This window comes from Cetorhinus maximus, chromosome 16 (assembly GCF_964194155.1).
Source record: "Cetorhinus maximus chromosome 16, sCetMax3.hap1.1, whole genome shotgun sequence".
NCBI lineage: Eukaryota > Metazoa > Chordata > Chondrichthyes > Lamniformes > Cetorhinidae > Cetorhinus > Cetorhinus maximus.
Genome location: NC_135894.1, coordinates 18,699,973 through 18,944,158, shown reverse-complemented (window position 1 = coordinate 18,944,158; position 244,186 = coordinate 18,699,973). Strand labels below are relative to the sequence as shown.

At 42.7% G+C, this 244,186-nt stretch overlaps 1 protein-coding gene across 1 annotated transcript; it reads left to right on the top strand.

Moving 5' to 3' along the window:
* The first annotated feature begins 72,578 nt into the window (after positions 1-72,578).
* On the top strand, positions 72,579-231,264 carry LOC144692043 (uncharacterized). Its single transcript, XM_078560601.1, has 39 exons — positions 72,579-72,594; positions 72,703-72,735; positions 79,528-79,645; positions 85,512-85,616; positions 91,206-91,339; positions 96,469-96,503; positions 101,713-101,819; positions 102,106-102,239; positions 115,110-115,243; positions 115,966-116,027; positions 116,778-116,823; positions 121,607-121,732; positions 126,089-126,160; positions 126,924-127,026; positions 129,632-130,228; positions 135,569-135,670; positions 136,323-136,492; positions 139,887-140,133; positions 142,637-142,754; positions 143,206-143,356; positions 148,264-148,544; positions 150,571-150,659; positions 154,346-154,461; positions 165,481-165,635; positions 169,921-170,025; positions 172,138-172,271; positions 177,689-177,750; positions 182,503-182,603; positions 183,884-183,921; positions 188,753-188,832; positions 191,300-191,355; positions 191,673-191,730; positions 202,100-202,170; positions 204,486-204,531; positions 218,298-218,353; positions 221,659-221,791; positions 225,895-226,026; positions 229,392-229,463; positions 229,836-231,264. Exons 3-39 carry the CDS (start codon positions 79,541-79,543, stop codon positions 229,958-229,960), a joined length of 4,458 nt encoding a protein of 1,485 aa, XP_078416727.1. The 5' UTR covers positions 72,579-72,594; positions 72,703-72,735; positions 79,528-79,540; the 3' UTR covers positions 229,961-231,264.
* The last annotated feature ends 12,922 nt before the right edge of the window (positions 231,265-244,186 follow it).

The window sequence follows — 244,186 nt, the reverse complement described above, 5'->3', positions numbered from 1 at the left end:
TCTGACCTTGTCCCGATTCTCTGTTCCAGTGAAGCTCAACGCAAGGTCGAGGACTAGCACCTCGTCTCTGGACTTGGCTGCAGCCTTCTAGACTCGACGTTCAGCTCGACAGCAGCAGAAAATGCTGGAAGGACTCAGCAGTTCTGACAGCGTCTGTGGAGAGAGAAAGAGTTGGCGTTTCGAGTCTGTATGATCTTTCTTCAGAGCCTAAGAGAAGTAGAAATGTGATGAAATGTATACTGTTTAAGGGAGGGGGTGTGGAGCAGGTGAAGCTGGATAGAAGGCCAGCAATAGGTGAGGGCAAAGCAGAGACTGACAATGATGTCATGGACAAAGGGAGTGTTAATGGTAGTGGTTAGAGCTAAAAAAAAGGTGCTGACAGTGGCACTGAGGTAAGAAAGCAGAATGTGATGATAGCAGGACAAGGAAAGCACTCTGAAAAGAACAACATGAACAAGTAACAGATGTCCCTTGTGGGGATGGTGGCCGGGGAAAAAAATGGCTAAGATAGCAGCTGTCCAAATGCAAAGGGGAAGGAATAAAAAAGAAACGAGAAAAAAAACAGCAAAAAATTAAAACAAATCGGAGGCAGAGTTTATGATCTAAAATTGTTGAGCTTAATATAAAAGCAAAATACTGCGGATGCTGGAAATCTGAAACAAAAATAGAAAATGTTGGCAAAACCCGGCAGATGTGACAGCATCTGTGGAGAGAGGAACAGAGTTGATGGTTTGAGTCTGTGTGGCTTCCTCAGAGCTAAAAAGAAAAGTAGAAATGTGATTAAATTTATAGAGTTTAATGTTTAATCTAGCCATTCGCACCTCGTCTGGATACAACTTTTGTTTCTTTAACTATACCCATTACAACTCCCTTATGATAAATGTGAAAATCCTCCTTTTTTATCCCCCTTCTTATCCAATTTTTGATTCCTTCCCCCCCAACCACCCCCACAAGGGTCATTATTACTTGTTCATGTTGTTCTTTTCAGAGTGCTTACCTTTGTCCTGCTATTATCACATTCTGCATTCTTAACCTCAGTGCCACTGTCAGCACGTTTTTTAGCCATTACCACTACCATTAACACTCCCTTTGTCCATGACATCATTTTATACCATGAAACCTTTTGTTATTTAATCTCTTGCCTTCCATCCTATAATATACCTCTTTTGTTCTTCTTCCCCTCCCCCTTTCACAGAATCTCTCAGTGCAGAAGAGGCCCTGCCACTTGTTCAAAACCTATTACATTTCTAAAACAAAAATAAATAAAAATACCTGGAAAAACTCAGAAATACCTATTACATTTCTATCTTTCCTCAGCTCTGATGAAGGGTCATGGATCTAAAATGTTAACTCTGTTTCTCTCCACAGATGCTGCCTGACTTGCTAAGTATTTCCAGCATTTTCTATTTTTAATTTCAGATTTCCAATATTTTGCTTTTGTATTGTTTGGTTGCTGAAACCATAAATTAGAGCTTCTATGCAAATATAGGCCTAAATGTTTTTAGAAGGTTGGCAATTCTGGTTGGACTTGTTACTGGATGTCAGACGATGAGATGTCTGATCTTGCAAATGTTATTGTAAAGGGTAATTTGGCCAAGGTTGAGTGCTTTTGCTCATTGCTTTGGGTATTGTTTCTTCCCACATCCAATTGAACTTCCCCCAACCCAAACCCCATTACTGAACAACATAACCAAGGCTGAAATAGTGGTGCCAGATGCCCACAATGCCTGGCACCATTCTAGGTACAGCAGTGACAGTACCAAGCCAGCTTGCATGACTCAATTTTTTTTTTTCGTTTTGCTTTGTGCTAAGCATTTTTCTTGAATATTTGTCCATTCATTTTTTGAGGTTTTCAGCCAGGAACTTTGGCTGTCAGATCTTTCATTGCTGCAATACAATGTTGAAAATATCTATTCCAATGGACCTTCCAGCCTTTTTGTGTTATTTAGTAGAAAATGAAAAGGATGTGAGGCAGACCAGACTGCCCCACTCCCACTTAACGCTAAGCTGTATTTATATGAAGAGGCAAACTGCCTTAGAATAGTGTCCGTGCCCCCATAATCTGACCTCCAGTTACCCTCCACCAAATAGTGATACTGCTAATGTCTGTCAAGGTTATGATAGACATAAGCTTTAAAGCACAGGTCTCATTTTAAGCTGCTACAGGGGTCAGTACACATAAATCAATTTGCAGATCACCCAAAGTCCAAAGCACCTTTGATAGCAGCCATGTGACCATACAGGCTTGGACACAATCCCATACCCTTCATGATCACCAACAGAATCATGTAAGTGAATGCTCAGTTCTCAGGAGGCCATATTAACATCTTTATTTAAAGGAAATGCACAGTTACATCTTGGAATATAAGTACAGCTCATTAACAGGCCTAGACTGTTGTCTTCAACTCTGGCTTCTAAACTTCGGGAGCAAAGACATTGAGAGCCATGCAGCCATCAGGATCAATATCAAATATACCAGACAAGTCTTGAAAGAGTTCTTCAAGGAGTAATTGGAGGTGTCCTTCACTACAACATTATGTTCTCCACGTTCTTCACGGTCCACTTTGTACAGCAAGAAAAACTTGTATTTATGTAGCACCTTTAACATAGTAAGACATTCCTAGGCACTTCGCAGGGTGTATTCCATAGGTTTGTGTTCCAAAGAGAGATAAGAGTAGAGCAAGTGGAAGCAGATGGCACCTGCGCATGATCAAGAGCAGAGACAAAGACAGGATGAAATCTCTTCTGAGCTACAGGCAGAAAGCAAGAATCATAAGGCAAATTTTCATTGGTGGAACTTTCAATGTGTCATATTTATCTAATGTATTCCTCAGATTTGCATAACATGGCAATTATATGCACCCTCATCATCATTGGTGTCATCGTTAACTCACCTACCATTTGTCCAAGAGACACAATTGAGGTAAAGTTCAATCAAACGTAATGCCTTACAGTAAGATAAAAGCAAAAAACTGCAGATGCTGGAAATCCAAAACAAAAACAAAAATACCTGGAAAAACTCAGCAGGTCTGGCAGCATCTGCGGAGAGGAACAGAATTAACGTTTCGAGTCCGAATGACCCTTCAACAGAACTAAGTAAAAATAGAAGAGAGCTGAAATATAAGCTGGTTTAAGGGGGGGTGGAACAAGTAGAGCTGAATATCCAGGCAGGTTGGCAGTTTGTTTTTGGGACTCCCCCGACTCCCATGGTCTCACCAACATCCCACCATGGCGAAGTATCCTTCTCACCCAGAGTTGGTTACTGGGGAAATGGTTCTAGATCTGCCTGCCAGCATTGGGTTCCTGTGCCAGTAAGGGTGCATCTGTGATAGCTGCTATTTAAAGATGCTGAAAATTTTAGCAGAAATGGCCTTGATGGTGAAGGGAATGTCAAGCTGCCAACTGGAAAGAAGATACAGCTGTTCCATCACAGCTTCCTTTGCCACCATATCCAGCGAAAGTAAAAGATCTTTGGAGGACCAAGTCTTCCCCTGGTGTGAGAGGTATGCCCAGTCTAACTGGTCATGCCTGCACTGCCCACCAAATGGCAAGCAGGTCCCACCTAGGACATAGGGTAGGGGTACTCCTGATTTAGGAAATTTTCATTTCTGCCAATGCTGATGGCCATACATGGGACAAGGAGAGGGTCTGTCTCTAACAGGTCATGTGAAATTTCTAATGTAAGACTAGGAACCAGTATAAGAGTGGATCTCTTGGAATTGTGGTGACTCCCTGACTCCATGTACTGAGTCCTGAGATGGCTCTGCAATTGGATCCACTCTGTCCAGCCTGGAGAGCAAAATCTTGTTTGGACCTCAAAGGCAAAGGCACATCTATGGCTATTTCAGTCTTGCCCTTGCTGATGGGCACTGCCTCAGAGTGTAAATGGAAACTAACTTCGGGCAACATTAACAACAACGAAGCACTGAACAGTGGCTCTCTCTATATGATCCATCCAGCATGTTGAAATATAAGACAGCCACTTGGAGATTGGAGCCCAAGGCTGAGTATTTATGAAGGATATGACAGCTGAGCTTAGGAACTCAGTCACTGGAAGCTGTGCTTCAGAGAGTCCTGAAACTATACATCCTTCAGTTGTGTTAAACAGTCAAGCACAACTGCACAGAAGTAGATAGAGAACTACTCTGTTGTCACTACCAGACTGTTCAGGTAGCTTGTTGCTCTCTCTGACAATGAGATAAAATATTGTTACTTAGAAAACACCCTTCATTTAAATACCCTTGAAATTCAGCTGCCAGAACTATCCAGCTGATGGAGAACGTGAGCTGACTCTGCAGACAGCGGGTTCACGTGCTTCCAACTCCTATAGCGGCTTTATGATTCACCACATGTAAACACCTCAAACTAAATCCTTGGGATGCACCTGTGCACCAACGTACGATGGAGTAAGTGACATTAAATGCCATGAGGCTCTGAGTTTGTCGAAGGCACTTATTTGGGAATGGCAGGCCTAGTAGCATGATAACACAAATGTGCCCTATGAACCAGAGCTTACATAGTTAAATTTTGTCCTGAAAGTTATCTACAATATATGCATCTGGGTGGGTGAGTAAAGTGTAGATGAATAATAAATAGGAGGGCCCGAGTATTCCAGTTGTCACATTTCTGTGTTGATCTTTCCCATTATAAATTCCGATGTCTACGTTTATCACGAAAATTGCCTATGTAAACTTGTCACAATGTAGTTATACATTCCCATCACTGGTGGCACTTTGACACATCAATGTGTGTGCTGGACAGAAACTCCTGTCCTCTGATCACCTTTATTTCTCTGCTTCTCAAATTGTTGTAAGAGTCACTATTTAACTCGAAATAACGATACTAATTCAAAGTTTGATATAAAATGAGAAAGAATATCTGATGTTAAAATAAGACTTGAATTTCCCTGACCTAATTATCCCTTGCCCTCAAACTCCAATTCATTTGAAAGTTACGCTTGACCTTGCCTCCCTGTGCAATGCCATATAGATTAACCGGTAATCTTAAAATTCGGCAATAGCGTAGAGATTTAACAATAAGAAATAACTTGTCTTTTGATCCAAAACCCCACTTTGGAGCTATTTGTAAAGAGGAATGTTACACATCGTGACCTGTTGTTTCCGTATTAGTTTTGAATGTATAGTTACTTATTTATAGAAGATGTATTTGGTCCAATACAAAAGCACAATGTGACTAGAAACAGAAGCATCTATTAGTGACTCCTAAACCCAAAAGGATGGCAACAAGACAATTTCATGGCACTATTGTGATTACATTGTATTTCTCAACAGGAATGAGTTGGACATTGTTCTCTGATCACAAACAATTAGCCCACATTACGTGACATTTCAAAATGCTTCATGGTATTATTAAGTGGCACTCAGAGAGAAAAGAAGTCACTCCAAAATCGAATCAGTTTTCTGACGAGGCTCTATGGTCACATCATCCTTAGTGTAATGAAAGATTTCCTGCAGTCTTCACAAAAGACACTATTCTTGGACAGCTTCACAATGATGCATTCAATTTCCAATTGATAGATTGAACATAGTTGCTCTCATTAAGAATGTTCAGTTTTCATTCTTCTGGCCTGCGGGATTTCACTCAGAATGCCTTAAAAAGTTGCTTAATCCTTTCCTTGTATTCTGAAGGTTGGCTTGGAACAGTTGCTGTTTCATATTTCTCAGGTGTGGCTGCAGCAGGTTTTCTAATACCTTCTTGATGAAATGTAAATTTCAGATGTATCAAATGACTTGAATTAATTGTGCCTAATATTACAACAATGTGCTTTAAATTATTAAGTTTCTATGAAAGTTACAATGACATAATGAAAATAAAATCATTTAACTTTTCATCAGGAATTTTACAAGTTCTTTAATTTTTGGAAAATTATTTATATGTACTAACCTAGAATGTGTTAGTATATAGCATGTATGACAATGTAACAGTCCCAGTGCACCAAATAAATCCCAAGTAATAAACAATATGCTCATAATGAAATTCGACTGAACAAATCTACATGTCAGTTGTGTGATGGTGGTACAGGGCTAAGTGTGATTGCCTTCCAAGCAGTTCAATTCCCAGCAATCACATTGGGCCGTAACCTCCGACTAGCGTTGGAAAGTGCTGGCCTGCAGAAATTAGAAGAAATAAGTACCTATTTAACTGATCTTGAAAATAACATTGACACTTCCATTTGCCAGAGCTTTTTGGGGCCTGCATCAAGAGAATCCTCGCAGGCCCCAGCGAAGTCTAGATTCAGAATATTCAAGGAGGCCACACCCCCTTTTTTATGGCACTCACTGCCGTAAAGCAGGTAAGTTTAAAGGGCCAGGGAAATTGACAGGCCAAGGGAAGGTAAGTGTCTAAGGTAAGTAGATAGGATTTGGGGGTTGAGGTGCCCAAAGGTTGGGGGCGGGGGGGGGGGGTCGGAAGTCCGGGGGTGGGGTGGTCCAAGGTCGGAGATTGATTTGAGTCGGGTGGGGGTTGGAGGGTCCGAGGTCAGGAGGTGTCAGAGGTCAGGGGGGCTCCGAGGTTTGGTGGGGGGGGGGATTGGGTGGTCTGAGGTCAGGGGTGGAGGTGGGGATATCAGAGATTGTGGGTGATGTTGGAGGTTAGGGGGAGTTGGGGGGGTGTCGGATGTCGGGTTGGGGGGGAGGAGGGGGGACTCCTGTGGTGGGAGGGTCGGGGGCGTGGGGGAGTTGTGTGGGGTCGGTCTGGGTCCCTACAATAGTTACTTGGAAGTTGGAAGAGGGTTTAATTCTTCTAACTTTTTCTGGGTAACTATTAGCATAACCCCGGCGGAACTATCCAAAGTTTGCGATTTAAATTGCATTTTCAGATGTTTCCCAGAGCAGCGCAATTGTCCAATGGAAGTATGCACTTCTGGGCAATTGCCGAGCAAACCCTTACCTGGGAACTTGCCAGAGGGATTCTCCAGCACACCTTTGGGATACCCCCCAAATTGGACGCTGGGGAGCATGGAAGTTACGGGCCATTCTAATGAGTATGATTGGAACAGTTCTGCCCAGGATTTCTCTTTAGAGTCAGTCGGTCTCGGACCTCAAGCAGTGAGTTTGGGCTGAGCAGGAGTGAGATGGCGCTGGCCTCTTGTCTCGGTGTGCTGTAACTGGTGGGAGTGACTGACAGTGGTAGCCAACTGATTTCGTACTTGGGGGAGTCGGGGGATTTATTATTGAAGACTTTTGATTCTTGTTGTTATTCTTTACTCAGTGGAAGCAAGGATGTCAATGGATTTGGTGAATAAGCTGGAGAGACGCTTCTTCCCAAGAACCTGCTGAGCGGGCACTTCAGGAAAGAGTGAGAGCAGCAGAGCTTAAAAAAAAGGCAGAGAGAGTGAGACTTGCACTTTAGGAAACAGCGAGAGCAGTGGGGCTTAAAAAGAGGCAGAGAAATTGAGGCTTGCACTTTGGGAATTCACAAGAATGGTTCCTGGGATGAGGATCTTCAGTTATGAAGATAGATTGGAGAAGTTAGGACTGCTTTCCTTAGAGAAAAGAAGGCTGAGAGGAGATTTGATAGAGGCATTCAAAATCATGAGGGGTCTGGATTGAGTAGATGAGGAGAAAATGTCGCCATTCAACAAAGGATCGAGAATGAGAGAGCACAAGTTTAAAGTAATTAGTAAAAAAGCAATAACGATATGAGGAAAAACTTTTTCACACAGCAAGTGGTTAGGGTCTGGAATGCTCTGCCTGAGTGTGTGCTGGAGGCAGGCTCAATTCAAGCATTCAAAAGGGAATTGGACTGTTGTCTGTAAAGAAAGAATGTGCAGGGTTATGGGGAGAAGAAGAGTTGTTGCAGACATGATGGGCCAAATGGCCTCTTTCTGCGCTGTACCAATTCTATGATTGATTCTAGGAAACAGTGAGAGCAGCAGGGCTTAAAAAAAGGCGGAGAAAGTGAAACTTGCACTCCGGGAAACAGCAAAAGTAGCAGGGCTATCGTGTAACCAGGAGCCAGTCAGAACCCACATTCCAAAAGAAAAGTCAAGGCTGAGAGGTGACCTAATTAAGGTGTACAAAATTATGAGGGGCCTAGATAGGGTAGACAGGAAAGACCTGTTTCCCCATGCTAAGGAGTCAATTACCAGGGGGCATAGATTTCAGGTGATTGGTAGAAGGATTAGAGGGACATGAGGAAAATCTTTTCATCCAGATGGTCGTGTGCATCTGGAATTCACTGCCTAAATTGGTTGAGGCTGAAATGTTCAACTCATTTAAAAGGTACCTGGATCTGCACCTGAAGTACTGTGACCTACAAGGCTACGGACCAGGTGCTGGAAAGTGAGATTAAAAATAAGAGGCTAGTTTCTTTCTTTTCTGGCCATGCAGACATGATGGGCTGAATGGCCTCTTTCTGCACCATAGCCTTTGCATTACGGGGTGATTAGCTGGTGAGTATTTATCTTGGAAAGTGGCAGCAAGCAGCGAGAGCTGGGTGGGGCATAAAATGCAGCTGGTGGGAATGGACCACAGGCAGAATTCGAAACATGACGTCAGGAATAAAAAGTGATGTTGGCACGGGGGAAGGTGCTGATTGGTGAGTAGCTGCAAAGAAATTCTAATTTCTACCTTTTGGTCTCCAGCTTATAATAAATAGTCTGTAAAGTACAGTTAAGGCTTGGTCGCATGGAATACAAATCCTGGGACGTGGGAAATCTTGGACACTTCCCATGGCATAGACAACCACATGTGCAGGAAGTGTCACCAGCTGCAGAAGCTTGAGTTCTGGGTTTGGAACTCAAGTGATGGCTGGAGTCACTGTCACACATTCACAGGGCTGAGAACTATGTGGATAGCACGTTTAGGGAGGTGGTCGCACTGCAGGTTAAGAAAGTACAGGCAGAGAGGGAGTGTGTGACCGCCAGACTGTCTAAGAGGCCAGGCAGGTAGCAGGATTCCCGAGTAAATCTCACTCACTAACCGGTTTTCCATTTTGGATACTGGTGAAGACAATGGTTCCCCAGAGGAGTGCAGCCAGAGCCAAGTCCATGGCACCATGGGTGGCTCAGCTGTATAGGATGGGAGGAAAAAGAGTGGAAGACCAATAGCGGTAGGGGATTCAATAGTTGGGAGAACTGACGGGCTGTAGATGTGACTCCAGGATGGTATGTTGCCTTTTATTTCTCTTTCACAGGGCCTTGCCGTTACTGGCAAGGCCAGCATTTATATTGCCCATACCTAATTGCCCTTGAGAAGATGGTGGTGAGCCACTTTCTTCAACCGCTGCAGTCCTTGAGGTGTTGGTACACCCACTGTTTCATGTTTAAAGACAGCAGAGCTTCTCAGTGCTTTCTCATTGTAGGTCTTTAGTGAACTACTTGTTAAGATCTCTGCCTCCAGAGAGACAGTCTCATAGCATAGTCACATGACTATGGAAAGTCAAATGTGACATCAGACTGATTACATTTCAAAACCCAAACATGATCCTTTTCGTATTGAACAAAAGATACAAACATTCCCCTTTTCCTAGCAAACAGAAGACACCTTTGCATGCACGATTCTGTGTGACTGTGAGTTCCCAAGTTACCCACAGTACACTCACTGTTCTCATGTATTAGCAACTGTTTAATCCACTAGTCAGTCACTGCACATGTATTGCAGATATAATCTTTAAATTGCACAGGTGTCTGAATGATGCACCTGTGTGTTGATATTGGCTGTTCGTCTGGATGATGTTCCCTCTCCGGGGAGTGTCTTTCCTGTGGCAATTGTTGCCATGGTAACTGTTGTTGTTCCATTGCAGTGATGGGGACACGTGGACCTCTGGGATTGATGATAGTTCCGTACTTAATACAGCTGGTGACATCCCTTCTTCCTGACCGGCCAATTGCTGTGAAGGAACAGCTTCGCGCTGTGAAGGAGCTCCTAATTATGCACATATACCTGCAGTTGTGCCGGTATATTTGGTCATTCACTTTCACAGTGTACAATCAAGGTGAACATTTCTCTATGCATGTCCTAAGTTTCCATGTGGGATGACTCCTGTTGAGAGCGATGAAGGTTTGTTCTCTGACTGGCTCTCCAATGCTCAGCTCTGGTAATGGTTTAGCAGTCTTGTCAAACTAAAATTTGGCTTTCTGCCTTTTCATCTTGATTTTTTCACCCAAGCCTGTTACTACTTCTGGTTTCAGTAGCTTTTTTGCTATTGGAAATGTAGTTTGCGTGCGGCATGACATTGGTCTTTGGACAGGGCAACTTTCCACGCCTTCAGTCAGTGTTTTTCTCCACTTGTGGATTGCCTTATATACATCTGTGCAAGATTTGCTCGATTTCTTGCCAACTCCTTCAATGATTTTGCCTGCTGCCTCAGCCTTTCCATTTGACTGGGAATAGTGTGGAGATGATGTGTAGTGCTGAATTTCCCAATCCTTTGTGAACTGACTGAATTCCTCACTCATGAACTGTGGGTCATTGTCACTCATCACAATGTCTGGAATACCGTACTGACTGAAGTGTGCTTTCAGGCATTCTAATACTCTTGTTGTCGTTGAACTCAGCTGGCCTAACTCCCAGTTGTCAGTATAGTAGTCTACAGTGATATGATAATCAGTTCCTGATAGTGAAGAGGTCTACTCCCAGCTTCATCCATGTCTGTTTGGGATGTGTCATGCATCATCAACGGCTCTCTAGCTTGTTTAGTTTGGCCAATGTGGTGCTTATAACAATTAACAATGTGATTTTTAATTTCATTGCTCATGTTTGACCAGTAGAGCACTTCTCTTGCCTTTCTCAGAGTCAATTCATTTCATTGATGGCTTGCATGGATATGCTTCAGCATCTCTCCTCTCATCTCCTTAGGGATGATGACTCTATTTCCTTTGTACAAGATGCCATCTTGGGCTTTCAGTTCATCTCAGTATGTCCAACATGCTCTCGTGACCCCAGGTGTGTCCTTGATGCCCTCACACTATCTTTTCATCACTACTTCTTGTAGTGCTAGTAATGTTGCATCGTGTTGGCTAGTTCGCTTGATTTGAGCAAGGTGCTTGTTTGTCAGATTCAATGTCTCTGTTGGGTTGATAACTTCCAGATCATGTTGAGCTGCTGCTTCATGTTGAATCTGGAAGATTTCATATTCTGTTGTAGCATCCTCAGTTTTCTTCATGGGGAGCCCTGTTCTCGATAGCATGTCTGCGATATACATCTATTTACCTTGCTTGAATGTCACATCCAGATGATACCATTGTAAATGAAGTAACATTCTTTGCAGATGCTTTGGAGCAGATAGTAATGGTTTGAGAAAGAGGCTTTGAAGTGGCATGTGATCGGGCTCTACTGTTACTTTGTCTCTTCCAAGCAGGTAATGATGAAAATGCTCACAAGCAAAAATAATAACCAGGCACTCTTTCTCAATCTGTGTGTAGCCTCATTCGTTTGCATTAGTGCCCTGGATGCAAATGCGATCAGTTGTCCTTGCTGCATTAGGGTTGCTCCCAGACCTGTCTTGCTGGCATCACACTGCAAGGTGACAGCATCATTGACATCATAGCACTTCAGCACTGGTGTCGTTGTCACTAGATGTTTGATTTTAGTGAATACTGCTTCTTGTTCTGTTCCCCAATACCACTGCACAACCTTGGCAGTGAGCTTGTGTGATGATTCACTCTTTGATGACAAATTAGGCAAATATTTTGCTAAATATTTCATGAATCCAACAAATCATTGCACTGCTTTCACGTCTGTTGGTTGCTGCCTCGCTGCTACAGCTCTCACCTTGTCAGGATCCAGGCGAAGACCTTTTGCTGTTAATACATGACCTATGTACTTGACATCAGGCATCTTCAGTTGCAATTTTTTCTTGTTCAACTTCAGGTTCATCTGGCAACCTCTCTCCAGCAGTCATATTAAATTCTGATCCTGGTCAGCTATGCTTCTTCCATTGTGTCTCCACATCTGTAGACCAGCAGATCATCCACTACAGCTTCCACTCCAGGAAGATCACTGACTTTCTCATGCTGCCTGGAGCTGTGGAAATGCCAAACGGTATGTGCAACCATCTGTATCTCCCAAATGGTGTCCAGAATGTTGTTAGAAAGCTGCTGTTTTCATCCAGCCTCACTTGCCAGTAACCATCTTTGCATCCAGGATATTGAAGCCTTGGCAAGTTGCAGCAAAATTCCTTCGATGGTTGGCATGGGGTATTGAGATATCTTCAGCGTTTAATTTGGATCCCTTGGGTCTAGGCATACTCGCAGCTTTCCAGGTTGTTTCACTGCTACCATCCTGCTAATCCAGTCTGTAGGAGTTGTCATTTTCTTGATTACTCCCTTCTTTTCCAGCTCTTCTATCTTGTCTTTTAGGTTTGACTTGAAGATAGCTGGAGCTCTTCTCGGCAGATGCTGAATTGGTCTTACACTCTCATCTACTTCTAAATGATATTCTCCTGGTAAACATCCTAACCCTGAAAAGACAGCTTTGTACTCCTCTGAGATCTGTTCAGTCAATGTTTTTGTGTGCTGTGACACGTTGTAAACCTCTGTTGGCATGTTCAGGGTTACCAGTCCAAGCTTTAGACTGGCTTCAGCTGAAATGAGTGGCTGTTGTGTCCCCATCTATGATCTGGAACTCTAGATCTTCCTTGTTGCCATTGCATTGGGCTCACAGACTAATTTGTCCTCTCGCATGAGTATCATGCCATCATATAGCCTCAACCTTATTTTTGAGGGCTTAATTTTTGGATCACCATGTTGAGCCACTTTGAACAGGTCACAAGTCATTACGTTGCATGACGCACCAATGTCTATCTGACATTTCTTGTTCGCTTGATACTCTATGGTCATCATTGTAACAAACCATTTTTCGCCTATGGACTTGATGGAACCACCCTGTTGTACTGTGTATAGTTGTTCATCAGACTCTTCTGCCTATATATCTCCAGTGGTCATTTGTACAGGCTTGTTTTGCTTCTTTCTAGCCAAACACTTGTGTGCGAAATAATTCTGCTTCTTGCAGTTAAAACATTATTTGTATCCTGCCCTTTGTGGGCGACTGCTCTGCTCTTTATTGAACTGCTTGTTAAGATCACGGCCACCAGACAGACAACGCCATGGCATAGTTATATGACTATGGAAATCCAGATGTGACATCAGACTGATTACATTTCAAAACCCAAACACCCACAGTGCTGTTTGGGAGGGAGTTCCAGGATTTTGAACCAGCAACAGTGTAGGAACAGCGATATAGTTCCAAGTCAGAATGGTGTGTGGCTTGGAGGGGACTTGCAGGTGGTGCTGTTCCCATGCATCTGCTGCCCTTGTCCTTCTAGGTGGTCGAGGTCGTGGGCTTGGAAGGTGATGTCAAAGGAGCCTTGGTAAGTTGCTGCAATGCACCTTGTAGATGGTACACACTGCTACCACTGTGCATCAGTGGTGGAGGGAGTGGATGTTGGAGGTGGTAGATGGGATGCCAATCAAGTGAGCTGCTTTGTCCTAAAAGGTGTGGAGCTTCTTGAGTGTTGATGGAGCTGCACTCATCAAAGCAAGTGAGGAGTATTCCATCACACTCCTGACTGTGCCTTGTAGATGATGGACAGGTTCTGGGGAGTCAGGAGGTGAGTTACTCTCTGCAGAATTCCCAGCCTCTGACCTGCCCTTGTAGCCACAGTTTTTATACGGATGCTCCAGTTCAGTTTCTGGTCAATAGTAACCCCAGGATGTTGACAGAAAGGGATTCAGTGATAGTAATGCCATTGAAGGTGAAGGGGAGATGGTTAGATTCTCTCTTGATGGAGATGGTTAGTGCTTGGCACTTAGGTGGCAAGTAACATTCGCGCCACACATCAACCCAACGCTGAATGTTGTCCAGGTCTTGCTGCATATGGGCATGGACTGCTTCAGTATCTGAGGAGTCATGAATGGTGCTGAACATTGTGCAATCATAATCAAACATCCCCACTTCTGACTTATGATGATGCCAGGGTTAAGGACGTCACTGAGTGGCTGCAGGATATTCTCATAGTGAAGAGTGAATATCCAGAGGTTGTGGTCCACATTGATACCAACAACATTGATAGAAAGAGGGATGAGGTCCTGAAAGCAGATTTTAGAGAGCTAGGAACAAGATTAAAAAGCAGGACTTCATAGGCAGTAATCTTAGGATTACTCCCAGTGCCATATGTTAGTGAGTAGAGAAATTGGAAGATAGAGCAAATGAACATGTGATTGGAGAGATGGTGCAGGAGGCGTTGGGACCAGTTCTGGGGCAGGTGGGACCTGTTCAAGGAGGACAGGTAACACCTTAACAGGACCGGGACCAATACCCTCACAGGGAGATTTGCTAGTGGTTTGGGGAGGGTTTACACTAGCTTGGCAGGAGGATGGGAACTAGAGAGGGAATTCAGATAGGAGAGAAGCAAAGTTGGTAATGGGATAAAGAAAACCAGTAAGCAAAGTTAGAAGGCAGCAGAAATCAAGGCCAGCATCAAATACGGTAAAAAAAAAACAAAAATGTTAAAAAGGCAAAATTAAAGGCACTCTATCTGGATGCATGCAGCATTTGCAACAAGGTAGAATAATTGACGGCAAAAATAGAAGTGATCAGGTATGATCTAATTGCCATTGTAAAGGCTGCAGGGTGACCAAGGCTAGGAACTGAATATGTAATAGTTTTTGACATTTAGGGAGGATGGGCAAAAAGGAAACAGAGGTGGGGTTGCGCAGTTAATAAAAGATAAGATCAGTACATTAGTGAGATCTTAGATCGATGATCAAGATGTAGAATCAGTTTGGGTGGAGCTACAAAACAGCAAAGGGGCAGAAGACATTTGTGGAAGTTGTTTATAGGCCACCAATGTTGGGCATGGTATCAATCAGGAAATTAGAGGGGCGTGTAACAAGGGTATACAGTAATCATGGGATACTTCAATCTACATATAGACTGGACATACCTAATTACCTATAATCCTGTGGATGTTGAATTTCTGGAATGTATATGAGATGGTTTTCTAAAATGGTATATTGAGGAACCAACGAGGGAATGGACTATTTTAAATCTAACATTATACAATGAGAAAGGGCTCATTAATAATCTCATTGCAAAGGAGCCTTCAGGGAAGAGTGACCCTAATATAATAGAATTTTACATTAAGTTTGAAAGTCATGTAGTTCAATCCGAAACTAAGGTCTTAAATCTAAACAAAGGAAACAAAGGTATGAGAGGCAAGTTGGCTGTTGTAGATTGGGAAACTACATTAAAAGGTATGATGGTAGACAGGCAATGGCTCTCATTTAAAGAATTAATACAAGTTTTACAACAAATATATATGCCTTTGAGGCATCAAAACCCAACAGGAAAAGTGATCCAACTGTGGCTAACAAGGGAAGTTAAAGATTGTATCAGATCAAAGGAAGTGGCTTATAAAGTTGTCAAAAAAATAGTAAGCATAAATTCATGTTGACTCTGACCAATCCTACCATTATTTTTTAAGTGTCCAGTTATCATATCCTTTATAATAGATTCAAGTATATTTCCTACGACTTATGTCAGGCTAATGGGTCCGTAGTTCGCTGTTTTCTCTCTCCCTCCTTTCTTAAATAGTGTGGTTATGTTTGCTACCTTCCAATCTGCAGGAACAGTTCTAGAATCTGTAGAATTTTGAAAGATTACCACCAATGCATCCGCTATCCCTACAGCCACCTCTTTCAAAACTCTGGGATATAGATCATTAGGTCCAGAGGATTTATTAACTTTCAGTCCCATTAATTTCTCCAGTACTACTTTCTTACTAATACTAATTTCTTTCAGTTCCTCATTCTCGCTAGTTCCTTGGTTCTCTAGTATTCCTGGGATGGCTTTTGTATCTACCCAGAGGGCTGTGGTGACTCAGTCATTAAGTAGATTCAGTGCAGAAATTGATAGATTTCTAGATATTAAAGACATCAAGGGATATGGGGATGGTGCGGGAAAATGATGTAGAGGTAAAAGATGAGCCATGATCTAGTTGAATGGCAGAACAGGCTCGGGGGGAGGGGATGCTAAATGGCCTACTCCTGTTCCTATTTCCTACGTTCCTATAAATTGAAATAACATTGTCGCTTTTCACACATTGGATCTTGCTACCAACAGGTTTTGGGGGCTTTTGTTATTTTAGAACAACTCATGAACTTCCTGAGGTATGGATTCAAACTGAGTCAGAGCATACACTTGTTTATGATGACAGTCTGTTATTCCATGTAACACATATTTTTACTAGTGGGGATATTATACAATTTAACACACTATGGCTGTGAAATTGGGCTTTATAGTACCACTGGTGCTGGTATTATGGAGCCCCTGAAGTGGAATAATGCCAGTGAAATGTTTTCAGCCACCTCTGGTATGGTTCACGCAGCACACCCTGAATGGTAATGCCGTGTGTGCACTAGAAGCATGCAGAGCGGGCGGATTATGACATCAATCAGCCTCTAAGGCTGATTTGGCACATGATCTGTCAATTTGGCCTGCACAAGTCCAGTTAATACCCTCCTCCTATCAATCCCACCTAAACATGCAGATGTTTTGCTAACTTTTTGGATTTTCAAGGGATAGGTGCTGGATCCTGACAAGGAGGTCAGGAGTTTTCTATCCTCTCAAGGCAAAACCTGCTTCAGTTATGGGCCCTATAGTTGCAATCCCTCTTGGGCTACAGGATGACTTAGAAATGGAAACTGGTGCAGAGAGGGAGGAGGGTTCTCAATAACAGGCCCTACCCACCCAGGGTCCAGGGAGAACTGCAATCTCCACTTCAGCCAGGAGCAGTGTGTGAGGTACCTGTGTTTCAATAAGGAGGTGATGACTGCAATGTGTCACCTCCTTCAACCCAAGGAGGTGACACCTTCAGCCACACAGCCGGTGTGTGAGGTCGGTGCTGCCAGTGGCCATTAAGGTCACTGTCACCCCCAATTTCTCAATCAGTAGATCCTTCCAGGTGGGAACAGGAGATGGGAGCAACATCTCACAGTTTGCCATCCATCGGTGCACCAGGGAGGCCACAGAGGCCCTGTATAGAAGGGGAGGGGACTTCATTATCCTCTCACTGACCAGAGAGAATCAGGAGAAGTGAGCACATGGATTTCCAAGGCTGGTGGGATTCCCAATGGTGCAGGGTGCAACTGACTGTGGACAAGTGGTTCTGCGGGCCCCACATGTTAATGCAGAGATATACCGCAACTGTAAGAGCTAGCATTTAATGAATGTGAAGTTCACGTGCGACCATAACCAGAGCATCCTCTTGGTCAATGTCAGCTATCTAGCAGCAACCATGATGCCTTCATACTGCAGCAGGCAGCCATACCCTCCATATTTGGCCACTATGATGAACCAGGAGCTGGAAGCTGGGTGACAAGGGATATCCTCTATTTACCTGACTAATGAATCCCCCCCCCGCCTCTCCCCCCAGTACCTGACCATGCAAAGACACCACACCTATAACAAGAGCCATGTAGCAAGAAGGAATGTCATGGAACAAATCATTTACATCCTTAAACAACAATGTTGCTGCCTGAACAGCGCATGTGTCAAAGTTCATGATGGTCTGCTCTGTCCTCCATAACCTAGCTATCATGATGGTGCAGCAACTGCCACCAGGCATTCAGGCCATCTCAAAAGGAAAAGTAGAAAGTGAAAGAGGAGACAGGGAGGAGACATCTGGGACCCTTTCTCTCTGGATGGGCCATCTGTAAGTGGATACCTAGACTCTGGTTCTCCTAAGCTGTCACCCCATCATCACAGTCACTCGACAATTTGTCACCTTTCAATCCAACTACTACTTATCATCACAGTGTTCTTTTGCCAAAATCCTGAAACAAAAGCCAACAAAAAATGCCATTCCATAACAACTTTATCCAACAACGCTTCCAATGATGCATACAAAGCTGAACTATTCACCTTTATGCATTCCCTGTGTGCTTGTGTTGCAGATGCTTTTGCTTGTCCTACTGCTCTGCACAGTGCTATCCTTGTGGCTGTAGCATCGCTGGTGGAAGACAGCTGACTTTCATGGGGAGAGACTGAGCAGGATGACCTCAAACATGACCCTTGTGGGCCTGGCTTCAGACTGCACCACCTCAGCATGGGTGACAGCAGTCTGGTGTGGCTGGCTGAGAGGCAACTGCAAAGGCACTGGCAGAGTGACACTGGTGGGTATACAAATGCTGTCACCCCTGGAGAGGACAGCACGCTTGCCCTGGGTCAGCGCCTCAGTAATCCTTGTACTAACTGGAAATTTGTGCACTAATATCCAAAGCCATGATGGCAGCAGTCTGAACCTGCATAGCATAAAGCTGGGCTTGTGTGGCAACAAGCTCATGACTTCAGTCTGAGCTGACACTGCAGCACTGAGCCATTGGGTAGCTTCCACCAGCACTGCAGTGGAAGCTGAGACATCGGTCACCAGGCACTGCGTCACAACAGGATTAGCACGAACTGACATGGAATTGGCCATTACTTCTATGTTGGAAAGGATGAGCTCCAAGCTCTCTGCGAAGCCCTGTGCCATTTTGGAGCTGAACACCTCCATGCTCCTTGATAATGACAGAAGTCTGTCAAGCAGGTTTACCAATGGACCAAGCATCCCAGTGTGCATGCTCGTCAGCACTTTCCTATACATTGCCCCATTGACGTCCTCATCAGTGTCATCTTCAGCAGAACACTTCTACGATGTTACCATCTGGTGAACTAACACAGGAACTATCTTTCTCCTCTGGCCTGGTTGCAGCCCACTCGTGCCAGGTGACTCACCACGTGCAGATCTTGACACTATATTACCCTGTAAGGTACACGCTGTATCAGTATCTGAGCTGGTGGCTGTCATTGTCAGATCGAGAGATGGTACTTCTTTTCAGAGAGCAGGTGCAGCTATCACTCTTCGTCATGGGGCTTCAGTGGCTGGTCAGGTGGTGATTCCTGGTATTTGAAAGCAAAAATGCCCACGGATTACGGTGACTGAAGGGACATGGAATGCAAAGTAAGAAGTTCACGGTCACACCATTTTCAGTTTGCATTTCATGCCAGATAGCAAGATAAGGCTGAGGTGGGATTTAAGAAGGCAGGAGCTTACCATCGTCCTGAATGTTTTAGGTGATGCCAGATACAACGACTTCAGTCAGAGCTGGCCCCAAGATATGGCACACTGTTTCCTCCAGAAGCTCAGGCAGTGCCTGTGTGCCTGCTCCCCTGGCAATTTTGTGCTGCCCCCTCCTGTTATGGACCACCTTGTCTTGCAAGAGAGAGGGCAGAATGTCAGTGTGCGACTTGCAATGCGTTTGGGTGTCGTGCTCGTCATAGCTAAATAATTGGAGGTATGTGGATGCAGTGTGAAGTGGGTGTGAGGCTGGTGAACTATTCTGAAGACAATCTGAATGTTTGGCATGAGTCATTGACCTCCATGGTCACCTACTCCCAAAACCTACTCAGGGTGTACCATGAGGGTCTCCTGGCCCTCTATGGAATCATGGCATCTCTCCTCCTTTGGACCTCCAGTGCCACATCTGAAAACCTGGGAATCCTCTCTCTTGTCTGTTGTTGCACTTGGTATGCTTTTTCTTCTATCCAAGTCTTCAACAGTTTGCAGTAACTTTTGTATAATGAGTACAGCTTCCCTTTAAGAGTTTAGATTGCCTTTAAGAAGTGCAGGCTAGACGTGCACTGTGCTTAGCCCGCTGTTGAACATACAGCCAGTCAGCAGCGTGTTCTGTGATGGGCTGCACGCTGAAATCATTGAACTGAGAAGCAAGCACAAAGTTGAATGCTGCCTGTCTCAACGGGACCAGGCGTGGGCAGATCACACTTTGTGATCCCCGTGCCTGAAAACAGGCCTTAACGAATTCTCCCCCTCAATGTATTGTCACTGGTAACTCTTGCTGCAAACCGGAAAGGCATCAAAAATGGTTGTTCGTGCACACATGGCCCGCACTACAGCTGGCAGCACATGCGCAACTGTTCCTGATGCCTTTCTAGTTGGCAGTATGAGAATTGGTGAAGGTATTTTAATGCCTCAAAATGAAGACCAAGATAGCAAAACCATGACAGAGTTAAGAGGCAAAAATGCCAATGGGAAAGTAGCGACAGTGCCAGCAACAAAAACAATAAATGCATCAGCTACAACATTTCATAATGGAACAAACTATGCCTGCCAAAAAACTGTGCCCAAACTACCTTGTCCTAAAGTTTCTTGCTCAGGCTGACGGGGGGCCATAAGTTTGAAAAGTTTAGGCAGTGAGTTGAGGAGCTGTCACCAAGTTGGAAAGGCTTTGTGAGGCAAGTTCTTGCATAGCCTGGTTAGTTCAGTTGGTAGTTAATTGGGCTCTGAACACCAGGATCATGGTCTCAAACCCCACATGGGGTGGGGATTTTTTATTTAAAAAGGTGATAAACTGTACGCAATTGACTGAGCAAGAAATGTTTGGACAAGGTAGTTTGGACACAGCTCTTTGGCAGATATGGTGTGTTCCATTATGAATTGTTGTAGCTGACACATTCATTGGAAAGCATCTGAATTTAGTGTCTTGGGAACCAGTAATTGTTGCTGGCATTGCTGATACTTTCTCATTGGCATTTCCCCCTCTTATTCTGTCATGGTTTTGCTACCCTGGTCTTCATTTTGAGGCATATTTTTAGGGTGGAGCATGCAGTAGATGCAACACTTAACTCCTGCATCACTGTAACTACATCTGCGCATGTGCAGGAAGTGTTCCCCCTAGTGTTGCGGCAAAAAAATAAATGCATACAAGAATTAAATAATACAGGGAGTATTATGCAATGTAACACACTATGTACCATATAACATAGAGTATTATATCTTGTAGCACACAATTTATTGCATGATATACAGACATTATGCTATGTAATATACAATGCATCATTATATAACACAGGAACGTCATACCATGTAACCATTATATATTACAGAGATGTTACAACCAGTAACACAGAATGTTGGTGACATTGAATGTAATCTACGAAAGGTTGGAGGAGTTGTTACCTGGGACTACTCAAAGGTAGCAAGGATTGGGAAACTTGTGGCCCAGAGCTTGGGAGAACTAAGTAAGATTGGGCCTTGGGAGGAGGAGAGGGACGAGGTTTAGCCTGGGCCTTGGTACCCATTGAAGGGGAATTAGGGTTTTTGACCACTTGTCAGATAAGCATCAGGGAGAGCTCAGGTGAGGTCTGCATCCTCAGCAGCAGGGGTGGGTTTGCTTGCTAGCACTCGAATGGAGGTATTGAGGTTTAGAAGCATCTGTGGGAGGTTAGGGAAACTCAGGAAAATTATGAGAAAATTAGGTTTGGACGATAACAACCTTTTTTTTACATTTCAAATTCTGAAGATGCTTTTTCATTTACAGTAAACACACAATGAGTCACATCCCAGGGGAACCTCCCTCATATTCGGATTAAGTAGAGCTTTGTGATAGCTGAATTGAGCTGAAAGGCCCAATTTGCCACATCATTGTATCTCTATACAACCTGATATGCCTACAAACGCTTCTAACACTTACTGTATTATTTTCTGGTTTTCAGATTCAAATACCGAATAAAAAACACATGGTAAAACGCAGTAAAAGAGTGAAAAAATGTTTATTCCATTTGTTCATGTGTAGTTTACATTGTGTTGGCCTTGAAAAATGCTTGGGGGAAGGTGGCGGGGTATGGGGCTGACCTTGAGAAAGGCCGGGATTTAGCACTGGAAAAACTCTGCAATGTTTTTCTACATAGTGTATCATTTTTGATCATAGTAAAATGCAGGAGGAGAACCCTGGGACAGGCAGTCAGCAGCACCTAGAGGATAGTGCGAGAGGAGGACCCTGGGACAGGCAGTCAGCAGCACTTAGAGCAGAGTGCAAGAGGAGAACCCTGGGACAGGCAGTCAGCAGCACCTAGATGAGGGTGATGATGCCTTTCCTCATGGATTCTGACATACTACCGGCCAGGAGCATACTCTCGTACACTCCTAGCAGGTCTGGGCCGATCAAGTCCCACAGAGCCGAATACAACTCCGCCGGCAAGCCGTCGCTTCCGGGAGTTTTACTCTTCTCGAAGGACTCAAGGGCCTTAGTCAGTTCATCAGGAGTTAGCGGTTTGTCCAGGCTCTCCCGCGTACCGTGGTCTAAGACCTCCGTGATAGAGGACAGGAAGGACTGGGAGGCCGTGCTGTCCGTGGGCTTCACGTCATACAATCCGGCATAAAAGGATTTGCTGATCCTCAGAATGTCGGACCGTGATGACTTTACTGAGCCGTCTTCTTCCTTCAGGCTGCTGATCACAGAGCGCTCTCTGTGTACCTTTTGGAAGAAGAAACGTGAGCACGTCTCATCCTGCTCCACGGAGCGGACTCTGGAATGGAAGATGATCTTGGAGGCCTCCGAGGCAAAGTGCGAGGCTTGCTGGCCCTTCACCTCTTGGAGCTCCTCCTTGACATCGACCCCCATCGACTGCAGCCGGAGCAGATTCTGCATCTTTTTCTGGAGTCGGGACATTTCCCTCTGTTCCTTTCTAGCTTTCTGGGTGCCTTTGAGGATGAAAAACCTCTTGATGCTTCCCTTGATCGCTTCCCACCAGTGTGTCAGGGACTCAAAGAGGGGTTTCACGGTTCTCCAACCTTTGTAATCCCTCTTGAGCTCCTCAATGTTCTCTGGGGTCAGCAGTTGCACATTTAGCTTCCATGCCCCCCTGCCCACCCTCAGGTCCTTCTCCAAGTGGCAGTCCGCCCGTAGGAGGCAGTGGTCAGAGAAGAACACCGGCTTGACCTCAGTGGATCTGACTGTGAATGCACGGGACACAAACAGGAAGTCTATCCTGGAACGATGGACCCGTCTGGCCGCGACCAGGTGTATCTACGCTGCGCTCCGTCTGCAGGGTTGCTGAAGACGTCGTGCAGCTTGGCATCCTTAACTGTTTCCATCAGGGATCTGGACGTAGCGTCCAATCTGCTGCCGGCCCTGCCGGATCGTCCAGCCGCATCGATGATGCAGTTGAAGTCACCGCCCAGAATGACCGGCCTGGAGGTCGCCAGCAGCAGTGGGAGCTGCTGGAAAAACCTCCAGCCGCTCAGCCCCTTGTGCCGGGCCATACACGTTAATTAACCGGAGTGGAGCGTTCTTGTACATTACGTCTGCTACGAGGAGTCGCCCGCCCACCACCTCCTTGACCTCGGAGACGGTGAAGTTGCCTCCCCGCAGCAGAATACCCAGGCCGGAGGAACGAGAGTCGTTTCCGCCCTACCAGATCGATGGCCCATGGGACCACCATCGTGACCATTGCCTGTAGGAGCTGAGGTGCGGTATCGCACACTCCTGCAGAAACAACAGGTCAGCTTTGACCTTGGCTAGGTAGTCCAAGGTCGCAACACATCGCGTAGTAGATTTAATGCTACGCACATTTATGGATACAATCTTTAAACCCATTTTAAAGCATTTATTCTCCTACCAAACCCACTGTCTCTGAGAATCCCAGACCTTTAGTCTGCTCCTTCATACCCGTAGTGAGCTCAAATTCCTTCACTTTGGATGGGCTGAGGTAGATCTCCTTGGCCGTGTTCTGCTCCGGTGGCATCTGGAGGTTCACGTAGAGAGCGGGTTTTGAGATGACCTTTGCTGGAGAAGCTTCTCCAAAACTCACCCCCTCTGGGGTGTTGCTGTTCCCGGCTTCCTGGAGCTGGGGTGCGATGATTGCCTCACTGCTCCCAGATTCCAGGGGCTGTGGTGCACTGGCCTCCTCAGGTTGCAGGCAAAGTTGGGGTGCGCTGGTCTCCTTGTTGTCTCCAATTTTCTGGAGCTCGGGTGTCTCGTCCTCCAACGCCCTGGAGCTTTGCCGCCTCTTCTGTCGGTGCCGCCCTGGCACTTCATCATCCGAAGAGCTGCTGCCCTTGTCATCCGTGTCGGATGGGAGACGCCTCTTGCCGCTTCTCTGGGAAACGCCTTTGCTTCTTCTTCGCTCCTTCTTACTTTTCTTGTTCTTCACCGTCCGCCACTCCCCCTGCTGCTTTTCCACTGCTGCCTCCTCCTCCATTGATTCGCTGTCCTGAGGACTGGGAGGTACAGGGGGTAGTGCTGCTGATTGGCTCTCTGTTGCCTCGATCTCTTTCTCCACCTTGTCTCTCTCTGTGTCCTCCTTTGTCCCGTTGAGCTCCCTGGGGGCCTTGGTGGTTGGAGTGACACGAAACATTTCTTCTGCTTCCCCCTGGTCGGCTTTGGCTGCCTGTGCGTAAGTACGGCAGCGTTTGGTGCAGGTCCTGTAGAGGTGACCTGCCTCGCCACACAGGTTGCAGCACTTGGCCTGTTTGCAGTCTTTTGTCTGGTGCCCTTCCTGTTTGCAGATCTTGCAGAGGGAGGCGCTGCAGTTGGCCGCCACATGACCAGCCTTGCCGCATGAGCGACAATGCTTGGGTTGCCCAGCGTAGACCAGGTAGCCACGGTTTCCCCCGATAGCGAAACTGGAAGGAGGGTGGAAAATGGCTCCCTTACCATCGGTCTTTAGCGTGACCTTAAACAGGCGTTTGCCTGTCCAGATCCCCAAGTCGTCTCGAATCTCGGTGCCGCTCCCCACCTTATCGAAGTACCTGGTGAGGAAGGTGACCACGTCGGCGACAGGGACGAAGGCGTTGTACACATGCACCATCACCACACGTTCCCGTTGCAACGGCAGAGAAAAGTGCGGCTCCGCCGTCAGGATCTTCATCTCCGGCAGGTCTCTCTTCTCCTCGAACACCCTCAGGAGCTGGACGCAGTCTGCCACCCGCTTGAACGTCACGTCAAAATAACCACCTTTGCAGGAGTCATGCAGGGTGAAGATCTCCGGAGCTTGGAAGCCGCACGCCTTCAACAGGATCCTCCTGGTGAAGAAGCCCCGATCCATAGGTGATCCTCCTTCGCTGTGGTTCACCGTGACTCGGACGGTGATAGGTAACCCACGGTATGGATTTCGATTGCGATTGGTTATAGCCCTTCCATCCCGACCTTGCCTTGGCAGGACCATGGTGTCGCCCCTGCAACACTTGATCTTAGCCAAAAGGCTGAGAAGCGATCAAGGGGGAAAGGGAGGAAATTAGAAATTGGCGACCCATTTCACTGTTGAATGTGGACTATAAGATTCTGTCCAAGGTCATCGCCAATCGGGTCAAATCCGCTCTGGAATTGGTGATTCACCCTGACCAGACCTGCTCTGTGCCAGGCAGGAAGATCTCTGACAGCCTGGCGCTGCTCAGGGATACGATTGCCTATGTACAGGACAGGGGTGTGGATACCTGCCTCATCAGCTTGGATCAGGAGAAGGCCTTTGACAGAATATCGCACACCTACATGGGGGATGTGCTCTCCAAAATGGGGTTTGGGGAGGGAATTCGAAATTGGATCCAACTGCTCTACACTAACATCAGTAGCGCAGTCTCAATCAATGGGTGGGAAACAGATAGCTTTCCGATTAAATCTGGAGTCAGGCAGGGCTGTCCTCTCTCGCCTGTCCTTTTCGTGTGTTGCATAGAACCCTTTGCCGAGTCCATCAGGAAGGATCCGGGCATAAGAGGAGTGACGATCCCAGGCAGTGGAGGCACTCAGGTAAAAGCCTCCCTGTACATGGACGACGTCGCCGTCTTCTGCTCGGATCCGCTGTCGGTGCGCAGACTGATGCACATCTGCGACCAGTTCGAACTGGCCTCGGGAGCCAAGGTAAATCGTGGGAAGAGCGAGGCCATGTTCTTTGGGAACTGGGCTGACCGATCCTTTGTCCCCTTCACTGTCAGGGCTGACGGCCTGAAGGTGCTGGGGATATGGTTCGGAGGGACCGGGGCATGCGTTAGAAACTGGAAGGAGCGAGTGGCTATGGTGAAAAGGAAACTGGGCATGTGGGAGCGACGCTCCCTCTCCATTGCGGGTAAGAACCTGGTCATCAGGTGTGAGGTACTCTCGCTGTTGCTGTACGTGGCGCAGGTCTGGCCCATTCCAGACTCCTGCGCGATGGCGATCACTCGAGCCATCTTCCGCTTTATCTGGAGGTCGAAAATGGATCGTGTCCGCAGGGACGCGATGTACAAGCCTCTAGATAAAGGGGGAAAAAACGTGCCCAACATCGCCCTCATACTGATGGCCACCTTTGTGTGTGGCTGCATCAAGCGGTGCGTAGACCCTCAGTACGCAAACACCAAGTGTCACTACGTGCTGAGGTTCTACCTGTCCCCGGTGTTGCGAAGGATGGGTCTGGCCACGCTGCCGCAGAACGCTCCAAGTAGTTGGACCGTGCCGTACCACCTGTCCCTCGTGGAAAAATTTATGCAGAAAAACACCTTTGACCACAAGTCCATCAGGCAGTGGTCAGCACGTAACGTCCTAGAGGCCCTGAGGGAAAAGGAGATGGTGGACCCTGTGGGATGGTTCCCCAAGCAGACTGTCAAAGTCATTTGGCAGAATGCCTCATCGCCAGAACTTTCCAACAAGCACCAAGACGTAGCTTGGCTGGTGGTGAGAAAGGCCCTCCCCGTCAGATCCTTCCTACACGCCAGGAGGCTCACCCCCTCTGCACGTTGCCCTCGAGGTGGCTGTGGTGGGGAAGAGACCGTTGTTCACCTCCTTGTGGATTGTGCCTTTGCAAAGAAAGTCTGGAGAGAGATGCAGTGGTTGCTGTCGAGGTTCATCCCGAGCAGTTCTGTGACACAGGACTCTGTGCTCTACGGGCTGTTCCCAGGGACACACACTGAGACAAACATCGACTGCAGCTGGAGGATCATCAACTCGGTGAAAGACGCGCTTTGGTCTGCCCGAAACTTGTTGGTCTTCCAGCACAAAGAGTTGTCCCCGACCGATTGTTGCGGACTGGCACAATCCAAAGTCCAGGACTACGTGCTGAGGGACGCACTAAAGCTTGGGGCAGCTGCCGCAAAGGCGCAATGGGGAAGGGTCGCTGTCTAAGACCTTTCTACCACAGCGCACCGAGAGACTGGGAACTGTTTAGAGCCCCTCGGGCTGTACAGATCAAAATGAAAGGCTGTAAATGATTGTAATACTGTTTGTACTGATGCACCTGGTGATACATTTTGTAAAAGTTTAACCTGGATTGTACCCTTGTAATGTTGTTTTTGAAATGGTTTGGAATGTGATTGAAGATATTTTATGAATAAAGTATATTTTTACAAAAAAAAAAGTCAGTAGCACCTAGAGGAGAGTGTGAGAGGAGGACCCTGGGACAAGCAGTCTCATAGACTCATAGAAGTTTACAGCACAGAAGGAGGCCATTTGGCTGGTCACGAGGTGTCAGCTGTGGCTCAGTCCATAGCACCCTCACCTTTGAATCAGAAGGTTGTGGGTTCATGTCCCACTCCTGGAAACCAAGAACTGTGATTGTACTCAAAAGAGTTGCAATCTGTGACTGTTGATAACTTGGTCAACAAAGATCTGACTGCACAAATCCCATTTTCCAGCACTTGACCCATAGCCCTGGAGGATATGGCAATGCAAGTGAATATCTAAATATTTCAGCAGCACCTAGAGGAGAGTGTGAGAGGAGGACCCTGAGCCAGGCGTCAGTAGCACCCAGAGGAGATCAGAGGAGCTATAAAAACAGTGCGAGAAGTGGCAAGAGTTCGTGAGCAGAGGTGACTGAAAGAGTTTGATGAGAAGGGAGGAGGCGCTCCTTTCCTTTTCTACCTTTCTTCAGACAGAAGAGTGGCAGCCTTGGTAAGTAGGACCTGGTGAGTAAATTAGAAAAGTTTAATATTTTTAAACAAGTAGCTATACTTGGATTTAACTGAGAAGCACCAGGGGTGTGGGAACCAAGAGAAAATATTAGAGAGGAATACCAAGGTGCACAAAATACTGGGAGGAACAGATAGCACTAGTATAGAGAATGGTAAAATAATAGGTGAAGTCTGGGTGAGGGAGAGAGTAACAAAATCTAAATCAGGGTTACTATGCATGTATGTGAATGCACGGAGTAGAGTAAATGAGATTGGGGAGTTACAGGTGCAGGTTGCCATGTGGAAATATGATGTTGTGGCAATAACAGAGACCTGGCTCAAGGAAGGGCAGAACTGGACGTTAAATATTCCCAGGTACAAGGTGTTCAGAAAAGATAGGAAAGGAGGAGGAGTGGCAGTATTGGTTAAGGAGAGCATTGCAGCGCTGGGGAAAGAGGATATCCCGGGGGTTCAAGGACAGAATCAATTTGGCTAGAGGTAAGGAACAAAAAGGGTGCAATTACATTGCTTGGTGTAGTCTATAGACCACCAACTAGTGAGAAGGACGTAAAAGGACAAATCTGCAGGGAAATTGCAGAGAGATGTAAACCTTATAGAGTGATTATAATGGGGGACTTTAATTACCCAAATGTAGACTGGGATGGTGATAGTGTAAAGGATGGAGAGAGGCATAAGTTCCTAGGTTGTGCTCAGGAAATTTTCCAGAGCAGTATGTGCCCAATCCAACAAGAAAAGATGCACTGTTGGACCTGGTTCTTGGAAATGAGGTGAGCCAAGTTGATGAAGTGTCAATGGGGGAACATTTAGGAGACAGTGATCATTGTATTGTACGTTTTAGGATGATGATAGAAAAGGATGATCGGCAATCCAGAGTAAGAATAATTAACTCGATGAGAGCCGACTTTGATAGGGCAAGAACGGAGTTGGGCCAGATAGACTGGAATGAAAGATTGGTGGGAAAAACTGTAGCTGAACAATGGGCTACCTTCAAAAAAGAATTGATTCAGGCAGTCAAGGTATATTTCATCGAAAGGGAAAGGCAGGGCAAACATCCAGTTCTGCCCTTCCTTGAGACAGGTCTCTGTTATTGCCACAACATCATATTTCCACATGGCAAAACAAATGGGTGAAAAAGTATGTTTATGATGGGTGTCATGTAGAAAATATGATGGGGGACTTTAATTACCCAAATGTAGACTGGGACGGTGATAGTGTAAAGGACAGAGAGAGGAATACAGAAGGTTCAGAGGAGAGGTGAAAAAGCATATTAGAGAAAAAAAGGACTATGAGAAAAGACTGGCAGCCAACATAAAGGGGAATCCCAAAGTCTTCTATAGGCATATAAATAGTTAAAGGGTGGTAAAAGGAGGAGTGGGGCCAATTAGGAACCTAAAAGGGAATTTACATATGGACGAAGAAGCCATGGCTAAGGTATTAAATGAATACTTTGTATCTGTCTTTACCAAGGAGGTAGATGCTGACAGATGAGGAAACTCAGTCACTAGAAAGGTTCAAAATTGATAAGCAGGAAGTGTTGAATAGACTGTCGGTACTTAAAGTTGACAAGGCACCGGGACCGAAGAGATGCATGCAAGGATATTGAAGGAAGTGAGAGTAGAAATTGCAGGGGCACTGGCCATAATTTTTCTAGACTCAGGGGAGGTGCCAGAGGACTGAGGAATTGCAAACATTACGTCCTTGTTCAAAAAAAATTGTAAGGCTAAGCCCAGCTATTACAGACCAGTCAGTTTAACTTCAGTGGTGGGCAAGATTCTAGAAACAATTATTTGGGATAGAATTAGTAGTCACATGGAAAAATATGGGTTGATAAGGAAAAGCCAGCATGGATTTCTAAAGGGGAAATCGTGTTTAACTAACTTGCTGGAGTTTTTTGAAGAGGTAACAGAAAAGGTCAATGAGGGTAATGCTGTTGATGTGGTGTACATGGAATTTCAAAAGGCATCTGACACAGTGCCACACAACAGACTTGTGAGACTCACAGAATAAAAGGGATAGTAGCAACGTGGATACAAAATTGGCTAAAAAATAGGAGGTAGAGAGTAATGGTCAATGGATATTTTTCAGGCTGGAGGAACGTTTGTAGTGGAGTTCCCCAGGGGTCAGTATTGGGACCCTTGCTTTTCCTGATATATATTAATGATCTAGGTCTTGATATGCAGGGGGAAATTGCAAAGTTTGTGAGTGATATGAAGCTTGGGAGTGTTGTAAACTGCGAGGAGTTTGGTGTAGAACTTCAAAAGGACATAGACAAGTTGGTGGAGTAGGCAGATAGGTGGCAGATGAAGTTCAATGCAGAGAAGTGTGAGGTGATGCATTTTGGGAGGAAGAACATGGAGAGACAATATAAAATAAGGGGTGAAATTTTGAAGGGGTTGCAGGAGCAGAAAGACCTGGGTGTATATGTTCATAGATCATTGAAGGTTGCAAGACAGGTGGCGAGAGCAGTTAATAAAGCATATAGTATCCTGGGCCTTATTAATAAGGGCATAGAGTACATGAGCAAGGAGGTAATGCTGAATTTATATAAGACACTCGTTAGACCTCAGCTGGAGTATTGTGTACGGTTCTGGGCGCCACATTATAGAAAGGATGTGATCACATTGGAGAGAGTGCAGAAGAGGTTTACAAGAATAGTTCTAGGGATGAGAAACTTCAGCTATGAGGATAGATTGGAGAGGTTGGGACTGTTCTCCTTGGAGAGAAGAAGGCTAAGAGGAGATTTGATAGAGATGTTCAAAATCATGAGAGGGCTGGACAGATTAGATAGGGAGAAGTTGCTCCCGCTCGTAAAAGGATCAAGAATGAGAGGGCACAAATTTAAAGTCATTTGCAAAAGAAGCAAATATGACGTGAGAAAAAACTTTTTTACACAACGAGTGGTTCAGGCCTGGAATGCATTGCCTGTAAGTGTAATGGAGGCAGGTTCAATCGAGGCATTCAAGAGGGCATTGGATGATTATTTGAATTGAAACAAGGTGCAGGGGTACAGGGAAAAGACAGGACAATGGCACGAGGTCATAATGCTCATTTGGAGAGCTGGTGCAGACATGATGGGCCAAATGGCCTCCTTCTGTGCCGTTAAAATTCTGTGATTCTGTGAATTCAATCTGCCATGTCATCAATGCTGTCAAATATGTTTTTGGTGTTTTCGTGCTTAAGTGCAAAATCCCAGTGCATCTCTATGGCCTTTACATGCATCAGTCAAGAAAATAGGCATGTAAGCAGGTGGGAATTCATTGGAATCTTCAAGGTTATTGGCCTCCTTAGCTGAAGAACGTATGGCATCTGGATGGCATCATCGGTTAGTTCCGTTGTGCATCATACGAGTTGTCTCTGCTGGAATCTCCATACCAGCCTCCTATAGGCAAGCGAAAAGTGCCTCGCCATCGGGCTGATTAGCATCACCTTGATCCTCCTTGTTCTCATCATCTTGCGCGCCCGTAGCCTGTTTGAACCCAGCATGGTTGAAGCAGTTTGCGATTGCGGCTTCTTTCACCATCTTCCACACCTATTTCAGCATCAACATGGCCTCTAGTATAGTGGGATTGTAGTCCTGCTTCTTATTGATGGTCTCAATAAGTTGAGAGATCAGCTGCCATTGGTAGTGGGTTTTCAAGTTCCTAATCATCCCTGATCCATTGGCTGGAGCTTGGCTGTGGTGTTGGGAAGCAAGAAGCTTGACATTCTTCAGGCTAGCGATATCAGGATGTGTGGGGCAGTTGTTAAATATGTTAGAAATCTTCCTTTTCTTTCATTGATACGGTTTGTCCACTTTCCTAATCCAGGCCTCAAAAATGCTGGAGGTTTTATTTGCCTCGTACTGTGTAGGTAGTGTTTTGACTTTCACGAAGCATCATGGCTTTTTGGAATTCTCTATCACAAGAAGCGGCAGCTTTTCCCTGTCATAATGGCAGCATCTCACTGCTTACTAAGTGGAAAACAATGTTGTGCCTTGCCTTGAATTGGTCCAGCCATCCGTCGCTGCAGGTGAACTCCATGTGTCCATGTTTCTTCACCATTGATGAATCCCCTTTCCTGCAGGATTGGGCATGTTTTCTGCTCAGGCTGTCTTGAATCACATTAACAGAGCTTTTTTGACATCAGGATAGGCAGTTGTTCTCATCCTCTTTCTTGCTGGAGAGAACGTCTGTTTGTTGAACTGTTTCAAGATGTTCTCCTTGGCTTTCAGAATGGTGGGCAAACTTGATGCCTACTCTTTTGCGTCGTCTGCTTTCCACTTCATGCCATGGTTTTTCACTTGCTCTATCAACTTCACCTTCTCTCCCATAGACAACATTTCTAACTTTCTCATAGGTTTCACCATACTCGCATGCTTTGCAAGTTGCTTCACAGAGAAATTCGAGCGTGTTTAGATCCAACCTCTCTGCTCTGATTGGTCAGTGTGGTCACATGGCCCCTGATTTTGGCATTATTTCTCTTCCTGGGGTTCAGCTAACCCAGATCGAGCACTGCAGAATTTTGATCACAGGCATTGTTCTATAGCTTCCCCTATGCTGCGTGTAGGAACAGTTGATAACTTCAACACAAGCAGAATTTCATGTCACCTGAGTTTGACTCATTGAGATACCGTTGTATTAATAATGATGCTTAAACATCAAAACATCTCACTGTTTATTACACAACGATTTTGTTTTAGCCATTTGAGGACCAGGATTTCATGGTTTACTGAGCAGCAGAGATCTTCCTAAATGCTTCGATTTACCAGAATGTTATTGAGATTTTAAGGGTTAATGTATGAGGACAGGTTGCATAAACTTGATTTATATTCCTTAGAGTTTAAAATTTGAAGGGTGATCCAAATAAAGTGTTTAAAATGCTAATATGATTTAATAGAGTAGATACAAGAAGTTATTTCCTCTGGTGAAGGAATCCAGAACAACATAGCATATTCTTAAAATTAGAGCTAGACTATTCAGGCGTGAAATTGGAAAGCATTTTTCACACAAAGGGCGGTGGAACTCTGGAACTCTTTTGCCAACAAGGCTGTTGATGCTAGGCCAATTAAAAATTTCTAGACTGAGGCTGACAGATTGTTATCAAGGGATGTTGTATGTTCAGTCAGTCTCATGAAGAGGTTCTGAGTCTTGTATGGTTGAACATCAACTGTTTATTGATGACACTTAACTATTTACATATATACAGGGTATAGCCCAAACTATGAGCTAAATCCATGCTTGCTTCTACAAAAGTCTCTGTCCAGTATACAACTGACCTTAATCTCAAGTCATGTGTCTCTTTACATCACACTGTGGGCGGTACTGTTTCCCATACCCTTGCTATGCCAGATACCCTTATACTACAAGGGATAGGGATCAAAAGCAGGCCAAATGAAAGTTGAGATACAGACCTGACATAATCTGATTAAATGACAAAACATGCTCAAGGGGCTGAATAGCTTACTCCTATTCCTCTGTTACACAGGCAAAAGTGAGGGGCGTATTCTGTACCAACAATATCCTACATATATCAATAAATTGAGTGGCCACTTAACCTATTATTGACAGCATTGGTTGAGGGTGGAATGTTGGCCAATACACCTGGATAACTACCTTCTGTCCTTTAAATAGTGCCTCGGGATCTTTGACAATTACATGCACCTCAGGAGCAGGCAGCATACATTCATAAATATATACCATCGATTACAAGTCCAACATTATTGTAAGTTAAACATAAGTTGATATGCTAGAAGGCAAGTTTTAATGGGTTGAGCAGCCCCTTTCTTATCAGCTTCTCTTATATTCTTTAGTACCATTATTATGACTTTGTTGTCGATGTAAATGAAAGGCATGCATTACCAAGCCAAAAAAATATTCAGTACAACGCAACTGTAATCCGATCCCCTCATTTAGTATTAAAAAAATGGTTTGCAAGAGCAAAGCTTAAGCAATTTAAGTGTATTATTTGAACATTTCAAGCCAGGTTGTTGCCTCGAAAATATCACTTAAATCAGGCCTTGATCTTACAATCTTTAAAAAAAACTTCAGCAATTATAATGTTTGCTGTAAGTAGCCTGAGATAGAAGCTCTTAGGAAACTAGGCACTGCAGTAGGTGAGCAGGGCAGTCACAGGGTTGAACCTTCCTCCGGGCACAGGAAAACCCAACCTGCACACTATCACGGCTCGCAAACTGCATACCAGAGCCCTGTGTGACTTCACACGCCACTTTTGTCTTTTCAAACGGGATTGGGCTTGTGGTGCAGTTTATGAGCCATGCTGGAGTACATGATGAATGTGGATGTGGAGGTGGGCTGGTTAAGGTCTACCTTGGTGCCCCAACACAGTATCCCAGCTCCCAACAATGTTTAAAGGAGCCCTAAACCTCACTTCCCTCATCATCCCCACCCACTCTTCATGTCAGCCCATGCCCCCTCAGATCGCCCATGCCACCCCATGGCACCTCTATGCCTTCATGTATCCTCCATGATCTCTCAGATCACTCATGCCACCCCAATGCCCCTTCAGATAGCCCCATGTCACCTCCATGCCCACCATGTAACCTTCATAGCCACTCACCTAGTATGCACTATATGCCCTCAGATCCCATGCAATATCATTGGGAAAAAATTACATTCATTGTGAAAAAATAAATCTCTCACCATCTAATAGAAGACTCCATATCATTAATTCTGTCAAAAAAATGCATTCGTTTGTATTTAAAAAAGCTTTGTATACTTGTAATCTTATCAGCTTGAAACTCTAACTTCTTGAAACTGTCATTCATTCTCAGATGAATGGAACATATACTCTGCTGAAACCCATTAGTACTGGAAACACATCCAAGCATTGATAATGGCTACAACTGTCCAAACAATAGACTGATCTCTAGGAAAGAAAGGACATCAGGTGCTCATTTCAGCTTCAAATCAGAGTGCCTGTCAATCAATATAAGAGAACATGTAGTTAGATTTTTTTCAAGTGCTAAAACCAGAATGTAAGGGAGCAGTAGATTTTTTTCCCCAACTGTAGATTTTTTTCAAGTGCCAAAATCAGGTTTTTTCAACAGCCAGCCATTTAAATCACAGTAGAAAAGTTGACAGCACAGCTTGACAGGACATTTTGTAACAGTTTTCATTGCATTATGGTGCTTTCTCCACTGGGAAAACTATGTAATGCATGTGAACAAATACACAAGGCTGGTCAATGTAAGGGTCAAATTACCTTTAAAGGACAGATCCCTATGCTGAATCAATGCATTAAAAACACAACTACATTTGTAACACCTAATACTGACATTTGAAGGTGTGAAAACACGACATTTAACTTTCAGAATGTTCCAGACTCCTCAGCAGGCTTTCCATTTTCTTCATGAACTCTCAAACCTGGCATGCTTTTCCAGGTGCCAGTCTGCATTTTTCACAAGGTATTCTCAACCCGCAAAAAGTTCAGAGGAAAATGGTGTGGGATTGGGAATGTGGAGGAAATTGGATTTCCTCCAAAAAAAGACTAAATGTGGCCATTCACGCACCAAAACACACCACCACACCAAGACAAAGATCGGCCCATAGAGTCATTATGACACCAAAGGAGACCATTCAGCATATTGGGTCAAGGCCATCTCTCTCTACGCCAATCTAGTCAATCACATTACCCTGCTCCATCCCCATGGCCCTGCAAGTTAACTTTCCTCAAGTGCCAATCAAATTTCATCTTGAAATCATTCATTATCTCCACTTCCACCACCCTATTAGGCAGCAAGTTCCAGGTCATTATCACTCGTTGCATTAAAAAGTTCTTCCTCACATCCCAACTGCATCCTTTGCTCAAAACCCCAAGTCCTTGTACCATCAACCCTGGTTGATCCCCAGGGATCAACTCTGGTTCAATGAAGAGTGCAGGAGGGCATGCCAGGAGCAGCACCAGGCATACCTAAAAATGAGGTGTCAACCTGGTGAAGCTACAACACAGGACTACTTGCGTGCCAAACAGCATAAACAGCGTGATAGACAGAGCTAAGAGATTCCACAACCAACGGATCAGATCTAAGCTCTGCAGCCCTGCCACATACAGTCATAAATGGTGGTGGACGATTAAACAACTCACTGGAGGAGGAGGCTCCACAAATATCCCCATCCTCAGTGATGGAGTCCAGCACATCAGTGTGAAAGATAAGGCTGAAGTATTTGCAACAATCTTCAGCCAGAAGTGCCGAGTGGGTGATACATCTCGGCGTCCTCCAGAGGTCCCCAGTATCACAGAAACCAGTCTTCAGCCAATTTGATTCACTCCATGCGATATCAAGAAACGGCTGAAGGCAGTGGATACTGCAAAGGCTACGGGCCCTGACAATATTCCGGCAATAGTATTGAAGACTTGTGCTCCATAACTTGCTGCACCCCTAGCTAAGCTGTTCCAAAACAGCCATAACACTGACATCTACCAGGCAATGTGGAAAATTGCCCAGATAGGTCCTGTACACACAAAGCAGGACAAATCCAACCCAGCCAACTACTGCCCCATCAGTCTACTCTCGATCATCAGTAAAGTGATGGAAGGGGTCATCAACAGTGCTATTAAGCAGCACTTCTTAGCAGTAACCTGCTCACTGATGCTCGATTTGGGTTTCCCCAGGGTCACTCAGTGTCTGACCTCATTATTGCCTTGGTTCAAACGTGGATAAAAGAGCTGAACTCCAGAAGTGAGGTGAGTCTGACTGCCTTTGACATCAAGGCAGCATTTTACCGTGTGGCATAAAGGAGCCCTAGCAAAACTGGAGTCAATGAGAATCCGGGGGAAAACTTTCTGCTGGCTGGAGTCATACCTGCCACAAAGGAAGATGGTTGTGGTTGTTGGAGGTCAATCATCTCAGTTCCAGGCCATCACTGCAGGAGTTCCTCAGGGTAGTGTCCTAGGCCCAACCATCTTCAGTGCTTCATCAGTGACCTTCCTTCCATCATAAGGTCAGCATTGGGGACGTTCACTAATGATTGCACAATGTTCAGCACCATTCACGACTCCTCAGATTCTGAAGCAGTCCATGACCAAATACAGCAAGACCTGGACAATATCCAGGTTTGGGCTGACAAATGGCAAGTAACATTCGCCCACACAAGTGCCAGGCAATGACCACCTCCAACAAGAGAGAATCTAACCATTGCCCCTTGACATTCAAAGGCATTACCATTGCTGAATCCCCCATTATCAACATCCTGGGGTTACCATTGACCAGAAACTGAACTGGACTAGCCATATAAATACTGTGGCTACAGGAGCAGGTCAGATTCTAGGAATCCTGTGGCGAATACCTCACCTCCTGACTCCCCAAAGCCTGTCCTCAATCTACAAGGCACATGTCAGGAGTGTGATGGAATACTCTCTACTTGCCTAGATGAGTGCAGCTCCAAAAACACTCAAGGAGCTTGACACCATCCAGGACAAAGCAGCCTGCTTGATTGGCAGCCCTTTCACAAACATGCACTCCCTCCACCACTGAAGAACAGTGGCAGCTGTGTGTAACATCTGCAAGATGCACTGCAGAAACTCACCAAGGCTCCTTAGGCAGCATCTTCCAATCCCACGACCTCTATCATCTCGAAGGACAAGGGCAGCAGACACATGGGAACCCCACCGCCTGGAAGTTCCCCTCCAAGCCACTCACCACCCTGGCTTATGAAGATACGAATAAGGAGCAGGAGTAGGCCGTTCAGCCCCTCGAGCCTGCTCCACCATTTAATAAGATCATGGCTGATCTGATAGTACCTGAAATTGGCATCCTATCACCCCCTTTCTTACCAAGAATCTATCCACTTCTGCCTTAAAAATATTCAAAGACTCTGCTTCCACCACCTTTTCCGGAAGAGAGTTCCAAAGACTCACAACCCTCTGAGAGAAATAATTTAACCTCATCTGTTTTAAATGGGCTCCCCTTATTTTTAAACAGTGACCCCTAGCTCTAGATTCTCCCACAGAAGGAAAAATCCTCTCCACATCCGCCCTGTCAAGACCCCTCAGGACCTTATATGTTTCAATCAAGTTGCCTATCATTCTTCTAAACTCCAGCAGATACAAGCCTAGTCTGTCCAACCTTTCCTCATAAGACAACCCACCCATTTCAGTTATTAGTCTGGTAAACCTTCTCTGAACTGCTTCCAACGCATTTACATCCTTCTTTAAATAAGGTGATCAATACTGTACACAGTACTCCAAATGTGGTTGAAAATATATCGCTGTTCCTTTACTGTCGCTGAGTCAAAATCCTGGAACTCCCTCCCTAACAGCACTGTGGGTATACCTACACCACAGGGATGCAGCGGTTCAAGAAAGTAGCTCATCACCATCCTCTCAAGGGTAATTAGGGATGGGCAATAAATGCTGGCCCTGCCAGCGATGCCCACGTTCCATAAATGAATTTTAAAAATCCACCAATGGAAACAGCTTTTCTTTGTCTATCTTATCCAAAACTGTCACAATCTTGTACACCTCTATGAAATCTCCACTCAACCTGCTTGGCTCCAAGGAGAACAACTCCAGCTTCTCCAACTGAACCTTGCAGTTAAAATTCCCCAAGCCTGGAACCATTCTGGTAATTCTACTTTGCACCCTCTAAAAGACCCTTCCATCCTTCCTAAAGCTTTGTGACCAGAACTGGATGCAACACTTTAGTTGTGGCCTAAGCAGAGCTTTATAAAAGTTTAGCATCCCTCCTCTGCTTTTGTGCTCAATACCTTTATTTATGCAGCCCAAGATTCCACATGCTTTGATAAATACTCTCTCAGTATGTTCTAACACCTTAAAAGATCCATCACATGAACCCCCTTGATCCCTCTGTCCTGCGCACTTCTTTAGAACTGTGCCAGTAAGTTTATATTGCCTCCTCTATCCCTTCTGCCAAAACGCATCTCCTTACATTTCTCTGTATTAAATTACATTTGCCACTTCTCTGCCCATTCTGCTAGTCTATCTAAAACCTGTTGCAGCTGATTGATATCTTCGCTGTTTGCTACACCTCCAAATTTGATAACATTGTCAAATTTTGAAATTTTACTAGGTATTCCAATATCCAAGTCATTTATATTTAGGAAGAAAGCAGTGGTCTGAGTACTGACCCTTGAGGGCCCCACTATCTAGACCTACTGTCTGGAATCCTCCAGCTTGAAAAACAATCACTTACGAAGCCTTGCTGTTTTCTGTCCCTAAGCCATTTTTTACCCAAGTTGACACTGAACTCCTATTCCATGAGTCTCAATTTTGTTAACCAGCATTTTTTTGTGGTACTTTGTCAAATGCTTTCTCAAAATCCTTATAGACAACATCCACTACATTCCCCTTATCAACCTTCTATGTTATAAAAACAGAAAATTCTGGAAAAACTCAGCAGGTCTGGCAGCATCTGTGGAGAGAGAAACAGAGTTAATGTTTTGGGTCCGTATGACTGTTCTTCAGAGCTGAAGAGAAGTAGAAATGTGATGGATTTTATACTGTTTATACTCTTTAACATTATAAAATCCATCACTTTTCTACTTCTCTTTCCATCCACTCAACCAAACCATTGATATAATTCTGGAGAGAACGGCTATCCTTTTCACTATCAACTACAATTGTTCTGTCATCTGCAAATTTCCCAATCATGCAACCCATAATTAAGTCCAAATCATTAATATATACAACAAACAGCAAGGGACCCAACACTGAGCACGTGGAACACCACTGGAAACCGTTTTGCATTCACAAAAGCATCCATCAACCATTACCCTTTGTTTCTTGTCAGTGAGTCAATTTTGAACCCAACTCGCCACATTCCCTTGTATCCCAAGGGCTTTTACTTTTCTGACCAGCCTGCCAAGTGGGACCCGGCCAAAAGCCTTACTAAAATCCATGTAGACAACATCCACTACATTGCCCTCATTAATCCTCCTTGTCACTTCCTCAAGAAATGTGATTAAATTAGTAAGACACGACCTTCCCCTAACAAAACCATGCTGCCTATCCCTGAGTAATCAGTTCCTTTCTAAATGACAGTTTACTCTGTCTCTCAGAATTGATTCTAATAATTTGCTCACCACAGAAATCAGACTGACTGGCCTATAATTATTTGGTCTATCCCTTGCACCCTTTTTAAATAATGGTACAATATTCGCAGACCCCTAATTCTCTGTTAACTCACCTATATCTAGTGAGGATTGGAAAATGATCCTCAGAGAATGCGCTATTTCCTCCCTGGCTTCCTTTAACAGCCTGGGATACAATCCATCCAGCCCTGGTGACTTATCCAACTTCAAGGATGTCAGTCCCTCCAGTACATCTTCTCCCACTATGCTTATTGTATCTAATATTTCACACTCCTCCTCTTTAACTAGAATATCTGATTCATCCTTCTCCTAAGTAAAGTCAGAGACAAAGTATTCATTGAGATCCCTGCCTACATCTTCTGCATCAAACCACAAGTTGCCATGTATATCTCTGATTGGCCCTACCATTTCCTTAGTTATTCTCTTGCTCTTAATGTACTAGTAAAGCATCTTAGAATTTTCTTTGATTTTACCTGCCAATATCTTTTCATATCCTCACTTTGCTTTTCTAATTACCTTTTTTACTTCATCCCTGTACTTTCTATACTCCTCTAGGCTTTCTATAGTATTAAGTTTTTTGTGACTGTCATAAGCTTTCTTTTTCTCCTTTATCTTACCCTGTATGCTTCTAGATAACCGGGGGGCTCTAGATTTGGCAGTCCCATCCTTTTTCTAATTGGGGACATGTATACACTGTGCCTATAGAATCTCACTTATGAATGCCTCCCACTGGTCTGTCACTGATTTCCCTTCAAGTAGCTGTACCCAGTCCATTTTTGCCAGATCACCTCTCAGGTTCGTAAAATTTGTCTTTCCCCTATCTTTATCCTTTTCCATAATTGTATTAGATGTAACTGTATTATGGTCACTATCTCCAAAATGGTCACCCACTGCTACTTCATCCACTTGCCTAGCTTCATTTCCTAATACTAAATCTAGCCCTCTCATTGGGCTTGTTACATGCTGTCTAAAAAAGTGCTCTTGCATGCAGTTCAAGAATTTTGTGCCTTCTGTGCTTATTACACTGTTCATATCCCAGCTGATATTAGGGAAGTTGAAGCCCTCAACTATTATTGCCCTATTGTTTTTGCACTCAGAAATTTGCCAACACATTTCTTCTTCTATCTCCCTCTCACTATTTGGGGGTCTATGGTACACTCCTAGTATTGTGGTTGCCACCTTTTTATTACTGAGCTCAACCCATATGGCCTCATTTGATGATTCATTTAGTACTTCATCCATCATCAAAGCTGTAATTGACTCTTTAACTAATAATGCTGCACCCCTGCCTTTTTAGCCCCCTCTCTATCCTGCCTGAAAACTCTATATCCAAAGATGTTGAGCTGCCATTTGTGTCCCTCTTTAAGCCAAGATCCATTATAGCAATAATATCATGCTGCCATGTGTCTGTCTGTGCCCTCAGCTCATGGGCTTTGTTTGCTATACTCCTTGCATTTAAATAAATACCTTTTAACATTGTCAAATTCCTGTGCGGTAAACCTTTCATCATTTGCTTTTTCTTTCAGAGTAACCCGCTAATTTTCTGTCTCCTGCTCCTTGCTCTGAATTTGTCATATCAGAATCTGCCCTCAGGTTCCTATCCCCTTGGCAATCTAGTTTAAACGCTCCCCAACAACACTAGCAAATCTCCCTGCAAGGGCATTCCTATTCAGGTGTAGACCATCCGGCTTCTATCCCACCTTCCCCAGAATTGGTTCCAATGCCCTTGAAACCTGAAGCCCTCCCTCCTGCACCATCTCTACTGCCACACACTCATCTGCTGTATTCTCTATTTCCATACTCACTAGCACATGGCCTTGGAAGTAATCCGGAGATTACTACCTTTGAGGTCCTGCTTGCTAATCTCTTTCCTAACTCTCTGAACTCAGCCTGCAGGATCTCATCCCTTTTTCTACCTATATGGTTGGTACCAAGGTGAACCATGTCCTCTGGCTGTGCACTCTCACCCTCCAGAATGCTCTGAAGCCACTTGGCGATATCCATGACCCTTGCACCAGGAAGGCTACATACCATCCTAGAATCACATCTGCGACCACAGAAGCGCCTATCTGTTCCCACAACTATAGGATCCCCAACCACTATTGCTCTCCTCTTTTTTTCTCCTCCTTCCCTGCACAATTGAGCTACCCATGGTGTTCTGGTCATGACTTTCACTGCTCTCTCCAGAGGAACATCTCCCCCATTGGTACTCAGAACTGAGTAAAAAGTGGAATGTCCTCAGGGGTCTGCTGCACTGCCTACCTTGCCTTTCTTGTCTGTCTGATGGCCCCCATGCCTCTCTGCCTGCTCTTTCATAAGCTGCGGAGTGACGACCTTCTGAAACGTGCTATCCACGTAGCTCTCATCCTCACGAATGCTCCTTAGTGACACCAGCTGTTCCTTGAGTTCCGAGATACAGCGCTCAATTTTTAAAAATTTGGTGGCACTTTCTGCACATGTAGTTGTCCAGGACATGGGTAGCATCCTGGAGTCCCCACATAGTACAGGACATGCACTTGATGGGTATGAGCAGCCCTGCCATGCCTCGAATTATTTATTTACTGCACCACAATTGGAATTTAAGTAAACACAATAAAATGTTAATTAACTCTCATTCTGTCCTCGCACCAGTTATTCTTTAAATCCCCGATCTTGCTGGAACTCTCACTTTGTCCCTGCGCCGGTTTATTTCAAATCCCTGACAGCAAAATCTAATTTGCAATCCATAGCCGTTTTTTTCTTCTTGTATTTACTGCTTCAAATGTGCTGCCGCTATAAGGCAGTAACCTTTTTTACTAGGCTGCAGTTGCTTGGGTATAGTTGACTTCCCTCTGTTTTTTCGGAGTTCTTGTTGCTGAAGAAGTCATGTGGAATATTTTCCTCTAATAGCCGAGGCATAGAATATAACAGCAGTGATGTTGTGCTAGAACTGTGGAAAACACTAATTAGGCCACAGCCAGAGTACTGCGTGCTGTCCTGGTCACTGTATTGCAGGAAAGATGCAATCACATTAAAGAGTACAAAGTAGATTTATTAGGATGTTACCAGAAATGGAGAACTTAAGCCATGAGGAAAGATTGAATAGGGTGGTTTTGTTTTTTTTGGAACAGGGGAGGTTGAGGGGAGATATAATTGAGGTATATAAAATTATGAGACACCTGGATAGAGTGGATTAGAAGGACCTATTTCCCTTTGTAGAGAGGTCAATAATGAGGGGTATAGATTTAAAGTAATTGGTATTAAAGGGAAATTGAGAAAAATGTTTTCACCCAGAGGGTGTTGGGGGTCTGGAACTTACCCTTGAAAGGGTGGAAGAAGCAAAAACCCTCATCAGATTTAAAATATTCTTGGACATGCACTTGGAAGTGCTGTAACCTACAGGGATACAGTCCAAAAACTGGAACGTGGGATTGGCCTCTAAATCAGCTGGCGGAAACAGGATTTTCTATGCTGTATACATTTTTTATTTCTATTTCTATGGACTGCCTGAGTCTACGCCACGTGAAACTCTTTGAAATCCGTAACTCATTCCTGATCTTGCCTGTGGCTTAGTGGCAAGTCGACAACACCACCCATTTAGGCCCAAGTGGGGATGCTAGTGTATGTTGCTGTACTGGCCAACTATATCTGTTCATGGTAGTTTGTCACTGTGCCAGTGGAGCTTTAACAGCTATTTGGATGATATGGCGCATGCTCAAGACATTGGGTGAGATGGGAGCACGGGCTGCCGGAATCCTCCTCCAGCTACCTCAGTGGATGTATTAATGAGCTGCTGCTCTAGGGGAACATTCAAGAGCTGATCTATGCCAGCTTGGCTCAGCAGTTGTATTCTTGCCTCTGATTCAGAAGAATGTGGGATTTAGGCCCCCTCAAGGACTTCAGCACAAAATCAGAACAATACTGAAGGAGTGCTGCATTGTCAGAAGTACTGCCTTTGGATAAGATATTATACTAAGTCCCTACTCTGACTGTTTAGGTGGATGTAAAATATCCTATTTCAGCATTCAAAGATGAGCAAGGATATATTCCAGAGTCCTGGTCAAAATTTATCCCACAACAAATATCACCAAAATAGATTAATTAGTCATTTTCTCATTATTGCCACTAGTGGGACATTGTGTGCAAATTGGCTGTTGTGTTTTCCTACATTACAACTGTGTTTACAATTCAATCATAATTCATTGGCTCTGAAGTGGTTTGGGACACTGTGAGGATGAGAAAGATGTTACGTAAAGCAAGTTCCTTCATTCATTCTTCTCATGCTGGGGTCTGGAGTGATCACCAATGAGAGACTCAATAGGTAATGTGTCAGGAGTGGAACGTGGCACTCGGTAACCACTTGGATGCCTTACAGCACTTCTGCCACGACAACCAAGTCTTCAGGCTGAACCAGGAATATTCTGGAATAGTTACCCACGGCAAGATTCAGCCAAATGATAGCAGAGCATCCTCTGGTGGCTAAATGTGGAACTAAAGATTAAACCATCTTCCAAAAACCAATTAATTCATCCATATACATGTCAGTTTGTATCATCAACAACTCAACATGGACTTCAACCAATAAAATGAAATTAAAACTTCAATTTATCTTACTATTTTCATGATTTGTTCTAATTTATTCAACATCCTGCTCATCATCTCTGGACCAGAATGCAGCCTTCCCACTTTGTTTTGAAAGCTAAAAGCGCGATATAACTGCAAGCAATTGGTGTAGTTGTTGCTGCATTGTTTACCTTCAAAAACAAGAAATAACTTTCAGTTATATACCAAGACACATCGAAATCCAAAACAATAAAGTAGTGACTCAAATTTTCCAATCAGGGTCAGAACTAAGCTACTAACTACTCGCAACGCTACACCATTGATTAAATCAAGCTGACAGACTGCTGACCCATGCAACCATTGTTGAAAATTATTCTTCCCCAAGCGCAAAGCCCACCAAACCAGCAAGCACGGGAAATCTATTGTTCTACAGTGAACAGTGACGCCATCCTGGAAGCCTGTAAGCTCTCCAACGTAGATCTCACTTCCAACTTTAGTGCTTCCAACACTGATCAGACAAAAAAACTACTCACTTACCTTCCTCTGATTTTTCTAGCCAACTTCCAATGGAGGATCCAGTAGAATTCACTCAATGCAGGAAACATCGGAGGGAGCAACAGAGAGAATCTGTGCAGAAGCCACGCCCTGTTTTACGGCACTAGCTGCAGTATTCTAGTAACTTAATAGAAGGGTCTGGTACATACAGAGTTAGCATGGGACTGAGTACAGTATTGCCCACATAGCGAATTAAGAAGTCACATGGCCTGGACCTAGGGTCAGTGTGGTGTTGGCCAGAGACATGTTAAGACCTAGGATGGATATAGCTCCATGCCTGTACCCTTTACTCTATATCTATATGTAGTTACAAGTAGTTAATAAAGACTTGCTGTTAACATTCAGAAGACCATGAAGACTTATTTAAGACACATCCTATAACCAACACCATCCCAATATGGTGGCAGTTCTGGATCAAAGTCATCAGCCTCACAGAAATGCTGAAAGACTAAGAAAAATGACATCTTCAACAGATTCTGAACTGAAAGAAGCTCTCAACTGAAGCCACAAACACAGAAAATTCACCAGAAGAAGCTCCAAAGGGAAGAGCCTGGGAGTTAAGGGCAGAAGTTTTACTGTAGCAGAAGACTCCACACAATTTCTCTTGGAAGTCCAGCTTTCGCATGCAGAGTTCATAGCCTGCAAGGGTGTGCTAAATCCTTTTCACTTCCAGGCTGCAGCTGGTCCTGAGAAGCCCTTTTACTAATTCAGTCAGAAGCACAATTAGAACAAAACCTGATTCCCTGACTCCGAGCCTCAATATGTGACCTCCAAGTTGAACAGGAAAAAACAAATTAACAATGAACTCACTCAACTTTCGGGAGCCTTGCAACTGCCCAAATCCTTAACCAGCAAGCCCATGGTTCATTCAAATGTCTAACTACTCGCAACACTACACCATTGATTAAATCAAGTTGACAGACCACTGACCCATGCAGCTATTGTTGAAAATTATTCTTTCCCAAGCGCAAAGCCCACCAAACCAGCAAGCGGGGGAAATCTGTTGTTCTACAGTGAACAGTGATGCCATCCTGGAAGCCTGTAAGCTCTTAGAGCTGTACCTACATTTTTAAGATCTCCAACGTGGATCACACTTCCAACTTCACTGATACTCACCCAAGGGCCAGACCAAGCCCAAAATTGGAGTCCCTGGAGGAAAAGATATTTAAGATACAGTGTTGCTTCAGGTTTAAATAAAAAATCAGAAGCAGAACAAGTAAACATACTTCTTTACCTAATAGGGCCAATTACAAACACTATTGTTGCATAACAGGATATTGATGAGTCATCCGCCAACTTTGAGGAGGTTTTAAAATCCTTTGACATTTATTTCAACTCGAGAGCCAAGAAAATTTTGGAAAGAATTAAATTCAATAAGTGTCCAACTGCTTGTGGAACCTCTCAATTCCTTCAGAAATCATCTCTGCAGGATGGCAGAGGGATGCAAATATGGAGATGTAAAGTCTGAGCTCATCCAAGACACAATCGTGGTGGGTGTTGCAGATGATTCACTCTCTGATCTCCGATAAGCTAAAAATGATCTTACCCTAGACAAGGCAATCCAGCTAGTCCCATTATTTTTAAATCTAAAACTAAAACTTTGTTAGTCTTTCCACCCCACCCCCACTAGAGCTGAATCTTGAGTATCCTGCCTTCCATTCTTAATTAGCACTTTTCTTAGATAATATCACCACCTTAAACACCTCTTTGATCCTTTTGTCTGTGACATCTTTTGATTATCTTCTCCTATCACTGCTTGCTTATCCCTACAACCATCCCACCCTCAACTTCTCTCCCCCCCACCCCCCCGCCCCCCACCTTAGACCAGCTTATATTTCACCTCTCTCCTAACTATATTCAGTTCTGCCGAAGGGTCGTGAGGACTCGAAACGTTAACTGATTTCTTCTCCACCGATGCTGCCAGACCTGCTGAGTTTTTCCAGGTAATTCTGTTTTTGTTTTGGATTTCCAGCATTCGCAGTAGCTTTTAGCTTTTTGTTTTTATCCAGCTAGTTAGACTGTCTAAGCTTTGTGCACAACAATGTGCAGGACAATCCTAAGGGGACAGAATACAACATGGAGCAGAAGCCAGCCCTCAGTCCAGCTTATCAGGTCACAAAGAAACAGGGACAATCCAAGTCAGGGAAAGCAATTCCTGAACCGCCCAGCAGAGCGACCTTGCCAGCGCTGCAGTGCGAAGCACCCTCACAGGAGAGATCAGTGTCCTGCAAGTACAGCCCAATCCTTCCACTGCAGCAGACAGGGACACTTTGGCAAACCGTACAAGTCAAAACCCCAGCATCGCACAGCCCAAAGGTAATTCACGAGGTCGGGACTGAAATCCCAGAAGACACACAGCCACTCTCCTTGGATGAGATCAAAGATTGTGGTTCTTCATTTTGGAATGCTGACATCCTGGTAAAAGGCCATCTAACAAATTTTAAATTAGATTCAGGTGCAAGTGTGACAAGTCCTATCATACAAGGAACCCATGACTCAAAGGCCTCTAGCTTCAAACAACGGACACGCCCTTGATGGAGCAGGGGGGTATTTGATTCCCGGTCAGGGAAAGAAATTATGGGCCCTGGTGTTTCTCCTGTTTCTAGGCCCCTCACCACCCGCCCCTCCCACCCCCCCCCACGGAACCTTCCCCCTCAATCCATGCATGTTATTTTTTTCCACTTTTCAAAATTCACCAGTCAATTCACCAAACAATCGCAGAAAGGTCTTAGTAAAATGATAACACCCACTGTTGGCATCTGGTTACAAATATTGTCCGATATATATGCAGCATGGGTCATTAATATTAGGAGTAGCAACAATATAATACAATGCTAGTTTTCATGCAACATATGTGTAATCCCACCGGGGACTAGGACAAGTTTTATCTTAACACCATGGTGCAGTATTGCTATTCTGATTGTAAACAATTCCATTAACTATTTATAACACTGTGCACATGAAAACACTCATGTCACTGTCTCATTAACATGTTCTGTACATTGCACCGTACACGCTGACAGTAAATTCATAAAATAGTGCAGATGCTGGAAATCTGAAATGAAAAGAAAAAATGCTGGAAAAACTCAGCAGGTCAAGCAGCACCTGTGGAGAGAAACACAGTTAGCTTTTCACATTGATGACCTCTCATCAGAACAGAAAATTCATATTTGGAGAAAGAATCAACACTTGCAACCCCGATTGCAAGAAAACCATCAGATTTTGTTTTATATATTTTGATCGGGGTATCTACATTTTGACTACCTGTTCTGAATAGAAAAAAAGACTGTCTTCATGCTGCGGCTCGCATTGTTTCATTGTTGGAGAGTTGTAAAAAGGGAAGAGGGAGGGAGGGGAGGAGGAGAGCGTTGGTCCTATTTACTTTGCTGCTGCCTGAGTTCCCTCCTCCTTCCCTGGACAGGAGCAGCCAATGAGGTAACTCACTGCTTCTCCTCTGCCCACCGACCCCAACATGTGGCTGATGGCAAAGGGCCACATTGCTCAAAGAGAGAGAAAGAGGAGGAAGCCATCTATGCGAAGCCATATCCTGCTGCCAGCTGGGGAGGTAGGGAAGGAAGGAAGAGCTGCTGAAGATCTGTCCATTATACCGAAACCCACCTCTCCAGCCACCTTGGCAAATCAGCTCTGGGTCCCCACTCCACAGCATTTGCTGTGCTCACAACCTCCCCCTCCCACTGGGACTAAAAGACAAAGGCAGTGGGCAGGAGGTGGGGGTGGTGCCTGTTGCCCCAGGATTGGCTCCCAGGAGCCAGCCACGGCCCTGGGTTTGGGGTCCACCCAGGGAGCCTCTCCCTTGCTGCTTCAATCCCAGTCCAGCTTTTCCTCTTTTTGACACAGGCTCTGAATGTAATAGTTTCTGTCATGGTGTTTGGCTTTCAGTATCTGGGTGGGGTCAGCACTTTAACCAACACAGCTTTCAAGATGAGCAAATGGTTCAGGCCCTATTTACTACGTTGCTGATAAGACCAATCTTATAGTGCATGGAACTGTAAGAGTCACAAGTATTGACCAGTGAAGGTAAATTTGTGGCAACCTTGTAAATAGGGCCATTTGCTCACCATGCAAGCTTGATTCTAAAATAGGGCGCATCAAAGACATTCTGCAGGATAACGGCTAATCAGATCATTTCACGATGTATATCACACAAACTCATGAATGGGCCTAAGGCTGTCACTTTCGGCCCTGAAAAGTGCCCAGTCTACCTCAGATTACCCTGGAAGGGCAAGGAATCTCAACAATGTGAGCAACAGGTGAAGCTAGCTGTTTCACGCTGTTACTATGCAGTAGCAACATGAGTGGCATTTGCCACTAACCGGATGCTGCCGTCAAGCCAAAAAAATGTTTTACCTATCACACAAATGAGTAATATGGTGTATAAATTTCAGTGCCAGTGTCAAGCTAGGTATGTAGGCCTTCTGTCCCAAAGGCTGGTGGATTGTATAAAATAGCATGTTCCTTCCGCTGTTTACAACGGGAAAGGTACCCAACCAGCCCGTGTTTGCAAAACTCAAAACACAGTGTCCAACATGAGATGTAATTCTGTGATTGGACAACATTTGCTAAATAATCCTCAGTGTGCCAAGAATAACACTGACAACCAATTTAAGATTGTCAGTTGGGCTTGCAGTGTGGCGCATTTATGTGTACTGGAAGCTACATATATTAATACACAGGGCCTTGTTCTTTGCAGACAGAAAGAACATGTACACACATTGCACCTGTTTCAACTGAACAAAATAAATGACAACCATTTGCTGGTTCATTCCCCAGGACAATGTCTTGATCAATCAGAGTCAAGCTGCCTGGTTTAAATTGAAAAAAAAAATGCATTGCAGTTAACTGTCAGTCACTATCCAATGGTGCATTCTCCTTGGCAACACCTCGACTAATCAGAGTCCACTTGATAACCAATCAGCACTCTCTTCTCATACAGTATAAATATATATTTGTATATAGTTACAAGTAGTTAATAAAGACTTATTGTTAACATTCAGGAGTTGACGAAGACTTCTTTACCAGGCACATTCTGTAACCAACACCATCCCAAGAAGTAAGAGTTTAAATGTCCCAAAGGTTCTCAGTGTGTTAGAGTGTATGAGCGAATGGGTGAATGTGTGGGTGTGTAAGTGGGTGGGATGGGTGAGGTAAGTGGGTAATGGGGTTGGGTAGCATCTGGCTAGGGTTGTAGCTGGGTAGGGAGGCATCTGGGTAGGTTGGCAGTTGGGTAGAGTGGTGAGGTCAGGTTGGGTCGGGGAGAGTCGGGGGGTCAGGGAGGAGTCAGGTGGTGGGGACTAGTCAGGTTGTGGGGTCAGGGGCTAGTCAAGTTTGATTGGGGAGGAATCGGGGGGTCAGACTTGGGTTGGGTGGGGGGGGTGATGGGGGTTAGTCAGGTCAGGTCAGGGGGGGTGGTTTGGGGGGACAAGGGGTGGTCGGTGGGGAGGTCGAGGGTGTTGGTTGTATAGTTCCCAGGAGTTAGACTAGAATTTTTCTGTCTAATATTTCATATTCAGGTAACTAAGTTGGAACTATCTGAAGTCTCCAACTCTAACTTAGAGTTGGAGACTTTTTCAGAGGGTCCTGGGGAGCAGGGGAATTGCCCATCAGAAATTCAAACTTCCCGGGCAATTTCCACAGAATCTGTGTATTGGGACTTCTGTAGGGTCCCATAGAGCCTCTTGGGGGTATATCTGGTTTCTGACGATCTGGAGACTGGAAGATCTGACCCAACATGTACAGTACAGCATTATCCATTTACTTCTGAGTTCAGTTTACTTATGGTCTCTGTATTTATTCTTCATTATTTTTAAGGTTTCATAAATTCAAACCCTGGTACATATTGGTTATATAATCTAAAACAATGAAATTGCATTTGAATGTGGGGATGTGAATGTATTAATCCTTAGAGCATCACAGGCAGGTTTATTCATCCTATGCTGTCAGCTCTTGGGGCTGCTGATAAATAGACTCAGGCAGCATCTCTCTCAAGGTGTTCTTTTGGAACTTGATCTTCAAAATGGATGATATAAGCTGACAGAAGGAAGAATGGACAGGAAAGCAAAACTAGAAAGGGTTGGAACTCAAAGCCTAAGTGAAATTTATTTTGGGGTTAAAAATGTAAAATTAAAGTTAAAACAGTAAATGAGGGAAAATGAGGAAGAATGAAGACTGGAAGAACAACAAAGAGTGCATGATCGAAGTGTTAATTTTGTAATTGTGTTTTAGTATTTAGTACTTATATAAATTAGGTTTAGTATCTTGTTCTTGCATAGTGTGAAGGATTTCAGTGTTACAGAAAACAGAGATGTGTGACCAGAATGATACATCGGATTTGAACATAGATTCCATAAGTTAGGTCTGATTAGTTTAAAGAATCAGGGCTTGGAAAAGATATGAGGGAAACTTTTAAAATGATGAAGAAGGGATTGGATTCAGACAGGAGATGAATGGATGGGAGGACTAGGTTGCATCACGTAGAATAGAAGCACAGGGAGCCAGTTCCCTTTACAGCAGACTACCTGACCATGAGTTGGATACTGATTTGTTAGAATCCTAGTGAGGGAAATTGACCTGTTCCTGAATGAAGAGAATATTTCCAGTTTTAGGGTGTAGTTGCTTTTAGTTGCAGCTATGATGATTTGTAAGATTTGTTTGCTTTATTACCTGAGGGCAGGGGTCAGCAATCTTAACAAGAGACATTTTTAAAATTTAGTCACAAATGCACTATCTTAAAAGCCACGATTCTGTTATTCAAATGCCAATGATGGTGTCAATGAAAGAGGGTATTCAATTATCAATTATATTTTAAAAGGTTTTACAAAGAAGTTGGGAATTGAATGATACTTTCTCACAAGTACAAGGTTAATAAAAGTTAAAAAAAACAAAACAAGCCATTTAATTACCATCAAAATGGGTTCGATTGATCAAGGTCAGGAGTCACATGGGAGTCCTTAATGAGCTGCATGTGGCTCTGGAGCTGCAAGTTGCAGACCCCTACCTTCAGGGGTCAGGGAACAATTTTCCAGAGCTTTTCTTTAATTGGCACCATATGTCTTTCCTTTTTCGCTTTTCCCAAGACATTGCATGGCTAAGTGGTGAGGAAATGATGTGCATGTTTGTGCCATAACTGGATGAAGCTAGGATTGTAAACTCTGGTAGAACATATTCCTGGAAGTATTGTCACATGACCCTCGTACTTCTAATTGTACTGCATCACCCTCCTGCCATTGGTCACCTGGCATGTCCATCATCATTGAACAACACCTTCCCACATTAAACTGGAAAGTGAACAGACCCTTCATTACCTGATTGGATGATTCTTGACTGTCAAACATAGAGTCTTTCTCATCTCCAATATTCTTATAACAAAGAAGTGAAACTTCAAAGTAAATTAAAGAAAAAAACATTTTCATTAATGCTGCAATGATTTTTTTCCAGGGTTGCTCGCCTAGAGATTAGTATTTAATTTCTGGAGACTCAAGGACAATGCTGGAAGGTTGGCAATCCTAGATGGCAAGGGATTAATGGCATAAATAATTTTATCATCCTTTTCATACTCCTGTAAGAGTTTGATATTACAACTATTTTTTAGGGTTTCATATTCGTCTTAAGTAACATTTATGGATTTTATCTTGACCACTTTTTAAACGGTTCAATTTGAATTTCTGCTAGTGAGACAATTTACAGTTAAGGCTGGGAATAGGATGGCAGCTGTTTGCGAGGAACTGGTGCTGATGACTTAATTACTTTAAAAGTGTTGAAAAATCTGGGTTCGAGGGATTGTATTTGCTTTAATTAGACTGTGCAATTGAAGGCTTCTTTGTCAGCTTTGAAGAAATAAACAAAAGGTTTGAGCTCAGCAGCTTGAATTCAGCATAACATCTTATCTTTAAACAAAACCATGTGTTACTAGGTTTTTAATTGATTAACAATGTTTGTAAGGCAGAACAACTGTGTTTGTGGAAACCTTACATTCCTGACATTATGGTAAGAAGTATTATTAACATTTGTTCTGAATGGCTTTAGTATCTGTGGGAACAAAAACAAAAATAGCTGGAAAACCTCAGCAGGCCTGACAGCATCTACGGAGAGGAACACAGTTAACGTTTCGAGTCCGTATGACTCTTCATCAGAATTAAGGAAAAAATAGAAATGAGGTGAAATATAAGCTGGTTGAGGGGGGTGGGACAGGCAGAGCGGGATAGAGGGCCAGTGATAGGTGGAGGCAAAGAAGAGATTGCCAAAGATGTCATAGACAAAAGGACCAAACAGAGCCAATACAGAGCCTGGCAGAGCAAAACAGAATCAAACAGATCATGACAGAGGCATAGTTGGCCAAACAGAGCTCAGCAGAGCCTGGCAGAGCCAAACAGAGCCTGGCAGAGCCAAACAGAGCCTAGCAGCGCCAAACAGTGCCAAGAGACTAACAGAACCAAACAGACAAACAGAGCCTGGCAGAGCCAAACAGAGCCTGGCAGAGCCAAACAGAGCCAAGCAGGGCCTTGAAGAAACAGCAGAAACAAACAGAGCCAATCAGAGACAAACAGTGCCTGGCAGAGACAAACAGAGCCAAACAGAGCCTGGCAGAGACTGGCAGAACCAAACAGGGCATGGTAGAGACAAACAGAGCCAAAGAGAGCAAAACAGAGTCTGGCAGAGCCAAACAGAGCCTGGCAGAGCCAATCAGAGCCAAACAAAGCCAGACAAAGCCAATCAGGGCATGCAGTGCCATACAGAGCCAAACAGAGCCTGGCTGTGACAAACAGAGCCAAACATAGCCTGGCAAAGCCAAACAGAACCTGGCAGAGCTGGACAGAGCCTGGAAGAGCCAAAGAGAACAAAGCAGAGCACTACAGAGCAAAAAGAAAAGCCAACCAGAGCCTGGCAGAGCCAAATAGATCATGGCAGAGGCATAGGTGGCCAAACAGAGCCAAATGGAGGCAAACAGAACCAAAGAGATCATGGCAGATACAAAGAGAGCTAAGCAGAACCTGGCAGAGCCAAACAGAGCCTGGCAGCACCAAACAGTACCAAACGGTGCTAAACAAAGCCTGGCAGAGCCCAACATAACCAAACAAAGCCAAACAGAGCCTGGCAGAGCCAAAGGGAGCCTGACAGAGCTAAACAGAGCCAATCAGAGACAAACAGCGCCAAACAATGCCTGGCAGAGACAAACAGAGCCAAACACAGCATGGCCGTGACAAACAGAGTCTAGCAGAGCCAAACAGAGCCTGGCACAGCCAAACAAAGCCAAACAGATCGAGGCAGAGCATGGCAGAGCCAAACAGAGCCAGCCAGCCATGGCTGAGTCTGGCAGGGTCAAACAGATACTGGCTGAGCTTGGCAGAGGCAAACAGTGCCAAACAGAACCTGGCAGATACTGGTAGAGCCTCGCAGAGCCAAACAGAGCTAACAGAATCTGGCAGATCCAAACAGATTGTTACGGAGCCTGGCAGAGCCTGATAGAGCCAAACAGAGCCAAGCAGAGCCTGGCAAAGCAAAACAGAGCCACACAGAGCCTAATAGAACCAAACAGAGCCAAAAGAGAGCCAGAGAGAGCCAAACAGAACCAAACAGAGCTAACATAGCCTTGCAGAGCCAAACAGATCGATACGGAGCCTGGAAGAGCCTGGTAGAGCCAAACAGATACAAACAGAGCCAAGCAGAGCCTGGCAGAGCCACACAGAGCCTAACAGAGCCTAATAGAACCAAACAGAGCCAAAAAGAGGCAAACAGAGCCAAACAGAGTGGAACAGAGCCTGGCAGAGCCAAACAGTGCCACACGGAGCCTGGCAGAGCCAAACAGTGCCTGGATGTGCCAAACAGAGCCAAACAGATTCCGCAGAGCCAAACAGAGTCTGGCAGAGCCAAACAAAGCAAAGCATAACCTTGCAGAGCCAAACTGAGCCAGGCAGAGCCGAACAGGGCCTGGCAGAGCCAAACACGGCCAAACAGAACCTGTCAGAGCCAGGCAAAGCCAAACAGAGCCAAGCAGCGACAAACAGAACTAAACATAGCCTGGCAGAGTCAAACAGAGCCTGGCACAGCCAAAAAGAACCTGGCATAGCCAAACAGGTCCTGGTAGAGACAAACAGAACTAAACAGAGGCAAACAGAGCCGTACAGAGCCAAACAGTATCAAACAGAGCCAAACAGAGCCTGGCAGAGCCAAAGAGAGCCAAACAGAGCCTGGCAGAGCCAATCAGAGACAAATAGAGCCAAACAGAGCCAATCAGGTCATGCAGCCCATACAGAGTGAAACAGAGCCTGGCTGTGACAAACAGAGCCAAACAGAGCCTGGCAAAGCCAGGTAAATCCAAACAGAACCTGGCAGAGGCATACATGGCCATACAGAATCAGAGGCACACAGTGCCAAACAGATCATGGCAGAGTCAAAGAGAGCCAAAGGGAGCTAAACAGGGCTAAGCAGAACCTGGCAGAGACAATCAGATCCTGGCCGAGATTGGCAGAGACAAACAGAGCCTGGTAGAGCTCGGCAGAGCCTGGCAGAGCCAAACAGAGCCTGGCAGCATCAAGTAGTGGCAAACAGCACCAAACAAAACCTGGCAGAGCCTAACAGAACCAAAGAGAGCCAAACAGAGCCTGGCAGAGTCAAACTGAGACAAACAGAGCCAATCGGAGACAACCAGAGCCAAACAGTGCCTGGCAGAGACAAACAGAGCCAAACAGAGCCAAACAGAGCATGGCATTGACAAACAGAGTCTACTAGAGCCGAACAGAGCCAAAAAGATTGAGGCAGAGCCTGGCAGAACGTGGCAGAGCCAAACAGAGCCTGGCAGAGCCAAACTGAGACAAACAGAGCCAAGTAGGGCCTGGCAGAACCAAACAGGGCCAATCAAAGACAACCAGAGCCAAACAGTGCCTGGCAGAGCCAATCAGAGCCAAACAGAGCATGTTAGAGCCTGGCAGAGGGAAACAGAGCCAAGCAGAGACAAACAGGGTCAAACAGATCCTGACAGAGCCAAAGGGAGCCTGGCAGAGCCTGGCAGAGCCAAATAGGACCTGACAGATCCCCACAGAGCCTGCATGTGCCAAACAGAGCCAAACTGAGCTAATCAGAGCCTGGCAGAGCCAAAGAGAGGCAAACAGTGCCTGGCAGAGCCAAACAAAATCAAACAGAGCCACACAGAGCCTGGAAGAACCAAGCAGTGCCAAACCGAGCCTAGCAGAACCAAACAGAGCCTGGCAAAGCCAAGCAGAGCCAAATAAAGCCAAACAGAGCCAATCAGGACATGCAGCGCCATACAGACTCAAACAGAGCCTGGCTGTGACAAACAGAGCCAAACAGCATCAAACAGAGACAAACAGAGCCTGGCAGAGCCAAACAGAGCCTGGCAGAGCCAAACAGGGCTAATAGAGCCTTGCAAAGCAAAACAGAGCCAAACAGTGCCAAACGGAGCCTTATAAGCCAAACAGCACCTGGATGTGCCAAACAGAAACAAATAGATCCTGGCAGATCCAACAGAGTCTGGCAGAGCCAAACGGAGCGATACAGAGCCTGGTAGAGCCTGGCAGAGCCAAACAGAGACAAACAGAGCCAAACAGAGCCAAACAGAGCCTGGCAGAGCCAAACAGTGCCACACAGAGCCTAACAAAGCCTAATAGAACCAAACAGAGCCAAACAGTGCCAACAGAGCCTTGCAGAGCAAAACAGAGCCAAACAGTGCCAAACGGAGCCTGGCAGAGCTAAACAGTGCCTGGATGTGCCAAACAGAGCCAAACAGATCCTGGCAGAGCCAAACAGAGCCTGGCAGAACCAAACAGAGTGAAGCATTGCCTTGTAGGGCCAAATGGAGCTAGGGAGTTGAACAGAGCCTGGCAGAGCCAATGACAGACAAACAGAACCTGTTAGAGCCTGGCAGAGCCAAACAGAGCCAAGCAGGGAGAAACAGAGCCAAAGAGAGCCTGGCAGAGCCAAGCAGAGCCAAACAGAGCCTGGCAGAGCCAAACACAGCCACACAGAGCATGGCAGAGCCAACCAGAGCCAAACAGAGGCTGGCAGATCCAAACAGAGCCTGGCAGAGACAATCAGAGCCAAACAGAGCCAAGCAGAGCCAATCAGGGCATGCAGTGCCATACAGAGCCAATCAGACCATGACTGTGACAAACAGAGCCAAACAGAGCCTGGCAAAGCCTGGAAAATCCAAACAGAACCTGGCAGAGCCTGGCAGAACCAAACAGAGACAAACAGATCATGGCAGAGGCAGAGAGGGCGAAACAGAGACAAACAGAGCCTGGCAGATGCAGGCAGAGGCAAACAGAGCTAACAGAGATTGGCAGAGCCCAGCCGAGCCAAACAGAGCTTGGCAGAGCCAAACAGAGACAAACAGAGCCAAGCAGAGCCTTGCAGAGCCAAACAGAGCCACAGAGAGCCTAACAGGCCAATAGAACCAAACTGAGCCAAACAGAGCCAAACAGAGCTAACACATTCTGGCAGAACCAAACAGACCCTGACAGAGCCACACAGAGCCTGGCAGAGACCAACAGAACCAAACAGAGCCAAACAGAGCCTGGCAGAGCCAAACAGAGCCTGGCAGAGCCAAACAGAGCAAAACTAGCCAGGCAGAGCCAATCAGAGCCATACAGAGCCTGGCTGTGACATACAGAGCCAAACAGAGCCTGGCAAAGCCTGGTCAGAGCCAAATAGAGCATGGCGATGACAAACAGAGCCTGCCAGAGCCAAACACGGCCCAACAGAGCCAAGCAGAGGCAAACAGAGCCTGGCAGACCCAAACAGACCAAACAGAGCCGAACAGAGCTAAGCAGTGCCTTGCAGAACCAATCAGAGACAAACAAAGCCAAACAGTGCCTGGCAGAGACAAACAGAGCCAAACAGAGCCAAAGAGAGCCAAACAGAGACTGGCAGAGCCAATCGGAGCCAAACAGAGCCTGGCAGAGCCAAACAGAACCAAAAAGATCCTGGCATAGCCAAACAGCGCCTAATGGAGCCGAACAGAATCAAGCACAGCCTGGCAGAGCCAAACAGAGCCAAACAGAGCTTGGTAGAGCCAAACACAGCCAAACAGCACCTGGTAGATCCTGGCAGAGCCAAACAGAGTCAATACAGAGCCTGGCAAAGCCAAACTGGTTCTGCCAGGTTTGTTTTGTTTCTAACAGAGTCAAACAGAACGAAGCAGAGCCTAGCAGGGCCAAACAGAGCCAGGCAGAGCCGAACAGAGCCTGGATGAGCCAAACACAGCCAAACAGAGCCCAGAGGAGCCAAACAGAGCATGGCAGATCCAAACAGAACCTGGTAGAGATAAATAGAGCTAAATACTGCGTTGCAGTGCCTAGCAGAGCCAAATAGAGCCTAGCAGAGCATGGCATATCCTGGCAGAGCCAAACCAAGCCAAACATAGCCAAACAGAGCCAACCAGCGCCTCTAAGAGCCAAACAGATTCAAACAGAGCCTGGCAGAGGTCTACAGAGAGAAGCAGAGATTAACAGAGCAAAACAGAGCTAAACATAGCTTGACAGAGCCAAACACTGCCATATAGATCCAAAGAGAGATTGGCAGAGCATATACAGATCCAAACAGAGCCAAATAGTGCATGGCAGAGCCAAAAAGAGCCAAGCAGAGCATGGCAGAGCCAAACAGAGCCTGGCAGAGCCAAACAGAGCCAAACAGTGCGTGGCAGAGCCTGGCAGAGCCAAACATGAAAAGACCCAAACAGAGCCAAATAAAGCCCAATAGAGCCAAGCAGAACCAAACAGAGCCTGGCAGAGCCAAACAGAGCCAAACAGAGCCTGGCATACACAAAGAAAGCCAAACAGAGCCAAACAACGCCTGGCAGATCCAAACAGAGCTAAATGGAGCCAAACTTAATCAAACAGGGCCAAACAGAGCTTACAAAGCTAAACAGAGCCAGACAGAGCCTGGCAGAGCAAAACAAAACCAAAATGATCCTGGCAGAGCCAAACAGAGCCTAACTGAGCCAAACAGAATGAAACACAGCCTGGCAGAGCCAAACAGAGCCAGGCAGAGCCAAACAGAGCCTGGCAGAGCTAAACACAGCCAAACAGAACCTGGTAGATCCTGGCAGAGTCAAACAGAGTCAATACAGAGCCTAGCAAAGCCAAACAGAGACAAAGGGATCCTGGCAGAACCAAACAGAGCCAAACAGAACGAAGCAGAGCCTGGCAGGGCCAAACTGAGCCAGGCAGAGCCGAACAGAGCCTGGATGAGCCAAACACAGCCAAACAGAGCCTAGAGGAGCCAAGCACAGCCAAACAGAACCTGGCAGAGACAAACAGAGCTATATACTGCTTTGCAGTGCCAAGCAGAGCCAAACAGAGCCTGCCTGGCAGAGCCAAACTGAGCCAAACAGAGCCAAGCAGTGCCTGTAAGAGCCAAACAGATTCAAACAGAGCCTGGCAGAGCTCTACAGACAGAAGCAGAGATTAACAGAGCCAAACAGAGCCAAACACTGCCATAAAGATCCAGACAGAACTTGGCAGAGCCAATACAGATCCAAACAGAGCATGGCAGAACCTGGCAGAGCCAAACGTGGCCCAATAGACCCAAACAGAGCCAAATAAAGCCCAATAGAGCCAAGCAGAGCCAAACAGAGTCTGGCAGACACAAAGAAAGCCAAACAGAGCCAAACAGCGCCTGGCAGATCCAAACAGAGCTAAGCGGAGCCAAACATAATCAAACAGGGCCAAACAGAGCCTTGCAGAGCCTGGCAGAACCAAGCAGTGCCAAACAGAGCCCGGCAGAGCAAAAGAGAGCCAAACAGAGCTTGGCAGAGCCAAACAGAGACTGTCAGAGCCAAACAGAGCCTGGCAGAGCCAAACAGAACCAAAAAGATCCTGGCAGAGCCAAACAGAGCCTAGCAGAGCCAAACAGAATGAAGCAGATCCTGGCAGAGCCAAACACAGCCTGGTAGATCCTGGCAGAGCCTAACAGAGTCAATACAGAGCCAAACAGAGCCTGGCCGAGCCAAACAGAGCCAAACAGAGACAAATAAAGCCAAGTAGAACCAAGTAGAGCCAAGCAGAGCCAAACAGAACCTGGCAGACACAAAGAAAGCCAAACAGAGCCAAACAGCGCCTGGCAGATCCAAACAGAGCCTGGCAGAGCCAAACATAATCAAACAGGGCCAAACAGAGCCTTGCAGAGCCAAACAGAGCCTGGCAGAACCAAGCACTGCCAAACAGAGCCCGGCAGAGCAAAAGAGAGCCAAACAGAGCTTGGCAGAGCCAAACAGAACCAAAAAGATCCTGGCAGAGCCAAACAGAGCCTAGCAGAGCCAAACAGAATGAAGCAGAGTCTGGCAGAGCCAAACACAGCCTGGTAGATCCTGGCAGAGCCTAACAGAGTCAATATAGAGCCAAACAGAGCCTGGCCGAGCCAAGCAGAGTCAAACAGAGCCTAGCAGATCCAAACAGAATGAAGCAGAGTCTGGCAGAGCCAAACACAGCCTGGTAGATCCTGACAGAGCCTAACAGAGTCAATACAGAGCCAAACAGAGCCTGGCCGAGCCAAACAGAGCCTTGCAGAGACAAACAGAGCCAAACAGAGCATGGCAGATCCACACAGAACCTGGCAGAACCAAACAGAGTCAAACAGAGACAAATAAAACCAAGTAGAGCCAAGCAGAGCCAAACCGAGCCTGGCAGAGCCAAACAGAACCAAACAGAGCCTGGCAGAGCCAAGCAGAGCCAAACAGAGCCTGGCAGACACAAAGAAAGCCAAACAGAGTCAAACAGCGCCTGGCAGATCCAAACAGAGCCAAACGTATCCAAACATAACCAAACAGGGCCAAACAGAGCCAAACAGAGCCAAACAGAGCCTGGCAGAGCCAAACAGAGCCTAGCAGAGCCAAACAGAATGAAACAGAGCCTGGCAGAGCCAGGCAGTGCCGAACAGAGCCATACCGAGCCAAACATAGCCAAACAGCGTCAACCAGCGCTTGTAAGAGCCAAACAGATCCAAACAGAGCCTGGCAGAGGTCCACAGAGAGAAGCAGAGACTAACAGAGCCAAACAGAACCAAACAGAGACTGACAGAGCCAATCAGAGCCAAACAGAGCCTGGCAGAGGCAAACAGAGCCAAACAGAGTGAGGCAGAGCCTGGCAGAGCCTGCCAGAGCCCAACAGAGCTGCCAGAGCCCAACAGAGCCACACAGATCCTGGAAGAGCCAAACAGAGTCAAACAGAGCCTGGTATAGCATGGCAGGGCCAAGCAGAGCCTAGCAGACCAAACAAAATCCTGGCAGAGCCAAATGGAGCCTGGCAGACCCATACGGAACCTGCCAGAGAGAAGCAGAGACAAACAGAGCCAAGCAGAGCCTGGCAGAGCCAAACAGATCTTGGCAGAGCCAAACAATGCCATACAGTGCCATATAGATCCAATCAGATCCTGGCAGAGCCAAACAGAGCCAGAGCCTGGCAGAGCCAACCAGAGCCAAACAGAGCCTGGCAGAGGCAAACAGAACCAATCAGAACCAAGCAGTGCCAAACAGAGACAAACAGAGCCTGCCAGAGCCAAACAAAGCCAACTAGAGAGGCAGAGCCAATTTGACCTGGCAGAGCCAAACAGTGCCAGGCAGAGACAAACAGAGCCTGGCAGAGCCAAACAGAGCTTGGCAAAGCCAAACAGATCCAAACAGAGCCTGACAGAGCCAAACAGATCCAAATGAAGCCAGACAGAGCCAAACAGAGCATGGCAGAGCCAAACAGATGCTAGCAGTGTGAAACAGAGCCAAATGGAGCTAAACAGAGCCAAACAGATCCTGGCAGAGGCAAATGGAGCCAATACAGATAAAAGCAAAGTGCTGCGGATGCTGGAAATCTGAAACAAAAACAAAAATACCTGGAAAAACTCAGCACGTCTGACAGCATCTGCGAAGAGGAACACAGTTAACGTTTCGAGTCCATATGACTCTTCATCAGAACTCAGGGAATATAGAAATGAGGTGAAATAAAAGCTGGTTGAGGGGGTGGGACAGGTAGAGCTGGATAGAGGGCCAGTGATAGGTGGAGGCAAAGGAGAGAATGCAAAAGATGTCATAGACAAAAGGACAAAGGGGTGTTGACGGTGGTGATATTATCTAAGGAATGTGTTAATGGTGACATTAAGGGTAGAAAGCAGGACGAGCAAGTGACTGTTAGCCCTAGTGGGGGGTGAGGTGGGGGGAAGGGATCAAAATAAGCTAAAAGGTGGAGATAAAACAATGGATGGAAAAAATTTTAAAATAATGGAAATAGGTGGGAAAAGAAAAATATATTTTAAAAATTATAAATTATTGGAAAAAGTGGGATCGGAAAGGGGGTGGGGATGGAGGAGAGAGTTCACGAAGTTCATGAAGTTGTTTAGCTCAGTGTTAAGTCCAGAAGGCTGTAAAGTGCCTAGTCAGAAGATGAGGTGCTGTTCCTCCAGTTTGCGTTGAGCTTCACTGAAACATTGCAGCAGGCCAACGATGGACATGTGGGCATGAGAGCAGGGTGGTGTGCTAAAATGGCAAGCGACGGGGGGTCTGGCTCATGCTTGCGGACAGGCCGAAGGTGTTCCATAAAGCAGTCACCCAGTCTGCGTTTGGCCCCTCCAATGTAGAGGAAATCGCAATGGGAGCAGTGAATGCAGTAGACTAATTTGAAGGAAGTGGAAGTGAAATGCTGCTTCACTTGAAAGGAGTGTTTGGGCCCCTGGACAGTGAGGAGAGGGGAAGTAAAGGGGCAGGTGTTGCACCTTCTGCGGTTGCATGGGAAGGTGCTGTGGGAGGGGGTTGAGGTGTAGGGGGTGATGGAGGAGTGGGCCAGGGTGTCCCAGAGGGAACGATCCCTGCGGAATGCCGACAGCGGGGGGTGAAGGGAAGATGTGTTTGGAGGTGGCATCATGCTGGAGTTGGCGGAAATGGTGGAGGATGATCCTTTGAATGCAGAGGCTGGTGGGGTGATAAGTGAGGACAAGGGGGACCCTATCATGGTTCTGGGAGGGAGAGGAAGGTGTGAGGGCGGATGCGCGGGAGATGGGCCGGAGACGGTTGAGGGCCCTGTCAACTGCCGTGGGTGGAAAACCTCGGTTAAGGAAGAAGGAAGACATGTCAGAGGAACTGTTTTGGAAAGTGGCATTATCAGAACAGATGCAACGGAGGCGAAGGAACTGAGAGAATGGGATGGAGTCCTTACAGGAAGCGGGGTGTGAGGAGCTGTAGTCGAGGTAGCTGTGGGAGTCGGTAGGCAAGTAATGAATATTGGTGGACAGTCTATTACGAGAAATTGAGACAGAGAGGTCAAGGAAGGGAAGGGAAGTGTCAGAGATGGACCATGTGAAAATGATGGAGGGGTGGAAATTGGAAGCAAAATTAATAAATTTTTCCAGGTCCAGATGAGAACATGAAGTGGCACCAAAGCAGTCATCGATGTACCGGAGAAAGAGTTGTGGGAGGGGGCCTGAGTAGGACTGGAACAAGGAATGTTCCACATACCCCATAAAGAGACAGGCATAACTGGGGCCATGTGGGTACTCATAGCCAGACCTTTTATTTGGAGGAAGTGAGACGAGTTTAAGGAGAAATTGTTCAGTGAGAGAACAGGTTCAGCCAGACGGAGGAGAATAGTGGTGGATGGGGATTGTTCGGGCCTCTGTTCGAGGAAGAAGCAGAGAGCCCTCAGCCCATCCCGTTGGGGGATGGAGGTGTAGAGGGATTGGATGTCCATGGTGAAGAGGAGGCGGTTGGGGCCAGGGAACTGGAAATTGTTGATATGATGTAGGGCGTCAGAGGAATCGCGGATGTAGGTGGGAAGAGACTGGACAAGGGGAGAGAGGATGGAGTCAAAATAGCAAGAAATTAGTTCTGTAGGGCAGAAACAGGCTGACACGATCGGTCTCCTGGAACAGTCCTGTTTGTGGATTTTGGGTAGGAGGTAGAAGCAGGCCGTCTGAGGTTGGGAGACTATGAAGTGGAAGCTGTGGAGGAAAGATCTCCAGAGAAGGTGAGGTCAGTGACAGTCCTGGAAACAATGGCTTGATGTTCAGTGGTGGGGTCATGGTCCAGGGGGAGGTAGGAGGAAGTGTCTGCGAGTTGACACTCAGCCTCTGCGAGGTAGAGGTCAGTGCGCCAGACAACAACAGCACCACACTTGTCAGCAGGTTTGATGACAAAGTCAGGGTTGGACCTGAAAGAACAGAGTGCAGCAAGTTCAGAGAGAGACAGGTTAGAGTGGGTGAGAGGAGCAGAGAAATTGAAATGACTGATGTCACGCCGACAGTTCTCAATGAAAAGGTCAAGAGAAGGTAAGAATCCAGAGGGAGGGATCCAGGTGGAGGGAAAATATTGGAGGCGGGTAAAAGGATCCGTTGAACGGGGAGAGGACTCCTGCCCAAAGAAGTGAGCACAGAGACGAAGGTGGCGGAAGAAGAGTTCAGCATTGTGCCGAGCCCGAAATTCATTGAGATGAGGGCGTAAGGGTATGAAACTAAATCCTTTGCTGAGCACTGAACGTTCGGCGTCGGAGAGGGGAAGGTCAGGGGGTATGGTGAATACACGGCTGGGGCTGGGATTGGAAGACGGGATGGGGTCAGAGGGATAGGCAGGGTGGAGGGCCCTGGATGGGTGTTGGTGTCGATGAGTTGTTGGAGCTTGCGTTCCTTTGCACCTGAAAGAAAGAGACAAGGTTTCTTGTTGAGGTGTCGGATGAGACGAAGAATAAAATGAAACTGGGGGTAAGGACAGCTTGGAGGTAGGGTGAGTTGGTGCTGCTGGACGGAGAGGTCAAGTGTGTTCATATGGCGGCACATGGCACTGAGTGTGGATCTCAGGATGCGACGAGAACAGCAGTCTGAGTATGTCCCGAAGATACCTGTAATCCTGGGTGGGTTCGAAACCATGAGGGATGGAACTTCAGTTGGAATCCACATGGGGTAAGTCGGAGACAGAGACAGTCACTGAGGAAGGAAATATGGCTGTGAAAGCGAGTTTTAGTAAATACCTTGTCAAACACCAGGAGAGAAATGGAAAGCAATGAAGGTGAACAGGGCAAAAGAGGCAAGCAGAAATCCTGTCGGAGAGAAGAACAGTACTTCTTCAAGGTAGGCGTTCCTGGAAGAGAAGTGGCAGTCAATTAAACACTAAGATAAAAGCAAAATACTGCGGATGCTGGAAATCTTAAACAAAACCAAAAATAGCTGGAAAAACTCAGCAGGTCTGACAGCATCTGCGGAGAGGAGTACAGTTAACGTTTCGAGTCCGTATGATTCTTCATTTGTCCTTTTGTCTATGACATCTTTGGCAATCTCTTCTTTGCCTCCACCTATCACTGGCCCTCTATCCAGCTCTACCTGTCCCATCCCCCTCAACCAGCTTATATTTCACCACATTCCTATATTTCTTTAGTTCTGATGAAGAGTCATATGGACTCGAAACGTTAACTGTGTTCCTCTCCGCAGATGCTGTCAGACCTGCTGAGTTTTTCCAGGTATTTTTGTTTTTGTTTCAGATTTCCAGCATCCGCAGTATTTTGCTTTTATCTTAGTATCTGTGGGAATGGGTTAAAATATGTTGAATGTTTACGATAGGTTGTAACCAAGTTATTGGAATTTTTTGAAGGAGTAACATGTGCTGTGGATAAAGGGGAGCCTGTAGAAATGCTGCACTTGGATTTCCAGAAGTTATTTGATAAGGTGCCCCATCAAAGGTTATTGCGGAAAATAAAAGCCCATGGTGTAATGGGTAACATTTTAGCATGGATTGGAGATTGGCTGGCTGGCAGAAAACAGAGAGTATGCATAAATGGGTCTTTTTCTGATTGGCAGGATGTGATGAGTGGAGTCCCACAGGGGCCTGTGCTGGAGCCTCAACTTTTCACAATTTATATTGATGACTTAGATAAGAGGAGTGAAGGCATGGTAGCTAAATTTGCAGGTGACACAAAGATAGGTAGGAAAGTATGTTGTGTAGAGGACGTAAGGAGATTGCAGACAGATATAGATAGGTTGAATGAGTGGGCAACGATCTGTCAAATGGAGTATAATGTGGGAAAATGTGAAGTTGTTCACTTTGGCAGGAGTATTACTTAAATGGAGAATGGCTGAAGAATTCCAAGGTGTAGAGGGATCTAGGTGTTCTAGTGCTTGAGTCACAAAAAATTAGTCTGCAGGTACAGCATGTAACCAAGAAGGCTAATGGAATGCTATCCTTTATTACGAGAGGAATTGAACATAAAAGTAAGGATGTTATGCTTCAGTTATACAGGGCATTGGTGAGGTCACATCTTGAATACTGTGTGCAGTTTTAGTCTCCTTATTTAAGGAAGGATGGAGGAGGTTTACTAGATTGATACCTGGAACGAGTGAATTGTCTTATGAGGAAAGGTTGGATAGACTGGGCTTATTTCCACTGGAGTTTAGAAGAGTGAGGTGTTATTTGATTGAAGTATATAAAACTCTGAACTGTCTTGGCAAGTTGGACGTCGAAAGAATGTTTCCTCTTGTGGGTGAACCAGAACTAGGGGGCATTGTTTTAAAGTCAGGGGTCGCCCTTTTAGGAGAGGAGGAGAATTTTTTTCTCTCAAGAGGGTTGTATGACTTTGGAATTCTCTGCCTCATAAGGCGGTGGAGGCGGGGTCATTGAATATTTTTGAGGTGGAGGTTGATAAATTCTTGTTAGACAAGGAATCAATGGTTATTGGGGGTTGTTGGGAATATGGAATTCAAAACACAAGCAGATCAGCCATGACCTCAGTGAATGGCAGAGCTGGCTCAAGGGGCTGAATGGCCTACTTCTGCTCCTATTTCATATGTTCGCATGTATTATAGATAAGAGGATGGAACATCATTTTTAACTGCTCTGCATCTACAAGAATGTGTCACTTATTCACAATGGAATGTGCCTCCAGGGGCCCTCCAGATTCCATGGGGCCCAGGGAATAAGTGATGGACATTTGTCTTCAGTCTACATGACTCTAGTTACAGAGGTGGAGTGACACCAGATGACCCTCACCCTAACTTAATGAGAGAGGTTAATTTGGACTATTTCCAAATAAGGGATGAGCAACAGTCAGAAGTAGGGATAAAAGTTGGAAAGTCAAAATCTTCATTGGTACAGTTTTACATGGCTTCTGTGGTATGTTTCTTCCGAGACACAGTTCAACATAACGTCACTTTAGAAGCAGAAGAAGAAAGGCATCGCCTGTGCTGGCAGCACTCGAAGAATCCTAGGGCCTTGAGGGATAAGAACCATCCATGGTGTCTTCACTGTTTTTTGTTAAGTATATGTAAAATCTTGTTTAATAAATTCTACTTGATTCATAAATACTAGTTATTCATACCTTATTTCAGGCACAACTGAGGATTCCATTGTTAGAAATTAAGCATTCGAATCATAGATATTTTAAGTAAAAGTACCTCAAACCCCCAAAACTTACAGCCCTGTATATATATATATATATATTTGTATACTAGTGATAAAGCTACTGCCAACAACAATAATTGCTTACTGAAACTACTATATCTCTCAGCACCCTTGTATGTGAGCTGAACATTTACAGGGAATGAATGTCTAAATAGAAGTATATTTGTCTATGCTTTTTGTTTTAGGGAAAGAAACAGTCCAGATGAACATGCCTTCAGATGGGTATGCAAGATATTCAGGTGGCAGCTTGTTGTCATGGTGTTCGGTGGCTCTCAGGATGGTCTGAAGTTTTTCAAGGCAGGTTCTTCCCCATTTATAAATTACTGCTTAGGTGTCAGCTGGAGGATTGTGTCTAGCTCTGGGCACCACATTTGAGAAAGATGTCAAGGACTTAGAGCAGGAGCAGAGGAGATATTTTTTATTATTTGTTCATGGGATTTGGACATCGCTGTATAAGCCAGCATTTATTGCCCATCCCTAATTGCCCTTGTTCAGAGGACATTTAAGAGTCAACCAGTACTGTGGTTCTGGAGTCACATGTAGGCCAGACCAGGTAAGGACAGCAGATTTCCTTCCCTAAAGGACATTAGTGAACCAGATGGGTTTTTACGACAATCAACAATGGTTTCATGGTCATCATTAGACTTTTAATTCCATATTTTTATTGAATTCAAATTCCACTATCTGCTGTGGCGGGATTCAAACCCTGGTCCCGAGAGCGTTACCCTGGGTCTCTGGATTACTCGTCCAGCAACAATACCACTACGCCATTGCCTCCCCCAAAAATGGGAAAGAAACCCAAAATAACACCAGGGATGTAGGGCTTCTGTTATGTGGAGAGACGAAAGAAGCTGAGATTGTTGCATTAGAGCGAAGGATGTTAAGGATAAATTTACATCAAATTTACAGCACAGGAAGAGGACATTCAGCCCAATGAGTTTATGATCCACCTTTCCTCCCACTCAATTACTTCATTTCATTTGAACAACCTTTACTTCTATTCCTTTCTCCGTTAAGCACTCATCTAGATTCCTCTTAAACGCATCCATGCTATTCGGCTGAAACATTCATTATTGCAACGAGTTCTATATTCTCATCACTTTCTGAATAAAGAAGTTTCCCCCGAATGCCTTATTGGATTTGTTAAATAGAGATGCTCAAAATGATGAGGAGTTTTAATGGGGCAAATAAGAAGATAATGAGCTTCCACTGTCAGGAGGTTCAGTAACTACAGGACAGGTTTATTTAATTGGCAAAAGAACCAGGGGGGAAATAAGGAGAACATTTTCTACTCAGTGAGTTGTTATGATCTGGAATGTACTGCCTCAAAGGGTGTTAGAAGCAGTAATTTTCAAAAAAGAATTGGATGTATAGTTGAAAAAGAAACCCTTGCAGGGTGATGGGAAAAGATCTCTGCTTACTCAATATGTTTTTTCAGTTCACACTGATTATTGTCAGCAAGCGCTGACAGACTGACTGGGACCCTTAGGTGCTAACAATGTGAAATGATGACTGTTGGCACTTTTAAAAAATTCGTTCATTGGATGTGAGTCTCATGCCAGCATTTATTACCCATTCCTAATTAGCCTTGAGATGGTGGGTGGTGAGCTGTATTCTTGAACCATTGCAGTCTGTGTAGTGTCGGTACTCCCACAGTGCTGTTAGGGACTTCCAGTTTTTTGATTCAGCAAGTGAAGGAACCGTGATATAGTTCCAAATTAGGCTCGTGTGTGGCTTGCTGGGGAACTTGCAGGTATTGGTATTTCTGTGCATCTGCTGCCCTTCTTCTTCTAAATGGTAGAGGTCGTGGGTTTGGAAGGTGTTGTCGTAGGAGTCTTGGTGAGTTGCTACACTGCATCTTGTAGATGGTACACACTGCAGCCACTGTGCATAGGAGTTGGAAGGAGTGAATGTTTAAGGTGATGGGAGGGTGCTGATTAAACAGGCTGCTTTGTCCTGGATGGTGTGGAGCTTCTTGAGTGTTGCTGGAGCTGCTGTTATGGAGTTGTCTTATGAGGAAAGGTTGAGCAGGTTAGGCCTATACTTATTGGAATTTAGAAGAATGAGAGGTAATCTGATTGAAACATATAACATTCCGAGGGTGCTTAACAGGGTAGAGGCTGGGAGGATGTTTCCTCTCATGGATGAATCTAGAACTAGAGGACACAGTTTAAAAATAAGGGGTCTCCCCATGTACGACAGAAATAGAGAGGAATTTCTTCTCCCAGAGGGTCATTAGTCTTTGGAATTTACTTCCCCAGAGAGCAGTGGAGGCTGGATCATTGAATATATTCAGGGTTGAGATAGATAGATTTTTGATGGGGGATGGGCAGGAAAGTGGAGTTAAGGCCATAATCAGATCAATCATGATCTTATTGATTGTGGAAGTAGACTCGATGGGCTGAATGGTCTACTACTACTTCTTATGATCCTAGAATTATTCATTCAGGCAAGTGGAAAGTGTTCCAACACACTCCTATCTTGTGACTTGCAGATGATGGTATGGATTTGGAGAGTCAGGAGATGTGTCACTCACCCCAGAATTACCAGCCTCTGACCTGCTCTTGTAGCCACAGTATATATAAATGGCTGGTTGAGTTACATTTCTGGTCAATGGTAAGCCTTAGGGTGGTAATGGTGGGGTATTCAGTGATGGTAATGCTGCTGAATTTCAAGGGGAGATGGTTAGATTCTCTCTTGTTGGAGATGGTCATTGCCTGGTGCTTGTGTGGCACAAATGTTACTTACCAGTTATCATCCCAAGCCTGAATGTCATTCAGGTTTTGCTGCTTGTGGGCATGGACTTTTCAGTATCGAAGAGTTGCATATGGTACTAAACACTGCAAACATGAGCGATCATCCCCACTTCTGGTGTTATGATGGAGGGAAGGTCATTGGTGAAGCAGCTGAAGATGGTTGGGCTGAGGACACTACCCTGAGGAAGTCCTACAGCGATGTCCTGAGGCTGAGATGATAGACTTCTAACCACTGACCCACCTTCCTTTATGTTAGGTATGACTTCAGCCAGTGGGAAATTTTCCCCAATTCCCATTGACTTCAATTTTTCTTGGGATCCTTGATGTCATATTTGGTCAAATGCTGCTTTGATGTCAAGAGCAGTCACTTACAGCTCACCTCTTAAATTCAGCTCCTTTGTCCATATTTGGACCAAGGCTTTTCTGAGGTCTGGAGTTGAATGGCCCTGGTGGAATGTAAACTGAGTATTGGTAAGCATGTCATTACGAGTAAATGTTTCTTCATCGTCCTGTCAACAATGCCTTCCAGCACTTTGCTGATGATTAAGAGTAGGCTGAAGGGCAGTAATTGGCTAAATTGTATTTGTTATGCTTTTTGTGGACAGGCCATACCTGGGCAATTATGCACATTGTCGGCTGGATGCCAATTTTGTTGCTGCGCTGGAACAGCTTGGTTAAGGGTGCAGTTAGTTCTGGAGCCCAAGTCTTCAGTACTATTGCTGGGATGTTAGCAGAGCCCATAGCCTTTGCTGCATACAATACTTCAGCCATTTCTTGATATCATGTGTAGTGAACTGAATTGGCTGAAGATTGGTATCTATGATGCTGGGGTCCTCAGGAGGAGGCCAACGTGGATCATCCACTCGGCACATCTAGCTGAAGATGATTGCAAATGCTTCAGCCTTGTCTTTTGCACTGAGGTGCTGAGCCTCCCCCATCATTGAGGATGGGGGCCACAACTGGATGTAGCAGGATTGCACAGCTTTGATCTGATCCGTTAGTTATGGGATTGCTTAGCTCTGTCTATCTATATGGTGAAATGAACAGCACAACATTTCAGGGTTGAAAGATTCAAAAACACCAGGTGAAACATCTGCAGTTTACTGCTCCCTGCCATGTACTCAATTCCAGCACATCTGGAACCTCCTGGGCTGAGTGAAACAGGCATGTGCCGCATTGGTAGGAGATTAGGGTTGTTGGGGAAGAGGGGGGTGCATGGTCAAAGTGGGTTGCTCCAAATGCCCACTGTTGTTCTGAACCCAATCACAGGTGTCCACTAGTTTGCTAGCAGCTTTCCGTGCAGGCCATTGTCTGTCATCAACAATAACGGCCAAATCATCATTCAACAGTCTTAGTTTGACAGGTGTACTTGTTTTATATTATTTATTCATTCACAGGATGTGGGCATTAATGGAAAGGCAAGCATTTATTGCCCATCCCTAATTGCCCTGGAAAAGGTGCTGGGCCATTTCAGAGGGCAGACACACATTGCACTGGGTCTGGAGTCACATATTGGCCATATCAGGTAAAGGGCAGCAAATTTCCTTCTCTCTCTCGGACATTGTAGAGCCAGATGAGTTTTTAACGACAACCTGGCAGTTTCATGGTCATCCTAATAATAGTAGCTTTTTATTCCAGATTTATTTAGCTAACTCAATTCAATTCACGAAATTGAGGATTTGAATTCATGATCATCAGATTTCCAGTTGTACAGTGACCTTCTCTTGTGAAGAGCATTTGTTTTTGATCCAGGGGCATTGGATTCGTGCCCAAGTGGCCACTTTGGGGGAAGAGGCGTTACTGCCACAAGTTAATGGAGATAGGTTTGAACTGGGCAGGAAACAATGAGATGAACAAGTGAACAAAGTGATGATGTGGAGAGAATGAAGGAAGTGAGCCCCACCCCCCCCAAGACGTTCTTTCAATGGGAAATGCGGGATGTGAAAGTAGAGACACGATTTTGCTGACAGGAATTGACACCTGCGACGGGTCAGTGTTTACTCAGGAATGTTTTATTACAGATAAAGGCTGTAACGAATTATGCACGAGTTAGTCCGACTCTCCACAACTTGCTGAACTGAAATGACTTCTCTTCCTTTTCGGAAAGTGTAAGACTGCAGGTGGACAAGGCGGCGGCGGCCTGTGTGTGTGTGTGGGGCAGTCTCTTCATGGGAAGCAGCCGGGGCTTCGCTCCACATCTCAGGGAGAAGGGAAGCGGCGAGACGGTTGCTCCTGCTCTGGTTGGTTATGTGTCGAGTATCCAGAGTGGCGGCTCCCAGTTCCCGCTTTTTTACCTACTTCATTGTCAATATGTTTGTCAAATTGAAGTTGTTTAGCATTTATCGATATTTCGCAGGTTAGATATTTGGGTTTTTTCGGCCTTTGATTTTAGGCTGTAAATCGGAACCATCGGGCAGGCGGTCCCCTCGGCCCCGCCGGCAGGTGGGGAACTATCGAATGGCCCAGGCGCTCTGCACAAGAGCGACGGATATAGTGGGGGGGGGCGGGTGGGGGGTGTGCGGCTGCGCAGTAAGGGCTGAGGATGTCAGGCCGCTGGATGGGGGAGCCGGGCGGGCTGTGCGGCTGCGCAGTAAGGGCTGAGGGTGTCTGAGGCGGCTGGATGGGGGACTGTGCGGCTGCGCAGTGAGGGCTGAGGCGGCTGGATGGGGGACTGTGCGGCTGCGCAGTGAGGGCTGAGGGTGACTGAGGCGGCTGGTTGGGGGAGTCGGAGTCGGAGTGGAGCAGTGCAGGGCGCAGTGAGACGGTAACCGCGCCTCCATAAACAACGGCCAGAAAGGCGCTGACATTTCCATTTCGGTCTTAACTTCCTTCCCGGGACACACTGACGTAGCTTCCGCCCGTTTACTGTCAGACGGCCCCGCTCGGTGTGAAAATACAGTGACCAGCCGAGGGAGTGACCGAGCAATTGAGGGGGCCCGGGGGTGGGCGTGGGGCCGGGGGCGTGGGGCCGGGGGCGGGCCTGGTGGGGCCTTGGGGGGCCCGGTGGAGCCCGGTCGGGGGTGGGGGCGCCGGTCGGGGGCGGGGGCGCCGGTCGGGGGTGGGGGCGACGCCCGGGGGGTGGGGGCGAGCCCGGGGGGTGGGGGCTGTTATTTAGATGGACTGTCAGTATTTACAGTGGAAGAAAAGGTCAGCATGCCAGAAATCCCAAAGAAGCTAATATTGAATTGGGGACAAGGAGTCACCAAAATTCACAGACAAAATAACAATAATGGAGAAATGAATGGTGCTAAAGTGTGACGGATATTCAGGGCCAAAGGGTTTCCATTGCATTACATGTGCCCGAACTATAATCTTCCAAAGTTTCTCAATTTGGGAACCAACCATTTCTTTTGCTGGAAAGTTGCACATGTCACTCTGCTATTTAAGAAATGGCAATGTCTCGGCCAATCAGAATCGAGTGCTAACCAGTCAGCAGTTTTTCTCCTGTAGTATAGACTCGTTGGGCCATATCAGAGCAGTTAAATGCCAACTGTATTGCTATGGTCTGGAGTCACACGTAGGCCAGACCAGGTTAGGATGGCACATTTCATTCCCTAAAGGACATAAGTGAACCGGATGGGCTTTTATTACAGTTTCGATGATCGTCTCATAAGACTAGCTTTACAATTCCAAGTTTACTTATCAAATTTAAATTCCATCAGCTGTCATAATGGGATTTGTGCCCATGTCCCCAGAGCTTTAACCTGGGCCACTGAATTTCTAGTTCAGTTATGTTACCACAAGCAACTGTTTATTTAAAAAAGGTGAGAGAGGGAATTAGACCAGTTAACATCTGTTGTCAGGAAATTGCTAGTCCATAATAAATTTGGGTGACTAAACAATTTAAATTTTCAGTTTTCAGCTGTTCAAAGATAGCCAGCATGGAGTTGTAATGGGTAGGTCGAGTGATGAACTTGATTGAATTTTTTGAAGAGGTGACCCAAGTAGTGGACAGGGGAATCTCTGTGGATTTTATTTATAAGGACTTCCAGAAGGCTTTTGATCAACTTCCTTTCAAGAGACTGTTGGCTAAAGTTAAAGCTCATGAAAGTGAAGGCAAATTATTGACCTGCTCAGAAAATTGGCTGAGCAGAAAGAGCCAGAGTAGGGATAATGGGCAGGTATTCTAATTGGCAGAATATGGCTAGTGGTGTCGGACAGGGATCTGTGTCATTCACTATGCAAAAACAACTTAGATGGGATTAAAAGGTCACATAACCAAATTTGCTAATGACGTAAAGATAGTTTTGTAAGCACTGAAGATTCCAGTGGTCTAGTCAGGTGAACAAAAGTGTGAAATGGTATTCAATCTGGAGAAGTGAGGTAATGCATTTGGAGAAGGTGAACAAGGTAAGGTAATGCACAAGAAATGATCGGATACTCATAAGTGTAGAGGTGCAAAGGGACTTTGGACTGCATGTCCACAGATTCCTGAAGGTGGCTGAAGAGGTAGATAAGGTGGTCAAGAAGGCATCTGGGATACTTGCTTTATTAGCCGAGTCATGGAATAGAAGAGCCAGGAGGTTATGCTGGATCTATATAAAACACGAGTTAGGCCACAGCTGGAGCATTACTTGCAGTTCTGGTCAATGTGCTATGGGAAAGATGTGATTGCATTTTATGGGCAGTTTGAGGATGATCCCTGGACTGGAGAATTTCAATTACAGTATGAGGAAAAATTAAATAGGCTGGGATTGTTTCCTTTGGAACAGAAGAGGCTGATGGGAGACCTCACTGAAGTGTGCAAAATTGAGGGGTCTAGATGGAGTGGATAGGAAGGCCCTTTTCCTTTTCATTTGAGGGATCCATAACCCAGGATATAAGGTTAGGGTAAGAGGTCAGAGGTTTAGAGGGTATTTGAGGGGAAATATTTGCACCCAGAGGGTGGTGGGGGCCTGGAACTCAATGCATGAAAGAGTGGTAGAGGCAGAAACATGAATAACGTTGAAAAGGTACTTGGAAACGCACATGAAGTGCCGTAACCGACAATGCTGCGGGCCAAGAGATTGAAAGTGGGATTAGACTGGATGGCTGTTTAACTTCTGTATACATTTAGATTAACTGTGCTGTGCCTTTCTTCAGTCTGTATCTTGTTTGTGTGTTCTCAAGATGTTTCAAATAAAAATGATATTTTTTCTTAGTCAGCTGTGATTTTTCGAGACCATTTCCTGCCCTCCCACGATTTTTTTTCCCCAGCTGTTGATGCTATAAATTGAACCTGGAAAATAATGAAAAGTCCATGTCCATAAGCAGCAAGACCTGGACAAAATCCAGGCTTAGACTGATAAGTGACATATGTGTCACATAAATAACCATCACAAGAGTGAGCCTAGCCATTGCCATTCAATGTTATTACCATCACAAAATCCCCAGTTTCAACATCCAAGGGATCATCATTGACCAAAAACTGCATTCGACGAACCATATAAATGTTGTGGCTCCTGGAGCGAGTGACTTACTTCTTGACTCCCCAGAGGTTCTCCACTACCTACAAGGTACAAGTCAGGTGTGTGATGCAATACATCCATAACCTGGGTGAGTAGCTGCAACATCACACAAGAAAGAAGTGTAAGATTAACTTGGACAAACCAGGCCACTGTATTTGATGCCCTTCCACCAGTTTATAAAGCCTCTTCCTCCCTCAGTAGTGTGGCTGCAATGTGTACTGTCTGTGGGTGCACTGCAGCAACTCACCAATGCTTCTTTGTCAGCAGTTCCCAGACCTGTGACCTCTATCACTTAGAAGGCGATGGACAGAACAGCAGCTACGTGGGAACACTGAGCAACAATTCCCCTTTGAAGCCCCACACAATTCTAACTTGGATATGTATCACCAGTACTTCATTGTCACAAGGTCAAAGTCCTGGAGCTCCCCCATTTAACATGGACTCCAGTGGTTCAAGAAGGCAATTTATGACCATATTCTCAAGGGCTATTTGGGAGGGATAATAAATGCTGACCTTGCTAGTGGTGCCCACATCCCGAGTATTAATTTAACAATTTTTAAATTGGCAATGAAAGTTGTCTTTAATAATTCTTATTTATATGTTGCACTCAGATCAAACACACTGTCGGAGAATATGAGGGGAACATACTCCACTTCAGTGCCTCCCCACCCTGTCCTCCACCTCAGTCCACCAACTCCTTTTCTAGCACAGGTTATATCCTGCCTTTGGAAACTGCAACTGCTCCCAATAACCCTTGAACTTTATATTGGAGTAGGAATTTGTACAGATTAAATTTAAGACTAACACAGTAGCCTCAGTGTGACAGAAGGGGAAATTTATTGTATTCCTTCACACGAATGTGCGAAATAGTAGCAGAAGTAGGCCATTTGGCTCCTCGAGCCAACTCCGCCATTCAATAAGTTAGTTCATGGCTGATCTGTTTGCGTTTCAAATTCCACATTCCCATCGACCCCCGATAACCTTAGATTCTTGTTAGGCAAGGGAATCAAGCTACTTCTGCCTTAAAAAATTCAGCGACCTCACCTCCACCGCCTTCTGATGCACAACCCTCAGGAAAAAAATTTGTCCTCATCTGTCCTAATTTTAAAACAGTGCCCCCTAGGTCTGGACTCACCCACAAGCGGAAACATCCTTTCCACATCCACATTGTCAAGACCATTCAAGATCTTGTATATGTCAATCAAGTCACTGCTCACTCTTCTAAACTCCTGTGGGAACATGCCCAGTCTGTCTAACCTATCCTCATAAGACTCATTCCAGGTATCTAGTAAACCTCCTCTGAATTGCCTCATTTACGTCCTTCCTTAAATAAGGAGACCAAAACTGCACACACTATTCGAGATGCAGTTCAACCAACACCCTGTATAACTGAAGCATGACATCCTTTTATGTTCAATTCCTCTCGTAATAAAGGATAGCATTCCATTAGCCTTCTTGATTACATGCTGTACCTGCATGCTAACATTTTGTGACTCATGCATGAGAACATCTAGATTCCTCTGCACCTTGGAATTCTGCAGTCATTCCCTGTTTAAGTAATACTTTGCTTTTTTATTTGTCCTGCCAAAGTGAAGAACTTCACATTTCCCCACATTATACTTCATCTGCCGGATTTTTTGCCCATTCACTCAATCTGTCTATATCCGTACGCAAGCTCTTTGTGTCTTATTCACAACATACTTTCCTACCTATCTTTGTCTTCTGCAAATTTAGTTACCATGCCTTCGCTCCCCTAAGTGATTAATGTAAATTGGAAAAATCAAACTCTGGGGAAAATAATTTTCTTGGCAAATATTCTTGTTGCATAATTTTGATCTGCGAAGTATATTGCTAGTATTACACATTTTTAAAAAAATAAACCACTTCAATGTTAAAGTGCAGTTTTCTGGCTAATATTGTATCTAGTTATTTATTGTGGTCTACCCTTACAAAGCTGTACAATAAATTCAGGTTAATATTATTCTAGACTGCATTTAGCCTGAGCCCCTCCCCGATGTCCTAACTTTATTTTTTACTGAGGAACTGAAGTTTTAGATTAAGCAAACAACTATGAATGAAGCAGCTTTTTGTGTTTTCTTCATTCTGTGAAGCTGGTTTGCTGGATCCAGGTATGGGCCAAGCCTTTGGCATGGAGACGAGAACCCACAGTATGGCAAAGTATAATTGGTTTGATTACTCTTGAGCTAAATTTTCTGATGATGCTGCTTTTCAAGTTTCAACTCCTGCTGATGAGTGATTGAGCGGGTTTGTGTTCAGCACCATTTCCTAATTTTATAAAAGTTGTCAGGAATGTAAAATGGGGAAAGCTGGTTTATTCTTGTCTTTATTTAAAACTAACAACAGTGAATGGAGGAAAAGTACACTCGAGAGGAGAAAAACAGCAGTTAGCCATTCGGCACAGTCAATAACCCAATAATTGCCATCCTACTTGAATACCTGCATTGACTTCTGGCATGTAAACTGTCCAAGCCACTTAAGCAGTTTCTAAATTAAGTAAGACTTCAGCTGTGGCTCAGTTCATAGCACCCTCGCCTTTGAATCAGAGGGTTGTGGGTTCATGTCCCACTCCCGGAAACCAAGAACTGTGATTGTACTCGAAAGAGTTGCAATCTGTGACGGTTGATAACTCGAAAGAGTTTCAGCTGTGGCTCAGTTCATAGCACCCTCGCCGTTGAATCAGAGGGTTGTGGGTTCATGTCCCACTCCCGGAAACCAAGAACTGTGATTGTACTCGAAAGAGTTGCAATCTGTGACTGTTGATAACTCGAAAGAGTTTCCGAAGGTAGAAAACACTTTGAATAATCAACTGCCTAATTTCAAAAGTAGTCTGTTCATCGTGAAATAGAAGCAGCTGTAATTAATGTGGGAGGCCTTGCAGTCCCAAGCTACCAGTCCTTAGGTTTGTATTAGGTTAAATGTGGAGTTGGTAACTTTTCTGTAGCATTCTTCAAATGAGGAAAAAATTAAAGAAGTGTAAAAACAATGAAAGTTGGAGGTTGACGCAGCAGCAGAAAATAACATTTTTGAAAGCAAGATTGGAGGTGGGACGCTGGAGTTCCAGATGAATAGTGGAACACAGGGAAAAGAGTAACTAGGTGTTGGAGGTGTGGAAGCTTAAAGAATGATCCAAAGGCTTTTGCACCAATTAGGATGAAGTCACTGAGTTATAAGAATGAATTTGAACTCAAGCAGACTATTCAGCCCCTCGAACATGTTCTGCCATACAGTTAGATCATGACTGATATGTACCTTCCTCCGTCTACCTACCTACTCCCTCCTTCACTTGGTTCCATAGCCCTTAATACCCTTGCATTAAAAAAAATCTATCACTCTCAGTTTTCAAATTATCAATTGTCCTAGCTTCAACAGCTTTTTGGGATATTTCCACTGCCCTTTGTGTGAGGAAGTGCTTCCACACATGACCCTTGAATAGTTGGAAATGAATTAATTATATAGATGATGACTTTCCCACCAGAGCAGATAGTTTTTCTTTATGTACCCTATCAAATCTTTTCACCATCTTGAGCTCTTCAGCTATCATTAAAATATGGATGGGTCGCTGGGGTAAATGGTTGCAGAAACGGCATGAGTCACAGATTTGAAGGATTGTATTTGTATACAGTAATGCCATATCATGACCACAGTATGTTCCAAAGTGCTTCACAACTGTTGGATCACATCTTGAAATGCAATTGCTGTAGTTAGGTAGGCAAATTCAGCAACTAAGCTGTGTATAGCAGGGTGCCACAAAAGGTAAGAAATGACTGGCATAAACCTGTTGGGCCAAGTGACCTTTTTCTGTGCTGTAAATACCCTACATTTAATGAGCTACAGGATAATCTGATAATAGTGTTGAAAGAGCAATGCTGGACTGGAGACCAGGATAATACCATTGGATTATGTCATAGGATTTTTGCAATACCTGAACAGATAGTTGGGTCTTTGGTTTAACAATCCATTTGCAAGTTGATGCAACACTTCCATTACTGCACTGAAGTGTCAGTCTAGATTGTTTTTAAATTGAGGTCCATAGTGGGATTTGAATTATATTCAAGCTATGTTACGTGGCTTTATGTTAATCTATGTAGTTTCTTTAGTGAGATGTCATTAAAATGTGGATTTTGCAAGCAAACGAAGGAGGAAGTATTCTGTGGAGAACTACTCCTTTCTCGGGATCGTCAACTGGTAGTTCATCGCAAATGTCTGGTAAGTATGTTTCTTTTTAGTGGTGTTGGGTCATGCACTAAGGAAATGATATCTTCTATGTTTAAATTTAGTTTCACAAATGCATGGAGCAACCCCATTTATTTAGTAATAAACAACCTTTGAGCATCTTTGAACCAGGAGGTGCAGGAATCTGCTCCAGATAGTCCCGGCAAGCAGAGACCAGAGCTTTGGCTCTGAATTCTGGGAAAATGTTCAGTGGGATACTTGTGCCCAGGAAGTTTGGGTTGTGGAAGCCTTCTACCGTATAGGACTAACCATCTTTCCTACTGGCATGAAGATGGTTACGGCCATGGAATAGTTGTTCATGTCGCAACCAGCTAGACTGTTAATCATCTTACGAATCCTTACCCCACTATTTCATGCTGTTCTACGAGGGAAGAGTGCACAGATACAAGAACTGACACGTGTTCCTATCTGTGAATGACCTTGTGTTCACAAGATAAATGTGCATGAGAGCAATTTTTTTGCAGCATTAGCTGTTTTTTTAAATTTCCCCTGAGCTTTTGCATCTAATACTTGAACATTAGTTTTTGTCTGTTGATTATTCGGTATAAAACACTGATGACCCTAACTTTGCTTTTTGGTAGCTTGAATTTGTGGTCCTGTCATAGTTTAATTTGAAGCATTTTCAGTGACTTCAGCTGTGAAATGGTGCTGGCAACTTTCTGGTACTTTGTCCAAGTATTAATTCTTGTAGCATAGGACCACATTCTCTTCCCTTCTTTTGAACCTGGAGATATAGAGGCCAAATGTTATTTTTTCATTACTATCTGACTGTAAAGTCAGCTAACTCATCACGAATCAAACATGGGATTTTTGTAATGAAACAGAAAACGCTGGAAGTACTCAGCATGTCTGACAGCATGTGTGGAGAGAGAAAGAGTTAACACTTCAGGCTGGTGACCATTAATCAGAAGGGATCTTTGTATTGTATATGACTCGTTATCAAACTGCATGGCAAATTTTACTTACTGTGCTATTAAGGGACTCCCTGTGACTGATCTGTGTCTAATCTGTGGCATTCATTGATTATTAGATTGACCAGGGCACTTGGGAGTTCTTCCTAACATCATCTGAGATGTGCCGATGTGAAATTTGTGCACATATGTACCATCCTTGATTACATGAGGGCTAGTTAGCCTTGTGATAAACATCATTAAATTCCATAAGAACAAAATACAGATGTACATAATATGTTTATAGGTTATGGAATTTGTGTTTTGCTTGGCTTGTTTGGTAGAAGCCTTTGGGTCAGAAAATTGCAGGGTTAGTTCATCATCTAGGCTTTCATTCCAGTGACTGTTGCTGAGGAACTCCTGCATTGGTAGAGGTCCCATCTTTGGGATAAAGCATTAAACAAATACTGCACCTGCCACAGTATGTCAATAAAATTCATTGAACAAAGTACTTAGATATTTCAACATAGTGTTGTCATGGGAATGTAACTTACTATTTAGGCTCTATTTCACATCACTTTAAGTGTGTTTATAGCTAAGTACAGTTTCCAAAGGGAGGCGAATGTCTTAAATTACCCTACTTCTGCTTGAGTAGAAGTAGAATTCCAGAAGGTTAACTATTGCCTTTTTACTAAATTACTTGCATATCAGTGTTTATGCAGGCTGACCACTATATACTTGTCCTTCCGGCAAAGTGTAGAACACCATACTGTCAGATCATTTGATTCAGATTAAAGGTAGCAGTCAGATTTATTACAAAATTTATAGTTATACAAAAGAAATAAAACTAAATAAAAATCTGCAATGTGAACAATTAACTTAAATGTTGCATACAACTGGTAGTTCAGTTGTTTTTATGCTAAAATTTTGTTTACCTCAAATTATTGGATAATTCAGTGTAAATTACACAGAAAAGTGGAAATTTAGGGCTTAAAAATGATCAGCTTGTTTATTTGAACTAGGAGACTTTGAATTAAGAGTATACTAATAGGAATATAGTGGAATGAACCTTCACTCAGTGAAACAGCATATGTCCCTGATTTGGAAGGTTACAAGTTCAAGCCCTGCTCCAGTCAGTCCAGGTGGACGAAGGCAAGCATTCCAGTCACTGAACACCGATTTGGAGTCCAAAGGCTGCACATGTCTGACATAAGTGGAATGGCAATCTCCACCTCTCATTGCATGTTGTCAGTTCTTTTGGCAGGGAACTGAGTCAGGACAATGACTTATTCATACAAAAATAGAGTTTGTTATGGGAACAATCAAAACTGCGATCTGCTGAGTTATAAGCAATAGAATGTTATAGGTTGCCTCAAGCCACTGACTGCGGAGAAAAGAAGAACACCAACTCTTATGATCTCAGTAGAGTTTTTGTTTGAAAAATCAGAGATCCCAGTTATTTACTAAAATAATGAAGCCACAAGATTTCATAGTTTAAAATAGAAGAATTTTTACCATACAAGAGCCAAACAAAGCAAATACAAAATTGTCTTCTTCACAAAGAATCTCAGCTCCTCACCTTCTAGGATGTAGTCTGATCCCCAGCTGACAGCAGCCCAAACCTGAGTTCCATGGGCACGGTCTTCACCACAAATGGCACATGTCTACAAAACCTTAACTTTGTCTCGATGTCATAGATCCGCCAATGTTACCTACAAGTAATAAACAGCTGCAGTAACTTATTTGCACTTTCTGGATCTGGACGCTGTCTTCTTCTTGGCTTGCCTGTACTGCACCACTGGACTCATCAACTGCTATTACCCAGCTTAGATGGCTCTGTGTCCCTTTATATAACCTCAGCCAATTTCAGTCTACCCAGAAGTTTTGGATTCCAAATGAGTTTCAGGTATCATTTCCTTAGAAACTGGGAGGATCAGTTTCATTTCTTTGTTTCCTTTTTCTATTTCCCTTTTTGGTTTGTTTTCAGTTTCCATTTTCAGTTAGGGTCCACCTCAAAAGAAAACACAAACTTGGCAGCCTCTGATTTCATGACACAACCTAAAATTTTGAGCTGGAGAGAAGTGTTGTTCTGTCCAGCGTACCTAACTGTGATATTAGAACTAATGGAAAACTGTTTACAAACTAAAGTTCACCCAGTCCATTCTTGAAAGCTGTCTTGATTTTCATGGTGATCTGTTGTACATTTCTAATACCCTCCAGTTGCAAGTCTTTTGCCCAAATTTCCCATTTCCTTAGAGACCCTTAATTTTAAACTTTGTCACCCAGTCCTTCATTCCTGAACCTGACCGAAAGTCTTCCAGTTCTAATTTGTAAATATTCTTGTAAACTTGATAAAGACCTGTGTCAGTTCTCCTCTCCTCCTTCTCTCGAGTCCTGTGGTAAAATATTTTTCCTTGTTACCCAGGCTTCAAATGACACTTTCCTGGACTCTGCTGTAACATGATATTTTTTCTGTAATATAGAGACCAAACCTGAACAACTTCTCGACGAGGTCTTGGCATGGCCAGATACAACTTCAAAATCATGATCTTTTTGACTTTCAAGTACCACCTCTTTCCATCATTTTGTTTGCTTTCTTGATCACCTGTGAATATTGAATTGACAGTTTTAATAATGAATCCACCAGCACTCGTATGTCTGTCTGTTTGCTCTGTTGCCTCAAGTACATTAACATCTGGCAGTACTGTTCATTCTTGGCTCTACCAAACTCCTGATGTTACAATTCCCTGTGTCGAACACCAACTGCCCATTGATTTTGATTTTGCCTGTCTAGATATCTTTGGATTACTGCACACTGGTTAGCATAATTTGCTACTGATCGTTTGGTACCACTGGTAAACTCCAACATCTTGGGCCACATACTGTTCCTGTAAGTCATTCATGAAAATTATAAATAAAAGCAGTCACAACCATAGCACTTGTGGAATCCAATTGGCAACTATGAAATGTCCTCATTCACTGCATCCCTTTGCTGTAAGACTTCCACTTCACCTTGAAATGAGTTCCCAACCACATCCATGCCATCACCAAGATGCCAACTTCCACCTCTGTAACATCACCCATCTCTGTCTCTGCCTTAAGTTCATCTGTTCCTCATCCATGTCTTTATTACCTCTAGACTTGACTATTTCAACACACTCCTGGCTGGCCTCCCATCTTCCCCCTCCATAAATTTGAAGTCATCCAAAACTCTACTGTGGGTAGCCTAACTTGCATCAACCCATTCACTTACCGCCTTGGTTGAGCAAATCTCATCCTTGATCTCAAAGCCCACTTTGGCCCCTCCCCTCCCCTCCCCTCCCCTCCCCTCCCCTCCCCTCCCCACCTCTGTAACCTCCTCCAGCCTGAGAATTCCGTGATCACCGTGCTCCTCCAATTCTGACCTCTTATGAAATCCAGGTGTTAGTTGCTTCATCATTAGTGGCCCTGCCTTCAGATGCCTGGTCCCTAAGCTCAGAAATTCCCTCCGTAAGTCTGTCTGCCTCTTCACCTCACTCTCCTCCTTTAGGATGCTCTTTAAAGCTTACCGGTTTGAGCAAACTTTAGATCACCTGAATTAATATCTCCTAACATGGCCGTGTTAAACTTTGTTAATGTTTTTGTGAAGTGCCTTGGTAAGTTTCACTACATTAAAGGCACTAAGATTGTTGTTGAGCCCATTGGTTTCCTTACTTTATTGCCTGCAGCGTTTTACAAGCACATTGGACTGATTTCAACTATATCTTGATGACCATTTTAAAACATCTCACTTTATTTTTTCTTATTGTTGGCTCTTTAGATGAGGACGGTTAATTGTGGTGCTAAACTATATATAACCAGTTGATGCATATGGTCCTTTGTGGACTGTGGCTTGTCATAATTTGGTTTCCTAGTTTATGTTAATATGTTTCAGGTATGACTTAGTTCTGGGGAATTGTTTAATGTTTAAATGAAAGGTAACTCAGCCTCTGGAGGTCAGAAGGTAGCAGACGACCCAAAGTTTATACACGTCAGAAGTCCTTCCATGTGTACTTATGAGGTCAGAATTAGAGACTGAAAGCTATTAAATCAGCAGGTGGTCTTCATTTATCTGTAAGTCTGTGGAGAATTGCCTGACTTGATTAGAAATGTAATTATTCATGTCAGTGTCAGAATCAAAGCTTTTTAGTTAAGAAGCAGAGTTAATTTATGTAAATTTATATTTGGAACACCCCAGGTATGCCACATTGCCATGGAGTTAGGTTTCAAGGAATTGCCCTTTGTTGTGGGGCTTATTTATGCGTTTTGTTTATCTGTATAGACAGCTTGAAGAAGCCATAAGATCTTTGGGGTTGGAGCTGAAAGCTCCCAAATTGGTGGATGTAAGCCCCGAGTTCAGAAGGCAGAGGAAAAGAATTTGCCAAGAGCTGTGGAACAACTGTAGACCAGGATTAGAATTATTAGATACCAGGGATGTTTCTAATTTTCTGTAAAAATTGCTGCACAAGAACTGAGTGAAGTTCAATCTTGAGCTGAAACGTCCCAGACTGAGCAAGGGAGCTGTGGAAAACATTGGAGCTAGTCCTGAAAGTGGATAACCTTCAAGAACCTGATAAGTAGCCAAAGACATTGAGGGGGGGAGTCATAATGAAAAGGGGAGGTTCAGTTGAGACTGTTGGCCTGAAGTATATGTTGATGTGGTTTATTGTGCTTTTCAAAAGTAAAGTATAAATGATAATACAGTGTTTATTTAGTAGCGCTTGCTTTACTTGGTTCTTATATATTAAAATAATTTGTTTAAACTGTGGAACCTTGTGGTTTCATCCTTTCAGTAAATAACAGGGATTTTGAATTTCTCTTTAAACATTAATGGTCTCTAATGGATTCTACTTGTTACAAAATCGTATCAATAATTACTTGCTGAAGATGTTAGTTATATGGTTTGAACTAAGTTTTCAATTTTTTTCCAGCTATTTTCTTCTATACCTAAGGAATCCAAAAGGTCCAAGAATGAAAACCTTTGTGGCTGTTCACTGCCTGCTATTAAAAGGAAATTGCAGAAAGTCAGTAAAATGGTAATTTTTATTTCCTTAGGAGAATATCAAAAATATATAAGTTTTCATTTTTATCTTGGGTGCAGAGCACTCTGGTTTCTGATAGGAATGTGACAGAAGCAGCACTAAAAGAAAAGTACAGGAACTCTGGAATCAGTGGTGTTTACAGTACATTTCTAAATTTTTTTTGAAAACTTCCAGAGAAGGAGGACATTTAGAAGAAGGTGTTCAAAATTATGAAGGGTTTTGCTCAAGTAAATAAGGAGAAACTGCTTCCACTGGCTGGGGGATCAGGAACCATAGGGCACAGAATTGAGGTACAAAGCAAAACAACCAGAAGGAAAATTAGAATTTTTTTACAGTGAGTTGTTACAATCTGGAATGTACTGTCTGAAAGGGTGATGGAAGCTGATTTTTTTGTTATTATTCGTTCATGAGATGTGGGCATCACTGGCTAGGCCAGCATTTATTATTCATTCCTAATTGCCCTTGAGAAGGTGGTGGTGAGCTGCCTTCTTGAATTGCTGCAGTCCATGTATACCCACAGTGCTGTTAGGGAGGGAATCCCAGAGATGAGGAGGAATTTCTTCTCTCAGAGGGCAGTTAATCTGTGGAATTCTTAACACAGAGGGCTGTAGAGTCTGGGTCGTTAGGTACATTCAGGGCTGAGACTGATTGTTAATCAGTAAGGGAATCAAAGGTTATGGGGAAAAGGCAGGAAAGTGGAGTTGATTATCAGATCAGCCATGATCTCATTGAATGGTGGAGTAGACTCAATGGGCTCCTACCTCTTATGGTCTTATTTTTACCCAGTGACAGTGAGGGAACGGTGATTATAGTTCCAAGTCAGGATGGTGTGTGGCTTGGAGGGGTACTCCAGGTGGTGATGCTCCCATGTATCTGCTGCCTTTGTCCTTCTAGATGGTAGTGGTCATAGGTTTGGAAGGTGCTGTCTAAGGAACCTTGGGCTTGCACTTGTAGCCACCGTACTTATGTGGCTAGCCAGTGCAATTTCTAGTCAATGGTAACCCCAAGATTTTGATAGTGGAGGATTCAGCGATGGTAATGCCATTGAACATCAAGGGGCGATGGTTAGACTGTCTCTTGTTGGAGATGGTCATTGCCTGGCACTTGTGTGGCACAAAGGTTACTTATCATTTGTCAGTCCAAGCCTGGATATTGTCCAGGTCTTGCTGCATTTGGACATGGACTGATTCGATAATATATTTTCAAGTATATCCCTTTTAAAATTTAAGATCAGGGTATACTGCAAAAGAGGGTCCTGCTTAAAATATAAACATTTTTAGAAATTGGGAAAGGCCATTATCCCAACAAGCCATTTCCACACAGCAACCCCGCTGAATTAAGTTTTCTTCACATCTTTCAGTTTTCTCTTTGCGGAGAAGTAAGTACTGTAGTATATAATGATGCAGTGATGCCCAAACCCATGTTCCTAGTTGGGATAGTTCCTTTGATGACTTGAACAATGCAAATATTTTGCTGACCATGTTGCAACAAAATGTAGTAGATCCCTACTGCAGACCATAATCTTAAGTTGAAGAACCCTTATATGTAACCATGCCTAGCTTATTCTATGTATGTACAGATGTAGTTGTTTCATATAATTGTGGACCAATTGGAAGTAATGCTGAAGAGTTTTAATAGGCACTAGCAGAGGTTTATAGCATGGTTTCAAAAGTTCCAATTCCTTTTTGAAGAAGGCAGAGTTAACTTTGTGTTAGTGGCGTCTTGTCTAGGTTCAAATAAAGCCATCCAGTGAACAGTAAGTCTGGAAAGAACTTGTACTCAGTGTTTTTGCTTCCATGTCAGTAATAATTTGTCTTTGTTAGCTCTCCTGGAGGAGCAAGGTTGTTAGGAGGGATGTTGGGTCCAGTAATTTTGGCAACAGTTGAAGCTTGAAATGTGCATGGATGGGTAAGAGACAATGCCTGAGAAAGGCATTTCTTACATTTCACTTAAATTGTCCAGGAGGATGACAATTTGAGGACAGAAAGTGCTGTTACCCAAGAACCTTTGGGTTCAGAACTGCAGAATCTCTTTTTTACCAGGCCAAAAAGGTTTTCTTAAGCTAGAAAAGCTTGGGGACTTTTTCCCACCTCTTTTGAGGTAAGAGTCATAAAAATTTTAACCCTTCCTGAAGCTAAGGTCTTTGAATTGTATATAGAAAGACTCATTTATATAGCACCATCATGACCACAAGATATCCCAAAGTGATTTACAGCCAATGAAGTACTTTTGAAATGTAGTTAATACAAACATATGAATTAGAAGCAGGAGCAGGCCACTTGGCCCCTCGAGCCTGCTCCTCCATTCGAGAAGATCATGGCTGATCTGATAGTAACCTCCACTCACGTTCCTGCCTACGCCCGATAACCTCTCACCCCCTTGTTAATCAAGAATCTATCTAGCTCTGCCTTTAAAGTATTCAAAGACTCTGCTTCCACTACCTTTTGAGGAAGAGCGTTCCAAAGACTCAGGACCCTCTGAGAGAAAAAAATTCTCCTCATCTCTATCTTAAATGAGCCCTTAATTTAAACAGTGACAACTAGTTCTAGATTCTCCCACAAGGGGAAACATCTTCTCCACATCCACTTTGTCAAGACCTCTCAGGAACTTAAAGGTCTCAATCAAGTCACCTATTACTCTTCTAAACTCCAATGGATACAAGCCTAACCTGTCCAACCTTTCCTCATAAGACAACCCATCCATTCCTGCCATTAGTCTAGTAAATCTTCTGAACTGCTTCCAACGCATTTTCATCCTTCCTTAAATAAGGACACCATACTGTACACTGTACTCCAGATGTGATCTCACCAATGCTCTGTGTGACTGAAGCATAAATTCCCTACTTGTGTAATCAATTCCCTTCACAAATTATAACATTCTATTAGCTTTCCTAATTACTTGCTGTACCTGCATACTAGCCTTGCGATTCATGCAATAGGACATCCAGATCCCTCTGAATCTGAGCTCTGCAATCTCTCACAATTTAGATAATATTTTTCTTTTTTATTCTTCCTTCCAAAATGAACAATTTCACTTTTTCCCACATTATACTCCATTTGCCAGATCTTTGCCCACTCACTTAACCTATCTACATCACTTCGTAGCCTCCTTACATCCTCTTCACAACTTACCTCCCTACCTATCTTTGTGTCATCGAGAAATTTAGCAACCATAGCTTCGGTCCCTTCAAGCTATTCAATTATCGTAAAAAGTTAAGGCCCCAGTACTGATCCCTGTGGCACACCACTTGTTACATCCCACCAACCCAAATATTTATGCCTTCTATGTTACCTGTTAGCTAGCCAATCTTCTATCCATGCCAATATGTTACCCCCTATACCATGAGGTTTTATTTTCCTAAATAATCTCTGATGAGGCACCTTAACAAATGCCTCCTGGAAATCTAAATACAGCACATCCACCGATTCCCCTATATCCACAGCATATGTGACTCCTTCAAACAACTCCAATAAATTGGTTAAACATGATTCCCCTTTTACGAAGCCCAACATGTTGACTCTGCCTGATTGCCTTGAATTTTTCTAAGTGCCCTGCTATAGCTTCTTTAATATTAGCTTCTAACATTGTCCCTACGACAGATGTTAAGCTAACTGGCTTAGAGTTTCCTGTTTTCTGTCTCCCTCCCTTTTTTTGAATAAAGGAGTTACATTTGCTATTTTCTAGTGTAATGGAACCTTCCCCGAATTTAGGGAGTTTTGGAAAATTAAAACCAACGCATCAACTATTTCACTAGCCACTTCTTTCAAGACCCTAGGATGAAGTCCACCAGGACCCGGGGATTTGTCAGCTGGCAGCTCCAACAATTTGCTCAGTACCACTTCCCTGGTGATTGTAATTTTCCTGAATTCCTCCCTCCCTTCCATTTTCTGATTTACACCTATTGCTGGTGTAATGCAGAAAATATGAGAGCCAATATCCGGCCAATCAGCTCCCACAAATAGCCATGTGATAATGGCCAGCTAGCTTGTTTTGTGATGTTGACTAAGGGATAAATATTGGGCAGTACACTACAGATAATTTCCCTGCTCTTGTTGAAAATATGTAGTGCCATGGGTGCTCTTACATTTACCTGAGAGGGCAGATGAGACCTCAGTTTGCCATCTCATTCGAGTGGTTGCACCTCCACCAGTACTTCACTTCCTCAGTACTGCATTGGAGTGTCATCCATGATTTTTATTTTGTGTGTAAGTCCTGGAATGGGACTTGAACCCAGGGCGAGTTTGCTACCACTGAACCACAGCTGATGCACAAGAAGGAACTATAGGTCATTTGGCCTGACAACAGTCACTGGGGAAAATGCTGGAATCCATTTAGAAAATGGCAACAGAGCACTTAGAAAAGGATAATATTAGTCAATTATGAAAGGAAAATTGTATTTGACAAATGTATCAAGAGATTTTTTTAAGGTTGTAACTAGCAAGGTAGATAAAGGGGAATCATTGGAAGTAGCATATTTGGATTTCAAAGGCATTCAATACAGTGTTACACTAAAGGTTGTTCTACACGATAGGGGGTCGGGAATTTGGGTTTACTAATATTCGTATCTTTTGAGATTGGATGAAGGACAGAAAATAGAGAACAGAAAAAGAGAGCTATTTCTAGGTTGAGATGCTGTTAGTAGAAATGTGTCAGTGTTGGGGCCTCAGCTATTTACAATCTATCTTAATGACTTAGATGAAGGGACCGAGTGTAATGTACTCAAGTTTGCTGATGATACAAAGCTGAGTGTCAATGTAAACTGTGAGGATGACACAGCTAGAATATAGGTGGTTAACCTGAGAAGTTGGCTGGTATCAGTTGACTTCAGACTGTTTATGAACATTTGGTGGTGAGAATATAGCACATGTAAATGATCAATATTAAGTTCTCCAGGTTTTTTTTAATCCTTTGATGGGATGTGAGTGTTGCTGGCAGGGTAAGCATTTGTTGCCCATCCTTAACTGCCCTTGAAACACCGGTGCTGTGCTGCCAAAGCTAAACCTTCTGTCGACTCCAGAGTATCCATATATGCGTTGAGCTTGGCAGCTTTCCCATAGTTTGTTGTTTTACCCATACTTAAAATGATTTTCTCACCTGAGCACCCTCAGCAGTTCACCAGACAGCAGCTAGAAGTCAGATACTGAGTATAAAAGGAGCCCATTCCCCTCATTATTGATAGAAACCTCAACTAGAACTAGATCATGTTTCAGCTATTATAGGTTCTAAACAGGTCAGGTATAGCAGGCTACAATTAGACTGCAGCATGACTGCGTGAGAATTCTCCACCTTGCTGGGTTCAAGATTATTATGGTATGTTTGGGGAAATATGTTGATGAAAATTAATTTACCAAAAATTATTCTTAATAAGTAACCAAATACATACTTTATTTGAACAAGGGACTCATTACTTTTTTAAGAAGTGTTGGCTTTTTGTGTTCCTTTTTATATTTAAATGACAACTAAAACTGTCTGGAATTAATTTAGTTTTGAATACAATTGTTGGCCATGTTAATTGTTTTACACTTCAGCTTTGAAGGTGAAAGAGAACAATTTTTGTGGACTTTTCTGTCTGTTTATGTTTAGAAATGCAGTCATTGTCATCGGACTGGAGCTTCTGTGAAATGTGCTCTAAGATACTGTAGGAAGCTCTATCACTACCCCTGCGTAAGGAGTGATAATGGTGTAATCAATGAAAATGAAATCCATGAAGTTTACAGGTAAAGTGTTCTTTCCCCATTATTGCCCTTAAACTGCGTAAAGCTGTGTCAGTGACTCAACTGTCTCTAAAACAGAAGCAGCAAATAAAACAGAAAGCACTGGAAATACTAAGGCAGTCAGGCAGTATCTGTGGGAGTGAAAAACAGAGTAACCATTTCAGGGTTGTGACCTTTCAGAATTCTGCAAATGTAATCAGTTAAACTATGCTACACCAAAATGTATGATGCATCTAAAGTGGCCATAGCTAACTCCAAAAGAATAGACAAACAAGGTGGAGTCTTCGCATCATTGAGGTTCATATGAGGTCTGCTCTCGAGGGATAATGGCAGACCGATGTTTGATGCAGTGCATCACTGTAAATGGCACAAAGGCATCCTCCTTGGTATTCACCATGCAAGCTGGCAAAGACTCCCCACTGGATAGAATGAAATATCCCACTTGTTAGGCTTGAGCAAATAGCCTTCAGTGAGGCATTACAGGATGGATCAAAATCCTGCACTCCTAATTGAAATCATCTGTCTTGATGTTGAGTTCAATGCCATCTTGCCAGGCCCCTGCTAAACCCCTTCATAGATTTCTAGCAAAGATCTGCAAGACGTGGAAACACCTGGTGGTTTAACCGTGGTTGCCTAGTAACAAGCCTGCATCTCATTAGAAGTGTTCCTGGGCTTGTTGGATCTATCTCAAATGTACAATGGGTGGGGAACTTCAATGTCCACCACCAAAAGTGGCCCGGTAGCATCACTACTGAGTGAGCTGGCAGAGCCCTAAAGGACATAGCTGCTAGACTGGGTCTGCAGCAGGTAGTGAGGGAGCCAACAAGAGGGAAAAACATACTGGACCTCATCCTTACCAACCTGCCTGCCACAGATGCACCTGTCCATGACGATATCACGAGGAGTGACCACCACACAGCCCTTGTGGAGATGAAGTCCTGCCTTCACATTGAGGATACCCTCCATCGTGTTGTGTGGCACTACTACTGTGCTAAGTGGGATAGATTTTGACCAGAACTAGCAGCTCAAGACTGGGTAACTGTTATGACACAGCCGATAAATGCTGAGCTGTTCAAATCCCAGAGGGGAACTTGAAACAATTGTCACAACTAATTTTCAACTTGTATAAATTTTGAGGTGCGTGCCTTGAATTCAGTAATACCACCAAGTCTTATAGGTTTTTATAAAACTAGATTAAACATTTATTAATAAGATAAATGATTTTAAATACATACATACATCTACAAATTACTATGATAACTTCTAAATCCCCTAATCAATCTAACTCCCAGTTATGCTTTCATTAAGGCAACAGTAAGACACACAGATTTTATAAGACCCAGGCAAAGACCCTGAACAAGTCGATTCCCAAGTGAGTTTTCTTAACTTCAGCCCTTTGAGGACAGCAGCTTGAGGCATAGATGCTGAAGGATTTTCACACACCTGTAAGATCTTAAAAATGCCTTCATTTACAAGCATCTTCTCTTCTTTATATGTATCTTCCTCTTTGAATGCAAATGCCCATTGTTTCACTATGTCTTTGGACTTTATCTCCCTGATAATAAAATCCTTTCATAGCACTAAGTTTTACCAGTAATCTTTGGGAAAAATAAACACACTGTTTCTAAACTTCACTTGGCTAGGTGACACATTTCACCCCTCCTTTGAAAACAATCTAGCCTGGTTTATTTAAAAATGCAGATGTTCCCTTGACACCTGTGTTTTTAAACTTCCCCATGTTTATCTAATTAACATTTCAAACCTAACCTCTCTTCTCAGATCAAAGCACCCAGAATAATTCAATTAAGACACACACACACATCCACATCTCACTATTGCACTATTTTACAATAAGCTCCAATAACATTATGGGAATTATTATATTTTCCTGACAGCAATCATGAGGTGCTGTGGGCCATCAGCAGCAGCAGAATTGTACTTGACCATATCCCCCCCACCATCACCCACTCTACCATTACCACCAATGGGGATCAACCCTGCTTTAATGAAGCGTGCAGGAGGGCATGCTAGGAGCAGACCAGGCATACCTAAAAAATGAGGTGTCAATGTGGTGAAGCTACAACACAGGACTACTTGCATGCCAAACAGCATAAGCAGCAAGTGATAGAGCTAAGCAATTCCACAACCAGCAAATCAGATCTAAGCTCTATGGGCCTGCCACATCCAGTCATGAATAGTGGTGGAAAATTAAACAACTCACTGGAGGAGGGGGCTCCACAAATATCCCCATGCTGAATGATGGGGGAGCCCACCTCATCAGTGCAAAAGATGAGGCTGAAGCATTCGCAACAATCTTCAGCCGAGTGGATGATCCATCTCAGCCTCCTCTTGAGGTCCCCAGCATCATAGATGCCAGTCTTCAGCTAATTCGATTCACTCCACGTGATATCAAGAAATGGTTGAAGGCACTGGATACTGCAAAGGTTATGGGCCCTGACAACACTTCAGCAATAGTACTGAAGACTTGTGCTCCAGACCTTGCCCTGCCCCAAGCCAAGCTGTTCCAGTACAGCTACAACACTGGCATCTACCCAGCAATGTGGAAAATTGGCGAGGACAAATCCACCCGGCTAATTGCTGCCCCATTAGTCTACTCTCCATCAGTAAAGTGATAGAAGGGGTCATCAACAGTGCTACCAAGCAGCACTTGCTTAGAAATAACCTGCTCACTGCCACTCAGTTTTGGTTCCGCCAGGGCGACTCAGCTCCTGACCCTATTACAGCCTTTGTTGAAACATGGACAATAAAGCTGAACTCCCAAGGTGAGATGAGAATGAATGCCCTGACATCAAGGCAGCATTTGACTGAGTGTGGCATCAAGGAGCCCTCGCAAAACTGGAGTCAATGGGAATTGGGGGAAAACTCTCCATTGGTTGGAGTCATATCAAGCATGCTTGTGGTTGTTGGAGGTCAATCATCTCAGTCTTAGGACATCACTGCAGAGCTCCTAAGGGTAATGTCCTAGGTCGAGCCATCTCCAGCTGCTTCATTAGTGACCTTTCTTCCATCATAAGGTCAGAAGTGGGGTTTTAAGCTGATTGCAGAATGTTCAGCACCATTCATGGCTCCTCAGATACTGAAGCAGTCCATGTCCAAATGCAACAAAACCTGGACAATATCCAGGCTTGAGCTGACAAGTGGAAAGTAACATTCACGCCACACAAGTGCAAGGCAATAACCATCTCCAACAAGAGAGAACCTAACCATCTCTTGACATTCAATGGCATTCCCATTGCTGAATCCTCCACTATCAACATCTTGGGGGTTACCGCTGACTAGAAACTGAACTGGACTAGACATATAAATACTGTGGCTACAAGAGCAGGTCAGAGGCTAGGAATCCTGTAGCAAGTAACTCCACCTGACTCCCCAAAACCTGTCCACCATCTACAAGGCAAAAGTCAAGAGCGTGATGGAATACACTCCACTTGCCTGGATGAGTGCAACTCCAACAACACAAAAAGCTTGACACCATCCAGGGCAATGCAGTCCACTTGATTAGCACCCTATCCACAAGCATTCACTCCCTCCACCACTGACGAACAGTGGCAGCAGCGTGTACCATCTACAAGATGCAATGTAGGAACACTCCAAGCCTCCTTACACCGCACCTTCCAAACCCGCGACCTCTACCATCTATAATGACGAGGGCAGCAGACACATGGGAACACCACCCCCTGGAAGTTCCCCTCCAAGCCATACACCACCCTTACTTGGAAATATATCGCCATTCCTTCACTGTCGCTGGGTCAAAATCCTGGAACTCCATCCCTAACAGTTCTGTGGGTGTACCTACACCACATGGACTGCAGCAGTTGAAAAAGGTAGCTCACCACCACTACCCCGAGGGCAATTAAGGACGGGCAATAAATGCTGGCCCAGCCAGCGACGCCCACATCCCATAATGAATTTTTAAAAAAACCTGCCCTATGATGTATCAGCGATCTCCCAGAAGTAGTTTCTCCATATGGATTCAATGCATGGCAAGAGAGGAGTTCGCTAAAATAGACAAAATGTTTTACTCAAGAAGGCCAGGCTTTGTTTTTCAACAATGGCTTGTTGACTCCACCTCCTGCAAAGCCAATTCCACGATCTCAGATCGAACACTACCTCTGGAGTGCGTCGTTCCCCTGAAAATGAAGTGCAATCCTATTAGATTTGTCCTAGATAACCAAGATCAATATTGCAAAGATGGCTCTTGTGTTCTACTCTTGGCTGTTACAGCAAATGTGGAGAAGCAATGGCTCTTGGAAGAGCACAGAGTTTGCAACTTTACTGTAGTAAAATGAGAGGACAGTTCAATATTTTGCCCTGAATTGTTTCATAAACTCTGCCCAACATTGCATCACCAGTACTACTTGACAAAGATTCTGGGGCTATAAAGGTCATGAAGCACATAACTGTCCTCCAAAACACCTCACATGCCTACTTAACCAGCTGCCCAGAGGAGATGGGCTCCTCGGACCCCTCAAATCTGATGTTTGTGTTTGATTGTGAACATACACATCTTGCTGATGTGGCACAACAAGACATATCCTAGAACAAACTTGGATAAAGGAATAGTGAGATGTTTGCCAGTTTAAGGGGATAATGCTGGGCTTGGCATGGAATTATGGAAATACAATGAGGTGTACTACCCCTTTTTACCAGCCTGCCCTTCCGGACCTCCTACCCCTCTTGAAGCCAAAACACCACAGTATCATTGGATGGCCACGGAATCTCAGGGCTCAGCAAGCCTCTGACCCACAGGCATCACTCATAATAAGCATCAGCAAAAAGACCCTGATCTTGGCAATCTACAAGATTGAAATGTGCAACCCTCCTTATAAGTAACTGCATGGACCCATCTGGAGTTGCAGAACAAGCAAATATGGCAACTATATTGATTTTCAAAAATAACTATAGCAACAAAAAAGACCTGGCCTTATGCACTGAATTGGATGACGAGGCAAAACTTGATGGGCTGTATATCACTGGATATCGCAGGTTCCTGTGAGATTTTTGATGCATGTATATAAATGCCCTTGTATGTCCACTGCTAGAAGATGTACATGCAATGTATAGTAAGGTATGTCGTGTGTTTCTGAAATTTATTTAAATTTCATCCACAGGATTTGGTGTCGGAGACACAAAATTGAAGGTGAAGGTAATAAATTTTCTGATCTTTCATTTATAGAAAGAAACCAAACTGTGCTGATATATGTTATAATTCAGTTCCATGGTTTGAAAAGTGTTGGTATTTCCAGAGTCATAATGAAGCAAATGGGATCGGTAAGGGGTGTGCGAGGGGACAGGCATATGCCGGAGTGTGATGGAGATTGAGTGAGTAGCAAATTAGATTCACATGGGAATTCGGTGCACGGGGGAGAAAAGATATGTGGTATACATAGAAATTATTCTAAATTAATTAAGTGAATAATTAAGTTAACTAAATAACCAGTAGTAATGGCAGGACAGGTGTTATGTTGCAGCTGTGGAATATGGGACTTTTGGACGCCAAGGTGATCCAGGACAAACACATCTGCAGAAAGTGTAAGCAGCTATAGGGATTCTGGATCAGGATTATTGATCTTGAAGCCGAACTGCAGACACTGCAACAGAAGGGACGGGAAGAAATATCTGGACATTTTGGTCCAGAAGACAGTCACGTCTCTTAGAATAGGGCTGCCTGTTTTGATCAGCTGTGAGGGACAGCAGGATGTGACCGTGAGTGAGGCAGGTAATGGGACCGAGCAGACACTAGTGGAGGAGCTTCAGACTTTACAATTGTCAAACAGGTTTGAGGTGCTCACAACCTGTGTGGATGAAAGCAAGGTCTGCAAAGTGGACAAGCAGGCTGGCCATGGCACCATGGTGCAGGAAGTCGTTCAAGTGGGGGGAGCAATCAGGGATGTAGTGGCAGGAGAAGACAGTGTGGTGAGGGGGATTGACACTGTTCTCTGCAGCAAAGAGCGAGAGTCCAGAAGACTGTGTTGCCTGCCTGATGTCAGAGTTCAGGACATCTGCTCAGGGCTGGAGAGGAACTTGCAGTGGGAGGAGGTGTATCCAGCTTTTGTTGTCCATGTAGGTACCAACAACACAGACAGAACAAGGAAAGAGGTTCTGCATAGTCAGCATGAGAAGCTAGGTACCAAAGAAAAAAGCAGAACCACATGCAAATTGGCATAGGGTAAATAAGATTAGAGAGATGAATGTGTGGCTCAAAGACGGTGTAGTGGTTTCTGGTTTGTGGGGCACTGGCACCAATACTGGAGAAAGTGGGGGCTGTACCATTTGGATGGTCTACGCCTGACCGTGCTGGGACGAATGTTCTTGCAAATTGCATAACTAGGGAAGTAGAGAGGGGGGGTGAGAGATAAAGCTTGGAAATATGTGGCAAATCAAGGGTTTTATTCGAGGCAGGGGACCATAATAGTAATATGGGAAATGAGGGTCAGTGAATAACAGGAAGAGCAAAGAGATAAAACCCAAGAATACACCAATAGTCAAGACCAGATGTTACAAGGACAACAAAAAGACAAAACTAAAGGCTCTCTAGCTGAATGCTTGTAGCATTCATAACAAAATAAATGAATTGAAAGCACACATTGAAGTAAATAAATATGATTTGATAGCCAATACGGAGACATGGCCACAGGATGACCATGCCATCATTGGTCAGCAGTGCTGCCCCTCTACCTTTTTGGGTTCTGAATGTTGAGGGGTATGTGACATTCAAGAAGAATAGGAAACTAGGTAAAGATGAAGGGTTAGCACTGTTAATCAAGGATGGCCTTGGTGCAATAGTTAGCAATGAGCTTAGTTCAAGAGATCAGGATGTAGAATTGGTTTGGGTGGAGATGAGGAACAGTAGGGGAAAGAAGTCACGAGTGGAAGTGGTCTACTCGCTCCCTAACAGTAACCACAATTTAGGACAAAATATGCAAGAAGAAATATTGGATGCTTGTGATAAAGGGACGGCAATAATCATTGGTGATTTTAATCTATATATAAACTGGAAAAATCAGATTGGCAGTAGTAGCCTGGATGAGGCGTTCATAGAATGCTTTTGAGAGAGTTTCTTAGAGCAGTGTGTTCTGGAACTAACCAGAGAGCAAGTTATATTTTTAGACTTGGTATTGTGTAACATGACAGGATTAATCAATGACCTCAGAGTGAAGGCACCCCTAGGTAGCAGCAGCCACAATATGATTGAATTTTACATCCAGTTTGAAAGGCAGAAGAGTGGCTCTAAGACTAGTATTTTGAACTTAAGCGCAAATGTGTGGGCATGAAAGCTGAGCTAGCTGAAGTGAACTGGAATACTAGTCTAGGTGATAGATCAAAAGAGAAGCAGTGGCAGACATTTAAGGGTATACTTCAGCATACACAGAATAAGTATATTCCTACTATAAAGAAAATTTCTAAAGGGAAGACCCACCATCCGTGGTTAACTAAAGAAGCTAGGGAAAGCATCAAACTTAAGGAAAAAATGTATAACTACTCAAGATGCGTGGCAGGTCAGATGATTGGTCAGAATATAAAGAATGGCAGAGAATGACTAAAAGGTTAATCAGGAGAAAGAATTTGAAGTATGAGAGGAAGCTAGCTAGAAACAAAAACAGATAGCAAGAGTTTCTACAGGTATTTAAAAAGGGAGTAGGTAAAGTGTATGTTAGTCCTCTGAGGTGTGAGAATGGGGAGTTAATGGGAGATAGTAAGGAAATGGCGGATGAAATGAACAAATATTTTGCTTCTGTCTTCACTATAGAGGATACAAAAAACATTTGAGTAATAGATGTAAATTAGGAGGTGAAAGGGAGAGGGGAACTTAGTGAAATTACAATCACTAGGGAAGCAGTTCTGAGCAAATTGATGAAGCTGCGGGCTGACTCGTCGGTGGGTCCTGATGGGCTTCATCCTAAGGTCTAAAAAGAGGTGGATAATGAGGTAGTAGATGCGTTGATGTTAATCTATCAAAATTTGCTAGATTCTGAAATGGTTCCATCAGACTGTAAAGTAGCAAAATAGCCCCTCTTATTCAACAAGGGAGTGAGGCAGAAAACAGGAAACTATAGGCCAGTTAGCTTGATGTCTGTCGTGGGGAAGGTGTTAGAATTGATCATTAAGGAGGTTATAACAGGGTACTTAGAGAAACTCAACGTAATCGGGAAGAGCCAGCATGGCTTTGTGAAAGGGAAATTATGTTTAACCAATTCATTGGAGTTCTTTGAAGGAGTAATATGCGCTGTGGATGAAAGGAAGCCTGTAGATGTGCTGTACCTGAATTTCCAGAAGGCATTTCATAAGGTGCCACATCAAAGGCTGTTGTGGAAAATAAAAGCTCATGGCGTAGGAGGTAACCTATTCGCATAGATGAAAGATTGGCTGGCTGGAAGAAAACAAGAGTATGCATAATGGGTCTTTTTCGGATTGGCAGGATGTGACGAGTAGAGTCCCGCAAGGATCTGTGCTGGGGCCTCAACTTTTTACAATTTATATCAATGACTTAGATGAGGGGAGTGAAGGAATGATAGCTAAACTTGCAGATAACACAAAGATAGGTAGGAGAGTATGTGAAGATCACATAAGGAGGTTGCAGATGGATATAGATAGGTTGAGTGGGCAAAAATCTGACAGATGTAGTATAATGTGCAAAAATGTGAAGTTGTTCACTTGGTCAGAAAGAATACAAAAGCAGATTGTCACTTAAATGGTGAACGACTGCAGAATTCTGAGATGCAGAAGGATCTAAGTGTTCTAATGCATGAATCACAAAAATTTAGTTTGCAGGCACAGCAAGTAATTAAGAAGGCTAATGGAATGCTATTTATTTTGAGAGGAATTGAACATTAAAGTAAGGACGTCATGCTTTAGTTGTACAGGGCATTGGTGAGATCACATCTTGAATACTGTGGGCAGTTTTGGTCTCCTTATTTAATGGCTGTTCCAATAGCCATCTTGCTTCTGGAGATTGCTCGTGAACTAAAGTTAGTACCTTCTGGCTCCTAAAACCAACCTGGATATGCTGAAGGTGTGACGGGTTCTTGGAATTCACACATGGTAACAAGCAACTATCAGTTACAATCGCACAACAATCAAGTTATTTGTGGATGTATCCAGCCTCAAAATACTTTACCAAAAATCTAAGTAAGAGTTTTGTACATGCTCTGATGAACAAGTTTCTCTGAATTTCGGACTTTCTCCATGAGGTTCATGAGGATATTTAATTTACAGTCTTCATCTCATCGTTGGACACAGGAGAGTATTTTTCCACAACAACTTGGTGATGCAACTATAATCAGAGTGGTGACTGATCCCAACTCAGTCTGAATGGGGGAAGGGAGGCAATCGCTGAGCCCCAAGAGTAATGATTGTAGAGGCTTTGGAACAATGCATGCCATTACAACATTGGAAAAATTTTTATCTTATGAAGTGTATACAGGGAAAAAAATGAAATGAAAATTTTATCCCTTATATTTTTATAAAAATAAGTCACTCTTACTTCCTTATGTTTGGCACGCTAAGTCGGTGAGTTTCAGGCTCTCCTTGGCGGAACTTTGTTTTAGTTGGCACTTAGTCTACTTCAGGATCTTACTTGACATATTTGCATAAAATGTTTCAGAGTTGTACTGAGTTATTATGATACTGAAATCATTTTTAAGTCACTTTATTTCTCTAAGAACAAACACAGATATTGCTGCAAGCTGGTGCCTTTTTGTTAAGTAAGGATTCTGTATCAATGGGATTAAAAGGCAGAGAATAAGTTTAGAGAAAGAATTCTTCAAACGTAAAACTAGCTTTGAAATGCATTTAGGATATGTAAGCTAAATCAATATTTATTGAAAGAATTTAATTCTCCACACCTCTGATCATACAACTGTTAGGCTCATATCATTAAGCTCTGTTACTTACACAAAGCATAGTTTGAAATTAATGCATGCAATTCAATATGTTACAGGAAAAGTGAATGATTTGTCAAAGAAACGGGGTATTTAAAGATACCAAAGGGTTTTAAACTTGATGGAAGCTCACCAGCATTAAGGATGTTAGGTAGATTGAGAGAGATATTTGAAGTGTGGAAAGAAGCATACTTCAGTCTTTACATATGATCAATTGCACCCTTCAATGCTCAGGATTAAATGCTTAGATAAGGTTAATAGTTTTTGCAAAATAGCAGCGCAGGGGTAAAATCCAGCATTGGGCCAAGTTTGGCTTGTGTGAAGGTCAATACTTCTCTGGACTTTGTTTTCTGCCAAAGATTAGCCTTTGGAATCCAAACAATAGCTCAAGATGTATGAACTGTAGAGTACAGAAATGATATTGTAAAATTGAGCACTTTGTCATTTCTTTAAAGTATGGCATATTTGGTTCAGACAGCTCTGCTGGAAGGTCTGAAGGTGTTCAGGACACTGCACAAACTAAAGAAAATGAGCTGGAAACACAAATAAAGGCTACCTGTAGCCTAAGGAAAGACTCTCAGGTGAGACTCATGGAATCTCACAGTCAAACAGCTAGATCCTCATGTGCAGGAGGAAAGCAACAACTCTCTTTGTGTTGAAATGTGTTATTGATATTAATATCAATCTTAATATTTTTAAATTAATTTGCTTGTAACTTAATATTTTATCTATTTTTCTTTAATAATTTTTTAACTTAACTTTGATATCTGACCAGTTGATTTCTGTTGTTAATTTGCTCAAATGTTTGAAACCTTTTGAAGTGAAAATAGGCACTTTTCTTCATGTGGAAATTATTCCATTTCACAGAGATACTCTATTTGCAATCGGAAAGAAGCTGATATAGACTGTGAAGTTAAGGGCTGCATGGCAACTTATCGCTTGCATTATGCAGCTTCTGACGGCGTAAGGTTCGTTAAAAACATTGACAAAGGAGTTGACAGGTGCGTAAGTTATTGATCTGTAAATGTAACATTTAACTTTATCCAGAGTATTGAGCATATAATCTAAACTGGAGCTCCCGTCCCATAATGACTAGAGAGCTGCACTGTCGAATGTACCGCCTTCTGGATTCTGTTAAACTTTGTTAAGTGGAGGCTCTGTCTGCCCTAATATGAAACACAAACGTTCAGCAGACCTTGTAGCATCAATGGAGAGAAACAGATTGTTTTAGGTCGGTGACCTGAGATTTTCTGAGAGATATCTTAGCGATAAAAGTTTTTACGCAGGCAGGGAGGGGAGGTAGGAACAAAATGGGAGGCACGAGAGATTAAATGACAAAAGGGATGATGATGCTAGGTGAAAGAAGATGGTAATTTGACACGTAAAGCAACAGAAGATGTATCGAGAGGAATGGGGAAGCAAAGTTGTCACCAACAGCTGCCAGCAAAAAAGCACAGAGAGGAAAAAATGGGGGTAGAGGTTATGATCTGAAATTGTTGAACTCCATGTCGAGTCCAGAAGGTTACAAAGAGAATAGTCGAAAGATGAAGTGTTGTGCTTCAAGCCTAGTAATAGATTCCATGACACTGTTTTGAAGAAGATCAGGGAGTATTCCCCATTGTACTGGCTAATATCTATCCTTCAACCAGTAACGCTAAAACGGATTATCAGATCGTTGTCACACTGCCATTTGTGGGCATTTGCTGTGCATTAATTGGCAGTCACTTCTACGTTAGAGCATTGACTATGCTTCAAATGTACTTAATCGGCTGTACAGTGCCTTGTGTAGTCCTGAGGTCATGAAAGATGCCATAGAAATGCTATCTGTTTATATTGGCTACTTACATTTCTCCTCATTTGATCACATGGGGGATGGAAAACCAGCCTATCAGAAAGTTTGGACCATCCAGTAGCCTCCTTACTCAGATAGTCATCTCTACCACTCTTGTGTAATAGAGCTTTGTCATGAATGATGGCTTATGAGCAGTGAAAAGATCCCCGAGGAGCAACATAGCTGTGATTTCCTGGCAACAGCCTTAGGGATAGATAATTCAGCTGCTCCCTAACTTTGAGGTTCAAAATTGAGGGTGTTTAGATAGAATAAATAAGTAGAAACTGTTTTGACTGGTGTGTGGATCACTGACCAGAGGACATAGGTTTATGGTAATTGCCAAAAGCATCAGAAGAGGGAGATGGAGTTTTTTTTTGTTCTGAATGAGTTGTTTTGATCTGGAGTGCACTGCCTGTAAGGATGGTGGAAGGATAGTAGTAAAATAAGAATTGAATATGTACTTGAAAAGGAAATATTTTCAGGACTATGGGGAAAGAGCTTGAAATATATACCCAAGCCAGAATCTATCAAGTGACATATGAACATACGAACAAGGAGCAGGAATAGGTCATTCAGCTCCTTGAACCTGCTCCGCCATTCAACAAGATCATGGCCGATCTGATAGTAGCCTCAAATCTACATCCCGCCTACCCATGATAATCTACCACCGCCTTGCTTATGTAGGGGTTCCCCTTCTCCCTCAGAGATCCTTCCCACACTGAAGCTCGTGACACCAGATTCACAAGTGTATGGCTTGAACAGAATGACGAATTTCTTATAATTCACAATTGCTTTATTGAATCACCCATAACCCCACAGTACAAAACCCAAAATTTAAAACAATCTATTCCCAGTACCCGACACAAAGTCACCACGACTCAGTTAAAATTTACAAAAACACAGGAAAAACACCATGTCCTGTCCTGAAACCTTAAGGAAAAAACCCTCAGACCAATATCATCAAGATATGCTGAAGCAAGTTACAAGGTACCGGCAAAAAACACCAAGTTTTCGCCCCAAACCTTCACAAAGCCCTCAGACCAATATCGCTACGATTTGTCTGAAACTTACAACCCCCAACACAGCTGGTCTGTCCAGTGTTGACTGTAGGCCTGAGTCAAGGTTACCAAACTTGACCCTTCTTCAAATGCAGCCCAAAACCTCAGATCTGATATTCTTTTATAATAATTTAACTCAGACATGTCAAAACATATTTCCTATTACTCCAATGCTCATTTAGTTGATTCCACGCAAAGTCCAGACAAATATCATCAGCACTTGCTGGTTGAAACAATACAGGGTTTTCCATGGAAGATGTATCCAGACAAATATTATCAGTTCTCATTTTGTGAGCAATTCTCCTGCTGTTTGAGGTGGCACAGTTACAGCACCTGGCTCCAAAGTTAATGAAGGTTTGAATGACCTTATTCCAGTACTATTGTCTGTGGTGGTTGAATAATTCTTTGAGTGTATTGGATTGATGATATGCCCTTTGTGCCATTGTATTGGGTAATCAGACTTCTTGATTGCGTTAGTCAGTGTCCAAACCCTTTTGATGAGTCAGTGTTTTCATTAAATGTCCGAATTAACCCCTTGCTGCCCAGGCCTGTACTGCTGACTGCAGCTTATCTTTTTGAAATTTATAGGTCCAATCATGAGGTCAAAACATGTCCATGGGTTTGAAATTATGTTCCATAAATTTCCCAGTTGGAGAGGATTTCGATCCTACACTTACCAAGTATCTATCCACCTCTGCCTTTAAAATATTCAAAGATTCTGCTTCCACTGCCTTTTCAGGAAGGGAATTCCAAAGATTCGCAACCCTCAGAAAAAATTTCGCCTCATCTCTGTTTTAAATGGGTGACCCCTTATTTTTAAAAAGTGACCCCTAGTTCTGGATTCTCCCAAAAGAGGAAACATTCTCTCCACATCTGCCCTGTCAAGACCCCTCAGGATCTTAGATGTTCCAATCAAGTCGCCTCTTACTCTTCTAAACTCCAGCGGATACAAGCCTAGCCTGTCCACCCTTTCCACATAAAACAACCCACCCATTCCAGGTATTAGTCTGGCAAACCTTCTCTGAACTGCTTCCAACACATTTACATCCTTCCTTAAATCAGGTGACTAATACTGTACACAGTACCCCAGATGTGGTCTCACTAGCTCTGTATAACTGAAGCATAACCTTCCTACTTTTGTAATCAATTCCCCTCACAATAAAAGATAACATTCTCTTAGCTTTCCTAATTATTTGCTGTACCTGCATACTAGCCTTTGCGATTCATGCACTAAGACATCCAAATCCCTCTGCATCTCGGAGCTCTGCAATCTCTCACCATTTAGATAATATGCTTCACTTTTATTCTTCCTGCCAAAATGGGCAATTTCACACATTCCCACATTATATTCCATTTCCCAAATCTTTGCCCACTCAACCACTCTATATCTTTTTGTCGTCTCCTTATGTCCTCTTCACAACTTACTTTCCTACCTATCTTTGTTCATCAGCAAATTTGGCAACCATCCCATCCATCCCTTTGTTCAAGATATTTATATAAATTGTAAACAGTTGAGGTCCTAGCACTGATCCCTGTAGCACACAACTCATTACATCTTGCCAACCTGAAAAAGACCCATTTATGCCAACTCTCCACTTCCTGTTAGCTAGCCAATCTTCTATCCATTCCAATGTGTTACCCCCTACACTACGAGGTTTTATTTTCCACAATAACCTTTGATGTGGCACTTTATTAAATGCTTTCTGGAAATCTAAGTACAGCACATCCACCGGTTCCCCTTTCTCCACAGCACATGTTACTCCCTCAAAGAACTCCAATAAGTTGGTTAAACATGATTTCACTTTCACAAAACCATGTTGACTCTGCTTGGTACCTTGATCTTATCCAAGTGCCCTGCTATAGCTTCTTTAATAATCCGTTCTAACATTTTCCCTATGACAGATGTTAAGCCAACTGGCCTAGTTTCCTTTTTGTCTCCCTCCCCTTTGAATAAAAGAGTTACATTTTCTATCTTCCAATCTAATGGGACCTTCCCCGAATCTAGGAAGTTGCAGAAAATTAAAACAGATACATCAACTATCTCACTAGCCACTTCTTTTAAGACCCTAGGATGAAGTCCGTAAGGACCCGTGCACTTGTCAGCCCGCAGCTCCAACAATTTATTCAGTACCACTGCTCTGGTGATTGTAATTTTCCTGAGTTCCTCCCTTCCATTTCCTAATTTATAGCCACTTCTGGGGTGTTATTTTTATCCTCTGTAGTGAAGACTGATGCAAAATCTCTGTTCAATTCATCTGCCATTTCCTTGTTTTCCATTATCGATTCTTTAGACTCACTTTGTTAACTCGTTTTAAAAAAACATTTGTAGAAACTCTTACTATCTGTTTTTATATTTCTGGCTAGCTTTCTCTCATACTCTAATTTTTCCCTCATACTCTAATTTTTCCCTCCTTATTAATCTTTTAGTCATCCATTGCTGTTCCTTATATTCTGTCTAATCTTCTGGCCTTCCACCTATCTTTGCACTATTTTTTACTACTTCTTTAAGTTTGGGTTGTTTTCGTTGGAGCAGAGAAGACTGAGGGGTGACCTGATCGAGGTGTACAAGATTATGAGGGGCATGGACAGGGTGGATAGGGAGCAGCTGTTACCCTTAGTTGAAGGGTCAGTCACAAGGGGGCATAAGTTCAAGGTGAGGGGCAGGAGGTTTAGGGGGGATGTGAGGAAAAACTTTCTTACCCAGAGGGTGGTGATGGTCTGGAATGCACTGTCTGGGAGGGCGGTGGAGGCAGGTTGCCTCACATCCTCTAAAAAGTACCTGGATGAGCACTTGTCACGTCATAACATTCAAGGCTATGGGCCAAGTGCTGGTAAATGGGATTAGGTAAGTAGGTCAGGTGTTTCTCACATGTCGGTGCAGACTCGATGGGCCGAAGGGCCTCTTCTGCACTGTGATTCTGTGAAACTATCTTTAACTTTTCTAGTTAACCACTGATGGTGCATCCGTCCCTTGGACTTTTTTTTGCTCATTGGAATGTATCTATTCTGTGTATTCTGAAGTATCCCCTTGAATGTTTGCCACTGCATCTCTATTGACCAATCTCTAAATCTTATTTTCCAATTCACTTTAGCCAGCTCTGCTTTCATGTCCTCATAATTGCACTTATTTGAGTTTAAAAACATAGTCTCGGACCCACTCCCCTCTCCCTCAAACTGAATGTAAAATTTAATCATGTTATGGTTGCTGCTACTTAGGGGACGTCTTCACAATGAGGTCATTAATTAATCCCATCTTGTTGACAATTCCAGGTCTAATATAGCCTGCTCTCTGGTTGGCTCCAGAACATGCTGGTTCCAAGAAACTATTCCAGAAACATCCTATGAACTCCTCATCTAGGCTACCTTTGCCCATCTGACTTTTCCAGCCTATATGTAGATTAAAATCTCCCATGAGTATTGCTGTGCCTTTCTGACAAGCTCCCATTTTTTCTTCAATTCTTTACCATCCTACCACATGGTTACTATTAAGGGGCCTGTACATGACTCCTACAAGTGACTTCTTGCCTTTACCGTTTCTCATCTCTACCCAAACCGTTTCCACATCCTGATTTCCTGAACTTGTGTCATCCCTTTCTGTGCTGGTACCTCCATTAACTAACAGAGCCACCTCTCCACCTTTTCCTTACTTTCTGTCCTTCCTAAATGTCCTATACCCTTTAATATTCAGGTCCCAATCCATGTCCACCTGTAGCCATGTCTCTGTAATGGCTATCAAATCATACTTACTTATTTCTATGTGTGCTCTCAGTTCATTGTTTTATTTTGAATGCTTCGTGCATTCAGATAAAGAGTCTTTAGTTTTATCCTTTTACTCTTTTTATAACCTCTAGCCTCATCTGTTGATTTGCTATTAGATTTGTACTCTCTATCCCTTCCTATCATGGTATGTATTTCATTTCCCGTAATAATACCTTTCTCTGTTGCCTTGCCTCTCCTCTTTGATTTACCACATTTTCCCAGATTTGTACCCTTGCCCCCACTACTTACTTTAAAACCCTCTCTACTTCCCTAGTTGTGCAGCTCGCAAGAACAGCAGTCCCAGCACGGTTCAGGTAGACCGTCCCTATGGTGCAGATCCCACTTTCCCCAGTATTGGTGCCAGTGGCCCACAAACTGAAACCCATTTCTCCCACACCAGGCTTTGAGCCATGCATTCAGCTCCCTAATCTGATTTGTTCTATACCAATTTGCGCGTGGCACATAATCCAGGGATTATGACCATTGAGGTTCTACTTCGTAATTTGATGCTAAGCTTCTCATACTGACTATGTAGAACCACTTACTTTGTTCTGCCTCTGTTGTTGGTACCAACATGGACCATGACGACTGGGTCCTCCCCCTGCAAGTTCCTCTCCAGCCCCGAGCAAATGCCCTGAACTGTGGCACTGATGAGGCAACACAGCCATCTGGACTCATGCTCTTTGCTGCAGACAACGGCATCAATTCATCTCACTATACTGTCCCCTACTACATTCCTTGTAACTTCCCCCTCTTGAGTAGCTTCCTGTACCATGATGCCATGGCCAGTTAGCTCATCCACCCTGCAGGCCCCACTCTGATCCAAACAAGCTGAAAAAACCTCAAACCTTTCGGACAATTGCAAGGGCCAAGACTCCTGCACTCCTGCCCTCTGGGTCCCCTTACCTGCCTCACTTGCAGTCACACCCTCCTGTCCTTGACCACTGACCAAATCGGAAGACCCTATCCTAAGGGGTGTGACCACCTCCTGGAATAAAGTATCCAGGTAACTTTCCCCCTCCTTGATATGCTGCAGTGTCTGCAGCTCAGCCTCCAGCTCAATAACTTGGAGCCCAAGTTCCTGCAGCTGCAAACACTTATTGCAGATATGTTTGTCCTGGATCACATCGGCATCCAGAAGCTCCCACGTCCTGCAATCGCAGCACATCACCTGCCCTGCCATCTCCAATATGTGTTAATTAATTATTGCTAATTAATAAGTAAAAAGTCTATGCCTCCAAAAAGGTTTTGACACTGCCAGTAATCTTTACAATACTGAAAAACCAATACAGTACTTATGATACTGATAAAACTAAATACCAGTTAATGGTTTACCTGCTCCTTCTGCTACACCAAAGTAGAAATCAAACACTGGAGGTTGAAAAAAAGTAGAAGGAAAAAAAGCACTTCCTCCCTGCCCTTTGCCAAACTCTCCACTCAGCACACTTTACTACTTGCAGTAAACCTTACCTAAAGCACTTCTGTCCCCTCTGCATTGAATTCCCAGTTTGAACCAAATTCCCAAATATACACACTTGGCTCTGTCTCACTCAGGCCGAAGTCTCCCCTCACTAACCATGTGCCTTTCTCTGGGGTTACCATTGCGACAAAATATATTAATCTGACAATAGTTAAGCTATTTATACTGCTAGCCCAGTTAAGTTTCTGATCAATGGTGACCCTTAGTATGTTGATGAGGGATTTGGCAATGATATTGCCACTGCATGTCAAGGGAAGATAGTTATGCTCAATCTTGTTGGAAATTTCATTGCCTGGCACTTAAGTAGCATTAGGGCCACACATCAGCCCAAGTCTGGATGTTGTCCAGCTCTTGTTGGGTATCTGCATGACTGCTTTATTATTTATAGAATTGCAAATGGAACTGAACACTGTAGACATGAATGGACAGCCCTACTTCAAACCTCATGATGAGGAGAATATCATTGCTGCAAAATGACAGTGTGCCAGATCCAGCTGCTTTATCAATGTTCTAGGCCTCAAGTGGAGTTTCATGTCCAGTGTTACAATCTGATTAGGGACCATTAACATTTAAAGAGAAATCTGAACACCCAGTAATTTAATCAACAGAACCATGCCACATGATTTCATGTTTTCCAACAAAATACAAACTTTGAACAAGCAGTCTTAACACTATAGGTTGTAACTATGTATGTTATGCACTCAATTTTATTCCTTACTACCTATCCTTAAGGCATATCAATCTTAGAGTTACTTACTTCAGTAGGGACCACCCATAAGTATGCTGCAGTCCTCTGGAATTTACTTACTTCAAGGAATAGCTTGAACTAAGAAGAATTAAGACTCTTTGTTTAATATCTCTTGGCTGTGGATGCCTCAGTCCCTTGCTCTAGTTGCCTTCTCAATGCCCTCAAGCTGATCTGGTTGCTTTCTTTTGCCACTGAAGACTCTGAAGACCACTGTAGATTTTTCCACAAGCGTCAAACTCGGCAATCTTCCAGCTTTTTTGCCCTCATGAAACCTAAACTGATACTAAGCCCTAACCCTATTCCATGCAGTGAATAAAGATGATAGCATTTTCTTTGCTTACAATGCGGGCCGAATGAACTGTCTTTGACTTTGGCTATCAGCGAGCTGCAAACTGCGCATACCAGGTACAAACTGCAACCAAAACTTTTAGAAAACACCTAGATAAATTTAAACCAGAGAACCTCCCTAAGTTCCACCCATCTCCATGACGATGTAGCATGCTCTGGTCCTCAAATAGACCTTCAGGTTAAGTATCCTTCATTTATAATTCCTTCTTTGATTTGAAGAAAGAAATGGATTTTACAACCCTTCAGCGTTTACTGAATGCTTTTAAACTAATTTAGCTTTAACTCCCTTCTAGTTGACTCTACCTTTCTAAATGGTAACCTCTGAAGTCAACATGGCCCCAATCTTTTAAATGTAATAAACTCCAAGCATATATGAATGACGTTTACTTCAGTTGTTTACCTATTTAAATTTGGATTTTCCCCAGTTCTCTATAGTTAACTATTAGTTTCAGGAATTAAAGTTTCTATTCCTAAAATACAAGAACCATGAACTAGATATTTGCAACACCAGTTTTGGGCACCACATTTTAGGAAGGAAGTGAAGGCTTTGTAGAGAGTACAGAAAAGATTCACGGGAATGGTTCCAGGAACATCAGTTACGTGGATATATTGGAGAAGTTGGGGCTGTTCTCCTTGGAGAAGAGAAAGTTGAGAGGAGATTTGATCAAAATCATCAGCGATCTGGACAGAGTAGATAGGGAGAAACTGTTCCCATTGGTGGAAGGGCCATGAACCTGACAACAGCAATTTAAGTTGATTGGCAAAAGAAGCAACAGTGTCAAGAGGAGTGTGATAGATCAAGTTCAATCATTGCTTTCATAAGAGAATTGGATATTTAAAATAGGACAAATCCAATCTAGCCAATTACCGCCCCATCAGTCTAACCTCATTCATCAGCAAAGTGCTGGAAAGGGTCACTGACAGTGCAATCAAGCAGCACTTGTTCAGCAAAAACATGCTCTCTGACACTCTATTTGGGTTCCATCAAGGCCACTCGGCTCCTAATCTCTTTACAGCCTTGGTCCAAACATGGATAAAACAGCTGAACTCCAAAGGCGAGGTGAGAGTGAGTGCCTTGATATCAAGGCAGCATTTGTCTGAATGTGGCATCAAGGAGCTTTAGCAAAACTGGAGTTGATGGGAATTGGGGGAAGACTCTCCACTGGTTGGAGTCATACCTAGCACAAAGATTGCAGTTGTCGGAAGTCAATCATCTCAGTCTTCGGACATCACTGCGTGAGTTCCTCAGAGTAGTGTCCTTGGCCCAACCATCTTCAGCTGCTTCATCAATGACCCTCCCTCCATCATAAGGTCAGAAGTGGGAAATATTCATGGATGATTGCAAAATGTTCAGTGTCATTTGCGACAACTCTGATACTGAAGCAGTCTATGTCCCAGTGCAGTAAGACTCTGGACAACATTCAAGCTTGGATGGATAAGTGGCAAGTAACATTCGCAGTACACAAGTGCCAGGCAATGACCATCTCCAACATTAGAGAATTTAATCATCTCCCTTGACATTCAGTGGCATTATAATTGCTGAATCCCCTATATTAACATCCTAGGGATTATCATTGATCAGAAACTGAACTGGACCAGCCATACAAATACTGTGGCTACAAAAGCAGGTCAGAGGCTGGGAATTCTGCAGAGAGTAACTCACCTCCTGACTCCCCAAAGTCTGTCCATCATCAACAGGGCACAAGTCAGGAGCATGATGGAAAACTCTCCACTTGCCTGGATGAGTGCAGCTCCAACAACATTCAAGAAGCTTGACACCATCCAGGACAAAGCAGCCCGCTTAATTGGCACCCCATCCACAAATATTCACTCCCGCCACCACCGATGCATAGTGGCAACAGTGTGTAGTATCTACATAATGCAGCACCTTCCAAACCTGTGACCTCTACCACCTAGAAGGACAAGGGCAGCAGATGCATGGGAACACAACCACCTGCAAGTCCGCCTTCAAGCCACACACCATCCTTACTTGGAACTACGTGGCTGTTCCTTCCCTGTTGCTGGGTCAAAACCCTGGAACTCACTCCCTATCAGCACTTTGGATGTGCTTGGATCACATGGACTGCAAGAAGGCTCGCCATCACCTTCACAAGGGAATTAGGAATGGGCAATAAATGCTGGCCCAGCTAGCAATGCCCGCATCCTGTGAACAAATAAATTTTTTAAAAAATCTGAGGAGAAATTATTTGGAGGGCTACAGGGAAAAGGTGGGGGAATGGAACTAGGTGATTTGCTCTTGCAGATGGGTCGAATGGACTCTTGCTGTAACCATTCTATGATTTTATTGTGAGAATGGTAATAAACTATCACTATTTATCTCCTCACAACCTTAAATACATTTATCAGGTCACCCCTTAATCTATTCCATCCGAGTGAAGCAAGTCTTAACTTCTCAAGAATCTCATCATACCAGGAGTGAGTGTTTTATGGTTAATATCCTGTTTGAATCTAAACCAAATCTTTACCATTGCTTTTCACAGATAATCACAGAATTTCTTTATATCCTTTCTAAAACTGGGGGCCCAAAACCTATACGTACATACAAATGGACACAATTGGCGCAGAAGTAAGCCATTCGACTCCTCAAGCTTGCTCCGCCATTCAATAAGATCATGGCTGATCTGTTTGTTTCAAATTCTACATTCCCATCTACCCCTGATAACTTTAAGTTCTTGTTAGACAAGGGAATCAATTTACCTCCGCCTTTAAAAATATTCAATGACCCCACCTCCTCCACCTTCTGAGGCAGAGAGTTCCAAAGTTGCACAACCCTCAGAAAAAAATTCTCCTCGCCTCTGAACTAAAAGGGCGACCCCTAATTTTAAAACAGTGCTAGTTCTGGACTCGCCCACGGAAGGAAAGATCCTTTCCACGTCCACCTTGCCAAGACCATTCAGGATCTTATATACTTCAACCAAGTCACCCCTCACTCCTCTAAACTCCAGTGGAAACAAGCCCAGTCTGTCTAACCTTCCCTCACAAGACAACCCGCCCATTCCAGGTATCAATGTAGTAATCTCCCCTGAACTGCCTCCAATGCATTTATGTCCTTCCTTAAATAAGGAGACCAATACTGCACACGGTATTCAGGATGTGGTCTCACTAATGTTCTGTTGAAGCACAACATCCTTACCTTTATGTTCAATTCCTCTCGTACTTAAGGATAGCATTCCATTAATTGCCTTAATTACTTGCTGTGATATTCCAACTGCTGTCTTACACAAGTTCAACATGACCTCCCTTACTGTTGTGTACTGGGCTTCTAGATATCAAACCAACAATTGTTTGCTTTTTGTATATTTGTGGTTACTTCATCTGTCACCTTTAATGATCCGTATATCTGAAAAACTAGACCTATTTGCTCCTTTATTCCATGTTAAATCTTGCCATTTGAAATATATTCTTCTAAAGTGTTTGATCCTTCACATTTTTGAACATTGAGCTGCATCCTCCACTTACCTGCCTATCCTGGTCACCTGTCTCTGTCTTGCAGCCTTTCATAATTTGCCAGACCCCATACCAAAATTTGGCATCTTCAGTAAATTTCAAATGACTCCCCCATTTCTGACATCATTTATACTAATCAACCTACCTTGAGGTTGCACTTCGTAGTCAGGACTGGTTTGAAGGGTTGATTGGCACATTTTTAAACTCTGATTTTTTATATTTGTTAGTAAATTCCTTCACTCAGTGGGCACTATGATGTAGTGGTAATGTCGCTGGACTAGTAATCCAGACACCCAGGCGAATGCTGTGGGGACATGGGTCAAAACAAAGCTTGTCTCAGTACTGGTGACCATGAAACCGTCATCTATTGTCGTAAAAACCCACTTGGTTCAATAATGTCCTTTGGGAAAGGAAATCTGTCACTCTTAACCTGGTCTGGCCTACATGTGACCCACAGCAATGTGCCTGAATCTGAACTGCCCTCTGAAATTGTCTAGCAAGCCACTCAGTTCAAGGGCAATTAGGGATGGGCCACAAATGCTGGCCTTGCCAGAGACGCCCACATCCCATGAAAGAATGAAAAACTGATTTATAATGGAAACAGCCTATCATGCTGTAATTAAACCATTGCTATTATGAGGCGACTCAGTTACATCAATTGAGTAATTTTAACGCGTTGTTGTTTGCAGCTGTAAGACTTTGAATATAGAAGTATAGTAAATAAAAATGTCCCTAACATAACACTTAAACATATTACTCATAACCTCTTTCCATTTTAAGAAACTTCCTTTAAGTGTGACCTTTGCTTCCTACCCCTACATTCACTTTTCTCTACCCTGTGGCCTCAAACACCATAATCCTAAGTGTCACTATCTTTGTTAAGTGTATCTTATCAAAAGTTTTTCTTCTGGAAGTACATACAAATCACATCTGTATTTCTTTCATCATCCTGTCATTTCTACTCAGAATTTTGTTTACTCTAGTGTGACCTGCCTTTTAGAAATCTGTGCCCACATGCCTTGGTTAACTCCTGTTTCTCCAACTACGTATTATTCCATATTATCTGCTACTGTATATCTGACAACTTTTTTTTTAAAGTAATGAGATGTATCTGTTTTATTTCTCTGCCATCTGTTCATATCTATTTTGGTGCTGTTCTCCCCCTTTTCTTTCCTACAGGTTGTATTGCAAAAACCATCGAGGTGATAAGGAGGATAGGAATAACAAGAAAGCCCACGGATCACCTTCTGATGGCTGCTGCAGGAGTAGTAGTGATGAAGACGAGAATTCTAATTATATGGAAGAAAACTCAAGTGAGAAAATCAGCAACAAACCGAAAGATGGTTAAAAAAAAAACTTCAGTCTTTATTGAGTTGTTAACAATTCACATAAATCTAGGCAATTTCATAAATTGGTATTTTAAACCCTTCCATTTTAAATGATGCTTAAGATTATGTCTTGAATCTGCAGTATTATTTCCTTACAATTTTGTTTCCAAAGAGCCCAACAGTCTTGGTTTTCTGTTTGCATCTCAAAAGCTGTTTTAGCAAATATTGTTAGATTGTACACATTGTAGACATAATCACTTTGTGCTAATGTTTCTGGTTGGCTTGGAAGTGAAGCAAGGTGCTAGAATGTCTCCCGACCTTCTTGTAAGTCAGAGCAAGTAGTAAGAAGCCATGGTCTATGCACCAAATACTTCAGGTTGGGAGTTCTGTGCAATTCTTCATTGATGCTACTTGTGAGGGCAAGGAAGAGCATGCCACAGACTGGTAACTAATCATTTTCCTGTTTTGAGGTTTCATAAAAAGAGAAAAGCATATGAGGGGGGTTACGAGGTTGCAAACAGAGGATCTGTACAGATAGATCTTTGACTTCTTTGAGGAAAAAGCATTTTCTACCATTTGTTGTTTTTGAAAGCTTGTTTCTGAATTAGTGACGCCAGAAGCCAAACAAATTTTTAAAAATATATAATTAAGTAGTTGAATATAAAAATGCTGTTCATTGGCTAAACTTTGCATTCCTTTATCCTAAGGTGGAAGATTCAGAAAATGCCAGAAACATCCTTCCTATTTACTTGGTGATGGAACTTTGAAGGTACTGTATGGATATGCAATAAAGTCTGTTATTTTAGCTTAAGTTACTTAACTGAATTTGGCCTGCTCAGTTTTCTCACATGGTTACTACTAGTTAGTTGATTCCTTTGATATTTGTTTTGGAAGAACTCACAAAAATGCGTTAGTTGTTTCAATAAGAAACAGAAAAGAAGACATTTTAAAAACAAACAAAAGAAAGATTAAGAAAATAAAGTCTGAAATATGCCAGATTCTGTATAGAATCAAGGTTTTGAGTAGTTAAACCATTCAGGCCAGTGACAGCCGCTGGAAGTATGCATGATGTAGGCATCATTGAGCTTGTCTGTGATGATCCCAGCAGTCAAATTGCTTATCAGTACTCATGCTGCCCAGCCTAATGTGAGGAATGGCCAGTTAAGGGTGCCAAGATTCTCTACCTCTTGCTGGACAAGTGGTTCTAAAGCCTCAATCAAATTGGCAGCAAAAAGAGGACACAGAAAAAACTTGTTGATGCAGTCTAACTGTAATGCTGCTATAAAACTTGAAATCTTCATTACACTTAACATCTTTAGTTGAGTTTCTCCTGGAGCTACATGTAACTTATTTTGATGAGAATTATCTGGTATATTCCTTTCCCCACCTGCTTGTGAGTTGGTAGTGATGCATGGTGGTGTGTGAAAGGGCTAAATCGCTCCCAATGGGGGAAAAGGAGAAAAAGTGATTTTTTTTTTTATTGCGATGAATTGTTCACTAATGTTGTAATTTTTGTTAGGATTCCAGTGTACCAAAAGCAGCTTTTCAGGATCTTGGCTCTTTCAGTAAGTATTACATTTCAGACTTCAAGATTAGCCTTAACTAGCACACTAATAACTGATCGCACTGCAGGCAAAACTGAAATACTTAGCTTTACATAGTGTCCTCCACAACCTTAGGATATCGCCAAGGGTTTACAGATAATGGGAGTACTTTGAGGTGTAGTCACTGTTGCAAAATACCAAATGCAGCAGCCAATTTGCACACAAGATCTCACCAACAGCAATGCGATAATGACAAGAGAATCTTTTTGAGCAATGTTGGTTGAGAGATAAATATTGGCTAACAGTCCTGCTGTTCTTTGGGATCTTTTATGTCCATCTGAGGAGGTAGACAGGACCTTGATTTACCATTTCATCCACAAGACAGCATCTCTGGCAGTGTAGTACCCCCTCGAACCGCAGTTTCAGCCTAGATTTTATACTCAAGTCACTGGATTGTGACTTGGACCAACAACCTTCTGACTAAGGTGAGAAAGCTTAGTTAACATCTAAAACAGAGATAAAAGTAAAATTCTTTTCTTGATTTTCTATGAACCTCCACACTGGTACATATAACTGCAAAGTACGTACAGCACAGAAACAGATCAGTCAGCCCAAATGGTTCATGCTGGTGTTTATGCTGTGTAAAATTCATTATCAGTAGTTACGCGCTTGGGTGGACCTGGATTCGTGACTGTACGCAAACCCAATACAGATATGAGTGTGTTGCTAATTATCCAACAATTTTATTGATTATAAAAACATAGACACAAGAAAGTAGTTACACTTAAAGACAATAACATACAGCTGGTTCCATTTTAGACCCTGTGCCCTCAAAGCTCATCTAATCCTATCTCTAATTTCCCTTGTAAACCATGGTTTGGCCACCTTTCCTGTTTTACTTTTGTGCCAGGCAGGAATAAACAATTGTTTCAGTTCACCCATGCACTCTTTGAATGTTTGCCATTTCCTATCCACCATCATCCCTTTAAGTAACGTTTCCCAATCCATCATAGCTAACTCGTGCCTCATACCATCGTAGTTTCTTTTATTATAATTCAGGACCCAAGTCTCAGAGTCAGCTATGTCACTCTCCATCTTGATGAAGCATTCTATCATATTATGGTCGCTCATCCCCAAGGGGCCCCACACGACTAGATTGCCAATTATTCCTTTCTCATTACACAATACCCAGTCGAGGATGGCCTGTTCTCTAGTTGGTTCCTCTATGTATTGGTCCAGAAAAACATCCTGTATACACTCCAGGAATTCTTCCTCTACGGTATTGTTACTAATTTGACTTGCCCAATCTATATGCAGATTAAAGTCATCCATAATTACTGATGTTCCTTTATTACATGCATCTCTAATTTCCTGTTTAATGCCATTCCCAACATCACCACTACCGTTTGGGGGTCTATATACAACCCTCACTAACGTTTTTTGCCCCTTAGTGTTTCTCAGCTCTACCCATACAGATTCCACATCGCCAGAGCTAATATCTTTCCTCACTATTGAGTTAATTTCCTCTTTAACCAGCAATGCAACTCCACCGCCTTTTCCTTTTTGTCTGTCCTTCCTAAATACTGAATACCCCTGGATGTTCAGTTCCCATCCCTGGTCACCCTGCAGCCATGTCTCCGTAATCCCGACTATATCATACCTGTTTACGTCTATTTGTGTGGTTAATTCATCCACTTTATTGCGAATGCTCCTCACGTTAAGGCACAAAGTCTTAAGGCTTGTCTCTTTAACATTACTTGTCCCGTTCCCACTATTTTTCACTGAGGCCCTGTTTGATTCTTGCCCTTGATTTCTCTGACTATCACTTTTCTTATTCCACTTTCTGTCTTTTGTTCTTGTCTTTGATTCCCCTTCCTCTGACTCCTTGTATAGGTTCCCATCCCCCTGCCATTTTAGTTTAAACCCTCCCCAGCCACTCTAGCAAATGTTCCCCCTAGGACATCAGTCCCGATCCTGCCCAGGTGTAACCTGTCCAGTTTGTACTGGTCCCACCTCCCCCAGAACCGGACCCAATGTCCCAGGAATCTGAAACCCTCCCCTTCACACCATCTCTTCAGCCACATATTCATCCAATTATATCCTGCTATTTCTACTTTTGAGGATGGCTGCTTCAAATTCACAACTTTTCTCAGTACAGAGCTGGTCCCAGGACATCACCCCCACATAACCACCCAACTCAACTAAACAAATCTCCCTTAAATATCTGTTTCCCCTTTCATCCTAGACTCCATTGTCTTAACCACCTCTTTTTGAACTCAACTTCAAGTCCTTTTAAATTCCCTTTGAAATTTAGCAGCTGAAATGTCAAGTCCTTGCCTATCACCGAATGCAAATTTTAAAACCCAACTTATTTACTTGTAATTCCAACTTCACCATAGCCTCTCATTACAAATGCATGCATCAGCACCTTTACCTTTCATCTCCCAGTTCCCACAGACAAGCTGTCTTTACTAACTATCCCCCACTTTAATTACCAGTGGACATCCACAGCCCTCTTTCTAGAATACCACCATATTCCCAAAAATATTTAAAAGGGTGACATCCATCTTCACAACAGTGAAAAGTTTCTACACAGCCTTTGTAGTTATCTAACATTTCAGAGTCTTTCAGGTTAGATACAAAATAGGCTTCTTAAGCTTTCTTAGACAAAGGGCAGAATTTTGCCCTTGACGGGTGGGCGGGCGGGCCCCAGTGGGCCACCCGATGGGAAGCGCTATGCGTTTCCTGTGCGGGGGGAGGGCGGGAGGGATTCCCCAACTGTCAGAGTGCTGCCTGAGGGGGAGCGCTGAGAGTGTTTGAAACTTTAAAAATAGAAAAATAAAAAAATTATTAACATGCCCCCCTCATGTGACAATGTCACATGAGATGGGACATGTTAATAAACATCACAGAAACTTTATTAAACTTTTTTAAAACAGGCATGAAACCTCATCCCGCCGGTGGATGAGGTTTCATGTTTTTTCAGAAGCCCCCTGGGGCTTATGGCCTGCCCACCTGCCTTAAGGTTGGACGGGCAGGGCCTTTAATTGGTTTAACTACCCTGTCAATGGTCTCAATTGGCCATTGACAGGTAAGCAGGCAGACAGCTGATCGCGCTGACCCCCCCGCCTTCCTGAAAATTTAAATGGGGCGGGGTGACGTTGGGGGTTCCCCCCATGTCATTTTCGCATCGGCGAGCAGGCCCTGCCCCCAGCTCACCGACGGAAAAATTCTGCCCAAAGTCACAATTCCTTAAACCTTGACCCGTAACTTCCGAGCTCCCCAGTGTCGGATTTGCAGGGTACCCCAAAGATGTGCTACGGAATTCTTCTGGGAATTTCCCAGGTAAGGGTTTCCTGCACTGAGAAGCATCCAAAAATGCGGTTTAAGTTGTAAACTTCGGTGGGCTCTGCCAGGGTTATACCAGTAGCTGCTCAGAAAAGTTAGAAGAATTAAACCCCCCCCAACCCACCAAACTCCCCACGGACCTCCGACCTCTCCTCCCAATCAGGCCTGCGACTCCCACACCCCCAACCCACAGTCCCCAACCTCCAGCACCTCAGAGCCCACCTCCCACCACCCGGACCTCCGACCGGCACCCAAGCCCCCAAATCCTATTCACTAACCTTAAACACTTACCTTCTCCCTGACCTGTCAGTTTCCCTGGCCCTTTAAACTTATCTGCTTTACAGCAGCCAGTGTCGTAAAAAAGGGGGTGTGGCCTCCTTGAATCCGCTGGAACTAGACTTTGCTGGGACCTGCGAGGAGCCTTTCGATGCAGGCCCCAAGCAGCTCCGGCAAATGGAAGTGTCAATGTAATTTTCAAGACCAGGTGAATGTGCATTTATTTCTTCTAATTCCTGTGGGCCAGCACTTTCCAACACTAGTCGGAAGTTATGGCCCTTTGCATTTAATAATTTGCTAAAAGTTGCTGAAAAATACCTTCGCTGCTTCTCAGCCATGTTGTTACAATTCATTTAAAAATTCATTGGTGAAAGTTGTAATTGGCCCCTTATTTTTACAGCTCCAAACGAGCTTCCAACAAACCTCTTCTTCTCGCCCTGTCAGTATAACCTTCTATTCCTTTCTCAGTAATGTGTTTTGTAATGTATCTTGTTTTTCCTTAATTTTCCTTAATGCATCTATGCTATTCGCCTCAACTACTCCTTTGTGGTAGCAAGTTCCACATTCTAACCATTCTAAAATTTCTCCTGAATTCCTTATTGAATTTATTAATGACACTTTTTATGACACCTGGATTTGGCCTCACAAGTGGAAACATCATCTTCCTGTCTATGGTATCAAACCTCTTCATAATTTTAAAAGACATCTGTCAGGTTCTGGCACTCCCCCTCTGAGCCTTCTCATTTCTAGAGAAAAAGCCCTAGCTTGTTCTGCCTTTCCCAATGGGTATAACCTTTTCGGTTCTGATATGAATTTTATAAATCTTTTTTGCACTTTCTTCAATACTCCTTTTCCCTTGTTATAATTTGGAGATGAGACTGTGCACAATACTTGAAGGGTCTAACCAAGCATAGACAGAAGGCCTTTGCACTCCGCATTGTTTAAGGTTGGGTTTGATTGACTTTAGCTAAAAGCCTGAAATAAAACTTAAGCATCAACAAATTTGCAATCCAAAGTTGAAACCTGCCTCTGTTTTGAGTTGATTCTGCCAAAGTAGCTGAGAACAATAAGTGCACATGCTGCACAGACAGCCATAACCTTGGCATTTATGCACTTTTAAACCAGGAGTTGTTTAATGTCTAAGTACTTAGAAGCTCGATTTCTTCTGCCCCTTCCTCAGGAAAAGCGAAATCATTTTGGACTCGAGTACAAGCCACTGGAAGTGTTAATGGTGTCTTTCAGCAAATCAATGATGTTTTAAACTGCCTGAAACAGAAAATCACAGATGGTTCAGCAAACGATCAAGGTAAGAAATCTGGTGGCATGATGAGTTAGCTTTTCCCCAAATGTCTTCCAATTTTTCAATCTGTTTCCATCTCTATAAGCAATGAGGCCTGTTAAACTGCCATTGTTTGTGGATAGCAGCTTGCAACCTTAGTATGGTAAAGTGGTTATTGCCTTCTAAGAAAAAAAGAACTTGAATTTATGTAAAGTGCGTTCATGTCCTTGGGATATCCCAAAGCATTTGTATGTGTTTCGGAAGCTACCCCTTGGACATCCAAATGATGTGGCAAACCCAACGAAGCAATGCTTAATTGAGCATAATTTTGATTCCACTAAATGTTCTGCTAAACATTGTTCCCTGGTAATGAAACTGCTAGGAGATCAATGCATAATTGTAGCTTTGTGCATGGGCTTCCATTCTGTGGACCTGGCATGCAACTAATATAATGCTGTGAGTGATCTTCAGCTAGTAATGCAGCGGTTTTTACAGTAAGTTTTTAAGAATTGTTAGCATGCAGTAAATAATACAGTTCAACTTGGGTCACATTCTAAATAATACAAAGATATGTTTGTTTTCAATGGTAGATGGCTTTCTTTAATCAGATATGAGAAAACTCCGCAATCATTGGCGTGAGCTCTGTCATGTGCTGTGTGATGGCCCATGTGCTTATTTTGGGATGATCCCTTTAAGAGCTAGATTTCTCTGAAAGGGGATTCTGGTATAGCAACTGGCTTCCAGAAACTGATTATGTGACCAAGTTGCCTGGGAGATAAACAACAGAAATAAGGTCAACCAGAAGTTAATTATAGTGATAGGTAGGTTCCTGGATGTGGTTCTGTTTTGCAAGCAGCTTAGTTGAGAACAAGCTAAATGCAGGGAACATCTCTTTCCAGCAAAGTTGAGTTGAAATTCTGTGTGTGCTGGCTAAAAGGGTTTAAAAAAAACTTGATAACCAAAGGACTCTACTATCCATGAGTTGAACTTCAGAGATAGTCAAGAAGAGAGAAAGAGAGAGATTGCAAGACTCCAGAGTTAAAGAATATTAGAACCTGAAGAGTTCTGACCCGAGGTGGCTACGCTCAAGACGCTAGTGATGCTTGTGTGGAATGGGAGTCTACAACCTTGGGATGGTTGGAGAATTGAAGGGACAGCCTTGATGGGGGTAAGCAGAAGGCCCAAAAAATCTCAATCCTTACATGAAGCTTTGAAACAGTCCTTGGACTAAGTGGTTATCTTCCAGGAATCTTCCAATTTCTGATAACTGTCTGACTTGAGTTATTGGGGGTGTAAGTCAAATGGGTGTGGAAGGAAATTTGAGTTAAGTTCAGTTTAGATTGTAAGTAACTGTGTTCATTGTACTTTTAATATCTATAACATATCTCACTATTTAAGATGATGTAGTTGTTATTATTTGTGTTCAGCACCATTCACGACTCCTCACATACTGAAGCAGTCCATGTCCAAATGCAGCAAGACCTGGACAATATCCAGGCTTGGACTGACAAGTGTCAAGTAACATTAGCACCACACAAGTGCCAGGCAATGACCACCTCCAACAAGAGAGAATCTAACCATTGCCCCTTGACAGTCAATGGCATTACCATTACTGAAACCCCCACTATCAACATCCTGGGGGTTAACATTGACAAGAAACTGAACTGAACTAGCCATATAAATATTGTGGCTACAAGAGCAGGTCAGAGGCTCAGAATCCTGCAACGAGTAACTCACCTCCTGACTCCCCAAAGTCTGTCCACTATCTACAAGGCACAAGTCAGGAGCGTGATGGAATATTCTCCACTTGCCTAGGTGAGTGTAGCTCCAACAACATTCAAGAAGCTTGACACCATCCAGGACAAAGCAGCCTGCTTGATTGGCACCACACCCACAAACATTCACTCCCTCCATCAACGACACACAGTGGTAGCAGTGTGTACCATCTACAAGATACACTGCAGGAACTCACCAAGCCTCCTTAGACAGCACCTTCCAAACCCGTGACCTCTACCACCTAGAAGGACAAGAGCAGCAGACACATGGGGACATCACCACCTGGAAGTTCCCCTCCAACCTACTCACCTTCCTGGCTTGGAAATATACCACCATTCTTTCACTGTCGCTGGGTCAAAATCCTGGAACTCCCTCCTTAACAGCACTGTGGGTGCACCTACACCATATGGACTGCAGCAGTTCAAAAAGGCAGCTCACCACCACCTTCTCAAGGGCAATTAGGGATTGTCAATAAATGCTGGCCTAGCCAGTGACGCTCATATCCTATTAATGAATTTTTAAAAATTAGTGCAATAAAGCTCCTTTGTTTTAAACCATGAACCTTGTGGCTTCATTCTTTTAGTAAATACCTGGGTTTTCGGGTTCTGAAAAAAAATTAAACCTGTCACTGGTCTCTACTGAGATCATACCAGCTGCTTTAGATTATGCCAGAATATGGCATGCTTGTCAGGCTGTTAATGAATTGTTATCATTGAGATCAAGGCCTTAAATAAGAATATTCTTGGCTTTTTACAATTCTTCATGTGGTAGCGATCTAGTGACATTCTGGCACAATTCAGTGATGAATGATTTGCAGAGTAGTGGTCCGCAGGTTATAATGCAACATTAGAAACTGAAATTTGATCAATTTTATTGTTTTTTTATTCTGTTATACAGTTGTTTCACACAACTACAGTGAATTTGTAGGAAGACGGCCAAATTGAAATTATTCCTTTTACTCTGTCTTAATCAAGCTCTGCAATATTTGTATCCTACAACAGCAACAATTTGTATTTATACAATGTCTTTGGCATAATAAAATGTCCCGAGATGCTTCTGAGAGACAGTATAAAACAAAATGTGACACTGAGCCAAGTAAACAAGTACTAGAACAGATGACCAAAAACTTGTAGGTGTAGTTACCTGAGCCATGTATTTTTGTTTATTTTAATTGAGCTTAGTAAGTGTTTTGATAACTTGTGTCATTTGTGTATCATTTGACATCATCTGTTCTCAAAAGTCTGACTGGACAATTTTCCGCTCATTCCTGAATGTACATGGGTATGAAGTAATTAATTATAACTCAATTTCTTTGTCCCAGATCATTTTAATTGGAAATTTTTTTTTTCTTTACTATGTGTATGTTGGACAGCCGTTTGTTTCTTCAAATATTCTCAGTGGTCTTGCTTTCCTTATTCTCTGAACTTATCATTGCTTTCTCCCCTTAAGCAACGTGCATTTAAAGAACAACGCAGAGCTTTAGGGATTAACGTTATGGAGAGCGTACTTAAGCAATTGTGTAGCATTACATACAAGCATAGATTCTCCAGGATGATATGAGTGTTGAGAAGCCATAGTTACAAAGACTATTCTGAGATACTGCTGCTAAGTTTAATCATGTTCTTAAAATGTTTTTTTGACAGGGCAAATGGAGAGAGGCTATTTTTACTGTTTGGGGAGTCAGTATTGAGAGGCCATCAGCGGAAAGAAGTTAGGAAAAAATTATCTATGCAAGAACTGTTGGAGCTGAGAATTCTCTATCAAAGGGAGTAGCAGAGGCAGAGATTATTTGTCCCTTCTAAGGAGAAAATGGATAAATGTTTGAAGTAGAGGAAGTTACAGGGCTATAGGGAGAGAGCAGTGCACTGAGGTTGGCTCACTCCAGCAAATGGCTGATACAAAAACATGCACCAAATCACATTTTTCTGTGCTGTATGGAAGTATGTTAAGCCTCACTGTTCTTTTTTCAGCACTGAGCCCCATTAACACACTTTTCTAAGTATATATGGGTGCATTTATTTCCTGCATTTCACTCTGAACAACCAATTAATTTTCAACAGCATTTAGCTGGGTAAACACAATTTCAATTTAGTTTGTAACCTTTGAACTGTGCTGCTTCGCAAGTTGAAACCCTTAATTTTTAAGAAGTGTGAAAGTTAGCATCGCTTCGTGATAGCTAATCATAAAGTGACATTGATGGCTATGCTTGGATCAGTCCCTGAAATCTCCCAACTGAAAGTGTGGCCATGAATAAGTAGGAGTGGGATTTGGGGAGAAAATTTGTTTTGAAAATGTTGAATTCTTGTTTTAAGACCTTTTTCCCCTTACAAACTCTGTAACGTAGCAAACTAGAATAGATATTCAAAGTTCAGTTGTATTTCAGAGTTTGTCATTCCTGTTCTTTTGGAACATCATTATAGTTTCTTGAATTGCTGAGTAAAATTAAGACTCTACTTCCTCTTTGACACAAGGACTTCAATTTCACCATGCGTCCATTGGGGATAGAAGGTTGCTGCATGAATATCTTTGTTACTCTGAGTAAATTGAAGAGATTCTTCTGGTTATTTGTCGTCTTAGTCTGTTCAAAAACGTGTTTATTTCTTGCAGAATATTTGAAGGCTTTTATTTTGCTCAACAAAGCAGGAATCCAGAACTCCTCACTTGCATTTGATACACCAGGTAGAGGCCAAACTTTTAATTTTCTTCTACTTCATTGGTATTAAATTGAGGTAAGCAGTAAAGTCCCATTATCATGCAGGAAAAGCAGTGGGGCACTGTGATTATCAGAGCATTTCATTTTAGATTTCTAACATTTTGCACTTTTTCTGTTTATGACTAACTTTGTGGGGGAAATATACATCCCAAATATCCCCTGTTTGTGTGTGTGAAAAAAAGAGACTTGCATTTATTTAGTTCCTTTCACAACCTCAGGACAATTGACAAAGTTCTATCTAAGGCATTGTACTTTTTGAAGTGTTGTCACCGTTGTAATGTAGTAAATGTGGTCAATTTCCACACATGCTTCCACTAAAATATAAATGATCAAATGGATTCTCTTGATGGTTACTTTGGTTGAGGTATAAATATTGGCTAGGACATTGGGGAGAATTCCCCTGGTGCTCATTGAAATAGTGCTATCGGATCTTTTACATCCACCTGAGAAGACAGTTAGAGTCCTCCGACATTGCAGCACTCCTCAATACTGTACTGAAGCAAGTGCTGAAGTCTCTGGGGTGAGATTGGGACCCACAGCCTTCTGATTCACTGGGTCAAGGCTAATAACCTCTCAATGTGTGCGCTTACACACCCACATGTGCTGCAAAGACAGTCAAAATTATGATGATACAAATACAAAAGCTATCAAAAATTCCTCTTTTTAACGTGGAAGTAAGATTTATTGCTCAGTATCCCTTATTTATACTATACACCTTCTTATACACAGAAAATGAAGAGAAATTTCAACATGACAGTGAAGAGATTTCCGAAAATGTCGTGGTTTCTGAAGAAATGGAAGCACAGTCCATATCAAACAGTTCCCTGTTTAAGTATGCAGCATTTATTTCAAATGTTATGACTTCACAATTTGAGTCCTTACTTTGTGACTGCTCACCTTGGATCAGATTTATTTGTGTGATTATATATGTGCTGTTGTTTGAATTTAGGAGAATAGTTGAAGACTTGTAGTTCTCTCCCATTCATTCTGTTTTTCTGCTTCTGCTTCTTCTTAGGTTTGATTTTTTTTGTGCACAATTTCAGAATACATAAGATGAATTGAATCGAAGCCTGACGCTAACATTTTAAAATTCTGCGTCATGTTTTTAATCATTTTTATATTTCAGCTTCTGTGGATTTTCTTCCTATATTTTCTGTACATGAACTAGTAGTTGCCCCATGGCATTGAGTTGAATAATATGCAGTTTTCTACTAAGAGGCTTAATTCTATGTAATGCATAAATCATTAATCTGATAAAATGAGGTGTTTCAGCCAACTTGGTCTTTTAAAACTGCAGTGTCTTAACTGTTTTAAATGGGCAGATACTGAAATCAGTCACAGATTAACCAGGATAAGATGAGGGAGCTTTGTTGATTGGCAGCTGCTTGTGAAGTTCTGATGGCTGCTCAGAAACTAACAGTTTAAAATGATTTTTTATTTCTCTTTAATATACTTTTGACATTATGGAGTGTGGTAGATGCACCCCAGTCAGTTAAAAACAGGAAGGGAAAATTGATAGCTGCATTTGCTGAGTGAAAATTAGGTACAAGAATGTATGCTTAACAAAATAAAAGATAAATCTCAGCAAACTCTGTTCCATGCTTACTAACTTAGTCTTTTACTTATGCGCCGTACTTAGAATTTTTCTTCTAATTTATTGTTAGTTGTAAAAAAAAATACATCTACACATGTATGTCAGGGACTAGAATGAAGTGACCACTTAAATTATCAGAGTCGACTGTCTTAATCTGGCAGGCTGGGACAGCGGGGGGGATGCAGCAGAATTGTAGAGTGCCTGAGGAGATCAAGGAAGGCCTGTTGACATGACATGTGTGCTGGCCACCTCACAGACACACAGCAGAGAGATGTAATCAATATATCTATTTATTCACTTATGTACGCACCCTTGGCGGACTAGAGGTGGAGATTAGAGCCACTCGAGGCCTATCTTCATCTCCTGCTGAAAGATGTGCAGAACCAAATCTTTCTAGACTTGGCAGGGGCGGAGGGTGTTTCAGGAAATCTCACAAGTTGACAACTTTTTTTTTGAAAGCCAATAAAAATGAGCTGGGATTTTAAATGTTTGAAGGTTTTATCAATGGAAAAGTTTGCTTTTAACTCATGTCAGTTAACCATCATTCATTTGACAATCAATGCTCTGTCCTGGATCACACTAATGCTTTGAACATAGAATAATGTGTGGTGATCAAATTGTAGCATAGAATATAGCTTGAAACTGCAGTCTTTCAGTGAATGAACAGCTTAAGAGTATAAGTAGCTCAAAAAGCTTGCAGCATTAATGGAGATGAATGACAGCAAACTGCAGAGTGGTGTACAAAATACTGAACTGAAGAGGGTAGTGTCACAAAACTATGATTTTCATAATATTGTGGTTTATTGTAAAGTAGGTTTATGGGTGAGAGTGCAGATGGTTCTGTGTGTGATTTAATTAAATTAGTCAGATAGACTGCAAACTTGAAATTATCAAAAGAAGTTAGGGATAAAAGGCATTTGAAATGCTAATGAGTAAACATGGATGATGTCTTAGCATGTAGGGTGTGAAGGAAATTTGCATTTTTAGATAAGTGAAAGAGTTGTTTGGGTTTCAAAGGGATGGTAGGATGTTTACAACTAACAAGATAAGCAGGGCCAATCAGTATGTTTATTTTTCTCAAAAGGTACTGACCATATTGGCAACATGAAAGATTTTTATACTTTGAGAAAAGTACATTTCCAAAGACATATAGAACAATAGAATTTACAGTTTAAAGAGAGAGAAACATATATAAAGAAGGAAGGAAGGTGATGTTGTCAGGCCATATAAGAACTACAAGGAGTGTGTAAAACAGCCTTGGGGAAGCCTCCAGTCATGTTTGCAAAAGTCTGCTGTGTGTCCAGTAACTAGTTGGAGAAAAGCCTATGGAATTCCACTGTCAAGTGGGTGCTGTGGTAAACGTGCTCCGCTTGCTATTTAAATTACATCCACCTGCCACTCGGGGTGGGGGGGGACATTGCAGCTTCTCAATTGGCAAGAAGGCATGGTGACTGTCTGGCAAGTTTACATAGCATTTTCTATTATATATGTGTACATATAAATTTTAGAATAAAAAGATATAAAAATAGGATATAATTTTAGAATGCAACTAGCTTTTGCATTTCCATATACTCCAAACAATAGCATTTTCTGTGCTTTAACATCTGGAGTCTCCTTTTATGTGAACAAATATCCTGATGCTGTAACTGTTGAAAGTGTTCCTCCTGAAGTTTTGTAACATTCACCAGTCCTGTATAATTTGTAAGTGGTTCATTCATAACCACCAATTGCAAATTTATTTCAACAGTCATGTGCACTGGACAAAGTTCCATCGCTGCTTGAGTTACATATGGTCATTCCCCAGTGTAATAGGATGATTAAATAGAACTTTTTTCCTCTCTAGGCAAACATCTGTGATTAAAAGCCTGCCTTCCTCAGCCACCTGCCCATCCCCTATGGAGGGACTCATCCACCCTAGCCTTCCTGATCAGTTGACCTTCCAGCAGCACAGGTGCAATGGGTTGTGTATCGCAAAAGTGACACCTCCAACTCCTGATCATTTCAAAGGGGAAAATCCACTGAGAATTCCTATACTCTGCCAGTTTCAAAGACGACACGGGAAATTGCATTGGAATACTGAGGTCTTGGAGCCTCCCCATGTTTCTTACAAAGCTCCGTGTGGGAGAGGTTTGCGGAATTTCAAGGAAGTGCGTGATTACATTTTTGAAACCCAGTGTGACTTTCTGCTATTGGACTTTTTCTCTTTCAACACTTACGTGCAACTTTCAAGGACAGTTCCTTGCAAGAGCCCAGTTATTTATGAAGCCGACATAAGCCATGGCATAGAACCTGTGCCAATCCCTCTGTACAATGCGATTGATGTCTCCAAACCACAGTATTTTAAATATAGGAAAACACGGTTGCCTCGTGGACATCTTATTAGCAGTTCAGCAGAGATGTTCCTACAGAAATGCAACTGCACAGATGGCTGCAGTGACAAGTTAGTATTTTTTTTGTGTAAATGCTCTTGATGGGTAAATAATATTGCAAGAGTTTCCACACTTGGGATTACCTCATCCTGTTCTACCAGAAATGACTATTTATAAGTAAGGCACAGCACCAGAATATCTTTGTTCTGCCAAAAGCAAAATACTGCATGTGGTCTAATTTTAAAATGCTGGAGCCGTGTAGCAGGTCGGATAGCATCTATGGAGAGAGAAGCATAGTTAATTGATGAAAGATCATCAATCTGAAATTTTAATTCTACTCTCTTCACAGATGCTACCTGACCTGCTAAATGCTTCCTATGCTTCTTAATTTTGTTCTTTCAGCTTTTTGATCAGTGTTTTAAAATAAATTTCATTCAATATTCAGATTCGCAGACCGAAAGAACCCACAAACCACAATGAGATGCATGGTCGAATAATATATTAGTGATGTTGGTTGAAAGATAAATATTGGCCACAACTCTAAGAGAACTTCCTTGCACTTCAACAAATAGTGCCATAAAATCTTTTACATCTCCCTGAACAAACCTGATGTTGCATCCAGGATCTACACTTCAGACAGCGCACTCCCTCAGAACTGCACTGCATAATCAGCTGAGATTATATACTCAAGTGTTTGAAGTGGGTCTTTAACACACACATTTCTGATTTAGGTGAGAGATTTTGAAGTTGGGGAGGCTGACTGGGGGGATCCCAAGAGTATCTCTGGCAAATTAATAACTTCAAACGTGTTATGTTAAAAATGCTGAAGAGCCCAAAAAGCATTGACTACGTTCTGTTGTAAGAGACAGTTTGCTAAAGTGAAAGGTCATGGAACTATAGGCAAATTATTGATCTGGTTAAGAAATTGGCTGAGCAACAGGAGACAGAGAAGGAATAATCAGCAGGTACTGCAGTTAGCAAAATGTGACTTCTTGTGTCCCACGAGGATCTGTGTTGGGGCTTCACCTTTTATGAATGATTTAGATAATGGGATAGAACTGCAAACCCAAATTTGACGATAACACAAAGCTAGGTGGTATTGTAAAAAGTGTAGATGGAAGTGTAAAATTGCAAAGAGTTATTGATGGATTAAGTAAATGGGTAAAACTATGGCAAATGGATTTCAATGTAAGTAAATGTGAGACACTCCACTTCAGACCTCTAAATTATAGAACTGGGTGCTTTACAAATGGTGAAAAGCCAGAAACATGGTGCGGAGGGTGGTTCAAAGAGACCAGGTGCATAGATCATGAAAATGCCCAAGTGGGCTCACTATTTAGCAGCTGAGAGGGGTTTCTCTGTCCCGAAAGGAAAACAAAAACCTAAATGGCAGGTGACACGGTGATAGTCTGTCCCAGCGGCAGAGGGTGGGGGTATGGGTGGTTAGCAGCTCACAATAACCCCCACAGCATTGAAGCATATCAGATCCTGAGGGGACTTGACAAGGTGGATGCTGAGAGGATGTTTCCCCTTATGGGAGAGATGAGAACTAGGGGACACCGTTTAAGAACAAGAGGTATCCCTTTTAAGATTGAAATAAGGAGAATTTTTTTTCTCTCTGAGGGTCTTTAGTCTGTGGAATTCTGTTCCCCAGAAAGCAGCGGAGGCTGTGTCTTTTAATTTATTCAAGGCAAAGTCGGACAGATTTTTGATGGGCAAAGGGGTCAAGGGCTGTGGGGGGCAGGCAAGGGGGTCGAGTTGAGACCACAACCAGATCAGCCACGATCTTATCGAATAGCGGAGCAGGCTGAAAGGGCTGTTGGGCCGCCTCCTTCTAAGTTCTATGTTCCTATGTTGTAAAATGTCATAAACAGGTACAGAAAATAATCAAAAAGGCTAATGGAATGCTGGTCTTTATATCTGGAAGAGTATAATACAAGAGGGGTAGAAGTTATGTACAAAGCCCTGGTTAGACCACGATGAAAGAAGTTCTAGGCACCACACTTTAGGAAAGACATTTTGGCCTTGGAGGAAGTGCAGCGTAGGTTTACCAGAATGATCCCTGGACTCCAAGGGTAAAACTACGAGGAGGAATTACACAAAGTAGAAATAAAAACAGAAAATGTTGGAAAAACTCAGCAGGCCTGGCAGCATCTGTGGAGAGAGAAAGAGTTAACATTTCGAGTTTGTATGACTTCTTCAAAGCTAAAGAGAAGTAGAAATGTGATGAATTTTATACTGTTTAAGAGGGGGTGAAGCTGGTGGAGCAAAATAGAAGGTCAGTGACAGGTGGGAGCTCAGAGAGTGACAAAGATGTCATGGACACAAGACAAAGGGATTGCCAATGATAGTGGTAAAGACCAAAGAAGGTGCTTATAGTGGCATAAAGGTAAGCTAGCAGAACAAGGGTCAGTGCCCTGTGAAAGCACAAGATAGAAACAAGTGACAGATGGCACTGTGCGGGATGGGTGGGTGTTGGGGGGGGGAAGATTAAGAAAAAGGGATTTAAAAATTAAGTTAAAAAAAAATTGGATTAAGAAAGGGGTACAGATGAAGGAGAGATTTCATGGTCTGAAGTTGTTGAACTCAATGTTAAGTGCAGAAGGCTGTGAAGTGCCTAGTCGGAAGATGAGATGCTGTTCCTCCAGTTTACATTGGGCTTCACTGGAACATTGTAGCAGGCCAAGGACGGGCATGAGAGCAAGATGGTGTGTTGAAATGGCAAGCGACAGGAAGGTCTGGGTCATGCTTGCGGACTGAGCGAAGGCTACAAAGCGGTCACCCAGTCTGTGTTTAGTCTCTCCAATGTAAAGGAGATTGCATTTGGAGCAGTGATTATAGTAGACCAAATTGAAGGAGGTGCAAGTGAAGCGCTGCTTCACCTGAAAGGAGTGTTTGGGGCCTTGGACGGTGAGGAGGGAGGAGGTAAAGGGGCAGGTGTTGCACCTTTTGCGATTGTATTGGAAGATGCCTGGTGAAGGGGATGAGGAGTTGGTGGTAATGGAGGAGTGGAGCAGAGTGTCCTGGAGGGAATGGACCCTACAGAAAACTGATGAGTGTGTTGAGGGTAGTGCTGGAGTTGGTGGAAATGGCGGAGGATGATCCTTTGAATGCGGAGGCTGGTGGGGTGAAATGTGAGGACAAGGGGGACCTTATCATGGTTCCAAGAAGGAGGGGAAGGGGCGAGGGCAGAGTTGCAGAAGATGGCTCGGACATGGTTGAGGACCCCGTCAACCACAATGGGGGAAACCCTTGGTTAAGGAAAATAAAAGACATTCGAAGCACTGTTTTGGAAGGTAATGGAACAGATGTGACAGAGACGGAGGAAGTGGGAGAATGGGATGGAGTCCTTCCAGGAAGTAGGGTGTGAAGAACTTTTGTCAAGGTAGCTGTGCAAGTCAGTGGGCTTGTAATGAATATTGGTAGACAGTCTATCCCGGAATAGGACCCAGAGAGGTCAAGGAAGGGAACAGAAGTGTCAGTGATGGACCATGTGAAGGTGAGAGAGGGATTGAAATTGGAAGCAAAATCGATAAATTTTTCCAGGCCCAAACAAGAAGCAGCACTGATACAGTCATCGATGTACAGCAAGAAGAGCTGTGGGAGGGGGCCCGAGCAGGACTGGAACAAGGAATGTTCCGCAGATCCCAAAACAGGATGGGCATAACTGGGGCCAATGTGGGTACTCATAGCCACACCTTTTATTTGGAGGAAGTGAGGCAAGTTAAAGGAGAAAATGTTCAGTGAGAGAACAAGTTCAGCCAGACGGAGGAGAGTGATGGTGGATGGGGATTGTACGGGCTTCTGTTCAAGGAAGAAGCGGAGAGCCCCCAGACTGTCCTGGTGGGGGATGGAGGTGTAGAGGGACTGGATGTCAATGGTGAAGAGGAAACAGTTAGGGCCAGGAAACTGGAAATTGTTGCTATGACATAGGGCATTGGAGGAATCGCGAATGTGGATGGGAAGAGGCTGGACAAGAGAAAAGGGAATGGATTCAAGATGGGAAGAAATGAGTTCTGAGGCCAGAGGGAAGGGTCCTGGTAGAGGGAGAAAGCTGGAGGTGGGTGAAAGGATCCATTGAATGGGGGGAAGATTCCTGCCCAAAGAAGTGAGCATGGAGACGAAGGCAAAGGAAGAAGAGTTCAGCATTGTGCCAGGCTCAATTCATTGAGGTGAGGGCATAAGAGGATGAAACTGAGTCCTTTGCAGGGTTCAGAACATTCAGCATCAGAGGAGAAGATCTGAGGGTATAACGAATACACGGCAAGGGCTGGGGCTAGAAGAAGGGATGGGGTCAGAGGGATGGGAAGGGTTGTGGAGGGTCCTGGACGGGCATTGGTATCAATATTATCAGTCTTAAACAGTATTAGATCCATCATATTTCTACTTTTGTTTAGCTCTGAAGAAAAGTTATGTGGACTCGAAACATTAACTCTTTCTCTCTCCACAGATGCTGCCAGATCTGCTGAGCTTTCCCAGAATTTTCTGTTTTTATTTCTGATTTCCAGCATCCGCAGTATTTTGCTTTTATCTTACACAAAGCAGAATTGTATTGCCTGAAATTTAGAAGGGCTGATTTGATCGAAGTTCTCAACATTACAGGGAACATATAGGGTATATGGAAGAAACTATTTCCACTGGTTGGGGAGTCTAGGACCAGGTGGCATAATCTGAAAATTAGAACCAGGCCTTTCAGGAGTGAAATTAGGAAACATGTCTACACAATGGGTGGTGGAAGTTTGGTATTCTCTTCTACAAATGGAAATTAGTACTTGAATCAATTTTTTTTAAAAATCCAACAACCTAATTTTTAAATTAGTAACCAAAGGTATTGAGGGATATGAATCAAAAACAGGTAGAATTTCGATCACAGATCAACCATGATCTCATTCAATGGCTAGAGTGGTTAAATGGCCTACTCCTGTTTCTTTACTCGTCCTTTAAATAAAAGTGTAACCAATTTTATTCTGCACTCCCCAATTTTATGGAGGCCAGAGGTCTGATGTGCTCACCCTCATCCTGCCCTCCCCCTGGATATTGTTGTCAGTTGTAAATTGCATCCCAGCTGAAATCTTTTCATTTCACAAAGCTAATCATGAAAGGAATTATTTTAGAATTATAACCGCTTCCAATGTTATCAACCACGCCACATTTCTCTGACTGGGGCTTTATGTGCATCTAACCTCCTCCCGTTACCACGCAATTGGTCACTGTGTCTACTCATAAGGTACATATTTCTTTAGGGAACAATTCTATAGCTCGCAGATATCTGTATAAATTTACCTTTATTGTGTCATATCTATCAAAACTGTTGTACTAGAGAAATGGAAAGCAGAAAGATTTCAGCCATCACTCATAAGATGGATGATTAAGTTTGGTGCTGATACATTAAAATGTGGTGTTTTTGCAAGATCTAGGTGTGCTTGCCAACAACTGACAGCCCGTGTCAATAAAAGGTTTAATGGGGCATCTGGGTACGAATATAAACGACTTCTGCAATGTGTACCTTCTGGGTGAGTTGAGCACCAACATTGTTGCTTTCGTTTTTATGATCTGCTTATAAGAATGGTTTAATCTTCTATTCACACCTGCTACTTTACAAGGCAAATCTAGTTTGGACCATTTTGTGAAATTACTTTGGTGTGTACCACAGCTGGTGCAAAACTCTAATTGCATCCACCTTCCTCTAAGAGTGCTTTTAGACTAAAACTTTAACATAACTGCGAAGCACTTTGCTCTGATGTTCAATTTGTAGTGTTCATCATGAATGAGACCCTGAACTGAATTTCTTTCTCTTGAGAAAGAAAGACAGTACACGACTCCCTGGAGGGATTAGTGGTACAGTTTATTTTAAATTGCACAGGAACTACATTATTTTGGCCGTTGCTTTGAAGGTTTTTATATCTAATGGAAATACAAACTGATTTCTGATTCTTACTGTTCATAATTGTTGTTTGCAATGATTGTATTACCTGATGGGAACTTTTTCTGTAATGGTACAACCAATGCAAAGAATGTTTTGAAAGATCAGTCAAGTGCATTGGCAATATTTGATCTAGAGGTAGGTGCAAGCATTGAGTATCTGATGCACAATATTGCATACTGACTGCAAGTTACTGTCAAATGAGATATTTTAAGAAGTAAAATTCATTATTTATTTTCCAGACTTTACGAATGTAACAAATGGTGCAAATGTAATGAAAGAATGTGCGAAAACAGAGTTGTACAACACGGCGTTAAAACTCGATTGCAGTTGTTTAAAACTAAAAAGAAAGGCTGGGGAGTTCGTTGCATGGATGATGTTGATGAAGGAACCTTTGTGTGTTGTTATGCAGGTAAATCTACAGCAAAAATCTGACTTACCTGTCAAATCCAGTACTTTAATATCAGACAGGCTTCAAAAGGATTTGTGTTTTTTAGTTCCTTAAAGAATGAGTCTTTGGTAAACAATGTCCCTGTAGTTGCAATATTTTTCAAATGTCCATATCCCAAACCATTTGATGCATCAGATCTTCTCTCCTACAATGTCATGGTGTAAAATTTCTAACACCTTAGCTTTTCAAGCTGGCAAGTGGTGTAGCTTGTCTGTAATTTTAATGTTCAAAGCTGTCAAGCAAGAATAATACTTGTGTTATTAATCGTCATGTAATTATATGTGTCGTTCTTCTGGAAGATATGTAAAAACTAAAACTATAAAGGCTTGATCAAAATAAGCTATAAAAGTTTAGAATTCATTTGTGTATATAATTTTATGCATAATTCTCATTATTCACAAACATTGACAGATGTATGTTGCTGAAATTATTTCAAGTAATTAGGTTGTATATTTTCCATGGTGGATTTAGGGAGCAAAAGGACTAACCTGCTTTGCATAGTACCCTTTAAAGCCTCATGATGTCTCAAAGTGCTTCACAGCCAATGAAATGTAGCCACTGTTGTAATGTAGGGAATGTAGCAACCGATTTGTCCGTAACAAAATCCCACAAACAGCAATAAGATGAATGACTTTAATTTATTTTAGTGATGTTGGCTGAGCGATAAATGTTGACTAAGACACTCCCTGTATTTGCTTGAAATACGGCATGGGATCTTTCATACTCACCTTAAGAGGACAGAGGTTTCAGCTTAACATCTCACCTAAAAGATGGCGCTCCTTTAAGTAATATACTTAAGTATCAGCCTAGATAGTGGCCTGGATTTTATGGTAAGCATAATTGTGAGGCTATCAGCGCTCACTGCTATTCTGGGTTAAATCAGACAGCAGTATCTGACATATGCAGTAAAACAAGGAAATTAGGAAGCTGCTGTCAGATTTGCCCTACTCCTCCAACAACTTTTCTGCACCTCGCTGAGAAACTTGGCATTTGAACACATGGAAGGCATGAAGTTGCAGTATGTACCCAATAAACAAGCCAGAAATGTTAGAACTTATCCATTCAAGTGTAAGTGAATTTACAGCATAATTGGTCTTAATTAGTATCAAACAACATCTCTGGCACTGAAAATTAATTTGTACAACTGTGGTCTCATTCCTTCAGATTTTAATTATTGCTGGAGAACTTTCAAGAAAGTACTACTTTTTCACTGTTCTGGCTCTCTTTATCTTTCTCGCTCTCGCTCTTGCTCTCTCTCGCTCTCTCTCTCAATTCCATCTTCCTTTCCCTCTCTTTGCTTATTTTTTGTATGCGTTGTTACACTGAATTAATTATGCTAACTTGCACTTCTTAGTTTATGCTCTCTGGGCAGAATTTTCAGGTGCCGCCGAGGTTAGGATTGGAGGTAATTGTGGCCTGAAAATTCCAGTCCTGACCAATGTGCCTGTTTCCCGCCTGCTCCCAGTGCTGGCTGTTTTAGGGAAACAGCCAGCAGGGCTGCCTGACCCCACAAGACAGGCAGCCAATTAGGTTCCTGAAGAGCTTTGTAAAGTGCAGTTAAATTTTGTGACTGGAGGCATTTTAAGTGCCTGGAGACAGGCACCCAGCAGCAGACTGGGGGAACCAGTACTCCAGGTAAGCTTACAGGCCCTCCCTGTCTGCTTGAATGCAGATGCAGCCAAAGGTCACCTTGTTAGAGGGATTTCACACACCCCCCCACCTCAACCCAGCAAGAAAACCACAATGGGGGCTTGGCTGCTTTTTCTATTTTTATTTGAATCTTTAAAAAGGTTGGTGAGAGGGTACCTTCATGACGTCTCAGTTACTTTCCTGTTACTGCAGCATGCTGCACCTCTCTAGCTGGAAGACCTCTGATTGGCCCTCCAGCTTTGAGAGTCCACCTACCACCTTTAGTTGGCTAGAGAACCTGTCCCCTTTTCAATTAATAGAAGCCTTGGTCAAAATCTGAGTGACATTTCTACCCCAGGGAGCAGTTTCAGACCCAGAAACAGATCCAACTCCTGTTGCCCTTCCCCAAAGTCATAGTTCAGCCCTATCTTTCAGGAAGGATCCTTCAATTTGATTGAAGAGACCCGCTGTTGCTTGCATTGCTCATACAGGTCCCAGTAATCTGTAGGAGCTGAAGTGGCTCTCTAATTACTGCAAGTTGCTGCTCAAAGATCCGCCCACTGAAAGCCTGTGGGCAGCTATAAATGTAACGTACAGTGACAGCAGTTTGTTCACCGCTGATCGCAAAGTTCAGGCCAAAGTACCCGATTCTAAGTACAGTCTGTGTCTTTTTGTTCCATTGTTAACATTGACTTCAATGGGACTCCCAGAAATACATTTTAAACCTGGTTCAATTAACAGCAAACTGTGTCGCAGAACTGTGAAACTATAAAAGCAATGGCATAACCTCAAGAGCTTTTCACTCTTGTCTCCTGGACCAGTTAGCTAGTCTAAGAACCAACTTGATACCATACTATGAGCATGAGTGTTTGACACTAGGCTGGGCAGTGGGTGTTTCTGATAGATAGTAGTGTGTTTTTGTAAAATGTATTTTTATTAGTGCATCAGCAGCCAAAAGGTAAAACAAGTGGAGAAATTTCACAAAATTGTTGCAACAATTAAAGTTTTTAAAAATTAATTTAAATGGCCCATTTATTTATTCTGTCTTTTTAAACATAATCTAAACTTATTTAGTGCTATAAATTGAGATTTTCCCATCTAAACCATGATCTTTATGGCTAAACATTGCCCCAGATCTTGGGATAAATTCAATCTAGTAAGGCTATTTAGCGGTTATAGTTCTGGACTAGCAACCCAGAAATCGTGTGACCACATCACACCATGCCAATATGCAAAATATGGTAAGAAATGAGTTAACACTAGGAAAAAAATTACAATGAGAGTGCTGGATTTTCTGAAAATCCTAACTCGTTTATCTGCCATCCCTATGTGCAACACTGGCTTCAATCCTGTCTTTTTCTCCATATGAATACACTTCAGCTGTTGAAAAGTGATGAAGAATGAGAATTCGCCGATTTTTATTTTCCCCTTCCCTTGCTGAGGAAACTTGAGGCCAAATGTAGTACTCCTGTCACCATTTTGCATACGCTTTTAGCCTAGTACAGAACTGGGACTGAACCTGGAACCTTGGTCATTTGGCTTAGTGCTGTACCTTATTGTGCCTTTCCCTGTTGAAGCATTATGGACAAAGAGCTGAATTTTGTCTTGTTTTTGATTTTTACGCTTTCATATTTCATGCATAAATTGTACTTGTTTTTGGAAGTCTTTACTAAAAATATAAACGAAAATAATGGCTTCAATTTGGTTCTGTTTGGTTTTATTTCAGGGAGAGTACTAAATATTGGAGTGGAGAACCAGAGACATGATAAAACTGTTAATTATGAAATTGGTGTGGGAAGCAGCAAAACAGTAAAGCCTTCCATCAAGGTAGAGAGAAAAGGATCCTGTTTGGACTCAGATGTTGAACTAATAGATGCAATGGAAGAGGCAGAAACAGATGTGAAAGGGGAAGAAGCAACGCCTTTTATTAAAACATCATCCTTAATTCAAGAAAGAAGTATGAAATTATCTAGGTAAGCTTCAGGTCAGAAATCAGAAAAGATGTTGAAGCCAGATCAATTAAAATTTCAAGCCAGAGATTATCTATCAAATACTTATCCAAGGTGTTAAAGATATGGATCTAAGGCAGGTAAATTGAGTTAAGATGCAAATTGGCCATGATCTAATTGAATGGCAGAATAGGTCAGAGAGGCTAAATGGCCTACTGTCCCTATGCAGTTAAATACATATGTGGGTATGTAGATGCATATGTCAGACAGAACTCGTGAGGACTGGAGCTCGTACCTGCAGCATTCAAGAGCCAGGATCACATCCATTAGTGGCATCATTTGGGGATTGATGCTGAGGTACAGGTCCAGTCTTAGTGGCAACATTCGGGTAGGATTGATACTTAATGGATGGCGAGGAAATGGTTAGCGGTCTAAGGAGTAATAGATAGCCATGAAGGTGAGAGAGTTTGGAAAATGGATGGGAAATGAAGGGATGGGAAAGGGGAGAAATGATGGGAAGGGGATAAGTGGCAGAAGCAGGGACTGCTGCCTTGGGAGGGGAAGAGATGAGTGAGCGACATATGCTTTGTAGGGGAGGAGGAAGGAGACTCCTGGCATGAACCGAAATGCTGTAGGCAAAGGGAGTGTTGGCATGAACCGAGATGCTGTAGGCAAAGGGAGTGTTGGCATGAACCAAGATGCTGTAGGCAAAGGGAGTGTTGGCATGAACCAAGATGCTGTAGGCAAAGGGAGTGTTGGCATGAACTGATGCGGGGAAATGAGTGTTAGCTTTAGCTGGTGGTCCAGCTTAAATGGGAGGAAAGAATAATGCCAGCTTGAGTGAGGGAGGGGAAAGAAGACCTCGGCCATAAACAGGTTTGGAATGTATGAATTGAGAGGGAGAAGGCTAAGAATGCCTTGGTACTGCACTGAAGTGTCAAAGCTTTGATTTTTGTATGCGAACCCTGGAATGGAACTTGAATTTGGAATTTTGTGACTCAGAGGCAAGAATGCTACCAACCGAGCCACAGCAGACACTGGATATCAAGCTCTTCAACTTCTTCAGAATTCCCCAAGTGCAGTATGAGTATAGAAAAGTTTTTTTTCTTTTGAAACTGGTAACCATGATGCAAGTGAACAGTCCCCTTCCTGCCCCCGCACCAAAGCACTTCCTAGGTTTTGTGAATATATCCAATTTCCACCTGTGCTTCTCAAGGTTGTGAGGAGCCGGAACTCTGGCCTTTGGGCACATTACACCACCCACCCCTACCCCCAGCTCATTTTGATGATACGTAACACTTCAGATACCCGCATAATGATCCAGTCAAACAAAAGGATTTAACAGCAAAGTGTAATAGGAACACAGTGAGGCAGAAAGCTATACTTATAACTAATTCGCTGGTGATGTATTGATACTCTGAGATACTCTGGGACCTTCCATCTTTTTCAATTTAATGTATTTTTTCCACTAACTGGGGTAACCTTTGATGAACAAAATCACAACTAGATTGTAGAGGTAAACAGTACATGTTCCTCACTTAAGATAATAGCAAAATTCTGCGGATCTTGGAAATCTGAAATAAAAACCAAAAATGCTGAAAAAACTCAGCAGGTCTGGCAGCATCTGTAGAGAGAGAAACAGTTGACGTTTCAAGTCCATATGACGACTTCAGAGTTAAAGAGAAGTAGAAATGTGATGAATTTTATACTGCTTGAGGGGGTGGAACAGGTGGAGCCAAATAGAAAGTCAGGGATAGGTGGGAGCTCAGGAAAGATTGGCAAAGATGTCATGGACACAAGACCAAAGGTAGTGTTAACGGTAGTGTTAAAGTCTAAAGGTGCTGATAGTGGCGTAAAGGTAAGACAGCAGAATGTGTTAATAGCAGAACAAGGGTCAGTGCTCTGTGAAAGCACAACATAGAAACAAGTAACAGATGGCCCTGTTGAGTGTGGTGGTGGGGGAGGATCTGGGCGGTTGGGGAAAAAGGATTTAAAAAATTAAATAAAATAAATGAATAAATAATTTTTTTTAATGGATTAAGAAAGGGGTAAAGATGGAGGCGAGAGTTCATGGTCTGATGTTATTGAACTCAATATTAAGTCCAGACTTAAGTCCAGAATTCAATGTTAACATTTAGTTCAACAACTTCAGAAATTATGGGAAAGGAAAAGGAGAACAGGGAGAAAGGGAATTTGAGAAAGGCAGATGGCAACTAAGGGAGAAGGAATGAGGCCGCATGAATGTGAGAAAGAGATGATTGGGTACAATCCAGATTTCTAGTGAATATTTGGAAGCAAAGCTTTTTTAAAAATCATAGATTTCATTGTTTCTTCCAAAGCATACCTGTAGTTAAAATGCGAGAATCATCGAGCATATTAACAAAGTATTTCTCAGGCAAGTTTTTACCCAGATTTTCAAACTGTAAAAGGTGCCTAGTTACTCATTAATGGTCATACTCCAATAACATCAGTCTGACTTTGAATTCTCTTATTTGACGCACTTTTTACTTACAACCTTTTTGAATAGCAGGGAGAAACCTGAAGATAGAAAGTCCTGTTTGCCTGGTCCTGAAATGTCAGCAATTAAAAGGCCTAAAACAAAAACTGCCGTCCTTCAGGCTCAACGGAGAAAGCTTCTGGAGCAGGTAAAGGATGATCGGAAAGATTAATACTGATATAAATATAAGCACCTTCGTGGCTTTCTCAAGTAAATAATTTGGGGGGTTGGGGTGGGAGGAGGAGAAATAAATTAATCACTTCCAATTAATCAGTTTTAGTCATATTGGTTGAGGAATGAATGTTGGCCAAGACACTGGAAAGGTCAGGACACTGGAAGGGCCTCCTTCTGATTTTGATTAATGCCATGGGCTCTTTTTACAACCACCTGAACCGGCACATGGTGCTTCAGTTTAACTTATTATTTGTTCATGGTATTTGAACATCGCTGGCAAGGCCAGCATTTGTTGCCCATTCTAATGTTAAGAAGGTTAAGAAAAGATCTTTATTCTTGTTCTTCGTGCATAGCAGCAAGTACACTACTAGCTGGCACCATTGAGATCTGCTGTGGCTAGAAAATTCTTTGTTTTTGCATTCCAGGGACAGATTTCTGTAGTGCACAGTAGTTCGGAGGAAGACAACAACGAATCATCAGGGCTACGATCCAAAAAGCTCCCCAGAACACTTCTGCCGTTTTCACTGAAGGAACATCAGACTCTGTCAGATAATCAACCTATCAACAGTGACAAAGGTATTTTAGTAAAGATAAAAGCAAAAAACTGCAGATGCTGGAAATCCAAAACAAAAACAAAAGTACCTGGAAAAACTCAGCAGATCTGGCAGCATCTGCGGAGAGGAACACAGTTAACGTTTCGAGTCCGTATGACTCTTCAACAGAACTAAGTAAAAATAGAAGAGAGGTGAAATATAAGCTGGTTTAAGGGTGGGGGGTGAGACAAGTAGAGCTGGATAGAGGGCCAGTGATAGGTGGAGATAACCAAAAGATGTCACAGACAAAAGGTCACTGGCCTTCTATCCAGCTCTACTTGTCCCAAACCCCTTAAACCAGCTTATATTTCACCTCTCTTCTATTTTTACTTAGTTCTGTTGAAGGGTCATTCGGACTCGAAACGTTAACTGTGTTCCTCTCCGCAGATGCTGCCAGACCTGCTGAGTTTTTCCAGGTGTTTTTGTTTTTATTTTAGTAAAGAGCAGCTCAATAGTTTAAGGGCCTGAAACCTGAATGTTGGAGGGCTGTCAGTATTACTGGGACTGGTATATCAGCATTTGTTCACTTGCAGTTCCCACCGCCTAGACAGTCCATGCATACCACAGGCAGCTGTCTAAATCAGGGAAACAGCAATAACCATTTCCGATTTTCATTGGAGTCAACTTCATTGGTGGAACTTAAAATGTATTCAAACAGCGTTTTGGACAGTTCAATAAGTACTTGTCATGTACTTACCAATTTAAAAAGCTATGTGGATTTGAGGCAACATTGTGTGTTCAGTCACTTATTTGCACCTAGTTAAAGTGCAATTACCTTCATGAAATTATGGATGCAGCTGCAACAGTTGTGTGAGGCAGTGGCTCAGTGGAAACTAAGTGTTTATTAAATAAAGATATGTTGGTTGCTTCACTTTCTGGTTTTACTAGCCACCAGGTATAGCAGGCAAGTTGCACAAACATCAGCGTGCCCACTATAAGTGGTAGAGATTGTACTTAGGCATTATGATGTGAACCTGATCGATACTGCTTTCTGTTTAATGTCTGAGTTCCACTAGCAGTTTCTACTCAGCTGACCAATCTTAGATGGGCAGAGAAGAGTGTTCCAATGGTCTTAATACTATAAGGCATTTTTAAAAAATCAATCAGCATTCTGTCTGTTCATTGCAATTAATTAACCTTTGCTAGGAGAATTTGTATATGGATGATGAATGTAGTCAAAAATCCACAATGTAACAAGTGTAGCATATTATTTTGGTCATGATTTTCCCTTAAATCTCCTTGTTGAATGCCACTTTGATTTGAAGTTTTTAAGATTGTATGTGCCAGAAATTGTTGGAACAGGGCATTACAGGGAGTTGTATAAAATTTACAGCACAGGAAAAGGCCTCTTGGCCCATATTTAGGCTCCACATGAGCCTTCTGCCATCCTCCCCCTCCTAATACTATCAGCATATCTTTCTATTCTTTTTTCCTCGTGCTTATTAAGTTTACCCTTAAATGCATCTATGCTAATTGTCTCAACCACTCTTTGTGATAGCGAGTTCCACATCTTTTCCGCTCTTGGGATAAAGAAGTTTCTCTTGAATTCCCTATTGGATTTATTAGATTACTTATGGCATTTCACAGCGTAAGCAGGGCAGTTAAACATTTTCCTTCACTTTTCAGCTCAAACACTCTTTGCACCCTTACTTGCTGAAGTGTGGTGAGGGAAGCAGGGCACCTGGGACCATAATAAACAGTCAGTCCAATAGTGTATTTCTTTAGCCAAGGAAATTTAACTTTTGAGAAATACAGAGAAATGATGGAGAAGGACAGTGAATTAGAGTAAAATCTGGTAGAGAGAAATAAAGAGAGGGATTATGGGAGAGAAAAAGAAACAAAGGAAGAGTAACATAAAATGTTGTGGGATGGGAGGGGGGGGAAATGACATTTATCTCCAAGAATAGTTCACTATTGCAGGAGAAGACTCCACAGTTTACTTTCTGGACCAGAGAGCTTAATTGGCAGTCAATGGCAATTTATCTTATTGTCAAAAGAGTACTTATGCTTTTAATAAATAGACTTAACTTTTTGTGTTGGTTTAATGGGTAATTAATGTGCAAATACGGAAAGTTGCTCAAAACAACGATGAAGCCAGGGACAAAATGCTGTTTGTATGAAGCAAATGACAAGAGTGGTGCAAATTGATCACTTTGATCTGACTCATGACATATTTTTTGATCCCCTGAACCTGCTAGCCAATATACAGGTTAATAGCAGGGTGCATCATTAAAATGTCATTTTTTTTCCATGCACTATCCCAATACTTTGAAAAATTTTGCTGAAAAGACACATGTTGAAGCTTTTCATCTTGCACTCATCAGGAAATTCACAAGAATACCAAGTGTAATGGGAACAACAGTTTATACTGCATGAAAAGAGTGTTAATTGGTTGGTAAGTGGACTCTGGGAGAGGCATTGCCATGGAGAATGCATCGGTTAACTGATGGCTGACAGTTATCTGCCAAGCTTTGTTTAAATTCAAACCAAGCAGGTTGGCCATGATTGGTCAAGGCATTTTGTAAAGTAATGATAGAACACATCAGTGTTCTAATGCAAAGTTGTAGCAAGTAGGTCTCCTTCTGGTGAGATTTTCAAAATCACTTGTTCTATTAGTGGGAAGCAACAACTGAAAGTCTAGGGCCCCTCTGCTGAGAAGAGAAAAAGAACCTGTACCTATTTTGCACCTCAACTTGCCCAAGGTATTTTACCTGTTCAAAATGTATCCCTCAACTAATATCACAAACAGATGATCTGGTCATGATTGCATTGCTGATTGTGGAAACTTGCTGAGCCCAAATTGGTTGCTGCATTTCCTACATTGCAACGGACTACACTTTACACACAGCTAATTACTATTTGAAGCACTTTGGGCTGTACTGAGGTCATGAATGGTGCTATATAAATGCAGATTTACTCTTTGATGTTTCATTCCCTGTCATAGAATGGGATGTAGGTGTTGTTAGCAAGGCCAGCATTTATTGCTGTTGAGAAGGTGGTGGTGTGCCATCTTCTCGAGCCACTGCAGCCCACGTGGTGTAGATGCAGCCATAGTGCTGTTAGGAAGGGAGTTCCAGATTTTTGACCTAGCGACAGTGAAAGAATGACGATATATTTCCAAGTGAGGATGGTGTGTGACTTGGAAGGGGACTTGCAGATGGTGGTGTTCCCATGCATCAGCTGCGCTTGTCCTAGGTGGTGGAGGTCAACAGTTTGGGAGGTGTTGTCGAGTAATGAGTTAGGTGAATAGAACTTGTTGCAAGTGAGGACATGGGCAGCACATTTTAGTCACCGTGCTCATGGTAATGGTGATTCTTCATGAATCTTCTGCAGCTGCCTTCTAACCTGTTTTAACCTGTACCTTTAGCCTGTACTGCTGGCTGTCTCTTTATTTGCCACCCTTGTCCTCCAGTTATGACACAAAAGATCCATCCTCTTGATAGAAATTTATTTATGATTAAAGGAGCATATAGTCTCTCAAAGAAAATGTTAGTGCGCATCTGTAGCTTTCCTGTCTGACATTAGCCCAACTGCTTTTTTTCAAAAGGCTGCAGCATTTTCATAGTCTCTTTGCATTCTCATTGATTGTAGTCTTTAACTGGGTTCCCTCAGCCAAGGAGCAATACGTGGACCTCTGCATTCATATAGGACCTTCTCCTGGGCTTTGAACCTTTTCTAACACATGCACCTTTTTTATTGTGACAACAGGTGTGATGGTTTATTGGTTATGCTACTGGACGAGTAATCCTGAGACCTGGACTAATAACCATGACTCTTATGAATTTTAATTCATTTTATAAAAAACAAATACATTTGGAATAAAAAGCTAGTATCAATAATTGTGACCAAAAAGTTATTGGATTATTGTAAAAATCCCAACTGGTTCACTAATGTCTTTTAGGAAAGGAAAGCTGCCGTCCTTGCCCATATTTCCAAATCTATAGCAATGTGACTTAGCTCCTAACTGCCTTCTGAAGTGGCCTAGCAAGTCACTCAGTTGTATCAAATTGTTACAAAGAAGAATATTAAGAGTAAACTGGATGGACTACTCTGTTTTGACCTTGGTTTTGATTCTGATATGACAAAGGCACACCCAGCTCAGTTGACCCTACAAAATCCTGTTCATTAAATGTCTGGGGACTTGTGTGAAAGTTGAGAGAGCTGTCCCACAGACTGGTCAAACAACAGCCTGTCATACTTATCAGCCAAAATCCCAGACTTTTCCTCCTCCATCCCATGAAAGGATAGTCCCACCAGAGGTGGTAGCACAGTGGTGGGGAGTATCCCTGAGAGTCTCAACATTGACTTCAGACCCCATTAAGCCTCGTGGCATTTGTTAACACGCAGGATAAGTAAACTTCCTATGAATTCCCATCCCCTGTCATCTCTCAGTTGTTGGATCAGTGCTCCTGTTATGTTGAATGTCACTTAGGAGAAGCACTGATTGTAGCAAGTACACATAATATACTCTAGGTGGGATTTCAGTGTAGCACCAGCACTGAGCAAGCTGGCTGACTCCTGAAGGATGTGGCTGCCAGACTGGGTCATTAAGTATGGCAGGGAACCAACACAAGGGAAAAACCTGCTTGATCTCACCTCACCAGTCATCTTTTGCAGATGCAATTGTCCATGACAGTATGGATTGGAATGACCGCCCCACTGATCTTGTGGAGACAAAGTCCCACATTCACACTGAGGTTTGATTTGCATTGAAACATTTTTGATTTGATTTTTTAGGATACTGCTTTAGGGTACTGCTCAGTTATTGGCATTGGCCAATGCACACTCATTATCACAGCCAAACATTTCCTGAGTGATGCTATACTTAACATGGGGATAACATTGGTATGTTCATGTGTAACTTATTAATTGTATTTGGTAATTTTATAGGAGTCTTGGAAAACAGAAGCAGTGCTGGTTATGGGAGAAACTGTTCTATTCCTTTGGGTGAAAACATTTTTGAGAGTCGAGTGTTTTCTAAACAGGAAACAAATAAACAGAAAAAGGAAACAAGCAACAAAAAGGCAAATACACAAGACAAATTGAATCAGGATAACCATCACAAAGAACTGACTTCAAAATTACAAAGAACGTGTAATGGTGACAAACAAGAAGATTGCTGTTATTTTTTGGATGCTACAAAAGAAGGAAACATAGGGCGATTTATTAATGTAAGTAACCAAAAAAGGTGCTGCCTTTGACCTGACAGCATCAAGTAAAAACTGTTCCATGATTATGCCAGCTGTAATCTTCTCTGCAATTACTTCAATTTCCGCTGACTGCCAGAATTGGATGATATGTATTATGACTAAACAATAACAACTTGTGACATCCTTAACGTAATAAAATGCCCCAAGGTGCTTAACAGGAACAGTATAAAACAATATGTGACACCAAACCATATAAGGAGATCTTAGTGCAGCTGACCAAAAGCTTGGTCAAAGAGATAGGTTTTCAGGAGTGTCTTAAAGGAGAAAAGTGAAGCAGAGGCGGAAAGGTGCAGAGGGTTTGCCAGAGCTTGTGGCCCATGCAGCTCAAGGCACAGCTGCCAATGGTTAAGTGATTAAAATCAGAAGGCTTAAGAAGCCGGAATTAGACAAGCGCAGATATCTCAAAGAATTGTGGAGCTGAAGGAGATGACAGATAGAAAGGGGCGAGACCATGGAGGGATTTGGAAACCAGGATGAGAATTTACAAATTGATGCATTGCTTAACTGGAAGCCAACGTAGATCACCGAGCACAAGGGTGATAGGTGAACAGGACTTTGTGTGAGTTAGGACACGGGCATCAGCTAAAGGATAGAAATGAATAGACTACAAGCTTTGGTGGTAGATCCAATGTATTGGCTTCATTTAGTGCTATTTGTTTGTTCATTCAAATTCTTTTGCTCATCTTAGTCCCAATTTCATATACTCCAATACATTATGGAACTTAAATTCTGCCCTTCTCAGCATCCGAAGTTGATATAACTTTGGTTTCCAACTGCTCTCTCCAACACTCTTCCTTCTTTACAAGGACTTTAAATGACTTTCTGATCTATCTCACCATTTTTTATTAATCTGTCAACCCTGGTGATGATGCCCACATGATGGACCCTTTACCTTGATTTTTCAATTTTTAAAAAATTCCCCCATTGGTTAAATACATATTTCACTGTCACAGTGTATTTGGAGATATTGCATCACTGTATAGTTTGGGTTAAGGAAAAAATCAGTGTAATTCTAATCTAGTGCATCTTGACAAAATTTATGGACGACCCTTTATGCAGCTGTCATGAGGCCTAACTACCACCTGAGATTATGATCATGGAAACCTATTTCTGAATACATCCCAGTCTCTCATCATTCACATTGGTCATGTATGCGTGTGGATTGGAAGGTTGGACCCATCCCCAGATTTAACTTGCCCACTAGGATCAAGTTACAGGGCACAGGGATGATGGGCACAGGTGATTTCTTGTCAGTAAGAACATGGGCAGCAGAGTTTTGTATCTTCTCATGTTTATGGAGGGAAGAATGTGGGAGGTCGTATTGGAATGTGTTGGAATATTCAAGTCTGGAGACAACAAAAGCATCGTTGAGGGTGTCAGCGGCAGATGAACTGAGGCAGGGGTAGAGTCTGGCTTTGTTATGGAGGTAGAAATTGGTGGTCTTGATGATGGAGCAGATATAAGATAATAACAGCTCCTTGGCAAGATGAAAATGTCCTCAAATTTTAAGTTCTTACAAAATGTAATGCCTAGAAATTTGGCAGTGCGATCCTTAAGCACATAAAATACCTCCCCAACGACCAATGCAGCCACCACCCCATCCTCCTTCACTTACCCAAGGGCTACTGCTGCTGTCATAATAGCCTGATTTTTTAATCTGGCTTCACTGGCGAGATGCCTGGCATTGTACCTAGCTCAATTGATGATGACACTTGAAGCACTTGACAATATCAGGTGCACCTGAGATCTCACTGTTAAGGCACAACAATTGTTCCTTATATTTCCCCTCTTCCACTGCGCCACCACAGTTTGCACCCGAATTTCCAGGCCAGTATAATTTTTCTAAACTTGCCTAGATAGGAATGGGTTTAAGTAATTTCCATTGGAAATAGTTTGCCTGTTCCATGCATCTCTATTTTGCCGTTCAGCTTGCTCTGGTTTTTGTACACTGATCTGATTTTTAAAATATATACATGTTTGTTTGCAGCATAGCTGTGATCCAAACCTTATGGTACAAAGTGTTTTTGTGGATACCCATGATAAGAATTTCCCCTGGGTAGCTTTTTTCACTAACAGGTAAGTGAATGTTAGCAGATAAAATCAGAATGTTTGTTCATTGAGCATGTTGTTTATATTTCAAGTAATGTTTTCAGAAAACACTTTCCATTTTTATATAGTGTATGGTTGCATTTTATATAGTTAATTAAGTTATGTTGTAATAGCAGTGATCAACTGAAACACTAGTTTGATCATTTAATCCTCTACCTTCAGTTGGAATCAAATCAAACTGGCAATCTGGAAACAGAGTTACTTTCTAGTTATGATGCCATCTATTTATTACTTCCACTTGCTTTTGCATAGTGCTTTTAATGTAGTAAAACATCACCAGGTGCTTCACAGGAGCAGAATCAAACAAAAGTTAACACTGAACCACAGAGATGTTAGGACAGATGACCAAAAGCTTAGTCAGAGGTAGATTTTAAGGAGTGCCTTAAAGGGGAAGAGAGACAGATTTAGAGAGGGAATTCTAGAGTTTGGGGACTTAGCAACTGAAGGTAGGGCTGCCCCTGGTGGAACAAAGGAACGAGGTATGTACAAGAGACCAGAATTTGAGGTGATGATTGCACTGTTCATTTGTTGAATGAATCCACAGTAATGTGCAGCAATCCAACTGGACTATTATTTTTTAAAAAGTGTGGCAAGATCGCCCAATTAGGTTGGCTAGCTGCATGCATTGGGAGTGATCAAGTGAGGTCATCTGCAGTAAGACAGTTGCTGTCAATTTGCAGTAATTCCCAAAACAACAGTGCCTGTTGAACCTCAGACTTTGAACCTTTTTCATTCGATGAATTAAGTTAACAGAGGGAATATTAACTCCAAAGATCAAGGGTATGCTCATGGAACTGCTTACTCACCATCCTTTGTGTGTAGATTGTTTCCTAATTTTGCTCCTGAAAGGTTTGGCTCTAATTTTTACATTATGCCCCCTAGTCCTGGACTCCCCAGCTTGTGGAAATAGTTTCCCCCGCTCTATCCTTTCTGTTCCCCATAATAGCCTGAAAACTTTAATCAAGTCATCCTTTAACCATCTAAATTCCAAGGAATATAACCCTAGTTTGTGTTACCTCTCTTCATCACTTAACCCTTCGAGTTCAGGCACCATTCCGGTAAATCTGCACTATACTCTAAGGCCAATATATTCTTCCTAAGGTGAGGTGCCCAGAACTGCTCACAAGACTCGGGTGTGGTCCAACCTGGGCTTTGTATGACTTCTGCCCCCTTGTATACTGGTCCTCTAGATATAAAGACCAACATTCCATTTGCCTTTTTGATTATTTTCTATACTTGTTGACATTTTAATGATCTATGTATCTAGATCTCCAAGTCTCTTTGGACCTCCACGGTTTCTAGCTTTTCACCATTTAGAACCCTGTTCTGTTCCTTGACAGCCCAAAGTGGATGGCCTCACATTTGTTTACATTGAAATACATTTGCCAGTTTTGTTCATTCACTTAATCTATCAATGTCTCTTTGTAATTGTATACTTTCATTTACACTGCTTACAATGCTGCCTACCTTTGTGTCATCTGCAAACTTGGGTAACAGGCTTTCTATTGCATCATATAAGTGTGAATAAATGATGAATAGTTGACACAGATCCTCATGGGACATTGCTAGTCACAGCTTGTCATTTAGAGTATGTGCCCATTCTCCCTACTTTCTGTCTCATTTGCTCAACCAGTTTTGCAACCAGGTCAATAATTTACCCACGGAATTTAACAATCATTTGAGGTACTTTATCAAATGTCTTCTGGAAGTTCATATAAATAACATCCACAGACATTCCCCTGTCCACTACTTTAGTCACTTCTTCAAAAAATTCAATCAGGTTCATAAGGCATTTACCAATCCATACTGGCTCTCTGATCAACTGAAAATGTTCAAGGCTTTCAGTCAAGCTCTCATTAGTTATGGACCCTTATCAGTTTCCTGACAACAAATGTTAAGCTGACTAATCTATAATTCTTTATTCTCCCCCTCTCACCTTTCTTGAATAACAGAATGGCAAGCACAAATATCCAGTTCAAAGGAATGGTTCACAAGTCAAGAGAACTTTGGAAGGTCCAAGTTACCTTTGCTTGAAGACATGTGCTGTGTTTGTTGCATGTCTTATGCTTTCTCTTATTTTATTCCCTGGCCTCTTCCTTTAAAGCTCTGTTTTATGTTACCCTTTACTTTCACATTCTTGTTTTTCTCTTTCCGGTTTATTGCTCACGCTGTTGTTTTCTATTCCTAGTTTTTCTTTTTAAAACCCTGTTAGTTTAGTGTTTTTTTTCAAGGGTAGGGATTGTGTGGACAGTGTTCTTCGTCTCCTTTTGTTTTAAACCCTTCTTGCCCATAATCTCTTCTTTCAATGTCTGTTTCACTACTGTCTTTTTGAATGCCTCTTCCTAATGTTATTTTTAATTCCTCTTCCTCTCGTGTCTTTCTCTTGAACTCACAATTGCCACTTTTTTCAACCTCCAATTCAAAATATATGTCTCCCAACTCCTCAGGACTAGATACGCCAAATACTTGCTATGCCACTACCTTCCTCCCCTCAACTACTCAATGCCCCCTACCTTCACGCCCAAAGTACCAACTAACCACCCCCCCCAAAGATCCTCTGTATTTTCCTTTAGTAGTTCCTCACCACCTCTCTCCCCACACTCATGAAATTTTTCCCACGCCACTCAAACCTTTACAAGAGAAATAATACACTCCAGTGTCATAACCATTGTTACAACAGATCAATCTCCTTTTTTAAAAAAAGCTAAAACCCCTGATCCTCATGAAAACATCTACAAGGGATCAACTGGTAAATATTAGAATGTATTGACTTCCTCATAATTAAAATTGTGAGTGGAGCTCCCTACTTGGCACAGTATAAGACTAAGGGTGTTTCATGTGTAATAAAAAATGTTCTCCCTTTCACACCTACCCCCCTCCCCACTAATCAGACATTAAAAGAGACTAGCAGAGAACCAGACCTTAACTATTACGAGAATAATTTCAGGGATGAGTGAGTTTGATTATGTGGACAGATTGGAGAAGGTTGTGTTGTTCTCCCTAGAGAAAGAGAAGGTTGAGAGGAGATTTGATGGAAGTGTTCAAAAATCATGTGAGGTTCAGACAGAGTCGATAGAGAAACTGTTCCCATTGCTGGAAGGGTCAAGAACCAGAGGGCATCAATTTAACATGATTGGCAAAAGAACCAGTGGCGACATGAGGGAAAACCTTTATACTCAGTGAGTGGTTAGGATCTGGAATGCACTACCTGAGAGTGTGATGGAGGTAGATTCAGTCATGACTTTCAAAAGGGAATTTGATAACCACCTGAAGAGAGCGAATTTGCAGGGCTACAGGAAAGGGCGGGAGTGTGGGACTAGCTGAGTTGCTCTTACAGAGAGCTGGCATACACATGATGGGGCTGAATGGCTTCCTCCTGTACTCTAATCAATCTATGATTCTAAGTGGGTTGATTATTTACATTAAATGATACTGAAACGCGAGCCTAATATATTCACGAGGATATCTTCTTGATATTGAACTGGACAGGTTTAGTAATGATAATGCAAAAAGGTCTAACGTTGTACCATCTGTTCTATCCCCGTCGTATAATGGCGTTAGTGAATTCACTATGGATTGAAGCCTACTTTAACAAGTAAGTCCAAGGTGTCCTTTAATTGAGAGACTTATTATGTGTGTGCTTGGTTTATTAGGTACATCAAAGCAGGATCAGAGTTGACATGGGACTACAGATATTCAACAGGAAGCATGCCTGAAGAAGAAATTCCATGTCTTTGTGGATCTATCAATTGCAGAAACAGTATAGTGTGATACTTCTATCAAGTTTCAAAATTCTTCATTGTAGAGTTGAGAAATGCAGATGTGATGCTCTAAATTATTACCAGCAAAGATATTTCCACTCACCAGGAACCAAAACAAGAATGTAAACTCGTATGTCAGCTCTAAATTTAAAATGGTTCTCCAACCCCCATATTTTCAGCTTATGATTCAGATTGGGCAAATAATAACAGTTCTGTGCCTTTTTAAAGTTTATAAGCTTTATTAACTCGTACTATAAATATTTTTTTGCAATTTAAATGTCGAAATTAACTGAATTGACGATCTTGTCATTGCCATGAGACATTTCTCACTTTAGAGACAGTACACAGAAAAGTAGAAGTTTTAGTGGACTAGAGACACTGCTGGGTTGTTGTCCTCAGCCATACACACCAGAAGATCCCAGATTTGTAACAAGTTACCTGATCTCAGCTTTTGGGACATTACAATAGACCTCTATCTCCTAGGCTGAAGAGAAGAAAGCTTGGGTGGTGTTCCCACTTGAGTTTTATTTAATGATTCACGCTAGAAAATGCATGTGTGAGAAGATGGGATGAAAACTGATGATTCCTTCCCCTACTCCCCCTCCCTCCCAAACTGCAGTCAAAAAAGCTAGTCAGATAAGCATTCTTGATTTACAAAGAATGTACAGCCTTTTGGGTGAGATACAAAATTTCTTCCCGTACACTCTTATCGTTCAGGAGAGGAGGAGAGAAGATGGGTGGATGAAGAAATTCTGTGATAAAACTGGTGAAACTGAATCAAATCCAAACTCTTTATCCTGGCATTGCTGGCAGAAAGCTTTATCATAATTGAAGTTGCAAATTCTAGAGAAACATTTCATGTTCCGTCCAACATTAATGATTTTTTTTTTGCAGTTGCTTTGGTGAATATGGACCTTGCTCATCTACATGCATAGGAACAATTTGAGGATATGTGCTGGCACACTATTTTCTGTTTGTTGAATACTTCTATTTGGTTTTGAGCCAGCAACCTGCAACACAAAGAAAAAAAAAACTATAAACCCCCATCTTGAAGTAGCAAACACTTCTAATAGTGATTGCTGTGATGAGACCAATTGCTTTAGTATCGAGATAAAAACAAAAAACTGCGGATGCTGGAAATCCAAAACAGAAACAGAAATACCTGGAAAAACTCAGCAGGTCTGGCAGCATCGGCGGAGAAGAGTACAGTTGATGTTTTGAGTTTTTTCTTTGAGGACTCGAAATGTCAGCTGTACTCTTCTCCGCCGATGCTGCCAGACCTGCTGAATTTTTCCAGGTATTTCTGTTTCTGTTTTTGCTTTAGTATCGGTTGTGTAATGGTCAATAGACAGAGACCAGTCTAAACAGGAGTTGAAATGTATATTTACATAATTACAGCATTTTGAATGCTCAATATGTAAACCCTTCAATGAAGGTCTCACCAATTAAAAATGTAAATAGTCTTTGTAAAGGTGATAGTAAGCTCATTTCTGGTGCCAGTTTTCAATAACCAGACCAACATGGATATCTTTTAGTAAGTATTTGGTATAAAATTTGAATTTTGCTTTCTACTAACTGATTCTCAAAAATGATGCCTTCTGGTTGGTTCTTTGTTTTTCTATTTCTTAAAATCAGATACAAGACATCATTTTACATAATTTCCTATTTTATTTCAAAATTATTTTCTAATTCTTGGCTTTTGGCGATTGTCATAAAAACCCATCTGGTTCACTGATGTCCTTTAGGGAAGGAAATCTGCTGTCCTCACCTGGCCTGCATGTGACTCCAGACCCATAGCAATGTGGTTGACTCTTAAAAATGCCCTCTGAACAAGGGATTTAGAGATAGGCAATAAATGCTGGCTTAGCCAGTGAGGCCCAAAGGGAAATCTGCTGTCCTCACCTGGTCTGGCCTGCATGTGACTCCAGACCCATAGCAATGTGGTTGACTCTTTAAAAATGCCCTCTGAACAAGGGGATTAGAGATGGGCAATAAATGCTGGCTTAGCCAGTGAGGCCCACATCCCACTAATGATTTTTTTTTTAAATCACCTTTGACAACACCTTCCAAACCTGTTACCTCTACCACCTAGAAGGACAAGGTCAGCAGATGCATGGGAACACCACCACCTGCAAGTTCCCCTCCAAGCTACACACAATCCTGACTTGGAACCATATCCCTTCACTGACGCTGGATCAAAATCCTGAATCTTGCTCCCTAACAGCACTGTGGGTGTACTTGCATTACTTGAACTGCAGCGGTTTAAGAAGGTGGTTCACCGCCTTGAGGGCAATTATGGCTGGGAATAAATGCTGGTCCGGCCATCAATGCCCACAGTCTATGAAAGAATAAAATAAATCTTCTCAAAACACTCGAGAGTTTGGCAGGAGTCTTCCATGAGAGTTCTTCCCCACTGCTTAACTGCACTGAACTCTCCTAAAGTGTCTCACTTTTTATGCCTTTTTTCAGTGTGTACTTCGATGGATTATTGATGAGTCCCTTTCGCCCTATAGAGATTTACTGTTTCAAAATACCCTATAAAACATCCAGTTCTTGTCTAAACCTTGGATTGAAAATTCAGCTTTTAATGCTATCCACCTGTCATTAGCTTCTTGAGTCTTCACAGTACCTCCTATCCATAATCCATAACTCTTACCTCATCCTTTCCTGATTCAATCTCGAACTATTCTCACTGACCAGTTGCATCCTCCCACAACGCATTCCATCCCCGGCCTTCAAAACGGACTTGCAGAAGTTTGATTAATTCACATCTGCCCTATCACCAGCCAAAGTTGTTCATAAGACCTATTAATGAACTGTATACAATGGCTATCCTAATCTTTCTAATTGCTTATCAGGCTGTTGAACCATGGTGATGTTCACTCAAGTAACTTCTGTTCTACTTCCACGCACAATGTATTCAGCAAGTATTTTAACTGGGTACAGTTAAATGAAAAGCCTAATACAGTTTTGTAGCATGGTTTGTTTTAAATACTCGCCAGTTTCTCTCCTTCTAGGTCTCATCTGACCTTGGGGCCCCTTTCTGTGGTAGGTACAGGTGGCATCACCCAAGAACAATCATTCCACTTATTTGTTTCGAAAGAAACGAAACATTACAAAGTGTCCAGAAAAAAACAAAACTTGCAGGACTGACCTATTCCCTCACATATTTCAAGCTGAATACATACATACATATATTTATATCTAAGCATATTGCTAATTTCAACAGTACTTTGAGAAAGCTTTTACAAGCCAGTCTTCCATAGAGGGATAAGAATGTGAGGAATTTGTGAGGAAATGGAGAAGACAATATTGATAAATGCAGACTCAGTCTGAAGCCATGACAAATAAGTCATAAATACTGTACACTTGAGACATCAATTAAATTGATTTTGAAAAGCTGAAAGATAACAGGTTTTCATTGGTTCTGATGGACATGGAGGAGATAAAAATGTAATTGACTCGCCATCACACTGCAGGAGGAAATGGAGGTGGTGTGCACTGGGTTATGAAGAACTTATTAAATGTAGAGTGAAATCAGCTAAGTTTGATCAGGTTAGATAAATGGAGGAGAGATAAATTATATGAAAGAATTGGGTATTCTAAGCTAAAGCTAAGTATTGAGTTGATGAATGGAGTTAGATGACCTGAAAACCAGTTTTATAAAGCAGATTTTAGTTGTGATTTATAATTTGTCACTGATAAGTAATTAGCTAAAATATATTGTCACTGCTGAAAATGAAGTGGAGATGTATTCGGCTACAAAGGCTTCTTGAGCTCTCAAAGGCTAATGGAGTCCAACATCCCTCAACCAGCGAGTGATTATTAACTTTGCATTTGAACATCAGCAATTTAAAACTTAATACTCCACAAAAGGAGGCTATGTAGGAGAGTTCCACAGTTAGTAATTTCTGAATTTTCACTGGAACCATTCCATGCAGATCTTTTTTTAATCATTCAAGAGATGTCGGCACCACTGGCCAGGCCAGCCATTTATTGCGTGTCCCTAATTTCCCCTGAGAAGGTGGTGGTGAGCTGCATTCTTCAACCGCTGCAGTCCATGTGGCGCACGTACACCCACCACTGTTAGGAAGGGAGTTCCAGGATTTTGACCCATTGACAGTGAAGGAAAGGTGATATATTTCCAAATCAGGATGATGAGTGACTTGAGCCTTGTAGATGATGGAAGACTTTGGGGAGTCAGGGCATAGTTACTCTCTGTAGAATTCCCAGCCTCTGACCAGTTGTAACCACATTATTTATATGATTAGTCCAGTTCAGTTTCTTGTCAGTGGTAATCCCTAGGATGTTGGTAGTGGGGCTTCAGTGATGAGAATGCCATTGAATGTCAAGGAGCGATGGTTAGATTCTCTCTTGTTGAAGATGGCCATTGCCCACCACTTGTGTGGTGTGAATGTTACTTTCCACTTGTCAGCCCAAGCCTGAATATTGTCCAGGTCTTGCTGCCTTTGGACATGGACTGCTTCAGTATCTGAGGAGTCGCGAATGGTGCTGAATATTGTGCAATCATCAGCGAACATCCCCACTTTTGACCTTATGATGGAAGGAAGGTCATTGTTGAAGCAGCTGAACATTGTTGGGCCTAGGACACTACCCTGAGGAACTCCTGCAGTGATGCCCTGGAACTGAGATGATTGACCTCCAACAACCACAACCATGTTCCTTTGTGCTAGGTATGACTCCAACCAGCGGAGAGTTTTTGTCCTGATTCCTGTTGACTCCAGTTTTGCTAGGGCTCCTTGATGCCACACTCAGTCAAATGCTGCCTTGATGTCAAGGGCAGTCACTCACCTCTCCTCCATCAGTAAAGTGATGGAAGGGAACATCAACAGTGTTATCAAGCGGCATTTGCTTAGCAATAACCTCACTTATGCTCAGTTTGGGTTCTGCCAGGGTCATTCAGCTTCTGACTTCATTACAGCCTTGATGCAAACATAGAAAAAGAGCTGAACTCCTGAGGTGAGGTGAGAGTGACTGCCCTTGACATTAAGGCAGCATTTGACCGAGTGCGGCATCAAAGAGCAGTAGCAAAACTAGAATCGATGGGAATCAGGGGAGAAAAATCTCTGCGGGTTAGAGTCAAACCTAGCACAAAGGAAGATGGTTGTGGTTGTTGAGGTCAATCATCTCAGCTCCAGGACATCACTGCAGGAGTTCCTCAGGGTAGTGTCCTCGGCCAAACCATCTTCAGCTGCTTCATCAATGACCCTCCTTCCATCATAAGGTCAGATGTGGTGATGATTACACAATGTTCAGCACCATTCATGACTCCTCAGTACTGAAGCAGCCCACATCCAAATGCTGCAAGACCTGGACAATATCTATGCTTGGGCTGACAAGTGGCAAATAACATTCACGCCAGGCGATGCACACAAATGCCAGGCGATGACCATCTCCAACAAGAGAGAATCCAACCATCGCCCCTTGACATTCAATGGCATTACGATCACCAAATCCCCCACTATCAATATACTAGGGGTTACTATTGACCAGAAATTGAACTGGACTAGCCATATAAATATTGTGGCTACAACAGCAGGTCAGGGACTAGGAATCCTGTGGTGAGTAACCCACATCCTGACTCCCCAAAGCCTGTTCACAAGACACAATTCAGAAGAGTGAAGGAATGTTCTCCGCTTGCATGGATGAGTGCAGCTCCAACAACATTCAAGAAACTTAACACCATCTAGGACAAAGCAGCCCGGTTGATTGGCACCCCTCCACCCCCGATGAACAGCGACAGCTAGTGCCATCTACAAGATGCACTGCAGAAACTCATCAAAGCTCCTTAGACAGCACCTTCCAAACCCACGACCACTACCATCTAGAAGGACAAGGGCAGCAGGTACATGGGACCAGCACCACCTGCAAGTTCCCCTTCAGACCACTCACCATCCTGATTTGGAAATATATCGCCATTCTTTCACTATCGCTGGGTCAAAATCCTGAAACTCTCCCTAACAGCACTGTGGGTGTACCTACAACACCAGGACTGCAACGGTTCAAGGAGGCAGCTCATCACAACCTTTTCAAGGGCAGTTAGGGATTGGTAATAAATGCTGGCCTAGCCAGTGACACCCACATCCCTTAAATGAATAAAAAGAAGTGGCAACAACATGGGTTTGATCCCTGTTGCACCTGAGGCAGACTTGGGTCCTGCCTCCTCACCCTGTCCCTGAGGAGGGACGTTTTGTGGAACAAACGGGTGGTGTCCCTGCCCTGGAGTTAGAAGCTGCATGTTCAAGGACTTGATGGCCAAGAAAGATGTGTTCATAACATAGCCAAATAGATTGATTATCAATCTGCAAAACCTTCCAACCCACACCAGTAACAGGCAGTAAGAGAGGGAGCCATACTGAAAACAGAGTTGGAGCCTTGACCATGGCTATCATAAGCTCCAGAGAACAACATGCATGCAAACATGCCTGTTGCCACAGCAACTTGGAGTCCCAGTGATCTGCACAAACCACCATCACCAGGTGTCGAAGGATTGAGTCGGCTGGAGGAGACATTCTGGGGCATTTATTTATTTATTTGAAAAATATACTTTATTCATAAAATATCTGGAAGAACATTCCAAACCATTTCAAAATCACCATCACAAAAGTACAATCAGGTTCAACTTTTACAACATGGATCACAAGGTACATCAATACAATCAATGAATATTCCAATCATTTCAAAATGGTCAATGCAGACAATCAGACAATGGTATTGGGGTTATCAACATACATCATGTTGCACTCTGAGGTGCTTCAATACAATTATAATACAATTAGCATTCAATGCAGACATTCATTTTGAGCTGTACAGCCCGAGGGGCTCTCAACAGTTCCCAGCCCCTCGGTGATCTATGGCAGAAAGGTCTTAGACAGCGACCCTTCCCCATTGCGCCTTTGCGGCATCTGCCCCAAGCTTTAGTGCGTCCCTCAGCACGTAGTCCTGGACTTTGGAATGTGCCAGTCTGCAACACTCGGTCGGGGACAACACTTTGCGCTGGAAGACCAACAAGTTTTGGGCAGACCAAAGAGCGTCTTTCACCGAGTTGATGATCCTCCAGCTGCAGTTGATGTTTGTCTCGGTGTGTGTCCCTGGGAACAGCCTATAGAGCACCAAGTCCTGTGTCACAGAACTGCTCGGGATGAACCTCGACAGAAACCACTTCATCTCTCTCCAGACCTTCGTTGCAAAGGCACAATCTACAAGGAGGTGAACAGCGGTCTCGTCCCCACCACAGCCACCTCGAGGGCAACGTGCAAAGGGGGTGAGACTCCTAGTGTGTTGGAAGGATCTGACAGGGAGGGCCTTTCTCACCAGCCGCCAGGCTAAGTCTTGGTGCTTGTTGGAAAGTTCTGGCAATGAGGCATTCTGCCAAATGACTTTGACAGTCTGCTCGGGGAACCGTCCCACAGGATCCACCCTCTCCTTTTCCCTCAGGGCCTCTAAGACGTTAGGTGCCGACCACTGCCTGATGGACTTGTGGTCAAAGCTGTTTCTCTGCATAAATTTTTCCACCAGGGACAGGTGGTACGGCACGGTCCAACTACTTGGAGCATTCCGCGGCAGCGTGGCCAGACCCATCCTTCGCAACACCGGGGACAGGTAGAACCTCAGCACGTAGTGACACTTGGTGTTTGCATACCGAGGGTCTATGCACAGCTTGATGCAGCCGCACACAAAGGTGGCCATCAGTAGGAGGGCGATGTTGGGCACGTTTTTTCCCCCTTTATCTAGAAGCTTGTACATCGCATCCCTGCGGACACGATCCATTTTCGACCCCCAGATAAAGCGAAAGATGGCTCGGGTGATTGCCATCGCGCAGGAGTGTGGAATGGGCCAGACCTGCGCCACATACAGCAACAGCGAGAGTGCCTCACACCTGATGACCAGGTTCTTACCCGCAATGGAGAGGGAGCGTTGCTCCCACATGCCCAGTTTTCTTTTCATCATAGACGCTCGCACCTTCCAGTTTCTAACGCATGCCCCGGTCCCTCCGAACCATATCCCCAGCACCTTCAGGCCATCAGCCCTGACGGTGAAGGGGACAAAGGATCGGTCAGCCCAGTTCCCAAAGAACATGGCCTCGCTCTTCCCATGATTTACCTTGGCTCCCGAGGCCAGTTCGAACTGATCGCAGATGTGGATCAGTCTGCGCACCGACAGCGGATCCGAGCAGAAGACGACGACATCGTCCATGTACAGGGAGGCTTTGACCTGAGTGCCTCCACTGCCTGGGATCGTCACTCCTCTTATGCCCGGATCCTTCCTGATGGACTCAGCAAAGGGTTCTATGCAACACACAAACAGGGCAGGGGAGAGAGGGCAGCCCTGCCTGACTCCAGATTTAATAGGAAAGCTTTCTGATTCCCACCTATTGATTGAGACTGCGTTCCTGATGTTAGTGTAGAGCAGTTGGATCCAATTGCGAATTCCCTCCCCAAACCCCATTTTGGAGAGCACATCCACCATGTAGGTGTGCGATATTCTGTCAAAGGCCTTCTCCTGATCCAGGCTAATGTGGCAGGTGTCCACACCCCTGTCCTGCACATAGGCAATCGTATCCCTGAGCAGTGTGAGGCTGTCAGAGATCTTCCTGCCCGGCACAGTGCAGGTCTGGTCAGGGTGGATCACTATTCCAGAGCAGACTTGACCCGATTAGCGATGACCTTGGACAGAATCTTACAGTCCACATTCAACAGTGAAATGGGTCGCCAATTTCTAATTTCCTCCCTTTCCCCCTTGTGCTTGTAGATGAGGGTGATGATGCCTTTCCTCATGGATTCTGACATGCTGCCAGCCAGGAGCATACTCTCGTACACTTCTAGCAGGTCTGGTCCGATCCAGTCCCACGGAGCCGAACACAACTCCGCCGGCAAGCCATCGCTTCCGGGAGTTTTACTCTTCTCAAAGGACTCAAGGGCCTTAGTCAGTTCGTCAGGAGTTAGCGGTTTGTCCAGGCTCTCCCATGTACTGTTGTCTAAGACCTCCGTGATGGAGGACAGGAAGGACTGGGAGGCCGTGCTGTCTGTGGGCTTCACGTCATACAATCTGGCATAAAAGGATTTGCTGATCCTCAAAAAGTCGGACTGCGATGACTTTACTGAGCCGTCTTCTTCCTTCAGGCTGCTGATCACAGAGCTCTCTCTGTGTACCTTTTGGAAGGAGAAACGTGAGCACGTCTCATCCTGCTCCACGGAGCGGATTCTGGAACGGAAGATGATCTTGGAGGCCTCCGAGGCAAAGAGCGAGGCTTGCTGGCTCTTCACCTCCTGGAGTTCCTCCTTGACATCGACCCCCATCGACTGCAGCCGCAGCAGATTCTGCATGTTTTTCTGGAGTCAGGACATTTCCCTCTGTTCCTTTCTAGCTTTCTGGGTGCCTTTGAGGATGAAAAACCTCTTGATGTTTCCCTTGATCGCTTCCCACCAGTGTGTCAGGGACTCAAAGAGGGGTTTCACGGTTTTCCAACCTTTGTAATCCCTCTTGAGCTCCTCAATGTTCTCTGGGGTCAGCAGTTGCACGTTTAGCTTCCATGCCCCCCTGCCCACCCTCTGGTCTTCCTCTAAGTGACAGTCAGCCAGTAGGAGGCAGTGGTCAGAGAAGAACACCGGCTTGACTTCGGTGGATCTGACCGCGAACGCTCGGGACACAAACAGGAAGTCTATCCTGGAACGGATGGACCCGTCTGACCGCGACCAGGTGTATTTACGCTGCGCTCCGTCTGCAGGGTTGCTGAAGACGTCGTGCAGCTTGGCATCCTTAACTGTTTCCATCAGGGATCTGGACGTAGCGTCCAATCTGCTGTCGGCCCTGCCGGATCGTCCAGCCGCATCGATGATGCAGTTGAAGTCACCGCCCAGGATGACCGGCCTGGAGGTCGCCAGCAGCAGTGGGAGCTGCTGAAAAACCTCCAGCCGCTCGGCCCCTTGTGCCAGGGCATACACGTTAATTAACCGGAGTGGAGCGTTCTTGTACATTACGTCTGCTACGAGGAGGCGCCCGCCCACCACCTCCTTAACCTCGGAGACGGTGAAGTTGCCTCCCCGCAGCAGAATACCCAGGCCGGAGGAACGAGAGTCGTTTCCGCCCGACCAGATCGATGGCCCCTTGGGACCCACCATCGTGACCATTGCCTGTAGGAGCTGAGGTGTGGTATCGCACACTCCTGCAGAAACAACAGGTCAGCTTTCACCTTGGCGTGGTAGTCCAAGGTCGCAACACACTGCGTAGTAGATTTAATGCTACGCACATTTATGGATACAATCTTTACACCCATTTTAAAGCATTTAGTCTGTTACCAAACCTGTTGCCTCTGAGAGTCCCAGACCTCTCATTCTGGGGCATTTATTTTATTTACTTTTTTGGAAAAATATACTTTATTCATAAAAACATCTGGAAGAACATTCCAAACCATTTCAAAATCACCATCACAGAAGTACAATCAGGTTCAACTTTTACAACATGTATCACCAGGACATTTATTAGAGACGATTACAAATTCCTACCACCTTTTGTGTGTCGATATCTCTCTTACAGCGGTGAGTGCGTCCGTGTGCCGGGGACACCTTAGGACTATTATCTGATGTCAAAGCCGCAGGTTTGAAAACGAGCCTTCCAATGTTTGCATACCCCAGAGAAAAAGCTCCAGTTACGTGTGCAACATGACGGGAATCCACAGAGCAAGTACACGCTATCGAAAGTGTTTTTAAAGGTCGAGTGTGAGCAACATGAGGATATGCAAATAGGGCGGAAAATATTATTCCCTTTCAGCGGCCGGAACATTACGGTCCACACTCTGTATTTCATTTCCCTAAGGCCAAGTGAGCTAAGGAGTATCGACCATTTTTCTGTCCCTCCTCCTTTTCTCTGTTTTAATGCCTCTCTGGGGAAATCGAAACTGTTCAGTTTGAAAAGGAAATGGGGCGTCCCTCTGCTTCCTCTTCAACCATAAATGAAGAGTCATTCTGTGGGACTGGTTTGATGCCAGTGAAGCCAGTTTGGGGCAGGGGCGGCTGCTGCTGTCTGCTTCAATGTCCAGTGTCGGGTTTACAGGAGCTGGGCGAATATGAGCGAATGTGGGCTGTGTTTCAGGTCAGGGCAAAGCCTCACAACTGGAAAACTATTCAACGATGACAGAATCGCTGTGCATCAGAACTGCCTGGTAGGTATAAGAACAGAAATGGGCATTGAAGCCTCTTCTGTGCTCTGGGCATTTTGCTTCATTTGTGAAAGAACCTAGCTCGTCTCCATCGTATTTTGCTTAATCGGGGATTTTTTTTGTGTCACCATTTTTTTTGGTCTTCAGTTTCTTTACGTAACACTTTGTTTTAACGTTACTTCCGAACTTGCCAAGATGATGCCTGCGTTCTCATCTGGAAAATGGAGCCACATATACTGAATGTCCTATACAGTTACTAAAGGTGGGATTTTAAAGAGAAACAGAGTTCTGTTTAATTCTCTTTCCACAGATGCAGCCAGACCCGCTGAGATTTTTCAGCATTTTCTGTTTTAACTTCATAAGAATTACATGTTCCACAGCCATCCAGGCTCCACCCCCCCCTGTAAATGCATACCTAAAACCCCAAACCTACCTTTCTGTTGGCCAGGCCTGTGTCTGATCCAAGTGTCCAGCTTGCCAAATTTACCATAAGGAAGCCAGGATCTCAATAGTGTTCATGCTCATTCAAGAATGAATGTTCTTGTATGGCAACAGTATGGCAATTCCACTCTAGCCACCCTGCTGAAGTTTGCTGTTCAAGTAACCGAAGTTGTGTTAAAAGCCTTTGGAATTCCATTGTCCAGTTAGTGCTTGTGGTAATATCGCTGGATATAAATTTGGAATCTATTTGGACTGTTGCCTTAAAGGGGGCGTGTAGTTGGGAGTCTGCTTAAGTAGAAATTTTGGGAACTGTTAACGGTAACGATAATTGTGTGTGTTTAAGCTTTTATTTCTTTTTTCATTAATAAATGTTTTAATTTAATCTTTAAAACCTCTGAAGGCAATGGACTCATTATTTGTGACTTCAGTGCACAAGCCTTCTCGTATTAAATACGAATTGCAAAATCATTGTGATAGTGTGGCTAAGTTTCCCTTGTCGGTCTGCCTGGAAAAACCACCTGCCACATCATAGCACACATCATTGCCCAGCTCTGCCTCTGCCTCAGTTTATGTGCTGCTGAAACCCTCATGCCTTTGTTACCTCTAGACTTGACTATTCCAATGTGGCCTCCCACCTTCAACCCTCTGTAAACTTAAGGCTGTTCCAAAGCTCTGCTGCCTGTGTCTAAGCTCACACTGTCCAGTTCACTCTTTCCCCCTGTGGTTGCTCAGCTGGCTCCCAGTTAAGCAAGGCCTCGATTTCAAAATTCTCATTTTTGTTGTCATATCCCTCCATGGCCTTGCCCCTCGCCAGTCCCACAACCCTCTGAGATATTTGCGCTCTTCCAACTCTGACCTCTTGAGTGGCCCTTATTTTAATTGTTCCACCATTGGTCACTCTTTCTGCAGCCTAGGCCCTAAGCTCTGGAAGTCTCTCACTAAACCTCTCTGGCTCTTTATATTTCTTTCCTCCTTTGAAATGCTTTTTAAAATCTACCTCTCTGACCAAGCTTATGGTCATCTGCCTTAATACCTTCCTTTGTGGCTCAATGTCAAATTTAGCTTTATAATGCTCACACAAAGTACCTTGGGGCATTTTATTACATTATTCCGCTATATAAATATAAATTGTTATTGACAGTTGGTTTATAAACCTCTTTTTTGACTTATTTAATTTGAAATAGGTCAGAGTTCCTTACAAGAACTATATTACTGTATCTGAAAAAGTTTTATAGAAATGTTTTTAAAGAATCATACCTGTTACCACCACATTGCTGTGCATCATCAGTTTAAGGTTACAATGACAATAATTGGGATGACAGCTGGGCAAGGGTGATAGGATTTAATTTTCTAAGTTTTATGGTTGACTTCCTTATTAGTTGTGTCCCACTAAAAAGGAGTTTCTTTTGTTTGATGCAAGCCCCAAGGTCTCCTTATTGGTTTATTCGTAAAAGCAACAAAAAAGATCTTATGCAACCTGCAGCTACAGTAATGTATGTTGCATCCTGAGCATTGCGTGTGGTACTTTGCCCCTTTTAAGAGTTGTAACGTTGTGGGGAAGAAATCAAAACAAAGCCCACTGGAGCTAGTCCTGCCTTCTTATGAGAAAATATTGCTGATTGATCAGTGTAGATGTCAGTCGAGATGTTATGGTACTGGGGTGTCAGTGATGTGCAAGCTGGACTTCCAGTGAGTGGGGTGAGGCTGGGGGAGAAATGGACACCATGAGAGATTCTGGAGTGTAAACGCCTCTTCAATCAGCCACCCTCCTTCCCTATGCTTAATTTTATTTATTTATTTTAATTCCATGGCAGACATGGTGAGGAGAGAGAGTCTCCCAGAAACCTACTCCCTCCCGTTCATTACAGGTGTCAGAGAGAGAGAAGGGATGGACCAGATGCTTAACACGGGGAGGGGAAGAAATCCTGAGATTTGAGGGTTTATTACGAGGTCATGAGTGAGGCCTGATTTTATTTAAAATTGCACCTCTCACGATAAATTCATAAACGATGGTATTTCAGAGTGAACACACCTGCCCTGTTCCAAAACAAAAACAGAATTACCTGGAATAACTCAGCAGGTCTGGCAGCATCGGCGGAGAAGAAAAGAGTCGACGTTTCGAGTCTTCATGACCCTTCAACAGGTTCTCTGTTGAAGGGTCATGAGGACTCGAAACGTCGACTCTTTTCTTCTCCGCCGATGCTGCCAGACCTGCTGAGTTTTTCCAGGTAATTCTGTTTTTGTTTTGGATTTCCAGCATCCGCAGTAGTTTTTTGTTTTTATTTTTGCCCTGTTCCAAAATCCTGTTTCTTATGCAAGCAGGTTTTGCATGTGTTGAATGGTAAAGCCAGTTTGATTCATTTTTAGGATGGCAGCCTGAGTTCAGTGGAGACAGCAAAACAATGACATAAACTCTTATGAACACACTTACATGTAAGCACACAAACATGCCATGCTGCAGAAAAATCTCTGATAATGCTCTTAACCTTTCTCTGTCTCTCTTTGGTCTCTTCATCTCTCTTGCTCTGTGTGTGTGTGTGTGTGTGTGTGTGTGTGTGTGTCTCTCTCTCTCTCTCTCTTTCATACATCCTTCCTCACTTGTAGAGACATTGCATAGATAAACCGATATTTTAACGTTCTATTTGCTGCAATTTGATTTTGTTTCTGTCAGGGCAGGGACTGAATCCAGTCCCACAGTGTGAATGGGTTTCACCTCTTGAGGTCAATTTTGGAGCACTAGTAAAAGTGGTCAGAATGCTTAGTAAGGCCAGAGGGCTGAGATGGCTTGAAAGACCCAGCCTCTCCCCACTCAGTGTTGATATACAAATTCTCAACATTCTGTTTCTCCACCCCCACTGAGCATTCCAGCTCAGTGCCACTTTCAATGCTGCCTTTTCAAATCCCTTCCACCTCACAGCCCTTGGGTGCACCACCCTTAGCTCCTCAATCTAAGTCACTAGTGAATTCCTTTCTAACTGCAGCACTGGCACATTATTGCTGCTGCCCTTCATCAACCATTCCATCCTTTGCATTGTCTCTTTCCTGTGCCCCACTTCTGGGGGACCTTTCACAAGTGGGTCTACCCCTACTTATTTGGATGGAGCCAGAATGTTTCCAGTAATGACTTCTCTCTCCTTGCCCCTGCACAAGTGCCTCAATGTATTCAGGATGTCTTTAATGGGGTAATTACCTTTAGTAAGCATGATTTCTTACTTATTTACTGACACAAGCTTTGGTTACTGGTCTGTGAATTGAACCTCCAATTTGAGGACCAATTAAACTGAATTTTTCCTAGATATCATTTGTTTTTGAAATTTCCTCCAACTATTCAGACCACTTTCAGAATAATTCTCATGCTGTTTTAGAAGGCCTTGCTTTAACTCTCTATGGAGGGGAGATGTTATATTCACAGCTATGTATTATCATAAATACTTTCATGCATTCAAAAGGAATGTCCTTCCATCTGATTGCTGCACATTTTTCATCCCCCCGCCAAACCTCTGTTGGTAGTGGATCTTAGCTGGGGCAGCAATGGGGGAGGCTATCAATAGCCTCAGCTGAATGACCAGAGGGTGATATTGTCCCCGGTTCTTACCCCTGGTTGCAATCTACTGATTCCTGCATATGCATGGCTGTTGGTAATGACAGTTTTGGTCTTCACTGTTTTACACTCTATGGTCGAATGGTTGACCACCTGTATTCGGCAATGAAGCATGGCCGCTCCAGGCCACTGGAGTGAGGTGCCAGTGAGTAACCTGCACCATGGAACTATAACCCAGCTTCAGAAAACTAAAGCAAATGCTAGTGTATCTAAGATACATTTACATTCTTTTTCTTCCCTTTTCAGCTTTTTTCTTCAAATCTTGTCAATCACAATTCCCAAGATTTTGATGATTTTGGTGGATTTTATGTCAAAGATATCCAAAAAGAAATTAAAAGAGGAAGCAAGTTGGTAAGATTTCAGTAATTATACATTCATTCATAAATGAAGCCTATTGGAACCCTAATGCCATTTGTACTAAATATATTTGTGGTATATCTCAGAACTTGTCATCTATTGTAATAGATATGATCTGATTTTTGAAATCTGGAAATGGAAAAGGATCAGAGAATATCCTAAATGAAAAGAAAAGCTCTTATATTCATTGTTATCCAAGAATTTCACACCTTTGTATTTCGTCTCTTCGTTCATCATTGCTTCATATTAGGACAAAGTTACCAGCCGAAGTGATAAATGTTGGGATATTTTCCTTTTGAAGCAAAGGGATCAGACCCAGCCCATTGATGTCATGGAGTTGGACAGATAAACGTATTCATCAGCAGAGCAGTGCTGCATAATCAACGATGGTGAACTGTTCTGAATAGTGATTATGCTTGGGTCACCTTATAGCCCCAAATTTAATGTAGCTTAATTTGCATTGATCCCATGAAAGATTCCCTGTATGTGCTATACTTTCCAGCCTTTACATGCAAAAGGATCTTCAGGTATACCTTTGATTCAATACCGTGTTTAGCAATAAGTATTAAATAAGTAAGGTTATCATCAAACTACTTTATTTGTGCATGCCAGTTAAATTTTTTATATGACCTTGTCTGGGGATTAGAGCGTAAAAGTTTGGGCTAATTAGGTCCCTGGTCTTAGGAGATGGTCAACACATCGCTCTGCACTCTCTATCCTCGATCTCCCCCAATCCTCATACTCTTTATTTTCCTTCCATGTGCATTCACATCTTGGTTAGAAAGGGACATTCTGAAACTTTTTCATGTATACAGCACGACTTTTAGTTTAGGAGATAGACCAAAACTGGACAACTGCTCCAGTCCACTCTGTTCAAATTAAGCTGTCTGTCTGGCATTTGTTTCAACATTACCTTTAAGCTGTTTACTCAGTTCTCTCTTGTGAATGCAGTTATCGTCTTATGTCTGTCCATTCTATTGTTTGTTGACTATCTGTGGCAGGACCTGTCTGCCTCCTGACTGATTAAATCAGTCCCAGATTCTTTCAACGATTAAATCAGTCCCACATTTCTTCAGTGCTGTCCAACTGCTTAAGCAGATGCCCTGTCTGCTTTCAGATTGTTTTTCTTGAACACCCATTCTTTAAAGTTGCTGTTGTGTTTCTCAAAGTTGGATTTTGCCGCCTTTTAGATTGTGCACTGTTACTGTTTCTGTAGTATCGCTTTGTTCTTTTTACTATGGCTTTATGCAACACAGAACTCTTTTGTACACCCCTCTTTTCCAAAAGCACTTTGCAGCCAATGAGATACTTTTGAAGTGTAGTCACTGTTGTAATGTGGAAGACACAACCAATTTGCACACAGCAACTCCAAAAACCAACAATGTGATAATGATTGGATAATCTGTTTTTTAATGTTACTTGTTAAGGGACAAATATTGGCTAGGATACCAAGGACAAACTCCAGTGCTGTTCTTGAAAAGAGTGTAATAATATATTTTATGTTCACCTGAGAGGGCAAACAGGGCTTTGGTTCAACGCATCATCTGAAAGATGGCACCTTTTGACAGTGCAGCACTCCCCCAGTACCTCAACGGAGTTACAAGCAACAAGTGAGGCCCATGGCTAGCTCTGAAGAAGAGTCATATAGGCTTGAAACTTTAACTCTGTTTCTCTCTCTGCAGATGCCGCCAGAGCTGCTGAGTTTTTCCAGCATTTTCTGTTTTTATTCAGAGGCCCAGGGCTACTCTACTGTGAGTGAAGGAAGGAAAAGAGGATTGCACCTATTTTGCAACTCAATATGTTCAAAGAACTTTGCCCGGCCAAAATTGATCTCTGAATCAACTTTAATAAAACTGAATTATCTGGTCATTATCACTTTGCTCTTGCTATGTGTAAATTGGCTGCAATGTTTCCTAAATTACAACTGGCTATACTTCAGAAGTACTTCATGGACTGTAAAGCTACATAGAATAGACACAGAAACAGGCCATTTGGCCCAAAATGCTTCATGCCGGCACTTATGCTCTACGCTATGTAAAGGCAAGTTCTTTCTCTCTTTGGCTTTGGATAACGCTCATCAAACTCCACGTTCTGTTCTTGTTTCAGAGGTGCTCTCTTTGTAGGAAGAAGGGGGCCACTGTTGGATGTGAAGTGAAAAGCTGCAGAAGGTCCTATCACTATCCATGCGCAATAGATGACAAGGCAGCAGTGAAGGAAAACGAATATCAGGGCACTTACAGGTTGCTATTTGTTTTTTTTTGTAACATCTGAAAATGGTGTCAATGTTCTTTTAACTGAACGTCATTTAGAGCAGAAGTCAATAAGATGTAAATCAGCTTGTTTTCAGTTTGGACCTTGAGCCAAATGTCCTCATAAAATGTAAAACTGCAATCGGGTCACATGAAAACTTGCTTTCAATGTTTCAAGCATTCATCGGTGCAATCACATTACTGAATTACTGTGCTTGAGTCAGTAATTTTAACCACAGACATGTTCAGGTTGCACTTTGCCCCATTACCACATTAAACATTGACATTGATTATGAAAGTGGAGAATAAGCTCTTTCTTGATCCTGACAAACTCAGGAAAGGAATGTGTAAGCTTTTATTCCTCTCTTCAAAAGCCTTGCTATTCCTGACTTTTTAAAATCTCTCCTTGGGAAGTAAGATAATAGCTGTAATGACCTTGTCCCAATCCCATTATTCTCTTTTGGAAGAGTTCTAACCAGTGATCTATCTTAACTCAGTATCTGTGGAGAGGGACGGAGGCATTAAAGCTTTCAGAGGAAGGACTGGTATTGACTTCGTGGTTAAGGCATCTTAATGACTGTTGACACTATATGTGGCCCCACACCACACCACACTGTTTTCAGTGTGAGATTCTGAGCCTGGGGCATAGAATGCTTATCAATAACTGAGCAATCACACTGTTGTCAACAGTGGAAACCACTATTGACATTAGACAAATCCAAACATCAGGTAATGCAGGAAAGCTGAGTGCCAGATGGATCCCTGCTAAGTTTTCCGAAGTTGCACTACCTGACTCTGTCTCTGTGGATAAAGGTGAATACTTGCTTGGGGTTGTGCTGTGACTGAAAAATGACTTTGCCTAAGGTTTAGCATCCATCAGTGCAGTTATGCATACGACCGCACTACCTGCTACAGAAGCAACTTGCACTTAGGTCGCACATTCTCACAGGGCAAGGGAGAATTCACAAGAATGACCAGAGATAGGGAAAAGGATTGAGGAGGCGATAGAAGACAGTCAAATATTTAGGCTCTTGAGATGCCTTCAAAAGGTGAGGACAAATGAAGCAAGGCAGAGGGGTTTTGGCAGAGAATTCTAGCCAACAGGGGCATGATGGCTTGAAGGCTGTGGAACCCCTGGTGGAATGGAAAAGGGATGGGGTGAACACACAGTATTCCAGAGTGAGAAACCATGAGCTGCACCACGGGTCCAGAAAAATTTGTAGAGGTGCAGTGGAGTAGACCATGTAGCATTCGTAGGTTAGGATGGGGATTTTGAAGGAAATGCATTGAAACCGATATATAAGATCAAGGATCCCACCTTAAGCATGTTCTATAGATCTTTCTCTTTCAATAGGTTCCAGGCTGGACACACTTGTCTATGTGCAAGGAATAAACTTCACACAAAGACATTATTCAGTTCCAACACAACGCAGCAGCAAGCAACTTTTCATCATCCGTACCATTGCACAAACGCAAAAGTACTGTCTATAATTCTAAAAATGTTATGGTGCCTTTCACAACCTTTGGGGTGTCCGAAAGCATTTTACAGCCAATTAAGTACTTTTAAAAGTGTTGTTGCTGTTGGAATGTAGGAAATTCAGCCAACTTGCCCACAGCCAGCGCTGAGGTGTTTTTTTCAATTAAGGTAGTACATGAATGATTAATGTGTGTCTTGGAACCAGCCCTAAGATTGGGAAATTCAAACCCTGGAATCGAGCAGCCACCAGCATGGGGATGGTAAACTTGGAAATAATGCCCAGTATTAATGCAGCAAATACATAATTGCATTTTACCGTTGTACACCTAGGATTTGATATAAGATGGCATATTTAGCTCAAAATTGTTGGACATCAAACCAAGCCAAATAACACATTTTGAGATATTATTCCAAGAGCCTGAATAAAGATGAAACCATTTATTTTGGCTAAACAGAGAGATTAATGCTAACACAAAACTGTAGCTATAACTTTTATTCACCACTATGACACATGTAAACATGAAAACATGATTACCAGTTTAACCACTACAGTTATAGCAACATTGCCGAGAGTTGTATCATTAAATGGTACTCACAGCGCACAGATAGCTTCAAGCTTGTCTTTGTGCTCCATGTGAGCTTCCCCTCGCACTTCTTCATCCAACCCCATCAACAAGACTTTCTATTCCTTTCATCCTCATGTTAGGTTTCCTTTAAACATCTCTGTTAGCCACCTCAACTACTCCATTTGGTAGTGAGTTCCACATTCTAACCACTCTCTAGGCATAGAAGTTTCTCCTGAATTCCTCGTGTTTTTATTAGTGACTATCTTATATTCTTGGTCCCTAGTTCTGGCTCCCCCCACAAATGGAAACATCATCATCTGTATGGGAGTAGCTGGGTTTAACTCGACGAAGCTCGGCTAGCGAAAGAAAGAGCTTGCATTTCTATTGTGCCTTTCATAATAGGACGTCCCAAAGTACTTTAAAGCCAATGAAGTACTTTTTTTTAAAGTGCAGTCACTGTTGGAATGTTGGAAACTGAGCAGCCAATTTGCCCACAACCAGCATTGAGATAATGAGTAGATAATTTGTTTCAATAATGTAGGTTGAGAAACAAATATTATCCAGAACACTGCAAAAGCACTCCTTTTCTTTTAGTCATTCATGGAATATGGGCATTATTAGCAAGACCAGCATTTATTGCCCATCCTAATTGTCCTTGAGAAAGTGGTGGTGCTGAGCTGTGTTCTTGAGCTGCTGCCTCTGTGTGATGTACACCCACAGTGCTGTAAAGTGGGAACTTCCAGGATTTTGACCCAGTTGCAGTGAAAGAAGGGTGATATATTTCCAAGTCAGGGTAGCTTATGTCTTGGAGGGGAGCTTGGAAGTGGTGGTGTTCCCATGCACCTGGTGCCTGTTCTTCATTTAAAGAAGAAAACAAAAGTTAACCAGTCCAGATTTCCTTTCCTTCAGCCGCCTAATCAGAGAAACATGGCGGAGCCCTAAGAAGACGTGTCTGTGGCAAGTCAACTCAAGTCTTCTCTTAATATTTGTTCATGGTGGGCTTCGCTGGCTGGTTCAGCATTTATTGCCCATCCCTAGTTGCCCTTAAGAAGGTGGTGGTGAGCTGCCTTCTTGAACCGCAGCAGTCCATGTGGTGTAGGAACACCCACAGTGCTGTTAGGGAGGGAGTTTCAGGATTTTGACCCAGTGACAGTGAAGGAACGGCCAATATATTTCCAAGTCAGGGTGGTGTGTGGCTTGGACAGGAACTTGAAGGTGGTGATGTTCTCATCCACATGTTATATAAATAAAGGTGCTATATAAATAAAAGTTATTGTTGTTGTAGAAGTTCCTTAATCTTCTACAACAACAATAACTTTTATTTATATAGCACCTTTAATGCAATAAAACGTACCAAGGCGCTTCACAGGAGCATTATAAAACAAAACATGACAACCGGCTACATAAGGCGATATTAGGTCAGGTGACTAAAAGCTTAGCCAAAAAGTAAGTAGCGTCTTAAAGGAGAAAAGAGAGTGGAGAGGCCTCGGGACAGAGCTTTAAGCAAAATTATTGGCGTGTGTAACGAAGGCAATGTAATATTTGTGAGAGACTAATCTTCATATAGACTGAACCAATTAAATTGGCAAAGGTAGCCTGGATGATGAGTTTCCTGGAGAAATGAAGAAGCGATGGTTTCCTGGAGAAATTTGTTGTGGAACCAACTAGGGCTAAAGATATTTTAGATGTTGTATTGTGTAATGAGGCAGGGTTAATTAGTAATGTCAGAGTAAAAGATCCGCTGGGAAATGATTATCATAATTCCATGTCAAGTTTGAAAGCAACACATTCCAAATTAGAATATGAAAGCAAGGAATTTAAAAGCAAATTGGAAGAGCTTTTGTAAGTATATAAAAAGAAGAGAGTAGCTAAAGTAAATGTTGGTCCCTTAGAAGCAAAGAAAAGAGAAATTATCAAGGGGAATGAGGAAACGGCAGAGACATTGAACAAATATTTTGTCTGAGTTCATAGTCAAAGACATAAGTAATATAACGGAAATAGAGGGTAACCCTAGGTGTTAAAGTGGATTAGGAAACTAAGGAAATTAACACCAGCAGAGAAAAAGTTCTGGAGAAATGTAAGGACTAAAATCTGATAAATCCCCAGGACCTGATGGCCTACATTCTAGGATTCTAAAAGAGATAATGGATGCTCTGGCTATGATTTTCCAAAATTCCCTAGATTCTGGAACGGTCCCAACAGATTGGAAGTTAGCAAATGTGACATTGCTATTTAAGGAAGGAGGGAAAGGGAAACCAGGGAACTGCAGACCAGTTAGTCTGACATCAGTCATCAGCAATGTACTGGAATCTATTATAAGGAAGTCTTAATAATGCACTTGGGATATCCTAGAATGATCAGACAAAGTCAGCATGGTTTGACGAAAGGGAAATTGTGTTTGACAAATTTATTGTTTTTTTGAGGATGTGACTAGTAGGATAGATAAAGGGGAATCAGCAGATGTATCATACCTGGATTTACAGAAGGTATTCGATAAGGTGCTACACAAAAGGTTAATAGGCAAGATAAGGGCTTGTGGAATTTGGGGTAATATGTTAACATGGATAGAGGATTGGCTAATGGACAGTAGGCAGAGAGTAGGGGTAAATGGAATAAATTTCGAACAGACCTAGCAACTCAAGATTGGGCATCCATGAGACACTGTGAGCCATCGGTAGTAGCAGAATTATATTCACCCACAATCTGTAACCTCATGGCCTGGCATATCCCCAATTCTACCATTACCATCAAACCAGGGGATCAAAACACTGGTTCAATGAAGAATGCAGGAGGGCATGCCAGGAGCAGCACCAGGCATACCTAAAAATGAGGGGTCAACCTGGTGAAGCTACAACACAGGACTACTTGTGTGCCAAACAGCATAAGCAGCAAGTGAAAGACAGAGCTAAGTGATTTCAAAACCAATCAAATCTAAGTTCTACAGTCCTGCCACATTCAGTTATGAATGGTGATGGACAATTAAACAACTCACGAGAGGAGGAGGCTCCACAAATATCCCCATCCTCAATGATGGAGGAGCCCAGCACATCAGTGCAAAAGATAAAGCTGTGGGTGTGCCTACATCACATGGACTCAGCGGTTCAAGAAGGCAGCTCACCACCACCTTCTCAAGGGCAACTAGGGATGGGCAATAAATGCTGACTCAGCCAGCGAAGCCCACACCCCATGAATAAATTTTTTAAAAGTCCCGACCCTAAACTAATGGAGCTCGTTGCCAATCATGCGTGACCTTGTACCATTGTGCTGTGAGAATTAATATTCAGCTGCACAGTCGTCTGTTAATCTGATTGTTACTTCTTGCAGTTTTCTTTCGCCTTGACTTTTGTTATCTGTTTTTGCTTTAGAGTTTATTGCAAAGTGCATAAAAAAGATATGGAAAATTCATCACTCAGTGGAAGTTCTCCCAGTAAGTTGATGTGCTGCATATTTAATTCTCTCTCTAGCACGAGTATAACCCGTGACAACAGAAGTCTGTTTGGGAAGGCTGTTGCATTTGTCAGGAAGATATAATAATTCTCATAATATTTTGGAATTTATTGTAAAATAGAGTAATAGTGGGATGTGTCAATGGGTGTGTATGTGTGAGATTTAATTGAATTAGAGGCAGCTAGCCTGGGTGCTTTGATGTAAGAAGAGAAGTTAGGTTTGAAATGTTAATTAGGTAAACATGGGGAAGTTTAAAAACATAGGCGTCAAGGGAACATCTGCATTTTTAAATAAACCAGATTAGATTGTTTTCAAAGGAGGGATGAAATGTGTCACCTAGCCAGGTGAAGTTTAAAAACAGTTTGTTTATTTTTCCCAAAGATTACTGACAAAACTTAATGCAATGAGAGGTTTTTTATTATCAGAAAGACAAAGTCCAAAGACATAGGGTAGAATCTTCGGCATGGTCCACTCGCCAAGGCGTAAAATAGCGCAGGGTGACGTTGGGCGTGCGCCCTGACGTCACTGCGCGTCATTCAGATTTTCAGTTCGGTGGGCCCGCAGCCGCTCGTACCCGCCGAACTGTCAAAGGCCTATTAAGGCCATTTAACAATCAATTGAATCAGTGACCGGAGCTGCCAGTCCAACCTTAAGGTTGGTTGGCAGGCGAAGAGCCCAGGCAGCCTTTGTATTTTTCATGGAACCTCACCCACAGGTGGGATGAGGTTTCATGAACGTTTTTAAAGTGTTGGAAAAAATTTTATTAACATTAATGGACATGTCCCAGCTCATGTGACAGTTTCACATGAGGGGACATGTCCTTTAAAATTTTTTTCTCTCTTTATTCAATGTTTTATACATGAAACTAATCTCCCTGAGGCACCTCTGTGCCTCAGGGAGATTTCTGCGCTCTTTCACGTGCATATGCATAAGAGTGCACTCCCCAACTCAGCCTACTCCCCCCGCCCGCACAGGGAGCGCTCAACGCTTCCGAGTGTGCGTCATGCTAAAATGGTGGAGAAAATTCTCCCCATAGTGAAACAATGGGGATTTGCATTCAAAGAGGAAGATATGCATAAAGGAGAGAAGACTGTTTGTAAAGGGAAGGCATTTTTAAGATCTTACAAGGGTGTGAAAAGCCTTCAACATCTATGCCTCAAGCTGCTGGCTTCGAGGGACTGAAGCTAAGAAAACTCACTTTGAATTCGACTTGTTCAGGGTATCCTGTTTCTTTGCCAGGGTCTTTTAAAACCTGTGTCTTACTGTTGCCTTAACAAAAGTGTAGCTGGGAGTTAGATTGATTAGGGGATTTAGAAGTTATCATAGTAGTAATTTGTAAATCTATGTATGTATTTAAATCATTTTTCTTATTAATAAATGTTTAATGTAATTTTGTAAAAATCTATAAGACTTGATGGTCTTATTACTACTGAATTCAACGCCAACATCTCAAAGTTTATACAAATTGAAAATTAGTTGTGACAGTTGTTTCAAGTTTCCCTCTGGGATTTGAACAGCTCAGCATTTACCATCTGCTGAGTCATAACACATCGCAGCTACCACATGGTTCTGGCTGACCAGGAAATTCCCCTGTTCTTACTACCTGCCATAGGATAAATGTACAGGTTGACAATCAACCTGTTGGCCACAACATGAACGTACCTTCCATGCCCACCAAGTCCTGGGGTGGGAATCGAATCCTGAGCTTCTGGCTACCCACTGTGCCGTAAGACCTCCTGCACATTTCATTAACACCCCTCACTCACCATGAAGAAGCTGGACTTTTAAAAATATCAGGACAGCTTTGTGCCAGTATATACACTGCTACTTGCCAACATAGTTGGCTAAATTTGGTTAGTTTTCACTCCTGTCCCCCGTACAGTATATAACTTCAAAAAGGATTAACTTGAATTAGAAGTTCCTTTCAGCAGATTGTGAAAAGCCCAAGTCCTGTTGCATATTCTTAACAGAATGTGTATTCCTTGATGTAAGCAGGGAGGGAGTGGTGGCTTCTCTCAGTGATTGGAAATGCTGAGAACATGGAGGTCCTGCCAAATTTAACAGCAGGAACTCATGAGAATATTTTTACTCCATTTCACGCCTGGTGACCAGTCTGGTTGACCAATTGTCAGGCAAGAAAGCCTGTGATACAAAGCAGCAAACAGTGATTGCCGCAGATGGTCCTCCAGCAATCAACAAGCATGGGGGTGGACTTGAACCATAGGCCGAACGCAGCCTTATAGACGACTTAGGGAGGTTCTGTACATTGGTCCAAGTGATTATCACTATATAGGTTATGTGAACTCCATCTGGTAGATCTCACCATGACTGTGAATATGACAAAGTTATATATACACCACCCAGTTTTCTAACTTGTTTCTTGATGGCATTCCCTTTTGTATTGACATCAAGGAATCAAATGCCTGCCTAGGTTTTTGTAAATGTTATCCTATCTAAATCAACAAAATGAGATGCTTCCAAATATCTCAGCTATTTAAGAATGTGAAGAGTTGAGTCATGTGCCAAAATGTCCCAGGTTCTATCACTAGGGAGAAAAGATTTACAGGCCTACTGAGAAAGGGCGGGGTGTGGGACTAGCTGAGTTGCACTTGCAGAAAGTCACAATAGGTACGGATAGCCTCCTTTGCTGTAAATATTCTATGATTCTGTATTCACTACATTTAATAAAATACATGGCATTCTCTGTATAACCTTTGGATGAAATGTATGAGAGTTCAGACCATCACATGAGAAGCAGTCCTAGAGTTGGATTCATGAAAAGCAAACCTGGATCCTGAAATGTTGCCTGAGGAAATTCCTGGAATGGATAACACCTTGGCCTACAGTACCTTATTCTCCTTCCTTTATCACCTCAGGTCGGTGATTTCCCCAATCCTGAGAATAAGGGAACCAGATGTATTCCCTAAAAAGGTGAAGGAAAAGAAACATTAATATATTAAAGAAATATCAAAGCACTATCAAATACTTATTCGGAACGGAATAGGATACATGTTGCAGGTGACATTTAGTGTGCCTAAGTGTTTGTATAAATATCGATATCCTAATATTTTATAAAATCACAAGCTAATTATTGATGAGGAAGGCCATTTGGCCCATTTTAGTTCATGGAATCATAGAATCGTCCAGCACAGAAGGAGTCCAATTGGCCCGTGGTGTCTCTGCTGGCTGTTTGGCAAAGCTATCCAATTCTTCCCATGCCTTGCTCTTCTCCCACAGTCCTACTTTTTTTTTCATTTCAAGAATACATCCAAAGCTCTTTGAAAGTTACTATTGAATCTGCTTCTTCTGTCCTTTCAGGCATTCCAGATCATAACAACTCACTGTGTAAAATAATTTATCCTCATCTCCCTTCTAGTTCTTTTACCAATTAATTTAAATCTGTGTCCTCTGGCTACCAACTCTCCCCAGTGGAAACAGTTCCTCAATCAAAACCTTTCATAATTTTGAACAGCTCCATGAAATCCTCCCTTAATCTTCTCTGCTCTGAGGAGAACAGTTCCAGTTTCTCCAGTCTCTCCACATAGCTGAAGTCCCTTCAGTAAATCTCTTCTGCACCCTCTCGAAGATGTTAATCCTTTCTTAAGCTTAGTGTCCCAAATTTTACACACTACTTAATCCGATGTCAACTAGTGTTTTATAAATGTTTAGCATAAGTTACTTGTTATTGTGCTCTATGCCTCTATTTATATTATTTATTTATTTTATCTATTTATAAAACGACTGATTCAATTTTTAATGGTTTTACCAACTCATCCTTCAAAGTGTAGTATATCTCTCTATTACAGTATTAAATAGTTTATTAACTAGTCTACTATCCTCCAATTATTTACAAGTGCTGATTGCTTTTTATGAAGAGTTTACTAGCATTGACCCCCAATTTGCCTTTTATTAAGTTTACAATGTGTAGCTGTGTGTTTTGTTTTTCCCTTGATGATTGTAACTGTAAACTTGTGGGGGGGAAAAGTCAATAAAATATAAATACCAAAGTAAATGTGAAAATACATTAATTACTGGGATAAAATTATAACCTAAAACATTAAATAGCAAGATAAACATTTTACATAGATTTTAGCATACCAGCACCTACTTTGGTAATGCATTTCAGCACGTGCTAAAATAAAGCGTGGTATGTTAAAATCCATGATAAATACATATTTTGTTATCCTTTAAATAAAGAACTTATAGCACCTTTAACAGGCTCAACTGTGTGGTCACCGTTTTAACGTAGGAGATATGGCAACCAATTTACACACAAGGCCCCGCGAACAGGAATGTGACAATGACTAGAAAATCCATTTTAGCGATGTGATAAATATGGCCATGGCACTGGGGAGAACTCTTCTGCTGTTTGAAATAGTGCCATGGGATATTTTACATCCATCTGAGAGGGTAGAGAGGACCACGCTTTAATGTCTCACTTGAATGATAGCACCTCCAGTAATGCAGCGCTCCCTCAGTGCTACACTGAAATGCCAGTTTAGATTTTGCACTGAGGTCTTTCAAATGGGACTTGAACCCACAATTTTCTGACTCAGGCAAGATGCAACCACTAAAGACAAGGCTGATACCTACAATTCAGAGTTGGTTAAGTTGAAATACTGAGTTGTTCAAGTTTTTTTAGTACCCATTTTAATTATTTGGATAATTTGAATAGTGACTATCAATTATTAAAACTCGACTGAATTCTGACCGACTTGACAACTCTTTCAAGGTAATAATGCTAACAATGACTCAGATGATGACGTTAATGATGGGGCGGAAAATGATCTTCCTGAAGTTTCCCATCCCAGGAAATCTCAGTCAGAAACACCAGTAAGTACACATACAGTATTTACATCTTTCTTGTATTCGTCCTTTGTGAACTGGTAAGATTTTGAAGTTTATTTAGTGCAGTAATTAGTGCTATGTGATTTGATTTCAGTGAAAAGTCAGATGCTAGTAAATTGTTATGTAAGGTTAATAGAAAGCTGCTTATTGTCACTGGTGTTCTGCGGTGAAAATGACTAAGAAAGTTAAACCAAAAAGCAGTATTTTGCTTGTAAAGACTTTATTAAAACATCATCCTGAGAAACTCGTGAAAAGTCGTGGGGGGCAATATGAATGAGCTTCCGTTCATAATGGGAGAAGCCATCAATTTAAAATTACCACTAAGAGAATGAGCAAGGAGATTAGGAGAAATTGATTTACAAAGAGCATTGTCAACAAATGGAATGCTTTGTAACAGGAAGTGGTTGAAACTGAAACGTTCCATATTTTAAGAGAAAAATGGATCAGTATGTGAAGAAGTAGTAAATACAATGTTGTGGGGAGGAGTGGGGTGAAGAAATTAGTTTTGAATTGCTCTAGCAAAGTGCCAGACAGATGGAGTGGCCTGAGTGGTCTCGTACTGTGCTGTAAACTTTGATGAAGGAAGGTCAATATTTGTAATATTAACTGCTGGTAGTCAACAGCACAGAGAATTTTTCAGCCCCCATAGATAGTAGTCATTGCCTACTATCTTCTAGTGCAGTAGATGCTGGAAAGGGCAGCACAGGGCCACTAAAAACGTGGATAGTGCATCATTTGTAGGACCAGGATCCAACCAAGCAACCTGTTGGAGGATTAGCATGACGAGTGGACCCAGAGGCTTTGTCTCTGGTGTCCTGCCTGGTCCATGAAGATCTATAGTGACAATCAAACTTGGTAATGAAGATTACAATTGCCTTCAACTTCTACATCATATGGACCTTCCAGGCACTTGCAGAGAACATCACAGGGGTCAGACACTGTGACATTCACTACAGTGTTGAACAGCTATCGTGTATTTAGATCAGAAACAGCAAGAATCCAACCCCTGATGCTCAGTGGCCTCCACTTAGTATCTTTCTGCAGCCTGGCATTGCACTGTTAATGAATACTTAAATTTCTAAATATCTAAGCATTAAAAATACCTGTAAATTTAATTACAATTCTGAATGAATGAGATAATTGCCATAGTTTAATAAAACTTTTTTCCATTTGAGATGCAAAAAACAGTAGTTTTCTCATTTCTCAGAACCTTGATTTTTATGGCATTGTCCAATTTTAATTTTTTGTATTTCCAATTCTACAAGGAAAATTCCAAACGGAGGACATGTACCAAAAGAAAGAGGTAAGTGATGTCATGTCACAATAAATTGTCATTTAATGAATCACTCTTTGCTTTAGAAGTGTCATCTTGGCTTGTTTTGACAACAGTGCTGCCTCTGGGTCTTATGGATTTGAATTCATACCAGAACACGAGCAGAACAGCCCAATACTCCACCCAAGTGCTGAGGGACAACATTTTTCATTTTGTTTGGATGAGACATTAAACCAGGCCTGCTCTGATGTTTCAGATGGATATTGTAAATTCTACGCCACTATTCTCGGAGCAGGTAGTTCTAATATGCCAGCCAGTGTTCCTCCATCAAACCTCAAAACAGATCTAATCACCGTAGTACATGGCTGGCGCAGATGGTTGTCACTTTTTTCTACAGCAGTCATTGCTGCTGTAACCCTAATTGTAACTTATCCACCAATTCCATTAACTTAACTTTAGTTACCTTTTGTAAACCAGCCAAAGTTATAACTTCAACTTACAGACAAATCTGAGCAACTGCCAGAGCCATATTGCAATCTCACCTCTTCAAAAAACCTCACACCAACTCCTGAATTCAAAGTGTTTCTCATACTCGTAACCTTAAGATTCACCAACTCCAACCCAATCGAGGAATTTCAAATATATCCCGGACGAGCCCCCAACTATGTTATGGCACAACCGATGGTAAATGCGGAGTTTTCAAATCCCAGAGGGAAACTTGAGACAACCGCCAGAACTATTTTTGCAATTTGTGTTTTGAATTCAGTAGTAATAAGACCTCCAAGCCTTATGGGCTTTTACAAAACTAGATTAAACATTTATTAATAAGGGAAATGATTTTAAATACACACATATGTCTACAAATTACTACTATAATAGCTTCTAAATCCCCTAATTAACCTGACTCCCAGTTACACCTCCATTAAGGCAACAGCAAGAAACATAGATTTTAAAAGACCCTGGCAAAGAAACATGATACCCTGAACAATCCAATTCAAAGTGAGTTTTCTTAACTTCAGTTTGTTGTAGACAGCAGCTTGAGGTGTAGATGCTGAAGGCTGTTCACACATGTTGGATCAGAAAACGCCTGCCTTTGCACACAGCCTTCTCTCCTTTATACATATTTTCCCCATTGAATGTAAATTCCCATTGTTTCACTATGTCTTTGGACTATACCTCCCTGATCATAAAAATTTATCGTAGTACCAATTTTACCGGTAATCTTTGGGAAAAATAAACACACTGAGAAGAATTTTCACCCCGTCGGGGGAGAAGTGCAGGAGCGGGCGTGGGCAGGTGTGCTACCATTTTATGTGGGTGGGCCAATTAAGGCCCGCCCAGCATGATGTCCGCCAGGAAGCGCTATGCGCTGCCTGTGCAGGCGGGGGGGGGGATTCCCTCAGCCTGCAGTGCACTCTTCCGCGCATGCGCGTGAAAGAGCCCACTGATCTCCCTGAGGCTAAGTGCTGCCTTAGGGAGATTAGCTCAGAATTAAAACTTTTAAGGTAAATGTTTAAAAAATTCCCTTGACATGTCCCCTCATGTGACACTGTCACCTGAGTTGGGACATGTCCATCACTTAAACTCAAACCTTTATTAAAAATGTTAAAACGCTCATGAAACCTTATCCAGCCCATGGATGAGGCTTCATGCTTTTTTTGAAGCCCGCCAGGACTCCCGGCCTGCCCGCCAACTCTAAGGTTGGACGAGCAGCCCTGTCAATTACCTAAATTGTTTAATTAATGGCCTCAATAGGCTGTTGACAGGTTGGCGGGTGCACAACTGACTTGGCTGCGTTCCCACCAACCTGAAAATGGAAATGACGCGGGGTGATGCTGGGAGTTCCGCCCGACGTCATCCCGTGTCATTTTACATGTTGGCGAGCTGGCGCTGCCCCCTGCTCACCGACCTATAGATCCTGCCCACTGTTTCTGAACTTCACCTGGCTAGGTGACACATTTCACCCCTCCTTCAAAAACAATCTCGCCTGGGTTTATTTAAAAATGCAGCTGTTCTTTTGACACCTATGTTTATTTACTTAACATTTCAAACCTAGCCTATCTTTTGATACATCAAAGCCTTCAGACTAGCTGCCTTTAATTCAATTAAGACAGACACTCACACACACACCACTATCTTACAATAAATTCCAATAACATTATTATATCTCCTTGACACCTCCACCTCCCTGCCCTCAAATTCCACACACCAGGACAGAAGCAAGAACGTGGCCAGGTTGGGGGTGAGTCCTGGTGGGGAACAGGCTTTCATTCTGACCAGTGCTCCACCGTGGTAGCCATCTCCCCTCTAGGATTCGCGGTAGCACACCTGTGACCCGTGCAATGTGCTGACAAAACAGAGACACAAGCATGCACAAGAATGGAGCCTCCATCCTGAAGAAAAGGCAGCAGAAAATCAACAAAAACCATCATGACATTCCCAAGAGTAGCCCCGAAAGTGAAAAAAGTAAAAAGTCTAGATGAAGATCCATCAGCAATGTCACAGGCAGTAGCATTACAATGAGAAGTCTTCTGACAAGCAAGGACTATAGTGATTCAAGAAGTCCAGCCACCACCACCTGCTCAGGGCAGCCAGGGATGGACAATAAACGCTGTGACTCCCACATTCCAATAATGAATATCTAGTTCATAAATTTGTTCTGGAGAATTTGCTTTCTGAGTAAACTGAGTAAATTAAAACCACATATTGCACCCCATCTGCAATCATGGACTGACCCTATGGTGTCACTTCAGCCAATAAAACGTCCTCAGTAGCCATCCACCAGTCTCCTATTATATAGCTTCCTTATTGTATGTGGACAAAGTGAGTTAGAATGATGGATTGTTTAACAGTCGATAAGGGTCCCGAATCTGTTTAGGATTTCTCTCGTAACTGCAGCAGGTGATTATCTGTTCCATGCTGTTTCTACAGGGTTTCTGCCCATCTCCTGCCAAAGTGATGGTGGGAAATTGAGGCAAACCCCAAGAAAATTCAAGGCCTGAGTCCTTGCTACCCTTTGAATGAAGTTGAATTTTTACAAACTGAACTCCCCCACAGCTGACTGCTTCATCTCATTACAAGCAGCACTGCTTGCAGTGCTGTTTCACTGTCCTGAGTGTAAGTAGCTCTCATTGCTAACTTTATTGTCTGTTGAAATGCTTCAATGGCAATGCTGCTTTCTTGGACTTCATTGCTGCTCTTTTTAGCCAATGAATGGTTCACCACATCCTCCCCCTCTGCCAAGGACTAATGGCAGTTTCTTATGGTATATTTACAGATTAAAGCCCTTTCATAGAACTGTACCTCACCATCACCTCTACACTGTTGCTAAACCAGACTGCTTATATGACATCCAGAGCTGGATTGAGCAGAAATTTACTCCAATTAAACTTTGGGAAGACTGAAACTATTGTTTTCAATCCCTGCTGCAAACTCCATTTCCTACCTACCAACTCCATCCCTCCCCTTGACATAGTCTAATACTAAACTTGACTGATTGCAACCGAATAAGCTTTTGACCACATATTTGCACCAACACTAACGCTGCCTTTTACTACCTCTGTAACGTTGCCTGACTTTGTCCTTGTCAGTTCATCTGCTGTTGAAACCCTCATTCATTCTTTTGTTACCTCTATACTCGACTATTCCAAAGCACTATCATATTCTGCCCTCCAAAACGCTGCTGCTCATGCCCTTAGTCACACCAAGGCACAGTCTCCATCACTCCTGTGTTCGCTGACCTACATTGGCTCCCAGTCGAGCAATGTCTTGATTTTGAAATTCACATCCTTGTTTTCAAAACCCTCTATGGTCTTGCCCCTCTCTATCTCTGTAGTTTCCTACAGCCTAACATTCCTCCATTGATGGCCATGCCTTCAGTTGTCTAGGCTGTAAGCTCTGGGATACCCTCCTTACACCTGTCCGCCCTCCCTATTCTCCTGCTTTACTCTTTAAAACCTACCTCTTTGACCAAGCTCTTGGTCATTGGACCTAGTATCTCTGTATGTGGCTTGTTGTCATATTTTGTTTTCTAATGTTCCTATGAAGTGCCTTGGGACGTTTCATTATGTCAAAGGCACTATATAAGTATAACTTGTTGAATGTGGAAGATGAGTAATCTATCACCTCAATGAGGTAAATCTTAACTAGGTCCAATATTGTAAAATGGGCTGCTGACTCAATGGATAGAATCTTAGCAGTTTGAAAAATATTCGGGCATTGGGACCATTTCCAGGCCCCAATCCCGCAGAGCTCATGGTGTGCCAACAGGGAGCCTCTTACAGGGAGGCGGTTAATTAAGAAGCTGTCTCCATGTTTGCTGTCCAATTAAAGATGCCAGGTGGGAATGCCAGACATCATTGGTTCACTCCACTGGAGGCTGCCGACCCCCAACGTGAGACCAAAGTTACAAGACTCTGGCTTCCTGCTGTGAGACCGCCTCTCATTTGCTGGTGGAAATGACGCATTAGGGGTGGGGTGGGGGCAGGGTGGTGATGGTGGTGGTGGATGGGGGAAGTGGATTGGGGGATGTTGGGGACCGTTCACAAGGTCTGTTGTCACTCTTTCTAATTGATATTTAAGTTAATCTAATTTCTTATTTACCACTGCTGGGTGGGCAGCAGCCGCTGCCTTTAGCCCACCCCCTGCAAAAGGGCGGAGTGGTGGGAACGTGTTGAGGAGCCGACCCAACGCGCGCCTTTCCAAATTTACTCTCAGCCGAACCTCCACGGCCACCTCTGTGGGGCTGATACAATTCCACCCATTATCATCCATTTTACACTATAGCACAAGGTTAAAACCTACCCCAATGTTATTCCTGTAACACTGCACTCACAATTTTAAAAATGTTTTCTTATTTAAGGGTGACCAGTCCTGACACAGATGAAAGTGGCGACCTGCCAACATTTAATGGTATCGGTTTACAAGTCACCGATAAACCTAGTGAGTATTATATTATTTGCATTCACAGTCATTACAAATTTTTGTACAGGCTTACTGCTCAAACAAGGAAGGGAACTGTCGCTGTAGCAACACAGTAATAGCCAACATTAATAATTACATCACATGGTTGTACTTCGCAGTGGAACATTTGTTGTACTCTGGTCTACATGTTTTGATAGTTTAATGGTAAATCAATAGCAATTGGTAAACACCTAAATTTATCAGTAAATGGTACGTTTATTGTTGCATGTGCACCATTTGTCTAAGGCTGCTTATTAGATGAGTAATGTATTCAATAAGATACAAAGGGTATTCTGTATTTATTCAAGTGATCAAATCCACTGCAATATTGCTAGCATTGACTATTCCCCAAATTTGGTGTCATCCACAAATTTAGATATTGTGGTTTTGATTCCGAAGTCCAAATAGTTAATGTAATTTGTGAACAGCAATGGTTCCACTTCCCACCTCTTGGCACACTAAATGATTTTCCTTTACACCCACTCTATTCCTGCCCTAAGGTCAGCTAGTAATCTATTCTGCTTCTTGTCCCCTGACTCCACATCCTCTGACATTATTCATTAGTCTATTATGGGGCATCTTGTTGAAAACCTTTTGAAAGTCCAGATAAATTACATCTACTGCACTACCATTGTTTACTTTCTCTGTTACCTCCTCAAAAAATTCATTGAGGTTTGCCAAGCAAGATTTTCCCTTTGAAATTCATACAGACTAGTCAATTTTATATTTCTCATTTCTAGATGTTCTTCTCCCCTTTAGCAAGGATTCCATTGTTTTTCCTATCACTGATGTTAAGCTGACTGGCCTAGAAGTCCCTGGATATGTTCTTTCCTCTTTCTTAAATATACAAATGGTATTAGCTATCTGCCAGTGCTCTGACACTACAACTTTTCCTAATGAATTATTAAATGTAGCTATGTCTCAGTAATCCCTACTATGTCTGGTTCCTCCCAATGAATGATTGCCGCCAGCTCCCTTGTTTTATTATGGACTCTGTGCATTGCTGTACAGAGATTCTAACTCATTTTTAATAGGATTTCCTCCCACTTTATGTTTAATCATCTGTTTAGATTCCTGTTCAATGGGTGGAATTTTACAGCAACCCCACACCCCCCCACCCCACCTGGGAGCTGATTGGCAGGTGAGGTGGAGCGGTAAAATCGGATGGCAAGGTGGCAGCATTGTGCCCGTCACCTGCCCGCCTTTGGTATTTTATCAGCTGCTGGGCATCGGGTGGCCTGTCCACCCTTGGGCCAATTAGTGGTTACTTAAGGACATCCTCCTGCTGCTGCTGGTACTTTTCTCTTTGGTTGCTCGTATTATGACTAAGGAATAGAATACATGAGGTGATTTATTACCTTCCTCATGTGTGCTTCAAGAAAACACAAGTCCTCTTCCCAAAGGATCCTCCACCTGTAAGCAGCCGTTGTCCCTCAAGGTTCTAGCTTTTCCAACATCACATCCAGGACAAAGCAGCCCACTTGATTGGCACCACATCCACAAACATTCACTCCCTCCACCACCGACACACAGTCGCAGCAGTGTGTACCATCTAGAAGATGCACTGCAGGAATTCACCAAGGCTCCTTAGACAGCACCTTCCAAACCCATGACCACTATAATCTAGAAGGACAAGGGTAGCAGACAGATGGGAACACCGCCACCTGGAAGTTCCCCTCTAAGCCACTCACCATTTTGATTTGGAAATATATCGCCGTTCCTTCACTGTCGCTGGGCCAAAACCCTGGAACTCCCTCCCAAACAGCACTGTGGGTGTATCTACACCTTCTCAAGGGTAACTCGGGATGGGCAATAAACGCTGGCCCAGCCAGCGATGCCCACTTCCTGTGAATGAATCAAAAAAAATTCACCGGCTCTGCCATTGACCATGGCTCATAACCTGAGCATGGAATCCTTACTTGGGCCTGGGACGACTCGCAAAAGGCAGGGGCGACCACCTGCCTGAGGTCTCAAATGACCCTACTACCCTGCCATTGAATTATATAGAATGTGAAATATCACTTGGGTTTGCTGTACATCCACAATACATTTAAATTATATGTTTTTTTTTTGGTTTCTTGACAGCATTAAGTTCTGATCAAATTCATTGCATCTTTGTTTTGTGCAGCTGATTACTGTCACTATCAACTTCAGTCCAAACAACATGGACAGAATTCTGGTCATTAGCACCTATAATCTTCATCCTGCAGTCACAACAAGCTATTGTAGGAATATCATTTCCTGAAAATGCACTCTTATAATGATCCTCCAATAGGGGAATTATTCTGTTTGTTTAAGAAATTCAAATTATACTTAAAACAGTGACGTGAGTTTAGAAAATGGCAAATTCCGTCAGATATATAGAAGCAGAATCTCTTGAATAAAATGGTGTTGACACAACTTAGTTTATCAAGAAATAAAACGGCTAACTCATGTTTGCATGCAGAAAATGGATCAAAACAAAGGAGGCTTGAAAAAGACAATCGAACACAAGACAAGGAGGTAATATAACCATGTAAACTTGATCTCAAGTAATGTCGAATAGTTTACCCTTATGAAATATATACAGTGAAGTAGATAATTTCAAACAAATAATGTGAATTGTAGAAGTTCCAATTTAGCAATGGCTGAGTCTCAGCTGACAAAAATTCCTCCTCACTCCACCAATATCACCAAAAAGAAATTAAATGATTATTCATCTCCTGGCTAATTTTGCCACATTTACCTATGTAACCACCTGGACCTAACAGAGTGATATGACTCATTACCAATTCCCTACATTGCTCTCCATATCAACTTTTGTGTTTTCTTTATTTCAGGAATTCTCTAATTCCAGCTCTGACCTTCGTACAGAAGATAAGACCAGCTCTTCAAATGGTATGTTTAACTGTCATAGATTTAAATTAAAACTTAACACAAGATCTTAATATCATGTACGGTACAGCTATTGCATGGACTGAAAGAAATTCAAAGGTAATAGCAGTACAAACAAAACTTACTAAATTCCTACTCCGGCCCCCTCCCGCAACTCTTTTTTTCAGTACATTGATGACTGTTTTGGTGCCGCTTCATGCTTATTACTTATCCTGCTCTACTATTATCACATTCTGCTTTCTCACCTTAATGCCACTATCAGCACCTCCTTTTAGCCCTTACCATTACCATTAACTCCCTTTGTCCTTTTGTTCATGACATCTTTGTCAATCTCTCCTTTGCCCCCACCTATCGTTGGCCTTCTATCGAGCCTCACCTCCTCCACCCTCCTTAAACAGTATAATTTTCGTCACATTTTTACTTCTCTTTAGCTCTGAAGAAGAATCATGCAAACTCAAAACGTTAACTCTGTTTTTCTCTCCACAGATGCTTTTAGACCTGCTGCGTTTTTCCAGCATTTTCTGTTTTTGTTTCAAATAAAACCAAGTTCACTTTAGCATCATAAGGGGTACATTGTCAAAACAATTATACTTATCACTTGTTATAGTTAGGTAGAACTTGGAGATCCATTCATAGGAACACGGGATCAGGAGTAGGCCATTCAGCCCATCGAGACTGCTCTGCCATTCAACTTGATCATGGCTGATCATCCACTTCAATGTCTTTTTCCCACACTGTTCCCACCCCCTTTTTCATTGGTATTCAGAATTCTGCCAATCCCTGCTTTAAACATACTCAATGACTGAGCTCCCACAGCCCTCTGGGGTAAAGAATTCCAAAGATTCACAACCCTCTGAGTAAAAAAAAATTATCCTCATCTCGTTTCTAAGTGGCTTCCCCCTTATTTTGAAATTGTGTCCTATTGTTCTAGACTCCCCAACCAGGGGAAACTGCATCTACCCTGTCTATCCCTTTAAGTATTCTGTAGGTTTCAATGATATCACCTCGCATTCTTCGACACTCTAGGCCCAGTTTCCCCAATCTCACTGCAGAGGTCAGTCCTGCCATCCCGGGAACAAGTCTGGTGAACTTTCGTTGAACTCCCTCTATGGCAATAATATCCTTCCTGAGGTGAGGGGACCAAAATTACATACAGTACTCCAGGTGCAGCCTAACCAAGGTTCTATCCAATTGAAGCAAGGCTTCCTGACTCCTGTACTCAAACCTCTTGCGATAAAAGCTAATTGCTTGCTGCACCCTGCATGTTAGCTTTCAGTGACTTATTGACGAGGACACCCAGGCCCTTTTGTACATCTACACTTTCTAATCTCTTACCATTTAAGAAATACTCTGCACATCTGTTCCTTCTACCAAAGTGGATAACCTCACATTTTTCTACATTATATTCCATCTGCCATATTCTTGCCCACTCACTAAGTGTGTCCAAATCCCCTTGAAGCTCCTTTGCATCTTCCTCACAATGCACATTCCCATGTAGCTTTGTGTCATCTGTGAACTTGGAAATATTACATATGGTCCCCACACCCAAATCATTGCTATATATTGTGAACAGCTGGGGCCCAAGTACCAGTCCTTGCGATACCCCACTAGTCACAGCCTGCCAACAGGAGAATAATCCATTTATTCCTACTCTGTTTTCTGCCTGTTAACCAATCCTTAATCCATACCAGTATATTACCTGCTATCCCATGTGCTTTAACTTTTCTAATCAAAGGAAATGTAACTCCATTATTCAAAAAGTGAGGGAGACAGAAAGCAGGAAACTGCAGGCCAGTTAGCCTAACATCTGTCATAGGAAAAATGTTAGAAGCTATTATTAAAGATGTTATAGCAGGGCACTTAGAAAAATCCAGGGCAACCAGGCAGAGACAACATGGTTTTGTAAAAGGGAAATCATGTTTAACCAATTTATTAGAGTTCTTTGAAGAAGTCACATGTGCTGTGGATAAAGGGGAAGCAGTGGATCTACTGTACTTAGATTTCCAGAAGGTATTTAATAAAGTGCCACATCAAAGGTTATTGCAGAAAATAAAAGCTCATGGTGTAGGAGGTAACATATTGGCATGGATAGAAGATTCGTTGGCTAACAGGAAGCAGAGTGTAGGCATAAATGGGTCTTTTTCTGGTTGGCAGGATGTGGTGAGTGGTGTGCCCAGGGATCAGTGCAGGGGCCTCAACTTTTTACAATTTATATCAATGACTTGGATGAAGGGACCGAAGGAAGGGGTTGCTAAATTTGCTAACGACCAAAGATAGGTAGGAAAGTAAATTGTGAGGAGGACGTAAGGAGGCTACAAAGTGAGATAGATAGGTTAAGTGAGTGGTCAAAGGTATGGCAAATGGAATATAATGTGGGCAAATGTGAAATCATTTATTTTGGCAGGAAGAATAAAAAGGAAGCTTATTATCTAAATGGTAAGAGACGACAGAGCTCTGAGACTGAGGGATCTGTGTGTCCTAGTACATAAATCACAAAAGGTTAGTATGCAGGTACAGGAGGTAATTAGAAAAGCTAATAGAATGTTATCATTTATTATGAGAGGAATTGATTACAAAAGTAGGGAGGTTATGCTTCAGTTGTCCAGGGCATTGGTGAGACTACACCTGATGTATTGTGTACAGTACTGGTCACCTTATTTAAAGAAAGATGTGAATGCGTTAGAAGCAGCTCAGAGAAGATTTACTAGACCAGTACCAGGAATGGGCCGGTTGTTTTATTTGGAAAGGCTGGACAGGTTAGGCTTGTATCCACTGGAGTTTAGAAGAGTAAGAGGTGACTTAATTGAAACCTTTAAGATCCTGAGGGGTCTTGACAGGGTGGATGTGGAGAGGATGTTTCCTCTTGTGGGAGAATCTAGAACTAGGGGTGACTGTGTTTAAAAATAAGGGGTCGCTCATTTAAGACAGATGAGAAATGTTTTCCCTCAGAGGGTTGAGAGTCTTTGGAAATCTCTTCATCAAAAGGCGATGGAAGCCGAGTCATTGAATATTTTTAAGGCCGAGCGAGATAGATTCTTGATTAACAAAGGGATGAAAGGCTATTGGGGGTAGGCAGGAATGTGGGGTTGAGGTTACATTCAGACCAGCCATGGTCTTATTGAATAGTGGAGCAGGCTCGAGGGACAGAGTGGCCAACTCTTTCCTCTAATTTGTATGTTCGTATGTAACCAACCTCCTGTGGGGGACTTGATTGAAAGCCTTCTGAAAATCCAAGTACACTACATTCACTGACTCCTCTTTATTACTTCTGTTAGTAACATTCTCAAAAAACTCCAACACGTTCATCAAACATGATTTCCCATTCATAAATCCATGTTGACTATGTTGAATCAGGTCACTATTTTCTAAGTGTCCATTTATCACATCCTTTATAACAGATTCCAGTATTTTCCCCACTACTGACGTAAGGCTAATAGATCTGTAGTTCCGTTTTCTCTCTCCTTCCCTTCTTAAATAGTGGGGTGACATTTGCTACCTTCCAATCTGAAGGAACCGTTCCAGAATCTATAGAATTTTGGAAGTTGATCACCAATGCCTCCACTATCTCCATAACTACCTCTTTCAACACTCTAGGATGTAGGATATCGAGTCCCAGAGACTTATCAACGTTCAGCCTCATTAATTTCTCCAATACAACATGCTTACTAATACTAATTCCCTTCAATTCCTCATTCGCCCTCTGAGAATTCTAGGAGATTTCTTGTATCTTCCTCAGTGAAAACAGACACAAAGTAATCATTTAACTTCTCTGCCATTTCTCTATTCCCCATTATGAATTCTCCTGACTCTGCCTGTAATGGACTCACATTTGTCTTAGGTAAATTTTCCTTTTTACATACCTATAGAAGCTTTTACAGTCGGTTTTAATGTTTTTTGTCAGTCTACATTCATGTTCTACTCTCCCTTTATCAGTTTCTTGGTCCTCCTCTGCTGTATTCTAAAATGCCCCCAATCCTCAGGTTTACTGCTATTTCAGGCAACTTTATGGACCTTTTCTTTCAATACTGAACAATCCTTAATTCAGTGCCCCTCAAGCAGTTTTCACCAGAGGCACCTCTGGAACCAGTCACATTGGCATCTACCTGACAAAGTGCAAAATTGCCCAGGTATGCCTTGCCCCCAAAATGCAGGATAAATCCAATCCGGCCAGTTACCCCACCCCCATTAATCTGCTGTCAATCATCACTGAAGTGATGGGAGTTGTTGTCGACAGTGCTATCAAGCGGCGCTTACTTATCAATAATCTGATCATTGATGTTCAGTTTGCATTCTACCAGGACCCTCAGTGCTTGACCTAATTGCAGCTTTGATCCAAACATGGACAAAAAAGCTGAATTTCAGAAGTGAGATGAGAATGACTCCCCTTAAACAGCATTTGACCAAGTGAGGCATCAAGGAGTCCTAGCAATGTTGAAGTCGATAGAAATCAGGGGAAGATTCTGCACTGACTGGAGTCATACCTAGCACAGAGGAAGTTGACTGTAGTTGTTGGAAGTTGCTCATCTCAGCTACAGGCATCGCTAAAGGAGTTCCTCAGTATATTGTCTTAGGACCATCCATTTCCAGCTGTTTCATCAATTACCTTTCCTCCATCATAAGGTCAAAGATGGGAAAGTTTTTTGATGATTGCAGAGTGGCCAGTTCAATTTGCAACTTCTCAGGTAGTGAAACAGCACATACCCGCATGAAGCAAGACCTGGACAACATTCAGACTTGGGCTGATAAATGGCAACATTTGTGCCAAAAGTACCAGGTAATGACCATCTCCAACAAGAGAGAGTCTAACCATCTCCCCTTGACATTCAAAGGCATTACCATTTCTAACATTCTGGGGGTCACCATTGGCCAGAAATTTAACTGGACTACTTATATAAGTGGTTACAAGAGCAGGTCAGAGACTGGTTATTCTGTGGCAAATAACACACCTCCTGACACCCCCAAAGCCTTTTCAGCATTTTTTTCTATGTATTCATGGGATGTGGGTATCACTGACTAGGCCAGCATTCATTACCCATCCCTAATTACCCTTGAGAAGGTGGTGGTAAGCTGCCTTCTTGAACTGCTGCAGTCCATGTGCTGTAGGTACACCCACAGTGCTGTTAGAGAGGGAATTCCAGGATTTTTACCCAGTGACAGTGGAGGAATGGTGATATATTTCCAAGTCAGGATGGTGAGTGGCTTGGAGGGGAACTTCCAGGTGGTAGTGTTCCGATGTATCTGTGGCCCTTGCCCTTCTGGATGGTAGTGGTCATGGGTTTGGAAGGTGCTGTCGAAGGAGCCTTGGTGAATTCCTGCAGTGCATCTTGTAGATGGTACACACTGCTGCTACTGTGCATTGGTGGTGGAGGGAGTGAATGTTTGTGGATGTGGTGCCAATCAAGCGGGCTGCTTTGTCCTGAACGGTGCTGAGCTTCGTGTGTGTTATGAGAGGTGCGCTCATCCAGGCAAGTGGGGAGTATTCCATCACACTCTGGACTTGCGCCTTGTAGATGGCTTTGGGGAGTCAGGAGGTGAGTTACTCACCGCAGGATTCCTAGCCTCTTACTTGCCCTTGTAGCCATAGTATTTATATGACTAGTCCAGTTCAGATTCTGGTCAGTGGTAACCCCCAGAATATTGGGTAGCTCCCAGCATCTTCAAGGCACAAGTCAGGAGTGTGATGGAATACTCTCCAGTTGCCTGGATGACTGCAGTCCAACAACACTTAGGAAGCTGAACAACATCCAGGAAAAAGCAGCTTGCTTGATTGGTAGGTACTCCATCCAACACCTTAAACATTCACTTCCTGTACCACTGGTGCACAGTAGCAATAGTGTGTACTATCTACAAGGTGCACTGCAGCAAGTTCCCAAGATTCCTTCAACAGCACCTTCCAAATCCATGGCCGCTACCACCTCAAAGGAGAAGGGCAGCTGATGCATGGGAAGACCATCACTTGCAGGACTGTCTCTAAATCTCACTCCAGCCAAACTTGGAACTGTATCACCATTCCTACATCATTGCTGGGTCAAAAATCCTGGAACACTTTTCCTAACAGCACTTTTGGTGTACCTACACCACATGGACTACATGGCAGTTCAAGAAGGCAGCTCACCACCACCTTCTCAAGGGAGTTTAGGGATGGGCAATAAATGCTGGCCCTGCCAGTGATACCCACATCCCATAAACAAATATTAAAGAAAGACTTGAGTTGACTTGCCAGCTATTTTTCCATAAGTCTTCCCTTGACTCTGCCACTGGAGTCCAGTTTAAAAATGTTGTATCACATGGTAAGACTGGAAAAATGGAGGCTGACATGCTTGATGCTCTCTGATGCAGTGTGTCCTGGTGCTAACAGAAAATCTGTGTACAACCACTCTGTTTGTTTGTCTCCAACCGGTCTCCCCTCTGGGTTTCTCCTTTTAACATTTGGGGACTGTTTTGCTCTTCCTGCCATAATTCCCCTTTTCTCTCCAGCCTGCCATGGCCTCATCTGTCTCCCTTCTGGTTCTCCTTGGTTGTGAGATTTACCAGATCCTGGTTTACTTTTATTCAGGGAGCTACAGATTAACTTACAATCACCTGCCACGAGGGCTCCCTGTCTGGCCCTTGCCACTTTGTTTCTCTATATGCGTTTTGACAGCAAGAGGAAATGAATTTTTGAACCCTTTGAGGAGCATAATTTCTCAAAGGCTTTCGTACATGGCCTCGAACTTAAGTGCTCACATCCACCGATCAAACGCACGCTTCTTAAACTGTTTAAATTCAATGTATGTGCAGTCTTGCCATTTTTAGAGAGTGCAGAATTTCTGACAGTATGCCTCCGGCACCAGTTTGTATGCACTTTGCCGCCTCATCAAAGCAACAGGGAGTAAATTTTGTGAGTTTTGCCTGTTAGTTCGCTCTGTGGGCCACTTTATCTGCTGAGCCAATTTCTCAAAAGAATTGAAGAAGGCTTCTACCTCTTCCTCATCCAAAATGAGGATTAATTGGGCAAACTTGAATGACAACACTCAGAGCTGAGCTAGGGGTGCCTTCAGTAGGGACAGTGGACCTTTCCCTATGGAGTTCGAGCATTCTTAATTCCCTTTCTTGCTGCTCTCTTTGGAAAGCTCGCTCTCTGTCCCTTTCCTCTCTTTTTCTTTCGCACTCTCTTTGTGTTCTCTCTCTTTCCATTTCTCTTTCTCTCGCTCTCTCTCTCTTTCCGCTTTTGTTTCTTAGAATTCTAGATATAGACGTTTCTGTTCTAGCTGTAATTTTGCTAAAGTTAGTTTGTCTACTTCCGTTTCTTCTAGTTCAAAATCCAGATGCCTGGTCACAAGTTTTAGAATCTCAGTTTTCCTGGCTATTGGGCGGAACTCTGCCAGCTATACTCTTTAATTCTTCGAGGGATAAAGTCCTTAAAGTATCCCAAGTTACCTCATTCTGGCCTAGGAAGGTGCTGACTTTGAATGTGGACATTTTAGCACTTTAGGATTGTAAACCCAAGAGGGCAGTACTGTTTTCTTATTTGGAAGAAAATCGTCTAGGGATTAATTAGTTCCCACTTCCAATTCCACTCGTCTACGGGTTCAAATTTTGGATGTAAACCTCCAAATATCTGTTAGGACCAGGTCCAGGGGGATGAATAAATGCTTCTCTTTTCCACTCCTGAGGTTAGTTGTGATGGAGTTTAAATTTTTTTAAAAGGTGCAACTCTTTCAATTCTATATGTAGTTGACCGTACGTAAAGCTGTATGAAGAGATAAGCCAGCCAGATCTCTTGAGTTAACAAGTAATGAGTTAGTTTTATTGTTTAAAAACTCACTCAGGTAAAAGTATAAGACTTATTAAAAAGTGCATGCACACACACAAATGCAAAATAGAAGAGGTTGCAAGATGGAATTGATGTAAGTTAAAGTCTGTAAAAAAAATTTAAAATATACTTGCCGATGTTCCTTCTTGAATTTCCAGATGTTGCGGTGGATGTAATTTGGTTATTTTTCTGGAGATAGTTTCTTTTAAACTATAATCTAGCTTTTTCCAAAGTGGTTGCTATGACACTTAAAGTTCTTTTTGATCAAAATTCCCTATCCCAAAAAAATAATAGAGATAGGGTCCCAAACTTGAAAATAGCAAGGAGAGAGAGAAGTGATATTACAGGCCAATTCTGCAGACTTCTTTCTGATACTGTAACAATCATAGCTTTTCGCATGTGGGGTTTTGACCATGTGACATCTGGCTATTGGTGCACAATGGAGGCAATCCATATTAACGAAGGAGCTTTGATCTTCCATTCTCAAAACTATCAAGATGCCATCAAAACAGATAGGGGGTTCTTAACATAATGAGTTTTGTTAGTCCTTCTCTGTTTCTGAGGTCAGAATCTCTAGTGGCCCATTGTCCTTATGTTTTGTGGAGAGTTCAGACAATAGCAGGTATGAAGCCCAACAGGGGAACTGCCTAGAAATGTAGGCAAATCCAAGTTCAGAGCCTTCTAGAACCTTGGCAGTTTGCAGGTCAGGTGACTTCTGCAGTCATTATAAACCCCAGTGCCCTTGCAGTTCTCGCTGTTTCTTTTCCTTTTTAAAAACAATCCAAGGCATTACACTAGCCAACGAAACTAAATATTCCACATTGCACAGGACACATTGTTGCAATTGTAGGTGCTCATTTAACGGATCATGAAATTGTTTCATTTGGCTGGTCAGTGGCGTAAATCTTTATTTTTGCCAGTGTACCTTAGTACAGACCTTTGTGTGCAATGCTTTGTGTGCTCATCATCAAGTAGGGGTGCTACAGTGCTGGGAATGGATTACAGTATTCATTTGTATCTACAAACAGCATTGACAACTCTTAGCCAGATCCATAGATTTAGTCCAGAGCTAGTTCTGCACTGTTCCAAGAATGTGTTCACCCCCTAATTTAGCAAAAGTACCCCTGGATGGCAGGAACATTCCCCTTGCCAAATACCCTGGTGACCTTTGAGTTAAATCAACCTGTTCTGCCCCAAAAACACTTTAGCCTTTTCTATGTTTAATTCCATGTTTCTATGTTTCTGTTTCTTTAACCATGTAACTACAATCCTGCTATCCTGGTAATTTTGATTGTTAAGAATGAATTTAGCATGAAGCAGCACTTTCAGGACTTCAGAATGTCCAAAGTGCTTCTTCGCCAATGAAGTACTTGTGAAGTGTAGTGTGATTTAGGAAATTTGCAGCCAGTTTGCTCAGTCACCTCTCACAAATAGATGTGTGATAATTTTTATAAATGTCACAAGACATGGGCGTCGCTGGCCAGGCAAGCATTTTTATTGCCCATCCCTAATTGCCCTTGAGAAGGTGATGGGGAGCTGCCTTCTTGAACCGCTGTAGTCCATATAACGTAGGTACACCCACAGTGCTGTTAGGAAGGGAGTTCCAGGATTTTGACCCAAATGATGTAGGAATGGTGATACAGTTCCACGTTGGGATGGTGTGTGACTTGGATAGGGACTTGCAAGTGATGGTGTTCCTCTGCATCTCCTGCCCTTGCCTTTCTAGGTGGTAGAGGTTGTGGATGTGTCTGTCAAAAGAGCACTGGGGAGTTGCTGCAGTGCATCTTATTGATCGGGCTCACTGCTACCACTGTGCACCAGTGAGAGAGGAGGTGAATATTTAATATGGTGGATGGGGTACCAATCAAGTAGGCTGCTTTGTCCTCAATGGTATTCAGCTTCCTGAGTGTTGTTGGACTGCACTCACCCAGGCAAGTGGGGAACATTCCATCACATTCCTGACTTGTGCCTTGAAGAAATTGGACAGACTTTGGGGAGTCAGGAGGTGAGTTACTCTCTGCCGAATTCCCAGCCTCTGACCTGCTCTTGTAGCCACAGTATTTATATGGCTAGTCCAGTTCAGTTTCTGGTCAATAGTAACCCCCCCCCAGGATGTTGATAATGGCCAGATCATCGTTTTTAGGTGATGTTGGATGAGCGATAAACTCCCAAGACATTGAGCAAACACCCCTGTCCTTCACTCAAGCACTATTATGTCTATCTGAGAAGGCAGATGAGAATTTTCTCAGCCAAAAGATGGCACCTCCGACAATGCAAGATCGCCTTTGCACTTCACTGAAGTACCAGTCATGATAATGTGCTCACATCTCGAGAGTGAGACTTGAATCCATGATCTTCTGGTTCAGTGATGAGATGGCTGCCACTGAGCCATGTTGGGTGTTAAAACTGCCACTGGTTTGAAATGGTTTTCTTTTATTTTTGGTTTTCTACCATTCTCTGAGAGGCAAATGGCTTTTTGGTGATTTTTCAATTCTCCCATGACATGTCCAAGATTCTCGGAATCTTCTTCATCTGCTCTTTATTTTTAATCATTCTCTCTCTCTTTTCGCTGTGAAGCAGAATGGTCACCCTCCTTGCTCAGTGGAAAGACTCTTCAAGACGATCAAGTTGAAGTCCAATTGATTGAGGTGCGTTGGCATAATCCTGAGGTGCGTTGAAGTGTCATTAAGGAGGAACAAAATCAGTATGAGAAAGAATGCCTTCATGTATTGCTACTTTAGTGATTGACTGAGTAGTGACTAACATGGCATCCATGGCGAACTCAACAAGCTAAGCAGTGTGACAAAACAAGGGTAGTTTGATGCAGAACACTCAGAGGAAGATTTGAGTTGTGGCTTTTGCACTGTTGAAGCATTTAAATTGAATCCGGATATTTGCTATTTCAATTGATATGGCAAGTTGCATTGTCCCTTATTGTAGCACTTGGTAGTGCTTGTGAAGCAAGTGATTCACCTGCATGTCACCTGAGACCTTTAAGCCCAAAGGAACACAGTTCCACCTAACCAGCAGGGTAATGCATTCTGTAATACCTGGTGTATTGCACATCTCCTTAAATAAACAGTACCTGCAAAGAGAAAAGGCAGATTAACATTTTGAATGTGGACCCTTTACCAGAAATGGAAACTTGGTCTGAACAAAATCAGTAGTGATGAGGGAGAGAATGTTAAGAGCCCAGGAATACTGGCTGTTACCGCAGAGAGACAGTTAATGGGATATATGATCTGTGAAGAATGTTTAAAGACACCAGACTGGCTAAACCATATAGCCCCTGCCTCACCGCTGGCAATCGCATGGGAGATCTACCAATAGTTTGTTTTTCATTTGGATTGTGGCCAATACCTGGCAAAGTAGTACTTCTTGCCCATTAATTCAAACCTCAAGAGCTTATTCTGAAACTGCCACAGTGGGATCTGAACTCATTCTGTGGATTACTGATCCAGTAACATAACCACTACACTCCCTTATTCAATATTATGTGCAGAAAAATTAAATGCAGTCAAAATATAATTACTGCAGACTAGTGGGAGCATGACAACAGTTCTTACGACTTCCACAGATGTGGTTGCCTTTGCCTTCCTCAGGAAGACTACACGCTTGTTGCCAGAGCTTGCTAGCTACAAATCTGCTTTTGCATTCTGGGTGAATTGGTATATTTAATATTCCTGTACTTTGGATATCTACCCTATGGTTAATGTGACACATCTCCAGAGCATGGAAATTAGAATCCACAATTTCTTTAAAACAGGGGCAGGCAACGACCTGCTTATTCCTGTTTTGCACCTAAGAAAGATGTCAGCTAGCACTCTGATTCCGTCACACTAGTGAGCTTCACTGACCGATGGTTTCTGTTTTAAACTGTGGGCAGAAAAGCAGCTTCATTCAAGAACCTAGTCTTTTCCATGCCATTTGCCAAGGAATCAACTGTCAGGGTTCAATCTCTCTCTGTGTCTGGTGCTGGATGATTCCTAGGTTTAGAATTGAGAATCTAAGTTCCGATTTTAAACCAGAAATAGCTCACTAACCACGCTATAAGCAATACAGCTGTCTGCTGAGCTGAAGGATTAAAAATAGGAATAGGAATTGGCTATTCAACCCTAGAGGCCTGTTCTGCCATTCAATTCAACTATGGCTGATCTGTATCTCAACTCCATTTACCTGCCTTGTTTCCACATCCCTTAATAAACTTGCCTCACAAAAATCTATCTAATTCTGAAATTTTCAACTGGCCTGCCCTCAATAGCTTTTTAGGGGAGGGATTTCCTGACTTCCACTAACCTTTTGTATGAAGAGGTGCTTCCTGAAATGACTGACTTGGCCTGAATCAATCTGATTTGAACTTCCCACATTCCAGAAGTTCCAATGCCTAACAGAAGGTTCTGGGAATCATACAAAGCTTGAATCTGCCGATAACCACTTTTATAGCAGTGGACCTGAGCCCTGCTACCACCAATATTTCAGGCTAGTTGCTTCCTATGAGATGAGTGTTCTATCAATTATATAAAACTGAGATTGTTCTAACTGTGCTTATTTGAGTCAGTATTGAATCATAGAATCTTGCAGTACAGAAGGAGGCCATTCAACCCATCCTGTCTATGTAGGCTCTCTAAAAAAAAAATATCCAATCTGTCCCAATGCCCTGTTCTTTCCCTATAGCCCCAAGTATATTTCCAATTTCCCCTTTGAAAGTTACAATTGAATTTGCCTTGACCGTCCTTTCAGGCAGCACATTGCAGATCAGAACAATTCGCTATATAGAAGAAATTCTCCCCTCTGGTTCTCTGTCTTAAACCTGTGTCCCCTGCTTACCAGCCAGGAATTAAGTAGATTTTATTCATTTTATTTAAATACCAGCGTGGTGTAATGAAGTAAATTTTGTTTTAAGGTAATACTGTATGTTTATATACTTTTATGCTCTTTTAAAGCAACACTATTTTTCTTTTAGACTGTTAGTGCCGGGAATGCAAACCCTGATCCTCCTCCCATTCCAGGTACAATCATTTTATTCTGTATTTCATTAGCTGAACTGAAATGCAAACAGTAAATCCAAAAGTATCATCGATATGGGGTTCAGAGTGTCATGGCAATTAATCATTCAGTTACAAATTGTGTGGCAGACCCTTTGTCCTGTTGGATAACATGGCCAATCAGCCCAGCTAGACTATCCTGCTGTTTAAACCCCACACAAATCTCCCATTCCATTTAGCTCATCTCACCCTTTCAGCATATCTTTCTAGTCCCTTTTCTCTTACATATTTGTCTAGTTTCCTTTTGAAAACATTTAAGCTATTTGCCTCAACCACTTCCTGTGGTAGCGGGCTGCACATTCCAACCAGTGTCTGAGCAAAGAAATTTCTCCTCAATTCCCTATTGGATTTATTAGTAACTATCTTGTATTTATGGCCCTTAGCCTTGGATTTTCCCACAAGTGTAAACTTTCGTTCCGCATCTACATTGTCTAACCCATTTTTGACTTTCAAGACCTTGGCCAGTTCACTTCTCTGTCTTTCTAAAGATAAAAGCCCCACTTGTCCAATCTTTCCCACTAGCTGGAATCTCTCTGTTCTGGTATCACCCTTGTAAATATGTTTTACATTTTCTCCAGAGCTTCTTTGCCCTTTCCTTAGTATGGAGAGCAAAACTTTGCACAGTGCTCAAAGTTTGGCTTGACCAGGGTTAAAATACAAGTTTAAAATTATTAAAAGACAATTTTAACATAACTTCACTACTTTTGAAATCTATACCCTGGAAATTAATCCCAGTTCCTGTTAGAATTTTAAATTGCTTTGCTGTCATGCTGTTTTTAATGATTTATTTTTTCATCTGTATCCCTAGATTCCTTTACACTTCTACCCCACTCAGTTTCTTGTTTTTTAAGGTATACTCGATTTTTCTGTTTTTCCTACCAAGCACATCAGTTCACATTCATCCATGTTAAAGCTCATTTGCCACTTAACTGTCGGTCTGAAAGTTGTATTTTTCCTCAGTGTTAGCTATAGCCCACAGTTTGGAAACATCTGCAAATGTTAATATTGGGTTATTTGCCTCTTAAGTCCAAATCATTAATGTAAATTATGAATACCTATGGTTGCAGCACTGATCCTTCTGGAACACCCCTTTTTTAAAAATTAATTCACAAGATGTGGGCTTCATTGGCTGGGCCAGCATTTATTGCCCATCCCTAGTTGCCCTTGAGAAGGTGGTGGTGAGCTTCCTTCTTGAACCGTTGCAGTCCCTGTGGTGTAGGTACACCCACAGTGCTGCTGGGAAGGGAGTTTCAGGATTTTGACACAGCGACAGTGAAGGAACAGTGATATATTTCCAAGTCAGGATAGTGTGTGATTTGGTGGGGAACTTCCAGGTGGTGATGTTCCCATGTATCTGCTGCCCTTGTCCTTCTAGATGGTAGTGGTCACAGAATCACAGTGCAGAAGAGGCCCTTCGGCCCATCAAGTCTGCACCGACACATGAGAAACACCTGACCTACCTACCTAATCCCATTTACCAGCACTTGGCCCAGAGCCTTGAATGTTATGATGTGCCAAGTGCTCATCCAGGTACTTTTTAAAGGATGTGAGGCAACCCACCTCCACCACCCTCCCAGGTAGCGCAATCCAGACCGTCACCACCCTCTGGGTAAAAAGGTTTTTCCTCACATCCCCCCTAAACCTCCTGCCCCTCACCTTGAACTTGTGTCCCCTTCATGACTGACCCCTCAACTAAGGGGAACAGCTGCTCCCTATCCACCCTGTCCATGCCCCTCATAATCTTGTACACCTCGATCAGGTCGCCCCTCAGACTTCTCTGCTCCAACGAAAACAACCCAAGTCTATCCAACCTCTCTTCATAACTTAAATGTTTCATCCCAGGCAACATCCTGGTAAATCTCCTCTGCACCCCCTCCAGTGCAATCACATCCTTCCTATAATGTGGCGACCAGAACTGCACACAGTACTCCAGCTGTGGCCTCACCAAGGTTCTATACAACTCCGACATGACCTCCTTACTTTTGTAATCTATGCCTTGATTGATAAAGGCAAGTGCCCCATATGCCTTTTTTACCACCCCACTAACATGCTCCTCCGCCTTCAGAGATCTATGGACACACACGCCAAGGTCCCTTTGTTCCTCAGAACTTCCTAGTGTCATGCCGTTCATTGACTACTTCCTAGTCAAATTACTCCTTCCAAAGTGTATCACCTCACACTTTTCAGGGTTAAATTCCATCTGCCACTTATCTGCCCATTTGACCATCCCGTCTATATCTTCCTGTAGCCCAAGACATTCAACCTCACTGTTAACCACCCGGCCAATCTTTGTGTCATCCGCAAACTTACTAATCCTACCCCCCACATAGTCATCTATGTCGTTTATATAAATGACAAATAATAGGGACCCAGCACAGATCCCTGTGATACGCCACTGGACACTGGCTTCCAGTCACTGAAGCATCCTTCTGTCATCACCCTCTGTCTCCTAAAACTAAGCCAATTTTGAATCCACCATCTGGTTGTTGTGGGTTTGGAAGGTGCTGTCTAAGAAGACTTGGTGAATTCCTGCAGTGCATCTTGTTGATGGTACACACTGCTGCTACTGTGCTACGGTGAAGGGAGTGAATGTTTGTGGATGTGGTGCCAATCAGCCGGGCTGCTTTGCCCTGGATGGTGTCAAGCTCTTTGAGTATTTTGGGTGCTGCACTCATCCAGGCAAGTGGGGAGTATTCCATCACACTCCTGACTTGTGCCTTGTAGATGGTGGACAGGCTTTGGGGTGTCTGGAGGTGAGTTACTCGTCACAGGATTCCTAGCCTCTGACCTGCTCTTGTAGCCACAGTATTTGCATGGCTAGTCCAGTTCAGTTTCTGGTCAATGGTAACCCCCAGGATGTTGATAGCAGCGGATTCAGAGATGGTAATGCCATTAATTGTCAAGGGGCAATGTTTAGATTCTCTCTTGTTGGAGATGGTCCTTGGCTGACACTCGTGTGGTGTGAATGTTAGTTGCCACTTGTCAGCCAAGCCTGGATATTGTCCAGGTCTTGCTGCATTTGGACATGGGCTGCTTCAGTATCTGAGGAGTCACAAATGGTGCTGAACATTGTGCAATCATCAGTGAACATCCCCACTTCTGAACTTATGATGGAAGGAAGGTCATTGATGAAGCAGCTGAAGATGGTTGGGCTGAGGACACTACCCTGAGGAACTCCTGCAGTGATGTCCTGGAGCTGAGATGATTGACCTCCAACAACCACAACCATCTTCCTTTGTGCTAGGTATGACTCCAACCAGCAGAGAATTCTCCCCTGATTCCCATTGACTCCAGTTTTGCTAGGGCTCCTTGATGCCACACACAGTCAAATGTGGCCTTGATGTCAAGGACAGTCACTCTCACCTCTCCTCGGAAGTTCAGCTCTTCTGTCCATGTTTGAACCAAGGCTGTAATGAGGTCAGGAGCTGAGTGGCCCTGGCAGAACCCAAACTGGGCATCCGTGAACAGGTTATTGCTTAGCAAGTGCTGCTTGATAGCACTGTTGGTGACCCCTTCCATTACTTTACTGATGATCGAGAGTAGACTGATGGGACTGTAATTACCCCGGTTGGATTTGTCCTGCTTTTTGTGTACAGGACATACCTGGGCAATTTTCCACATAGCTGGGTAGATGCCAGTGTTGTAGCTGTACTGGAACAACTTGGCTAGGGGTGTGGCAAGTTCTGGAGCACAAGCCTTCAATACTATTGCTGGAATATTGTCAGGGCCCATAGCCTTTGCAGTATCCAGTGCCTTCAGCCGTTTCCTGATATCATGTGGAGTGAATTGAATTGGCTGAAGACTGGCATCTGTGATGCTGGGGACCTCCGGAAGAGGCCGAGATGGATCATCCACTCGGCACTTCTGGCTGAAGATTATAGCAAATGCTTCAGCCTTATCTTTTCCACTCATCTGCTGGGCTCCCCCATCATTGAGGATGGGGATATTTGTGGAGCCTCCTCCAGTGTGTTGTTTAATAGTCCACCACCATTCACAACTGGATGGACTGCAGGCCTGCAGAGCTTAGATCTGATCCGTTAGTTGTGGAATCGTTTATCCCTATCTATTGCTTGGTGCTTCTGCTGTTTGACCCGCAAGTTATATGTTATAGCTTCACCAGGCTGACACCTCATTTTTAGGTATGCCTGGTGCTGCTCCTGGCATGCCCTCCTACATTCTTCATTGAACCAGGGCTGATCCCCTGGCTTGATGGTAATGGTAGAGTGGGGGATATGCCAGGCCATGAGGTTACAGATTGTGTTCGAGTACAATTCTGCTGCTGCTGATGGCCCACAGTGCCTCATGGATGCTAGTCTTGAGTTATTAAATCTGTTCGAAATCTATCCCATTTAGCACAGTGGTAGTGCCACACAACACGATGGAGGGTATCCTCAATGTGAAGGCGGGACTTTGTCTCCACAACGACGGTGGTCACTCCTACCAATACTGTTATGGACAGATGTATCTGCGGCAGGCAGGTTGGTGAGGATGTGGTCAAGTATGTTTTTCCCTCCTGTTGGTTCCCTCACCACCTGCCGCAGACCCAGTCTAGCAGCTATGCCCTTTAGGACTCGGCCAGCTCGGTCAGTAGTGGTGCGACCGAGCCACTCTTGGTGATGAATATTGAAGTCCCCCACCCAGAGTACGTTCTGCACCCTTGCCACCCTCAGTGCTTCCCCAAGCGGTGTTCAACATAGAGGAGCACTGACTCATCAGTTGAGGGAGGGCGGTATGTGGTAATCAGCAGGAGGTTTCCTTGCCCATGTTTGACCTGATGCCATGAGAGTTCATGGGTCCAGAGTCATGTTGAGGACTCCCAGGGCAACTCCCTCCTGACTGTATACCACTGTGCAGCCACCTCTGGCCGCCCCACCAGGAGGACAGACCCAGGGATGGTGATGGTGGAGTCTGGGACATTATCTGTGAGGTATGATTCCATGAGGATGACTATGTCTGGCTGTTACTTGACTAGTCTGAGAGACAGCTCTCCCAATTTTGGCACTCGCCCCCAGATGTTAGTAAGGAGGACTTTGCAGGATTGACAGAGTTAAGTATGCCATTGTCATTTCCGGTGCTTAGGTCGATGTTGGGCAGTCCATCCAGTTTCATTCCTGTTTTGAGACTTTGTAGCGGTTTAATACAACTGAGTGTCTTGCTAGGCCATTTCAGAGTCAACCACATTGCTATGGGTCTGGAGTCACATGTAGGCCAGACCAGGTAAGGATGGCAGATTTCCTTCCCTAAAGGACATTATTGAACCAGATGGGTTTTTACAACAATCGACAATGGTTTCATGGTCATCATTAGACTTTTTGATTTCAGATTTTTATTGAATTCAAATTCCACCATCTGCTGTGGTGGGATTCGAACCTCATTACTCTGGCTCTCTGGATTACTAATCCAGTGACAATATGAGTAAAGACAAGCTGAGTGGGTCAGGAGGGGACAGAGAATTTAATGGTAATAGTGCATCAGAGGCTAAGGTCCATGCAGGGAAGAGTAATGAAAAATTAAACTTGAATTCACTTTATCTGAATGCGGGGAGTATCTGCAATAAGATAGATGAACTAGTGGCATAAATGGTTTAGATCTAATGGCCATTATAGAGACATGGTTACAAGGTGACCATACATATTTCAGGTACACAACATTTCAAAAAGGCAGGCAGAATGGAAAAGGAGGAGGGATAGCCCTGCTAATAAAGGATGATATAAGGATAAAAGCAAAATACTGCGGATGCTGGAAATCTAGAACAAAAACAAAAATACCTGGAAAAACTCAGCAGGTCTGACAGCATCTGCGGAGAAGAGCACAGTTGAAGTTTCGAGTCCATATGACCCTTCATCAGAACTAAGGAAATAGAGAAATGAGGTGAAATATAAGCTGGTAGAGGGGGGTGGGACAGGTAGAACTGGATAGGGGGCCAGTGAGGGTGAAGGCAAAGAAGAGATTGCCAAAGATGTTATAGACAAAAGGACAAAGGAGTGTTGACGGTGGTGATATTATCTAAGGAATGTGCTAATGGAGACATTAAGGATAGCAAGCAGGACAAGCTAGTGGCAGATGACCCTAGTGGGGGTGGGGTGGGGGGAAATGGGCTAAAAGGTGGAGATAAAACAATAGAACGAAATAAATTTTAAAATGGGTGGGAAAAGAAAAATATATTTGTAAAAAAATTATAAATTATTGGAAAAGGGGGGATCGGAAAGGGGGTGGGGATGGAGGACAGAGTTCATGATCTGAAATTGTTGAACTCAATATTCAGTCCAGAAGGCTGTAAAGTGCCTAGTCGGAAGATGAGGTGCTGTTCCTCCAGTTTGCGTTGAGCTTCACTGGAACATTGCAGCAGGCCAAGGACAGACATGTGGGCATGAGAGCAGGGTGGAGTGTTGAAATGGCAAGCCACAGGAAGGTCTGGGTCATGCTTACGGACAGACTGAAGGTGTTCCGCAAAGCGGTCACCCAGTCTGCGTTTGGTCTCTCCAATGTAGAGGAGACCGCATTGGGAGCAGCGAATGCAGTAGACTAAATTGAGGGAAGTGCAAGTGAAATGCTGCTTCACTTGAAAGGAGTGTTTGGGCCCTTGGATGGTAAGGAGGGGGGAAGTAAAGGGGCAGGTGTTGCACCTTCTGCAGTTGCACGGGGTTGAGGTGTAGGGGGTGATGGAGGAATGGATCAGCGAAAAAGGATCTTGACTCAGAGATTTTGAGATGTAACTAGTAGGGTAGATAAAGGGGAACCAGTAGATATAGTACCTCGATTTCCAAAAGGCATTTGATAAGGTGCCACAAAAATAGTTAATACACAAGATAAGGGCTCATGGAGCTGGGGGTGCCACATTAGCATGGATAGAGGATTGGTTAACAGACAGGAAGCAGATAGTAGGGATAAATGGGGCATTTTCAAGCTGATGGACTGTGATGAGTGGAGTGTCACAAGGATCAGTGCTGGGGCCTCAGCTATTTACAAACTATGTTAATGACTTGGTGAAGAGACCGAGAGTAATATATCTAAGTTTGCTGACAATACAAAGCTAGGTGAGAATTCAAGTGATGAGGAGAAAACAAAGGGGCTGAAAAGAGATATAGACAGGTTAAGTGAGTGGGCAACAAGGTAGCAGATGGAGTATAACATGGGGAAGTATGAGGTTATTCATTTTGGTAATAAGAATAAAAAAGCAGAATATTTTTAAAAGGTGTGAAACCTGTCAATGTTTACATTCAGGCAGACTGCAGTGTATTTGTACAAGGAACACAAAAAATTTAGCATGCATGTACAGCAAGCAATTGGGACAGCAAATGGTATATTGGCCTTTATTGCGAGGGGATTGGGGTTCAAGAATAAAGAAGTCTTGCTACAATTGTACAGGGCTTTGGTGAGACCACCAAGTTTTGTGAAGGATGTTTAAGGAAGGTCATGCTTGCATTAGAGGCAGTACAACAAAGGTTCACTATGATTGGCCCCTGGGATGAGAAGATTGTCCTATGATAGGCTGAGTAAATTGGGTCAGTATTCTCTGGAATTTATAAGAATGAGAGGTCATCTCATTGAAACATTCAAGATTTTGAAGGGACTTGACAGGATAGATACTGATAAGTTGTTTCCCCTGGCTGCGGTATCTACAGTAAGAGTCATGGTTTCGAGATTAGTCACAGAATCACAGAATCTCATAGTGTTGAATGTTATGATGTGCCAAGTGCTCATTCAGGTACTTTTTAGAGGATGTGAGGCAACCCACCTCCACAACCCTCCCAGGCAGTGCATTCCAGACCATCACCACCCTCTGGGTAAAAAAGATTTTCCTCACATCCCCCCTAAACCTCCTGCCCCTCACCAGGAATTTAAGTCCCCTCGTGACTGACCCTTTAGCTAAGGGGAACAGCTGCTCCCTATCCACCCTGTCTATGCCCCTCATAATCTTGTACACCTCGATCAGGTCGCCCCTCAGTCTTCTCTGCTCCAACGAAAACAACCCAAGTCTATCCAACCTCTCTTCATTACTTAAATGTTTCATCCCAGGTAACATCCTGGTGAATCTCCTCTGCACCCCCTCCAGTGCAATCACATCCTTCCTATAATGTGGCGACCAGAACTGCACACAGTACTCCAGCTGTGGCCTCACCAAGGTTCTATACAACTCCAACATGACCTCCCTACTTTTGTAATCTACGCCTCGATTGATAAAGGCAAGTGTCCCATATGCCTTTTTCACCACCCCACTAACATGCCCCTCCGCCTTCAGAGATCAATGGACACACACGCCTCAGTTCCTCAGAACTTCCTAGTGTCATGCCGTTCATTGAATACTTCCTTGTCAAATTACTCCTTCCAAAATGTATCACCTCACACTTTTCAGGGTTAAATTCCATCTGCCACTTATCTGCCCATTTGACCATCCCGTCTATATCTTCCTGTAGCCCAAGACATTCAACCTCACTGTTAACCACCCGGCCAATCTTTGTGTCATCCGCAAACTTATTAATCCTACCCCCCACATAGTCATCTATGTCGCTTATATAAATGACAAATAATAGGGGACCCAGCACAGATCCCTGTGGTATGCCACTGGACCGGGCTTCCAGTCACTAAAACATGGTTCTGTCATCACCCTCTGCCTCCTACAACTAAGCTAATTTTGAATCCACCTTATCAAATTACCCTGTATCCCAAGTGCATTTGCCTTCTTTATAAGTCTCTCATGTGGGACCTTGTCAAAGACTTTGCTGAAATTCATATAAACTACATCAACTGCACTCCCCTCATCTACACACCTGGTCACCTCCTCAAAAAATTCAATCGAATTTGTTAGGCATGACCTCCCTCTGACAAAGCCACGCCAACTATCGCTGATCACACCTTGCCTCTCCAAGTGGAGATAGATTCTCTCCTTCAGAATTTTCTCCAATAGTTTCCCTACCACTGACATGAGGCTCACTGGTCTGTAGTTCCCTGGCTTATCTCTACAACCCTTCTTAAATAGCGGAACCATATTAGCTGTTCTCCAGTCCTCTGGCACCTCTCCCGTGGCCAGAGAGGAATTAAAAATTTGGGTCAGAGCCCCTGCGATCTCCTCCCTTGCCTTCCTCAGCAGCCTGGGTCACAAATCATCTGAACCTGGAGATTTATCCACTTTTAAGCCTGCCAACATCTCCAATACCTTGTCACTCCCTATATCAATATCTGATTCCGAGACACTAAAAATCCGTCTATCTCATCCTTAAATACATTCAATATCGGCAATAGTGGCTGATCATTTATGATTGAGATGAGGGGAAATTTCTTCACTCAAAGGGTTGTGAATCTTTGGAATTCTCTACTCCAGAGGGTTATGGATGCGCCGATATTGAATGTATTTAAGGATGAGATAGACAGATTTTTGGTGTCTCGGAATCAGATATTGGGAGCGGGTGAGAAAGTGGAGCTGAAGCTCAAGATCAGCCATGATCATGTTGAACGGCAGAACAGGCTTTGATCAGTTAATTTTATAGTTTCTCGTTAGCTTCCTTATGTTTTTTTCAACTTCTCTCCGAAATCCTTTGTACTCCTTTTTGTCCTCTCCTTAAGCACTTCCTTATTTTCTTCCGTATTGTTCTTTAGATTTGATTTTTCCTTTGTTTGTTTTCTTTGTTTATCTACAATGCCCCAGAATTAGCTTGCTTGATGTTGGCTTTTAATGTAATACATTTCACTTGAACTCTATTCATGGTCCACGTTGGTACCGATGATGTAGGTAGAAAGAAGGATGTGATCCTGTACTTAAAATTTAAGGAGGTAGGTAGGAAATTAGCTATCAGGACCTTAATAGTAGTAATCTCTGGATTACTCCTGGTAACACATGCAACTGAGTTTAGAAACTGGAGGATAGGGCAGATGAATGCAGGCCTGGAGAGATGGTGCAAGAGGTATTGGGAATGAGGTGGGCCAAGTGGATCAAGTGTTAGTAGGGGGACATTTAGAGGACAGTGACCATTGTGTCATAAGATTTATGTTGGCTATGGAAAAGGACAAGGAGCTACCCAGAATAAGAATAATTAACTGGGGGAAAGTCAGCTTCAATGGGGTAAGAATGGATCTGACCCAGATAAATTGGAATCCAAGATTAGCAGGAAAACTGTAACTGAACAATGGACTGCCTTTAAAGCAGAGATAGTTTGAGTACAGTCAAAGTATATTCCCATGAAGAGGAAAGGTAGGGCACACAAATCCAGAGCTCCCCGGATGATTAAAGAGATAGAGATTAAGATGAATCAAAAAAAGTGTACTTATGACAGATGTCAGATGGATAATATAATTGAGAACCAGGCCGAATATAGAAGGTTCAGAGTGGAATTGAAAAAGCAAATCAGAGAAGCAAAGAGAGAGTATGAGAAGGGACTGGCAGCTCATATAAAATGGAATCCAACCATAGGCATATAAATAGTAAAAGGGTGGTAAGAGGAGTGGAGCCCATTAGGGACCAAAAAGAAGATTTCTGCATGGTGGCAGGGGCCATAGCTGAGCTATTAAATGAGTACTTTGCATCTGTCTTTACCAAGATGCTGCTGCCCAGGTTGTGGTGGAAGAGGAGGTAGTTCAGATGCTCGAAGGGTTTAAATTGTTAAGGAAGAGTATTGGATAGGCTGTCTGTACCTATGGTTGATAAAGCACCAGGACTGGATGAGATACATCCAAGGATACTGAGGGAAGTGAGAGTGGAAATTGCGGAGGCACTGGCCTTAATTTTCCAATCTTCCTTAGACTTGGGCGGTGCCAGAGGACAAGAAAATTGTAAATATTCTCTTGTTCAAAAAAGCGTGTCAAGGTAAGCCCAGCAGCGATAGGCCAGTCGGTTAAACCCCTGTTTTGGGGAAGCTTTCAGAAACAATAATTCGGGCCAAAATTAGTGCAGGTATAGTGTCTCAAAACCGGCAACCTTGGGACCAAGGCCATGCCGGTTTTCAGGTTGGACACTTGGGGCCAGATCAGCTTGGGCAGATTGGGCCGAGCTGGGTCAGATGGGGTGAAAGGTCACTTGGACCACAGGAAAAGGCAGGCAGGCAAAGCCGAAAACTATTCGTGCCATCATGCAGCTAAATAAGCTGGTAAGTTATTTTACACATCTAATTCTACTTAAAATTCACACATGGCAGCTTAAAAAATGTCCAGTTTTCAGACAGCTGGATTTGAGACACTGTACCTCTTGTCATTTGGGCAAACGTGGGTTAATTAAGGAAAGACAACATGGATTTGTTAAGAGAAAATCATGTTTGAATTTTTTTTTGAGGCAACAGGGAGGATTGATTAATGGAGTGTTGTTGATGTGGTGTGCATGGTCTTCCAAAAGGCATTTGATAAAGTGCTGCACAACAGACTTGTGAGCAAAGTTAAAGCTGGTGGAATAAAAGGGACAGTAGCAACATGGATATGAAATTGGCTGAGTGACAAGAAACAGAGAATAGTGGTGAATGGACATGAGGAAGGTTTATAGTGGAGTTCTCCAGGGATCGGTGTTAGGACCCCTGCTCTTCCTGATTTATATTAGTGACTTACCACCTTAGGGAACAATTTAAAAATTTGCAGATGATACAAAACTTGGAAGTATTGTGAACCATGAGAAGGATAGTATAGAACTTGAAAAGAACATAGGTTGGTGAAATAGCAAGACAAGTGGCAGATAAAATTTCAGTGCAATGAAGTGTGAAGTGATCCATTTTGATAGAGTGCAGAGAGACAATATAAAATAAAAGGTATGATTCTAAAGGAGGTGCAGGAGCAGAACGACCTGGTTGTATATGTGCATAAATCATTGGAAATGGCAGGACAGATTGAGAGTGGTAATAAATCATATGGCATACAGGTTTATCAATAGAGTAAAAAGCAAAGAAGTTATGTTAATCTTGTATAAAACATTGGTTCAACCTCAATTTGAGTAATGTGTCCCCTTGTGGGTACCACACTTTAGAAAGGATATGAAGGCTTTAGAGAGGGTACAGGAAAGATTCACAAGAATGGTTCCAGGAATGAGGAACTTCAGTTATGTAGAAAGATTGGAGAAGTTGGGACTGTTCATTTTGGAGCAGAGAAGGTTTAGAGGAGATTTGATAGAGATGTTCAAAATCACGAGGAGTCTATACAGAGTAAATAGGGAGAAACTATGTTTCCATTGGTGGAAGGATTGAGAATCAGAGGGCACAGATTTAAGGTAATTGGCAAAAGAAACAATGGCAACATGAGGAAAAACTTATTCACGCAGCAAGTGATTAGGATCTAGAATGCACTATCCGAGAATGTGGTGAAAGGAGGGACAATTGAGGCTTTCTTAAGGGAAATGGATAATTTTCTAAAAAGGAAAATGTGCAGGGCTATGGGAAAAAGGCAGAGGAGTGGCACTCGGTGAATTCCTCCTTCAGAGAGCTAGCACAGACATGATGGATCAAATGGTCCCCTTCTGTGCCGTAACCATTCTATGATTCTATTGATTATCCTATTAAATATTTCCCATTGTTTCTCTATCTCAACTTTTGATATTTCCACCCAGTTACCTTATTAGTTTCTCCCTCATTTCCTCATAATTTGTTCTTTTCTAATCTAGTATCTTAGTCATAATCATACACATGTCACTCTTTATCCTAATTTTGAACCTTACTATGTTGTGATCATGAGTACTAAGATGCTCTTTTACTTTTCTCCTGTGTCATCTGGATCATCACTAAGATCCAACAGTGATTATTCAATGTAATTGGTAAATTTCAGACCACAGAGGGGTGAATAAAAGCTTTGGACACTGTTTTTGTCGTGTAACTGTAAAAGGTGTCATTGAATTACTAGACAGAAAAAGACCCAGATCCATTTCGTCACCTTTTACCATCCTGATAGTCACATGGTCCAATGCTAGTGAAGTTGCTTACTAATCATAGCAATTAGTCTCTATCAATTAGTCTACAACAGATCCTGAAATTATGCAAGGAAAACCCCAGTGGTGAAGAGCTTTGGGAATGATAGATCCTAAGTCAGCAGTTTCACTTTTCCTATTATCCGTTCACTCTCTGGAATGCTCATTTGGGCAATGTTTAGTAAGATGACTAGTGAGATGACAGCACATATTAGAGCTCCTTTGTGCCATGACTACGTTCCAGTCTCAGCCCACTGAGCCCCCAGTTTCAACTGCAGTATAAGCAGAAGGCCCAACAATGAGCTACATGTTTCACTCTGTCAGAGACAGGAAGAATTGAAAAGGGCATTTCTGTGGTAGGTGCATTCAGTCTGGCTATTGGTTGTGAGCAGTAGTGGCAGAAGGGTTTGCATGCAAGCAGGCCACCCTGCCCTCTCGTCTGTCATCATCTTCCAGCTAGGGGAAGCCCATAAGAGGATAAAAACAGGAAAAAGAGGGAATAATTTAGTCTACGCCAGCCTGTTATTTTAAAGCATTTTTGATAGTACCAGGATAAAGCTTTGCTGATGACAACATTCTTTCTCATTTCTATCCTTAACCTATCAAGGACTTGTCAACAAAATGAACAGATTAAATCATGAAGGAACTGCCTAAGCAACTTTCCCCTCCTTTTAATTTTTAGGTTCTGTCATGGTTAGTGTGGTGGTGTTCATAGCGGTTTATATGCTGGTTTGAGATAAATTGATTAGCAGAGGTTTCAGGAGTAAATGAAGAACTTCTGATTTTGTTGTGTAAAATCAAAAAAACAAATCATTGCACATTTAAATGTCTCACGCAAATTTATCTTTATTTTTTACAGATGAAAATGATCCAAATGATGGGAACTGCAGTGATACGAGCACTAATTTAGACCAAGTATGTTTGATAAAGTTAAATATTTTAAAATTATTTTGATATTGTGATCTCCCACATCCCTGTCACATCAGATGGGACACAACTTGAAGTGGAAACCCTCTTTCTCCTGAGTGCTGTGGTTGAGAACCGACCTGAGATCAAGCCTTGAGTGTGATGATCAGAGATTTGATCTTGGGTTTCTAGTATCTCTAACATGTGCACTGATTAAACTATTTAAATATAAATCTGCAAGGTAATACAGCTTAATTAAACTACATGCTAATAGATACCTGGATGATTAATGGATATAATGCTTTTATTATTTCTAAAGCTTATTCCATTGCATTCTCATAGATACATTAAGTTAAGCATGGTTTAGGCATGCACAATTGCTTTATTTAAGGCTTCTTGTCATTGTGCATCTTCCTCAGTATGAGAAATCAGGATTATATAGGATTACATAGAAATTACAGCGCAGAAACAGGATATTCGGCCCAACTAGTCTATGCTGGTGTTAGTGATTCACACAAGCTTTCTGCCGCCATATTTAATTTAGTTATATCGGAATAACCATCTGTTCCTTTCTCTCTCATTATTTATCCAGCTGCCCCTTAAATGTTATTCGCCTCACCTGTTTCTTGTATTAGCAAGTTCCACATTCTAACAAATTTCTGGTAAAGAACTTCCTCCTGAATTCATTATTGGATTTATTAGTGATCATCTTGTATTTAAGAGCTCTGGCCTTGGATTCTTCCACAAGCAGAAACAGCCAGTCTACATGTGTCTGTGGCTCTTTCTGAAAGAACCAACAGTGCTATTCAGCTTAAATGATAAGAAGCATGTTCAGTGGTGAGGGGTGAATTTTTTTCACCTTCAAAAGATGGAACATGGCACTCTCATCAAGGGTGTTCTATCTGGTGTTCGAGAAGTGAAAGCTCGTCCAATAAATCTGCAGAAAACAGCAAAGGTTCTTTGAAATTGCCTTGCTCATTGACTCTTACTGGCCTAAGCAACAACTGGAATAGGTTCATTTCCTTAGTAACACAAGCAGCCCTCGGACTTAAACTCAGGATAGCTGGTTAGGACTCAAGTATTTATCTACTCCAGTTGCTAAACCAAGTGGATTTACCCATGTCACTATTTATTGTGACAAAAAAATGGTGTATCCACCTTCTGGCAAAAAATTTGAACTTTTCCTACCAAAAGTTACCGTTACGATCTCCATAGAGAACAATAACATCTAAAAAAAAATAAATTGAATTTCCAGTTAATAGTGAAAGGATGACATGACAAGATTTCATGTTTTAAGACTTTTACTGCAACAAAAGACAAAAAGCATTATTGATTAAACACTATCTTTGTAGGCAACCACAACATTCCCCATTTTCTTTGAGTTTAATCAAAAACACACTTCACAGATATACTTTACAGTGTCCTTTAAGTAGACATTCAATTCTCCCAGAACTAGTCCAAGATGGTTCTTAGTTCCTGAGGGTTTTCTTCTGTTCTGTTCCCTTCTCAGCCTGGGAACTTTTAATCTCAGAACAGTTTAAAAGTGAGGTTTTTTTTTCCCTGGAGCTTCTTCCTCTAGCACAAGCCAGGCGAATCTTCCAACCTTGTTTTAACTCCTCATGAATTCTGCCTTTGCAATTTGAGTGTGAGCTCCTACCTGTATTCCTCCATGGTGAACCACAGCATCTTGCTGCCTATAGCTGCTCTCCCTCTCCCAGATCCTGACAGAGTAACCTTGTCTTGTAAGTTTTTAGGGATATCTTAGACATTTCTCCTCTCAAAGCCTATCTCCATGGCAATGAGATTCACATGGGCTTTGTACCCAGGTAAAAAATCTGATTAGCTATCCTTGAGACCCTAACTCTCTTTCATCTTGGAAGTAAATGGACAGTTTAAAGCACAACTGCTTTCAACACGACATTGTCAACACTTGTCTGGGACTTTGGAGACTACCCATTGTTAGCACACAGGCTACATTGTCTCCAAGTGTGAACAACTTTCATCTTCTTTCCAGTTTTAATCTTTAACAGCCATCGTCACCCAGGCCTGTTGTCAGGCAGACTTCAGAACAGGTCACATGACCTCCTTTATTTTACCCTAAATTGAAGACAGTCCCAAAATGTAACAATCTTATAAACTTCATGATTGTAACAGTTACTTTTTGATGCTTTACATTTCTTCCTAAGCATTTCAAATCTGAAATTCCTCCTCTTGTATTTAAATCATTCCACAGCCTTGACTTTTTCGATCACCTGCACCTGTTTAACCCTGCCTGAACTCTTCATTCTCTGATTCCAGCTTTTTGTGTGTCAACCTCCCAACTTCATTGACACCCAGACCTTCAGCTGCTTACATCCAACTCTCTGAAAACTCCATATCTCTTTCCACCACACAAGCCCCTTTATATCCCTCCTTAAAACAAAGCTTTTAATCAGCCTGCCTAATCCTCCCCCTCTGGTTTTCAGGTATCTGTGAAGTGGCTTTGGATGTATTCCATGCTGAAGGTTCTATATAATGCAAGTTCTTGTTTTCTTTTTAAGAATTTTAACATGGCAAACAGAACCTAATACCTCCATGGGAATAACACTTTTCAAAGCTGAAAATGGGAGAAATGGGATTAATAGCAATGCAGTTCTGGGTTTGAAGGTTGTACAGTTTGTAACTAAAATTCTTCACATATATCTGATAAAGGGACAAGTGCTTCAGTTTGTTGGATGATATTAGCAACTAGGCAATATGTGGCATGTTCAGACAGCCACAAGAAGTGATAATCCTGTCTCAGAGGTAACAATATTGCATGGCGGAGGTCAGACACAACTCTATAGGAAAGTAAGGGAGAATAGTGAGTGAGCTCTAGAGCCAGGCAAGTACTCATAAGAACATGGGAACGCTGGATGAAAAAAGACAAAAGTCCATCTCGTTCGCCTTCTAACATCCTGGTAGACACACAATACAACAAAAACTGGAGTTGTTGACTAATTATAGCAATCAGGCTCCATCAAGTCTACCACAGATCCAAATTTTTTTTTTGGAGAAATATACTTTATTCATAAAATATCTGAAAGAATGTTACAAAACATTTCTAAATGACCATCACAAAAAGTTCAATCAGATTCAAAGGTGCAAGGAAAATCCCCAGTGGTGAACGAGCTTTGGGAACCATTGGTCCAAAGTTCCAACCACACTGTACTTAACCACAGATTTCAATTGTGGTGTCTCAAATTATGTTATTTTGGACACAGTGTATAAGTAACAGAATTGACATAGACCTGGGGAACCAAGAATCCAGTTATAATTGTGCTTTTTTTTTACAGCAAGAGGTCCAAGAGGAAATTGAAGACATACAGCAGGAGGTCCAAGAGGAAATTGAAGACATACAGCAGGAGGTCCAAATGCAAACCATGGAAGAGGCCCTAACCACAGGCAGTGAACCACATAAATCATCAGGTAATTTCTTTAAAACTGCTCAATCTTTGAGAAATCATATTGCTCTACTCGGCTCTTAATTCCGTCAAGTGGCACGACTTCTCGAAGGACTGCTCCTTTTGTCTCGATGAAGTGTTGTTTTATCTTAATATTCAGGTTCAGCGCTTGGTTCTAATTATGCTGATATACGTGTATAAAAGAAGTTGTGGTTTCCTGCGTTTCCTCCAAATATTGTAAAGATCTTCGACAGGATGGTGTGGTTTCTGAATACAATTTTGCTGACTTCCATGTTAGTTAATCTAATAATAGTGCATTGCTACAGCCTTCAAGTGTTAGCTGTGCTGATTCAGGTAACATTGCCTTCCAGTGGAATTTGATAAAAGTGAACCTTCTAGTTCAGAAATATGTGGAACAAACTGCGATTCGATAAATGTGATAGCCACCAACAACCTCCCCGCCCCAATATAAGATTTAGGATTGTGAGCAGACATTCTCCTCTTCAAAAAAAGGACGTGGAATAGACTTCCAGATAGACTTGTGGAGATGAAAACACTGGAATCATTTAAGAAACAATTGGAAGGGGCAAGGCCTTGGCCTTTCTGAAACTAGGTTGGGCCGAAGTGGTAACCCAATGCAGAGCACCTATGGGACACAGTAATATTGATATGGATATTTTTGAGACATTGACTTTCTGTTGCTTTATTACCAGAGGATGGGTAATTCCTGGTAATTCAGCATGCTGATCTTCAGCATATTGTTGCAAGTTCCATAGTGTCAAGACTTTGCTTGGAAATGAACACTGGATAAGCCAAGTAACTATTTGAACTAATATGAGTCAAATGACCTCCCTGATTTGTAGTTGTTGTGTTGCATTAGTAACTAATATTTCATTTTAGCTATTACTGTGTTCTAAGGTGAATCTACTACTGTTATTTCAAACAAGTACCGTACATTCCCTGAACCTTTAGTAAAACACTATTAGTAAAGATTCTGTCCCATTTATTTTAATTATTTATAAACCAATATAACTTGAATTTTGTGAAGAATATAGCATAGGAGTGTTGGCAGAATATGGATATTAGTCTGTGATGCCGACACAATTAAACAGAAGCAAAAGAAGCCCTGTAATGAAATAAAGAAAAATGGAAAGCTGGCTCTAATTGTACGATGCAACAACAAAAATCTTGTTTCCCTTAAACTTTTCAATGATGCAGTTTCTTTGCACCTTTTGCAAGTTTAACCAGCAGCAACAGCACCTCCCAATTGCTATGACACAGCAGATGATAAATGCTGACCTGTTCAAATCCCAGAGGGAAACTTGAAACAACTATCATAACTAATTTTCAATTTGTATGTTTCGAGATGCTTGAGGGCTTTGAATTCAGTAATAATAAGACCACTGAGTCTTAAGAGGTTTTTATAAAACTAAATTAAACATTTATTAACAATAAAAATTATTTTTAAGCACACGTGTATGTCTATGAATTACTACTATCATAACTTCTAAACCCCCTAATTAATTCAACTCCCAGTTACACTTTCATTATGGCAACAGTAAAACACATAGATTTTAAAAGACGCAGGCAAAGTAAACGAGATCCTGAACATTCAAATTCAAAGTGAGTTCTCTCAGTAGCATATTAGCATGGATAGAAGATTGGCTAACTATTTGAAGACAGAGAGTTGGGATAAGGGGGGCATTTTCAGGATGGCAACCTGTAACTAGTGGAGTGCCACAGGGATCAGTGCTGGGGCCACAATTATTTACAATATATATTAATGACTTAAATGAGGGAAGTGAATGTACTATCGCCAAGTTTGCAGATGATACAAAAATAGGTGGGAAGGCAAGTGGTGAGGATGACACAAGGAGTCTACAGAGAGACATAGACAGGTTAAGTGAGTGGGCAAAAAAGTGGCAGATGGAATATAATATGGGAAAATGTGAGGTTATGCACTTTGGCAGGAAGAATAGGGAAGCTGAATATTATTTGAATGGAGAAAGACTGCAGAAGGCTGCAGCACACAGGGATTTGGGAGTCCTTGTGCATGAATCCCAAAAAGCTAACATACAAGTTCAGCAGGTAATAGGTAAGGCAAATGGAATGTTGGCCTTTATTTCAAAGGGAATGGAGTATAAAAATAGGGAAGTCGTGCTAAAACTAGTTAGACCACACCTAGAATACTGTAAACAGTTTTGGTCCCCTTATCTAAGGAAATATATGCTGGCATTGGAGACAGTCCAGAGAAGGTTCACTAGGTTGATCCTGGATATGGAGAGATTTTCTTATGAGGAGAGGTTGAGTAGGTTGGGCCTGTACTCATTGGAGTTTAGAAGAATGAGAAGTGACTTTATTGAAACATATAAGATTCTTAGGGGGCTTGACAGAGTAGATACTGAGAGGTTGTTTCCCCTTGTGGGAGAGTCTAAGACCAGAGGGCATAATCTCAGAGTAAGGGGGCACCCATTTAAAACAGAGATGAGGAGGAATTTCTTCTCAGAGGGTAGTGAATCTGTGGAATTCTTTACCGCAGAGGGCTGTAGAGGCTGGGTCATTAAGTATATTCAAGGTGGATAGATTTTTAATTAGTAAGAGAATCAAGGCTTATGGGGAAAAGGCAGGAAAGTGGAGTTGAGGATTATCAGATCAGCCATGATCTCATTGAATGGCAGAGCAGACTCGATGGGCCAAATGGCCCACTTCTGCTCCTATATCTTATGGTCTTAACTTCAGTGCCTGGAGGCAGCGGTTTGGTACGTACAGGCTGAAGGTGTTTCACACATGTTGAATCTTAGACTGCCTTCTCTTACACACACCTCTCCTTTATACATATTTTCCCCTTTGAATGCAAATTCCCATTGTTTCACTGTGTCTTTGGACTTTACCTCCCTGGTCATTAAAAAATTATCACAGTACTAATTTTACCAGTAATCTTTGGGAAAAATAAACACACTGTTTCTCAACTTCACCCGGCTAGGTGACACATTTTGCTCCTCCCTTGAAAACAATCTAGTCTGGTGTATTTAAAAATGCAAATGTCCTTTTACACTTGACATTCTAAACTTCCCCCATGTTTATATCAAAGCCTTCAGACCAGCTGCTTTTAATCCAATTAAGTCTCTCTCTCTCTCACACACACACACACACACATACAGACACACACAGACACAGATATCACTATTTTACAATAAATTCCAATAACACTATGAGAATTATTATATCTTCCTGACACAATTTAATACCCATTCTTGTTATTTGTTCCTGGATGTGGCTTTTATTTATTTTTAAGATGTTTGTGACACTGGCATTCCTGGTTTCCCTGAGGGTGTTAAAAGTCAACCACATAATGTAGGCCTAAAGTAACACGTAGGCCTGACGAGGTAGAGGTGACCGGTTTCCTCCTCTGAGTAAGCCAGTCAGGTTTTTGGTTACGAACTGGCATGATCAATTCTGTTGTCAGCCCATAAATTTACCAACTTTACTGAATTAATTTTCATAATTTACTGTAGGTGGGGTTAAACTAGGTGGAATTACTTTGAATTTACAGCAGATAGAGACCAGCTGGCCCAGCTGCTGTATCCTGGTGCTTATGCTCCAAGGAGCCCCCTCCCACCATCTTCAAATTCTGTGAGCATTATCTTCTGTTCCTTTCTCCCTCATGTGTTTAACTAGCTTTCCCTTGTGACCAATGAGTTGCTGGTTCAGTGTCTTAACCATTCGGCTCCCTTACTCGGTAACCTGGATGTGTTAAGATCCTTGGCCTATCCGATTTCAAATTAAACTAGTAGTTTTCTTTTCAGCAACTGTTAACTTTCTATAAGGATCACATTTGTCCAGAATTAGGCCACTGGCCAGAGCACACAAAGATGTTTGTTCTTTGCTGATTGACCTTTTGTCTCAACTTTAGCTTCTCACTTTTCTCTCTGTCATTACCTTTCTACTTCCTTTTTCCTACTTCCCCTCTCCAGTACACATGTCTTAGTGGCTTAGGAACAAATTCAGGGGTGGGGATTAAGACTCTTGTAGGTGGATGCTTTGCAGGAAGCCAGATACATGATCTGAACTGCTCAAATGTGGAGTTTTCTGTTCAGTTAACATTAGTTCCCAATTGTGTTTGAACAGCAACAGGGCAAACAAAGGCATTCTGGGAGAAATGCAAGGAAGTGCAGTGTGTGGAGAAGATCTTCATGAAAATCCACAATGATCTGCATTCCATTCAGCAAAATATAGTTAATGAAAAAGCGACAGAGAAAGGTATGTTAACATTGAGACTAGTGGCTGTAGTTAGATGTGGATGATTTTTTTTCTATTAAATCTGAATAAATAGTTTTAAATTCATGTCTTTAAACAAAAACCAAAGTGAATTATGTAAGAGGTTATTTAGTTCTATTTTTTGTTTAATCAGATGACAACATGTTTCTATAGCATTGTACCATCATACTATTGCTCCATATTAGCACTGTGCCAAAGTAATTGCTTTTATATCTGCTGCAGCTCTGACAGCATGGTGACAGGTACAGAACATCACAGAGAAATGCAAGAAGGAGACTGTGATCTCTCAATTCCTCCACCATCTGCAGGATTACTAAGTTTGCTTTAAGTAACTATATTACTCTGAAACATCAAGTCTCCAGGTTCTGTTCGATTTCCAGATGACTGTTGATTCAATTCCTAAATTTCACACAACATTTGAAGCCACATTTACACGTTGTAAATTAGCATCCATACCACAGCAGGACTTGCAGTGTGGGAGTATAGTCAATGGCACATTATGCTAGTCAGTGGCAGGGTTGATAACATTCATCAGTGTGTCACGTCGGCATCTTACAGCACTGCACCCAGTATCGGGAATGTACCATGCAGGAATTAAACAGGCCGCGCACAAGCAACGTTCCTTATCTGTATGAACAACTGTGTGGCAATCTTAAAGGGACAAGCAGGCTGTATACAGCAACATAAATTAGAGGGAACATTGGAAGGCAGTGCTGTAGAGGGAGTGAACTTTGGAATTCATTATTTTAGGTATAATAGAGTTTCTAGACATGGAAAAGCATGCAACAAGAAAACAGCGTTCAGCCCATCAAATCTATTCCCTTTGCAGCGCGTATAAGTTACCTTACCACAGGCTCTACCTTACCCATAGGAAGATATGAATATAAGAAAAAAATCCTCCCCAGCCTCAAAAGTTAATCAAGTGAAGCGACACAATGTTAATCTAACCTTATAAATGACAGTATGTGGGTCTATTCAGTTGTCTTTCACAGCTGAATCATCCATTTTGTCACTAACACAGAAATTTGCCATTTTCTGTACAGCTTATTACCGATTAATTCAATTAAGTGAGACCCAGGGACATTTTTTTTTTGTGAAAGTTTGCATTCAATGTCAATCGTTCCAGTCTGGGATGAATCTAATCTTTATTCCAGGTGCACATGACAACTGGGAAATTTTTGTCCTTATTTCATAAAATAGCCACTTAAAATGGAAACTAGCCTCTCTGGCTAGGTTTCAAAATGGAGCTGAGGAAATGGGTTGTCCAAAGCAACTTTGCAATGTTGGTTAGTCTGGAAATTTAAAATTAGAAATATCGTACTGTGTTCTCCAAGTAAAAGAAAATTGTACATCATCAAGGCTTTATCAATCATTTAAGATTTGATAAATTCTACATATTTTGTGTAGTAGTCTCTATTTATTGTCTCTTTGTTCAGATGAGTGACAGTATTAATATATCCTTAACATTAAGTCAAAGTTCTTATTGTTTTTAGTTCTGATAAGCAAGCCAAACACCATGGATCAACTGGAATTTCTACAGTCCATGTACAACTTGAAAATCTATCAAGAGACAAATCAGTCACATTCAAAAATTCTGTTATGTCACCAGATTCCTAATATATTAACTCCTTGTGGACTGGTTCCAGTTTTCTTGTTTTTTAAAATACCGTGTAGCTGCATCTATATTTTTTGACTTTTGTGTCTAATTCAATTGTCAAAAACTGAATGACTAGATTTAGCATTTGCACAGTGATCTAAAAGTAAAACCGGGAAAATGCAGCGAGCAGTCTCCAGAGACAGATCTAAAAATAGGGGTTAGATGAATTACAGACATTAACACATGCACTTTGTGGCGAAGGTCAGCTGGTTTTGCTTCATACATACGCAGTCTTTCTTATGGAATCTGCCTTCACTACAAACTCAAGACAAAAGCATTGGGGAAGAAACAATATTGCAACAATAAGTTTTGCCACAAAGAGCAGTAGACGGGCCATAGGTCCAATACATCTGCAGATGTCAGCTGTGGCTCAGTAGTATAACTCTGGATTGGATTGTCAAGGGCTCAAGTGCCACACCAGAGGCTTGAGACTAGGCTGATACTCAAGTGCTGTGCTACCAGAGGTGCTGTCTTTTGGACGAGATGTTAAATTAAGTCTGCCCTCTTGGCTGGATGTAAAATGCACCATGGTGCTGTTTGAAGAGGAGCAGAAAATTTCTCCAGATGCCCTAGCCAACATTTATCCCTGAACTTACACCTAAAATGGATGATGGGGTAATATATTTCATATTGTTTATGGAACCTTGCTGTGCACAAGTTGGCTGACATGTTTCCAACATTACAACAGTAACACAATTTCAGAAGTATCTAAAACAAAAACAGAATTACCTGGAAAAACTCAGCAGGTCTGGCAGCATCGGTGGAGAAGAAAAGAGTCGACGTTTTGAGTCCACATGACCCTTCAACAGAACAGAAGGGTCATGTGGACTCAAAACGTCGACTCTTTTCTTCTCCACCGATGCTGCCAGACCTGCTGAGTTTTTCCAGGTAATTCTGTTTTTGTTTTGGATTTCCAGCATCCGCAGTAGTTTTTTGTTTTTATTTCAGAAGTATCTAGTTGGCTGTGAAGTGCTTTGGGAGGGTCCTGAACTCTTGAAAGGCACGAGAAAATACAAGCCCTTCTTTATTTCTTCTCCTTCTTCGTCATATTATAATATTGGACGTAGATTATTTTTAATGAACTACAGTTACAATGCTTTTACAGTGAAATAAACAACTTTAATATTTGTGAGAACTTTTATTCTACACTTTTGTGTAGCTCTAAACCTAGATAGTGATTGTCAGCGAGTTCTTTTTGATCATAGGGAGCATCAGAGCTAAATCTGACCTGAGCGTACCCAATACCCACATTTTCTAGTAGCAGGGTTTGGGGGTGGGGTGGGGTGGGTTGGGGGATTGATAAATACCTAGAGTGGAAACATCTGGCATTCCCCCAACTTTCTAACTTGGGGCGCTGAAGTTAATTGTAGTGCACCAAGTGCTAGCTGGCTGAGATTAGCTGGCTGTGTGTAGCCAGAGATTGACCCTGAGATCTTAAGGCCTGCATGGGCCTGTAGCATGTCGAGCAGCACACAAAACTCCAGCTACTTGTTTAAAAAATTGAAACAAATCCAGAGAGAAAAGAGGGGTAAGCTTAAAATAAAATAAACGTTGGGCTTTTCATTAACCAGCATGATGCAACCTGTTCTGTGATTGATCAGTGATATTAAAGCACAGTGGGATTATCTAGACCTTTAAACTGCAGTTCAGGAAGTTTATTTTTACTTTCTTATTAATGCTTTTCTTTCAGATTATGACACAGCATGGGCAGTCCTTCTGACTATGGATCCATTTCAAGACTTCATATCAGAATTTCAATCTGGTAAGGATTACATTGTACAAAAGCAAAATTCTATGGCTTCTAAATATCTAAACTTAAAGCAAAAAATGCTGGAAACATTCAGTAAGTCTGGTAGCTCCTGTGGAGAGGGAGACAGAATTAATAGGTCAATATTTGGCTTTCAGCCAACATTGAAAAATGGATTATCTGGTCATTATCTCATTGCTGTTTGTGGGACCCTGTTGTTTATAAATTAGCTGCCACGTTTTCTACAGTCCAACAGTGACTACACTTCAAAGCTACTTTATAACTGGAAAGTGCTTTGGGATGTCCTGAGTTTGTGAAAGATGCTACATAAATACATTTGTTCTTTAACAAAAACCCTCACTCTCATTATGTTTTCTCCTTTAACAGAAATACATCAAAACCTGCAACATCTTGAAGAAGAAAAATTATCTTTGCAAAGAAGAACATGTCTTGTTGAGGAGATGAGAAATCTAGCTGGATCACTGAATCAGAAATCTTACAAAGAGAAATGATTGCTCCAAGTTTACCACCATCCTACCCTGTCCCATACTGAAGCTATATTTGTTATTAGAAGTTGTGAGCTTTTGTACATTAGCAACAAGCAGTACAATATCAAACTGGGAATGCAAATTATTCTGGGGCTTTTGCATCACAAGGCACATGAGGGAGAAATGATATCTACTGTTGCCCTGTGTTATCGAATCAGTGGCGGAATTAGATGTGAGGTGGTCAACTTGCCATCCAGCAAGCTTACGTTCCTGGGGATTTCTGCTGACTGGTCAAGGAACCAGCGTGAATTGGCAGGAGGATTTTAATCTATGCAAAGTGGGATTCTATGACATCTGTAGGACCCTGATATGATTTTAATGACTTACTGGATGGACTGTGCATGGTGGACACTCTACTTCATCAATCCTTTGTGGGCAGGACATTCTTCTGAGCCGCACCCTCAATTGTAGGGCCACGATTGAGCTTTCTACCAGCTTGGCCTCTGATCATCTGATAATACGCTGATCCAAAGCAACAGTGGGATGTCCATTTCGGGCTGGTTGAAATGGACCACCCTCTTCACCAGCTAATCGCATGATAATTGCAATCTACTCTAAAATATCAGACTGAATCACAGGATCACAATTATTACAGTGCAGAAGGAAGCCATTCGGCCAATTGTGTCTGCATCGACTCTCTTAATGAGCAATGAACCTAGTGCCATTCTCCTTCAACCCCTCATGTTATACTCAATGAGCACAGAACAATGAGAGATGATCTAATTGAAACATAAAGGGGGATTGACAGGGTAGATGCTGAGAGGATGTTTCCCTCGTGGGCGAATCTAGAAGCAGGGTCATCCATTAAAGATGGAGATGAGGAAGAATTTCTTCCCTGAGGGTTGTGAATCTTTAGAATTCTCTATCCCAAACTGCAAAATCTATTTGACATCTCTGTAAGAGCAAGTCTAATTCATGGTATGTACTGCAGGAGGTATTCAAATTACTCCACTTGGAGAGACTGCAATGCCTCTTTCCACACCACCACTTGCTGTGCCAACCCTGCAACTACACTGTTACAAGCAGGATTTCCTTTCTAAAATGTTTACATTAGCAATTTGTGTTTAAAATTTGATATAAAAGCACAACCAAAAATCATGACAACAAGTTATACTGGAAGTACGTTGTAACAGATGATGTATGTTTTTATATGGATAGATGTCATTGAATATCTTAGTGGTGATTTCTGTGCTAGAAAATTTTAACCAAAACAATGATGTGCAATTTAGAGATTAAAATGAAAATAATTAAATAGCAGGCTCTCTTTAGCAATTGTGTCAAGAAACTATTTTCTGTATGACAACTGAACTTTTAAAAAGCTGTAGACCAAGCTAAATACAGAGGATTGGAGTATAAAAGTAGGGAAATTTTACTACAACTGTACAGGGTGTTGGTGAGACCACACCTAGAGTACTTTGTAGTTTTGGTCTCCTTATTTAAGGAGTGGTATCGTTGCACTGGATGCGGCTCACTAAGTTGATTCCTGGGATGAAGGGATTGTCTTATAGAAACATAGAAACTAGGAGCAGGAGTAGGCCATTTGGCCCTTCAAGCCTGCTCCGCCATTCATTAAATCATGGCTAATCATCCAACTCAATAGCCTGTTCCCGCTTTCTCCCCATATCCTTTGATCCCTTTCGCCCCAAGAACTATATCTAACTCCTTCTTGAAAACATGCAATGTTTTGGCCTCAACTACTTTCTGTGGTAACGAGTTCCACAGGCTCACCACTCTCTGGGTGAAGAAATTTCTCATCTCAGTCCTAAATGGTCTACCCCATATCCTCAGACTGTGACCCCTGGTCCTGGACTCCCCCACCATTGGGAACATCCTTCCTGCATCTACCCTGTCTAGTCCTGTTAGAATTTTATAGGTTTCTATGAGATCCCCCCTCATTCTTCCGAACTCCAGCGAATATAATCCTAACCGACTCAATCTCTCCTCATATGTCAGTCCCGCCATCCCAGGAATCAGGTAAACCTTCGCTGCACTCCCTCTATAGCGAGAACATCCTTCCTCAGATAAGGAGACCAAAATGGTGCACAATATTCCAGGTGTGGTCTCACCAAGGCCCTGTACAATTGCAGCAAGGCATCGCTGTTCCTGTACTCGAATCCTCTCGCTATGAAGGCCAACATACCATTTGCCTTCTTTACCACCTGCTACACCTGCATGCTTAACTTCAGCAACTGGTGTACAAGGATACCCAGGTCTCATTGCACATTCCCCTTTCAATTTATAGCCATTCAGATAATAATCCGCCTTCCTGTTTTTGCTACCAAAGTGGATAACCTCACATTTATCCACATTATACTGCATCTGCCATGCATTTTCCCACTCACTCAGCTTGTCCAAATCACACTGAAGCATCTCTACATCCTCCTTACAGCTCACCCTCCCACCCAGCTTTGTGTCATCTGCAAATTTGGAGATATTACATTTAGTTCCCTCATCAAAATCATTAATGTATATTGTGAATAGCTGGGGTCCCAGCATCGATCCCTGCGGTACCCCACTAGTCACTGCCTGCCATTCGGAAAAAGACCCGTTTATTCCTACTCTTTGTTTCCTGTCTGCCGATCAGTTTTCTATCCATCTCAATACACTACCCCCAATCCCATGCACTTTAATTTTACACGCTAATCTCTTATGTGGGACTTTGTCGAAAGCCTTCTGAAAGTCCAAATAAACCACATCCACTGGCTCCCCCTCATCAACTCTACTAGTTACATCCTCAAAAAATTCCAGTAGATTTGTCAAGCATGATTTCCCTTTCATAAATCCACGCTGACTCTGTCCGATTCTGCCACTATTTTCCACGTGCTCAGCTATTAAATCTTTTATAACGCACTCTAGAATTTTCTCCACTACCGACGTCAGGCTAATTGGTCTATAATTCCCTGTTTTCTCTCTACCTCCCTTTTTAAATAGTGGGGTTACTTTAGCTACCCTCCAATCTGTAGGAACTGTTCCAGAGTTGACAGAATCTCGGAAGATGACCACCAATGCATCCACTGTTTCTAGGGCCACTTCCTTAAGTACTCTGGGATGTAGATTATCAGGCCCTGGGGAATTTATCTGCCTTCAATCCCATCAATTTCTCCAACACCATTTCCCTACTAATACTGATTTCTTTCTGTTCCTCTCACTAAACCCTGTGTTCCCCAACATTTCTGGTATGTTATTAGTGTCCTCCTTTGTGAAGACAGAACCAAGTATGCATTTAGTTGGTCAGCCATTTCTTTGTTCCCCGTTATAAATTCCCATTTCTGACTGTAAGGGACCTACATTTGTCTTCACCAATCTTTTTCTCTTCACATACCTATAGAAACTTTTACAGTCAGTTTTTATGTTCCCCACAAGCTTACTCTCGTAATCTATTTTCCCCTTCTTAATCAATCCCTTGGTCCTCCTTTGCTGAATTCTAAAGTGCTCCCAATCCTCAGGTCTGTTGTTTTCTCTGGCCAATTTGTATGCCTCTTCCTTGGATCTAATACTATCCCCAATTTCCCTTGTAAGCCATGGTTTGACCACCTTTCCTGTTTTGCTTTTGCACCAGACAGGAATAAACAATTGTTGCAGTTCACCCATGCACTCTTTGAATGTTTGCCTTTGCCTATCCACCATCATTCCTTTAAGTAATGTTTCCCAATCCATCATAGCCAGCTCCCGCCTCATACCATTGTAGTTTCTTTTATTAAGATTCAGGACCCTAGTTTCGGAATCAACTACGTCACTCTCCATCTTGATGAAGAATTCTATCATATTATGGTCGCTCATCCCCAAGGGGCCTTGCACAACTAGATTGCCAATTATTCCTTTCTCATTACACAATACCCAGCTTAGGATGGCCTGTTCTCTAGTTGGTTCCTCAAATGTATTGGTCCAGAAAAACATCCCGTATACACTCCAGGAATTCCTCCTCTGCGGTATTGTTACTAATTTGATTTGCCTAATCTATATGCAGATTAAGGTCACCCATAATTACAGATGTTCCTTTATTGCATGCATCTCTAATTTCCTGTTTAATGCCATTCCCAATATCACCACTATAGTTTGGGGGTCCATATACAACCCCCACTAACGTTTTTTGCCCCTTAGTTTTTCTCAGCTCTACCCATACAGACTCCACATCGTCGGATCTTTCCTCACTATTGCGTTAATTTCCTCTTTAACCAGCAATGCAACTCCACTGCCTTTTCCTTTTTGTCTGTTCTTCCTAAATACTGAATACCCCTGGATGTTCAATTCCCATCCCTGGTCACCCTGCAGCCATGTCTCCATAATCCTGACTATATCATACCTGTTTACGTCTATTTGCGTGGTTAATTCATCCACTTTATTGCGAATGCTCCTTGCTTTAAGGCACAAAGCCTTAAGGCTTGTCTTTTTAACATTACTTGTCCCATTGTTTTTCACTGAGGCCCTGTTTGATTCTTGCCCTTGATTTCTCTGCCTATCACTTCTTATTCCCCTTTCTGTCTTTTGTTCTTGTCCTTGATTCCCTCTCCTCTGACTCCTTGTATAGGTTCCCATCCCCCTGCCATTTTAGTTTAAACCCTCCCCAGCCACTCTAGCAAATGTTCCCCCTAGGACATCAGTCCCGGTCCTGCCCAGGCGTAACCTGTCCAGTTTGTACTGGTCCCACCTCCCCCAGAACCGGTCCCAATGTCCCAGGAATCTGAAACCCTTCCCCTCACATCATCTCTTCAGCCACCTATTCATCCGATTATATCCTGCTATTTCTACCCTGACCAGCATGTGGCACTGGTAGTAATCCTGAGATCACTACCTTTGAGGTCCTACTTTTCAACTTACTTCCTAACTCCCTATATTCTGTTTTTAGGACCTCATCCCTTTTTTTACCTATATCGTTTGTTCCAATGTGTACCACAACCACTGGCTGTTCACCCTCCCCCTTCAGAATGTCCTTTAGCCGCTCTGAGACATCCTTGACCCTAGCACCAGGGAGGCAACCTACCATCCTGAAGTTTCATTTGCGGCCACAGAAACGCCTATCTATTCCCCTTACTATTGAATCCGCTATAGCTATTGCATTCCCACACTTTTTACTCCTCCCCTGTGCAGCAGAGCCAACTGTGGTGCAACGAATTTGGCTGTTGCTGCTTTCCCCTGAGAGGACATTCCCCTCAATGGTATTCAAAGCGGTATTTCTGTTTTGCAGGGGAATAGCCACAGGAGATTCTTGCACTGCCTGCCTAGTCCTCTTTCTCTGCCTGGTGGTCACCCATTCCCTTCCTGCCTGGGGACTCTTAGCTTGTGGTGTGACCACCTCTCCAGACGTGCTATCCACGATAGTCTCCACCTCACGGTGTCCCCAGCCGCCGCTCTAGCTCCAAAACCCAGGCTTCCAGGAGCTGCAGCTGGAGACACTTCCCCCACACATGCTGGCTCCAGGCACTGGAAATGTTCCTGGCTTCCCACATAGAACAGGAGGAGCACACCATGGCTTTGAGCTCTCCTGCCATGACTTACCTCTTTAAATTAAATTAAACCTTTTGGAAGATACTTAATATCAAACAATATCAATTACTCTAGGGCCCTTCTTCCCTGCTCCTTGTTGTTACAGAATATAGCCCTTACAAACGATGAACCACGAAATAAGACCTTAAAAACTATAAGCGATAAAAGTTGTAAATACTTACCTGACCGTACTCATGGTTCTCAAAGGATCAGCTCATTCCCTCCTCACCTCCTCCCTCAGTCACCAAACTCCAACTTAAGCACTCTACTGCAGCCCAAAGCAGCACTCCAGTGCAGACAAAACTCAGCACTGTAAGATGGCTTGTTTTTATATTCTCTGAATCTAGCCTCTGAAGACCTGTTTAAGCCAGTTAACTAATTAACTAGTTGTAGCTGCAAGCAGAGCCTGTATAAACCCTGTTTTAAAGCTGGCCTAAAACTCACCTTACCAAACTTATGAGGTAGAGTTGAGCAAGTTATGTCTATACTTAAGGAAATGTAGAAGAACAAGAGTTGATCTTATTGAAACATAAGATTCTGAGGCGGCTTGACAGGGTAGATGTTGAGAGGATGTTTCTTCACATGGAGTAATCTAGAACTGGGGGCATAGTTTTGCAATAAGGGCCCATTTAAGATGGAGATGAGGAATTTCTTCCCTGAGGGTTGTGAATATTTAGAATTCTCTACCCCAGACAGCTGTGGAGGCTGAGTCATTAAACACATTCAAGGCTGAGACAGACAGATTCTTGAACTATAGAGGAGCCAAAGATTATGGGAACAGGCAGGAAAGTGGAGTAGAAGCCAAGGTCAGATCATTCACGCTCTTACTGAATGGTGGAGCAGGCTTGAGGGTACATCGGGCCTCCTCTTGCACCCATTTCTTACGTTGGTTGGATTTGTTGAGACAAGTGACTCCCCTGCTCCAAAAACACATCCTAGTTTCTTCGGTGCTTTTCGGTTAATGAAAGTACAATTCAATGTTATAAAATGCTGAAGGGGAGGCCAACAAAGCCAATTAACATGGTCAACCTGCATTTTTTTTATTCGAACAATAAGTGAGACAAAAAATGTATTGCTATAGTAACTTTCACAACCTCGGGAACATTTTACAGCTAATGAAATACTTTAAGTGTAGTTAATGTTATGATGCAGGTTGTAGAGAAATGCAGCAGCTGATTTGCACACAGCAAGGTTCTGGCAACAACAATTAGATAAATAACCAGAATAATCTATTTTGGTGATGTTGATTCCATTCTTATGTTGCCATGAAACTACTTCTTCAACATCATACATTAAGATCAGCACCAATTCTGTAACAGGCAGCAAGTAAAGCTGTTGATTCCATGGGCTCACGTGGCCTGGTGTGTCAATTATTAATTAAGGCAGAGGCATCCAACCTCTGTCCTGAAGAAATCATACGGACTCAAAACGTTAACTCTGTTTCTCTCTCCACAGATGCTGCTAGACCTGCTGAGATGTTCCAGCAATTTTTTTTTTGTTTTTATTTCAGATTTCCAGCATCCGCAGTATTTTTGCTTTCATTGTGCTGGTATCCAGTCTCTGTCGTCTCGGGCCATTGTGAAGTACCGTGGAGCCATATAAAGTTTCAATCCTCATTCCCATCAATCTGTATATATATCTCAAGTTGCTGATAAAATTACACCTCGGCGAGTTGATTTACAATACATCCAGCAGTAAGGCACCAACATTAAAATTAAACCTTTCCAAAGCTGCAAAATTAAAACATGACAAACCAAAGCAATGTAAGGGAACAGGACAAGTGTTGCCTAGATTTTAAGGTCCAGGTTACCAAGGCAAATTGGACATCCCTGAATTAAGGACTTAAAATTGACCAAAAAAAAGGGATTTTATTCATTTTCCATTTGTGATACACTTTTCTGTGTTTAGTGTGATTGATTTCAAGATGGAAGAACCACCCATCTCCCTGTTCTGAAGAAAACAGAAGATTCTTCACGGTAGAACAGCAAGACATGACCTGTAATGTTTGCCAGATACAGAGCTAAGGTTGCAGCATAGCAAACAACAGCTTAGTTTTTAATTGTTATGAGATTTGTAGCAAGTCATTGAATAAACAAATGGGCGGGTCTAATTTCTTGTTGCCAACAAAACAAACTGGAACTTTACCCAGTTGGATTGCACACATCATAACCTACAACAGTGACTACACTCCAAAAGTATTTCATTGGCTGTGAAGTGCTTTGTGACGTCTTGAGTTTGTGAAAGATAACGCAAACTGGAGGAACAGTACCTCATCTTCCTACTAGGCACTTTATAGCCTTCCAGACTTAATATTGAGTTCAACAATTTCAGATCATGAACTCTCTCTTCCATCCCCACCGCCCTTTCCGATCCCCCTTTTTCCAATAATTTATAATTTTTTTTACAACTATTTTTTTTCTCTTCCCTCCTGTTTTTAAATTTATTTTGATCTATTGTTTCATCTCCACCTTTTACCCCATTTCAATCCCTTCCCCCCACCCCACCCACACTAGGGCCATCTGCCACTAGCTTGCTTCCCTTAATGTCCCCATCAGCACATCTTTTAGATAATATCACCACCGTCAACACCCCTTTGTCCTTTTGTCTATGACACCTTTGGCAGTCTCTTCTTGGCCTCCACCTATCACTGGCCCCCTATCGAGCTCTCCTGTCCCACCCGCTTCTACCAGCTTATATTTCATTTCATTTCATTTTCATTTCTATATGTCTTAGCTCTGATGAAGGGTCATACGGACTCGAAACGTCAACTGTATCCCTCTTCGCAGATGCTGTCAGACCTGCTGAGTTTTTCCAGGTATTTTTGTTTGTGTTGCATAAATACTCGTCTTTTTCCTTATTTAATTTGTCAACACATTGAAGAGATTGTATGCTTTCACTGTAATATCACAATTTACAAGAGCTTAGATTTGATGGCTGTCTTTTGTACGATCACACAGGAGTAAAATTCTATTAAGTTCCTCTTCTGTTAAGAAAAGGCTCCTATGCTATAGCATTCCTTTACCTGTTGTGATCTTTACTTCTAGTTTCGTTATTTTTATGTAGGGGTGTGTTTCTTTCTGGGAGAGAAGATCACACAATCATGAAGTGACTATTAGTAATTTAGTATCACAATCGTACAGCACAGGAGGCTAATTGGCCCATTGTGCCTGTGCCAGCTCTTTGAAAGAGCTAAAATCTTAAATTCATCAAAAATGAAAATCAGAGATTAGTCTTTGCTGTTTTCCTTACCTTTAGTCCAAGTGTTTTTTTAAATCTTAAACTATTTATTTAATAAAAGGGCCTGGTGTTCCGTTGTCTTGTGTAAACAGATGCATTGGGGTTGATCCCTTGGAGTTCATCTTTTAAATAAAGTAGGTGTTAATGAGAATTGTTTCTGAAGATTTATTTGTGTACCATGACAAAAGACATAGGAGCCCAGTAAACGAATATTTTGGAAAGTAATGCTTTCAAAAAAATGTGTAAGGGTGTATTGGAACATGTTTCCTGTGGTGGGGCCTACCTACTTGCAGATTTCTCTTCTGTTTTAAAATAGCTTGTCTGCTAAATTTATGTCTGTTAAAAACATTACACTGTGTAAAAATACAAAACTCTGTTTTGTCAAGTCTTGATTACAGTTTACATGATCCCATTGATCTTTGGAAGAAAGACCAATGGTTAGGCTCTGTATATTTTTCTAATTAATCAATGTTTGGTTAATAAAACTATGCCAATCTTTTTAGTATATGGTATATTGAAAAGAAGTTGTTCCACTCCAACACATTCCAACTCACTTTCATGGGACAGTGTCATTGGTACATAATGCTGGGGTTAGGGATGGTCGGAATCAATTGTAGCCAGCAGCCTTTCTTCTTCTCCCAAGCTTCCATTTTCATTCCTATCTGCCTTATCATCAACTTTCTGATCTTTTCATTCTCGGTATCTCACATATCTTAGATTTGTCTCATCATTCTTCTAATTATCTTGTGCTAATATTATTTCTGCCATTTGGCCATCTCATTTTCTACTCGAGCACTTTACAACTCCTATTTCTATTTGTGCTTTTCTCTTACCTTCATTTGTTCCTTTCCTTTTTAAATGCAGTTTTTCTGTAATATCATCCAGTTCCTGTACAGGGTCCACGCCTGAAACATCAACACGTCTGTTCCTTTGACAGATCTGTTGCATGTTTCCAGTATTTTCCATTTTAGTTTAGGATTTTCAAGCATCCATGTATTTTTTTTTTGTTTTTGTTACTGCATATCACACAGTTTCTAAGCTGCTGGAGCCCAAAATTATCTAGAACGTCTCAGGTAAGTCATTTCTACTACTAACGATTGTTTCCTCTTGTCCTAAGGTACCACATTTTACTACCATACAGTAACGCCAAACTTTCATGCCTGATTTGCAAATTTCCACAGCTTCAACTTACAACAAGTGGATGCTGCCAAGATGGATGATCTTCCAAATTGGGCCACTGGATTAACACGGCTTCTGAGAACATGCCAGCTATGTGTGCAAATTTGTCCATTTTATTTAGTTTTTATTTTCTCTCCTAATGGTAGCCTGGAGGCCTTCCAGTTATCTGGACACATACAAAACTTTTTTTTTTGCTTGCTATATCTGTCATTTCCTAGTATGAAAAATAGGAACTAACATTAACTAGATCTGTGGTAAACTCAGGTTATTTACAAAGCAACCACTTAAATTTGTCACTACTGTTTGTACTATCCTTACAACATCCAAATTACAACAGTGACTACATTCAAAAGTACTCAATTGACTGACATCCTGAGGTCCTGGCAAGTGTTACATAAATGCAAGTCTTTCTTTCCATTGAGCCTGGATAACTGCATCTAACATTACATCAAAATGTAATTTGAATCACGCTATTTTATCAAAAGATTCTGTGGTAGGAATTTCTGCAGCATCGTGAACATGTTTCAGCTAAGTTTCTAGGATCGGGATACAATCAAACAACAGTTCCCTTTTTCCTTCTGATTTGTTTGTTCTTAACTTTATCCTTTAAATCAGTATGATTAAAATATAACAATTTCTGTTATGGCTTGTTATGGTACCAGCAAGGTGCTGCCTATGACACCGCCATTGTGTGTCAGTCATTGCTGCCATTCAATCATAGCCCTGCGACCACAGAAACCATTCTTGTCAAATTAGTAAATACAAGATACACAACTGCTCTCAAAAGTTGTATACACACCTGGAAAAACAAGCAGATTCCCACTTCCCCTTAAACCAGCTTATATTTCACCTCTCTTCTATTTTTACTTAGTTCTGTTGAAGGGACATTCGGACTCGAAACGTTAATTGTGTTCCTCTCCGCAGATGCTGCCAGACTTGCTGAGTTTTTCCAGGTATTTTTGTTTCAGATTTAAGGACGTGCTGGTCAGCTGGGTCTCTCCAGCACAAAGAGGAAAGTAACAAAACAAAAATAAAAATACCTGGAAAAACTCAGCAGGTCTGGCAGCGTCTGCGGAGAGGAACACAGTCAACGTTTCGAGTGTGTATGACTCTTCAACCTCTATCCAGCTCTACCACCCCGCCCCCCCCTCCTTAAACCAGCTTATATTTCACCTCTTTTCTATTTTTACTTAGAAAAGTAACAAGCTAGGTGTGAGAGAGAGAATCAAGCCTTTGTGTCAGACAGAGTAAACATTGGCCATTATCACACAAGTGCATCCCCAGGCTGAGTGCCCCTCATGCTGGATTTGCTGCTGCTGGGAATCCGAAGCGTTCTGTATTTCTTTCTCACTCTACAGCTTGTCTATTTTGGCTCTTTCAAGCAGGACTTGTGGCGGCAGCGCCTCTGAGAACAGATATCCACCTTGCTCTCTTGTAAATGGGAATGCAGCTAATTGCGGCACCAGTGCACATTTCAGATATACTATAAAAGAACAATAAAGACTTTGGAAAACTACATAAACCAGGAGAGATTATCTGCAGATTTTGATGGTGTGTTTGGGAAGTCAGCCAGTCAGCATTCTCCATAAACAAAAAGCAACAGGGTTACACATAGTATGTATTATTTGCAGCATATTGAATGACAAGCCAGGACAGACACATATCCCATCTAATCAAAAAGAGAGGGAACTCATTAATTCTTGCAGAAAAATTGGAATATTCCAAGAGCAAATCAATATAAAAAGAAATCCATAGAAGTAACTGTACACCAACTAGGTTATGAGGCCATAACAAAGAGTGATCTTTTCCTCCACTTATCCCTGCTACAGATCCAGTGAAGTGTTAATCTACAAATTCAAGACTGAAAAACCAGCAAAATCTAAGACTTTAGTCAGATCTTTAAATTCCGCGGGAATAAGTATACACAGGTAAGAAAGCAGTGGCAGACATTTAAGGAGATATTACATAACACTCAACAAAGATATATTCCATTGAGGAAGATTCTACCAGAAGGGTGCACCATTTGTGGCTAACTAAGGAAGTTATGGCGTACAGGATTAGTGGTAGGCCAGAAGTTTGGGAAAGTTTTAGAAACCAGTAACGGATGACTAAAACACTAATAAAGGAGGAGAAACTGGAGTATGAGAGGAAAGTGCCAAGGATTATAATAAGAAAAAGTAAAAGCTTCTACAAGAATGTGAAAAGTAAAGAAGTAGCTAAAGTGAGCATTGGTCATTTAGCAGGTGAGACTGGGGAAAGGGGAAAATGGCAGAGGCTTAGAACAAGTATTTTGTATCTGCCTTCGCAGTAGAAGACATAAAAGCCCTCTAAGAATAGTAGAAAATCAAAAGGCAAAAGAGAGGGAGAAACGTAAAACAATCTCAGTCACTAGGGAAAAAATTAATGGGAAACCTCATCGAACTTAAGGCCAGAATAAGTCCCCTGGATCTGATGGCCTGCATCCTAGGCTTTTAAAATAAGTGGTGACAGAGATAGGAGATACACTGGTTGTAACCTTCCAGAATTCTGTGGATTCTGGAAAGGTCCCAGTGGATTGGAAAACCACAAATGTAACACCCCTGAAAGTACGGAGACAGAAAGCAGGGAACTATATGCCACTTAGCCTAATGTCTTTCCTTGGGAAAATGCTAGAATTCACTATTAAAGAGGAAGTAGCAGGACATTTAGAAAAACATAATGCAATCAGGCAAAGTCAACATAGTTTTGTGAAAGGAAAATGGTGTTCGACTATCAGAGTTCTTGTCACAAGCAGCGTGAATAAAGAGAAACTAGTAGGAGTCATGTATTTGGATTTCCAAAAAGCATTTGATAAAGGCCGCATAAAAGGTAAGAGCTTATGGTGTGGGGGTGATATATTAGCAGGGCTGAAGGACTAGCTAACTAACAGGAAGCAGAGTCAAGATAAATGGGTCATTTTCAGGATGGTAAATTGTAACTAGTGGAGTGCCACAAGGTTCAGTCCTGGGTCCTCAAATATTTACAATCCACATTAGTGGCTTGGATGAAGGAAGCAACTATATTGTAGCCAAATTTGCTGATATTACAAAGCTAGGTAAAAAGAAAGTTGTTTGGAAGATACAAGAGTCTCCAAAGTGATATTTTTTATACTCGTATATCCTTTATATTCATTCATGGGATGTGGGTTTTGCTGCCTGGGCCAGCATTTATTGCCCATCCCCAGTTGCCCTTGAGAAGGCGGTGGTGAGCTGCCTTCTTGAACCGCTGCAGTCCCTGTGGTGTAGGTACACCCACAGAGCTGTTAGGGAGGGAGTTCCAGGATTTTGACCCAGTGACATTGAAGGAACGGTGATATATTTCCAAATCAGGATGCTGTGTAACTTGGAGGGGAACTTCCAGATGGTGACATTCTCATGTGTCTGCTGTCCTTGTCCTTCTAAATGGTAGTGGTCATGGGTTTGGAAGGTGCTGGCTAAGGTGGCTTGGTGAATTTCTGCAGTGCTTCTTGTAGATGGTACACACTGCTGCTACTGTATGTCGGTGCTGCAGGGAGTGAATGTTTGTGGAAGGGGTGCCAGTCAAGGGGGCTGTTTTGTCCTGGATGGTGTCAAGCTTCTTCAGTGTTGTTGGAGCTACACTCATCCAGATAAGCGGGGAGTATTCCATCACACTCCTGACTTGTGCCTTGTAGACGGTGGACAGGCTTTGGGGAGTCAGGACGTGAGTTACTCATCGCAGGATTCCTAGCCTCTGACCTGCTCTTGTAGCCACAGTATTTATATGGCTAGTCCAGTTCAGTTTCTGGTCCATGGTAACCCCCAGGATGTTGATAATGGCATTACCATCACTGAATCCCCCACTGAGAGTCAAAGGGTGATGGTTAGATTCTCTCTTGTTGGAGACGGTCATTGCCTGGCTCTTGTGTGACACGAATGTTGCTTGCCACTTGTTAGCCCAAGCCTAGATATTGTCCAGGACTTGCTGCATTTCGATATGGACTGCTTCAGTATCTGAGGAGTCGCGAAAGGTGCTGAACATTGTGCAATCATAGATAAGTTAGTGGACAAAGCTTTGGCAGATGGGAGTATAATGTGAGGCTTTCCACTTTGGTAGGAAGAATAGAAAAACTGAATATTATTTAAGTGGAGAGAAGAGTAGAGAAGGCTGCAGTACAGAGGGATCAGGGTGTCCTTGTACATGAATCACAAGAAGTTAGAATGCAGGTACCGGCTGGTAATTAGGGAGGCATACGGATTTTGGCCATTATAACAAGGGGGATGGAGTAAAAAAGTAGGAAGTCTTGCTGCAACC

Excerpts from the sequence above, each read along its gene's own strand:
- LOC144692043 (XM_078560601.1), top strand. The coding sequence starts at position 79,541 with ATGTCATTAAAATGTGGATTTTGCAAGCAAACGAAGGAGGAAGTATTC. Across the intron at positions 202,171-204,485 it reads TTGAAGTCCAATTGATTGAG|ACTGTTAGTGCCGGGAATGC; the intron begins GTGCGTTGGCAT and ends TTTTTCTTTTAG. Across the intron at positions 229,464-229,835 it reads CATATCAGAATTTCAATCTG|AAATACATCAAAACCTGCAA; the intron begins GTAAGGATTACA and ends CTCCTTTAACAG.